Source organism: Cygnus atratus, chromosome 24 (assembly GCF_013377495.2).
Source record: "Cygnus atratus isolate AKBS03 ecotype Queensland, Australia chromosome 24, CAtr_DNAZoo_HiC_assembly, whole genome shotgun sequence".
NCBI classification, from domain to species: Eukaryota; Metazoa; Chordata; class Aves; order Anseriformes; family Anatidae; genus Cygnus; species Cygnus atratus.
In genome coordinates, this window is record NC_066385.1 from 2,705,586 (window position 1) to 2,984,358 (window position 278,773).

A 278,773-nucleotide genomic window follows, 5' to 3' on the forward strand; every position below is an offset into this window, starting at 1 on the left:
ATTTTGCAGTGTCCCACATCTCTGCTGTACTGGGTCCTTCCCAGCCACGCAGGTGATCTTGGTGATCCACCATGACCTCTGGAACACGCTCGGGCCAGACTCATTGTGCTATTTTGGGCCTTTGTCCGCAGTACAATATATCTTTTTGTCCTTCAAAAAAAAAAAAAAAAAAAAAGACTTGTCACTTCTTGATATATCACCTTGGACTTCCTCCAAAAATTGTTGATTGTAACTTTCAAATTTTGTTTTGAATCCACAAAAGATGTGGATTACCTTGTTCTCACATACATTTAATTGCATCACTCATATGATACTTAAAACGGTTCCAACTTTCGTTCTTCCAGTACAAAGATTTTCCCTTTTTCAATGAAATTTCTTTCCCAGTGACTTCACTACTGGTTGCCGTGGAAGTTCCGATGTCACAGTGATCACGTATCGCAGGGTGAGGGCTTTCAGGAAAGGGACACCCCTTAACATCTCCCCAGCTATCGGCATTCCATCTGGCCATGTGAAGAGGTAAAGCGGTTACTTCTGAAATACTGGCACGCTATTTTTTGGGTAAACATCCCCATTTGTGAATTGATGTCGGCACAGCTGAGACTGCAGTCCGTCAGAACATCGACCTTCCCCTCGCATCAGGGCAAGCTGCTGAGCACTTCAGGTGTTCTTTATAGGGAGTTACTGCAGGTGGTTCAGCCTGCTAGGGGATAAGTGTTGTGTGAAAGAATCCCACTAGTAGGACAAAATCTTTGCAGAAATCAAACTTACTGTGTTAACGTTATTTTTATTTAACCTCACCAGAGAACAAGTGAATGTGAAGCTAAGCACAGACTTTAGGCCTGCACTGACGTGTTTTAAGTGGAGGTTAAGTGGTTTCATTCATCTTGTAACGTGCAACTGTCCTGTAGTGATATGCCATGCACTATGAAAACACAAAACCAATAGAAGTAATTGTAGACAACTCAAAGGTGAGTTGCAGTTTCCTAATTAAATTAAGTAAACAGCTTTTAAAGTGGTGTGCAAGGCCTTTATTTTCCCGTAGAAGCAGTGCACTGAGAAGTGGTTGCATTTTCCAGATCGCTTGGTGTTAAGATTCATGGTGTGGTTTTAGTTAGCCTGTTGGATGGACTGCAATACAATCTGCTGGGATCTACTTGATCTGTTCCCACTGTGATCTGCTGAGGCCCATGCCCATCTTCTCTCCTCCCATATTTTGTCAACCAATAAATAGGGATCCCTGAAATGGTGCCTGGGGGTGAACAGCTTTGTCCTGTGATGGAGGCTTGCCTGGCAGCCTTTCCTGTGTTGCTCCAGAGGTTTCCTCCCGACATTTGTTAGGGGATGTTGAGAAATTAAATGGGAAAATTGCCAATATTTGGAGAGGCTCTAATGAAGAGAGTGCTGATGCTGAAATGGCTCTGTTTACATAAAAACCTCATCTTCTTAAACCACCTTTCATCCCAGTATTTGCTAGTGATGTTTGTATATGCCTGTGACTTGGATTTTGTATCCCCTGAGGTAGGTACCTGTCTGTCTCTTGCTGCCGCGCAGAAATGGAAACAAAGACTGAACGCCATTGAAGCTGTTTCATTTTATCTTGTCCCGATTGCTTCGCTAACTAGTATAGAGTGAGGAAAGAGCGTTGTTCCATAAAAGTCTGGAAAGGCATAAAGAGCAGATCTGGAGTCTTTCCTCTCATAAGGGGAAGCAAATGAGGCATGGCTTTAGGCAAGATTCTTGCTCCTTAAAATGAGCAGTGTCTGCTCTCTGGAGTTTTTTATTCCCCTCCCCAATCAGGATGGCACATTTTATAATCAAAATCGGGTCACAGGAGACCGATGCGTGAAAGAGCAGCTGTTGCATGCAATCGTGCTCAATATTTCTGTGCTAGAAGTGATTCATTTAGTCTGTAATATATATGGAAATGTGCTGCAGGAGCACTGCTGAAAATAACCTATTGTATTCATAAAGCCCCAACAAAGCTGATTTTTGATTTGTGGATTTTACATGCCTTTTCCTTTTTACGATATGTCAAATAAACATAAGCAATCTACCTTTTAGTTCTGGTAGTGTTATTTGGCTGTATTTAATCTATCTGTATTGCTCTTTTAGACTTAGCTGAATGCAATACCTTCAGCACTGAGGGCATAAACTAAATGAAGGCTGCTGCAGGGAGTCGTATGGAAAGAAAATAAAATCCTGCTGCAGAAGCACTCTGGATGAACAAATAAAGGATATAGAATGAGAATGAACAAGGGGGAACAGATCATTTCCGAGGTCTTAAAATACCCTGAAAAATCTGAGCTAGAAGGGATATTCTGTACTCCTCCATGTGTAGAGAAGTGGCTAGGTAATTTGCCACTGCTCCATTTCTGCATGATGCATTCCAGTAAAAAATGGTAGGGTAAGTGGATGTCCTCTGTTTCTGCTCTGGATAACTCTCAATAGGTGTATACAGTATTTTATTCAGTTTAAATATAATTGTTAATTACACATAGTTATCAGTTAAATGCAACTCGTTACTTATAATTTGCTGCTAACTTTATGAAAATGCTGCAGAAGGTGTTGAAATCTTTGGATGGAACTGTGAGGCAGTTAGAAACCATTTCAACAGTGGCAGGAATCCCAAAGTTTTCTTAAACACGTCTGTATTTAAGTGTATGTGATCTGTGAGGCAGAAGGATAAATGCTGACAGATGTCTTTCAAACTATGGTAAGCATCTCCGCTAAATGTTTTTTTTCTTTTTTCTTTTTTTTCCCAAAAGCTGTGCATTTGGGAGAGATGGCCCAGACTACAACTGACATGCTGATACAACAGCCGGAAGAAAGCGCAGATGAGCACAGCCCAGAGAAAGTTGACGTGCAAAGTGAGTGACAGCCAACTGGAGTCGCAACAGGACCAATGTTGTGTACGCATTAAATGAATTATGGTTCGGTTTGTAGGGAATGTGACCTAAAGCGTATGAATTTGGGGTGCCTGGGGAGGGACTGAGTGAGAAAGAGGATATTGCCTTCCTATAGGAAGACTAAAGTGACTTTCAAAATAAAATCAACTCCTGTAAAGGTAATAGTGGGGTTTTTATCTATCCCTGTAAATGAGACAGCATCCAGCAGTCAAAATTCAGCAAAAACAAGTTTACTGGCACAGTAAATGTTGTTTGTGTTCTAAATGTTGTATTTTAGCTTCCACAAGGACACTTTCAGAATAAGCTTCTGCAGTTGATAAATGGAAGTCCTCTGAACCTGCTGTGGTAAGACAGATGAAAGTAAACACTTTGATCAGAGTTCAGAAAATGTGGATCAAAAAGGATGACGTACAATACTATTACTTTTGGAAGGCAAAAATTAAAGTTATCAGAAGCTACAAGGCTTTGCAAAAGCATCTCTTCCTTACTGTTGAGTACTCTTGAGGGATGTATCTTAAAACTCTTCCAGGTCTGACTGCAAGAGGTGTTTAGGGACCTAAAGATGCAGGCTATCAACTGAAATAAATTTATTTTCCAACTTGGCAGAGGGCAACCAGTTTACTGAAAGTAAGGAGTGTGTTTCTCTGGGGGAAAAATAAAGAATACTCATATTAATATGGTTGGTTTAATACAAAGTGTTAATACTAATTTTCAAGATCTGAAGAGAACAGTGTTTTTTCACTCATATAACCAGTCCCTGCTGAAATTACGAAGCAGCTCCCTCTACAGTATTTAGTCTATACCTTTCAGAAATGCTTGAAACTGCACCTTTCATACCACTAACTCTTAGCAATCCGTGCACTGCTTTGATACTTGGGTACATGTGTCTGCTTCAGATCAAGCTACATACTAGAGATAATTACAAATAATCCTGGTAACCACTGTCTGACTAACCAGTGGAATTTGTCTTTCTGATCTGCTTGGAAACTCCTATGTGAATATCAAGATGTTTGAAGTAATCTTAGAAGACATAATTCTCTTTTTACTGAAGTAGAACATTCCACATTATAATCTCAAAAAGCCTTTTGGGGAGTTCCTTAGTACTAAAAGCTGTTTTGTCCCTACCTTTTCTTTATTGTAACGTTCTTTGAAGTTTTCTTCAAAGATGAAACCGAACTTCCCATTTATGTTACAGACTAATGAATATCCAGCTTTGTTTAAGCAATTAGCTTGGTGGGATGATTTCTGTTGCAGTTAAAAAAAAAAAAAAAAAAAAAGTTCCAAAATCCTGAGTGGTTTAGACATGTTTTGAAAAAAACACCAAGCCAACAGCTGTGCATTGGACTAATCTGACAGTATAGCAGCTGTCATAACAAAAGCAGAGCTGGTTCAAACACAGCCTCTTTGTATAGTGATTGAAAATGATTTAAAGGAAAAGATCATGTACTGGTTCTACTGTGTTGAGCTCTAGGGCTGGATAAGTGATTGTTCACTTGCTTTTGGTATGTGATCCCCAACAGATGAATGGGCTCTTAACCACTGCTTTACTCTAGTTTAGAGGCTCGATTGTTTCACTGCTCAGCTCTGCTTCTTTCTGCTGGCTCTGTTTCTGCAACCATCTTATATAGGTGCCTGCCTGAATTCTGTTTGGTTGATGGCACACCACTTTAACATGCACACAAACCACATCTGTAATCAAAGAATACTCCAGTGAATGCACAAGAGGATAATTAAGCAATGCAATTTGTAAAGATGGCCTGAACTGTGGCTTTTTAAAGTATCAAATTATGCAACCTGCTTTAGATATTTCAGGCTAATTTGCTTGCGTTTTAAGGCCCTCTTTATTTCTTTCTCCTTGTTCAGACAGAAGTACTGGAGTAACCTTTGAAACAAAGGACTTCAAAGTGACAGCAGGCTGTGTATCTGGCACTAGCGAAGTAAGTAGTCTGCTAATGCGTGAATGTTTTATGTATCCACAGCTAAATGAAGGAAATTGCAAGTTGATATAAACTGATGTTCTTTGTATTAGCTCATGACAAATGCAGCAATTACCTCCAATCAGTTAATTATAGCATCCTTCCATGGCCTGCCTTCTACTTTTTTGAGCTTTGTTTCGTGTTATCAGTTAAGTAGCTGAGGCATTTAGAAATATGCCAAGTTCTTCTGCAATACTGAAGTAACTGTAAATGGAGATTTAGCAGCGTACTCAAAATCTAAACTGGCCTCTGATGCAGTCGTTACGTTTCATATGTTAAATAATAACTTGTTTTAAGAGATTCCATAGTAATAAAGATCAGTACCAGTAAAACTGAAGATCTATAGCTGCTTCTTGCATCGTCACTTCTCACATAAAAGTGGATGCTTGGCTTTTCAGTGCATTAATCTCCAGAACCCCTCTGTGACAATGGGATGTGCGTTTCTCCCTGTTTTATGAATGGAGACCTGCTACAAGTGCCTAGGTAGCTTTTGAGCGTGGAGCTGCAAGTGGTTTGCCCAAGGTGACCTCTAGAATCTGCAGAATCTGTATGCTAGCTGCTGGCTTACCCATATGCTGTTTTCCTTCTTTTTCTAGTCCGTGAGTTAGAAGGGAAGTGATGGTGGGAATAGTTTTCTACAGGGAAACCTCTGTAAGAGGAGTGAGTACTTAGTAAACTTTCAGTTCGTCTATTGCATCTTCACTGAAGTACTACTTTCTTGTTATGCTGTTGGAAAATACATTGATTTTTAATACTATAGTGAAAGTCATTGGTGTTTCCTCAGTCCATCATGCTGCTTTCTATTTTCCTTTAAAATCTTCACACATGGAAATGTCTGGATGTCATACAGAGCTTCTGTCACTTGATGTTGATTAGTCTTGCTAAGATAATGGCAGAGGAAAGTAATTGTCTTTGCATACATCAATCCCCAAATCTTAGAAGGGAACAAAATCGGATTACCATCACTGTTTGCTGTCTCCTAATTCTGACTTTCTAGTAATGATTACTGAAGGATGCCAGGTCTGTTTCTGGCAACAGAACATTACGCTGAGCTTACTTGTACTCTATTTGGATAATCTAGTAGCTTTCAATGTAAACTAAATGTATTTACAATAACTGTAAAACTAGTAGTTAACAGTTAAATTGGTGCCACTTTGTGATGGGTCATCTCACATGCATGTGCTCTCTCATATTAAATTTTAAATACAGAACAATTGGATAAAGGATTGCTAATTAAGAAGAGAGTATATATCAGATGACCAATTAGTGATAAAGTAGAAGCTATCCTAAGGACTCCTTTACTCATGGAATGCAAATTATTTCAGGCTCTTACATATGTTTAAATCAACTTTGTGTCGTAACTGTATGTGTAGATTTGTCACAGGTGGAAAAAATGTAAGGAGTTTCATTAAATCAGTAGGAATAACACGAGCATGGTCTGTGTTGTATGGCATTCAGGACTTGGTGGTAACTCACCATGAGAGGCTATAATTACATACCCACAGCTTTCGTTAATGAGTCTGTCTTGAAATATTAACAGCTAGAACAAATATTGCCAGAGGATAAGCTTGATACGTTGGATGCAGGGACAGAATAGATCAGCTGGTAGCAGTCCCCATGGCAGTCCTACGGCTGTTTTGCAGGAAGAGGGCATTATGGCATTGTTGACTTCAATAGCTACCTTGCTGCATTTCCTCCATCACAAAACGCTTCCGAGGTGCAATCCTCAGCCTAGTGCCCTGTTCCAAATGATAGGAATCATTGAATCTCCTTTCATTTACTAGTGCAGCATTACAGAAGTGCTTCCCGTAGTCTCTTACTTCTTAGAAGTCTTACATCTTATCTGAATTCATCTACATGCACTTCACAGCGGTGTAAGGATCATGAGTCAGCTCTGAACAAGTGAACTTGCATTCCTGAGGAATGCTGGAGAGGTAACCAGATGTTCCCCTCGAGGCATCTCACTTCCTTCTCAGCACAGTGTGTAGCCCAGAAGATGGCTATCATAAAGAAGATGGCACTCCCTTGTGAAGAGAGTACTTAAAACTTTTTGATGTAGTTGTAGAATGAATTCTGCTTAGCATCTAGAATTCAGCCATGGATCATCTCGAAACAGGAGACTTGTACCAGCACCTACATGTGTGATGTTAAATGCAAGTAATTTATTGAAAAGTGTAGTATTTGTTTCGACTTCAGCCCTAGAAATGGACCCCGCTACATAATGTTAAAGAGAATGGCTGGATCTCTGCAGGACAAAGCCATCAATCTTTGTCACAAGACTTCTGTCTCTCGGTGGCACCCAGCACAATGGGGCTCCAGTCCCAAGGGAGGCCTCTGAGCATCAGCGTAGCGGGAACGTTGAGTGCAGCGCTGTTTTCCTTGCCTACAGATGAGTTTCAGCCGCTGTGATTAGATGACGTGTCTGGAGGCAAAGGACTGTTTATTGTGCATTACTCACTGACTTGTGCAATAAATCTGTTTAAAGTAGTGTTTCTTCTTGCAGCAGGATGAGAAGAAGGTGGACAACAGTACGATGACAGACTGAATGCCAATTAATATTCCAGGGGCATCCACATTAGACAGAGTAGACCGCAGGCAACCAACCTTTATTTTAACCTAATCTCCGGCTGATTTTAAGTACTTCCCAAAGGTGTGTTTTTGCTATCTGCAAAAAAGGAATCCACTTTAAATGAGATTATTTCAAGGCAGCTTCCACTGACTGAATTGCTTCTCATCAAGAAGTAACATGGTGTTTCTTATGTCTGAGCACCATCTCTGTTAGACTCCTGCGATCATTGACATGCATTTGCTTTCTCATTAGTCGTGTTCTGATAACTCCAGGACCTCAGAAGATGAAGCATCCTCCCCCTTGAAATGAAAGTGGCCCATTCCTAGCAATCTGCAGCTTGTTTGGTACCTTAGCTTGGTAGAAATAATCTTGTGTGTTAAGTCTGCTAAACCTCTAAGCATAAACTTTTTTTAATTAGACGAGTGGAACATCCAGCGATGCAGCTGATGAAGATGACCAAGATGAAACATACTTTTCTGTTTCTCTGTCTCCCAGTGGAATCAGGTGATATACGTTTAATCTCTTTTCCATCTTTATTTTGGCTTATTTTAACATTTTGGAGAAGTTTCCTTATGTTAACCTGCAGGTAAATGTCTTGGAAAGGACAGAGTTTGTGGAAATTCTTACTTAGAAAAAGCCTTGAGAAATTTTTGGAGCTAGATAAACAAGACTTCCTGAAGTTAGAGTGCCTTAAGTGCAGCATTTAAGTTTTGCTTCGGATTCCTGTAATCCCGCTGTCATGACTGCAAACAGCAAAGAGTCTGCTACACTACTGGATGTGCCAGAACACTCAGAAACTTCTGAAGCTGAGTCAAAATGATACTTGTGCAGTTGTGTTGAGTTGTAATAACTCTTCTTGATGCTCAGAAAAAATGGATTTTGCTATCATTTCTAGAGCAACAAACAGCAAGCATATTCAAGAATATCATTCTTGTCAATTACTTGTGTGCCGTATCCCAGATGCATCTCTATAGGGAAATGAGGTGTCCAGTATGAGAGTTAAGCAGCACTGCATTATCTCTCTGTGCCAGTTACAAAAAGGTGGTACTTGGATTAATTTCAAAAGGTTGTTTTATATCTAGAGGTTTTGCTTTGTCGTTTGTGTTTTTGTTTTTTTCCATTCCGCCCTAATTACAAGATTCATTTCCTCACCTAATTGTAAGTCTGTATTATAGTCTGTGATATGTCTGAAAGATAAGAGATGTTGGTTCTGTAGAGTCAGTGATGAGAGTTCAGGTTACCTGAAACAACATTTGTTTGCTTGTCTGTCTTATAGAACCAGCAGGAAAAGGCCAAAGAAGAAGAGTAGGCAGTCACCAGCTCAGAAGAAAATGAAAACAGCTGATGTGGAAGAAGTGATGTTGGTACCAGAAAAGGTGGAGGACAGAGAAGTAGCAGTACAGGAAAAGGGGAAGAACAGAGCAGAAAGAGCACAGCAAGCAACCGCTCAGTGTTCAGTATCTGAAACTGTCAAGTTTGTGGTACTTGCCCTCTCTGTGTTTCTGATCTTCGTGCATCTGACTATGATGGTAATACTAACAGTCTGCTCGTGATCTTCATTCTGGAAAGAAAGAAAGAGCACTGCGACACTAAGCAGTGCTTAGCAGTGACTACAGAACTGAAGAATGCTCTTTCCTTTCCCTGCTACGTGTGAACAAGGTCTTCAGGTAGTGAATTAAAAGGCTGGTTGGAGGGTAAAAAGTCTGTGACTTGTCTGTACGTAGTATTCACTATGCAGTGGTTCTAGCTCCTGGAATTGTGACTTGCTGTACCGTTTCTCTTCTGCTGAAGCCAAGTTGACACTTGGATGCATGTTCTGTGCCCCAGTTAAGAGATCTTCACTCAGAAGGGTTTGGAGTTCTGTACGGCTTGTTTTTTTCCTAAGCTGCCTCCAGCAGGGATTATTCTGTCTCTGAGAAAGTAAAGCTCCTCTAAGCTCTGGTTGTATTACATTTGAGAAACACCAGATATAAATTGAGGGAACAAAGTACTTCCTGTCTGGCAAGACAGGTGATGGCCCTAGCATAATACAAGCTATGAAGGCTCAAGGGAGGAGTTATTATGTCTTAACCACTTCTGGAAGAATATCCTTTCCCCTTCAAGTCTAGAGATGCTACTAAAAAGGGGGAGTGGTGGAAGTGAGGCTCTGCTGTACATAGCCTGCTACTTTCCATCTGAAGAAGATCTAACTTTGTGTGATGTTCTCATAAATCATGACACTTGGATTTAAATGACTCCTGGGTTAAGACCAAAATGAGTCCTTTCAGTATTTTTTCATTTCACAGGAGAAATGCAGGATTTTTGGTCTGGCACGTAATCTGAAGGAATACACTGAAGCATCCTAAAATTGCTGAAGGCATTTGATTCTAAAAACTGCTCATTTTCTCTTGTCTGTGTGTGCTTTGCCAAGAAATAAAACTTAATATCCTTACATCTGACACTGTTTGGTTTAAGAGGAAAATCCTTCCAGTGTAAGTTGTAACACAGTAAGTTAATGGTACAAGATACTGAATGATTTCCTCAACTTTTAAGACCTTCGTCTTTACTATGTCTGCACTTTATAATCTTTACTTCATATCTTCACAATGGCTTTAATGTGAGGTAAGAGGTTACCTCTCTTCTAAGTAGGATAAATGGTAATAAATGAGGAGTTTGACTCCTATAACAGTCAAAGTAGGATTAAGGTTGCTGGATTTCCACTAAGGTGTGGTGTTAGCTCTGTATTCTCAGAGGTTTCCTGCTTTATGAATCTCATTTTCCAGTTTAGCAAATGCGATGAAAGCTGGAATGTGTAGTATATTTGCATGATGTTGCTTTCATAGGAAAATAATTTAGCTGTTTCAAATTGCTATGTAAATGCTAGCCATCAAGTAGAATCACTTCCCTGTTAAGTAACTGATGGACCATGTCAGTTCTGCTTCATGCTTAAGGCTTTGCTCTGCGCTGCTTATATGCCCCCACTGTCTAGCCATCTCACATTTCCTCTGCAAAACCTTGTCTGGGATGATCCAACTGATGCATGGTTGCTTTGATGTGGTTATGTAGGATGGCAGAGATGTGGCCATGCCATTTCTCCTGGATTTAACAGCCCATCCTGCTATGAAGTTTAACGTGTTCCACAGCAGGTGGGACTGCTGTCTAATTCTCAAATCTGCATTGAACTGCAGAATACATTGCCACTGGAAAAAAAAATGGTCAGTGGGGGCTGCTTGTAGGTTTGGAATGCCCCAGTTCTTGCCTGCACCACCACCTTCCAGTTCCCTGTGAGTCCTGGGAAGTGTTCCTTTGCTTCTGAAAATACTTATCTTCGTGTTGGTAAAGGGTAGCTTTGCAAACGGATCTGTTTATGGCTGGCACAGCAGAAAAGTTGTTAAACTACCAGGTCATTCTCCTCATACCGAAGTAATCCTTGTAGATCACAGGTAGAACTCCACACCTTTTTATATACTAGAATTGAGGGGATTGTGAGACAGCAAGGAGAGCACACAGTAGACAATTGGTGTTGAAAAATAACTGGCATTAACTTCAGAACCTTGTTCTTTTCAGGAAACAAGTTACTGGTTGCTGTCATTTGGACATCTTACATGCTGGTATGGAAGGAGGTGGAATTCCTCCTCTCACAGTGTTAGCTGTCCTAGCTGGGGTGCCCTATGTGTATTTTCCCACTTTTTTTTCTATCCAGTATTTACTGGATTGTCTTAGTCTGTCCTTTCAATTACGGATATCAAAGTGTTGGCTTCAAGGATGAGGATTTTCTAAATCCTTCTTGGCAATGGATGACAAAAACATTACCCTCCTGCTGTTCAACATACAAGGGGTGTATCCTCATGCTGAGGAGCATGTGCTGTTCTGATCTTTATATGAAATAAACAAGTTAGTGCCCAGCACTGTTTTATTGTCTTTGCTTTGTTATACAAATATTCCTCACTTTAAAAAAAATAATAAAGTGTAGTGGGAGGGAGGATTAGAGCAAGTTCCTGGGCACATGAGGTGCTGCAGCTTAAGCTGTGCTTGGAGAAGAAACTCTCAATCTGCTTCTCTGTTGCACAGGAGGTAGGCTTGCTGGGCTTGTTGGAAATGACAGCTAGCCCTAGCTTCCTCCCAGCCTCAGGTGGTGGTATTGACCCTGTTACTGACCAACCTTCTGCAAGAAAAATCTGTACTTGGCTGCAGGTCTCATTAGTATTGGATTTGAATTAAAAATGCATTCCTTTAACTCAAAATGGGGAGACACAGACAGCTTCCTCCACCCCCAGAGAAGTTCAGTTTGTGCCAAGTCTCCTCTAGCTCAGTGGAAATTAGTGAGGCAGCGTAGCAATCTTGCCAGAACAGAGTAGGAACCAATCCTCCTTCCCTGGGGAGCAAGTTTAGCACACATTGTGCTTGTTCATTTTATTGAGCACATCACCAAAACAAACAAGCATCGTGTAGGTGTTGTCTGACCCACCGAAGGCAAGTTGTGCCCATTCCATCACACCTCCCAGTCCCTGCTCGCAGGTTGGTGTGGTCTCAGCCACTAAAATTATAGTTAAAGGGAGTATTCATTGGGAGGGGGCTATCTTTAAAACTTTCCTGTTTAACAGCAGAAGCTGAGATGCAAGGTAAGGATGCAGTGCTGCTCTACTCATGCATGCTGGGTACTAAAGGGGTTATTGAGAACTGCAGTGGAGCTGCTAATGCTAGCCCTAGGTCACTGTGTGATTTTTTTTTTCCTGTAATTTTTTTTCTGAAAGCTTTCGTTTTAAATCTGTTAGATGGGGTTGTGAATCCTTGTAATGAGTGCAAGGCGCACTAATGGGCTGCGTGGTGGTAACTTCCAGCAGTAGATCTCAAAGTGGGGCAAACGCTGTGTCCCAGGGGGACTGGGGTGGTGACTGTCTTAACTCGGTTCCAGCTGTTGGTATTTACAAGAAATCTGCTTGTGGGATAGTCTGCTGAGGAAAGAAAATGATGATCCTTGAAAGTGAGCTGGAGGATCTTGCCCTAAAGGAGGCATTTAGGCCGCACGGTATGGGCTGGCCTTCTCTCCCTACCCAGGAGGCAGAATTGAAGTGCATTCCCCTTCTTCCTCAGAAAAGGAAACTCTGTTAAGGTGTGATTTAAGGAGCACATCACCCATGGGGATTTGTGCCCTCCACACGTGGCATCCTTACATCTAAAGGAGAACGGGCCTGGCACCTCCCTCAGATGGCAGCAGAGCCAGTGTTCTCATCGCTGGTCTGTAGGTCTTTCTTTTCTTGTCTGAGCTCTCCTCTTTGCCCCCGGCCCCTTCACCCTGCTTTGCGAAGTTCCTGTGAAAGCTTGGGTGGGATCACTGATGAAGTGATGTCCCAATGCCACCCACGTCCCCCAGCCCAGCATCTGGCCCTGCATTTCGCGCACCTTCCCTGCCGCTCGAAGCCTGCCGCAGGCCGGCTGCGCTCCGGAGCCGTCTCCCCGCATCTCCAATTCCGTGTGCTGCAGCCTCCTCCGCTAGAGACCTGTCAGCAAGGATCTGTGCCTGGCAGAAATAGCTCTGGGAGAGTAATGACAGCCAAATGGTTGCTAAACGGGGAGTAGCTGGAGTGCTGCTGTAGCAGGGAGGTCAATTATAATCAAGTTTCCTGTAACGCCGTGCTGTGTTCTCAGAGACACCCCCAGGATGGGCAGCAGCTGGGGCTGGAAGATGTCTGGAGATGGAAAGCTACGAAGACAAGAACGGGTCTGATGGGCGAGAATCTTCTTCCTTTGGTGTTTGCCTTGTTGTGCCTGGGGACAGCTTTTCTCTGCTGCTGCGGGCATGTGAGCAGCTCAGAGTCCACTCACCGCTGCCCTTGGCTTTACTGGGCTTTAGCTACATGCAAATGTATCCAAGATCTTGCAGGTAGAGAACCAATTTTAAAGCCAACTTGTAAGGAGCAAGGAGCACACAAGGGAGGCGCCTGTCAGAGGTGTTTGCCAAGCAGTCGTGGTCCGGCCAAGCTGGGAACAGATTCCTGCAGATGGATGCATGCAGGGTTTTGGTGGCTTGTCACAAAAGCATCAGGTGTCGGAGCCAAGAAAAGAACTTCTAAACCTAGTGAGAATTGGGCAAAAATACATTGTTAAGGATTAATGCATTTGCCCATAAATTTAGCTTTGGGGATCAGCAAAACAGAAGGAGGAAGACAGATTCTGAGAAGTGGAAGTGTTTCATTGTAGCAACCTTTGGAACAAAGCACCTTGTCTTCTGAAAGCATTTCTTTCTGAAACTGCTCTTTTTCCTTTGAAAGCACAAATTACTTACACATTTAGACCCCACCAGAACCACCCAAATAAAAGAAAAATAGTATCTTCAATTTAAGTGAAAACGTTGAGGTCAGAGTAGGAGTCAATTCACTGAAATATATTAAAATAGTATTTCTGTTGAAACAAATCAGAATTTTACATTTTTTACCCACACACCCTTTACAAATCCTTTCTTTACACATTCTGCTCTTGTCTCTTATCGTTGCCTAGTCCATGAATGATTAACCCCTCCTTCTTTTGAAGACTAGAGAACAAAACCCTGCAGTCCAAAGTCCCTTTTCTTGCTTAGGCATACAGCTTTCTCCGAGCTAGATGTGTTTTGCAAAAGACCCAAGGCACATTTCCGTGCCATGCACTCGAATGCATTGACTCTTGCTGGGCTGCTCAGGAAGGCGGGTGTGATCTCCCACTCTAACAGACGATCCCTTAGTGAATACAGAAGAGATGCAGCTTGTGATACCAGCAAACCATTGCTTTATTTCGGTCTTCTGGTAACCATTCATGGAGATCAGCTATTCCCTGATATGTCTCGCATAAACCCTTTCACTAGGAACAAACAGTTATTTTTTTCCAGTTGTAAATAAACACAAACTTGCATTTTTTTTCATAAACCACATGCAAGCCCAGATGCACACAGCCTCACTGGTTAAACAGCTCAAAGCCCTTCCGTGCTGCTGCTGCAATCCTGCTAACTGTAGCTAATCTTGAATGTTACTGGGTGTAAGGTTTTTTTCCCAGCAACTGTCTTTTCAAAGTGCCTGTCTCTGCTGAAATGATGTCTCTCTGCGTTTGTCAAACGGGCAGACACAGCTGGTGGACTTCTCCCCGCGGGTTAAATATTCTGATTGAGAGATCCCGAAGCTCTCGGCTCCTGTCTCCGCGCATTAAGGTGACTATCTGCACTGTAACCAGCCCAGGGCCCTGCAGGAGGGAGAATTAATTAATTAACTAGTTAATTAACTGTCAGGTTGCCAAATCTCTAGAAGAAATGACAGTCCCCCTGCATTGCCCCCCACCGTTTGCTCCGGGAGCTGCAGCCACCGCTGGCACCCAGATGCGCATGGGCAAGTCCTGGCCCTGTTGCCTGTTTTTTTCCCCTTCATCTCCATAGTTCTGATCTCTTCTGAAAGAAGGCTTTTCTCATTTTGTGGGGTGTTTTTTGGCTATATTTTTCCTGTTTTTTTCGTCTCCTGGCCTGCTTGCTGCAGCTGAACACACCTTTCCCAGACCTGATGGGAAGTGGTCCTGGCAGGAGCGCTCGTTGGCCTGAGTTGGCTCAACCCAAAGCGATGCAGGTAAGAAAAAGGAAAATAAAACGTTGCAGTTTGGCTCATTTGTGCAACTTACAGGAATTCCAGCAACTCTCCTGCTGTTCCCATGGAAACAGATGTTGAATTGCAGGAAACTGCTACACGTTTCCAGGACTATTTCTCTTCCTTTACTGCTGACACCACCTTTATCATTTCCCAAGCAGCCCAGAGAAGTTACCTTTCCCTTTCTCCAGCACGAATCTGGAGTTTCCCTGGGCCGCCTCCATCCTACGGGTTCCTCGGGGTATCCCGAGGGGCACAAAGCTGTGCAATTTTCACCGTTCAGAAAGCATCTGCTGGGCAAAGCCAGTGCCTGCCTTTGTGGGGAGGCTGGGGTGGCATGGGACGGCACGCGGGCTCTGTCCTGCAGACACACACCGTTATTTTCCAGCCTGTCAGGTCTGGCTCATCCACCAGGCAAGGCAGCAGTCGGGGACTGAGCATCTGGGGCTTCGTGGCCATGCTGCTGCTCCTGCCTCAATGATTTTATCCAGTTTAAACCCACCTTCTTCCCCTGCTTTCATCTCTCATCTCCTTTCTCTTGCCTTTTGCAGGTGCTGCTGCAGTGCAGAGCGCTGGCCGTGGGGAGGTAAGCCTGCTTGGATCGATCTCAGACCCGACTGTGGCAAGTGAAAGGTCACCGAGGGGTCTGTGGGGTTTACTTTGTTTTGGTTTTAACTTGAGGAATTAGATTATTATGAAGATGAAAGGGTATTTGGATTAATAAGTTGTTAGCGTTACATATGTAGGACTGGGAGGCCGAGGAGGGTCAGGGCTGCCTGGCTGAATCCTCCCTGTCCCCCTGCAGTCGCTCACCTCGCTGCGAACACCCGAGAACCTCACCTGTGGGATGCCCTGCAAGGGGATGGCGCAGCTCCCCATGACACTGAGCAACAGGAGGAATGGGACATGGGAAGCAGTGAGGAAAATGAAAAGGAGATAAAGAGCTCGAGATCAAACAGCCATGTAAAACAGAACACCAACAAATAAAAATCCCACTTGGGACAAATCCCCGTGTCCTGAGCCAAGGCTCTCTTTGGACTCCAGCCCCAAAGCAGGAGATCCCAAATGGTTTGAGAAACAAGGCTGATGTTATGTTTCTGTGGGGTTTGTAAAGCCTGGTCTGCCCTCAGCTTGAAGAGGGCGAGTGGTGCGCGGTGTGGCTGCGAGGGGCAGCTGCAGCCCTCGCTGGGTCTCGCAGCTTGTCCCTGCTCAGCTGTGCCCTGGGACCAGCTGCCCACTGCTCCCTGAGTGGTGCTGAGCCCAGCCCCTGGGTGCTGCTCTGGGCTGGAATTACTTTCTAGTTATTTTCGTATCCTTGTGAAAATGCCTTTTCCACATGGGAAGGCTTGCTCCTGGTGGCAAGTTTGAGACTTGCACTACTTGTGACTACAGCTAAGCCTTTACAAGTTAGCATCTTGCCAGCTTGCACTGTGCATTTCAAAATAAAAACATTCGCTTTGTGGAAATGCGTGTATTAACTGAATTGTAGCTGGGGAAGGAGAAAAAAAAATAAACAAAAGCTGGCTGGTGACAGGGGGCTTGGACTGCCAGCCCTGGGTCGGGACCTCATTTGCTTAGCGCCACACAGACAAAAAGGCCCTGCTCATCTTTGCTGCTGAGAGCACGCGGGCTGGATGAGAAGGGTTTTTTTTTCCCCTAACAAAACTCTGAGTGGTTTTAACCAAAACACAGGCTTTGGTTTCCATTTGCCCTTTGCATTTACTTGGTTCAGCCAGCAACCTGGGGCCTCTCCTTTCCTTCCTTATGCCTCCTTACAACTGTGAAATGTTCTGCAGCCAGGTTTTTGGTGGCTCGAGAGGACCTTTTGTGCTGGCTCTTACCTCTGGCTGTAAGCAGGAAGCTTGGAAACTCACTGGAGACCTTCACTCAGAGCTGCCTGGCCTGATCTGTAAACAGTCTGGTAAATAATAATAACAAGTTACAAATACTAACTGTCCAATAATTTCAGACTGCTAACAGCCCCCCTGTTAAAATCCACTTCAATGAGGTCTTTTAAAATTTCTTAAGAGGTAAATGCCTTTGTAATGAACATCTTCATGTTAGATGGGCCCCGTGCTTGAGGTTTTTATTTAAATGTAAATTGAATCCTCCCACCGGAAAGCTAACGGGAGATTAAAATAGCTGGTAGGGGATGAGAATTTGCTTTTATGTAGTCGTTTGACTCAACTTCTTGTTGATTTCCTCACTTCTCTTATTTTATGGCTAGAGCTGCTTTAAAATAGTTTCTTATCTGGACCAGCACGAGCTATCAGCAAGAGCAAACCTTGGCTGGCTCGCTGCAGGCTGACCTTGGGGCAGCACCGAGGGGTTTGCAAGCCAGAGCTGAACCTGGAGCTTCTCGTGGCCACCTCCAGGGACTGTCTCCCCCCGTGGCCACACGGAGCGAGCCCCTCTGCAATGACCACCTGGGACCCTTCCAGCTCTGCAGGGTGGGCTCGGGCAGTCAGCAGCGTATGAAGGCCGTACGAGTGCAGTGCCCTGAGGATGTCGAGGTCTTTCAGAGCTGACGGAGGGTCCTGAAGGCTTGGGAGCATCTGCTGGACTGAGCTGCGAATGCCCCTCTGGGAAGGAGCTTTAAAGCTTGCTGGAAGATGCGTTGAAAGGATCTTTATCTTTTGCTCAGAAATGTTTTTTTTGGACTCGAAGTTATTCTGCATCACCTTCAGGAGAAGAACAGAAGCAGGTCAGGGAAAGAAAAGCCCTGGATGTCATCAGGCTGGGAAACTTCTGCTTTGGAGAAGGCCGAGGCCCAAAGTTCCCAACGTCCTTATTCCATCTTGGAGTGTTCTCATTTCTGGACACCTCGAGCCTTAACTTTGCAAGCAGAAGCTCTGCTGTGGCTGCTGCCTGTCCCTCCCTGCTGGGGCTGGCAGGATGGGTGCCCATGGCAGGGGCACCGCAGGGGCTCAGCTCCCCAGCCCAGAGCAGCAGCAGCACCGGGCCCCCCAGCACCATGTCCCCAGCCCAGCAGCCTGGAGCAGGGGGCTCTGGGGCTGCCCCCTGGGGCCTGGTCCAGCGTGGGACCGCTGCAGCACTTCCACTGCTCCCTTCTCCCTCATTTTTCCCCATCCCTCCAGTTTCTGGTAGTTTTGTTTCCGCAGCAGCGGAGGGCGGGCGGGGGGGAGCCGCTGTTACAGAACATCCTGTAACAAGCCTGCGAGCGTGGGGAGCCATAAAAGGCTTAAGTATGGGGCTGGTAATCCAGTGTGTACACACGCACGCACGCACACCCCCAGCTGCAGACACCGAGGAAGATCCCGGCCGCCGCACCAGATGGGGAAAACTCTGGCTCCGCTCGTCCTGCGTCTCCTGGAGGCAGGCGAGTAGGGCCGAGGGATTTCTGCTGCTTTCCTCGCTGCCCTCCCACGCAGCCTCCCCTGCTCCTGCCGGCGTCCTCCTTCCCCTGAGCAAGGGCTGCGGGGAGGAGAGGGATGGATGCATGCGGGAGGAGGCGCTGAGGATCGGGGCTTCCCTGCCTTGGAGTTGAAGAGCGTTTTTAGGAGAGCCCCGCGCTGCACCTGGGCTCAGCACCGCGGTCCCCAGCTGTAAGTAGAGCATCTTGGGGGGAGGGATTCCTGCTGGAGGGCAGCGGGGTGCTGGGGGGCTCGTGGGGCAGAGCAGATTGCACCGAGCGCTAAACCAGGCTTTTCATGTGCAACCAGAAAGGAAGCTTTGAGTTTGTGTTTTCTCCCTAAGAAGTGGTTTTAAGGAGGCTGATTTTTTCCCCCGTTTGTTTGTTTTGTTTTCCCAGTTGGCCCCCGGTGGGATATTTTCTGCCTCTTTCCCAGGCCAGGCCCTGGGAGCCGCGGCAGCTGGCAGAGCTGGGTGCGCAGAGCTGCCCCCGCCGAGGGCTGCCCCCAGCTCTTGGCATTCCCTCTGGAGGGATGCAGCCCAAATTCAGAGTAACGGGAGATGTACAAACAACCAGAGGGACTGCGGGGCTGGGGAAAGGTCTGGTATATTTGACCCATGCAAAGGAGAAGCTCTTCTTGCAGAGCAGCGACAGCGTCGGGGGGCGAGGGGAGGGGACACAGGACGCAGCGGGGAGCCGGACGCGCAGGGGCAGCTGGCAGATTTTATTTTCTCCTGGTGAAATTGTAACTCCCTCTCTCAGGACAAAATGGAGTGCAAACAAATCGTATCTTTTTTCCCACCCAGGAAAAAAGGATGCTCTGCATGCCTTCCCTTTGCTAACAAGTGACAGAAAATGAAACATCTTCTCTCCCTGTCCCATAGCGTGCTAAAGCTTCTGGCATCCCTCTGATTTACAGTCGCTGGGCTGTTAGCTGTGGAATATTTCCTTCCACAACCTCTCTACCTTCCTATTACCGACCTCAGGAAATTGCATTCGGCATGATGAGGCTGAAAATGATCCCGAGGGACTGCTGTTGGGGGAAGGGGTGAAGCTGGGGGGGGGGTCAGGTTGTTCACAGCTCCAGCGGCACGCACGTCTGTCTGCAAGGAGATGCTCAGAAACAGAGGGGATGAAATGAGCTGCTGTGAGTGCTGCTGCTTTTTCTTTGCTGGCCATAAAGGTACCGTTAATTCTCATTCATAATTGCTATGCTTTTGCTCTCTCCTTGAAACTAAGCTAAAGTCTTTTTTTTTTTTTTTTTTTTTTTTTTTTTAACCAGCTGGGTAATTTGCAAAGACAGGGACCCGATGGGTTTGGGGTTGTTACTTTTCTGGGTAGCTGTTACTATGGAAAGGAAACTTGATTCAGCGTGAGGAGAGGTCAGAAATACCAGACTGCGAATTTCATGCATGTTCTGTTTAAAACCTCAGCTGCCAGGGTCTGAGCAAGGAAGGAGTAAAGGCAGCCCCAGAGTCCTTGGCTTGCAGCGGTGTTTTTAGAAGTCTTTTTTTGCTTAAAAGTTGTAGTCATTTGAAAACCCAGACTTGGTAATGCCTGACCTCATGGGCTAGGTCTTTAATAGAACTGTCAAAGCTTATGAAAGGCTGTCTGTGTGTAGTTCTGCGTCACCAAGGAATGGCACCAGGCCGGGTCACACAGCACCTTGCTGCAGGTGACCACAGCAGAGAGCAGGTTACTTCTGTGGGACCACGCAGGAGGGTGAGCGTTTTGGTTGGGAAACTCGGGCTTCTCCCAGGCTGGAGGGACAAAGGTGCCAGAGTCTTCCAAAGGCCCTGGTCCTGCTCAGGGACACAAGTAACCAGTGAGGACTTGATGAGAGCCGTGCCCGCGTGGGTGCTGAGCTCTCTGGACAGTTGTAGGAAGGGGCTTTGGGGGTGCTGGGCCGCTGTGAACCTGATCGTGATCAGGTGGAGGGGTGAAGGAAGGGGAAGGGGGGGTTCAGGGCTCCCGTCTGGGTGCTGAGAGTGGGAAACGTGGCTCTGGAGCTTCCCGGGACATCCGACCCCATGAACGTCATGTTTCCTGTCTTTGCTGGAGCAAGGAGGCATTTTGTACAGCAAAGGCTGTACTGAGCCTGCAGGGACAGGGCCTCCTCCCGCGGTGCTGATGTTTATCTGCCAATGCAGAGGGCGATTACACCGTGACATTTATGTGCTTCTAGAGGAAAAGCAGCTCACTTCAATTACAGTGATTAACAGCTAGGATTACGTGCTGCTCCCACATCTGAAACTTTTCCATGTTGCTTTGTTCGAGTTGCACTGCGTCTTGCTGTCTTCCAGGGTGGGTGGAAACAGCATTGAGGAAATCCCCGCTGCATTTCCCTCCGTTCTCAGCATTTGCTGGTTTTCACCTCTTGACAAAATCCCTGCTCCCATCCAAATAGAAACGTTCCTGCCCTGAGCTGTGCCTTGGGTGCTGTGCCCAGAGCAGCAGCAGGGAAGCAGCTGAATATTGCCAAAGCCTGGATGTGGGGCTGGAAGAGCAGGGAGCAGGGACACGGGGGGACCAGGGCTGGCAGCTGCCCCGTCCCTGTCCCGGCAGCTGGGGAAACTCCGGGGGATCTCCCCCAGCCTCCTCTTCTGTGCCCCCCCTCCTGCCTGCTCCTGGCCTTGCACCGTAACTATTCCTTGGGTCAGGAATGGGTTCCCTGCACTGAATCATCTCCTTCTCGCTGTCTTCATCGCAGCCTGTGCTGTGTCATCTCTCCCTGCTCTTTATTTAATAGAGTGCAGGCAGCCAAGACAGCGCTGAACTGAAGCTGCTGACTCCTGCGTGGTGCTGAGGAGCAGGAGCTGTGATTCCTTCCCGGTGCTCGCGTGCTATTTCCAGCTCATTGTTGCCCCTGTTCCTGCCTCTCCTGTGACGCCAGTCCCCCTTGCATTGAGAATAATCCCCGCAGGGGCTGGGGGGCTGGCAGACAGGCTGGTTTCAGCCGAGCTTTACAGCCCCTTCCTTTTCTCACGCTGGCTGGCACGCTGCAGGACTGCCCAGGGCTTTTCTGGCATGGCAGTTGGGTGAGTACGAGAGCTTTTTCTCAGTAGGGAGCAATTTCTCTGATAGCTTTCCCTGTCTGCATCTTTGTTTTAACCTGCTCGTGGTGACAGCGAGGAGCACGTGGGTGTTTGGCAGGTGGAGGCGGTGCGGGGAGCGGAGATGCTCTGGGAGCACGGCTCCTGCGGGCTGTGGAGGGGCCCTGGATTTGACAGGTCGCCAGGTCCAGCAGCAGAAATTAGGGGTCAGTGCTGATGGCAGCGGAGCTGAGACCCGAGCGTGGCCGTAAAAGGATGCCAAGGATATTTGTGGTGTTCACCTGGATCTCTGGCATCCCCAAAAGGAGGGGAGGAGTGGTGGGGAATGGAGCAGGCACAGCAGAGGGCTGCACCTGGGGCTGTGCAGGGGCTGGAGGTTCTTCAGAGCAGGTTGGGCTGGCATCATGCTGGATCAGTAAATAGTGGGTCCTGTCTGCTTGGCGGCTGCATAAGGTCAGGGGGTCTCTGTCTGTTCCACCCTGGGTGGAGGGTATGTGCCTGCGTGGCATGGGGTGCGCACGATGATGTCTGAGGGTGCCTATCCTCAGCGTGAGCATTAAAAATAGAAGGTTTGGGAGTGGCTCTGGGGCCTTTTTGCACTTCCGTCAATTTGGAGAGCTGTAAATAGGCTGCCTTTTCACCCTGCGCTTACGCAGCGAGTTGCAGTGCAATATTCAGGGGAGCGTATCACCCTGAAGGAAAGCCTGTTGGATGCAGGGTGGGGATTTTAGCCCCAGCTGGGCCTCCCCAGCCAAGGAATTCCAAACCTGGAGCATAAAAGCTTCTGAGTCCTGGGGAGATGAGACAGGGAAGAGAGCACGAGCAGCCACAGGCAGCAGCACCGGGTTCAGCGACAAGATCTGCCCTGTTGGGGCAGCTCATCACTTCAGTGCATTCAGCACAGCCTCTCGTCTCTAAATCACAAATCGTTGGAGGTAATAAATGCCACTAAAGCAGGCCCTGGTGGGGGCTCAGCTCCGTCTGCCATCTCCGCTGATAGGAAAGCAATTACCATTCATTTTGATTCTAATGTAGCCATTTAGGAAAAACACGTTAATGCCTCTGATTTGTTTGGTATAATTAAGTGATAATTCCCTCTGCCCTGGAGGAGAACATGGCTGCAGCGCGCTGGGTGTTTGGTCAGCACATTTTGGCAAGTCCCAGCTCCCACGGCACAGCACCAGTGATGCTTTCTAGTGAAGCGCCAGGAGATGCTGGGCAGCTGGAGACAAAAGGTGCGGGTGTAGTGCTTCGGACTGACCTCAATTTTCTTTTAAGAGCATGAAAGAATAGAAATCCTTATTGCAAGGCAGCTGGATTCAGGCAGGGCTTTGCACTGATGCTGCCAAGTGCGGTGGCTCTCTGGGTACCCTGGTTCCAGCTGTCTGGGACCACAGCTGGGTTGAATTTGCAGGTCTTTGCTCTGCCTGTTCTCACAGGGAACCCAATAGAAATGCTCACCCACCTCCAAGTCTTTGAATCTAACTCCCAGTCTTTGTGTGCTAACATGCTGAAAAAGATTTTTTTAGGCAATGCCTTGCTAAAAAGGACCAGTTAGAAAATTATGCTCGAGATTTGGGTATCCTTAATGACAGCAGAGAGACTGTCTGGCAGCAGCAGTGAGGTTCTGCTTTTGTCAGGCATTTGAGTGACGTGTTTCATCCCAGGACTGCACTTTATAGTTGAAGAAATTGAGGGACAGGGCAGGAGAATGATTTATTGGAGGTCAGAATGCAAATCTGTCACGCTCCTGGAAATAGGAGCTGGCTCTGCTTTTCTAATTTGCTGGACCACGCTGAATTTGTCCACGGCAATGCATGAAAATTCACCTGGAGAGAAAAAATTAATTATTCATGAAAGCCATGGTCCAGAGCTGCTTAAACTGCCAGGGCAAAAAATCCCCGAGCTGATCCAGTTGCGGGCAGCGATGCACATCAGAGGACAAGGCACTGCAGAGATGGAGGACAACAGCTGCTGGTCTCATCTGCTGTTTGCCCCTTTCTCTTTGGCTGCTGGGAAGATGCAAAGCACGGCGTGACTCGCTGCTGCTCTTTATTGTTGCTTTGTGTTCCTTTGTACCGTGGCCCCCGCGGTGCCGGGGATGTGCGCATGTGCCTGCGCCGGGTCCTGCTGCTGGGGGCTCGCATCCCAAGAAGTGTTTGTGTGTTATGAACTGAATTCTTTATGCAACAAATAACGCTCAGCTGGCTAGTGAAATTTATTTGGGAGAATAAGTTCAAATAAACAGGAATCCTTCCATCAGCCCCGCTTAAATTGATTGGGTTTTGTGCCAGCTCAGGCTGGTAAGTGAAGTGATTTTGATGGATCTCCGTCCAGTTGTCTGAGACCTGCTTTGCTGATCCTTTTCCATCACTGTCCTCTAATTCACACTTTCAGGGGAAAATCGGGGAACTAACAAGAACCTGGAAGCTGATGTCACCGTCAGATGCTCCCTGCGGGCCGTGCCCCGAGGCAGAGCAGGCAGTGAGGAGCTTGTGGGGATGCCTGAGATAACCCGAGGGCCACATCCACCTCCCTGCTTGGCTGGTGGGCGCAGCAGGTGTGGATCTGTAGGAGGAAGACGCGGCGTCCCCAGTGTGCTGCACGCACGGGGAGGCAGGGTCCGATCCTTGCAGGGAGCTCTGCCTCGGCGCTGGGTGCTGTAGTCCCCTGAAGCACCCAGATCCCCACCCGGCTCACCCGAAATGGTGGTGAAAGGCGGCTGTAGGTGGCTGTTGCTATGCTACAGGCTCCGGCTGTCGGAGGGGAGCCGTGGCCAGGGCTGGAGGAGGAAGCTGAGCAGCAAGGCGAGGTGCGGGGCGGCCACGACATGGTCCCAAGCCGGGCAGGTTATGGGGCTGGAGGCCCGCTCGTGTCCTCTCGGGTCTAAATGAAGCTGTAGGAAATGGGTCTGGTTGTCTCTTGTGGGAGAAGGGAGTCTGCTCCTAAAAAAAAAAAAGAGGACCGTAACAATTTATTGCTTTGTTTGCGCTTAAATATCTTAGCTGGGAGAGTTCAAGTTGCTTTGCAGCCCATCCATCGTGCCGTGTCAGAATAAATAAGAAATACCCCCGCCCAGAAGATCTGCTGGCTGTCAGCCAGGAGGCAGAGAAGAGGGTCTGGGAGAAAACATCAGCTCCAGGGGCTTCCGGACCCCGGGCTGCAGAAACGGGGGCAACCAGCCCTGCTCCACCTGTCAGCAGGGTTGAGCTCTGTGGGGCCACAGCATCCTTGGGGAAAGTCTCAGGGGTCTGCAAAGGGGACCAAGAGGGAACAGCACTGTCCTAGAGCAGTGCGGGGAGGGGTCTGGGCTGTGAAGTGCTGGGGAAGGATGCTTGGAAGGGGACGGTGTCCTGCACCGCTAAATGCCCGGCCAGGAGCGTGCCTTCGGTGTCAGCAAGCTCCTACCCTGCTTTCCTGTCCCCAGATGTGTGTGCCAGGAGAGGCTGCTGCAGCCTGCGAGGGTAAACACAAACCCTCCTGTGTCTGAAGGGCAATAGCCCACACTGGTTACACAACCAAGGTGGAGATGCTTGGTGCAGGAGATGCTCGGTGCAGGATGCACCCTCTGTCACGCCACGCAAGCGAGCGAGCAGCTGCCTTTGTTCCCTCCTGTTTGTCCTCTCTCTGCCTTCCTGCACTAATTAATCTCATCTGCATCGCTTAACGGCCATTCCAAGGGAGGAGAGGGAGAAAATAAAAGGTGTGTAGCCAGAGCTGGTGCCTCTCCCCGGGGGCTGCTGGCAGGACCCCCGGAGCACAGCACAGCACAGCCTGCGGGTCGGAGCTGGGGGGCCAGCGCTGGTGGTCACCTTTTGCAGCCAGGGGGGGCAGGAGCAGGGTGTCCCAGCGTGTGTGGGCAGACGTAACCAAGGGTCAGGAGGAGAAATCAGGTCAGAGAAGGAGGACGCGAGGAAAAGTTCCTGAGCTGGCAGGAAGGCAGCCGGGGAAGTGAGCAGACGGCTTGCAGCCTCCTTGGCTTGAGCGTCGCTTGGGGGCAGGGGTGCTCAGGAAGCAGGATCACAAACTGACTCCAACCTCCCTTGCCTCCCCCCCCCCCCCCCCCCCCCTTTATTTTGTTTTATTTTTAGGATCGTTCTCTGTGTGAGCTGCTGAGGCAGATCGGGAGCTGCAGGATCAATGGAGACGCACTGAAAGGTACCGCTGGCTGCTGCGCCGTGCCGGGGGGACGGATGGGCTGGTGGCTGCTGGCGCAGATGTGGTGGTTTGCGGAGCTTTGCTCTGCTGCTGGCTGCCTGCAGCTCTGGCAGGGGAAAGACGGTGACCACACTTCATGCTTCTGCACCTCTCCGCTCTGTTTTGCAGCCTAGGCACCTCCCCACGGGCAGGGAACCGATGCTGCCGCCATGGAGGTCGCCAACAGCAGAGATTTCCAGTGGAAAACCCTCGCCCCGCTGCCCAGCCGCAGGGTCTACTCCACCCTGGTGGAGGCTGGCGGGCAGGTGTTTGCCATTGGGGGCTGCGATGACAACGGCGTCCCCATGGACTGCTTCGAGGTCTATTCCCCCGAGGCCGACCAGTGGACGGCGCTGCCCCCCATGCCCACGGCCAGGGCCGGGGTGGCGGTGGCCAACTTGGGCAAGCGGATCATGGTGATAGGGGGGGTCGGCGTGAACCAGACACCACTGAAGATAGTGGAGATGTACAATGTGGATGAGGGCAAGTGGAAGAAGAGGAACTCACTGAGGGAAGCGGCCATGGGCATCTCGGTGACAGCAAAAGGCAAGGAGGGTTTGGTTCCGACTGCGTCCTTCCAGGCTGGGGGGGTGGCTGCTGGGTGAGCGGCTGGGGAGGGTCAGCATCCCTCCTTGCACCAAGCCAAAAAGCTCTCTGGGCAATGCCACAGGGTTGTGATGTTCCCCAAAACCTTTTCTGCGCTTGTAGAGGTTGAGACCCATGTGTTCCATCCCGCCTGCTAAAGACAGCAGGCTGTTCTTGGTGCCAAAGGCAGTGCTCTGCTCTGCCCCAGAGCCACAAGTGCTGGTGTCTGGCTGTATTTCTGGCAGGTAGCTGGCCGGATTTCTGGCAGGTCCAAGCTCCAGGGTCTGGAGCTGAACTCCTCCAGGGCTTTGCAGCCAGTTCAGGTCTAGTTCCGCCCAAGTCCCAGACTGGGGGGGAGCTAAGCGGGTGCACAGAGCTGGGACAGCCCCTGGCTGAGCCATGGAGCTGGAGAGGTGCAGGTCTCTGAGCCGTAGACCAGCTTTGACCTGAGGACACATCTCTGGCCCAAGCCCAGAACCAGGCAGAGGGGTCAGCTTTGTAGCTGTGGGCTCAGATCAGTACACGAGAAAGGGAAGCACCTGGGCTCATGGGGGGCTCCTGCCCAGCTCCCCTCCATGAGCTTAAACACGGCCTTAAACACGCCCTGCTAAATGCCTGCAGGGCTCTGCCTTTATCAGCCCATCTCATTTTTTTTAATTTATAAGCAGAGATGTGGAGCATTGATTTCCTTTAGCGCCTTGTGCTGTGCTTTGAGGCCAGGCAGTTTCCCGGCGCTCCTGGGTGACCAGCCCCATCTCCGGGCAGGTTCTTTGCAAGCTGCTCCTTCTTTTTGCTTAAGCGGCTTTAAAAGCTGCCATCAAGGAATGTTTAAAAATAATATTTACCATCTTGGGGATGGTTTTCTCTCTGAGCTTGCCTATTGACCGATGTGGAGGGGCCAATTCAGTGTGTGGGGCCGGGAGCAGAAATAGCTCCCCAAATACTTCAGCCATGCAGCCGGGTCTCTGCTTTTCCAGCTGCTTTGCTGTAGGGCTGCTGTCGCTGATCTCCTGAACTTTGTCCGTGTGGTGCTGTGCTTGCTGAAGGAGATAATGTGGGTGCCGTGGCCAGTAGGGTTTTGTTTTGGGGAGCCAGCTTTGCTGCTAGCCAGAGGTGGACGTGGCCGACTCGGAGAGGGGCTGGCAGCTTCAGTGCCATGTTTGGGCTCCAGCCCTTCCAGTCTGGGTCGCATCCTGACCCAGAGCTCGTGGGGCGAAGACAGCAGCACAGAGGAGCTGGGTTTGCTGCACTGCTGTAAACACCCCCACTCTGGGTGTGTGGGGCAAAGGAAGAAAGGGAGAAATGATCTGTTACCAAAGGGAGGGAAGGGGACACAGGCTTACATCTTCCTTCTGCTCAAAGGCTCGGGAGCAAAGAGCCCTGCGGCTCCCACCCTCTCTGCACCCCTGAGCACTGGCACAGCACCCAGGGGTGCCAGCGCTGTCCTCGGCTCAGTGTCCCTGTCCCCTCCAAGGGACCATGCTGGGAGCAGGGCTCTGGGTGCTGAGGGAGGGGATGAGGAGTCCCGTGAGTAAGTCCCAGTGGGGATGGGGGCATTGCATGATGGCATGTACATTCTTGCACGGGGGTGATTCAGCCAACGTATTTTTGTGGGTTTTTTTGCTTCTTGGCCCTGTCCAGACTACAGAGTCTATGCGGCCGGAGGGATGGGGTGTGACCTGCGGCCGCACAACTACCTGCAGCACTACGACATGCTCAAGGACATCTGGGTGTCGCTGGCGGCCATGCCCACACCCAGGTACGCGGCCACCTCCTTCCTGCGAGGCACCAAGATCTACGTGCTGGGTAAGCAGCTGGCCTGCAGCCTTCTCCGGGTTTTGTGTGGGGCTGGCGTGGGCTTGGGGTTTGCGTCCACACCTCCACAGCAAGCACCAGAGAGAGCCCATGTGCCCTTGACTGCCCCAGGAGCTCAGAGATCCCGCGGCAGCTCGGTGCCAGGTCAATGCCTCCTTTGTTTCCCTGCTCGGTTTGCAGTCCCGGGACTGAGCTACTGAGTGAAACCACTTCTGTCCACGTTACATCACCCAAATACTGCTCGCCTTCCAAAGAGTCAGCCTTTGACAGGAAGGTCCCGCTGTCGCTGGGCAATGCCGGACCGAGCCCGTTACAGGGAGCAATTTTCCTTAGCCTTACAGAAAGGGGAACCAAGGCAGGGAAGTGTTGCCGTTAGCTCACAGCCAACACACAAAGCTGGGATCAACCCAGGAGCCCCGATGGCTCAAACCACCAGATAGCACCGTCTGTCTTTAGGGTGCTACCAGAAACAGGCTCTTTTGATCTATTTTGCAGTTTGTTTGCTGCTAGCAAACAGTTTGGGGACCCAGCAGCGAGCACAGGCTCTGCTTTCAGAGGCACGGGGAGCATCCGAGCGGAGAACAGCTGCTCTCCTTTGCCTCTGATTGCTGGGAGAATAAAGCAGGTCCTTGGCGGCCGCGGTAGCAGCTGCCTTGGCTCTCCTGCTCCGTCGGGAGCAGGGCCGGGGCTCGCTGGCTGGCACCGGCGCTGAACTCATCTGAATTGCAAAGGCTCCCCGAGCGCCGAGCCCTTCTCTGCTGTGCGTTTGTCTTGATTAAACGGGTGCATACTAAACACCTTCCTGCGCTCCCTACCCACGGCTGCCGGCACGGAGGGAAGCGGAGGGTGTGATGTGCGGAGAAATGAAGTGCTTTAATTTTATCAAACTGCAGCGCAAAGAGAGGGAGCGCGAGGGGGACAAGGTGCCGGACTCAGCAGCCCTCGTTCCAGGTGACTTAGGATGTGAGGATGGCATCGGCTGGCAGCTCGCTTGCTCTCAGACTGCCCCAGGAACATCCCCAGGGTCCTGCTGGTGCCGTTGGCCAAGCCAACCGTCCCTTCCTTTCTTCCCATTCCCATTCCTTTCATCCCTTTTCTTCCCATCCCCTCACGCAGGCGGGAGGCAGTCCAAGTACGCCATCAACGCCTTCGAGGTGTTCGACACCGAGACCCGATCGTGGACCAAGTTTCCCAACATCCCCAACAAAAGGGCCTTCTCCAGCTTCGTGCCCACGGAGGACAAACTCTTCAGCCTCGGGGGCCTGCGGCAGGGCCGGCTCTACCGGCAGCCCAAGTTCATGAGGACCGTGGACGTGTTTGACATCGAGCAAGGTGGGGCTGTCCCGGCTCCGTCCCGGGCGGGTGGCAGGCGGGGATGCACCCAGGGGCTCTGCAGGGGTGGGGGTTTGGGGCTGGGAGGCTCTGCCGAAACTCTCAGCTGCTGAGTTTTGAGGGCACTGAACCCGGAGCCCAGCCTGCAGCGAGGTCTGCAGTCCGGGGTAACAACAGAAGGAAAAAAGGGAAAAAACATGGGCCAGAGGGGTTCAGCAGCTGCTGGGTTCGGCAGCTCCCTCCTTGACAAGGTGGTGGGGAAGCTGACCACCGTGTCATGGGTTTTTGTTACCCTGAGGTGCAAATGCACGTCCACAGGGAGGTGTGAGGCCTGGGAGGCAGGGGGTTCCCTAGGAGGTGCGCTGCTGCCATTCCCGTCTGTCCTGTCCCTGCCAGGCGGCTGGATGAAGATGGAGCGCTCCTTCTACCTGAAGAAAAGGCGAGCAGACTTCGTGGCTGGCTACCTGAAAGGCAGAGTCGTCGTGGCTGGGGGGCTAGGTGAGGCGCTGGGGACAGCGGTGACACTTGGGGGTCGGGGGGTGTTGTTACAGAGCGGGGAGCAGGGGAAAAGGACCCCAGAAGGGGATGGGCTTCAGGGTACAGACGAGGGATGCTGGCCAGTGCTTCCCACCTCGCTTTATGTCCCCAGGGAACCAGCCGACCGTCCTGGAGTCGGCGGAGGCCTTCCACCCCGAGAAGAACAAGTGGGAGAGCCTGCCCCCGATGCCCACCCCGCGCTGCGCCTGCTCCAGCATCGTGGTCAGGAACTGCCTGCTGGCGGTCGGCGGGGTGAGCCAGGGGCTGAGCAGCGCGGTGGAAGCCCTCTGCGTCTCCGATTCCTAACAGACCCCAGCCCCGGGGGGGGGACCCCGCTCCCAGCTGGTGCTGGGCTGGCTCCTGGTGGTGCTGAGCTGTGCGAGCATTGCTCGAGCCGCCCTGGGAGCCTGGCTCTGCCTGCTGGAGGCTGACACCAGCCTTGCTCCGAAGCTGCTGCTCCCATCCCTCCTGCGTGCTGCTGTTCGGGCCCTGCAGAGGGAAGGAGATTTTGGCTGGGGTCCCCCCTGGTCATCTGCAGAGCCCTGTGGGGAAACCCCGGTGAAGGGACTGCTTGCAGCGCTGGTGTGCGCCGTGTCTCCTGCCAGCAGGAAGGGCTCTGGGCAAGCATCTCGCCACTGCCACCCTGACCCACCACAAAGGCGACGTGTTTGGGGGTTAGGAGAACCCAGCCAGGTCCGCGGCGGTTCAGGGAGAAGGGACGTGATGCCCTCGGAGCACCCTGGGGTCTACGCGTGCTTCCCTGCACAGATCCCCTTGGCTTGCAGCAAAGGAAACCTTGGACCTGCAGCCAGGCTGAGGGGATTCTTCTTTTGCCTTCGTAGCAAGGCTTTCCCCGCACACCCGTAGCATTTCACTGTCACTTTGCCAGGAGCCGGAGCACGGGGCTGCCAGTGCTCCTGGGAGGGCGAAATGCCCGAAGGACTGCTTTGGCAAGAGGCTAGCCCTTACTTTTGGCACAGGAATAGCACAAACATGCCTTCGCAGGGGTTTATGTAGAGGTGGCCCCAACCTGCTCTGTTCCAGCCTGGTTTTTAGTTCCTCCAGTGATTTGGGATCTGCTGTTCACTCCTGAGAAAAAGGAGCAGAACTGAGCCCTGCTGCTGGAGCTGGAGCTCTCTCCTGCCCCCGGGGCCGGGCAGTGGCTTTGGTGACAGCCTTGTTCCAGCAGCAAGGACAAAAGACCCCAGCCACCACGGCCAGAAGACCCCAGGCACCGCTCCCTCTTTGGGTTCGTCCTTCCCGGGCAGTTTGAGGGAGGGCTCGAACCGCCAGGTTACACTTTGAGCTTGTAGCAGCTGCCTCATTAAAAGCTGTCTCCAGAAAATCTCTTGGATGAGCCCAGGATGTGCTAAGGGCTGGGCCAGGACCATCTGCTGTGATTAGGTGACGAGGTGGGACCAGGGCTAAAAAGGGGGAGATGGGGCCAGCTGTGGCCGAGGTCAGCAACTTGTCCCTGCTTGGGCATCCCTTGATATTTCCAGGGGTGTGTCCCTGCTTGGGCATCCCTTGCCATTTTCAGCATACCCCATCCCTCTCTGGGGACAGTTCCCAACCTGAGAGCACCATGGGGGTCCTGGGGGTGACCCTGCCCAGCACAGAGCAGGCAGCGCAGAGCACGGGGGACACCGTGCGGCTGCCACCGCTGTGGCACTGGGGCTGCCTCCCAGCCCTGAGCCCTCTGGGGACAGGGGCAGGGGTCAGGGCCGTCTGTGCCCCCGGTGTCCCCCAGCTGCTGTCCCCCTGGGCCCTGCCATGGGCGCTGGGGCCTCCGGGCTCCGCTGGGAAGCAGCAAGGTGAGGGCTGTGTTTGAAGCGTGGTGCTGTCAGCTCCAAGCCCTCTCCCTCTCTGATCTCCAAGCACCGCGGCACAGAGACGAAAGGGGAACAGCACCGACTCCGGAGCGAACAACCTGCTCGCTAATTATTTACATCCCACCTGCTTGTCTCTGGCTACGTACAATCAGCATAGCGGCGTCTGCCCCCGTCCCTGTCGTGTTCCCATCCGTGGTGCTGCCACCTCGTTCCCGTCGGCACCGGGTGCTGGGAGGCTGCAAACACAAACACCAGCGAGGGAGCTGTGCCCCGACGTGCGGCTCCGTCTGGGCTGGGAAGGAGCCCAGAGCACCCCCGTGAGTGCATCCCTGGGGTGCTGCCTCCTGACCCCACGAAACATCCCTAAAACTGTGAAAATTGGAGGAGAGGGGGCTTGGAGGAAGGGAGGGAGCCTTGCACCTTTCTGGAACAACCCCCCCGTCTCCCGGCACAGCACATCTCCATTTCAGCCGCCTCTGCACGGCCGAGAGAGTCTCTAGCTGGTAACGAAGTGTTTTCCTTTGTCCTCAGGGAACCTTTTCCCACACACCGCACAGCCTGGTGCTGCCCTGCTCCGGCACCAGCCCTGGTTAGCGCGGCGAGGCCGCGCTGGCTGGGGCTCGGGTCCGGTGCCTTTGTGAGGCTGGAGCGAGGGGAGGAGGAATCCACTGCCTTTGTCTGTCTGCAGCACAGCTGGGGGCTGATCCTTCGCTTTCTCCCCCCCCCCCCCAGAAAGGCTGCGGAGCGAGGCAGACAAAGCAGCGTCGTGGGAATAAACCCGCTGCAGGACTTAATGAAGAGATGTCAGGGGCTGGGGACGAGGCGGGGGGGAGCCGGTCAGTCATCAGAGCCGGAGATGTGCCGAGCATTCAGAGCGGGAGGGAAGAAGAAGCTCTCTGAGCTGCAGCATAGCAAGGAGCTGGTGCAGGGCACCCTCCTTTGTTGTGAAGCCCAAGCTCTTGTTCCCAAACTGATCCCAAGCACATCCCCAGAGCCGGGCTGTCCCTGGCTGGCAGCAGGTCGCCCTGCAGGGCTCTGCTCCCGCGTGGGTGCGCTTTTCACCATGGGCTGTGCCCGGGCAGGGAGCTGCCGAGACTTCAGACACTTCCCACACGTCTCCGCTGTGCCAAGCTCCAGCTAACGCCCACTCGGGGACCTCTGCAGCTGGTGACTTGATTTTTTTTTCCCTTGTGATAGCACCGCTCGCTGTCTACCAGCACACCATAAACGGCTTTGAGAGCACGGAGAGGCACCAACAGCAGGAAGGTGAGACGAGAGGGATCCATAATTAGTGGCAAGAGCTAGGGTGAGAGGTTGGGGTGACCTGTCCCCGTGCTGGGCTCTGCTTGTGGGGCAGCATCACCTCGGTGCGGACCCGCTGATTCAGTTTTTGGTGCCTGAGGTCCAGCCTTGTCCCGCAGCATGGCCACAGGGTCCTCAGGCTCTGACTGTGCTTGACCCCACTGATGGAGCCACCTGGGGTGTCAAACTCATCTTTAATTATTTGAAGACAAGCTGTACAAGCCTCCACCCCAGACATTATGCATGCTGTGTGAGTGACCCCAAGCAAAAGTGACCTGATTGCACAGATGGAGATAAGTATCCTGCCCTTCCGCAGCGCTTGCATTGCACCCCAAAAGTGGCCCTGTCAACCCCAATCCTGCCCCCAGCCACTCCTGGGATCCCCTGCCGCTGCTGGCCTTCTCTGGGGCTCATCCTCAGGGCTGTGGGGACGGTGGGACCCAGCTTTGTGCAAGGCAGGCTCTGAGGCTGCTGAGCAGTCAGCAGCGAGCTGTTAGGCAGCACGGGGTTATTTAAAGCCACCGTGGGACTCCAGCAACAGCCACCTTCGTGCCAGCCTCCTCCGAGAACAAGCATCCCTTCCCTGGCTCCTCTTGGCTGTGGGAAATCCCAGGCCCCTTCCCGTGGGTTGAGATTCCCTCTGGGAGCAGGGGAAATCCTCCAAGCTTTCCTTTTTCCAGCATTAGCGCTGCAGCTCGACGGCAGCATTTGCTGCTTCCAGCCTGCTGGCAGACACGAGTGGGAGGATTACGTCTCTCCCCTGATGGTTTTCACAACGGCACCGTGAGTCCTGCAGCTCCTGCTGCTGTGGGAAAGGGGAGGCTGCAGGAGATAACCTGCTTTTGTTTGAAAGCAGAGCCGGGCCTGCCCGCCAGGTGACGGAGAGGTGACCGTGCGCCAAGGCTGGGGAGCAGGGAGGGGAATCAGCGGCACCCGACGTTTGTGGGGTTGGCTTGGCTGGGAGCCAGCATTATGCGTGTTCGGGCTGAGCACTGCTGGATGCTTTCCCTTCCTCCTCTGAGTGCTGTCTGAACGGCAGATGGCATCCATGGGCCGAGCCCCGGCGCTGCCAGCACCTTCCAGCCAGCAGCGGGGACCCTGCGCTGCTGGGGTGGCTCCCGCAGCCCCCTGGGGCTGTGCAGGGACCCCTGGTAACGGCACCCAGCAAATCTGAAGGATCTGGCAAGCGAGACGATGTGAAAAGGATGATATGTGTCTCCCGCAGTGCTTCAGCTCCCATGAACAGGCCCTGCCTCTGAGCCCAAGCACCTTGTGGTAGCTGGGACAAGGCTGAATTCTGCTCCCCGGTCCTCCAAGCAGGCAGTCTGTAATGCTGCTGCTCTGTGCCAATGGCTACGTGGCTGAATCCTGCTCTTGCTCACACTGCTGCAGCTCCCTGAGCTCTGCAGTGAACCTCTCCAGCTTGGATGGCTGCAGAGTTTCTCCCCCCAGACGCCTGTTACATCTTCTCAGCGGGTGATGCTGGCACTTCCGTCTCTGACACCAATACCCGATGGATCTCATTGTGCCTGGAGGGCCAAGGCAAAGCCTCAGCCAGGGGGTCAAGCCCAGCGATCAGAACCGGGGCCTTGAATTGCAATTACCAGCTGCCCCGGGGTCAATTTTGGTGGCTGCTGGAGGTGAGACGAGCCCCTCTGTCCTCCCAGGCAGCTCAGCAGCGGTGTCCCACGGGGCGCAGGGCACTGCGGGTTGGGTTTGTCCTGCATGACACCAGCACTGCACATACCCGCTGATCACCTCCAGCAGGTGCTGCTGCCGGGCTGCAGGTGTGACCAGCACAGATCTCGGGGAAGCAGCTGCCTGAGCTCACCCGTTGCACCCGCTTGGTGAGCAGCAGACACACAGCAGGTCAGAGCGCACCGGCCTCGGGTGCTCGTTCCTCCGTGCTTCATTCCAGGGGAGCATCCACGGCTGCTCCTGCTCGTAAAGCAGAGGGTTTGTGGCCTCAGCTGGCTGGTGCTGCCCTGGTATGTCGTGCAGGGCTTCCCAAGGCCAACTGAAAGCAAACTGCAGTTAGTGTTCGTTGTTCAGGGACAGGGAATTCAATGAAATGTCTGCCTCATCTCGTATTGTGAGGGTTGCTGATGTCTGTCTGACGCTGAGAAACAATTTAGATGCCAGTTCAGTAGCAGGCACGCTTAGACTTCAGCGCAGAAGCCCTGTTGATGACAAAACATGTTGGCTGAGATTGGCCTTTAAATTGGTGCAACTGTTGTGAATGGCAGTGCAAAAGGAATCGTTTAGAAATAGTGCAAACAAATATAAAATAACTGGGTTACGACCCAGCTTCCTTTCCAGAATTTGTAGTAAATTTGACTTGCCTTGGAGAAATGTTGTCAGCAGTCTTGAAAATGGATTGGCAATTGTCTGCAGTATCTTTTTTTAAATATCTGTGTTACCCCTAACAGTGACTTGCATTGAAATGGGCTTACGCATCCGTACGCTGAGTGCTTTTAACCACGCGTTGTAGCACCATTTATTACTGTTCAGTAGCAGGTCTGTCAAACAGCTCCTCCTGCTTCTGGGGAGCTGCAAAATGCTCCGCTTCAGCCCTCCTGACCTGCCCAGCCACCAGGCAGCACAGCACCGTGCCCACCAGGCAGCACAGCAGCATGCCCAGCAGTCGCAGTGGGCACGGTGCCGTGCGCGCCCTTATCTGCAAGCCAGCCGAGCCCTTGTAGTTTTCCAGCTCCTAACCGGGCTCAGCAAATCATGTAGCCGGCTGCTGTCGTGTCCTCGTTTGAACTCTGGATACTCGAAGTTGTGCTCGCTGGAAGCCAGGCTTTTCAGTACCGGCTCTGAGGGCTGTTCCAGCACGGCAGCAGAGCAGTCGGGTCGCTGATTGCTGCCCCGCTTTCCTGCCAACGAGCATCGAGCATCGCTGCTCATTGTCCCCAAGCAGCCTTTGTCTGTATAAACAGGAAATTTCTTTAAAGCAACCTCTAATATATCTGGTCGCAGAGCAGAAGTAGCTCCTGTACCTTGTCACAGTCCCGTAACAGACATAGCAGTGCCCCACTCTGCCCAGCTGGCTCCGGTGGTCAGCGGGAGCTGCTCCTTGGGGTGACTGCTCCCCTTGCTCCCCTTCCCGAAAGGGGACCCAGTATGAGGGTCTGTGTGAATGCTGCCATACAGCTGTGAATTTCTTTTCATTTGGAAAGGAACAGAGCTCCTCCGTGCTGCTGGAGCTGCAGCAGCACTGGGAGGCACCGGGGCCATCTGTCATTGTCACCGTGGTGCCCTGCGCTGCCCTGGCCCCGTCGCCTTCCCAGCCCTGCTGAGACGGCTGCAGGCAGACAAAGCCTCCCCGTCGGCATCCGCCCGCGCTGGAAAGGATATTGAGTCACTACCATGAAATACAAATGCTTCCTGCACTGAAAATTCAGGCTCCAGCTTTTAGGGAGAGTTTGCTTTTTTTGTTTTTGTAAATGCCCTGGGGTTTCTGCAGCTCCCCGAGCTGCCCAGGCTCAAGCGATCCCTGCCGCAGCCTTTCAGGGCTGTTTTTGGGTATGCAGCACAGCCTGGCCCTGTAAAATCTGCGCAGTATTATAGAAGAACCTGTGATAAAAATAATTATTTTGTGGATTGTATTTTCTCTCCTTGCTGTGGGTAGCTTGCACTTGCTGGTGTGTGCACCAAACTCCCAGTAACTGCGTTAGAGCGAGCTGTTCGCATATATGCAGGAGGAGAGCAAAACCTGGGGAATTGCTCCAAAGTGGCAAACACAGGAGAACATTGTGTTTGGGCTGCTGCTCAGCCCTCGTCCCTGCTTGTCTGGGGTTTCCAGAAGTGGAGGTTCAGCAGCAGGACTCAGATGTATTGCAGTGGTTGGGGTACAGGGGCTGCATTGAACAGGGCTTGCCATTTTGGCTTTTATTCACGAGCTTTTAGATTAGAGCTTAATTCAGAGCACTGTAAATATCTCATCTGTAGCAATTTCTAGGGTAAATACCACATAACAACAAAAACCATGTCACCACCTGAAAATGTGGTTAAAAAACCAAGATAAGTTCGTATTTTGAAGCGGCTGGTTCCTGGCCTCTGTAATTCCCATGATGAAACCAGCGGGTCACTGACTTTGGGCCACTCGTTCTGCAAAGGAGACCAGGCAATGAGACATTGTGGCCATCCATGGCCTGCTTTGGTGGGAGCAAGCAGGAAAACAAACCCAGGCACCTCTGCAACCCTGGCGTGACTGCACCAGCTCGCTGCCCCAAACCAGCTCACCCCTGTGCACAGCTTTGCCTTGCTCGTTGTCTCTTCTCGGCGTGCCTCACCAGGCAAACCACTACACGCAGAGCTGCCCAGTGATGCAGTTTTCTCTGCCCTGTCCAGCTGGATGAGACACTAGCTGTGCTTTCTGCAGTCATGCTCCATCTGACTGCAGCACGTGTGCTTATCTCGGTGGCTGCACGCAGCAGGGAGCTCGCGGCCGCTCGCTGCCCCCTGCCCGTGCTGGAGGTGATAAGGAGGGGTGGCAGGACCCGGCTGCCCGAGCAGCGAGAGCCTTATCGGGCTGATGGAGCTGGGCAAAGTGACCCTAAAGAGTGGCCAGCCGGAGCACAAAGCCTTCCCACCGAGGGGTTATCAAGAGGGATCACTGGGAAAAATGAGCTGAGCTTGACACCGAGTGGAGGGCTGAAGGGTGTCTGTAGGCTGCCTTAATCCCAGGCAGCTGCAGAAGATGTGGGTTGCAGAGGTGGCCTGTGCTGTAATCATTACATTTGATAGGTCATAAATTACTTTTCCAAAGGCTCCCATTGCTGTTTAATGTGTTTCCCTTCTTCTGCTGATGGATGGGGCACCCAGTGGGGAAGATCAGAGCAAAAACCGCTTCCTCTGTGTTTTCAGGGGCAGAATGGGTTTCACACCTGCCTGAGCACTACCCAGCAGAGGGTGAGGAATGCTGCCAGCCTGGAAGACCGCTAAGCAGAGGTGATCATTTGCCTCTTTGTCGTCTTTGGCATTTTAATGCCTGGCAGGACCCTTCCTTTCCCTTTTGGTGGGCTTGCTGCCATAAGCGTGTCTTCTGGGGCACGTTTATTCCCTTAGCAGCTCACAGAGGTGAGCAGAGGCTGTGCACACCAAGCCCAATGGCAGAGACACAGGTTTGGACCACGACACGGATGCTTTTAGTATAGAGGTAACACTGTCGCATTTATTTAAAATTAAAAAATAATAATAACAATACGAAAATAGGAGGCTGGAGGTGAATAAAGCTTCCGTCCTTACAAAGCATCGGGCTGATCAGACTAGCTTTGAGGAGGTTTCCCTGACACAGAGCCAAATCCCCTGTTGACTTTCACGTTGGTGTTAGCAGACACTTGGTTACAAAGGGCTGCTGCTGTAGAAACCACCTTTAGGATAGCTGCAGCTGGGGGCAGGGGGTTTTCTGTGGGTTTCCCCGCTGCTGAGGAAGCAGCACTACTGCTACCACTAACTGCTGCAATACAGGATCCTTATCAGTGGATTCCAGCAGACTTAGATCTGTGTCCCTTGACATTTCCATTAAAAAAGGCTTCCTGAGGTAGTCTGGAACAAAAGCATACCTAAGCTTATGTGTCAGTGACTGCACAGAAAATCGCAGAGAAGAATTCCTCTGGTAGAAACAGAAAGAGAAGCAAGCCCGACACTTCATTTCCTTTCATCACAGGGAAAAGCCTCTGGAAGGCATCCTTATAAATCAAGAAGAGCAATAAACATGTGCTTAAAGCTAAATGCGTGCTCGAGTGCTTCTTGGGCCGGTGGGCTCAACCCCGAGCGATCCCGCAGCCGCCGGGGGATCGCTCCGTAGGCAGAGGTGTGGGCTGGCTGTGTCCGGGAGCCACGGCAGCTTTCATCTCAGCCAAGGGACATCGCCTGCCTTGCTGCAATCAGGAGGCCTGCTCCTTCCCCTTCCACTCTTCTGCAATCTCCAGGCTGTGCCTGAACAGGATCCTATCTGTTTACTTTGACATTGAAATTACTGCAGTTTAGTTAATCTCTTCTACACCTTGTTTATCTTCCCTATGGGCCCTGCTCACTACCTTCAGATTGAAAAGCAGCTCCTGTTACCACACAGTAAATAATTCAGTAGTGCAACCCTGCTGCAGTATCTCAGGACATCCCCCCAGCCCCCGTGTCGTGCGAGATAACTGATGGTAAAGCAGGAAGCCAGGTTTGCCCACGGGTTGCTGTGTGGGGCAGGTTCGTGGTGGAGAGAATGCAGGACCAGCACGAATCTGCAAAATGTTGGTTATCCCCAAAGTCTTCTGCAGAACAGAGGTTCCACACAGCCACAAGATACAAGATACCTCCGTGTCCTAACTCTGCCTCGATGGTATCTAACCTGGAGCCCGCTGAGTGTCGAGGCTGATCCCTGGCGGGGATGAGCAGGAGCCCAGTGCACGGCTGTGTCCCACAACCTGGGCTCCAGCCGTGCCGCAGGACGGATGTGCTCAGCAGGACATTTGTAACCTCAGCCCTCTGATACCCAGACTGCGAGAGCAGCCGGGGGCACAGGACCTCTGCCTGGGTCTCATCCTGACGTAGACGTGGCACGGCCGCTAAGTCTGTGCTCGGAGGCCCACAGCCTGCAGCAGGGGGCCGGGGCTGGGTGTGCTCATCCCCTCGCTGCACGCTCGAGCCCCTGCTCTGCCTCACCCCGTCTGCCCTGAGCCGCTGGAAGCGGTGGGAAAATCCAGGTCGGAGTGCGGGGATGAGTAATGCTGCAGTTATCTGCCTCTTTGATCAATACGGTGTGTCCTCACACATGCCAGAGCTGGGCAAGAGCTTTTGTTTTGGCTGCTTTGGGAAATAATTGCATTCTTTTAATATCTCCAAACAAAGATTTACCACAGGGGCGAGAAGACCACACGGGAAGGTGCTGCGGAGTTAACCAGAAACGTCTGTGAAATGGGTTTGTGTGGGAGCACCGGGGCAGCAGGCGGCCGTGTCCCCCATTTTTTTTATTTTTATTTATTTTTATTTTTATTTTTGGAGAGAGTCCTGGGTGCACTGGGGCTCCTTGCAGCAAACCTGTGTGCATGTGTCTGTCCGTCCGTCCGTCCATCCCCGTGTCCCCACACCCCCTGGTGCAAGCCCCCCAGGCTTTGCCCCGCATCCTCCCTGCACCCCCTTGGCCCTCCTTTGTGTGCGAGCATCTCCCCGCAGCACCTTCCCCCAAACCTCCATCCCCAGCCCTCAGCACCCCCCTTTCACCCCCCCCCCGCAATGCAGGACCCCCTTCGCACCCCTCCCGCATTAACCCCCCTCTTTACTCCCTTTACAACCCTCCCGGGGGGGGGGGGGGTGCCTCTGCTCCCCCCTCCCCAAATCCCCCACTCCCCCCACCTTACAGCTGCTCCCCCCGGCTCCGGGGGCTCCCCTTATGCCCCAGCCCTACCCGGACCCCCCCCTCACATCCCCCATCCCGCCCCCTTTCTGCACCGGGGGCCGGGCGGGGCGGGCGGGAGGGCGGCCAATGGGCGCGGGGGGGGCGCGGCCGGCGGGGCGGCCCCGCATTTAGCAGCCGGGCCGGGCCGGGCTGGGCCGAGCCGTGCCGGGCTGAGCCGGGACAGGAGCTCGGCATGGAGCGGGCGGCGGGGCCGGGGGGCGCCCCGCAGCCGGGGGGGCTCAGCAGGTCGCCGCTGCCCAAGAAGCAGGCGGTGAAGCGGCACCACCACAAGCACAACCTCAAGCACCGCTACGAGTTCCTGGAGACGCTGGGGAAAGGCACCTACGGCAAGGTGAAGAAGGCTCGGGAGCGCTCCGGCAAGCTGGTAAGAGCTGCTCCTGTCCCCCCCCTCCCTTGCCAGCCCCCATCCCGAGCAGCCCCCGGGTTCCCCCCCCGAGCATCCTCCCCCCAGCCAGCCCCGGCTCTCCCCTGCTGATGACCGGGAGGCAGCGGTGGTGCAGCCCCGCCTTGGCCCGGAGAGGGGACAGGAACCCCCTAAGGGTGCTGGGGGCAGCCCCCAGGGACCTCGCTCCCCCCATTCTCTTCCTCTTCTTCCTCCTCTTCCTCCTGCAGTCCCTCGCCCACTTGACCGGGGCGCTGAGAGGGGCCACGGGCAGACGGCGGTGAAGAGCAAACACTGCTCTTGAGTCTCAAGGGCTTTTCCCTTCCTCTTGCCCAGGTTTTGGGGTGATGATGTGATGTGTTGACTCTCTGCAGTGGTGTGTGAGCAGAGCCCCAGGGTCTGTGTGGAAGCAGGGCTTGCAGAATCCCCCCTTGGGAGCCCCCCAAATCCACCCTTTGGTGTCCCAAAGCAGGGGGCTGGGGGCTGGAGCGAGCTGGGGAGCACTGCCCTGCAAAAGCAGGGTGCTGCTGGGTTTGGCAGCCCTGGCCTTGCGCAGGCTGCAGGCGTTCAAAGGGCAAACCTGGCGGTGATTTCCCTGCCCCAGCTCAGCCCTGAGCACCCTGCACTGCAGGATGAGACCTGGGAAAGGCACTCACACCCCAACCCAACTCTCGTGGCAGCAGTGAGGGCCCCCCGAGATGCTCTGAGTACAAAAGGGATGCGAGTTTGGATCACTAGCGTGCCACTGAGGCATGTCGAGGAAAACAACTGTAAATCAGAGAGGTTTTCATGTAATGCAACAGCTCTTAATTAAATCAGGCTTGCTGTTTCCATTAGCCTATCTGATTCTGAAGGCGCTGCTATTTTGCTGCATAATCAGGGCCTTGAAATGCGTCTCCCACCCACTGACCTGGGAGGATCCCTTCCTTTGGGATGGGTGAGAAGTCTTGGCTTTCCCTTTCTGTCCCTAACTAACAAAACTTGTGTGGGGAATCTTTGAACTGCCAGAGCTCACCTATCTGCGGGAAGCCCCTTAGGACAGGGACTTGTTTGTCTGGTACCATAAGTCTATTATGATGCAAATTAAATACACAGACCAATGCCTCTCCAATAAATTCCAAAGATAGTCAAGGGCTTGACTAACTAGTACTGCAGCAAGCTGGCCGTGTAGGAACAGGAGGCTTAACCACAAATCTCTCCTCTTCCCACAAATTCTTTCTTGCACCACTCAGCATTTCCGGACCTGTTTAATCTTCAAGCTTATCCCGAGCCGGGTCATTATTTGCTCCTTCTCTAAGTGGCTTTCACTTCCTAAACAGCGAGGTGCAAGAGCAGGTACTGCTGCCTCCTGCCACCCCTCGTGGGCTGCGCAGGTCCCGCGTTACCAGCTGGGGCTGTAAAGCTGGAGCTGCTCCACGCGTGGCTTTGGCCTCTGGCTGATCAGGAGCTGCCTCTGTCAGATACACTGAATATTGAACCATCTCATTATACTGCCTAGCTGTCTTTTTTTTTTTCCTCTTTCCTTCTGAATTTTAACCTACCTGGTCTTAGCTCAGAGCAAAGTACGTCTAACCAGCTGGTAGGCTGCAGAGACCAGGCTTCATCAGCCAGATCTTTTTGTGGGGTTTCTGTGAGCATTCTTTGTCTGAAAGTCTTGTTTTCTGGCTAGAAATCCTCTAGGTGAAATGGTGCTCATGCCTTTTGGTGGGTACTTCTGAGCGCCCTTCCCACTCCTCAGAAAACTTTTGTGCCCCTGAAATGTTGAGCAGGTGGGGAAAACTGCTGGCTCTTTTTTCCCTCCCCTACCTCTTGTTTTTGGTTTGAAGATTCAGTAATGCGTGGTGCAAACTGGCTCCTGCACCTGTTGGCATGGCAGCATCTGGCCCTTTTTTTTTTTCTCCCAGCCTGCCGTTCTTTCCTGAGCTGTGGACCGCAGCCAAGTCAAATAGAAATCAAATAGAAACCGGGACCTCCTGTGGGACTGGCTCGCGGTGTCAGAAATGGATCTGTGGGCTTGCGTGGTGTCAAGTGGAAGGCAGCACCTGGAATATTCCGAGGCGGCGAAGTCTCCTTTGATCTCCTGTAAGGGGCGAGCTCCAGTCCCTTCCGTAGTGGGTTGTAATCCATATTTCATGGCGCATGAAACGCTGCACTTGCAATCTGGAACAACTTCTGAAGGGCTGCCTGGGGTTGTAGCTTAATGCACCTTCCAGCAGCTGCTGAAAATACCTGTTCTGCCCCCCAAAAAACTTTTTAATTAAAAGCCTTTTTGACTTGGAAAGTACTTTTGTTCTCCAGGCTCCCGCGGTGGGAGTTCTGGGGGCTGTTTGCTGCAGGAAACTTTTATCATATAGCATTGGTGGTGGAGGGAGGGTGTAGGCTGCATTGCTGCTGGTCCTTGAAGCTGCAGGTCCTCATCTCCAGGGTGCCTTTGCCTTTCTGAGAGGGGATCCCCTGCTGCCAGCCCTGTTAGGTAGGGGACATCTTGGGACAAGGCTGCTGCTCGGTACCCCTGGGGAAGGACAAGAAAACCAAGGTATTAACCTCCCCAGCAGGGATTGACAGGTGGATAAATCATCCCACCCCAAACATGCAGTTCAGTCTCTGTAGCATGAGATGCGGACCCTAATGGTGGCTTTTCCTTGCTGTGTTGTGTCTGTTATGGCTCCAGGGCTGAGCAGCACTCATCCTGCTGGTGCTGCAGCCTCGGCGGTCACTAACTGCAGCTGACAGGTGGCTCTGAGTACAGCCAGGGGCATCTCCTCAGGCTGAGGAGCTTGCAGCCACTTTGCCTTTTTCCAGGCGGTGAGTCTTGCTCTGAGGCCAGGCTCAGTGTGAGCAGCTCAGTCAGCAACATTCTGCACACACCCCAAAATGCTCGGGCTATTTTACTGGGCTGGATGTTGTTTTTATGGGGAGATGAATCAAGAGGGCCAGCAGGGACCCGGGAGGGCAGCAGGCTGGCTTCCTGCATTCTGCAGGGGGTCAGGTAATCAGGGGCTGGAGCGAAAATTGTTAAACTTTAACCTGCTAGCATAGCACAAAGGTCATGGAGAAGAATACCTGGGTTTCAAGAAGCTATTAAGTGCCTTCGGTATTGCTTTGTGCAGGGTTATTGAACCTCCCCTGGTCAGAGTCCATTCTGCTTGGGTGCTTGCCTCTGCTGGCGCAGGGGGCAAACCTGCCCTGGCCTGAAGTGCCGGAGATGTGCTCCGGGGCCAAAGGGACTCAACCAGCCCATCTCCTGCATGCCTGTTTGAGCCCTTAAAGCTTGTGTGGGCTCCAAGACAGCGGTGTGGCAGCTGAGATCTTGCTGCTTTAGCACCTGGTGGCTTGCTGAGTGTGAGATGGGTTCTGCTCAGAGCAGCTGTGCTGGAAAACATTGCCTGGGCAGTGTCAGGTGGGCACTTCATGGTGGCAGAAGAGGTGGAAATGTAACATAGCAGCAAGTCAGGGTGGAAAAAATCTGCCAGATGCATGGAGGCCACGCAGCTCTCCCATTACTGCCACCCCCCTGCTTGCTGTGGGGCTGGGAAGGAGCAGGGCTTCCCGACCCCTGCTCCTTGGCGGGCTGGGGTCTCGCAGCAGGGTTTGGGGCTCCCCGAAAGCAAAGGGGGGTGAGGCCATGTGCATGTCTCGCAGCTGTGAGCATGGGCTGGGGCCGGTGGGTGTCTGTGGCCCCTCTGCTGGTTGCTGGGAGACCTGCGCGGGTCCCTTCACAGGATTAACGCTGTTCCGCATTCTTGTCTGGTACAAGAAAAGAGGTTCTGCTGGATTCAGTTGTAAATTCAGCCCTAGGAGCACATTGTCTCTCCCCAGCCCTTTTGAAAGAGGATTAGAAGGCATCTATTCTCCAGCACTTAGTCTTCTTTCCCCTCCCCTTTAGGCTTCCTTGTTGAGGATAACTGGGAAACCCAAGTGAAATGGGCCCTGGCTGGCTGCAGCACGGTGCTGAGCTTTCTGGGCGGGATCTGCTCCTTAACACCAAACTTTCCCTTCCCTCTATGTAATCGCCTCCTTGAAATAAACACTTGTGATAAAAACAAAACCTGTTTTTTCTATTTCCGTGACCCTAAGAAGATGTTATCTCCCCGGTCATGTGTGCTGGTCGCATTCCTCTGGCCACAGTCCAGCAGCAGCTGTAGCCTAGGACCTGGTTTCTGTAAGGTTCCCATAAGCCACACAAACAGAGGAGAAATGGGCAGTGCTGCCTGCCCCAGGGGGCTCGGAGCTGATCTTGCAGGGGGTGAGCAGCCCCTGTGTGCTCAGCATCGGGGCTTGGAAGCTGTAAAACCCTCACAGGTGAAGCTTGCTGTTAAGCTGCTCACTGTGGAGAGGTGATGCCCTTGGATAGCGCACGCCTGTGTGGGGAGCTGGGCTGCTCACCCCTTGTTAGAGAGCCCCTTCCCAAAAGAGGGGGGGCCATGCCTATGCAGGGGGCTGTGGGAAGCTGCGGTGTCCTCTCCTGGCGTCTGGGTGACTGCTGTGTGTGTGTTTGTCTGCAGGTGGCCATCAAGTCCATCCGGAAAGACAAAATCAAGGATGAGCAGGACCTTGTCCACATCCGGAGAGAGATTGAGATCATGTCGTCCCTCAACCACCCCCACATCATCGCTGTCCATGAAGGTGAGCCCCCGCCACCCCCTTTCCTTTCCAGCTGCTTCCCTGGCCTCCCCTGCAGCCCTGGCAGGGGCTGTGCCTCCCCTGGTCCTGCCCCACTGCTCTCCGGGGAATTACCAGCTCCAAAACCTGCCCCGTGCCCTCCTGCACACCCTGAAAGTTTGTGCCGTCTTTAAGAGTCTGGCACTGAAGCCGTGGCAATCCCTGTGGCGGAAATCCCCGCGGTTCTGGTCTCAGCCCGGGGCAGGAGCTAACCTCAGTGCTGGAGCCCTTCCCTTTCCTTCCCCTGGGGCCCAGGAAAACCAAACCATGGTGCCCGTATCGCTTCTGATGCTGCTCGCTGGGCTCTGCTCCCAGGCCATCAGGACAATGCCAAGAGCAGCCAAAAAGCAAGTCCTTGAGCTCTAGACACAATCAGATTTGGAGCGAGCCTCTGACTGGGTCAGACTTTGCTCAAACCCGAGCCCTTTGGCAGCAAACCCAGCGTGCGCGGGGTTTATCGTGGCGTGCCCGGTGTGTGCGTGCGGCTGGTGCTGGGCTGCTGCCACCTGGGTGGCGTACGTGAGGTATCCAGAGTCCTTTTGTCCTCCCAACAACAGCACGCTGCCTGGCAGCTCGCACGCTGTTTGTGAGGGCTGAGTCACGCTTGGCGCTGGAACTCAGAAGTAGCGAGGTAGCTGCCTGCAAACAGGAGGAAAACATGTCGCGTGGGGCTTGAGCTGGAGCCTTGTTGGGGCATGGCCCACCCGGCCATGCCTCTCACCCCTTCCCTCTAAGCAGGAAGGGAAGCTTCTGTTTAGGGAAGAATGGGGTGTCCCAGTCTCCTCCTGGAGGATCAGAGCCAAGCCTTGCATGGGCTGCAGGAGGCCCCTTGGTAGCTCCAGCCATCCCCATCTGACCCCAGAGCAGCACAAACCCCGACACCTCCTGGTCTGCAAACCAGACCAAGGGGGACAAGCAATGTGTTGGGGTCGGTCAGGGCTTCTGGTCATTAAATGGCAGGAGCTGATGAAGTCCCTCGGCTCCAAGCACCCCCCTGATGCCCTGTGGCTTCCCCTCCCCGTCTGTGCGCAGTGTTTGAGAACAGCAGCAAGATCGTCATCGTGATGGAGTACGCCAGCAAGGGGGACCTGTATGACTACATCAGCGAGCGGCAGCGGCTGACGGAGCAGGAGGCACGCCACTTCTTCCGCCAGGTCGTGTCGGCCGTCTACTACTGCCACAAGGTGCGTGGGGCTGCGTTCCTGGGGGGGTTGGGGCAGGTCAGCTCCCCTGGGCTCAGCATGGCCGGATCCAGGTGCTGCGGGCAGAGGTGCTGGAGCTGGGCATGGATGTGGCAGAGAAGCTCTGCCCGGGGCTGGGAGGTGGGAGCAGCTCGCCTGTCTTTCCTGGGAAGTGGGGGTTAATCCTGCCCCTTATCTGAAGGGCGCGGCGGCCCTTGAAGTGCTCAAGCAGCGTTTTGGAAAGGTTCAGTCTCGCTGAGCGGCTGCTGCACAGTTGGGCTGACTAACCCCGCTGGTAGGACCAAACCCCGTCCCACCCGCGGCGGGGGAGACGCCCAGGGCTGTGTGCGAGGGCTGCGGGCCCAGCCCTGGGTCACCACCTCATCCCCTGGGAGAGGGCTGTGGGGCTGCGGGTGGGCTCTGCCAGCCCTGCAAGGACCCCGGGTGTCTCCCTGGGGATACTTGGGGGTCTTGCGTGGGTCATCCTCAGCCCTGGGAACCTGCCTGCCCTCAGCAGCAATGGGAGGCTGCAGGGCACCTCCTGAGCCCGGAGCACCTCAGGGTGCTGCTTGGGCAGGTCCCAGCAAAGCCCAGAGCTGGGCTCGCCCTGGGGAGTGGGAACCGGTGGGTGCGTGGCTGGGGAGGGCACAGGAGCCCGGTGTGGAGTGCTGGCTTGTGGTGGGTAAAGCACTGCTGGTAGCACCCAGCTCAGGACGTGGCTTCCAGCTTATCCTCATCCACGCACCTGGGGTTATTTACTGCTGTCTCACTGCTGTGACTTGCGTGAACGCCCGAGCAGTCACTGCTGTGCCAGCGGGTGAATGGCAGTGACCTCCCCATGCCAACCTTCCCTTCCTCCAGCACCACAAACTGAGCCCAGCTCTGTCTTCCCTTTCAGAACGGGATCGTGCACAGAGACCTGAAGCTGGAGAACATCCTTCTGGATGCCAATGGGAACATCAAGGTGAGGGGCTGGTGGGGCCTGGCCACGCTTCGGGGTCTTGCCTAGCCGAGGGCTGGGAGGGATGCTGCCTGGTTTTGGGGGCTGATCCTGGCTGAGGAGCTTCTTGGGGTGCCTGTGCTACTGCTCCTGCCCCATCCCTTGCAGGTGTCTCTGGGGCCAGAGGGACCAGGGCAGCAGGGCTGGGGGTGGCTGTGACACCCTGTATCCCCTGGGGCACCTGGTCCCCACCTCCCTGGGGAGGCTCTGCTGGCCCAGAGGCTGCTGTGATCGCCTGTGCTGCTGTTTGCCACGGAGCGAGGCAGCCAGCCCGAGAGATGGGGACCAGGAGGGTTCCCAAATCCCCGTTTTGGCTGCCAGGGCAAAGGCTGCAGAGGCAGAGCCCGAGCTCCGGCTGTTAAAGCCACCAGTGTTTATTTGGCAGCTGATAAGAGGGCAAAGTCTGAATGCTGAGCTCAAACCCAGGCGGGCTGGGTGGGACGGCTCCCAGTGCAAGCCCTGCTTCCTGTAAGCACGGGGCTGGGCTGGCACGGGGAGGCAGGGGACAGCCGGGTCCTGCTGGCCCTGGCAGTGCTGCTCCCTTTATCCCGGAGCACTGTGGCCATGCCTGCCTCCCCAGGGTTGGTGTGGCTGGAGATGAAAGGTTTGGGCATTATCTCTAGTGGGTAACCCCGTGAGCAGAGACTGTACCTTCTGCTCGCTGAGAGGTGACATGTAATGAGCACAATGAATGCCTGTGTGCCAGGTGGGGCAGAGGAGGAGTGAAGCAGCCTCTGGTGGCTGTGAATGAGCTGGAGCAGGGCCCTGTGATGCTCCTTCTAAGCACAGCTCCGCAGCTGCCTCCACTCATGGCATGTGGGTGATGGGGCTGGAGGGGCAGAGCTGGGAGCAGGAGGCTGTGATGAGCTTTTCTTGGAGGAGGAGAAAGGCAAGGGGAAAGGTTGGGATGCTGCTGCTCCCCAGGGACATCAGGAGGGTGCCCAAAGTGAGGGCAAGACCCGGGGTGACAAGGGGGGACTGGTTTCAGCCAAGCCCAGAGCTGGAGAGTTTCATGCGGCTGTGCTGCTCCCCCTGCAATCAGGAACTTTGCTGTGTGCTAATAACGGCCGTGGACTTCCCTCTCTAGATCGCAGACTTTGGCCTGTCCAACGTTTACCAGCAGGACAAGTTTCTGCAGACGTACTGCGGCAGTCCTCTCTATGCATCTCCTGAAATCATCAATGGGCGGCCCTACAAGGGCCCGGAGGTACGTTGTGTCTCCCAGGGGATCTGGGGGGGTGGTGTGAGCCCTGTCCTGCACCCCAGCAGCTGCTTTGAGCCTCTGGCTGGGTGATGGGGGGGTGGCCTGGTCCTGCTGCCCCCCTCCAGGGTCACCTCTCCCTGTGGCAGGTGGACAGCTGGTCCCTCGGCGTTCTCCTCTACATCCTGGTCCATGGCACGATGCCGTTCGATGGCCATGACTACAAGACTCTGGTCAAGCAGATCACAAATGGAGACTACCGGGAGCCCACCAAGCTGTCAGGTAGGCAGACCCCCACTGCCCTGCGTGGTCCCCCCCTGCTCTGTGCTCTGCCGGTGCCTGACCTGCCTCTCCTGCAGATGCCTGCGGGCTGATCCGGTGGATGCTGATGGTGAACCCAGAGCGTCGAGCCACCATCGAGGACATCGCCACGCACTGGTGGGTCAACTGGGGCTACAGAGTGCCCCTTGGGGAGCAGGAGATGCTGCGGGAGAGCGAGTCCCCCCTGGCCACGGTGGCGGAGTGGCTGCGGCGCTCCTCCCGGCCCCTCTTTGAGAACAGCTCCAAGGTGCGCTGCTTCTTCAAGCAGCACATCCCCGGCGTGGCCCTGGAGCGGCAGCGCTCACTCAAGAAGTCCAAGAAGGAGAACGACGTCTCCCACGTGCTGCAGGAGGTGGCCCTGGCCCCGGAGAACCCCTCCAAGTCCATCCTCAAGCGGCCCAAGGGCATCCTGAAGAAGAGGAACTCCTGCGAACAGAAGGTGCCTGGTCCTCTACCGGCAGCTCCTCTGGGAGAGGCGAAGAGCGAGGATGGAGAAGCGGCTGCCGTGGCTCTGATCCACATCCTGTCCCCAGAGGTGCTGGCTGGCAGCGAGGGCAGCAGCGTTGTACCCGCAGTTGTGCCCAAGAAGGGAATCCTCAAAAAGCCCCCCAAGAGGGAGTCGGGCTATTACTCATCCCTGGAGTGCTGCGAGTCCGGGGACGTTCTGGACACAGGGAGCTTGGACCTTGATGGGAGCGTGTTTGCCGACAGCCCCTCTGCAGATCAGCCCCCCCCCAGCTTCCCCACCGACCGAAAAGGCATCCTCAAGCACAGCAGCAAGTACTCCCCCAGCAGCACCGAGCCAGGCAGCCCCTCGGGGCAGGGCTTTGGGTGTTTCAGCGAGGTGTCCCTGCCCAGAGCCCCCCTGGCCCCCCGCACCCGCCCGGCCAGTGCCGTGAGCGAGGACAGCATCCTCTCCACCGAGTCCTTTGACCAGCTCGACCTGCCCACCCGTGTCCCCCCCAGCAGCGTGGGCATGCGGGGCTGTGTCTCTGCTGACAGCCTCCTGCGGCTGGAGGAGGAGGAGGTGGATGAAGGGCGCCGGCTGCGCCGCTGGACCATGACGCACTGCCCCAGCGCCCTGGGGGAGAGCCGCTTCTCCCTGGAGAGCTGTGACAACGTCACCGAGGTTTACCGGCACGCCGTGGCCATCAGCATCAAGCTGAGCTGAGGACCCCCTGTGGCCACCCCACGTGTCCCCACCAGGCTCCCCCAGCCCGGGGCTGCTGCCGCTGCCCTGTGTCCCACGTATTTATTTCGCAGCCCCGGGGAGGCGCTGGGATGCGCAGGGAGGGAGCCGCGGTGGCTGTGGGACACTGGAGGGGTTGCAGCGTGGGGAGGGGGATGGCCTGGGCACATCTCCATGGGAGGGGATATAATGGGACCAAAGCCCTGAGCTGTTCCAGCAGCCCGCCCGGGGTCTGGGGGGTGCTCCCGGAGCTGGCTCAGAGGCACTTTGGGTGCTTGGACCCCTCCCTGCTGCCCAGGCAGGCTCATCTCATGGGAGGGAAGGAGCAGGGGGGTGGGATTTCTTTTTCTTTGCACTGTTTTTTTTTTTTTTGGCTGCACAAGTTAACGGATAGGGCAGGTGATATACCTCAACCAAGCTAGAGATGTAGCAGGGTGCTGGCAGGAGGCTGAGAGGTGCTGTCCTGGCTGTGGTCTGGGATTTTGGGTTTGCTGGCAATGGGGTCCAGCCCCAGCCCTTCCCTCTCCTGCCCTGAGAAACCCAACTGGAATAATGTGTGTGCTTTGATGCTGCTGTGGGCCTGGGCCTTGTCCTGCACACAGAAGGGGAAAACCCTGGCTCTGCAGGAAATCTGGGTCTGGCTGAAGCCGAAACCACAGTCTGAAAATGCGCTCTGATGCCAACGTCAATTTTTAGTGTTGAAAGGAAAAAAAAAAAGGTGCCTTTTGTAAGGCACTGCTTTATTTATTGCCTCTTGTCTGAGGTTAATGTTTAACTTCAACAGCACTGGATTTGTCTGGCTCAGTAACAGCCACCCAATATTTTTGTGGGGGGCAGAGGTGTTTGGGCTGTGCTCGTGTGCTGCGAGTCAAAGCTCTGCACCACCTGCTGTGTTTGCTGGCCGTTTCCCTTCCCCTTCCAACAAATTAGTCCCGAGAAAACCATTAAATTAAAAGCAAAAGGTGGATGCTGGTTGTTGTCTTGATTGTTCTTCCGGTGCGGTGTGTCGGGGGGATGCTCAAAGGTGACCCTCAGCGGGTGCCTCCTGCCAGCGCTGTGGGGTGCTGAGCCCCTGCCACGGGGAGAACCAAGCTCCTTCCCTGCTTTCATGCTGCTGATGCTGTGCAGATTCAGATTTGTGGAGCAGCTTTGGCAGCAGCATCTGGCCCCGGAGAGCTGCGTCTCGTCTTGCTGTGCCTGCAGGTGCTGTCTGTAACGGGGCGCAGCAGCCGGAGCTCCGCTGTGCCCCCAGCTCCCTGGGGGGGGTCTCCTCTCTGCCCCTTTCCCCCCCAGCTTCCTTTGTCCCCTTCTGCTGCGGCACTGAAAGTGCTTTCATTGCTCTACAAAGCACTGTAACAATTTCTCGTTTCCACCCGAGTAAATAGGAGGCATTTCAGGTCCCTGCCACGGGGGAGGGCTGGGGGGGGGGGGCTGTGTGCCAGGCCCCCGCTGAAGCCATGGGGGGCATGCTGTGCTCTGCCCCCCGCCGCGCATTCCCCACGTGCTTCCAGGCCCATTTAAGGGCCAGCAGAGAGCTTAAACCACCGTGGGGCCATCCAGCTCAGCCAGGGCAAAGTCCTAATGCTCCCTGCCTGCCAAGGCTCTGCCTGGGGTCCACGGCACCCATGGGTGCGAGGGCAGAGCCCCTCACAATGCCAGGAGCACCCCGAGGCAGCGCTCAGCTCGGGCTGGGGTTTTGGACAGCTGCTGAGGGACAGGGCAGGTTTTCAGCAGCCGTTTTTGGGTTTGGTTTCTGGAGCATCCCTGGGTGCTGCAGTCCCATTGCAGGGCTGCAAGGAAAGGTTCAGGTGATAATTTTAGAGCTGGGCCGAGCTGTGGCACCCCTGGGTGTGCACCACGAGGCCTGCTGTGACCGCACCACCACGCGTGTCCCAGCTGGTGGCAGAGGGGGATCCTCCCGCAGAGCCCCCTCACTGTGACCCGAGCCCCCACAAAGCCCAGGGCAGGGGCAGTGCTCCCCCAGCGCCTTCCCAGAGCTGTGGAGGGGGCAGAGCCCCAGCAGCAAACCTCAGAAGCGATGGCAGGGGACTGCAGTGACCGTCCCCATCCTGGCTGGTGTCTCCTCGCCCACAGCAGCCCCTTCCCCGTGCAGTGCCCGTGCCCCTGGGAACGGCCCTTTCAGTCCCAGCCCCGCTCCCTGCTGCCTCCGCTCCGTTATTAACGGCCCCCTTCTATTAAGGCCTTTCATCCCAAGCAGCTGCTCCCGATTTGCAGCTCCCCCCCGCCTCCCAGGCTCCTGGGAGCTGCCTGGCAAAGCCCCCTCCCCAGCCGCACGTGGGCGAGGGGCTCTGCCTCCCAGGCAGCGCTCAGCACCTTTCCCAGGCACCCGGGAGAAACACCCAAAGACGAATTTGCCGGCTGCAGCGAAGTGTTGGCAGAGCCCAAGCTGAAGGGGCGATGCTGGATCTGGTGTGCTGGGATCACAGGGCAGAAATCAATCACAATGCAAATCCCTGTGGATTTACACAATTAGTGTGAGCTTTCCCTGCCCGTACCGGGGGGGTTACGCGGGCGAAGCCGGCCCACAGCGAGCACCGTGGCTATGGGGTGCAGCCTGGACCCCTTCCTGCTGTCATCTTTAGGGGTCCTGGCTTCTTACCGGGGCAATTGGCACATCCCCTACCCAGGAATGGGCTGCGGACCTTTCTAAGATTGGGTGTGGGGATTTTCCAACGGGTGCTGGGCTTGGGGTCCCCCACACCTGGATGCGCTGCGCCCTGCCCCAGCACACGGCAGCACCCCCAGCTCGTCTGGGGCTGCTGTGGGAGCCACAAACCCGTGCAATATCTGTGAGCATCCTCAGGGCCCGTGGGGGCTAAGAGAGGGGAGAAAAGGGCGCTGGGGTGCAGGGGGGAGCAAGTGGCCCCCGCATCTCCCGGCCGTGCCGTGCCCAGGAAAGGCGCTGCCGACGTGAGTCAGCCCCGGCCCCATCCTGCCCGGGCTTGTGCTGGGAGCCCGGATGCGCTGAGCCCAAATTTGGGGCTCGGAGCAGGCCCGGGGGACGCGGCGTGGGAGGGGAGCTGCGTGCCCTGCTGGGGTGCTGGGCGCCCCCAGGACAGCCTGCAGCTGAAGCACGTCACCCCTCGGGCAGGGCTGACAGCGAGGGAACGCGTCCCTGTGGGTTTTCAGATCAGCTTCCTGCTGTCATCGCCCAAACTGTGCTGATAAAGCCTCGCCGCCGCTCTTTCTCACCAAAATCTCCTAATTTGTTGTCTGGTTCCCCCCCCCCCCCCCCCCCAAAGGTTTCCTGCTTTGGTGATCCTGTCTGTCTGACACTTCGCGGGCCTGGAGCCAGAGATATTTCTGAGACGTGGTGGAGCAGCTCTGAGTGCCAGAACAATTAACACAACAAAGTTTAGACGTTTCTTTTGCATATGATGCTTTCAAAGTGGTGCTTTTTTTTTTAAAGGTGCCTCCGATATTACCTGTTTGATTGCTGGATTTCTTTGAAGATCAGAAGAGAAGAAATCCCCACATGAAAGCCCTCCCGTTTTCAATGGCACTCGGCTGCAGCCTGGAGCGGCCAAAAAAAAAAAAAAAGGAGAAAGCAAAAAAGGGAGAAAGCAAAAAAGGGAGAAAACTTTGATCCCACTCTCCAGGAGCGCGAGGAATGGTGCAGCTCTGCGGCCTTTCTTCAATTCATCTCACCCCGAGACCTAAAAAATGTGACCCCCACACCCTGCTGGGGCCCCGGTACTGCAGGTGTGGGGGGGTTGTCCCCAAGCAGGGTGCCCCTGCCCGGCTGCCCCGTGGTCCCCAGGCACGCAGCGCTGCAGGAGGAGGGGGCGCAGGGGGTCCGGGGCAGGGTGCTTGGCTCTTCCAGCACTGCTGGAGCTCGGCGTGCAGCCGGGGGGCTGCCCGGCCATTCCCTTTCCTTTCCTGCCCACTGTTTGTGGGGTTCTCCCACTGCATTGTGCCTGCTGCTGGCTCGCCCCTCATCCCGGCCATCAGCTGGTGGGACGTGGAAACTGCTCTTGGGACCTGCAAACCAGACAACGTGCAGCCTGCCCGTCCCTTGCTGAGCTTGGGGGAGCCCGGGCACGGCTATGAGGACAGCTGCCATACGGCAACGAAACCCCAAATGCTTCTCAAACTCTTCCTGCGTGCTCAAAGCAGGCGCGGGAGGCGCAACGCTGGCGGGGCTCCTGCGTGGATGCGGCGAACGAGCTCCGCTGGCTCGGCCACCTGGCTGCTGCGGGGCGGTGAGCGCTGGGGCTCGGCGGGGCCGTGTCCCACCCCGGTGCTGTCTCGCTGCCAGGCTGCCACCCGAGCCGGCTGAGCCGCTTTTTCAGGGCGCAGCTCCGGCTCCTTGCAAAAGCGGGTGAGGTGAGGATGGAGCCCGTTTTTCCGGCGGCAGCGGCTGGGGGTTCGGGCTCAGCACCGCTCACACGCAGGGCAGTGTTCCCAGCCGGGAGGGAAACCTGCTCCGGGTAACCTCTAACGTGGCAGGGGCGTCCCAACCCATGCAAAACGGCGTTCCAGCCTATGCAAAGAGTGTGAGCAAGAATCAGGGCTCCTGGCAGCTCCGCGGTGGGTCCTGCAGGTAGATGGGTATCAGCGGCCCCGTTTCATACCCGGAGGAATCGGAGTCCCACAGTTACTTGGGTGCCTGAAGATGCAAAGCGGTGCCTAGCTGGATCCGCCGAGCTGCCTTGCTTGGCTGGGCACCAACCTCCCAGATTTGGGACCCAGAGCTCCAGCCCTTCCCCAAAAACCTGTCCGGGTGCTTCTTTGCATGGGTAGGCAACCAGACGGGCTGGGAACCCCCCTCCCCTGCAGTTCCCGCAGCCCTGCTCTCCTTCCCCTCTGAGACGAGGGCTGAGCATGGCTCGGAGCAGGGGACAGAAGAGGCCACCAGAGGCTGGTGGCAGCTGGTGGCCGATGGCCAGGATGTGCACTCCGTGGTGCTGGGGGGCAGCCTGGTCGTGATCTGCCTTCCCCCTGCACACTGGGGCCGTGCCCAGCCAGAGGGATGCTTGCCCGGGCTGCCCCAATGCTGTGGGGATGCCATCGCGGTGATGCGGCGGTGACAGAAGGTGTTGCACACCTCCGTGTCCCCAGGGCCACCTGAGTCACTGCCGTGTCACGGGTTCGCCCCAGATGTGCCCCGCGCTGTGCGAGATGCTCTGCAAGCAGCCGAGGGGCCGGAGGAGGGTGGCTGTGGTGGGGCAGGGTGCCCAGGGACATGGGGATGGGGATGGGGACAGCAGAGCTGCTGGCCACGGGGGAGCCTCCAGAAGGAAACGTGACCCTGAGCCTTCTGCTGTGCTGCAACAGCAAGGTGCAGAACCGCTCCTTGTAGTAATTGTGTCCTGTGAGAGCCACTTCTCCCACTTTTCTGTGTCCCACAGGCATCACATCGGGCAGAGCTGCGATGATGGGGGCACACCAGCTCTGCTTCCATCTGCAGAGCTCCTGCCTGGAGGATTTGCCAACCCCGAAGCCTGGGAAAGCTGTAGGTTTTGCATTGCAAACGAGAAGCGGAGCAGGCAGAGCTGGGCGCAGCGGTGCCAGTGAGGGCACGGCAGCGGTGGGACGGCACCAGCGGCCCCAGTCCTCAGCTCCTTGCCCCTGCTTCTCCCCTCACTGGGCAAGGGGCAGCACAGAGCCCCCTCTCCCACCTCCAAGGGATCAGCTCCAGCATGCCCCGGCCGACCTGTGGGTCCTGGTGGCCTCTGGGGATCTGCAGCATCAATTATTTGTCTAATCTTATCTAGCTGTCTCTCTCTTGCTTTCTCTTGTGTGCCTTTCTCTCCCTGCCTTCCCCTCCCTCCACTGTACTTTGTACCCTCCCGACAGCACTGCTTCCCCCCCCTCCAGCCCTCTCTTTGATCCTAGGAAGAAGCAATTGATCCTTCTTATCTTTATTGTGGTAGAGACATTCCCAGCACTGCCCTTAATTAAATTCCTTTTCATTTTCTTCCCTAAGCCTTGCTTTCCCCCAACCCCAGAAATGTATTTATTATTAAACGTGCAATTAAATCATCAGACTGGCCATGAGCTTAAGAGGGGCTGGATCCTGCGGGGCTCTGTTCTGTGCTGTGCCCAGCACCAAGGCGCTCGCTGGGGCGCAGTCCTGGTGCTTTCTCCGTGCTCTCCATCCTTAGACACAAGCTGCTGGGTCTACACGAGTTCCAGAGCCCAGTGTCACCAGGAGCTGCCCCACGGCGAGGCCGATGGGTGCTGATGTGCCTTTTGGGCAGCCCACAGGTGATGTGCAGCCGAGCCCCAGCCTCCAGCCGAGGGCAGCAGCTCCGGGAGGGCGAAAGTCACAGCCCGCAGGGTGACGGCAGCGCCTGGAGGGGATTTGCTCACCCCTCTGAGGAGCAGAACCGCCTGCCTTGCCCGAGAGCCCGAGGACAGATTGCAACAGCCTGGAAACCAGCCGGTTCCCGGCACCGCACCAGGGTTACGGCGTGGGCAGGCGGCACCGGAGCTCACCCGCGCCCTGCTGCCTGCCCCCGGCTCCAGCTCCCACTGGGGCCAGCGGCTGCGTGAGCTCACGGTGAGATTTGGGGCTCGCAGGTTGAGGTTTCAACTGCGGTGACTCAGAGGAAATGGGGCTTTGCTGAGTGCTTTTGGCTCCCGGCGCCAGCAGCGGCTCTCTCCCCGCCGCTGCCCCATTCCCCTCGCTCCCTGCCCCAAAGCACAGCCCCACACAGGACGGGCACCCCGATGCACTGGGGACGCTTGAAAGAGAAAGCCCCAAGTGGGCGGCAGGGGAGGAATGCGGGCTCAGCAGCGAGCCCCCCGCAGCCCCCGGCCTTTGTGGCTTTTTTGATGTTTTGTCCCCTCGCAGCCTGCGCAGGTGTGAGCGATACATCAGGGCGGCGGAGAAGAAAGAGAGAGGAAGCCCGCAAACTTCACAGGCTGGGAATTCAAAGCTTTTATGGTTCTCGTCCCGTTTCCCCGGCTGCGGGAAAGCCGAGAGGGGCTGCAGGTGGGAGAAGGCAGAAATCCCCCAGCGAGGGCAGCAGGATGGGGGCGAGGGCGGCAGGACAGAGTCACAGGCAGCTGCGATCACCCATTCCTGCAGCCCTGGTGGGTGCTGGCCATGGTGGCATTGTCACCAGCACGGTGGCATTGTCACCAGCCGTGGCTGCGCAGCCAGCGGCCACCAACGCTCGCGCCAGGGTGAGACCCAAGCGCCCCAGACTGCCGGCGGTGGCTCCCCTCCGCCCTGCTTTAAGCCTTTCCGCTCGGAAATTTTTCCTCCAGACACTTTGACCTCGGGGGGAGCGAGTATTTTTCATGTAGATCAGGCGAAATTCCCCCGGAGACAGCGCAGGAATGCAAAGCATGTTATCCTTGGTACCAGCTCTTTCTTTTTACAGCCTAAGCTTGGCCAAGCCAGCGGGCAGGGGGAGGGGACGTCTGGGGTCCCGCCGTCTTTCCCATTGCTGATTGCCAGCTGCCCCCGGCCCCCCTCCTCCTCCTCGGGAGGAAGGCTGCTGAGCCAGGCAGAGCCACCGAGTCCCCCTGTGCTGGGGCATTTGCAGCGGGGTGGCACAAGTCGGGGCGAGGCAACGCCAGCGGCATCCCGAAACACAAGGCGAGCGCCTCGGGTGCTTGGCAGGTCTCAGCACGAGGGAGCAGCCTCCGGTGCGGTTTCGGGCACTCCTTGGGCACGCAGAGAGGCACCCGGATCAATGGGGATGCTGTGGGGACATTTGGGAGCTCCACCAGCAAATACTTTATTTATTGACCAAGCTTGTGCAGCTGGAAACCTGCTGGCATAGCGAGATAAATCACCGCCTCGATCATTTCCATTAAGTGCAATTACCCCTTCGATCCCAAACAATTTATTGTTATTACTTCTCGCCAGCTCGCCGTGCTGACCAGCGATCACACACGAGGCAGAGCACGGCAGAGGAGGGCACCCTGGCTCTGGTGCGGTGCTCGCCCCATGGGGGTCCCCATTTTTGACGGCTCGGGCTCGGCTGGGCCCCCGCTGCCCCCTCACGCTGCCTTCTCCCACCCTCAGTAGCGGCCTGGGAGCCCAGCTGCAGCTATTACATAAAACGCAATTAGCAAGGCGGGCGAGGGAGGCCTGAATGGCATTAAGGAATTCTTCCCGGGCTGACGTCAAAGCTTCACCTCTCCTCCCGCCGGCACAAAGGGGGCCGTTATGAGCCCGCCCGGCCCCGCTGCGCCGGTGCCCGCTCGGAGAATGCGAGTCCTCAGGGAGCTGCGGGCTGCACACGCCATGCGGGAATTGTCCCTGTGACCGGCACCGATGTCACCGGCAGTGCCTGGCTCCCGGCGCAGCATTTCCTGGCTCCTGCCTCCCCCTTGCTGGGCAGGGGAAGGTGCCAGCAGGCCCCGGGTGCCAGCAGAGCGGGGATTTGGCCAGCGCCCAGGGCTGGAGGACGGGGAGATGCTGCAGGGGCAGTGGGGATGTCACTGCCCACGGGTCCTGCTGCTCCCCGAATGGGACGGTGTGAAAGTGGGGAGCCCAGGCAGCTGGGAATGGGATGTCTCAGAGGTCCTCAAATACCCCCTGAGACAGTGGGGGCAGAAAACAGCAGGGAGGACCCCAGGGCTGGAGTCTGGGGACTGGGAGATGGTGGCCCTGGAGGGTTTGTGGCTTTGCTCTGCGGCACTTCGGCAGGGCACGTGGCTGGTGCCAGGTGGTGAGAGGCGATGGGGATGATGCTGGCTCTGCCCCGGTTCCCTGCTGGCCCCAGCAAGTCCCTGGAGACGGTTCCTAGAAGCCTCCAGTGCACCCCAAACCACACAGCAGCTTGCCGGGGGGGCTTTTCTCCAGGCCAGCGGCTGCACCCTCGGTGGTAGCACCCAGCGAGTGGGTGCCTTGCCCTCGGAACTGTGGGCACACCCAGCTCGGACCCCGCTTCGCAGGCTGCAGAGCTCTCAGGGGCTGGCCGCGTCCAGGACACAGCACCGTGATGCCCCGAGGTGTCCCGTGCTGCGCCGGTGCCAGCCGAGGCGAGGGTGATGGGGCTCCTACCCCTAAAACCGCATCCACTTGGCCCTGCTGCGGGCAGGAAGGGGTTAACGGGCTAATTTGGGTGAGGGGCCCCCACCCTGCCCCAGCACCCTTGGGTGGGTGCCCTCCCTATGCGCCCACCTCCCCCCCCCCCCCCCACCCCAGAGCCTCCGGTCGCTCGGCGGCTGCCGGGGGCCCCCCTGTGGCCGCAGCCCCCGGAGCCTCCCCAGGGCCCTGAGCAAAGCCCCCGGGGGGAGCGGGGAGGGCAGGGGGCAGCGAGCATCCTGCACCCCCTACAGGGGGCTGCGTCCCCCCGGGGTGCTGGGGCAGAGCCACGCAGCCAAGGGAGCTGGGCTTGGAGAGCTCGGACCTGAAAAGTTCAATTATTCACTTTTTTTTGCCCCCTTTTTTTTTTTCCCAGGTAATTAGTGGTGCCCTGGTGCTGATGCAAGCCCATGCCTTGCTGGGGTGCAGCCGGGCTGGGTGCTGGGTGTCGCTGCCCGTGTATGATGGGATGTGCGGCCATGGGGCAGGAGGCAGGAAAACGCACCAGGTGAGCACGAGGCATGGGAGAAACACGGTGTGGGAATGGGGAACGGGGGGCAAAAGTCTGGGGGCTGCTAAAATACCTGGAAAGCACAAAGGGGGAGTGAATGGGGACAGCCTGAGCTGGTGGCGGATCAGAAATGTGATGCCCTTTTGCAGCGGGGTGCTTTTGGGAAGATAAATCCTTCTCCCCATCTCCACCTCTCATTCACGCTGCTCCCCCTGCCCTGGTCCCTGGTTGTATCACCAAGCCCAGGGCTGCAGGGACACAGGCACAGGTGGTGGCCTCCTGGGCTCCCTTCCAGCGTTTACCCCGAGCAGATGGCTCGGCTGGACCCGGGGTAAGGGCAGGCTGCCCAGCTGTGTACCCTGAAAGAGCTCTGGCCAAGCCCAGGCTGCTCACACGAAGCCCGTGGCGATGTGACCGCTCCCTCCAGCGAGGATGTGCCCAGGGTGTCCCCTGCGGGAGGTGCCTGTGTGCTCTCTGGGTGTCCCCTGCCCATGTGGGCTCCGTACCAAGCCCGTGTCACCCCCGGGGTGCCTTTCCAGCAGGCGCAGGGGATGCCTGGCAGCGGGGTCTATCCACCGGCCATGGGCACCGTGGGACCCCCGGAGCCCCACCGCTGCCTCCTCCCTGCTGTGTTTGCTCAGCTGCAGCTCGGCTCCATTCGCCGTCTTCCCAGGTCAACAAAAGCAGCTGAAACCCAACGCGCTGCTGGGCTCAGAAACAGAGCAGGCTTACCTCCCAGCACAGCTCTCCTCCGGCCTCGGTCCCCTCCACTTCTCTCCTTGCGGACGCACTGAGCCGGTGCCCACCTGGTGGCCCAAACGCTCCCAGGTGTGCCGGCGCGAGAGGGGATGCAGCCACCCCTGCCCCTTTTGGGGTGCCCTACCAGCCCCCCCACACAGCAGGACAGAAATGCTAAAGGCCAAATTCTCAGCTGAGGCAAACCGGTTCAGTGCCTCCGACGTCGGCGGAGTTGCACCCATTTGCACCAGAGGAGGATCTGACTGTGCATGTATCTTATATATATATATATATATATATTTATATACGTGTGTGTGTGGAGATATATTACATAAATATATATGTAGGAAATAATTTAAGAAACATCCGAGACAGCATGCTGTGCTCTTGTGTAGGGCTGGGAAGGCAGCTGCCCGCCTCCCCTGGCACTACCAGCTTTGATTCACAAATGGAAACAGAGTCTTGAATTAAATTAAAAACTGCACGCGCACGCACACGCACACACACACGACACGTTGCAGAGGCTGGAGGACTCAGAGGCGTGATGCTGGCAAGTCCAGGTGTCCCTGAAGAGATCAGATCGACTAAAGGCAAAGGGTGGGGGGGGGGGGGAAATAAATAAATGAAGGGAAACCAGCAGAGGGGGGTCTCACTCGTGCCAGTGCTGGTGCTGTCTCTGGCGCTGGGGACAGCTGGTGGCGGGGTCGGCAGGAGCTGCTCAGCCGCGCACGTCCTGCTGCGAGCTCACTGGGCTCAGCGACGCTTGCCTTGGACCCATTTTCTCCTTCACCACGTGCTTCGCTTTTGTTCCATCCTCGGACATTTTACCACCTTGGTCTTTAAGGACGAAAGGAAAAACCCAGCCCTGAGTAACTCCTGGAGCCAGGTTTGGTCCAGCTCGATCCTTCCCGACAGCCCCAAAGCGGGCTCTGCAGACCTTCCCACGGACTTTCAGAACCGAGTGACCTTAAAAAACAGCCTAAAGCCCCTCGAAAAACCCGCCGCCACGTAAACGACCAGTTTCTTCCCAAACTCCTCCTCGTTCCCCATTCCGCCCTCCCTGAGCATCCCGCGGGACCGACTCCGCCACGCTCCGAGCAACGGCAGCCAGGCGCAGCGGGGGCCGGAAAAGCGACCGAACCGTGTGCGAAGAAACGACCCGAAGGCTCCAGACTGCTGCGTCCCCCCCTCCCATCCCATCCCCTCCTCCATGGGATACGGAAAGCCCCCAGGCTGCAGCAGCGGGGCCGCGGATCAGCTGGGGAGCAGGACGTGCTCCAGAAAGTAGGTGATGGAGTCCCAGTGCTTCCAGAGGAAGAAGAGGAAGAGGACGAGCAGGGCGGTGCTGAGGATGCGCATGCGGGTCTTCATGAGCGGGGTGATGAAGTTGGCGATGGTGGAGACGAAGACGAGCAGCACGGCCATCAGGGCCAGGATGACGTTGATGAACTTGCCCAGCAGCGCCCGGGCGTTGGCGTTCTCCACCCCTTCCAGCTGCACCACCTGCTGCTGCTGCTGCTGCAGCTCCAGCTTGGTCACCCGTGTCAGGCAGGACTCCACCGCTTCCTGCGGGACGCAGCCACGTTAGACCCGACCGGTGGCGACGAGGGATTTGGGGATTTGGGGATTTACCCCCACGCTCTGAGACTGCAAAGTTTTGCTTGCGCAGCTCCGACATGTGCCCAACCTCATCGTGATGGTGGTGGTGGAAAGGGGCTTCCCTCTGCAAGTCCTCGCCCTGTCTGCGCTGGGTCGTTGTGCCACAGAGACCTGTGGTTGTGGTCTCTGCGCCACACGTACCGACTGCAGCAGGGGACGTGACCCAATCCGGGATAGCAGGGGCAATGCCTTGGCTCCCGCGTGGCTCCTAACTGCCCAGCCACCCACCCCGCGCCTCGTGCTGCTGTGAGCACCTCAGGATTTCAGCACAGCAGGGACGTGCTGGGGCACAGACAGGTGTTTTGGGGACATGGCTTAGGTAGCAGCTTCCTGCTGTGATGCTGTCACAGCAAGGACCTCATCTGGAAGGTGCTGACACAGAAAAAGGGCTGCCCCTTGCCTGTGCCCTGTCCCTCCCTGGTGCTGTGGGTGGAGAGCACAGCGTGGTGCTGAGTCCTGGCGCTCCCCTACCTGGATGTCCCGCGCCCTCTCGTAGGACTGGTAGGCCACCTTCTCCTCCATGCTCGCCAGCTCCTGCTTCAGGTTGGTCATTTCGTTCTGGTGCAGCTCGGTGAGGTCGTTCAGCTGCTCCTCCAGGCGCTCGTACCTGGGCATGGGGACAGAGGGGCACTGGGGCGGGCAAGACCCCAAAAAGCCCCCACCCTCCTTCCCCCTAATGCTGGGAAAACCGTCTGGTTTTCCAGGAAGGGGCCTCGTGGTCCCCAAAGAGCCACCCCGGGTGATGCACATCGCCAGCCCGGCCCCCCTGGTCCTACCTGTACCGCTCCTCCTGCAAGCACTGCGTCATGTAGGTGTAATCCCGCTGCAGCTGCGCCTTGAGGTCCTCCATGGAGTCCTCCAGGTGCGACTGGCTGTCCTTGATCTCCCGGAGCTCCTCCAGGATGGTGTCGAAGTTGTTGTGGTGGCTGTCCAGCGTGTTGGACTTGGGGCTCCCCAAACCCCCGGGCCCTGCCCCGGAGTTGCTGCCGCCGGCCGAGCCCGAGGTGGCGCTGGAGCACTCGTCGTCGCTGCCGTACTTGGGGCTGGACACCAGCGTGGCGCTGCCGCTCAGCGCCCGCGACGCCTCCTCAGGGTGCCCGTCGTCCAGCGTGTCCTTCAGGTGGGCGATGTTGTCGGCGCTGCCGAATTTGTTCCGGATCAGGCTGGCGAACTCCCGGGGCTTGGAGACCACGGCGGTGTGGGTGGCCTGGGACAGCCCCGAGAGGCCTCCCTTGACGCCCTCCACCACGCCGCCGCCGAAGCCGCTGATGCTGGAGCGGACGTTGGCGCCCACGTCCTTGAGGCCTTGGTGCATGTCCCGGAAAACATCCTTGGGCTGCCGGGACGGGCCGTTCTGCTCGATCTCCTTCAGCTTCTTGTGGTAGTGCTCGAGCTTCTTGTGCAGCTGCGCGATCGTCTGCGCCGACTTCTGGTTCTTCTTCTCGAAAACCTGCTTGATGCGGGAGGCCTGCTGCTTGTCCGCGTTGTTGGCCAGCTTCAGGTACTCGGCCACGTTGTCGTCCCGCGCCTCCTGCTCGATCTTGATCTGCTCGGTGATCTTGAGGATCTTCTGGTGCAGGTGCTCGATGGCAGCTTTCGTCCGGTGGGGGTCGGGGGTGCCGTCGGGGACATCCAGGCAGATGGGGCCGTCGGCATCGCCGTGGCCGGCGGCGGCGGGCAGGCTGAGCGCGGTCACGTCCCCCTTGTCCAGCTGCGAGCAGAGACACGAGGGCAGAGCTCAGCGGGGGCCAAGCCCGAGCAGCCCTGGGGAGGGGGAGCCCCCAGCGCCAGGGGGGTGCAGGGGGGAAACGGGAGCGGCGCGGTGGGGAGGAAAGAGCAGGAGAATGGTTAACAGGGAATAGGTTTGGAGAAACTGGATTTTTTTTTTTTCTGGCTGCTCAAGCATTTTCCAGCCGTGCCGCTACTGCAGGCATCCCAGGAATAAGCCAGCTGGAGGCTGCAGCACCAAATTAATTATACTTAAAGGCTGGTTTGGGCTTTCAGCAAGGAAAATGCACCGCTGGGAGCTCAGCTCTGACTTTCTGTCCTCGCTCAAAGCAGAGACACCAGCAGCTGCCTCTGGGCTGCCTGCAGCGCCGGGCACCAGCACCATGGGAGGGGCTGAAATGGAAACCCATCGTCCGATCTGCCATCAGAACGGCGGTGAGCAGGGACTGAGCAACCTGCAGGTAATTCAGTCGCGCCCTCAGTCCTTGGCTCTTTGCCTAGACACAGAGCGGAGTCTTGCAGGAAAGGAGAAGCTTTGCCCTAGCCCCGGTTTGGAAGTGACCCCGAACCCTCGGCAGCAGCAGGCGGGATGCTCAGAGCCACCGAGCTGCTTTCTTTCCCTGCGGTTTCTCACCTGGCATCGCTGGACCCCTCCGCAAGCACATGCTGCCACCTATCAGTGCATTTAGAGACGGAAAACTTTAACTGGGAGAGAAGTCCACCTGCCCGAGGCCACTCTTCAAATCCCAAATCCTCCAAGCCAACCTCCAGCCCCGCGCTCTCCAGCCCTCGCCGCCCGAAAATCGCAAATCTTCCCCGTCGCTGGGTTTTACATGCGGATTCCTATGCAAATCTCCGTGGTTGTATAAATGGCTCCTGGCTTCTAATTAAGAGCTGCTTGAAAGTTAAATACTGTTGGCAGCCCTGAATAATTTCTCATTTCCATCACACTTTCCCCGAATGACCCTTTAATAGGGATAATGCTGCGAGATCATTACTTAGGGGTGTGTTATGACCAGGAAATGCCTTGTGCAGGAGGGAGGAATGTTCTCAAGGCGCTGCGTATCAACGGTCCCATCTGTGGCGAGTCCCAGGCAGGGCTCGGAGAAGCACTAAAAATGCTTCCCTCCCGTTGCTGCTGCGTTCCCTCCTCCCTCGCTGCTCAGCGGGTCTGTGAGGCAGCTCTGCCTGCCTTCGTGGCTCTGGGGTGTTTGTAGGGTGGAAATAAGGCAGGGCTTGTGCTCACTGGGGACCGCCGGGACATTGGTGCTTCACGCAGGGGACTTCTTGTGATGGTTCGAGACTCGCAGCTGGGCAGGGAGGGAGCTCAGGCACCCCCCAGCCCCTCTGCAAGGCTCCTCTTGTCTCTCCATTACTGCCCCGTAACCTGTGGCGGGGCTGGAGGATGTGAGCAAAGGGGAAGAACAAGCAGCCCCCAGCCTGCACAGAGCAACGGGGATAGAGCTGCAAGTGGCTTCATCCCTGATGGACCAGCATTTTTCAAAAAAAAACTCAAACCACCCACCCACCAAAGCCGCAGGCTTTCCAGACTGCTCCAGGCTGTCCTCAGTCACCCTGCTCCAACCCACAGCCCACAGAAGGGTTTCGCTTTTGTTTCTTATCGAAGGGCAGAACTTGGAAGCAGCAGGAAATTGCTTTTTTCCCAGATGCACAAAGAACAAAACCACCTTCTCTGGCCCTGGAGAAGCTGAAACAGGAAACCCAAAGTGGGCCAACGAAGCGAAGAAGACTTCATCTCTACGAAACGCGGGGTTATCGCGGCGGAGCCTCCCGTTCCACTTATTCTGAAGCTGAATTTGTTACTTCCATGCATTTACGTGGCCGAGGCACGTCAGGTACAACCCCGCAGCACGAGCCGTGCTGGGGACCAGGTGCTGGAAGGAGCCGGGCGAGCAGAGCTTTCGGGAGATACCCGCGGGGATCCGAGCTGTGCATCAAAGCAGCGGTGACGGCAGGGAGGTGAAGGAGCCCTCGTTTGTGGGGAGCTCCTGGGGGATGCAAGGACCTTCAGAGCACTGCTGCCAGGCTCCCGGGGTTTCCTGCAAATCGCTTAATTAGGAAAATTGCTTAAAAGGCATGGCCAGAGAGAGGTGGGGAGACCTAGATGTTTCCCAGGGGCTTCAGAGAAACCGGGAAAGGTTTGGGAAGCACTGAGCCCCGTCTTCACAACTGCCCCAGCTGGGCCTGACCTCGTGCAGCGCTGAGCTCCTGCAAATCCAATCTTTGGGATTTATTTGTGGGAGTTTATTTGGGAGCACGGGGGGAAGGGAGGGCAGGATGGCAGCGAGCGGCACGGCCCCGATGCTGCTCATCTGTGCCGACGTGGCCGGGGTGAAATCCCTTCCCCACGCACCACAGAAAGCTCTGCCCTGTGTGAGGGCAAATCATCCGATAACCCCGGCAGGTTATTGCTTTGAAAGCAACAAAAACAACAACAAAAAAGCCAATACAGACCTCTGCAGTATTAACAGGCAGTGCCTGCTAAACCCCAGCAAGCCTAAATGACTGTGCAGCAGATTTACCAGGGGGATTAGCAAAAGCCACACTTTCCCTACATGCAGAAAACATTCTGGTAGGCACGCTGAAATGAAACCGCCATTCAGCTCCCCCCGCTTGTTCTCCAAGCACGCTCGGAGGGGAGAGCAGGGGCTGATGTGGGATGCAGGAGGAATGCAGGACGCGGGAAGAAAAATGATTCTTATCACCAGAGTTCAGCCCAGGAGAGCTGAGATATGCAAAAGGCTCAAGCTAATAAGCTGAGCAAACAGGACTTGGAGGGCCACAGGCGGGCACAATTATGCAATGCTGCTTTATTTGCTGCTGCAGGTTTGGTGGAAGAGAGCCCAGGTGGCAGGTGAGGAGCTCGGGGCCAGGAGCTGCCCCGTGGGCTGGGGGGGGCCGGGCTGCAGCCGCGTCCCCACCGCAGGGCTTTGGGTCAGCCGGCACGCCCACGGGCTGGAAGGGATCGAAACCCGTTGTGAGAAATTGCACAACTATTCCAAAGTTGAGCACAGAACTCCCGAGACGCTTACTCAAGCTCCCAGCTATTCTGCTTTCCGTACGCTGCAGCCCCGCTACGAAGCGCCGGGGATGAGCTAACGCCACGTGGACGTGGGGAGGTCAGCCTTGGGGCACTCAGCAATGTGCCTGCCCCCGCGGCCCCTCTTCCTCGGGGCGCTCGAAGCACTTTACAAGCACAATTCGGTGTCCTCCCCGGGAGCTAGGCGCTGCACTCAGCCCAGCGCTGCACAGGGATGCTCGGGACGTCCCCAGCCTGCCCCATCCCCGTGTGCATCCCCAGCCCTGTGCCTCCCGGAGCGGAGCCGCTATTCCCACCACGCTACCCACCCCAGGAGCTGAAAATAGAAGCAGGAGCCCTGACTCACACTTCCCACTCTCCTTTCAAGCCCGCAGCACAGACCGAAGCGGGCAGCCCCGTACCTCCTGCACCCTGCCCTGCCCTGCCTGGTGGCCAGCACCAACCCCGGTCGGACAAAGGGGAGGGCAGCAGCTGCCCCCGCTCATTCCCCAGCCTGAAAATATTTTTTTTCTTACGGGTAAGCAGCACGTTAAGGGTTTCGGCTGACAGCAGAGCTCCCCGCCCTGCCCTCGCTGCTCCGGCACAGATCGCGCCTTGGGCTCCAGTCACCGAGGACACGTCTCCGGGTCCTGCGGGCAGCACCAGCAAAGAGCTACCGAGAGCACCTGCATTTCTCTCTGCCCCCCTCCCCGCGATGCTATTCCAACCCCGAGGACCGCGGGACCTACCTCCATCGCGGGCAGGGTCGGGTCCCCCAGGACTACTCGGCGCGGGCTCTCCAGCCACGTCCCCGCCGTGGCGCAGCACCCGGCCGCGATGCGCGGGCTGCCATGGCAGGGAGCCTGGCCGGGAGCAGCAGCAGCCACGGGGTTTAGGGGCAGCAGCGGGGACGAGGGGGCTGCAGCCCCCGTCGGAGCCTCCAGCCCGATTTCAGGGCTGCAGCCCCCCCGGCAGAGCCGGCCCCGCGGCCCCGCGAGCTTTCCAAGCGCGCGGGCAGCGAGCGCAGCATCGGGGCTGAGCTGACTGTGTGCCGCGGGCTTGCCGACTCAGTAAATCCGCCCGAGCTGTTTACAGCTCTCGCCGACTGTAGCTCTCAGGGCTGTAACGCAAGAAACACCCCTCATCCCCCCCCCCAGCGGGAGCTTCACACCGCCTCCAGCCCCGACACGCTGCCTGTGCCCTGCCACGGGGCGCTGTGCCGCTCTGCCACGATCTGCGCCGTCACAGCCCGGGACACGAAGGCTGGGAAGAGCCCGGCTGAGGCGCACACAAAGCCAAATTCCGGGTGGGAGCCACGCGTGGAAAAAATACGGCAGCGAAGACAGGGAGCAGCCGCCGGCCGCATCCTGCAGCCCAGCACCGGCTCCGATCGAGGCCAAGCTGGTTTGATCCTCACCTCTCCGGGGTGAGCCCCGCTGCGGGGGGGTCCCCAGGGGGAACGGGGGCAGCGAAACCTCCGCGCTCTCTGCCTGCGTGTTTAACGCCCACGGCTGCCTGCGAGCGCGGAGTTTGCTCTCCGCTCCCTTCCCGCTCTCCCGGGGGGCTCCGTCCCCAGCTGAGCGTGGGCACCCACCGCGCTCGGGGCTTGCTCTGCGTGGCAATGCAGGCTCGGGGCTGGGGGCTTACGCTGGCAAATGTTTTGGAATGAAACCCACCACGTTTTGGAATCGCTGTGAACTTCCAGAGCCCCAGTTTTAGCACAGGAGGAAAAAAAAAAAAAAACAGCACTGCACATGGGGGACCTCAGCCCCGCGCAGTCACTCCGGGGTTGTGGTGCTGGGGGCCCTGCATCTGGGCCTCCCCATTCTGGAGGTTTTTGCAGGAGCGAAGCAATGTCGCTGCCTGCCCACGCCAGCACGTGCTGGGGGTGCAGTGAAACAGGCGCCGTGCAGACACGGCACAACCACAGCCCCCAGCACAACGCCACCTCGCACCGTCCTAAAAGCCAGACAGCAGCCTGAGAGGGTTCCTGTAGCCCTACCCCAAAAAACCACGGCCACCAAATGAGTTTGGGAGACAGAAGCCAGGAACCAGCTGCTTGTGGCAGCCTGCTCGGAGCGACGGGGAAGCTTGCACCGACTGTGGGAGCCGCTGCCACGGGAGGAGGCAACGCCGAGAGCAGCCATTCCGCCCACTCGCCAGCTCCAGGTACCTGATACTCGGCTTTCTCTTAGCCGTGATTCCCCCACGTGCAATTAAGGCGGTATTAAATGGCACATCTGAGAGGCAAGCAGGGCTGTGGCAGGCTCTGGTACTGCAGCAGCCGGTGGCAGCCTTCAGCCACCCGTCAGTCACCACTTTATGCCGGGGCCAGCGGAGCTTGTGATGGCCAAAGCCAAAGTCCTGGGCGAGGAAGGAGACCTGGAGCCTGTTCTCAGCTCCCAGGACCGAATACGAGCGGTTGAGCGAAGCAGAATTCGAGCCCAGAGCCTTACCCTGTGCCAGACCAAAGCCCCGAGCGCACCGCGGTGATGCTGGGGCTGTCTGAAACCTCAAACCACCTGCGAGCACAACCGGAGCATCTGCACGGCCGCAGCGCTAAGCGACAAGGATTCAGCTGCGGTTCTCTGGCCAGGCTCTTTTTCAAAAAAGGCATAAAGACAACAAGAGCTCGGGAAGTATTTTGAGCCACACATTTAATTGTACGGGCCAGAGCGATGAGCTGATCGTGACCCAGATCCATGTTTAATGGGGAAGGCCGTGCTGTTCCCGCAGCTGAGGCGAGCAGACAGCCCGCAGCACGGCTCAGCCTCGCCTCCCGTCATCTCTCGGGCTGTCCCCGCGTCTGTCCCTGCCCTGGAAGCGCACGCTGCCACCTCCGAGGTGCTCTGGGTGCAGACGTGGGCTCTGGCAGGCCTGGGACGAGGGCGGCTGCGGGCTGCCAGTGCTCCCAGGCTGCAGGACCGCGTGTGGCGGCAGATAAGGGAGCAGCACGACAGGAGGAAACGGGCACAGGGGCAGGGACACGTTTCCTGGAGCCACCCTCAGCCTCCAGCCGGCACAGCCGGACCCGGCGCATCCTCCTGCACCGGCGCCGCGCCTGTGCCCACAGCTCTCCATGCTGTGAGGCTGCCAAAGCACAGTTCGACACCCCACTAAAACCCTTGGTCCCTCCGAGCGAGGGTCCCGCTGTGACACCGACACGGTGCATGGCACCCAGGAACAGCCCCAGCAGGGCTGGCAGGCGATTTTGGGAGCCGGTGCTCGACGGTGAGGAACAGACGGGCTGAATCCAGCCCCCAGCAGCGCAGCTCGCCCGCACTGTCTGCCCAAACAGGTCGGAGCTGCTGGCCCGAGGTTGGGAAGTGGCCCTGGAGGGGACCGCTCGGTCCCCACACCCCAGCCCCGGGACACGCGGCCCCACGCCAGCCTCAGCGCCTGGGGACACGGGGACCCTGCAGGCCACAAAACCCCTACGGGTGCTTCCCACACCCCGCACCGGCAGCAGCCCCCGTATTTCTCAGGTCTGTCCCCTTGGATTTTGTAGGCAAAACCTTCCTCCCTGCGTCTTGCTGAGTCGGCACGAGCAAGCTGCGTGCCTGCCAGCGCCGTGCCCGAGGGGCAGCAGGCTCCGATGCAGCCCTACAAAGGGCACGGACCCCTCTGAGAAGCGCCGATTCCCCCCTAAATTAAACCCACCGGGAACAGAAACCAGCCGTGCCTACCATAGGGTGCTGAGCCCTTCTTCTGAGGAAGAATGTGCCCTCGCCAGGGCGCGTCCTGCAGCCCGGCCAAGCCCCGGGCAGCGGGTGCCTGCGGACGTGACACATCTCCTATTAGCGGGGGACGGTCATCTTCGGCTCTAACACCTCCTAACGCTGCTTCTCGTTTTAGCACGGCAGCCAGAGGTCACTTCCCATTACTCTCCCGCGGCCTCAGCAGGGCAGGAAAAATCCCCGGGCGCACGAGGAACTCTGGAAACCCCCTCGCTGCTCTGTGCTATTACTTTACCTTTCCCTGGGTTAAAGCGCTCGGCAGCCCCCAAGCACGGAGCAGCCGCGCTGCGGTCGGGGAGGAGGGGGCTCCTCGGGGCTGTGCCCCCCTGCTTCAGAGGAACCCACCCGTGTGCAGCTCCTCAGCGCACGGGGAAGGCCAGCAACTAATGGAAGCAGTGGCAATGCCGCCTGTTAGTGCCCCGCAAAGCGAGGGAGGGCTGCAGCGCCTCCGTCCCCAAGGCACAGCTCCCACCCGCACAGGTGAGAAGCCCACGGCACCCTCCAGCCCCGGGACGGCTCGGGCAGCCTGGCTGTCACCCACGAGGGTCTCGGCACAGCCGTGGCCCCAGCAGCCCGGCACAGCCCCGGCTCCCTCCGTGCCAGAAGGAAAAGGGGGGGGATTTGCAAGGAAATTACCCGAGACGCCGGCGGCGGACTCCCCTTCATCCTTAGCACCGGTTCTGCTTAGGAGATTTGAGTCCGCTGCTTAGAAAGTGGGAGCTATGTTTTTCAGGCCTGCCTGTAAGAGGCAAATTTAGAAATAAATCAATCCCAGCTCCCGTGCGAAGGAAATCCCTGGATCGCCACAAAATCGCAGCGCGTTCGGTGCGTGCTGGGGCTGAGCGGTGCAGGATCCAGCCCCGACTGCCTACGACACCCCTGTCCTAGCACCTAAACCCAGAGGCAGGTCACCCAGCAGTGCAGCACCAACACACGGCGAATTTGGGGCTCGGGCTCTGCCTTCGCTGGCTGTGCCGTGCCCCTGCCAGTGCCTGTAACCAGCTGGCCCAGCCGGGCTTAGCAGGAGCGCGCGGAGCCTGAGCTTAGCAGAGAAGCGTGGACAAAAGAAAAGGAGAAGGAGCAGCCAAGCTGTGCTGCCGGGTGTCCACGACGGGGCTGGGAAAGCTGCAGGCAGATTATCGGGAGCTGGGATGCTGATGGAGGCGAAGACCTGCAAACCGAACCGTTCCTAACCCTCGCTTCCCCCGATGTATTTGGAGTCCAAAGCGGGAGGGAGACCTGCTCCAAAGGAGACCTGAAACCTCGCGACCAGCGGCTGCACCGACCCCAGGAGCCAGCCAGCCCCGCGCGCATCCTGACCCAGCACCCAGGCACCACCCCGCTCCTCGCCCCGTGCCCCTGCGCACCCCGAGGTCCTCGCCTCGCCAGCGCCCGGAGGCTGGAAGGAGAGCAGGGGGGGTACTTACAAAGACACCCAGCAGGGAATTTAAGAGCAATATCCTCTTCCCAGGGCAGGAGTCGGGAGGGTGCGGTTCGGGCATGAGGGTGCCCTGGTCACTCCTGCAAAGCGCCGGGGCGGTGCCGCGCGGGGCGGCCGGCTCCTCTCCCTCTGCCATGGCTGTGGTTAAGGAGCGGAAAGGGGCAGGGGAAGGCGCACCGTGCGTTTGCAGAGGAGGCTCCGCGAGGCTGAGAAGCAGCCAAGAACAAGCAGCGCAGGCTGGCGAGCGGGGAGGGAGCCCGGGGGAGAGGCAACAGGCTGGGAGCCGCAGGGGCCGGTCCCAGCGCCGAGAACAAACGGCACCGCCGTGGTGCCACACCGGGCTGCCCTCGGCACCCAGGGGACACCAGCTGAGCACGAGGTGGGCTCGCAGGTCACCACGAGGGGCTCCTCTGCGGGGACCATCCCTCACAACTAAGGCCCTGCCTGCACTGGGAGAATCTGGGGGAAAATTCTGGCTGTTCTTTTACCGGAGGGAGGAACCCCAGGAGCTCTAGGGGTGGTGCTGCCACTTCTCCTGTTGGGTCCCGCGGTATGAGAGGTGCCAGCAGCAGCCCCAGCCCGTGCTGCAGCTGGATGTCGGTGCTCCTAACAGCTGAGCCGGTGCTGGTGCTGCTGTGGGGGATCTGCAGCTGCTTATATGGGAAGGGTTCGCGGGTGGAGGTAGGGAGAGGTGGACGCAGCAGGGCGAGGAGTCCCGAGGCAGGACCCTGCTTTGCTCATCCTGACTCAGCCTCCAGGAGCCCAATTCTGCTCCCGGCCCCACCACAGCCCCCAGCTGCCGCCTGTGTGGGGCTGGGGGATGGACACAAACCCTCGCCCACCACCCACAGCCTGCCCCATCCGCCCCATCAGGTCACCCCTCCCCACCCCAGCCCACGGCCGGACCCGCGCCTCCCGGGGCAGGCGGCAGCGTGCGTTTGGCATCCCCTGCTTGTCGGCGAGCAGGAGCTGGGGGTGGGCTGGAAACAACAGCCATATGTCAGAGAAGGCTGAGGAACACGATGTCTTTTGCTAGGGGGTGAATCAGTACGAGAGCCTGATATTCTTCTTCTCCTGAATTAATTAAGCAGCAATCCCGGGTGTCTTTGTCTTCGCAGCTATTATCTGCTCTTCCCCAACCGCTCCTCAAAGCGCCATCCCGATGGAGGGAGGCGACGAGTCCCCACCACCGCCACCACGCAGGGGCCGTCGTTCCCCTGGGACACGCGGGGACAGGGACATGGGGACCGACCTGCATGCCAGCACTTGCCCATGTCCAGCTCCGCAGTGCCCGACGGGGGCTTGGTTTGCCGAGGAGCTCAGCAGCTCCTCCCGAGACCCACGGCACTCGTGGGGCTGCACGGAGGCAGCGGGGCATCGCCGCTCCCACTTTTCCCGCTGCAGTCACCGCTGGCCTCCTTCAGCTCCTTCCTCTGGGATTTTAGCACCACCAGAACCTGCCCGGGGTCTGGGTGGGAAGGGAGGACGCGCTGTGCCTTTGTCAGCAAATCCTCCTAAAGAGATGCAAGGAACTTCACCAAGAGCACGGAAGCGTTGGCCCCGTTCCCAGCTGGGGAAACTGAGGCAGGGAACGAGGAGAAACCCTACCCAAAGCTCCCAGCACCATCCCCCTGCCTGAGCCACACCACCCGTGCCACCCCCGCGTCCTCCTCCACAGCAGGGACAAAGGATACTCCAGAAGCGCCGTGGAGCAAACCCGGCTTCCTACCAGCAAGCTCCTGGCACCACGGCATCTCCTGCCGGAGCCGGGCTCGGGCTGCTCAGCGCCCCGAGGCGCCGTGCCTGGGCTGCGCAGGGTCCCCGCCGTCCCTCCGCCCGTCCCAGTTGTCGACTGAGACAAGTTCTGGGTAACCGGAGCCGTGGGAGGCGAGCGAGCCGTCCGTCCCCTCCCCGCCCTGAAACCCAAGGCGCTGGGATGCCAGCGGAGCCGAGCCGGGGCAGCTGGACGCCAGGCAGCGAAGGGGAGCCGAACTTTGCCTGAGTGCCCCGAGCAGCGGGGCGAAGGCTGAGCCGTGCCGCAGCACCCGGCTGCTGCTCGCCTGCTGGGGCTGCCCGGAGCCCCCCCAAATCCCCCTCCGTGTCCCCAGGCCAGCGGCACCCCCCGGGGTGGGTGCTCAGGGGACGCCGGTGGCTCCCCGCTGAGCACAGCCGGCCTCACCCTGATACGGCCACGCACACGGTGGGCACCTAAATATAGCGGGGTGAATCCTGCCCTGTGACCGCAGGGCTGGTGCCTCTGAGGACACCCGGGATCGGGCTACAAGCACCGACCCCCCCACGCCAAAGCAGCCACCCCGAGCCCAGGCTGCGAGCCTATAAATTCGCGAGGCTCCATCCGCGGGCCTGAAGCTGGGACGCGCACGAGCCCCCCCGCTGCCCCCGTCCCCCCGCTGTCCCACGGGGGAAGCACCCGCGCCGGGAGGGCCACGGGAGGGGCGGCAGCGGTGGCAGCTGCTGCTGTCACTTCCCAGGGGACGGCGAGGGCAGCGGGCAGGGAGCCCGGCGGCGGGCAGGCGGCCTCGCAGCACCCTCGCAGCGCCGGCTGCGGGGTGCAGCACGGGTCCGGCCGGCGAAGGCGAGCGGTGCTGAGCACTGCCGCTCGTGACACTTGCGAGCGGATAAGTGGGAGAAGTCAGCAGGCTGTGCGAGGCACGGACGGACAGACGGACGGACGGACAGACGGACACGCGCCACCCGCAACCACGCACGCCGGTGCGGTAACGCTGCCCTCTAACGGCAGGATCCAGCCCCCGGCTCCCCCCCCCCCCCGCCCCCAGCCCCGCCGCCCCTGGGTTTTGGGGGGGCTCACCTGGCCGTGCCCCATCCCGCAGGCCCCGCAGGCTTCCGCGCAGCTCCCCGGCAGCAGCATGCCCACAGCCCCTCCGCGGGGACGGGGACGAGGGTCCCCGCGGGGTGCTCGGTCCCCGCCACCACCGGCTCTCGGCTGACCCCGCTGCCAGGGGGGCTCGGAGCCCAAGGGGGGGACCCCGCAGCCGCTGCTGCCGGCTCGGTGGCCGGCCCCGGCGGTAATCGCCTCCTGTCCGCCTGCCCCGCGCTGATGGGTCACCAGGAGGAGATTAGCGAGATCAGGGGGGAGCTCTCCAGCACGCTCCCATTGCCGTGCGTGCCCCGCTCTGCCCCGCTCCTGCCACCATCCCACGTGCCCCCAGGTCCGCAAGTCAGCAGGTCCTTGCGTGAAACACAAGCACACACGAAGCACATCCCGGCAGAGGCACAAAGGTGCGCCCCGAAAACGCCACCTGGCTTTGGGCAGCAGGCAAGCGAGCCTGGGGGAGCAGAGGAGCTGGAAACCCAGCGGTGCTCCCCGCCGCCTCTACCTGCACCCCGGGAAGGGGCTCCCCCAGGACACCCGAGGGGCTCCTTGGGGAGCAAAATCTGGTTTAGGGCAATTTTTAGAGGTCAGGCAGATGGACTAGGTGACATATGAAGGTCTCTTCTGAGTGAACTGTTCTATTTTATCCTATCCTATCCTATCCTATCCTATCCTATCCTATCCTATCCTATCCTATCCTATCCTATCCTATTGCATCCCATCCCATCCCATCCCACCCTCTCCTCTCCTCTCCTCTCCTCTCCTCTCCTCTCCTCTCCTCTCCTCTCCTCTCCTCTCCTCTCCTCTCCTCTCCTCTCCTCTCCTCTCCTCTCCTCTCCTCTCCTCTCCTCTCCTCTCCTCTCCTCTCCTCTCCTCTCCTCTCCTCTCCTCTCCTCCCCTCCCCTCCCCTCCCCTCCTCTATTCCAAATCCCTGGGCACGCAGGGCACGGCTGCAATTCTCAAAGCAGCGCCAACCCACAGAACCGCAGGTCCCACGCTGTGTGCCATTGCCCGCAGGAGGCAGGGGACAGCTCTGCCACCTCCCTCTGATCCCACCCTCACCTCTGCTGCTTTTTGTGCCCAGCGGGGGAGGCCGGGGGCAGCCACAAAGACGTGTGCTGCAGGTGGGGGCACCCCCACAAAGCAGAGCCGTGTCCCCAGCCGCGTCCCCTGCCAGGCTGCGGCGTGCGGTGACGGTGCCAGCCCTTCTCTGGGGGGCCCGAGCGCGGCCCCATGCGGCTCCGGTTACCGCTCGGGCAGCTGTGCCGGGGCACGGGACGGCTCAGGCAAGTGGCTGCGGCGTGGGGGCACACGGGACAGCTCTCCAGTTACACCGAGCCCCAGCCAGAACCAGCACCCGGTGCTGGGCGCCCAGACTGCCGCAGTCCTGTCCCCGTGCCTCCGGCCGCCCATCCCGGCCTCTCCCCGCCACGGCTTCCCCCGGGCAAAGCCTCGTCCCCCAGTGGCCGCCTCCGGTGGGGAGGACACGGGGTGGCCCAGAGCTGGTGGGGACCATGGGGTCTCAGTGAGGAACCAGCTCAAAAAGGTGGGGAGGGCAAACCGGCAGGAGCCTAGAGGAAAAAATAAAACAAAAGGGCAAGAGCCGCTCAAAAACTGAGGCTGAGCAATTCCACGAGGGATTAATCCAGCGCGCGCGCTCGGGCTGTTACGCAACGAGTGGAAAATTCAGCATGAAGTTTCTGGGGAAAATGGTTTTTCTGCAAGGGCCCTCGTTCCCCTTGGGGCTCCGGCTTCCAGTCCGAGGGTGAAATGGGGAGACTGAAGACGTGGTGCCCTTGGTGCGTCCCGCCAGGCTGCCAGTTCGCCCCTCCAGGTGTCTGTGGGCACGCAGGGGCTGGTTTGCTTGTTCAGCTCTCTGCAGGACACTGCGCGGAGCCTTGCACCCGGGGAGCGGAGCGGGCTGGGCTTTCCAGAGCCGAGGCTTCCTCCCAAGCCCCGGGAAGAAGGTTTTCCTCCCGCCCGCAGAGATTGATTTTCAATAGCGTGCAAGTGCCAAACGCTTTAATCATCCTGCGAGGCTCCTGCCTGCCCCGGGACCTCGGTGGCTGCTGGATTCGCAGCCGAAGGAAGGGGCAGCATTTTGGCCAAGGCCAGGTGAGGCCGATGGGCTCTGCAGGGTGGTGCCAAGCACCCGCCCCCCTGGCACCCTCTCTGCCCGTGGTACCCACGGAGGGATGGAGGAGGCAGACGGAGGAGGCAGCGGTGCCCAGCCCAGGCAGGCTGGTGCTGCAGCCCCGGGGCACGGCGGCACCGGCAGCCCCTGCAGAAGACGAGGCGGCTGCGGGCAGGCGGCCGGCCTTCCTTTGGGCCACGGAAAAATAATATGGCATGAGAATATCACATAGCTCTTGTTTCTCTAAATAGCTCTTTTTCCACTGCTCCACAAAGGCGCCAGTATTGCCTCTCTTCTTACTACTCTTTGTGCCATATGCAGTTAATTATTCATCCCTTTATTGCGCTCTTTGTGCTGCTCCGTGAGCAGTCCCGGACCCGCTCTGCTCCCCCCTCGCTGCGGGTGCTGGTCTCGGTGCGAGCTCCTTCGGCTCGAAATTTTGTCCGCAACCACAGGGGAACCTGCAGGGCTGGGCTCCTTGCAGGGCAGAAGCCAGGGGCCAGCTGGAAGAAATTTGGGCTTCGGATGCTGAGGTTGGGCACCTGAACCTGGCCCTGTGCGGGCGCAGCTTGGAGGAGAGGGAGCGGGGAGGAAAGGGGCTGCCGGGGCAGGGGCAGGCGGTCCCGGTCTGTAAATGAGGAGGAGGAGGACCTAAATAGCTGGTTCCTGCCAAGCTGCAGCCGCAGTGACGTGCCTCTCCTCTGGGGCCAGATTCCCACGTCCCGGAGGCGCCCCCAGTCCCCACGCAGCCATCGCAGGGACCGGCGCTGGCACCTGCCACGAGCCGCCAGCGCCGGCTGCAGCCTGAGGCGGCGGAGCAGGAAAAGCCGAGCAAAAAGAGAAAGAAAAAGTATCTCGTTAGCCTCTTTCCATTACCTCACAGGGCAACGGGAGTGTCCGGGTCAGATTTCCCTCTCGGGCACTGAGCGCCAAGGGGAGAGGAGCAGCTTCGGGGGGCGCAGGGGAAGCATCGCCCCGAGCCCTGCCCCTTGGGACCTGACACCCCCTCCGCTAGCGCACCCCAAAGCTCTGCCCAGCCGCCTTCATCCTATTACAGAGCTATTCCTGGACATGCAAAGCATCTTAGCCATGTGCTGCCGCCTCCCTCCTGCGACCTGCCGCCGCTGCCCTTCCTCTTTTGGTGCCGCTGAGCCCCCCAAAACTCAGCAGCTCGCCCAACAACGCAGGCAGGGGCTGCCTGAGCCCACCTGGCCACCTCCCTGCCCCAATCCACAGCTTTGCCAATCCGCTGCTGGGACTTAAATTATAAAAAGTGGGATGTTTCCAGCCCCCGGGGCTGCAGACGGCTGACACCCGCAAGCTCCAGACACTAAGAAAAGAAGCCGACACGGAGAATCCTTGCAATCCTTTATTTCCGAGTGCTGGGCTAAGGATTCTGTGGCCAGAGCACTGCCAAATCCAGCGCATTTCGGCAGGGCCGAGAAGCAGCAGGGGACGCCACGGGGGCAGCCCAGCCCCTGGCAGCAGCCCCCTGCCCTCCCGGCACCGCTGCGCGTGCCGTTCGCCTCCCGCCACCCGCGCCTTGTCCTCAGCGTGCCGTGCGGCCGTGCTAATCTCAGCTGTTTCATAATTAACAGGGCTAAACGCGAGATGGAAACACCAGCCTCTCCGTTAGCTATGCACAGCGCGGTTTAAAAATCACAGCGGGGGGGGGGGGAACCAATCGCAGGCTCGGCCCAGCACAGAGCAATTCTCTGCTGGGCCAGGGCTGGGCACGAGCAGCCCCACCAGGCAATTTTGTCCACAAAGATCGCTCTTCCTTTCACTCTGCCTTCACCCATCCCTGCACCTTTAAAATAACCGGCTCTGAACGCAGCCTCGCTTATCCCCATCCCTTCTCGGCGAATACCCAAGCTGGTGTCCTTGATGTCTGTCCAAACCTGGACTCGTTCTGGCTGTGGCCTGAGGCTCTCTGGGTGTCCCGCTGTAACGGTTAGCAGCAGGGACTGGGTGCTGGGACTGCTTCCCAGCATGAATTTCATTCTCAAAATCCATCTGCAGGCTGGGACACGGGGCTGAGCACCAGCGCCCCTCAGCAGTTTCTGCACAGTAACCCCTCTCTGGGTTATCAGCAGATCCAACAGCTGTTTGACAGTTAACAGGACAGCAGTTACCTCCTCAAAGAAACAGATAATCAGCTCAGATGGGAAATATTTGTCCACAGCATAGTGAAAAATCAGTGTTTTCAGTCCCTGCACCCTTCCTGCCCCAGCTCTTCCAGGAGAAAACCTGAGCCCAGCTGCGCGCACGGAGGAACGGGAGCAGTGGTGCAGGTGGCTTCAGTCCTGTGCTAAAGACCTCAGGTGGGATTCCTAACAGGATCCCTCTCTCACCAGCCCTCCTCCATCCCTCAAATCTCGCTCTGGGACTGGGCATCAGCACGGCCCTGCCTTCCCCACCCCTGGGAGAGGCACAAACCCCGGCAGCCTCCACCCCCGGCTCCTCCACCCCGGGGAGGAGAGGAGCTGTCCTCCACAAGCCCCCCGCGCCCCGAGGGAACGTCTGCCCCCCCCCCGTGGCAGCCCTACCTTATCGGCCAGGCTCTCGGTGTCCTCGGTGAGCAGGTAGACGGCGCCGCTCTCCGCCAGGAGGATGGCAGTGTCGGTGGTGGAAGAGGACCTGGGCCGGCCCTGGTGCTGATGCAGGATGGCGGTGAGGCTGCTGTCCTGGGGGGCTTTTCGGACGAGGTGGGGGCTGCCCTTTTGGGGCTCCAACGAGCCGCTTTTGGCCCGCCGGCTGCCGCTGTGCAGGCTGGTGCCGCGCTTGATGGAGGGGCGCGAGCGGATCTGCTGCAGCACCCGGTTGAAGGCGGTGGGGCGCGCCGGGAGGTCGTGCAGGGAGACGGCGTAGGAGACGCGGTGCATCTCGGGGGAGCGCTCCTTCTCGTCGGGGGAGTCGTGGTCCGACAGCCCGTAGTGCGGCGGCAGCGAGTCCTGCGAGTTCTGGTGCTCCCGCTCGCGCGACCGCCGCCGGCTGTGGAAGAGGTGCTTCAAGCCGTGGCCGAACATGGAGCCTTCGGAGAGCTGCTGGATTTTCTGCGGGGGAAGAGAGGAAACGATGCCCCGTTACTTTTCCGACAGGCTGGCATCACCTCGCTCCCAGGGCTGTTAGATGTTGCAGCAGTTGGATGTCACAGGTGCCCTGGCAAGTGACGAATGTCCCCCAGGGACGTCCCTGGCACGGCTCGCACCACAGCTGTGTGCCGCGGCCCACCGCGCAGCTCTGATGGACGGTGCCTGTGCCAGCACCGCACCGAAATGGGATGCTTAGGGGCTAAAGAGCTTCTGGAGGGTGCTGGGGACCCTCGCACCAGCCCAAAGGGACCCGCTCGGGGAGGCAGCCCTGCTGTGGCACAGCTGCTCCTACCCGTGGCTGTCAAACGTCAGCGCCCAGCTGGCGGCACGGAGGGCTGAGGACATGCGAGGTGGCTCGGGATGGCTCAGGGCTACGGCTCCAGCAGCATCACCCACACCAGGGGAAGGTCTCTGACGGGTGCTGGCAGCCCCAAGAGCTGCAGGAAGCCCCGTACAAAGCCACACGTCCCTCTGAGACACCTCAGCCCGAGGGGCAGCAGGGGCAGAGCAGCGTCTTCTTCAGCAAGAAAACCCACGGTCACCCCCTGCCTCGGAGCCTCGGCCGCCAACGCGCTGCCAAGAGCCAGCTCCTCTCCAAAATGGGATTTTCCACAGCCCCCCAGCCCAGCACGGACCAGGCTGGCCCCGTGTAACGGTGACACCGCAGCTCACGGCCAGGGCAGCCTCACCCCCCCAGGAACCAGCAGACAACGCGGCACGAGCCTGCTCCGCTGCTCTCGGCACCGTCTCTGTTTCGGAGCTACGCAAAGCACCCGAGCCTTGAGGCCGGCGATCGTGACCCTGCTGCGGTCCGGGAACATTTCACCCCTGATTCAGTGCGGCTGGGACCTCTCCCTGGGGATGCCGATTCTGGTAATCGCAGCGCCGTCATTTACTCGTGCCTGAAAACAAGCGAGCAGCAGGCTCCGAGCAGGGAGCTAATAACAGCCCCAGCAGGCACGTGGCAAAATCCTGCTCTCTCAAGGAGGGGTCAGGTCTGGGACCGGCTCCGGGAGCTGCGGGTGGCCACGGGACTTCGCGTCTGTACGGAAAGGACCCCACCTCCTAAAACCCCAGGCACGAAAACCCCAATGTCCCAGCCCATAAGGGCCTAATTCGCATCACACCCGCAATGTTCCCGAGGAATCGGGGTGTTAGGGACAGCAAGGAGATCCCGTGTCGCTAAACGCTGCAGGGAAAGCCCTTAATCCTTCCGTTATCCGCCCGTAATGAAAACCTATATCCTTGCGGTCTTTCCCCAGAAGTATAGAATAAATCCACGGTGCTGAATTGCTACTCGGGGAAATTGTGATTTAAATTTTCTTCTATTTATAGAGTCTCTATGGAAACAGAGAGAGCATTAGGCAGGTAGTAACGCCAAACGCCCAGATTCCCACCACCGAGGGTACGGCGCAGCCCCGGGCGTGCAGTTAGCCCCTGGGAGGGTGCGGGTGGGAAGCAATGGCACTGCCCTGCCTCGGGGAAAAGGGGGAGGAAACCAAAGCGAAGCCTGCCATGAAGGCACTTCTACAGCACCGGCACGGCAGGGGGAAGGCGGCTGCTCTCGGAGCCCGGCAGCTCCATCCGACAGAAATTCACCTGTTTGGAAAAACCAACACCTCTCCTTGGGCCCCCTCCAGCTTCTCCCGAAAGAACCCTTCAGGGGCTCCGCCAGGACTGGGGAGATCTGCGGGGAGGGAAGGGAAGGGAAGGGAAGGGAAGGGAAGGGAAGGGAAGGGAAGGGAAGGGAAGGGAAGGGAAGGGAAGGGAAGGGAAGGGAAGGGGCAACAAGGAGAGGCAGAATCGTGCGATGGTTGTTGCAGAAAATTTCCCGCTGTAAAAACTCCGCTTTCTGACGTTACTTCGGGGTCTGACTGCGCTCCCAAAGCAGAGGCATTTTTCTGGCACGCAGCCCCCGGTGGCTCGGAACAGAGTGTCTGCACGGGCTATTTTGGAGCAGCCGTTGCTTAATAACTGATGCAATGGACACGGAGGTTAATCTGGCTGCGTGGACAGCTGTACGGCGCTAGGGTTATTACCGAAATACATCTTTTTGGGGTCTTTTATTAACGCAGGCAGGGGCTCCTGCTGATGCCAGGGCCTGGTTTCCACGGACTTCAAGGAGCCGCTCCCGGCTGGCGTCCCTCCGTGAGCGGATCCGACCTCGGTTCGAGCTGCACAAAATCCCCCGTTCCCAGCCCACCGCTCTGCCTGGCCCCACGGGGACACTGGGGCTGGAAAGGACCCCAGAGCCCGCCTTGATCCCGAACCCCCGGATCTTGCAGGAAGGCACGGATCCCGATGACCGTCCCAGGATGCTGCTCCCCTGCACCGCGCTGGGGGACCGCTGGGTTTTGCCCTTGATGCCCCCCCCTGTGCCGAAACCTCCCGGTTCCTCACTAAATGTTTTTTTCAGCTCTCTGCTGGGCCCTGCCCCAGTACCCAAACCTCCTTTCTTGGGTTTCAGATGCGCAGGGACGGGATCTTGTTGCCATAACCTCCCAGCACAGCCCCATGCTGCGCAGTCCTGCTCAACTCTTCTTATTATTAATAATTATTTATAGCCCTTGCCCGCCCAGGGGCTCCAGCCAAGACTCGGCAGCCCGCTGGAAGCACTGCAAAGAGACTGGAAAACCACCCCAAAGCACCCCAAAGCATCCATCCCGTCCAACACCCAGCGTTTTAGGGCACGGGGGGAGCCGTTCCTACCAGCACCCCGCAGCCAGGCTGGGGACCAGGGCAGGGTCCCCCCCCGTGGGGCAGCACCGGGAGCTTTCACTCCTCCGCCGCGCCTGGAACAAGCCCTGGGAACGCGCTGGGGTCCCAGGAACATCTCCTGCCCGGGACGATGCTCTCCTCGGGGGCTGGGGGCTCAACGTGAAGCCCCCGGGTGGAACGGGGGGGACCCGCTGGGGTCCCTGCCGGCACCCCGAGGGCTTTGGGGGAGATGGTGACGGATGAAGCTGCTCCGGTGACCACGCTGCTGCTGCTGCTCGAGCTGCTTGACAGCAGCTCTGCTCCGCCAGCCCCAGGGGACCCAGCTCACCTTGGCAGTGTCCTTTTCAGACCAAAATACGCTTGGAAAATTGTTCGTGCGAGGGATTAAATATAAATGTACCTCGGCGTTCAGAATAGGGACCGGCGACCTTTATGGAGCGGCGTCGTCCTCTACATCCTGCCCCGGGAAGGGGCAAAAAAAATGAACCCAGCCCGTGGGACGGGGCTGCCACGAGGGAATGGGGGGGTTCACGTTTCCCCCCGACCCCCCAGCCACCCCCCACCCAGCCCCGCTGCTCGGGCAGGGCACCCACAGCACCGGCTGCACGCCCCACGGTGGGACCTCCCCGTGTCCTTCATGCCCCGTGCCCCAGGAGAGGCTCCAGGAAGCCCCTGGGAAGCTGATTTTCCATTTTCGTGGGTTTGGATCAGGCCCGGGGAAGGGGAAGGGCTCAGGACGGCGCCCTGGAGTCGCTGCTGCTCTTTTGGGTTCTGGGTTCGAAGGAGGGAGTGGCCAGAGCCGTGAAGATCGAGACGGTGAAACTAGAGAAAGGATGTCAGGCTTCAACTTTCAGCCCTCTGTCAGAGCAGCCCCTTTGGGAAAACAGAAGGAAACCCAGGGAAAGCACTCGGATGAGAGATGCTCAGGGGAAGTGGGAGTGGGGCCGAGCAGGGAACGGCTCCAGGGAGGCACCGCGGGACCCCGGCAGCCTCCAGCCGGAGAGGCCCGGCTGTTTCCCTCTGCAGTGTTTTGTATGGATCCAGTCACTCTGCTGCAGAGCACAGAAATCGCTGCCACCCAACATATTTTTAAGCAGAACTATGTGTCATGCATCTGCTTTTGCCAGAAGTGTTTTTTTTTTGTTGTTTTTTTTTTCCCCTAATGGAGCCTTCGCTCTCAGCAAAGGAGCTGGATGTGGGGCTGGGGAAAGCGAAGCGGCCGTGGGTTTGCTGGGGTTTGGGGACGGAGACAACACAAAGCAGCCTTCTGTTTCCAGGTCACCAGCTCAAAAGCGTCTTAAGCGTTAAAAAAAAAACACACAACAGTTGACATCTGACGCTCGCCGGCCGCCCGCTGGGAGCTGAGCTTGCGGGTCTCGGTGCGGGGCACGAGGCCAGCCCGCGGGGGCCGGGCACCCCCCGGCACGGTGGACGCGGCACGGGGAGAGCAGCTCCAGCGGGGTTTGGGGCAGGAAATCCTTCCGATTACGGTTTGCATCCTAAAGCTGCCACCGATTGCAGCGACAGGAGGCGAAGCGGCCGAATTCGTGGTGGCGGTGGCGGGGCGAGGAACGAGCAGCGGGCTCCCCCGCGGAGGCTGCGGGCAGCACCGGGCCGCAATTCATCCTGCGCTGTGCCTGGCGAAGCAACTTGGAGGATTCAGGCAATTAATTGCTGAGCTGCAGACGCGTTAAAGGCGAGCATCAAGAGGCAAACCCGCATCAGGGCACCGTCCCCGCATCAATAAAATCAATGGCACTTTGGCTGCCGGTGTCGCCGCGAGCTGGACCAGGCCGAGCTCCAGCCGGGGCTGGACGCGCCATCCGAGGGACGCGGGTGGCTTCCCGGTGACAACCCCGCTGCCACCTCCTCTTCACAGCAGGGCCACGCCGGGCAGCTTGGAGCTCCTTCGGCCCCTTGCCCCCCCCCCCCCCCCCCCCCTTTTTGGTTCAGCACAGGTGAAAACGGACGCAGGCGGTGGGACGGAGGCCGGGGACCACGCGGATGGGAGGCAGCCCTTGGCCAAGCCCAGGTGGCACCTGAGCCCCCTCGAGGTAAGGGAATCCCACCCCAAAAAGCCCCGGGTGACCCCAGGCACCCCTGGACGTGTCGTCCCCTGGCGCAGGGCTGTCCCCTCCAGCTGTTAGGGCAGCGGCTGCGCCCCACGCCAGCAAAGCCAAGGCCGCCTCGCAGGAAAGGCACCACCCGGGCGAGGAAAAGGCACGGCGCGTCGGAGCGGGAGGCAGCCCGCACCCACGGGGCTTGTCGTGCTTACAGCAGCCGGGCTGAGCACGGGGACGGGGGTTTTGTTTCAAGGCTGCCGCTCAGGAGGGGATGCAGCCCGGCAGTCCTGGCTCTGCTCCCCAGCTCCCCACGGGACCTCAACCTAACGCCTGGCCGAGGCAGGAGTGTCCCACCACCACGGTCCCCTTCCTGGGTGCCAGGCTCCCTCTGGGTGGCCAGGGCCGTTTCCCACTTTTGTCCCGGTCTTTCTGAAACCCCAGCCTGAAAGTGCCACCGAGCCACCGCCGCCCCGCGAGCACGCTCCGCTCGCAGCCGCCCCACGCTGCAGCGCCTGCAACCCGCCGAGGTCCGAGCAGGGAATTCAGCTCTGCGGGAAAACCCACCCCACGCCGCAGGGACCTTTTGCGAAGGGCCGGGGACCCGAGCTGCTCCCTTCCCAACCCCCCGAGAAATTTCTGCCCAAACTTCAGCCGGGACCGGCTGCCCGTACCCCTGCCGGCGGTGCCTCCCGCAGCGCCGTCCTTGTTTTCCTCATTAACCGGACCCAGCCCGGAGGCATGCAGGGAGCAGCCCCGGGGCCGCAGCCCTAATCCCGTGCCCTCCCGCACAGTAACCCCGGGGGTTATTTATTAGCGTCTGCTCAGCCCCCCTGCACGGGGACGGCGCTGTGACCCTCCCCTGGATCCCAGGGAAGCCCGCTGGGGTGATGCAGCCCCCCCAGGAACACCCCACAGCGCGACCCCCCTGCCCGCAGCCCCCTTGCCCAGGGCTGGTGGTGACACCGGGGTCCCCCCAGCTCCCCCACCCTGCCCTATTGTTATCGCTGCTCTTGGGGGTCGGGTGGCAGCGGGGTGATGGCCTCGGTGGTGCTGAGCCCTGTGTGCGTGCTAACGGGCCGTGAGGCATCCCCAACTTGGGGGGTGACCACTGCTGGGGGGCACCCGCGCCCTGGGGCATGTCCATCCCCGGCAGCACCCCGCTGCGGGAGCGTCCCTGTCCTGGAAGCGTCCCAACTGGGACCTGCTGGGACCGGGAGCATCCCAGAGCATCGTCACTGCAGGAACGTCCCCGCCCTGTGATCGTTGTGGGACCGTCCTCATCCCAGGAGCATCCCATCCCAGGAGCATCCCCCAACCGAAGAAATCCCCAAAGAGCATCCCAAGAGCAGCCCCAAACCAAGAGCACCCCCAAACCACGAGTGTCCCCGTCCCAAGAGCATCCCCATCACGGGACCACCCCCACCCCAGGAGCCTCCTCATCCCGGCAGCCTCCTCACCCCGACAGCACCTCCACCCCACGGGCGTCCCCCGCGCGGGATCCGCCCCCCCCCCCCGGTGGGAGCACCGCACGCCCCAAGGTGACACCAGCGGCGCCGCGGGGGTGCTGGGACCCCTCCGCCCCCCCCCCTGCCACCACAACCCCAGCGGCCGCCCGCCGCCCCGGTAACCGCGAGGGGACCCCCGGAACCACCCAGGGGCCCTCACCCCCCGGGGCCCCCCGGCCCCCCCGGGGCCCCCCCCGGCGCCTCACCTTGAGGTCGGGGGGCTTGGCTCTGGGCGCAGGCCCGCTGCCCGCCTCGGGGGCCGCCGCCTCCCCTCCCTTGGCCTCCATAGCGGCGGCACCGAGCGGCTCCCCGGCGTCTCCGGGCTCCTCCTCGGGCTCCCGCAGCTCGTCCGACCGGCACCGCTTCATGCCGCCGCTCCGCGCCCCCGACCGCCGCGACCGGCGGCGCCTACGGCCGCAGCACCGGCGGCGGCGGCGGCGGGGGGCGGCGGCAGCCGGGCGGCCGCTGCGGGGCCCGAGGGCTGCGCGCCCCCGGCCCGGCCGCTGCTGCTGCTGCTGCCGCCGCCGCCCCGCCGGGCCCGGCCCGGCCGCCGGCCCCGCGCCGCGGCGGCCCCGCGCCCCCCGGCATCGCCGCCGCCGGCCGCCGGCACCGGGCGCTGGAGTTGAGCGGCGGCCGCCGCGGCCAATGGCGAGGCGGGGAGGGCGGGGCGGGGGGAGGCGATTGGCTGAGGCGGCGCGGGGTGGAGAGGGGCGAGGGGCTGGGGGCTGGGGGGGGCCGGGGGGGGCCGGGGGGGCGCGGTCCCGTGAGCGTGCTCGGGCACCGGGGGGGGCTTGTTGGCAGCTCCGGTCGCGTACCTTGTGGCCGTTCGTTGTCTCTTAATTAATTCCTTCACATGTGAGTAATTTAATATTTTTCTTTTCTGGCGGATTTTTTTAATTTAAATTAAGTTTTGTTTTTTTTTTTTTTTTAATTTAGTATTTTGGTTTTCTGGACTTTTTTTCATTTTTAAGCCATTAATTTATTATTTTTAATTTAGCATTTTTATTTTCTGGCGAGTTTTAATTTTAAAATTATTATTTTTTAAGTTAGTTTTTTATTTTCTGGTGTTTTATATTTTAAAATTATTTAATTTCATTATTTCTTTGGCAGTTTTCTATTTTCAAATCAGTTTATTGTAATCCAGTATTCTTATTTTCTGCCTTTTTATTTTTAAATTAATTCTTTTTACAATTTAGTATTTTTATTTTCTGGTGTTTTTTATTTTTAATTATTGTTTCAATTTCATATTTTCATTTCTGGCCGGTTTTAATTTTTAAATTATTATTATTACTTTTTTAAATTTGGTAACGTAGGGGCAGTTTTTATTTTAAAACTAATTTATTTTAATTTACTATCTTTATTTTCTGGCATTTAAACATTTTTTAAATTATTGTTTAATTTATTATTTTTTATTTTCTGGCGGACTTTTATTTTAAAATTAACTGATTAATTTTATTTTCATATTTTTGTTTCTTCCCCCGTCCTTCCGCGCTGAAGCACGCTGCAGCCCCATGCGCGCAGCCCTGCAGGGAGCTGCTGGCCGGGGCTGCCCTGGCCGTGGTGCTTCTTTGTCCCCGTCCCGGTGCAGCCCCGAGGCCGGGGCCCAGCCTGCTGCTGCCACCCGCGTCCCCACCCGCGTGTGCCCCGTTCGGGGTCAGCAGCGAGCGGCCCCTGCCAGCTGCAGAGCTCTGGGACAGGCCTGGCCGGGTGGCGGCTCCCAGCTCCGCCATCCCACGGCACGACATTTTCGCCAGGCTCTCTTCGCGCCGACCAGAAATAAAGGGCCTGGGAGCAGCACGGGGGGGTTCTGCAAACAAGCGGCCGTGCCAGGATTCTGTGATTCTATAAAGCCATGGTTCTGTGGTGCTAGGAATCTGTGATTCTGGGCTTCTCCGGTTCTCTGATTCCATGGTTCTGTGCTGCTGTGATTCTGTGCTGCTATGGTTCTGTGGTTCCACGATGCTGCGGCTCTGTGGTTCTACGATTCTATGGTTCTGTGGTTCTATGGTTCTGTGATTCCATGGTTCTAAGGTTCTGTGGTTTTATGGTTCTGTGGTTGTGTTTCTGTGACGCTATGGTTCTACGCTTCTCTGGTTCTGTGATTCTGGTTCTGTGCTTCTCTGGCTCTGTGCTTCTCTGTTTCTCTGGCTCTGTGTTCCCTTCCCGTAGCACCTCTCCCCACCCCGTACCCCGATGACCCGCAGCACCCCACCTGCCCGCCCTGCGGCCGCCCAGCACCGGGAGCCACCCGTTGGGTGCTGCGGGCGCCAGCCCCGGGCCGTGCAGCCCCAGCCGCCCTCAGAGCCCCAACACCCCGACGCCGGGCCTGGAAGGAGGCCGAGGCAGCGCCCCAGGCCCCTGCAGCCCCCCGAGAGGGCCCGGGCTTCGTGGGGCGACCCAGCTCAGGCGGCGAGGCAGGAGCTGGGGACCGAGGACCTCCGCCCGGTGTCACTGCCCTTTTGGGAATAAAAATGAGGGTTTTGCTCTGGTTTAACTGGAGAGTGGCAACAGGGATGGCGTTAAGGGGAGCCCCCGCTTCACTGCGGGGGTCCGCAGCCCTCACAGCGCCTCCCCGCCGGTCCCCTCCGACGGGGTCAGCACCGTGGGGAGGCCTCAAGCAGGCCGCCATGACCACCCGGGAGGCCTCACGGAACTACACTTCCCACAACCCCCCTCAAGCCCCGCGGCGCAGCGGGCCTACAACTCCCGGCGCTCCCCGCGCGGCGCGCAGCCTCCCCGCGCGGCGTGCAGCCTCCCCGCGCCGCCGAACTACGACTCCCGGCGTGCCTTGCGCGCTCGGGGTCCGCCCGCCCTCCTCCCCCCCTTTGCCCCGCGGCGCCCCGATAAAGGTTCCGCGCCGCCCGCCGCGCGCCTCGCTCAGGCGCTGCCCCGGCAGAGGAAGGGCGGCGGCGGCGGCGGCGGCGGGGGTCGGGGAGGCGGGAGGGGTGGGGGGGGGGGCGGCGGCGGCGAGGCCGGAGGAGAGGCGGCAGCGTGGCGGGGGCCGAGCGCGGCCCGCGGTGGGGAGGGGATAGCGGGGCGGACCCGCAGGACATGGAGGGCGAAGGCGCCCCTTCATGGCGGGGGCCCGGCGGGGCGCTCCGCGAGCTGTGCCGCTCCTTCGGCCACTACAACCGGCACCTGGCGCGGCTGCAGCACAACCTGCGCGAGACCAAGAAGTTCTTCCGCGACGTCAAGTACTCCCAGGGGCACCCCTTCCCCTCCGCGACGCCCGCAGAAGGATCCCCCGCCGCCGGCTTTGGGGACGGCTCCCCCCGAGATGGCGGTGAGGGGGGGCCGGGGGCGGCGGGCGGGGCCGGGCTGGGCTGGGTCGTGGGGGGGGGGGCGCGCCCTGAGGGGCTGGGGGGGTGCAGCTGGGTCCGGGGTGTGTGGGGTGAGGGGATGGGGAGGGAGAGGGGGGCTCTGAGGGGTGCAGCTGGGGCTGGAGGTGGGGGGGGGGGGTCTGGTCTGTGGGGTAGGGGGGGGGTCTGGGTGTGTTATGGGGGTGCAGGTGGGCTTTGAGGGGTGCAGTTGGGTCTGGGGGCACGGGGACTGTGGGGTGAGGGGCATCTGGGTGTGTTGTGGGGCCTAGGTAGGCTGTGAGGGGTGCAGCTGGATGTGGGGGTTCGGGGTCTGTGGGGTTCGGGGGTTGTGAGGGGTGCAGCTGGGTCTGGGGCCTTGGGGCCTGTGGGGTGGGGAGTAAGGGGCAAGTAGGGGGTGGTTGGTTGTGCTGTGGGGGTGCAGGTGGGCTTTGAGGGGTGGAGTTGGGTCTGGGGGCACGGGGACTGTGGGTTTGTGGGTGTCTGGGTGTGTTGTGGGGGTGCAGGTAGGCTCTGAGGGGTGCAGCCCCATGACAGGGTGCTGTTGAGGGGCTGCGGGCTGTGCTCTGGGGTTCAGAGGGGCTGTGGGGTTGGCGTGCACGTAGGGAAGTGGGGTGACTTGGGGTGGAGGTGAGAGGGGCTGTGGGGGCAGGTCGGAGTGTGGGTGAGGACTGGGGGGGGGGCTGGATCCTGCACGGAGGTGTGGGGAGGAAGGTGAGGCGCCCCCGGTGCGGCGTGGGCCTCGCAGCGTGGTTGTGAAGCTTCATCGGGGGTGCTCATTCATCCGCTTGATCTTCATCTGCGGCTGTTGACAAACATTGCTGCTGGTTGGAGACCTCCTGCCGTGTGCAGGTCCTCCTAGTCTATAAGACCGTCTTGTGAGGAGAGCTTAGCGTGACATTAAATATATATATAAAGGTCTTCTTTATTTGTTTCCAAATGGTTCATGAGTCATCTCCGTTGGCTACTTGTCTGCGCTTGTTTTATGCTTATACTTCTGGTTTGAAAATTGAAGGGTTGTTGAGCTCTCCTGTCAGTCTGTGTCAAAAAGAAGTGAAGTGTTCCATGTGAACTTTCGGAACAGAAGTGGATAGCTGTCGAAAAATCTGGTCTGTTTGTTTACATCTTTCTGTGACTTCAAAGAAGCAGGAACCGGTCGGTTTCGCTTGCTTTCTATTAGTCTAAAGGCTGTTTGAGTGGCAGCACTCAGCTGGAGGTGTTCTTCTGTTTGGGTACTTCTTGTCCAGCATTGCCAGCCACGTATCAGCTGCGTCCTGAAAGTCTGCTTATGGGGCTTTGTGGGTGTGGAGGCAGCATTCGTTAAATATTCCTGACATGGGTACGTATTTCACCAAGTGTCCGGCCTGTTCTTCTTACCACAGAGTGCTCGAGACTTCCTAGCTGTCACATACTCACCTTGAGCTGGTTTGAGTTTATATTGAATGTGGTGTCAGTTGGCCCTTAAGTATCAGGACTTCGGGAAACGCAGAGCGCTTTAGATCTTGTTTGTGCGAACAGGAATAACAGTGCAGGCTCTTGGTTCGGGCTTTCAGACAGAAGTAGTTGTATAACATTCACTGTTCTTAAGAATAAAACTTAAATCAGTTGTTTTCGAGCTGTTATTAAAGTGGCAAGGTGTTCCAGGTGGGTATGGAGCAAGGTAGTAAACCTGCTCCAGGTTAGGTGAGGAGCTGAGGTGGCAGCCTTGAGGGGAGTGTGGAAGGAGGGGGAGGATGAAGAGCAGGGCTTGGTGAAGGATGGAGGCTGGCTGTCTTCAGTGAGTCACCGGCAAAATAACTGTGAACCAGTGCGGTTATATATGTGTGTGTGTGCGTGTGTGGATGTTGTAAAAGCATGAAAAGACACAAGCCTTTGAAATCCAGAGCACTGATATAGCTGATTGCCTGTGTGCCTGAATAACCACCTCTGAATGGAGCTTCTTGTTTCTCGGCAGTTTCGGTTGATTATAGATTTCCAGCGCTCTCTGAAACTTAGCGGATACTTTCTCTGTTAATAAACACTTTTTCCTCTTTCTAACATGGGGAAATTATTTGAAGTGCCGGAGTTTGAGGCACGTTTTGTACTGACTCCGGAGCCATTTTTCCTAGGCTCTGCCCTACAAGTGGTTTCCCATTAAGAGGCGTTTTGATAAATCAGTTCCAAAGACTGCTCGCAGGGCTCTGTGGAGCGTGGAGGTGTGGATGCCAATGGTTTGTGAAACGGGTAGGAAGCGGGAAGTGAAATGGACAGGACGCTTATTGCCTGCAGTTGAAGTGGAAAAATAAACTGCGAAAGTAAATCTAGATGTCTTGGAAACAAAACAAACGTGCGGATTTTGCTTTTGGGACACCCGCAAAGCTGTTGCAACAGCGTAGAAACGTAACTGCCCTTTGAATCAGCAGAGATCGAGCAACCTGAATGCAGCCTGGGCCGCTCCGTCTGAGAACAGCCCCAGGAACCCGCCAAGCTGGGCGATTAAAGGAGGAAATGTGGCCCACCTTCCTCTGCTGAGGAGGATGACGAGCAATGTTTGGCAACAGTGGAGCGTCGCTTACCAGGTGTTTCCTCTGTGGCCTTAGCACCAGGACATATTCCTTATGGTAAGAGAGGGAAAATAACGTCAGGGGAGAAAGGAGTTGCGAAAATAGAAGCACCGAACCAAATCCTGCCTGCTTTGTCGTGAATAGTTTTTTTACAGTGACTTGTTAAAGGGCTGTGCCAACCCTGCAGCTTCAGCCTGGGCAGGTCTGACAGCTGCTTGTTGAGTTTTCACTTGGTTTCCTTCTTGGTGCTGTTAGCGAACGTGCTTTTTACAGAGTCAGTATGAAACAAGCCTTAATTAGGGATTCAGTACCGTTTTTTTCTACTATATGTAAAGGTACTAAGGGAAAAACCAGCAACTGTGCTTTGTACTAGCTGTGTTTTTCTTTGCTCTGTGCTTGAAGCAGTTGAAACTCTTTGACCTAGGAACCGGAGGTGTTTTTTTTTTTTTCCCCTGTACATTTCTTGCTTTCCTTCGGGAAGTAAACTGAGCTGCACCTTTTGCCCGGGTAACCGCGGCATCTCCAGAGTGCTGGTTGGTAGCTGTGGTATTATTTTAATGAGCGTGTGCTGGGAGAGAAGCCCTGGGCCTGGTAACGTGATGGTTCCGCACGTAGGTGTGTTTTGGGGGGCGGCGGGGAAGGGGGTGGGTTAACCAACGGGCTTGGAGGAGTTCTTGTCCTGGTGCTGTACTGACCAAGGCTGTGAGTCTGGGTTAAAATGGGGCGGTTCTGCCTGTGATCGCCCAAAGGTCGGTTAGGCTTCCCGTTGTGCTGGCAGGTCCCTAGGCACGAGACGAGCTTTAGGACAAGGTACTGCACGGGGAGGTGGTGGGGAGGGTTCTCGTGAAGAAACTCCTCAAATAAAGACGGTAGAGAAATGAGGTGGGAAACGCAGTCGGCCTGCCTTAAAAAGGGGGCGAGCGAAGCGCTAAGGGCATCGGCAGGTTCGGCAGATTCAACCTAAGGTTGTTTTGCCGAGACTTGGGCTGAATTCTGGGATGAGTCTTGGTGAGAGACTCCCTTGTTCTCGCACAGGCTGCCTTTCATCCCAAGGGGTTTAATCGGATGCACGCGCTTAAGGACTCCCCTGCAGCCAGTTGTCTGAAGTGGTTATCACATGTCTCCAGCTGGTACGGTACGCGGGTGCCGTGCAGCGCCAGGGGAAGTCTTTGATAAAGTCCTGCTACGGGCAGGAGGTGCTCGCACGGATGGGAACCTCGCCGCTTCTCCTCAGCGAGCGGGTTGCGAATCTGCTCTTTGTTAGGTCAGCGCCGCGGGGGGCTGTGTTCTGCCCAGCTTGTCGTGCCTTCCTTGCTGAAACCGACTGCAGGAAACTCGTTCCGTCAATGCCGTCACAGGGAGGTCGTGTGCGAGAAAGGTGCCTGAAAGATAGGGTATTTATTTGTACATCCCTTCTGTGCTTCAGTGGCTTCAGCTGAGCTGCTGGACTTTAATCATCTTGCGTTGGCAGTAACGTGCAAATGCAGAAGGTGCCCAGAACGAGCAGAGGGTGAAATCTGCTTCTTCCTTTCTTGTTAAAAGCCCGTGTAAAGGAGACTTCGTGGCCTGTACAGCTCCTTCCAGAGCTGGTGGTTTTTGTGCTTGATATCTGAAGAGCGAGCTTGAATTCCAGCTGGAACTCAACAGATGTAACTGGATCAAAGAGATCTCGTAGACGAAGGTCTAGATGTGCCATGTCTGGGTTTTTGCTGATTTCTTCGTGCACTGCTAGGCAGATCCTGCCCTTCAGCCACTCGATGTGGCCACTGCTGTGGCTGCATGGGCTGCAAGGCTTGTCTGGAGTCAGCTCCAAGAAGCGATGTCTCCCGCAACCATTTGCAGGGGTTCCTTGGTGTGCCAGAGGGACGCGATCTCCACAGGCAGGGCTCGGGGGGTCTCCAGGCTGTTGGTTTATGGGGGTCAGGTTGTGGGGCCGAGGTGCAGGGGTTGTGCCGGTGTTGCGTGGGATGGGGCTCTTGGTGAGGGGTTCCTAGAGCAGGCCTACTTCCAGATCTCAGGCTGGGAGGAGAGGCAAAGCTTAGGTAAGACCCCAAAGAAGCGCTAAGTTGGCTGTAAGGCACAACCAGCTCCAAGCGGTGTTGCTCGTGGTTTGAATTGTTTTAGTTTAAATAGAGGAGCGCTCTCAAGAGGAGGTCTGGAATGACTGGTGCCTGCCCTGTGGTTGGCAGAGGTGCGAGTATCCTGGTGTATCGGAGAACCTTGTTTTCTTGGGCCTCGAGATGCTGAAACGATTTTGGATGCCAGAATGTGACTCATTAAAGGAATTTTAATAACCGTGGTGAAACGGGACCTTCCCCTACAAAATCCCTGCTGGTGCTGCTCAGCTGGGCTGTGTCTGAGACTAACTCGGTGCTGTTCTTGCTGCCCTGCCTGGTACCAGGCGCTCGGCCGGGTAGGCAGCGTTCAGGCTTGGCAGTCGGTTTCAGCAGCGGCGTCTCGATCTGGCGTTTCGTTCCTGGGTGCCATCTGCCTTCAGGTCTGGAAACACGGGCCAGCTCTCTGGCTGCGGTGGGACGCTGGCTGGTTTGTGCTCGGGAATCGTGCTGAAGGGCAGCAGATGGGGAATTTGTATTCTTTTTTTTTTCTTTGTACTGCCAGAATTATTCTGTTGCCATGTGTAAGGTAACGCAAAGCTCCTTAGGCTTCAGCTGAGATGACTGAGCGTGGGAAAAGCTGTATTTAGTACTTCTAAAAGAACTCAGAAGCTAAATTCAATACCGAGACTGTTTTTTCCAGCCTTACTCTAGTAAGGCAGATGCAGGGAGCTGCAGCATCGTGGACTAAATTGAAACAGCCCGGTTAGTGGGATGTTGTAGCTGATGCTTCCCATGGCAGATGGGTGAGGAGAGCGACTGCGGGGAGTTCTGGCTCCTCTGCAGGAGACAGAGATGCTCAGTAGTTTCCTGCTGCAGCCTGAATGTTTGTGAAGTTGATAATATCTGGCAAACGGTGCTGATTGCGATCAGCTCTATAGATCGCGTGCTCTGGGATGGAAAGGAGAGACGTGTTGGCGGTGCAGCCGGAGGGAGGAACCTGTCGCTTAATGCATTACGGCCCGCGCCGAGAGCCTGCTGGCTGCTGGCAGAGCATCCTCCCTGGGGCTCAGCGCTGCCCGGGCTGGGGAAGGCACGACAGCTTCTTCTGATGCCGTGGCTGTATTTCCGTCATGGGGGATTGCTGGCAGAAGCCGTTAGTTCTGCTGCCATTTGCGAGAATGCTCCTTTTTGAGGCTGGGGGGGGGGGGGTTTGCTGCTTTAATGCCGGTGTTCTTGGTCTTTGGTCCATGAGTTTGTCCAAGGATGCTCTTGGGAACCGGTAGATGTAAAGTATTTACCCCTTGTAAGTGTGCGTGGGGCTGTCCCCGATTCATAGCTGGTGCATTTATTTCTGCTGTGTGATGGGAGCCTTGTGGACCGGCGAGGCATCAAAACTTGGGGAGAGGTCGCTGTAGGGACCCGTTAGGCTTCCCTGAACTCTGGAGCAAGGTGAAACGCTGTTCCACCCCACAGGTGAAATCAGCCCTTTGGTTTCAGCCGTGACAATTGTTTCCTCTTTGCTTTTAGGGCCTACGGTTAATCTTCCACTAACCTGCTTAAGAGAGCTCTGTGTAAACACTTTCTAGTGAAATAACTGGGGAGAGCTGTAGCAAACTTGCCTGGTGACTTGGTGCGAATCAAACTGCTGTGGACGGCTGTGTCGATGCAGCGAAAGCACTTAAATGGCTGACGTGAGCTGCAGGATGCTTAAGCAAATTCTTGGTGCTGTGTGGCCTGCCGTGGGGCAGTGATGTCTGTACTGTAGCATTCAGCTGGCTTAGAGATACGAGAATTATTGTTCAGCCCGCCTGTTCTCACGCAGTCTGTCCTCAATTTCAGGGCAGAACTTCATTTCCTTCCCTCGCCACGAGGAAGAGCACCTCCAGCGGACTGTGAGCTGGCACCCTTGCCTTCTGATTCTTGGCCAGAACTGTAATGCCAAGTGCCAGTTACTCAACATACTGCTGGGGGAGAAGCTGCTCCCTACCACCAAGATCAGCAGCGAGGAGAACTGTAAGAGGCGCCGGATCCGTTTCACGCATGGGACGCAAACACGGCTCAGTCTGGCACTTCCTGAGCAGTACGAACTGGTCCATATGATGGCAGCCCACCGGGGGCAGTGGGACACGATACCAGAGGAGGACTTAGAAATTCGTGGGGACAGCGAAGATCCTGCTCACCGGATAGCAGAGCTGGAGGTCATGCTGCCGTACTCACTGCTAAAGGTAACTGGGTGTCTGTGTACCATTGCAGTAATGAATTCATTAAGGCGTAGCAAAATTGCATCCATAACAAAGCTAATGGTGTCAGCTCTCAAGCACAGGAATATTCCTAGTTAACGAAAGAGAAACTGGAAGCCTGGTGTCTTTTTAATCTCCATCCTAAAGGGCTTGTAAGAATAAAGCTTCTTAATTCCAACTTGTGATAGAATGAGCTGACTTCATGAGAGTGGTTCTTACACTTCTGTGATGTCAGTGGAGGTTGAAGGCGTTCGGAAGAAGAAGGTGGGAGTCCGTTCTCAGGGCTGTGTGTGATCTTGCTGGTACGTTGCTTTGTCAGCCACCTTTCACTTACTTGTGAACCACGTTCCTGTCCTGGAAGTGTTGTGGTTTGGTGCTTAGCAAATATCTTTAAAGATGAGTGTTGAATTTCATTGGTTTTTATAGCTTTGGTAAGCTTTCTTTGCATTTCAGATCTTACACTGAGATCTTGTTGCAGTGTAACACAGCCTAGAGCATTGTACTTTGGCAATCAAACATCCACAATAACTTATTCTTACCTGCAAGTTGCTTATGTGCAAGGAATCTGATCTGTGCTCACACAAATAAGAGTATGAACTTTATAGCTGGAGAGTGAAATGTCAAGGTAACGCTTTTCTTGGGCATCTGAATTGAGACGTGATTGTAATTAGGCACAAAGTGGAGACGCGGTCCATCTTCCTCAGGTTGAAAAGCTTTACAAACGCGGACTGCAGCTGAAGTTGGCAGCAGCCAAGTCAAGGCTACGTTGTAGGGTGTTTGTGGCTTTCCACATCCACTGAAAGAACAGAAATACCATGTTTATAGGCTGTACGCAGCGTCCACCACCTTCCTGAAGAGCACCAAATCTGCTGCTGGTGCTGCAATGTAAATGCCTGTTCTGGATCTGCGTGTAAAATCCTGCTGTGCTCTTGCGTAAGAGTATTACCTTTGCATTAATTTTACTGAGATGGTTTTGTATGGGTCAGTTTAACAACACTGCAGTTTACAGCCCTCCTTACATCTATATTTCTCATGAGCGACAAAGATCTCTCTGTCTGGCCTTGGGTATGTTTAGGACATTTAGATGAAAACATCTACTCAGATTAATTTGAAAAGGGTTGGTGAAATAAAAAGCTCTTCCACTAGAAGGAGAGGGAGGGTGAATCACAGCTAGCCTCAGATTGAGTCAAAGGATTTCTCACATAAATTTTAGGGGCTAAAAAGGAATAACAAAACTATATTTTTAATGCTGATAGGAGGGCTTAGGCATTTTAGCAGCTCATCGGGCTAGGGATAGCTTCTTGTTAAATTACTGGAGTCCGGTGTCCTGCTGAGAGCCTTGTCTCTTTCACCCTTCTGGCTAATGTGTGTTTTCTAGCTCTGCCTAGCATGCACCAAGAAAACAAAGTTAAAAATACCAGCTAGTCATGGACACAGCTTCTGTAATTAATGGAATATATATCTGGAACGGTAATGGATGAGGTTTGTTGGACATTGTCCAAAACTGTGTCTGCAGAACTACTCCGAGAGAACTTCTGCTTTTTATTAACTTGTGTAACAAAGCCGGTAGTCTAATAACAGTTGCGTGCTTGACAATGACATGATAGTCAGCGCAGATCTCAAGGATTTAGCTTTGCCCAGAAGCCAGATAGCTTGGAGGAGCTCAGCACCTTTTGGGCAGAGAGGGAGGGAAACCACTCTGAATTTTACCCCACCTGATACCTAGAATTCCTGGTTTATCTGTTTTTTTTTCTTCCCAATAGCAGAGCGCTTACAGTACAGTACTGCTTCATGATAACTTTATGTTCTAGGTGTTGGGAGGGCAAGGAGACCTAGCAGTCTTGCTGGTGTTTAAAATGTTTCCAGGCCCTTCACTGGGGACAGTTTGAGGAGATGAGGATGCTTTTTGTTTACTGCCTTTGATTTTGACATTTGAAATCGCGTTCATTCTGCATAATGGGAACACTTGTCTACCAGTGGGATACCATTAAAGGGCCCTCAGTGGCTGCAGGATCTGGGGAATGCTCCGCAGCCCTTCAGGCCTAAACATCTCTTACCAAAAGCCTTAATTGCCCAGGCCGGCTTGGCCACCTGGGTTGCACGCTGTGGTTTTGTGCAGACGCTGCGTGCTGACTCACGCTTCTTGGGGCAGGTACTCGCTTGCTAAATCTAAACTCCTTAGCCACTGCTCCAGCGAGGAAAGGTTAACAGGACTGAAATATATATGAATTCAGTCACAAAAGAAGTCTGTAATGTGATGTGAACTGCTTTTTATGTTGAACCCCAAGTGTAGCACCCTGGGTTTGGTCTGATAACCTCTCGATACCTGGGCTGGGCCCATGCTTGTTTTGTGTTACTGAGGGATGTCTTAATCACAACTTGTTTCGCCGAAAAGGGGTGAGGAGGAGGGAGCCAAAAAATTCATTTGCTTGGGTTGTCCCCTGGGAGAACACCAGCTTGTGCTATGAGGTGTGTGAACTTAGGGGTTTTTTGGTAAATGACCAGGGAAGAAAAACACTGGCAAAGCTGCTCTGTGCCTTGGGGATCGCTGTGCGCAGGAATGCATCTAGGTCATGGGGAATAATCCATCAAGCCAGACAGATTATTAGATTTGCAGTGGAAGTAAACAGTTGGTTCTTTCCCTAAATCTTATCAGTTGAGCCTAGATGCCCAAACAGACTTCTGTGAGGTAGTGCTTTCCATCTGGATGGTACAGCTCAATCAGGGGAGGGTAGCCGAGCTGAAAGCTTCCTTTCTCATGCCTTCATTTTGCTGTGTGCTTCGTTCTACTTTGAGCCTTGGACTCAAGGTTTTAGCCAGGGCTTTGAGGGAAAGAAGAAATTTCAGCTGCTCTGGCAGAGCTGGAAAATGCATGAAGAAATGCAAGATGGCTATGTGAGCTGCAACAGAAAAATTAAATTGGAGTTTATTGTTGCGTTTCTTAAGGTACTGTAGCGATGATTCAGGTCCTATTAATTAGTAGTTGTTACGAGCAGCAAGAAATGTGGCTACATACCTGTGGAGTTATTTTAAAGTACATCCTGCTTAAAATCTCCTCCTTGAGAGTATTTTTGACACGTTTGGCAGTGGCAATACAGAAACATGAAAGGTTTCTGTTCTGGCTGAGATGCTCTTCCCTCCACGCAGCACTGCTTTACTTTGGGGTATGCTGAGATGCTCCTGCCAGGTACCGGCACCCAGAACGTGCGGTTGTCCCTCCTCTGCCCATTTACACGGGAATAGCCGAGGGCAGAAGATACTGAAAACACCAGCAGCATGAAATTTCTTCCTTCTTTGTGAGACCTGTTCTCTGCTTCTGGTTTCGCTGGCTTAGCGGTGTCTTACAGGGGAAGATTTCATGGTCAGAAAAAGAACGTTGCTTCTCAGAGTGTTGGGTGAGGGTGTACGCCCTTCCAGCAGAGGTAAAACAAAATTCCCTGATCAAGTGGGGTTCAGCGTCACTGCACAAAACCAAAACAAAAGCTTTGTAGGTCTGTGAAGGACAGCAGTACCTGCTGGAGACCAGAGGTATCGCTCAGCTTACCTGCGATTCTCTAGGTTAGTTACCTGGCCTCTGACCGGAGTCCTCATGGAAACAGAATAAGCTGACAAGATCTCAATAAATAAGTAAAAAGAAATAAAATCAGCTGAGGGACGGGCTTAAAAATTTCTAAATATATACTTTTATACACCCCTGGAATCTCAGATTAAAAGGGAGGCTATGAGATCACCTCTCGATGTAACAGATGCAGAGTACCTGTCTGGCTTCAGTGATTCACAGCCTGTCCTTGGAAGGCAGGGTCTTCAAACTGGCTTGGAATAAAACTGAGCTGGGCCTTCAATCATAATCCGCTTGGTATGTGTTTGGGTAGAAATCTGACTCAGTTGGGTTAGCTTCTCAGCACCTCGGTTAACTGAACAGTGATTGAACTGCCCGAAGCTGAGCGGAGTAGGACAAGATCCTGTTGGGATGTAGCAAACAGTTCCTCATTTCCAAATGAGTTAAAAAGAACTTAGCTGCTGACTTAAGCTTAGTAAAATGGCACACCTCAGTGGTCCCGGGACGCCTTCAGTGGGACTTGGCTTGTTGTGTTGTAGCTCGAGACCTGCTTCATCCTGGATTTTATTTTTTGGTTGGGATATGGGAGGCAGCAGCCATCCTGGCCTTGCAAGTCCAAGCCCGTGGATGTATACGTGGGGTGTGTGCACGGTGTCCTTCTTAAACCCGTGTCGTTGACAGCCGCTGTACAGCTGCTGAGCAGTGCATCATGCTTTTAGTGGAAGAGCTGTGACTTTGTGTACCTGGAGCTCAGATTGCTAGGTAGAAAGCTGTGATATTTATATAAAAAATAAGGACCTTTTAGTTAAAGAAACTACGAACGAGGTTACTTCACAGTAATTTCATGCGTACAGCCATGGCAGAAGCGTTGAAGTGTGTTTATAGTGTGTGACCGTGTGAGAACCAGCTGGGGAATTTCAGGAATCCGGCGTGATCCACAGGTAGTCCCCGGACGGGAGGACTCGATCCCTGATAGCTGCATGGACAGCGCCAGAACTTCTGCAGGACATCAACTGAAAAAAAAATAAAGGCGGGGGAAGAAGTGCTGCTAACGTTCCCTGGGAAAGCCGGAGAGGCCTCTATGGCAACAGAAGGACCAGTTGCTCGCTGCACTCTGTTCCCTGCGTCGGTTTTCTCCCTGTCTCCTAGAGACAGCGCTGGCTTCCTCCTTTGTTTACAGGCGCTGGCGTGAGTCACCCGTCCCGGGGAGCCCTGCAGGCTGCGCATCCCCTGCTGCGCCGGCTCCTGCGCCTGCGGCAGGTCTGCTTCAGCGCCTGGCAGTCCCGTGGCAGTAATGACTTCCTGCTATCTCGGGGAGCAGCTCGTACGCGCGGTCAAGGCATTTAAGTAACTCTAGGGAAAAATGATTGAAGAAGGCTTAATTATAGCCCCTCGTTGGGAGCTGGGAGCTTCGGTTCGTCTTCGGTTCCAAGCCTTCAACACTTGCTTTCGTTATTTTAGTGAAGTGATGCATGAAATGCCAACGCTGTTCTCACATATCCAAGGGTGATTACCGTCTCCTTGCTTGTAAGAGAGAGGAGCGGTCTTAAAAGTGCACTTTTTTAGTAGGATCACTAAGAATTAGTGTCAGCAGGAAAGTGAAACTCTGGGTAGTAAGAGAATAAATGAATAAAATCTCCTAGGTTTGGCTGGATTTGCAGAATGTCACAGATAAGCTTCTCACAACCAGGTGTTTCTCCTCCCAGTCTTCTGGCTGGGAGCTCTTTGGAAGAGGGTGGTGGTGGCAGCGGTGGGTAGTGGAGTGCTATCTGCTACGCTGAAAACTGACAGCACGAACATCTCCTCAACAAGCTGCAGACCAGGTAAACATCAATGGGAGGTCGAGAGTATTTACTGGGAGAGGTTGTTGCAAAATGGGGCAGGCATAAACCAAAGAACAACAGCTATTCTGTGACAGCACTCCCCTGGGAAACCTTTTCTAAGTTTTGTTCTCAACGAGGCCAAACCTTAAAGGCACTTGGTGCAAAATAAGAGTTTTGGAGTCAGTGGGTACTGATTAATTCCTGGCTGCATCTCTGCCACTGGGCTGTCATCAGCCTTACAGGTAGGCTATGTACTAAGGCATGCTGCTGTGTGTGAGACTCCGTAACTGTTGTAAAGGGTGCGAACGTATTTTGCGCTTTGTGAATGCATTGCAGTGCACTCTTGCCTCTGTTAGTGTTGAGAAGGATCTGTACAAAACTATTTTTTACCTTCTTGCTTGTTAGGAAGTGGACATTGTGGTAGCACCGTGTCGTGGATTCCAGTCTGCTGAAGCCACCCTGGGAGAGTACATGAACCAGGTCTTGCTCGTTGTCATCTTTGCCATCAGTGAGGCTGAACTTTCGTCTTCAGACGAGAACGAACTGCGCGAGATCAAAGAGAAATTCTCTTTGCCCATTTTCTTCTTCAAGGTGCCAGAGTCAGGGGTGGAGCTGATCTCTCCCAGAAAAACTGATAATGAAAAGTCCTCCCTCTACTGCCAGCTGATGGACCTGGAGTACCTGAGCACCAACCACTGCAGCTGCGGGGCGCCCAGTCCTGATGCCGATGCCCAGAGCATGTTGGTGGAGCAGTTTGAGAAGCTCCGTCTCCTAAGCACTTTTTCCAGGCAGGTGCTTCAGAAGCATCTTGTGGAAGCAGCCACCAGCTTAAACGAGGTGCACTGCCGCTGCCTGAACATCTTCATCAATCAGGCTTTCGACATGCAGCGAGACCTGCAAATCACTCCCAAGAGGCTGGAGTACACCCGCAAGAAGGAGAACGAGCTCTATGAATCTCTGATGAACATTGCCAACCGCAAACAAGAGGAGATGAAGGACATGATCGTAGAGACTCTTAGTAATATGAAAGAGGAGCTCTTGGAAGATGCTGCTAATATGGAATTCAAAGGTAACTACTGGCAGGAGAGTGATTGGAACAAATTGGTTGGGGCTTTAAAGGAGAGCGATGGGTAATGGTTGTAGTCTGCTAAGGGATGGTTGAGTGGCAGTCTAGACAGGTGACTCTGCAAGCCAGCTCCGAACTGATACACGAAGGTATTAGTTCTGTGGTTCCTACTGGGTAGAAAGCACTGTCCTTAAATCTGAGATCTCAAAATATGAGGTCTTGTTTTCTTGTAAATCAGACGGTTTTCCCCCTTCTAGCTTGCTGCATGGTTTTGGGCAGGGTATTTTACTTCTCTGTTTTAATTCCCTGTTCTGCAGAAGAAGAGAATAAGTCTCAACTTTACCTCAGCCAGCGTGTTGGGACTTGGGAATAAATCCATCCTAAGGAAAAAAAGTTTAGTTTAAGCAGTGAAGACTTGATTTGTGCTTTTTGCTTGATTTCTTTGAGAGAGATTTGCATTAGACTTCTGGTTATAGAACCAGCTAAGACGAAACCCTTTTGGGTCGGTAAAAGTTTCTTTAAAAAAAAAAATCAGCATAGTGTGCTCCTGAGGCCTGTGTTTGGCATTTGGTGTGTGGTCTGGGAAATGTGGGGATTCTCACTGCATCTTACGAGTACCAGTATTCCTAGGAACACAAAAGCTGGAAGAATATGTGAGGGCGTTAGGTGTGTGAAGGGTGACGTGCCATCTAAATCCTGTCTGCAGGAATACGTGGCGTGTCATAAACATCAAAGTGACAGTTTGAAGGTTGGTACTCTACAGCTCTCCTGCTTGCGAAGCCGAGGTTTACTCTAACAATTGTTTCTCTTCAAAGGAAACTTGCTTCTCTGGGCTGGTAGGGAAAGACTTTTCTACTTAAAATCAAAAAATAACTGTAACCTATTGACTTAGAATATAAATTATTCTCTATGGTATGAGAGGCCAAAATTGTAGATATTTTTGTCTTGCCCTATTTTCCCTGAATTTCAAACTGTAATGCTATGTCCTGGGAGGGAGAGGAGAGAGAAATGGTGAATTATGATTAATCCTGCAGGTTAGCATCTGGATCTTTTTGCTTCTGCAGGTGGGAAAAGGATGAGATCTTCCCTGTTTCTTGAAATGTTTTTTTGTAGTGCCCTTGGAAAATGAATTCCTCATAAAGAGCTTGTTTCAATTCTAACACCAATTTGTGTGCTAGGAGAAACAAACCAAAAAAACCTAGCACATGTTAAGGGCGCAGTCAGTGTGTGTTAATTCTACCTGTTTAGGGCTGCTGTTACTCCATTTTCAGAGGGGTAATAATCATTCCTGATACTTTGTCTGTCTCACTAGAAGGGATACTCACCTATACAGAGCTGGGGCACTGCTGTGCCTGAGTTCAGGATCCTGTATTTGCAGGAGAGTGTTTAGGGACAGCACAGGCCAAAATACCCGCGTACATATTTGTTTATACACAAATGAAACAAGAAAAATCACTTACTGAGAGCCAACAAGATGCTACGCTCTATTTGAAGTAATATCCTAAAAGGAGGAAGGTGTTATTTTGAGGAGCTAATGCCATCTGCCGATCACTGCATTTGTTTGAAGTAGGCTAGAACTGTTGTTGGTCAAAATCCAAAGACAAGATCTGCAGCTCCTCGTAGTAATCTGGTACTGTTCAGACTGGTTGCAGGGCACGATCAGCGATTTGCTCTGTTTGTTTAAAAATACCAAGTGATAATCAACCTTCTCAAGGTTCCAGGAAAAAAGAAATCGGGTAACCAGCCTGGCTGGTATATCACTCGTCATAACATCCAGCAGCGCTTATGGATTGCGGTGCGGCTTGGAAAAGTTCCTGACCTGTAATTTTTTAGATAGAAAACCAGCATTGTGCTTCCGTAACTGCCCTCTAATTTTCAGGGCGATGGTTGCCTTGTCCTCACTGTACCACTGTAAACCTGGAGTGGCTGCAGAATGCTTGCACGGAGTCCATCGGGCCTTGCAGCATCCTGCAGATTCAAACATCAGTGAATGGAAGCAAACATCAGAATACTTTCCATCTTGGTCAGATGCGATTTTTAGCTTCCTTGAAAATGGAGTAACCGTATGTGCATTCTTGAAGTTACTCTAAGGCTTTTGTGTATTCTAGCACAGCATAGGAAACTTAATCAAGGTCTGTAGGATTGGTTTGGGGACCGCGTGTAAAACCGGCCTTGTGGCACTAGACAGGCAGACTGACAAAAACTTTAATCCTTTGTGAACAGCCACTCCGTGGGTTCTTCTGTTGCTCATAGGTTTCTTTGTATGAGTTAAATGCTGCTTGCTTCAGGTTATATCTGGGTTTAAAGCAAACAATGAGCCTCTGAAGGATCAAAACAGTGAAAAGGCCTTTGGAGCAGCTGCCTGGAGTGGTGCTGTGCTGTAGCTCTTCTGCAAAACGTTCACAGCAGCTTTCGGTAGCCGGTGTTGTAATGGCAATGTGCTGAGTACAAAAGATTTCTTTCTTTTCTTCTGTGCAGATATCATAATTCCTGAGAATGGGGAACCTGTTAGTTCCAAGGACATAAAGTGTTGTATTAAGCAAATTCAGGAACTGATTATTTCTCGATTAAACCAAGCAGTTGCCAACAAGTTAATTAGTTCAGTGGACTATCTCCGAGAGAGCTTTGTAGGGACTCTGGAGAGATGTCTGAAGAGTCTGGAGGAGTCTTGGGAGGTTTCAGTGCATCCTGCAAGGAATTTGGAGAAGTCGAAGGATGTTTCTGTACACATCACAAGCAATTATCTCAAACAGGTATGGTGGCTCAGATGGCTATCTGGAATACTAGAGTAGCCTTTTTTTTTAATCCTGATGTAGCAAGGGTGGGAGGAAATGGAGATGCTGAGTGACATTAGAGAAACACAGCTTTGTGGTGTGTGGGGGGGCTGGTGTCATTAAGGGAGGTGCTAAAACTTGGGAACAGTTTTATTCTTAAATTTTCACTTGCAGGCCTAGCACTTACCCGTCTTAAATCTGTGTAAAGTGAACAAATCACAGCCTAGAAACTCCTGTGAGCTTAATAAAAATAAATGAATTGAACTAAGTGAACTGTGGAGTGTTCCATATAGTATCTTTTTTTCATTTTTGGAGGGTGTAGCAAATATTATAGTGAGTGTAGCTTGCAAATTTCCCGTACTTTTGTCTTTCCCCTGCTTTCCAGATACTGAATGCCGCCTATCATGTTGAAGTCACATTCCACTCCGGCTCAACAGTAACCAGGATGCTGTGGGAACAGATCAAACAGGTAAGGGCGTTTTATTACTTTTAGTAGGTGTCAGTGTAGTGAATTTCTTGGTGCAAAAAATATTTGAATACTCGTGGCTCTCCTCTAAACTTAGGCTTTGGGCACATGCATTGCAAAGCTGTTGCTTTCTTGCTTTGCACTAAGGCTGTGCATATAGATTATTCCTGGGAATGCTAATATTTAATTTAAAGCAAATACCCCTTTGTTTCTTCCTTCTGTTCTGAAACAGCAAAGGAATGAAGAAGAGTGTTTTGAAACTTTTTGCTGTTTATATTTCAGATAATTGCTTGGGTTTGAGGGTTTCTCGCATTTTTCATTTGTCTTGTAATGCTTCTTGAATTTAGTTCAATTCACTGTTCTCCCTCCAGAGCAGACTTCCTCAGATCTTTGTTTTAAATTTGTCTGTTAAAACACACATCTTTCCGAAGTTCTGTTCTACGAGCTGCTGTTGATGACATACGTGGCCTTCCCCCTCCTGAGTTTTTTGTATGGATGGCTGAGAGGAATGTGGGTTTTTCCCAGATAGGTGCAGTGTGGACTGAATGGTAACAAACCTTCAGATTCCTTCATCGGCAAGGGAAGGATCCAGACTGGGTGTGAAGCAGCTGGATTTTTGTGGCTTCTAATATAGGGTGGAGAAGGGCAGCTTAATCACCCAGCAATTAAGGGAAGTGGTGCATACCAGCACCTAGGACTTCCACACCAGTGTGTCCATCCGCAAAGAGCTGTGTCACTGCAGCTTTCGCCATTTGAGGAACATCTGTCTTCCCGAGGCTCTGGCTTACTGAGTATGCTTACAAGCTGAAAGCAGTCTGTTCTGCTGTGAGCTTTGAAGCAGTTCACAACTGTCTTCCTTAAGATCCCCTTGTTCAGGGGCATTTATTCCATTATGGCTCCAGATGTTTCTGCAGCCTGATCAAGTAGCAGCCCCTTGCTGGGGACTGAGCCAGCCCTTGCCCTGTGCCACAACTGAGGTTGTCCAGGTGGTGGCTGTGTAACTACATGCCTCCTTGGTCAGATTTGAAAGGGTGATTGGCTTGTAAGAATGGGCAGAGGGGATATTCAGAAAGATCAGATCTCTTATTTATTGTGTGTATGTGCGCAACTCTGATAGTATCTCGAAATCAGTCGCTGTAGGGTAACTATTTAACCTAATTCTGTGTGCAAATGATGGTATTGTTACAGGGTGTCTAAGGAGTCTGGGTAAATTGACTGGCCTTTTGCTTTTCTGTCGTAGTGCCTTAATTCTGTTTCCTTTTTTACTAGATAATCCAGCGGATTACATGGGTCAGCCCACCTGCCATCACCAGCGACTGGAAGAGGAAAGTTGCCCAGGATGCTATCGAGAGCCTCAGCGCATCCAAGTTAGCCAAGAGCATTTGCAGCCAGTTTCGAACCAGGCTGAACAGTTCTCATGAGGCTTTTGCAGCTTCCCTGCGACAGGTGAGTAAGGGGCTGTTAAGATGGAAATCTTGTTTTGTACATTGATGCTCTTAGAGGATTTTTAATGGCTAGAAGAGCAGTTTGTGCAGTTAACAGCACGGTAGAGGTGGTAGAGTTGATGCGAGTGTCCTAATACAAGATTCCATTTTTAAACTAGGGATGCTTTAAGTAGGATCCTCTACTCAGTTGTGCAAGGACCCTCAACCCTCTTATACTAGGGTTTCGGACCAGGCAGGATGACAGCTATGTGATACCTCTTACAGCTAGAAGATGGCCATTCTGGCAGGCTGGAGAAAACAGAAGACCTGTGGCTGAAGGTGCGGAAAGATCACGCTCCTCGGCTAGCACGACTCTCGCTGGAGAGCAGGTCCCTTCAGGATGTGCTGTTACATGGTGAGCGCTGTGCTTGATGTTCTCAGTGTTCTCTTCTATACCCTCCTATTTCTGAAGCAGTCAGTGGGTGTAAACGGGTGGGAGGGATGTTTTGCTTTGCACTAAACCACTTCAGCGAGCTTCCATCTGACACATACTGAGTACCTTGAGTTGTGCAGCTGCTAGCCTGTGAAAAGCTCTAGGCTGCCAGCCTGACAGCGTACCTCTCATGTAACATGAAGGAATAAACACATTTTAATTTCTGATTACATGGATGTTGTGCCTTACAGGCAAACCAAAGCTGGGCCGTGAGCTGGGCCGAGGACAGTATGGCGTGGTCTATCTGTGTGACAGCTGGGGAGGGCATTTCCCTTGTGCACTGAAATCTGTTGTTCCTCCAGATGAGAAGCACTGGAATGACCTTGCACTTGAGTTTCACTATATGAGGTGCGTGTTGTAAGTGCTTTTCTCGTTCCGTACGGATGTCCTTAAATTCACTGCTGCAAACAAACATTATTTGCGTAGGCAGAGCCTTGCTGGCTGTATTTCTACTTTGCACTCAGTGAGTTGACCTCGTGAAATGCCAAGCTGCAGTTTCTAGCAGAGGCAAGACAGTTTGCTGGTGTCACTGCAAAATGTAACAGGCACAGAACGGTGGGCAGGGAAGCTCTTTCCTGTCCTAATCTGATTCTCTATCTATACTGTTCAAATGCTTGCTGGTTTTCAGATTAAATTAGAATTAGTGGAGTACGATAGCAAACAGTTCTTTCTCCCTATATTTCTGGAGTTCTTTTTCCAACCTTCGTCTTCTCTAAAGTCACAAAATAAAATGATGGGTCTACACTACAGAAACTGACTTGGTCTTCAGTTAAATAGCTGCAGGCAAGTGCTGCCGTAGAGGCAGCTGAAATAATAGTGTTTCTTTGGTACTGTAAGCTTTAATAGGCTTTCGTGAATCTGATTAGATCAGATGGTACTATACTGTTATGGTCATCAGAACTGTGGGTGCTGTGATTATTTACACACGTGGCACGTGGATAGCATCGCTATAGGTGGATCTTATTCTTGTTGTACTGAAGTTGCAGCTACTGGGCATTTTTCCTTTAGAAGGTGAGGCTTGCGGGGTGGAGAGAAGGAGATAAAAACGCCCACCTTTCTGTGCTGAACTTGTTATAGGTCTCTACAGTCACACGAGCGGCTCGTACATCTCCATGGTTCTGTGATAGATTATGGCTATGGAGGAGGTTCCAGCATTGCCGTCCTATTGATAATGGAACGGCTGCACAGAGACCTCTATACAGGACTGAAGGTAACAGCAGTCTGTGTGTATGTACAGTTTAATGTATGCATTTAAAAAAAGCCTAAATATCTGTTCATGTGTGAAATAGGCAGTGTTGAAGTGAGGAAGCGTGAGGTGTGGCTCTGTCTGCCACGTCCCTCTTCTGAAGGGGAAAATTCTGTATGCTAAATGCAGGGTTGTGGATTTTATTATGCAGATAATTTTTTTTCTGGGGTGTTCTGGGGCTGTACATAGCATCAGAACTAGACTTCATTGGTGCAGTGGTGCATATTCCTTGGTCTCAGTCCGTGTGCTGGAACATCTTGTATCGCTGCAATGTCAGAAGTCATGTGGCTTTGTTCTTGGCCTTCCTGTCTGCCTGTTCCTTGGGCTTTCACCAAGCTCTTATGTCTGTTTCTTTAAAGTTTGTAAACTCCTCAAGTGTGCTGAGGCTACAGCAGCGTGGTTACTGTTGTTGAAAGGTAATAAGCAAGACTACCATCTCTCAACCGGTAAAACCAGTGCATAGGGAAAATAGGAGTAGCTCCCCTCGCTTCTGTTGCCTGGTGAATTTTTTGGGAGGATGGTCTTGCAAGAGTTAAAAGGATTGGATTTTGATGTTTTCTTGGTAAATAAGAGTAAGCAAAAGTAACTTCCACTTGTAGGAATTAAGTCTGCTTGTTTATTTTTTCAGGCTGGGCTAGAATTAGAAACACGATTACAGATTGCCTTGGATGTGGTTGAAGGAATCCGTTATCTTCACAGTCAGGGACTTGTGCACCGGGATATCAAACTTAAAAATGTCTTGGTAAGGAAAACTTTTGATCTGACTAATCCTGAAGTCTTATGAGGCCCTTTAAGTGGGAGGGAGGAGCGTGCTATAAATGAAGTAATAGCATTATTCATATATCACGAATTGAAAGATTTTATCGTTAGCAACAACTGGTCTTGCAGTAGGGTTTTGTAGCTCAATTTCAGTCAGAGCCTAGGGGAAAAGGAACAGTAGAGTCTCTTCTTTTGAAGGTAGAGAGCTTGAGCCACAAGTAAGACTTCTAGTTCCTAGCCTTATTAAACCCAAACCACACCCTCTGTAGAAGACGAGTGAAGACGTGTTTTGTTGCTGAGCTTAGCTAGGTAAGTGTCAACGAGCAGCCAAGCAATCAGAGAAGCTTACCTGACAGCAAATGCTCAACCCTTCGAACAGACACAGCTTAAAACTGTAATATTAAAAAGCAGTAATACAACTGGGAAGTATGATTATCAGCTGCCTGTGTATGAATTCTTCTACAGCTTGACAAAAAGAATCGAGCCAAAATCACTGACTTGGGGTTCTGCAAACCAGAAGCTATGATGTCTGGCAGTATTGTAGGCACACCTATTCATATGGCTCCTGAACTTTTTACAGGTATGCATGTGGATTGGATCCACTACTGTCTCACTCTGGCTTGTATTTTGTAGGCCATTACTTTAAACTAATGCATCAACTTGCTTATGAAGGGAAAAATAATTAAAAAATGGGTCAGAAGACTATGCTTACAATGCATAATATGTATTGTCTTTTCATATTTTAAGTCTTAAATCTTTGCTTACTTGAAAGAGGTGAGAACTGTTGGATCCAGAAGCTTTGCTGAAGTGATCAAAACTCTTATAACTATTAGTTTTCCAATTGTTAAGTGGAAATATTTGTCTTTCACAGGTTAATACTTCAGAAAGGGTCCTCTGTTTTTTGTATAGCTGCTGAGTAAAGAATTTCTGAGCTGTTGCGAACATGCAGCCTATGTTCACATTCACTGTGCTTCTGGCAGACACTTTATCTAAAATTGAAAGTTTCCTATGCAAGCATCCTGCAGTAGCACTTAAAGGTCCACATCAGGTTCAACAGAGTCCTTCTGGCCTGAGATGGTTTCCCTGCTTTGACAAGATTGCAACCAAACTGAAGCAATCCTATTTGTGTTAATTTAGAAACTATTATTCAAGTGGTTCTCAGTACTAATAAAATACTTGTGACTAGCAGGCCAGATCTTGATCTTACAAAGACGTGAGTATTGGCTTAGCCCTTACGCACTTACTGTGCTCAATCTTTTCTTATTCAGTGGGTGAACCTGCTATAAACCAGTAGTTGCCAAACTTCTGGATTGAGAGGCTGCTGTTAGCTCTGTATACTCCTGGGCTAGCAGCAGAGCTGAACAGAACTGAGGATCTTACAAACGTTTGTGTATGATTCTCTAGAATGCACCTGACCTGCAGTGGTCTGCGAGCCTCAGTTTGGGAGCTGCTGGTACAAGTTAAGTGTACAAATTCTCTGAGAAGGGAAGGTCTTCAGCTTATCCCTCCACTTCTAGCAGTAACGCCTGTTAGGCTGCGAGGCTTCATACAAGTCCTACCTCCTGGTAATGAAGTTGTGGTTTTAATCTGAGGATGTGGAGCACTGAAATTAGTTTTGCTCGGTTTCCAGTGATGAAGATTTTTTTTTGCCCTGCTGATCAGATACATATATTTGTCACAGGAAAATACGATAACTCAGTGGATGTTTATGCATTTGGCATTCTGTTTTGGTACATTTGTTCGGGACATGTGAAGTTACCAGAAGCTTTTGAGAGATGTGCAAGCAAAGATCACCTTTGGAACAACGTTAGAAGAGGTATAAACGGCTTATGTTGAACTCTATTGGGTGACATTGTGCTTGTGTAAAACTTGAGAGGAGGTGAGGAAATAGATTTTTATCCTCTTGTAACTGAAAGGTAAAAATACAAGTTGTATTCTTTCATTGACTGTCTAAAAATTAAAATTTATTTATATCTTGGAAATGTTCTACTGAAAATCTAGCTAAAATTAGCAGGGATGAAAGGAGCAGGCTTTCCGTTAGCTACCTTCTTGCCATAGTGTCACAGGAGCTGTGCTAACACACCACCTAAGCATTGTACTGCTGCGCAGGGTTTATGATGTAAACCGGATCCCAGAATCAGCCAACTGTGGCCTGATCCCCTCAGGAACGCTTAATCCCTCGCAGCTCCTGGAGGCCGTGGTGATCTGTACATTCAAGTGCTTAATGTGTGGCATGGAGGGGAAGCTGTCAGTGGTGGGCTGCATGTTGAGTAAAAGGCTGATGGTTGTTCCCCAAAATATAAACTTACTTTCACATCAGGCTGCTGTAGGGTTAGCTTAGTATTGTATTTTGGGGTAGCTTAATCCTTCATGCTGCAAGGTGATGTCAGAATGCTTTACTGCTTTGTGTCTTTAGTTGCTGTCCATATAATCTCTCCCTTCTCATGTGAGAAAGATTAACTCAGATGAGTGAATCTTGTGTTTGGTCAGAAGGCCACGTACACTACACTCATTGCTTGTTCCCATCATGAATTTGCTCCCAAAGGTACTACTACAAGTGCTTGAGGGGGAATGCCTTTTTTTTTTTAACTGGGGAGAGTACTCATTTTGTTTCCAAATCCTCATGAAGAGGGGGTTTTCAACCTGCACCAAAGTAACGAACATCAGACAGTTTTCTATCCTGGTTGACGGTAACTGGGTTCCTCTCCCTTTTCCAGGAGTTCGCCCAGAGCGCCTTCCCGTGTTCGATGAGGAGTGCTGGCAGCTGATGGAAGCCTGTTGGGATGGAGATTCCTCCCAGCGCCCTCTCTTGGGGATTGTTCAACCTATGCTGCAGGGGATCATGGACAGGCTCTGCAAGTCAAGCTCTGAGCACCCAAATAAAGGGTTGGATGACTCTACTTGAAAAGGAAGCACAGAAGAATTCTTGATTATGGGAGAATTCTGAACCCCTAACTGCAGATGGCTTCTTCAGATGCAGCTTTTTGTGGCTAACATGAGTGGGACAGGTAATAGCAGCCAAAAGGTTGCTTGTAGAGGTGCGACTCTGGGCGTGTTTCATCTTGAACAGAGGCCAGAGAAATCTCCCTGGGACACCCTATTGATGCTAGTTACCCCGCTGCAGCTTTTGTTATGGAGTGGCACAAGTAAAATAGAAAATCCACTCCCTTGAACTGAAAGGGGTTTTTGCCAATCCCACACAAACACCAATCAAAGAAAAGCATCTTGTGTGTTTGGGTAGCATCTGTGTTGCTAGGAGCTGATCATGACAGTCTTTACTCAGTAAAGTAAAAGCTCTCTTCCCATTAACTGATGGCCCTAGGTGGCCTTCAGTCAACACGTCACTATCCCAATCACTTAGATTGGCACCAATTACAGTGCAGTCAGAGTGGAAAAAAAAGAGGCTTTAGGCTTGAAGGAGTTTAGAAGCTAAGAGTGTCTATCTGTATTAGCTTCTTGCAACACTCCAAATGTTTACATTGACAGGAGCAAAGCTTCCATGTTTTACCTAAGGGGGATTATCTACTGTTCCACTGCAGTTAAAATACCCCAAGTTATAAGCTATTTATCTCTTATGTAGCCTTCACCCCCTTACTTCCATAAACAAGCTTTTTTTCTGGTAGTTTTGCTTCATAACAGTTATTTAAATATCTGAAGAAACCTGACCTTTCTTTTTTACAGTCTTCTGGTAAAATGGAAGACTGCTCAGAGATTACATATTGTAATAGAGAAACATAAAGTCATTACATCTAATGACTGTCCATGGGGGAAATGCCAATTCATTTTAATTAAATTTGGGCTTTGAATTCGTTGTGAAGGCAGTAACAGTTTTAAATTGTGCTAACTATGACAGATGTATTTTTAAAATAAGGTTTCTTCAGCTTTTTTAAATTCACGTGCTTGGTGAGAGCATAGTTGAGGGAAAACAGGTCATTCATTCTTCAGTAGCTGTGTATTGTGGCCGTGTCCATTCATCTGATTGCTTCACTCTGGGATCTCTAATTTGGCTGTATTGAAAAGAAAAAATGGGGGGAGGGAAATCCTTGCAAGGAAGGTATGGGTTGGGGTGATCCTGGCGCCCTTATGAAGAGGGCTGCTCTTGAAAATATCCTTGCCCCTTGTCTTTTGCATTTCTAGGGCAACATACCTGTGGGGTGGAGGCTGAAATAGAAACTGCACCTTGTTTACTACGTGAGGAAATAGTGAGTTGGCAAGTTCTCCCTAAGCTTACTGTTCTTCCCAGCTGCAGGGGATGGTCACCAGTGGCTTTGTTTCCCAGGAAAGCTAACATGCTGCATCCAGAACAGTGTAGGCATGTCGAATTCCTGCACCCCGTTGCTGGAATTTATTGTCTAGTACACAGCAAAAATACAACTGATAATCTGCCTGTTAAACAGCTTGAGCAAAGGAAAGGGATACGTAACCCTGCAGTATTAGTTTAGTTTAAATCTTCCCTTCTTTGTGCAATAAACAGAATTAATGCTTTTTTTATATAAACTTTTTTTACTTACCTGCATGTGTGGGCATTTTTCTGGTCTGTGATGGCATTACCAGTGCGGTTCTGTATAGATACAGCTGCTCCAGCTGCCCCAGCCAAAGGTGCAGCGACCAAGAACCACATGCGCAGAAGAACGAATACTTTTCCGAAGTAGAATTGCTAGGCATTTCACTGCCTTGGTGCACGTCCATGCCACCAATGACACTAATAGTATTAACTCTTTTACTGTGTGCGGTGGTTAGTAACCTTACCTACAACTAGGAGAGTCGACGTCAGTCTCTTGCGGTTAATAGAGATAGCTTATGTAAATAATAAATGTATGAATAAAATTTAAACTTCTGTATATGCAATTCCAGAAATGTCTTGTATAGCTCTACCTATGTACTATCTCCAGGCACTTATCTGATGCATTTTTTTGTTGTTTGTAGCTACGTTGATGTCTTGTTTCCATTTGGTTTGTCTTCTTGCATGTACAGCATCACAGATCAGCAGGTTTTCTCAGACTTAGCACTGCTACTTCTCTGCACCTTTTTTTTTTCCAATGGGTATAAAGTTCTTCCTGGCTGAACATGTTTTGAGAGGCTTCACACATTCTGTTTATCCTTTAAATCAGTATTTTTCCCCCTGCCCTCACTTAGAACAAGGAAAAAGCTATAATGAGAACTTGAACATTCCTCATTCTCTAACCAGAGGCATGGGTCTGCAGTTATATGACAAGATGGGGAAGTGGGACCAAACCCAAGTCCTGTTAACCTTGGATGGTGAGCTGAGCAGGTACTCTTCTCTCAGACAAGGCTGCCTTTACAGCTTTGTCTGCTGAAGATGTTTATTAAAATATGTTTTAAAAGGAGGTTGTGAAAGGGTACTTGTTACTGAGGCATTGTACATCGTGCCCCTGCCTCACCAGGCTCCTGTCGTGTATGGGAACACACCAGTGGAGCTGTTCCTGTCACTTAAACAAAAGCGAACTCCCAGCACCTGGGGCTGACTGCTGGGAGCAGTAACTCCCTGCCTCTAGGCCTGCCCTGCTTAAAGGGGAGCTCAGGCCAAAGATTTTAGGGAAAATATAACAAAACCACTGTGTTTACAAAGGTCACTGTGAGGTGTACAGCTCCAGGTGGGTGAGGAGGCAGGCTCCAGGTGCGAGTACTGAGGGAAAGGTGCTGGAACTTGCTCTACATTTTGGGATTCCCCAGCCCACTTCTCAGCCTTCCCTTGCAGACACAACGTGGGGAGAGGTGAGCTGGGAGAAAACCCCCATAAATAAGAAAGGGCAGCCGAGAGGACACGGGGGGTCACTGGGGGGATTTTGGGGGGAGCTGGGGGCACTGGGTGGCCTGCGGAGGTGGCTGTGACAAGCTGTGGCAGCGTTGTACCCCCACACCTGCAGAAGAGGGCCGAATGCCCCAAACCACCTTAATTAGGAGGGTTAATTACTCCTCCTAAGGGCTCGCTGTGGGGCTGCGGAGCTCCCCCCATGTCCCAGGGCCCTGCTTGGGGCTCGCAGCTCCCCGGGGCTGCTCCAGCTGCTCCTGGCAAGGCCGTGACGGCGGCGAGCGCGGGGCCGAGCACTTATTGTGTGTTTTATTTCGCGTTTTGTGTTTGTGCGGCCCGGCCCTGACAGGGAAAGGAAAACGTGAGGAAAACCTAACGAGCCTACTGCGTGTGGAAAAAAAAAAAAAGTACAATAACCATCACGACCGACATCGAAACCGTTGTGTTTTTACTATTTTTTTATTTCCTGTCACCCTTCATTTCTCCACACCCGCGGTGAAGCCGCTCCTTTCACGCCCCCCCCGCGCCCCGAGCCGCCGGCGGCGCCCCCCCGGAACCTTCGGGCCGCGGCCGCGGCGCCCTCCCGGAACCTTCCTGCGTGCGCCCCCGTCGGGCTGCCCGCCGCGCTGCCTGAGCGCCGCCCGCGCCCCGCCGCCGCAAAACGGGGCGGAACGGAGACACCGCCACCCGGCCGCCGCCGGTCGAGGCCTTCCCGGGCCGAACGGAGCGGAAGGGAGGGGAACCGCAGGATCCGGCGGAGGAAGGGAGCTGCGACCCGTCAGGCGAACGGCGGGGCGGCGCGGCGAGGCGCGGAGGCCCCCGGAGGGGTCCTTCGGCGACGGGGACGGAGGGAGCGGGACGGCGCCGCGATGAACCTGGAGCTGCTCGGTGCGGCCGGCGGGGGCGGGGCCGGGGGCGGCCGGCGGGGGGGGGCAGGGCCGGGCCGGGCCGGGCCGGGCCGGGCGGGAGGGACCCGGGCCCAGGGGGCCGGGAAGGCCAACGGGGTCCCGGCCGGTACCGGGAGGGGGTCGGGGGGGTGGGTGATGGAGCCCCGTGCTCGGCTCTGGGCCCCTCAGCACCAGGACATGGAGGGCCTGGAGGGCGTCCCGAGAAGGGCTGCGGGGCTGGTGGAGGGCCTGGGGCGCAGGTCCTGTGAGGAGCGGCTGGGGGAGCTGGGGGGGGTTGGGCTGGGGAAGGGGAGGCTCAGGGCAGAGCTCGCTGCGCTCTGCAACTGCCTGAAAGGAAGGGGTGGGGAGCTGGGGGTCGGCCTCTTCTCGCAGGTAGCTGTGATAGGACCAGAGGGAACGGCCGCAAGCTGTGCCAGGGGAGGTTCAGGTGGGAAATGAGGAGACATTTCTGCTCAGAAAGAGCGGTCAGGCACTGGGACGGGTTGCCCAGGGAGGTGGTGCAGTCACCGTCCCCGGGGGTGTTCAAGGAGAGGTTGGACGTGGTGCTTGGGGGCATGGTTCAGTGGGTGACAGTGGTGGTAGGGGTGGTTGGACCAGGCGATCCTGGAGGGCTTTTCCAACCCTAATGATTCTCTGCCTCTGGTGCTGTCTTTGCATTTTGTTGCAGAATCCTTCGGGCAGAACTACCCCGAGGTAAGCGCCCCCTTTCCTACACCCCTTGTGCCTGTCCCCGTCCTGCTGCCAGCAGCATTCGGCCAGACCCTGACCGCTCCTTCCCCGCAGGAGGCCGATGGCACGCTGGACTGCATCAGCATGGCCCTGACCTGCACGTTCAACCGCTGGGGCACGCTGCTCGCCGTGGGCTGCAATGACGGGCGCATCGTCATCTGGGACTTCCTGACCAGGGGCATCGCCAAGATCATCAGCGCCCACATTCACCCCGTCTGCTCCTTGTGGTGAGAGAGGACTTATGGTTTTTTTTTTCCCGGGAATGCTGTAACTGCATGCTTAGTGCTCTCTGAGCTAATAACTACCACCTCAGGAGCTACCAGGTGCAAGAGGCTGCTCTCCTTTCTGTTAGAATTTGCCTGTGTCTGTGTTTGCTGGGGATCAGGTGCTGTGATAGCCTGACTGCTCTTGACACCTGTTCCTGTTAGCTTCTGAAATGCAGCACGTTGTGGGATACAGAGTTGCATTTTAGGATGATTCCCTTTTAAAATAGTTTGGAAATACAGTGTGTGTAATAAGGTTGGGGCTGTTAAGAGTTCACAACTTGTTCTCACACAAACAGTTCTATAGCTGAACCTGATAATTAGGCCTGATAATTTTACGTGACTATTGGTGGACACACTTTATGCATTTAAGGAGTAACTTCTACTTGAATTCTCTCTTGTCACTGTAGCTGGAGTCGAGATGGTCACAAATTAGTGAGTGCTTCAACCGACAACATTGTGTCACAGTGGGATGTGCTCTCTGGAGACTGCGACCAGAGATTTCGATTTCCTTCGCCTATCTTGAAAGTTCAGTACCACCCTCGAGACCAGTAAGTCCTGTGAAAAAGAGTTTGAACGCTCTCCTTTGGGTAAAATTAATGATTATCAAAATACTTTACCGTATTTTGCAAAGTAGATGCTTTCAGCATGTCTTCTTTACATGATTGGATTTGTTGTGGCTCTTTTTATTATGAAAATATCAAGAAGGGAGTAGAGTAAACGTGAGAATTATTCATAGTACTTAGAACTGTGCATAGAAATGTCTTGTTGAGTTTATAAGTTAACTTTATAGACGTAGAGAAGCTTCCAGAGAAGGAAAGGAAATGAAAGAAGGTACCAGCTAAATGTCATTTTGCAGTGTAAGACTAGAGAAAACACAGGGTTATTCTACATAGCTCAACATAGATTGAGATATTTTTTTTTATACTTCTAAATGAGAGAACTTTTTTGGAGAACAAACTATTAATTCTTCCTTTACTGCTTTGCAGAAACAGAGTTCTAGTTTGTCCCATGAAGTCTGCGCCGGTGATGCTAACCCTGTCAGACTCCAAGCACGTTGTTCTGCCCGTGGATGATGATTCTGATCTCAACGTTGTGGCCTCCTTTGACAGGCGAGGGGAATACATTTATACAGGCAATGCCAAGGGGAAGGTGAGACTGTAGTAAGAGGCACTGGGTGCAGTATCTTAGATTATTTCCTGTCTTTATTGAGATGCTTGATGTCTCTAGGTTGCGTTCTTTGCTTTAATATACAAGTAAGGCTTCCTCAGTGTCTCTTGAATAGTCGATATGATGTTGACACAATCATCTTCACCTTCGCATTTCATCTTTGAAGATCTGTAGCATATGAATCTTTGTCTGAGTTAGGCCTTTGTGTTCCTGTTGTCTTTGACTGTATTTGTTGGATCCTTTTCCAGTGTAAATAAACCAATATTAATGTCGCAGAAACTGTAGTAGAAACTACAGTTGCAGAGCCCCAACTATTCCTGGGTAGATTGCTGAGGCTTCTGTTTTCAGGGTTAGTAGCAGGTGTGAAAGGTACCGAAAGTGGAGCGAGTCGTAGTGAAGACACTGATTGCCTTCTCTTTCCTTAATCTTCAGATCTTGGTCTTAAAAACAGACACTCAGGATCTTGTTGCTTCCTTCAGAGTGACAACTGGAACCAGCAACACCACAGCTATTAAATCGATTGAATTTGCCCGGAAAGGAAGGTGAGTTATTTCGTTTAACAACTTCTGTCTTTAAAGATGAGCTGAAAGCTACTGACTATACAAGGTCTTAAGAACTGCCACAGTTATTTCACGCAACATATTCTGACTCTTTATTTTCTTTTTTTTTTTTTTAATGTAATACATGCTTTGTCCAATCTTTCCTACAGCTGCTTTTTGATAAACACAGCTGACAGGATAATCAGGGTGTATGATGGCCGTGAAATTTTAACCTGTGGACGAGATGGGGAGCCTGAGCCGATGCAGAAGCTGCAGGATTTAGTGAACAGGTAAGAGGCAGCAGAATGGGTGAAAGCCTGTCTTGAAGAGTTTGCGTTTTGTGTGTTCTGTGCTAATGGGAGCATCCGCACGAAGCGTAACTCAGTATTTTGTTTGGTGTAATGGAAGGATGTTTTTATTTGAAACTTGTGAGTCACAGTTTGACTGAAATGTAAATGTTATTTGTGGATGGAAGGATATAAGTTCTCGGTCTGGAGAACAGTCCTCCGTCCTCCATGTTGTGCTGTTGTTTAATTGCCTCTTTTGAAATTTTTGCCTTTGCGTGCAGGACCCCATGGAAGAAGTGTTGTTTCTCTGGTGATGGCGAATATATAGTAGCAGGTTCAGCACGACAGCATGCTCTGTACATCTGGGAGAAAAGCATTGGAAACCTAGTGAAAATCCTTCATGGGACCAGAGGAGAGCTGCTCCTGGATGTAGCAGTAAGAACACTGCCCACTATTGCTGAGTTTCTTGTTATTTTGCAAACTAAGCTTTCTTAGTTCTGTTTACCAATTAAGCTCCTCTTTTCTCTTTTCACATAAACCTAGTGGCATCCTGTCCGGCCGATCATAGCTTCCATTTCCAGTGGTGTTGTATCAATATGGGCTCAGAATCAAGTGGTAAGCATTTCAGATTATTTCCTTAAGAGAATTCCCTGGTGGTTTCCATCCTAGCAGACCGAATGTGTGTTGAAATCCTTTATTGAATCCCAATTCAGCAAGCTCTCTAGCTTCACCTGCCTGACTTGAAAGATGTTTGCCATCTAGTTGAATGTGAGGAGGGTGCATATACTTCAACTGCTGAACGAGTTAAGCTTTGTGTTAAGTCACAGGGACATTTTATGCAGGGATGGTGTCCTTCTGTATGTGTTAAGTATAGGAAATCTGAGTGTGTGCGTGCCAAACCTGCAGTGGATAATACTAACATACAAGTTTGGTTTTAGGGGTAATGACATACATTGCAATATCTAAGGAGTGTGGTCATATAGGAGCTGATTCATGCAGTTCCTATTTGGCATATGACTCTTGATCTGATTGAGCCATGACTTCTGTGATCTTGCACATGGCTTGGGGGACTTTAAGGCAGCATCAGATTGTAATTGCACGAGTCCTCGCTGTGGTTGCTGTTACTTTGCGTAAAGTAAAATTCATCTTGAATTTGTGGTTTAGGAAAACTGGAGTGCCTTTGCGCCTGACTTCAAAGAACTGGACGAGAACGTAGAATACGAAGAGAGAGAGTCCGAGTTTGACATTGAAGATGAGGATAAGAGTGAACCAGAACAGACAGGTAATTCCTAAACTGTTCCTGTGTAGCAAAGGTGCGGTCAGCAGTTCAGTTGTTATCAAATCATTTGTAGTCCAAATATATGATCATAATGAGAATTAGTGGTCACAGTAGTATACGTGGGTAGTAAATGGCAAAATAGCAGCGGATAAATGAAGATATGTAAATCGACAATCAGTGTGGTTCCTCCTAATTGACATGCCGTATTTGCTTAACAAAGCCTCCCCTTTCCGTTGTGTTTTCAGTCAAAGGCAGTAGCAAATTGACCCGTGGTTGTCTGGGCTTGCTCTCACCAGAAGCGATGCTGAATTTGAATCAATAGCAGCACAGCTTGGCCGCTTGGTGGTGCCAAAAAATTGTGTACTGGAAAAGGCTAACGGTACTATAGAAGGAAGTAAGGATTCTTCCCAGCACACCACAGAGCTCTCCTCATTACCAGGCTTTGCAGTACTTCACACATTTAGATTACTTCTTCTCTAGCACTTTCTAATATTAAAGTGTAACGTTGGCTTGTGGGAACAAAACATTAAAACAAATTCTAAGTAATTTGTTCTTTTCATTGTTGTCTTTAATTCTTTTTTCCCCTGATCCTTAGGTGCTGATGCTGCAGAAGATGAAGAAGTGGATGTAACTAGCGTGGATCCCATTGCTGCCTTCTGTAGCAGGTAAAAGAATAATTTTGTTTAAAGTATGAATACAAAATGTATCACTGATTCCCTGTATAGTATAACAGCCCTCCCCACATGTGTTTTTGTGTCTTTCCTGTATTGGATAGAAAGAGTCGCTTGTGTAAAGAGCCATTTGCAGAGGCTAAGGTGCATCTTTGTGTGTGGATTGCTACATTTCATGTAGTTACAGCACAAACAAGGTGTACGTTTCAGTTGTTAATTGCTCCGGGTGAGGAAGATGAAAGAAATGAGACCAAGATGAGCCATGTCCCTTTGTTTCTCATTCTTTTAATACTCAGTGCATCTCTGAGAAACAGTCAAGAGTGTCGTCTTTTTTCTTCTCTCTGTCCCAGAGTCCCCTGTTAATCACCATCAGTCTTGCATAGGAAAACAATTGGCAGTGTTTGACCGTGACGCTCATGTGGCATGCTCTCCCTCCAAGAATGACAAGCCTTGTCATCACAGCATTTCCACTTTCCTCCTTAATGTCTTTGGTTGAGGTATCAGATATTTGTAGAGAGTTCTCAAGCTGCCAAATGCCTTGATCAACTACACAGCATGGATATATGACTGCTCCTTGCAGAGCCAGGTCTTGGTTTGTGAATGTGAAGATGTTAAAGAGCACTAGTTTTAAATGAGAGCCTACTTTTTTCTTCCATAGTGATGAAGAACTGGAGGACTCCAAGGCTCTGCTTTACTTACCCATTGCTCCTGAAGTGGAAGATCCAGAAGAAAACCCCTATGGGCCTCCCCCTGATGCTGTTCAGAGTTCTTTAAGCGATGAGGGAATAGGTTCTGAGAAGAAGAGGCAGTCCTCCTCTGATGGACCTCAGGCACCAAAGAAGAAGCCCAAAACCACCAACATTGAACTACAAGGAGTACCTAATGATGGTGATTAGAAACTGTCGTTGTTTTAGTGCCTATTTTACATCTGACTTAGTTTTTAGTTTTGCCTAGTCAGAATGCTAGGTGGTCACTTGTTTTTTTTTTTTTTTTTTTTTTTTTTTTTTTTTTTTGTGAAGTTACTTCTTATAGCAATGTTTAATGGCCACCTACTCTACAAAGTTTGCTGGCGTTTTGCAAACTAGAAATGAGAACAGGCATCCCGAAACTAGTTTTTAATGTCGTTTGTATTTAACATATGATTTCAGTGTCCTAATGGTAACTCATCTTGGTAACACATTGCTTTCCACAGAAGTCCATCCGCTGCTGGGCGTGAAGGGAGATGGTAAATCCAAGAAGAAGCAAGCAGGCAGGCCTAAAGGATCAAAAGGTAAAGACAAAGATTCTCCATTTAAACCGAAACTCTACAAAGGGGACAGAGGTGCTTTACCTCTGGAAGGAGCAGCGAAGGGTAAAGTGCAGGCGGAGCTGGGACAGCCTTTGACAGGTAAGGACCCAGTGTGAGCGTCGTTGCTTGCTTGGTGGCCTTGCTTTGTACAGACCCTGACTTAATATAGTCATAGCATTTTATCTTCCCAAATGGCACCTGCTCACTGAATGTTTAGCTGCTGTCAAGGATAGGCAAAATTTTACACTTTCTTTGTGGAAGGGCTTTTGATATTTTTAGTAAAACTGATATCCATGCATGTGGTGTTGCATGTAATGAGCATGTAGGGTTTTTGATAGAGATGGAGCACTATTTCAAAAGCAAGCTATCTTGTGATGACTTTAGTCTTTTTGTTAACTTCTGTCAATTCTTACATTCACAATAACTGTGCTCAGTTTGGCTGGGTAGATTTTGACAGCAAAAATGTAAATAGTGAAGGGTTCAGAAGCTTAAACTGATATTTTGTGCCATCAATGGTGTAATGAACAAAAACATACTGTAAGCAGAACTAGGAAATGAAACAGATATCAAAAACTTTGTTTTGAGGGTTAGAAATACTGCCCGCTGACTTAGGAGAGGTGTTATTTTCCTCTTCTCTGGGACTCAGCTAAATGACCTCGTAATTGGGGTTTTCCGTTTCCGGTCTGAACAAGGTTATTGTTATAAATGGTTTCTGCCAAAATACACACCTGTGACTTTCCACTAGGCGAAGTGTTGTGTAGCTTAAAGGAGTGTAGTAAAAGATTGAGCATTGCCTGTTTGATCAGTGGACCCTAAGATAAAAATCAGGAGTCGAATTTTATATACATAGCTATGCAATAGCCTTAGTTAAATTCCAGAAAGCACAGATGCTGTAAAAGAGGACAGGTTTTGTTGGCCCTTTCTACGTTTTTTTAAATGGTGTTTTGTTGGTTGCTTACTCTAGAACAAGCCTTGCAGTCACCTTCGTTAGGGCCCAGCTGGTGACAGTGTTTCCCATCTGTCTCATTTGTTACTTGAGCATATTTGGGAGAAGTTCATTCAAGAGTAGCAAAGGAAGTACATGTTTGGATTAAATGATGTGTGCTCCACGGAGAACTCAGGGCTGATACATAAACGGATTCAAAGATACGATGTAATTGATATATCAAATTTTGCATTTCCTTGAACTCAGCAGCTGCTGCTGTGGATTTTAGACTGCACAGAGTTGATTTTTGTTTTTTAACCCCTTCCTTCCCTCACTGCTGGTCCTACGTTACCCACCTTGCTCATTGTCCTTCCTGCTCTGCTCCTGTTACGTTGCTTGTACTGGTACTGATAACTGCTATGTGCAGAAAAAGAGGATGTGATAAAAGAAACCTGTCTATAAGTGGCAAAACATGGTGAATGTTTTCTGGGCTTCTATTTATTCTTTTCACATTGCCCCTTACAAAAATCAAGAATTGAGACAGCCGAGAATATCATTAGACCTTGTTTGTAGCCTGGGCAGTACAGATTAGGTTGTAGCGTCAGGGTTACCAGGCAGGGCAGTTCTCTCTCGATTTCTCAGGTCATTAGGGGCAATCCAGTGTGCTTAGAAGTACAGTAATAAGGAATTGTCTGGGTCAATACAGATTCTCAGATGCCTGCTGGCATCTGTTAAACATCCTGACTTCTCTATTGTGCCATGCTGGGTGGACAAGTCTAGTCTGAAGACCAGATGAATATAACCCTTCATCAGCAAGCCTGTTGATTGCTTTCTTTTATCACTCTGCTAATTAACATGGCCATATGCAAAAGGACATAAAAAAGAGAGAGGATCGTGCACTGGAAACTTAACAATGTGGCTTCCCAAACAAATTTCAGTGGTTAATTGTTTCCAAAAAAAAAAAAAAAAAAAAAGCTGAATATCTTAACTTATCCATGTTTAAGGAGCTGTATAAGCACTTCAGAGAACCGTGTGTAATCACTTTCAGAGAAATGGTTTAAATAGCAGGTATGTTTTTCCTTTTTTTTTTTTCCCAAGGTGTACGTTTCTGTAACTTTTTCTTATCACTCTTTACTAATTTGCTTGGTCTATCATTCTAGACAGATCTCAGTGTCTTCTTCCTGGCAGCTTGTAATCGTTGTTGCATCAATCTGCTCTATAGAGCTGTAGGAAAACATTACTCCCATTTCCTCTAACATATTTCAAATGAAGCAAGATTCTAGACAGGCGCCTGGTTTTTTTGCACGTAATTGGAAATCATATTTGGAAGGTTTTTTGTGTGGCTTTGCTTATAGTTTTCTGTGCGATACTTACAGTCTGACTTGCATTAAGAGACAGCTGTGCATTTTTACTTGCTGCTGCTGAGCTTTGGATGCAAATAATCAATATTGCTATGGTGGACTTCTGTCTCAGTAGCATCTGTTACTGTGCTCCCTTATACAGTACCATTGACCAAACAGATCATGCAGTAGGTCCCACCAGTTAGTATTGGAAGCATCTGTATGAGTCGTGTGATGAAAGTAACAGGCCACTAAAAAAAAAACAAACATCACTTGGATCTCTCAAAGCTCACAGTCATCTTCTCATGAAGTTCATGTCTGTCTTCCTTTGTTCTCTTTATGGCTTGCGCTTATAACTTCTGTTTTGGGCAGCCAATTTTTTCTTGGGTCTGCCAATGTTCCACCACTCGCAAATGCGTGTTTTCAAACTGAAGCGGCCTTCTGCTTGCAGTGCTGGAGCCAGACTGGCTTCTCTGTGTCTCTTGCATGAAGCTGTCAGTTCTGCTAGTTCCTTGTGCTGTTGCTTTCTGATGTAAGTGATCAGTCCCTAAACCAGCCTCTCAATGAGCGTTTTTTCTCTGGCAGCAGTTGTCTGAATTGCCGTAACACAGCGTCTTCTGCAAGCTGCGTGGCTGGGACCTGGAGCCTGCTGCAGGCTGTCTCTGTGGCTGCGCTGTGCAGCCTGGCAGTAAATGTCCTAGTGTTAAAGCAGATGTGTCAAAATCAGATTTCAGTAAAGACAAACCGGGAAGCTTGATCTATTTTATGGTCTTAGAACAAAATCATGCAGCATTCTGATTTAACCCCAAATGAAGTGAAACACGTTCTTTTCAGTTGTGTTTCTGCTCTGAGATTTTGGGGTTGATGAATCCAAAAATTTTCCGCCAGGTAAGTTTGCTTGTTCCTCTGTGGAATAAAAGCTCAGAGGTTCTTAGCCACCTTGTCCATGCCTATGCACGTGATCTCAAATGCAAATGCAGAAATACTGAAGATCTCAATTTGTCATAGGTACTATCTTGTTGATTATATTTCGTTCTGGAAAGAATAGCTTTATCGAGAAAATCTTGGTCTCTTTTTTTTTTTCTGGAAATGTTTGCAACATTTGATGGTCTCTGGTTTCTGTAACATCTGTTTGAGCCTGATGATTTATTTTTCACCTTTGATCTCTTTAGCAGGTGGTGCAATCTCAGAATTGTTATGAAGACATTCTTCCTTATCTTCCCCTGTTCTTTCCTATATTGGCACCATAATATGGAAAACAGCTGAAATGCTCAGTCAGAATGGACTGACTATAATAAGCAGCCTGATTGTTCATGGATTCAGGGAGTGACTTTTATAAGAAATGAATGTTGAAGAGGAAATGGCCTTCATTCTTCCTTAATTGCCTCTTCATCGAACAGTGTAAGATGCTGACTCTCAGGTCATGCAATTTGCAAAGAGACTTAATTGGACTGCCTTTGTGTTGTCATATATCACTATTTCTCAACTGAGCTGGTACCCAACACATTGCCACTCCAGAGCTTGTCAACCTTTTTTTAAAGTAATTTTTCTTGTTCCTGGATTGAAGAATACCTAAAGTGTATGGTGTTTAATGCTGATACCATATGGCTTTGTATCCTACAGACTTCCCTTTCTTTGCTGTTCATTTTCATTTCAGCGAGTTGTAGGTCCTTCTCTGCTAGCTGCGTTACCTTCTCAGCTTTTCTGTTAGTTCAGTGCGATGTCTTCTATGCTGACATGCCTAGTGAAACGCTGCTACTGATTATGTGCCAGGTTTGATTTCATCTCAAGTGGATAGAAACGTAATGTGAAGAATCAAGACACCCTCTCAAGTCCGCAAAAAATGAATCTTCGTAGAGTGGATATTTTAGACATGAAGGATAACTCTGCTTGTGGGAAAAGGAACAAAGGAAAGTAGCAGTAGATAAAATACTCGGTTTATATGCTTTCATCTAGACTGTAATATGAAAAGCTGTGTTGGCAGTTTCTTTCCGTCCTCGCAAGTGTTTTTATTCTGTTTCTTTCCTTTAAGATGTACTACCAGAAACAATTGGTTTCCTCCTTTGCTGGTGTATGCTAGCAGTTACAGAAGAAGCAGAACCAATATTTATCCTAACTGAAACTGTATTTTTTCAGTAATCCTTCCAAGACTTAAAGATGAAATGAATAGCAATGTGATCGTGTGAAAAACAAAACATATGGAACTCGAATTTTTTTAAACGATCTTTTGTTTTATTTCTTTTCCACTTCTGGATCAAGAATAGAAGAACAATGAATGCTCGCAGCTTCTTCCCAGCTGTACTTCAACCTTTTATTTCTTAATGACATTTGTAATGTTTTCTTTGTGGGAAAGGCAAGAGACGCTTTCTCTATCCAGTACCTACAGCCTGATCCTTCTGTACTAGACCAACAGCTTGCTAAAAGAAAGCTTTCATTCCTAATGCCCCTTGTTTTGTAGTGACTTTTATGGTTCCTATGCAATTACTTCATTTTTTTCCCTAGTTGTGATTATTGAGATATCTCTATGTATTTAAATTTTCAAAGTATACTGCAGACATTAAAAGCCAAGAAGAGGAGTCATAACGAGATGTGTTAATTTACAGTCGGAAGTGTGCAGTAGTAGCATGAGATGGAAGCATGGGAAGAGAGGAGGCATTTTAAAGTGGAAGGATTTTTTAAAACTGGTATTTTCATTTCCGGCTTTGGTACAGTGGTCTGCTTAATGAAATTTGTTCCCATGTGTACAGTATTAGTTTTTTGTTCTTTCTGCTTATAGGACAATTTACATCTTTTCTAGAACGCTGTTATGTCAAATCCACCCAAATGTGGTGTGGCTGAGCTCACAAGCTTTCAAAGATGCACAGGCAATGGTTCTCTAGATTATTTTCAAGCATATTATTTGACACAGGCTCCAGCCTTCATTTCTGTTAAAACTTCTTTGTACAGTGTATATGTCCTTGGTTTATTTTCTTCCATCTTTTATTTTATTTTTTTTGGTATGTGTAGTTCTGTACAGTATTTGTCAGATACTGGCTTGCTGGTAGCACAAAGCAGTGATGTTAGTTTTTGTGTCTGTAAATAAAGATGTATGTTTTATTTCCTAAAGTCAGTGGTTAAGTCTTGGCTTTTCCATGCTTCCTGATCGTTTATATTGTGACAGTGGCTAGGAATCCCACAACACAGCTCTGGTGCAAATGTGTTGTACCTTCACCACAGCTGGTGTGTTGTGTTCCTTTTGTTTCAACTTTGGTTTTTTGTTTTTCTTTTTTCTTTAATGTGGCATTTGGTTGCAGTAGTAAATCTCTAGTGTAATAAAAAGCCCTGTATACCTGAGTGCACCTCTGGGACAGCTGTGCTGAAAGGGGAGCTGAGCACAAAGTGTACCGCGTGTAGCTGGCGTAACTGGATGTGAAACATAACTGTATTAGATCTTCCAAAGTTATCATTTTAATAAATTAAGGGGTGTTAGAAAAAGAAGCAAGGATATTTGTTAGCAAAGCTGTTTAAGAACAAGGCAATCTAACCCCTTTCTGCAATCCGTAATTCAATTGCTGGTAGAGAGACGATTGATTATTCAACTGGCTTGACCATAGTTCCATTACTGCGTCAAAAGAAACAATTTTGACTTTTTTTCATGGAGAACTTTTTTAGTAGTGCGTTATTCTTTTGGGATGCTTGAATACTTGGTGAACTATGTTGGGATGTTTCCTCTTTATGCACCCTCCAGCCATGACAGCGTACAGGAGATTTTGGTTTTACAAGTTCATAAACTGGACGTGGAGATTTTGGCTCCGAGATCGCTCTTTGGAGTCGGTGGCTGTACGTGACGCAGCGGATGGGGTTCAGGAGATGCCCTGAGGTCAGCGCTGTTGAATCCTAGGCAGAGCCCGTCTATGACATCGTCACCTGGGAACGTGAGCGCTCAGAGCAGCTTTGCTGAGCCCTGTGTAGAGATGGATGGCATCAGTGATACAACCCTGTTCACCTGACCTTTGATCCCTGGGTAGTGTGATGGCACTGAAGTCCAAATCTCTTTTCATGGTCTTGGTCACTTGGGCGTTGCCTTGGATTTTTGGGATGTGCATATGTGATAAAACCGCAGGTGCTACCTAAGTCATGATGATTTCCTCACAGTGAACAGTGCTATTTTAAAAGTTCCAATAACGGTTACTTATATTGTTTTATAGCTTCATGAGAAAATTAAACTGGAACAATACAGTGGGAATTCATTAAAAGAGCATGTAAAATCTTATGGAGAAGGAGGGAGGACTTCATCTTTTTTAACTTGTCAGATAGATCCCAGTTGCCGGATAAGGCGAATTTAAACATTCTGCTCTGAGACCCGGAACTCGGGATTCATTCTGACCGACACAGCGATGTGCTGCATCTTCTTTAGCAGTGTTACGCTTCAAGCCTGTCTCGTTAGAGGATATTCCCTAATGGAAGGGTTAGGTCTTAAAGGTGATGCTGGTGGCATTTCAGAAATACTAAGTATGAAGGCTTACAAAGAGTGATTTATTTGATTATTATTTTTTTTACTGCTGAATTTATATGGCTTTAGAGAGTAGCATATCTGATTGATAACTGACATGAAGACCTTAGGGAACGGATGCATCCTTGGGATGCTATCTTGTGCTTTCTACCTTCCACTGGCAGCCTCCTTTCAAAAAGTCACCATCCCGGCAGAGCTGAAGTCGGTGGTAGCTAAAGTCGCTGTGAACACCACGTCCTGCAGCGTCACCTGCGGGCTGGGCTTCAAGCTGGAGGAGATGTGCGAGATCACTCCGGCCGGAGGGAGGAGGAACTGCACCCTGCGCAGGTCCCCGTGCCTCACCACCTGGGGCTGTGGCTTGCTCCACTTCACCGTCCCGGTGGGCAAACCGTTCACGTTCAGCTGCCTGAGCTCGGACACGGTCGACTTCGTTAGCCGAGCCTATACCTGCACGTGGAGGCTTGCCCCAGGCCTCATCACCATGAACGATGTCCTGTTTGGACCTTTCAAAAACCCCGGTTACGTCGTCCGGTTTTCCCCCACCAGGGAGTCGGACGCGGGGACTTACCGCTGTGATGTGCGGATGCTGAAGACGTTCAGGGTCATCAAGAGAGTCTACTTCGGGGTCAGAGTGATCCGAAATGACTTAGTGGATCTGAACTTTGAGAAGTCCTTGACTCACGAGCAGAAGCTAGCAGCAAACGAGGAGGAAGGGATCAAAGGAAACAACACCCACACAGAAGTGCAGCAGCACTTCTGGCAAAGAAAATCATTTTATAAATCCCTGATAGGAATTGGAAGTGGAGTGATAGGAGTTCTCTTACTGAGAGCAGCTCTCCGCTCTTTGCAGAAGGCTTTGAGAAGAAGCGATGCAGAGACGCAACCTGAGTTTTAATGCAATTGCTGTTCTTTGTCTTGTTTGTTGTAACAAATACAGCAATATTAGTATTGATGCAGCTTTTCATGGTGAGGTTTGTTAATTTGGCAGTTTGTCTATTACCAGACTGAAGCTTAACAAAACAATTGGTAAGTTAGCACCGAAGCGTGGGTCTTAGTGGTGGAGTGCAGGCAGTGTCTCCAGGTGGGGCAAGGCTCTTGTTCACTACGTGGTGTGAAAGGCTGCCTGATGTTCTCTACCCCTGGAATGGTCCAGACAGAAGTTAAGAGGACACTGAGCCACAGAAAACTGCCCGATACTTCTCTAACTAGGCTTTATTTTACCTCTAGTTGCTTTGTTTGTTTTGTAGCTGATAACTCGGCATCCTGCTTCTGCGTTATTATTTCTTCTGCCTTGCCCAGAACTGCGGCGATGCGGGCTGACCCAGATGGCTGGCTTTGGTAGGCGGTGTTCTCCAGCAAGAGGCACAAAGAAGCGAGGATGCAGCAGCTGGGCCCAGAAACGTGGTTTCCAGACTGCCTGCTGTCCCCATCAAACCTAAGCAGTCCACCCTTGGGAGCTGGGTGTGCAGGGACGAGGTGAGCCACTGCTGCCTGCTGTCTCTACAGATGTTTGTCTCCTGCCACTGGAGCTCAGGAAACAAGTATTAAGTGATAGCTGGGAGCTTCCACTCTCCTCTGTAGTTTAGAACAGCGAGGCAGGGAGCAGTAGGTAGCACAAGCAAATCTTCAGTTTGAGCACAGCTGCTTGGGAACATAACGGGGTGTTTTTAATCACAGCTGCGAGCTGAGCTCACTCCTAAAAATCTTTAAAGGGGGAGGAGAGGGAAGAGTTCAGTGGGTTTGTGGATCTTTCATTTTTCCTGGTGACTAATAAGTATAAAACATGCAGCAACTCAGTAGGGAGTACTGTTTCCCTCTTGGTCGCAGAATCCACTGAGGGACCTATTAAGTGCCTTCTCTTTCTAGTTCCTGCCTCAATTTTAGAGTAAACAACTATATTTACCAAGTCCATTTCCTTTTTTCCATGAACTAAAAGTACAGGAATGCATAGCACATCCAATTCTGTGGAAAATAATGATACAGCTCTACTACTTAAGATCAAAGCGTATTTTTTTTTTTCTTTCTGCCAGAACAAAAAAAATGCTTTAATGTCGAAAGAGTTGGGTATACAAGGAAATACCTTGTTTGCAGAGCCTCCTGTGTAAGGACAAAAAATCAAACCGAAATGCAGTGAGCCAAATCTTCAGGTATGATTAAGTAGCTAATAAGTTTATCGAGACAATGAGCTGTAGAGCACGGGGCTGCCTGGCCGTGTCTGAGTGGAGAAGCAAGCCCACGATCGGGCTTGAGTTCTCAGTTTGTAGCTCTGCCAAGCTCCCTGCTTCTGTGGGAGGACTTCAGTGGGCACAACCGCGGCAGAAGTCTGTAAACATGAAGGGAGCCATTCAGCAGGGACAGAAGACGCCTCTCTTTTTAGTAGCTTGGCTCTGGGGGGCATGTGGGAGCCCTTGGGAAGATGCCCGGTCCCCTCCTGCTGTCTGGGGTTGACCCCTGGGGAAGGCACGGGAGGGTTGCTACACCGCTGGGACAGACAGCAAGGGGCTGTATGAAAACATACAGCAAAACATCTAGCAACCTGTTCCTAAGGCTCAGAAGCTCCTGGATGGTGATCCAGTTATCCAAGATTTTCTTGTTTCTGTTCCTCATCAGTTTCCTCCGACTCAGCCCTACAATACTGAAGTTTCTTCTGTGCTCGGCGCTGGCTTTGTCCTCGCTCCGCTGTTCCTTCTGGCTCCGCAACTCTTTCCTCTGTTTCTGTTCCCTGGCCAGAAGCACGCGCTGCTCTCTCTGAGCCTTCCTCCAGGATTTCCCAGTCTCGAGCTCACTGCGGGTGTCCTCATCTGTGGTCAGCCCGCTGCCGCCTTCTGTGCCTCTCCAGGCCCTGTCCTTTAGCAGCCATTCTTGTGTTGCTTCTGCAAGGACCGCTCGCTCCCTTCGGCAGCTTCCATCTGTTCCCGTTAGCCCTGCTTTGCCCTCGGGGCTTTCTCTGCAGCTCTCTGCGTTTGCTGATGCTCCGGCCGGGTCACCGAGGCGCTCTGCAGCAGCCGTGTCCTGCAGCAAGCTGATGGGGCTCCTGTAGCGATGCGCCTGACGAGGAGTTTCAAGCTCTTTGGGGCCGTCAGGGATGCTTGGTGGTGGGCACACATCTCTGGCTGGTTCTGCTCCTTGGTTCTCACTGGGCACGTAACTAGATTCGTTATTGCTGTTGCAGTCCTGTGGCAGCAAGTCATCAAAGCAAGCCCTGCAGGGAAACCAAACAGATACACAGGTTCCTCGCCAGCCAGTGAGAGGGGCTGGGGCTGTGTTGGGCATGCTGAGGGTTACATGTACACGTATTTTTTAATTGAATGGCCAAAGCACAGAACCAGGACCTAGGCAGCAGCTAGCTCAGGCTGCTCTAAGGTCAGTAGCTGCTGCTATTAGAAATCCAGTTTGAAGTGTGGGTTGGTGATGTGCTTTGCATGCTGTGGCGCTGCTGCTTTTTAGGGGGCGTTTCTCTATCCCCAGTAACACGTACATACCAGTCCAGGCAGAGATCTAAACATGATTTGCTGCAGTTTTGTTCCATGTGGCGTTGCTCATCCCCTGCTCCAAAGTCCGTCTGGGTTGCAGCATGAGATGTTTGGGGGAAGCTTGTGGGCAGACTTCTCTTTGTGCGTTTCCAGTGTAGCGTGGTCTCCAGTGCTCTGGACTATCTCTAGGACCTCCTGTAAGCTGGCTCTGGAGGTATCTTTCCCATTGACCTGGTTAGAAGGGCAGCAGATTGCAACGAGTCCGTTCAATACTCACTAATTTATGGTTTTCAGTGCAGAATTCCTCCTCCCTGGCAGAGCTCCTCCATCCCTGAAGCTGGTGGCTCTCCTGCTCAGCAACATCTCCCAAATTTGGGGAACAGATCGAGGTAGTTGGGCTTTTACTAGCTTCCTCATTCTGCTGCAGAGATAAGAGATGAAATCGTATCTTTGCATCTCAAGTGTGCTCATAAGATCAATGTGAAAAAATTATTACAACAAACTCCACGATTTGCACTGATCTACCGTTAAACTTCCCTGTTGATACCTGCTGTAGGTTAACCAGTTTCTTTTATCTTAAAATGTATTTCTTTTCAGCTGAAATAAAAATACGGCAAGCCGCTTCCAAGCAGGGTGAAATGTGTTGACTCAGATTTAACACCACCGCTTGAGCTGGCTCTGCGTACAAGCGAGACCTGGATTTTGGCTCTTCTCCTTGCGTCGTCTTCTCACCCCCAAGGAATTCTCTTTCCCAAATCTGTAAAAAGCAGCAGCAGCAACCTGCCCACTGTGCACTCATGCTTCAGACGCCCGCGGGAGCCTGCTGTGTGCCTGGCTGCATTCATCCAGTCCGGATCTCTCCTGTCGATGGCTTTCTTGGTGGCAGGGGCCCATGGCTCGCATCCCTAGATATGCAAAGGGACCCTTGCACCCTTTTAATAATATCTGGGCAAGAATACAAACAGTTAATAAAAACTGAAGCGGGCACCTTCTGTAAACATGATTTAGAGAGCTCTTTTTGCTTACTAAATAGGAAGAAATGGGTAACAACTTTGTAAGTTGGGGATGCTCGTGGTAGGAGAGAGGAGGCTGGGGGGTCCCCTCTGTGCAGAAGAGCCCGGTGTAGCAGGAACAGGCTTGTGCTTGGTTCGGGAGCTAATGGTTAAAACCAACAAAGAGAAGCTGACCCCTCTGGAAGGGTCTCCTTGCGCTTTGTAATGTAAATGCCGGGCTTGCGGCCTGTGGGCAGCTGTGTTTTAGAAATGCAGAGAGATTACATGAAAGGTCCAGGACAATCCATTTTCTCACTGCTTAGCTGAGGAGGTCAGAGTGGGAGCCCAAAGGGTCCTTCATCTTTTTATTGCATCCTTTTTTTTTTTTTTTCTCTTGGCCAAGGGGAGCAGGGAAGATGAATGTATTTTTTTAAGTTGATTTAAAGATGGAAGGCAGTGATGGAGAGTGCAGCTCCAGCATCAGAAAGGATGGAATGAGGCCTTTTCCTGATGTAGCTGCTGTTTGAAATTGTACTTTCCCTCTATGCTTTTGCATTTTACAACAATCTGAAGTGTTTTTCCTGATGTTTACTTTAGCAGGTCTGCTGGGGGATGGAGACGAAGGGAGGGAAAGCAGGCTGCGCTGTGGGGGTAAGAGGTTACAGAGGGGGAAAGGGGAGCTCAGATGGACAGGGAGGAAGCAGCTGAAGCAAGGACCCTTTGAAACAACACTCTCTCCTCCTCCCTACATGTCTTTCTGTCTTCTCCCATGCTCTGCACGTTTTCTGAGTCACCAAATCTGTTCTTCCCAAAGTAACTGTCTGAATTGTAGAAAAATGTCTTTCCCTGCTCTGACTTTGTAATACAGTGCCCAAACTTCTTCCTCCACCATTTCAGCAATTGCTTGTCTGCCTCACCTGGAGGAGAGGACTGCAGAGGCTGCATGCGAACCAAACCCTGCTTGCTGCCAGTTCCCAGCCAGAGATTTTTTTGTGGTACAGACTTCTGCTGCCTGCTGATGGTCCTAGGTATTAGGAAGCAATTAGTATTGTACATACTAAAGCCAGACAGATTGTGTGAGGGAGGAAGTCAATTTGCTAATGGAATTAGCACTTGGAAAGAACGAGGTAATAGCAGAATGGTGAGGCATAGGCAGCTGTTTAAATTGCTGTTAGCTACTGAAGCTTATCTAAATTGAATAACTAGATTGCCTTAACTGCTGGAATTTGAATGGCAGCAAAGAGAAAAACAACCCCCATATGCTGCTTTTACACCAAGGCAACGTCTGGGCTCCCATTCTCTGCACGCTGATCTCTGTTACTTCTCCTGTGTGGTCCTGCAGTTGCCTGCAGCAGTTCAGTGATCTGCTGGGATGCAGCTCTCAGACTTTAGGTGTCACAGAAAGGCAGCAAACTATTTCCCCTCGGTATTGCTGTCTACAAAAACCCCTCTGCTGGGCCCAGGCCTGCCCAAATCCCGCAGCAAGGGCTGTCCTCGCAGCGGCTGCAGCCTTAATGCCTGCAAGCCGTGCGGGGAGCCTTTCTGCAAATACACAGGTGCTCCTAGAAAAACCAGGGGTGGTTCTTAAATGCAGCTGGTGGTGGGGTTACAGTGTGCAGCTCGGTCTGGCTCCGTGGCAAGAGCTGGGACGGGTGCGTGTAAGTGGTGCTCACAGCACCCTTCACCCAGCATCGGTGCGGCACGGCGTGCTCGCGTTTCCGAAGGACCCTCCTGTTCAGGACCCTCCTGCTCGCCAGGGAGGACACATCTCTGCTCAGTTGTGTGACGCACGGTGGCATTTAATGATGGCTCTTGAGAAAGCAGAAGTGCCCTCGCAGAGGACGGAGCGGGGAGCGATTCATCTCCGTCCTGGTCGCTCCCTGCTGGGTGCTTTGATGACGCTTCCCTGCCCTTTACAAAGCCCCTTTGCTGCCGAACTCCCAGAGCTAATTACGGGGCTCCAGCACCGAGCGGCTCGCCCGCGGCTCCGCGCAGCACGGGGCAGAGGGGCAGGAGCCTGCGAGGGGCCAGAGCGCAGCTGAGCCCGGCCTCCTGGGGCCTCATCCTGCCCTCCCTGCGATCGGCTTGTTATATGGCACCTCCACCTGGGGCAGCTGGGGCTCCTTGGAAAAGAAGTGGCTGCTCTGCACCATCCTCCTCACCGTACTCCCTACCATCTTCCCCTTCTTCCTCCTCGCCATCCCTTGGGGCTCGCAGTGGCTCCCGGCCGCCCATCCTGCTGCAGCTGTCGTGCGCCCGGGGGTGCTGTGGGGAGAGCTGGTGCTGGAGGAGGCTCTGGGTCTGCCTGGGGCTGGGCAGTAACGATGCTCTCTCGACAGCCTCGGAAATCCTTGGAGCTGGCAGCTTACAAGCCAGCTTCGGGGGAACAGTTGGGGTTATTTACGGTGTTTTTGCTGAAAGGGGCCCTTTTGCCTTTGTTCCAAAGATGAGACTTGGATCTGCGGCGCTTTACTCTAAAGTGTATTCCTTGTCTTTTTCTGTGAGCTGTTTTATAGGGTTTTAGCCTGTAAATGGAAATGGTTAAACATGGTGATTGTTCTACAGGCTGCATAAAAGCAAATGCATCCCGGATGGGCTGAGGGAAGGGGTTTGGGTGACATCTCCTATGGCTGGTGCTGCTGAGCCCCCTTTCTCCCCTATCCACTCCTCAGCACAACTCCGGCAGGGACCGCAGGCCTGCGCCACGCACGGCTGCTCCAGTTGATCTCTTGGCACCCTTCCTGAAGGTGGAAGGGAGCTAATGGATTTTTTTAAGGCCAGAAGGGATGACTGTGATGAATTAATCTGACATAACGTAGACCAGGTGATTTCATGCAGTGCCTCCTGCAATGATGGAAATTATTTTCGGTAACGTAAGTGAACCTTTTACGAGCCTGCTAGCTCGTGGCTGATCTCGTGGATATCTTTCCTGGAAGATTTCCAGTCTTGGTGTAAAGGCTGCGATTGATGATGAAGCTTTTTTGGCAAGTTATTTTGAAAATCAATTACCCTTTTTGCTAATAAGCTGCATGAAATTTCTGACGTGAGTTTTTCAGCATTGCTTTCTAGCCGTTGGAATACCAGCCAGGTAAAGCACATTACGTTGATGTATTTAACCAGACCCTCAGTAACCTCAATTCCTTGCCCCAAGGACAGTCTCTCCTCTTTCCATTAGTTATCGTTGTCATGGGATAGAGTTAGAGCTTACTATATCTTAATTGAATTACCTTTTGCTGAGGAGTTCAGCTCCGCGTGGATGGGGTCTCTCTGGGCTCCTTGTCTGTGTGAGTTCGTGCAGTGGGCAGTCAGGAAAATACTCCAGGGCCGGGGGGACTCCTGAGCAAGCAAGGTACCCGATGCATTTACAGCTGGACAGAAGCACTCCAGACTCCAGTAGTTGTCTCTGAAGGTCTTTATTTATGAACTGCGTGCTACCGTAGCCAATAAATAACCATAATTACAGTAAATACAGTATGCTTACAGTGTTTCCCCTTTGTTTTTTCTTAAAAAAATAGTGTACAACAAAGTTACGGAGAAGAAAACTGCCCTGTCCGTGTTTAGTGGCGTTGGATTAAAATATTCCCAGCAGAGGGCTTGTGCGGATGGGGGAGAGCTTTGCACGTTCAGAGCAGGTCAGGTTGCGAACCCCCAGGCATTAACTGACGTGGGTGAAGGCATGAAAGGCGTGGAGCATCTCCCGTTCCGGGCACAACACTTAATCTATCCTGATCTACATCTGAGCTGTTCCTGATTCAAACCCGCATAGCCCAGTGCTGAATTTAGCCCAGACAACCTAAAGCCACGAATGCAACGCTCAGTCTGTGACTTCAGTAGCATCAGGTAGATTGTGTGTCAAATACAAATAAATCAGATCTGTTTAGCTCCGCTCGTTTGGGAGTCTCAGAACACTTCACCCGTGTTGCTTACTCCTCGCAGCATCCTCGTGAGGTTGGTTTCGCTGCCAAGAAGTAAGGCGGACCCTGTGAAATGAGATGACTTCCCTTAGTGAGCCATCACAGTGCTGAGAGCAGAAAGCAGGCACTTAACTCATCCCTGTAAGTTAATCCCTAAAGTAAATGCTCAGAGCAATTAACGTGTGCGGGATTCTTAATGAGACAGGAAATTGATTTGCAGCTTAATGCGATGGTGTAAACCCAATGAACTCAGTTAAGATGTTGAAATCTAAGTTTTCTCCCCTGGCTCTGAACACCTTTCCTTTCTTTTAACGCCTGTGCTGCGTTTTAGGAAGCTCTAACTGGTGTCACGGGAAGTTGTTCGCATCTTTTTCTCCTCTTTGGCTTTGGTTAGGCTTTACATTTAGGGTTTTTTTTACAGCCTGGATAAAGTTATATTCTGTAAGTTTAACTAGGTACAAACCCTGCCTTGGCTGTGCCTTGCTAAATGGCTAGGTGTGTGCGCAGGTCCTTCTCTGAATGTCGCCTAACCCCTGGTAAGTAAACCAGAAGAACGTTTTGTCAGAACGTGGTTGTGTCTATGTACAAAAACTGAGCTGTCTGGTCTGGAGGGGGCGCGGTTAGCCTGCAACTGCCCTGGCCTGAATTTGGCCTCTCCCTGCAGGTGGAAAACCTTCCCTGTCCCCTCCCGCCCCTGTCCTTCACCCAGCGTGTGCCCCCGTGCTCACCTGCGGCGCTTTGTGGCACGCTGCTGTCTTGTCTTTGGGGTATCAGCAAATCCCTCCAGCGTCCGCGGGGCAGAGACTGCCCTGTGACCATGCACATTTTTTCAGAGTTTCTTTGTGATAAGGCACGGGAAGCACTGGTGTCAGCTGGGCAGTGGCTGGCTGGGTTAGGTAGTGGCCAGCTATGGCCAGCGCAGAGACGAGGGCACGTTTGCCCCAGGGACTTGGCAGTGGCTGTCCCACCTTGCTGAAATGTTCCTGGTGCCTGAGCTGGGCAGTTTAAATCAGCTCTGACACCCTCCGTGAGCTCCGATCACACCTGTGGCAGGGGCGTGAATACGCAGAAACGTGCGAACTGCAAAGAACTTGCAAATGCACGGTGACCTGCTCGTGCCTTGCTTTTCGGGAAGGGAAACTGAGGCAGCAAGTGGTGAGATAATTGCTTGGAGCAATGGATGGAGAACAGAGCGTCAGAGCTGGTGTTAGAGCAGGTGGTTGGAATGCGCTTGTGGCTGTCTCTAGGTCATACCTTTTGCTTCTGTGTGTGATCCTTAAAACACTGCAAAAACTAATCAGCATTTTGGTTTCAAATGCATACTGAGGAAGCAGTCTGTACTTACCTTTTCAAAAAAGAGGCGTAGTTGAATCCAAATTGAGAACCTTTAACTTTGAAGGGGACCTACGTGTCACTCAAAGGCTTTAGGTAATACTGTTCCGTGAATTTACATCCTAGAATATATTCAGCCCATTTGCAACGTAGGGCAGTGCTAACTGCAACATTTGAAATCCAACTCATGAAGCTTTTCACTTATATAGTGTGCCTGTGTTCTAATTTAACAAATAAACGTATGGAAGATGTATTCACCTTCCCAGGGAAATGGTGCAGGTAGCTGCTATTTCAAACCCCGTGGCACTGCAGCATTTCGATACCGTTTTCACCATGCTATAAATCATCTTGTTTTCCAACACAGTAAAGTTAAATATAACAGACATAGTCACCAGTATTGCCAGAAACACCTGGTGAGACCAGGCCCGTGTAAGAGACATCGCACAGCCCGTGTGGTTACACCTAGGCTGATGCTGAACCTCCGTCCTTAAATACTGCCGGGACATTCAGCTTTGCTTTGCTGACTCGTGTGAGTTTGTCCGTCCCGGCACATTCGTTTGCCCTGCAGGTGCCAAGCGCGCGCCTCCTGAGGGCGCCCAGCTGTGCCCGTGGGTAAGCAGGCAGTGCTGCGGGGCATCACAGCTGCTCTCACGGAGTCTGTGCCCGAAACCGGAGTGGACCTTCTGGCTGCGGCCGTGCACCAAAGCAGCTCCTCCAGCTTGGTGATTCCTCCCGAGGAGCACAGAAGATGTCTTTGGGATGAGGGCTTTGATTCTGGTCCCAGCCGGCAGTGCTGGGCGCTCCGCAGGATCCACCCGGAGTGCCTCCAGCCTCTGCATCTCGGTGCGGTGAAGACCCTTTGGGCACATCACTTCATTTTTCTTCTTTCATTTGCTACTCTCCCAAACCGGGCCTGTCCTCTGCAGGGCTGCTGGGGGAATCATTCTGCAGTGCTTTGAAGCTCTGTAGGTCCAGTTAGATTATGCCTCCTAAATATTTTCCTCGTGGCTACCGCTAGTACTGCATATCAATCAAGTCCTAATTTGCTTTGCTTTTGAGCTAACACTGAATTCCTAATTTTCCTTTCGTCCTATCTTTTGTGGAAGAAAGGTTGAAGGCCCAGAAGGATGGACGGAGGTGGTAACACAAATGCGGAATTAACAACATAAAATACTTTGCCAACAAATAAAAGCTTCCAAATGTCAATAGAAATATTTTAAAGTCTTCAAGAACTTAGATCATACAAAAATATAATTTATATTTAGCAGTTGTCCTTAAAGAAGCGTTTGAACCTGCCAGAGGGACCGAGGGGGTTCTTGATGGAGAGCTGCAGAGCAAGGTGGAAGCTGTGGGCAGGCTCGGGGGGTGGAGGGTCCCTGCCTTCACTGCCTGCCTCAGCCCCTCACGGTTTTTGGGTTTTTGTACGTTATTCAAGGCATCGTCTATATGGGAAACTGAAGTGCCCTTTCTTTTTGCTGTAGCTGTCCTCTAAATGTTTATTCTACTTAAGCTTAGTTTTTCCTTGCTTGTTTCTTAAAACATTTCTCTCTCCCTAAGCACCTAGGGACCTACCTTCCTCCTCGCACCTTGCTGTCGGCGTTGCACACCCCGACCCTCCCGGAGCATTTACCTTCTCACTTCCAGGGTAGGCCAGACACGACAAAACTGTAATGGGATGCTGTGGGTATATGCACTAGGGCTAGCTCCTCCGGGAGGCCAGGGATTTACGCGTGTGATCTCTTAAATGCTCACTAAAGCCTAGGACACGTTAGGTTTGAAATGATCAGCTGGAGCAAGGAATTGGCAGCTAGTGTAGGAGCTGCATGTCAGGCCCTCCCCGTAGTGTGGGATTTTAACAAGCAACAACAATTTCCAGCCATTCCAGTTAGCGGGGCACCCCAACAACCCTGTATGGCTCGGGGTTGTCAGTCCCCCCACATCCATTCACTGTGCGAGCTTGGGCCTGGCAGCCAGGTGACTTATCCAGGCTGGAGCTCCAGAGTTTCTGTGTTGCCTCAGTGATGGCTTGAGTCTCCAGCTCTCGGTTACATTATGCAATATTCCTTCCTCCTCGTTCTTTAAGATCCTCTCTGTATTGAAATTAAATATGTTGAAATCTTCTGTACCAGGCAGATCTGTCTCTCCAAACTGTTGGATGCTGGAAAAGTGTGTCTTTGACTTACCCCTTCTCCTCCCCAAATAAAAAGGCAAGAAGCGAACAACAGAACAAAAACACCCCCAAAACCATGTGGGATATGGATAACATTGAGCATTGCACCTCACAGCATGGCAGTTGATACAAACAGTAAGCTGGGGCTGCAAGTTAACACCAGTGGCATAAAAAAGATTTTCACAATCTAACCTCTGTGTTCACCCATCTCCTCAGGATGGCGCAGAGTTCGATTTCTCTCGTGGCTTTATCTCCTTGGGCTGGTTGCTGCAGAATTTGGCTCCTATTACGGGGGAAATAATCCCATCCCCTAATTCATTAGAAATGGCTGTGATTGGGATTGGTGTGGAACATGCTGAAATCCTGAAATTCACTTTGAAATCCTCAGTCCCCGTCCTCCCCTTCCCCTCCCACAAATACACTGTACGTATTAAAAAAAAAAAGTCAAGTTTAGCAGTCTGACTATTTTAGTACATGGCTTCATAAGGCAAAAACCTACTCGATACAGTGTATGGGGCAGTTGGCTGTCAGAATTCATGTAGAATTCCTTGTGTTACTCAGTTCTTTAAAAAAACTTTGCTTGGTTAAAGACCCATGTCTTGTATGAAATCTTGTGTTCTTCCAAAGAAAAAAAAAGCCGTTTCTTTTCTTCCTCCCTTAAAACATCGTTGTCAAATCCTTTCTCTGTGAAGCTGCTGTGACACAGACGAAGTTGCAGCAGCCAAATATTGAGCAGTTCCCCGCTGCCTCGGGAGGAAGCGTGTCCGGGAGTCCTCGGCTGCACCGGCCACCATCAGAGCTCCAGGTAGCCGATCAGGGCCAGCATTACGAGCGAGTTGGTGACGATGACAGCGTGCGGCACCGGCCTCGTCACAGAGTCCTCCACCATCATACTCGTCCCTGAAAGGAAGGGAGCAGGGAAGGAGCAACCGTGTGGTTGCACTGCCACAAAGCTGGGGCTGGGGCTGGGCTGAGACTGGGGCCCAGAAGCGGAGTGAGGAGTTCACTCTTAGGCAGTGTGATTTGGGTGGGAGTGGGGGACCTGAGGGCTTTAGCTGCAAATAATGAACGTGGGGTCAGACCAGACTAAAAGGTTGCTCGGAGTCTGGAGGGAGGTTACTTGATGCAGTGCTGGAGAGGGGTACTTCAGAAGTTCCTTTAATCAAACAAAAGGGAACCGCAGACCAGTTCCAGAGATTTGACATAAAACACCAGGGCAAGGTGTTCCCTGGGCTCCTGGAAGGGAAAGGGGGATTTAAAAATATTATTGTGCTACTGCGCTGCGTCGGCCATGGAGGGGAGGAGCGGTGACAAAGTCATCGCTTGTCAAAGAGCCGTGGCAGGAGATCATCATCTACAGGCAGGTAGTCCTGCAGATGAACTGGGCTTGTTTTTTGGTGGTCTGTGACGCGCCCTGTAAGCAGCATTTGTGCACGGGGTACGTGTGGTCAGAGAAGTGTACGTACCACTGTTCCGGAGGATGTGAACTTCGGCGGGGACCCCATCTCCCCCAGGCCCCGTCACCCGGATCTGCACAAAGGCGTGAGTGAAGTCTTCAGGGACCGGGATGTCGATCCGGCTCTTGCTGGCCAGGTACAGTGTGGGAGCAGAGTGGGAATCCTGCCGGTAGAGCATCTGTTGGGAGAAGCAAGTCTGAGTTTATGTTCACCGCGATTCCCTCGGGGCCACGTGTAAGAGGCCAGCTGCGTGCTGCAGTACCTTGTACCCTGTAACTACAGACTCGTCTGCGTGTGCCACCACGGGGTCCCACTTGATGCTGACCGTAGACCCCGAAAAAGTCCAGGAGATGTTGCCAGGTGGCCTCCTTGGTGCTAAGAGACACAAAACGGGACAGATTTAGCAAGGCAGGGGGTGAGGAGGAGCTTGTGCTGCCCGTGTGAATCTCCTGGGACTCTAATTGATAAGGCTGGTGGCACCACCCTGGTTGGTGTAATGGGAAGTATCCTAGCAAACAGCACAATGTTCTTTCAGAAGAGAAGGAAAAACACGGTATATATATTTTTTTCCAGGTGCTATTGGTAACAAATGATGTTTTCTCCCTGTAGGGCTCAAGGTATTTCTTTATGACTGTGACTGTGAGCACGGGTCTTTTCAAATAAGCGGTGCGCAGACCACAAGGCAGATCTGAGGACATTCAGGGAGCTGTTTTATTGACTAGCTGAAATGGCTTTAGGGCACCAAGAGGTAAAAGCTAATTGATTTGTTGATCACTGGGGGTCCACTGGAGGAAACGGCTGCCCGGGGGAGTAGGATGCTCGGGCCGGAGGTGGTTAGGGCTCACTCACGTGGCTTCGTGGTCGTGACGTTGGTAGAGGGGCTGGGGGGCCCGGTCCCGGCACGGTTGTAAGCTCTGACCGAGACGTGGTATTTCGTGTTGGGGTTTAGGCCAGTTACGTGAGCTGTTGTGACCAGCCCGGCTGTTCGCACTCTGTCAGCTGCCTCCTCCTTGTCGCCATCCTTCCAGTACCGGATCTAAATAGAAAAGCGTTCAGGAAGGGAAGAGGCATCTGCAAATCTCCATCCAAGACCAGTGCTGGACACCTTTGGTATTTGTTTCTGAGCGTTTCACCTAGCGTGTGCCCAGCAATAAGGTTACAGCCTGTGAGCAAAGGCAGGTACTCTTAGGAGTACTAGCAGTGGCCCCATAAGAGCCTCATGCTGTCGTTATCCCCCATCTTTGGCAACAAAACGCTGTTTCCTTTCATCTTGCTTAGGCTGGGGGATTTTCCCTTGCTGGGCTCTCCCTGTGCATTTCAGCATCCCTCGTTCCCGCGGCAGTCTCGCACCTCGTAGCCCAAAAGCACGCCGGTCATGTCTCCCTGCTCCACGGGCTCCCAGGACACGTCCATTTCTGAGGACAGAACAGCCTTGGCCGTAACTCTGAACGGAGCCACTTTCGGTTCTGGAAAAGACACGAAAAGGGAATAAAATGCTCCTTCCACCTCAGGGCAGCGTATTCACTGTACTGAAAGGAGGGATTCGCCTGCAGCACCGATAACTCGCAGCCTGACAGCTGGCATTATGTGTGCGGAGCAAAGAACAGGGAAGGGATTTAGGGACTTAGTAGGTCAAGGAGACCCACAGCTGCAGGCTGTGAAGATCTCTGTCTGCTCTCGGTGTACAGTCAGGGGTGTGCTGAGGGAAACATCTATCTGGGTACTTCAAGTACAAGATAAAGTCTACGCTTTGCTTCCAGCTGCTCTTTGAGCAAAGGAAGCCTCTCCCACCGGTGAGCTCCGACACCGTGGCTGATCGGGCGAAGCACCGTGAGTTCAGAGCCACCGCAGCCCTCCTTACCTTCTTCTGCAGAGTACACGATGGCAGTGAGGCTCTCTGGGCCCTCTCCTTTCCTGTTGTATGCTTTGATCTTCACTTCGAAGGGGGTGTAGGGCCCGATGCTCTCGTTGCGGTACACGTAGTGCAGAGACTCTGCGTGAGGCACCCGTGCGGTGAGCCACCCCTGGGTGCCCTTCTTGCGAAATGACAAGATGTAGCCGAAGCCGTCCCCGTTCTGGTAGTCCCGTAGCGTGGGCTGCGAGGGGTCGGAAAGAGAAAGGAGCATGGAAAGGGGCTGGGCACTCGCCTACACCCACTGTGAGCAAAGCCGCTCCGGTGGCTGTGCACATCCCATTCAAGCAGGCAAGACTTTGGGACTGCCGCTACACACAGTGTTTGGCACGACCGCACGTGGCAGTTGTGTTGCAGCACTGATTTCCCCAGAGAAATGGCTCGTGCTCCTCCCCCTGGCCCTGTCCCAGCCTCCGAGGCTGGAGCGGTGCTGACTTACCGTCCAGTTGATGATAAGCTCGTTGGGAGCCCCTCCGCCGCCGCCGAGCCCAGATGGTGCCACAGTGGGTGCTGTCACGGCCCCAAACAAAAGCAGACAGCGCAGGTTGGGTAAAGAAAGGATAGTGGGGAAGAGGAGCACAAAGACAGGGAGCAGCCAGGGTTTGACAGCTCATTAGAAAAGTGCTGGTCTCCATTTTTAGCTGTAAGGATTTCAGATGTCTGTGGCAACGAGGTCTCGAACACTGGCTAGTCCCTGGCGTGCTTATTTGTAGGCAGCATTTCTAAGAGGGGATGAGAATCAAGCTCAAAGCAGGAATATGTGGGAGAGCTCAAATTAGAATGGAGCTAATATGCATTCATTATGTTGAGAGCATTTCTCCTGCTGGTCTTACATCCCTTCTGCTTATGTGTTCGAGCTACAGAAGATAGAATCAACATGCACAGCTGGGAAATTTATCTCGTGTTTGCACAGTTGTGCTCTGTGATATATATAGTAGGGCTCTTTTCCTCTTCTAAGCTTTACTGCCCAGACCGTACAGTATTTGAAGCTACAATTTATAACGGTTTAATATATTGTAACTATCGCTGGTGCGGCTGGCTGCCAGTTCTGGCACTGCTTTGTCTTTGATGTGTAAACGGGCAGAAAGGCAGAAAATTTCATGGTGGGTTCACCTCTAGGAGCACTCAAGGAGAAGACTAATTGCCGGGGCCCGAGGCTTGTTGCAAGCCAGCCTTCCCCTTCTGGCGTGTAGGGTAGGTGCCTCTGATTCCCCTTTTCTCCTCTGAGCATATCTGCACGTACCTGCTTCTTTGGTACGGATTTTACTGGAGGGTAAGCTTGGCTCCCCGACTCCAAGAATGTTGCTTGCTAAGACCCGAAACTCGTAATCCATCCAAGGGATGAGGTTCACCACCTGGGCTGTCTCAGCGTTGCCTTCAATATTTACAGGATCTATATAATCCAATAACACGAGAGGAGAGCGAATAGAGCGAGTAGGCAGCGTGCGAGCACAGAGCAAGGACTCGGCATGGAGCTGGTGTCCCTGAGCCGGGCCAGCAGGGCCACGCTGCAGCCGCTGCCCCAGGACACTTACTGGTGCGCATCTGCTTCCACTTGTTGGAGAGCAGGGTCCGGGCCTCAACCAGGTACCTGGCGATGGGGCTGTGGTTGTCAAAACCACGGCTCCAGCTCAGCTGGACGCTGGTGTCACCGATGTCTCTCACCACCACGCCCCCGGGGGGGCCTGGAGGTCCTGGGATGGTGGAGACAGATGTACGTGTTACTAAGATGTCAGAGATTTGGAGGCTTACTGCTCTTTGTATTCTGCACATCATGAATTAAAATCAAGCCCTTCTTTCCTTTTATTTTCTTTAGCCTAGGAATCGTCACCTCAAATTCTGGTTCTTTTAAAGTTGCCAAGACTCTCCCATCTAATTCAAAAGTGAGATCATGACGTGACTGCAAGGGAGGAGCAAGCCGATCCCTGCAAGCACCGTGCTGGTACTTCAGGCTTGCAAGGAGCGGGGAAATTACCTCTGACAGTCAGCGTGGCTGACTCCGAAGCGCTGTCCACAACTGTCTGGGCTGTACACGTGTACCGCCCCGAGTGCTTCAGCTGGGTGTTGAGGATGGTGAGGTCCCCGACGGCTTCCTTCTGCGGGGGGAAGAGGAGACACGGTGGGGAAAGCGTTTGAACGTGCCTCATCTCAACCCAGCATCTGGCACGCAAACGAAGATGCTGGTGTTATTTTTATGACCTTGTTGGCGGCACACAATTCCCCTTTCTACTCACCACACTGGCACGCCGGTAGTGCCCCTCCGACTTGTCAAAGTCAATGGGAAAATCATCCAGTGACCAGGTGAACGTTAGGTCCATGGTTGGATCGTGGGACGCGTGACATTGCAGGGTAAGGTTCTCACCGACGTTGATGTCGGCACTAGATGGTGCCAACGTGATTTTGGTGGCGTCTGCAGGGAAAGAGGAGGGAGGGAGGGCTCTTAGCTGCAAATGGCCTCCGTGTGCCAGAGTTACGTTACTGGGGTGGAGCATCCAAATGACCTAACACTTCCTAAATTGTCGTCGTCCCTCTCTAACGGGAGCTAGCTGTAGTTTTGTAAGAGGAAGATAAGGGATTAGAGCGGATAGAGAATAGAAATGCTTTTCCCAAGGGCCAGTTGTTGGTAGGTGTGATTTGGTGGGTTGGGCAGGTTTGCTGCTGTACAGGCTGAAATGTCTCTGATTCCCTGAGTACTGTACTGCTTTTGGGGTTGTAGAGAGGAGAATTAAGTTTCAATTCACACTGTGACATTCTTAGACGTTTCGTGCTTCATTGACCCCAAGTCAAGCCAAACATCTCTACCTCGAACGGAGAGGATTCCTGTGCTGTTGGCTTTGCCCATGAAATTCTCAGCAAAGCAGGTATATTTCCCCTCATCAGATTTGCTTATGTTCTGGAGGATCAAGGTGCCATCTGTGGTAATAGTCACCCTGGAAATGAAGAAGAACCATAACGGGAAAGAAGGTTAAAATGTCTGTTCACTCTGCACCCCTGCCAAACACTTTCCAGCTCTTGTTGGTTTTAGACAAAATGATGATAGAGACAGGACCACAAATACTATGTAAGAGGTTTTTTAAAGAAGAAACTAGAGCAATAACAAAGTGTGTGTGGTTAGGGATGTAGCAGCGCGCTTGGATCATCGAGTCCAGTCTTCTGGCAAGAAAAAAAAAAGTGATTTTAGCTATGGTTTCTGGGTACTCTGTGCTGCTACCTGCTACTGTTGATCAGAAGTTCAGTCCCTTTAGTCCAGAGCACAGTGGCTTTTGGTGCTGCTCTTGGCTGGCATGGGATGATGACCTTCCCGCTTCGGGCTGCAGGTATGAGTCGTTTCACTGGGTTTAGTCTAAAATCTGGTGCTAAGGCTATGGGGGGAAAAAAGAGGATTAAGGAACGATTAGAAAAACCCTGCTATGTAAGCATTTTAACTGCCGTGTAGCTAGGTATTGATTTGTTGTTAGATGGCCTGGTAACAAAGCATGGCAGTATCTGGAGAGCGGGATGAAGGCGCGATTCCTCTGCTGCCGGCTGCTGTCAAACGCCTGCCAAGGCAGGTGTTAGGTGGCACGCGTCGTACTGAGCGATGGCAGTATGACCCTAACAAGTGCAAGGTCTTTGAGAGGCACAAGAACAGCTGCTTTTGAAAATGTAGAGGATATTCCCTTCAGTATCCCGACCAAAATCACCTGGTGTAAGTGCAGACACCCAGCTTGTCTGAAACTCCTCCTGGAATTGGCCTTAATTTGGTGCATTGCCGTGCATTAACATTAAATAATTGCAGCTTAGGGCCTTTAGTTTGTCTCTGGCATTACTGCCCATAAGGAATCAAGCTGTTAGACTCATGTGGAGCAAGTTTGGCCTCAGCCCGGTTCCAGTCACCACCCATCTAAGCAGGCTGGGTGGATACCGAGCTCTTTTCTTTGACATCTTTCCTCCCCAAAAGCGGAAGGTTGTGTAATGGAAGGGAGCTGGTTGTGCTGCTGTCTGTCCTGTACACTTTCTGTAGCTAAACAGATGTCCTTGTGCTCTTTCAGCATTACTGAGCTTACACGAGATTCAAATTTTAAAGGGTCGTAGAGCCTCTTGCTGAGCCAGCAGCTATATTTCAATGGTGAGTGAAGCAGTATTTGTCTGCTCTCATCTTACTCTGAGATTGCCAGCAGAGTATATCAGGAAGAGATCTAAAATGCTTCAGTGTCCCATTGAAAGCCAGAGCACTGGGGAATGAGAAATTACCTTGCACTGTTAATTCAGCACTTGCATATACTGTGCCATGCTTGTTCTCAGCCACACACTGATACATGCCAGAGTCCTCCAGGACTAGCTTGGAAAATCTCAGCTCTCCACCGCTCACTTCGATGCGGTTCTGTGCAAACAAGAGGACGAACCCATTAGATGAGAAAAACAGAAATGGAACTCAAGCCTCGTGTGTTCAGGGTTGAGTTTCATTACAGACTCGTGTGGCAGTTTGGAGCCAGCCTGGTTTTCCGTGGGAGAAAACGTGGGCCGTGTTTTGTGTCCAGCCAGCACCACGCATCACTGTGCTGTCTGCTGAGACTTCTGAGTGCCTGAGCAGCAACTTGCGGGTCATACAACGGCAAGTCCAAGGTGATACTTATCCGCCCTGAGAACCGGCCACGAGCTCCTGCAGCTGCATGAAACAATGGCTGGGATGGCAGTGACGGGAGGAGGAACTTGCTGTGGGTAAGGACCATGCCACCGCTTTGCAGCCTCATGGGGGTACATGGAAGAGGGGTGATAAACCGGGGTCGAGATGGATTTGCAGCGAGGCAGAAGGGGCTCTAAGTGTGGAGCAGCAGGTTCAGTACTGCGAGGCGTGGGGCGCACAGAGCCGCTGCTGCCCGTGGTGGTACCTGGGAGGTGAGCGGCTGCCCGTCCCGCAGCCAGCGCACCGCCGGCCGGGGTTTGCCGGCTGCCGCGCAGCTCCAGCGCAGGTCGGACCCGATGTCGGCTTCCGTGTCCGTGATCACCTTCAGCCACTCCGGCTGAGCTGCAAAGGAGCAAGAGAGGGTGGCAGAGCCAAGAGGATCAGATGAGAGGCGCGCCGTGCCAGGCAGGCAGAAGGATGCTCATTGTGTCATCTCTGCTGGCAGATTTATTTATTGCGGCGCGTTTCACCGTAGGAACAGCCTTTGCCTTTTGTGCAGCGATGCAAGGCTCAGTCCTCCATGGGTCTGGCTGCGGCTGTGCATGTGGGCTGCACAAAATTATGGCAGAATCCAGATCTGAGGAAGAATAGTGTGATTCCTCTTCCTAAGAGTAAACGCAGCCATTCCTGACCTTCAGGAGAGACTGGATTCGGACTGGGAAGAACCACGTTAAGTTTGCAGCTTGTCTAGGTCTGATGAATAGCTCCAAGCACTAACCCTTGTGAAAAGAGCCCAGGCGTGGAGAAGACTTTGGGTGAGAGCCAAGTCTGCTTTTTCTAACTCTGCGCTCCCATCCCTGGTTACCTCATTTTTGCTACAGCTATTTTAGGCCAAGTTATGAGGTCTCCCTATGGTTGCAGTAGCCTTTGTCAGGGCTTTGTGATGGGTTTAGTAGGGGCTGATACGAGGCAGGGTCAAGGGTGGGTGTTTCTCTGCCAGAGGTTCACTCTGCTGCCTGGGCCATCTCGCCGTGCCCTGGAAAGGCGTGGGGTTTGACTGTGTTACCTTGAATGATGATGCGGCCCTGGTAGGTGTCCCTCCCTTTGATGTTTTCAGCCTCACACTCGTAAGTGCCTTCATCCTCAAAGCCAACGTCCTGGATCTGCAGGAGGGGCTCGCTGGAGATCCACTTGGAGGCCTGCGAACCGTCCAGCTTCCTCCACTTTATCCGAGGAACGGGGCTACGGGAAAGCAAACCCGGTGAAGCCCAGCCCTGGGGTCTGGTGCAGCAGGCTGCCCATGCTGTGCAGCGTGGTGTGACTCCATCCCCGTTCAGCCAGCTCCCAGCCCAGCTGGGCCTCAGCCAGCAGGACAGCTTGGTTTCACCCCTCCATCCCTCCTGCTATTCCCCCTCCTGGTCTACATCCCTCGGAGAGGGGCTGCGACAGTTGCGGGGTCTGTGACGCCCTCCCCTCCCCGAGCCTGAGCGACGCGGACGCTGCACTCACTTTCCAAAGGCAAAGCACTCCAAAGTCACCATCTGCCCGGCCAGAGCGTAGGTGTCTGCAGGAAACCTGGCTTTTATGCTGGGTGCATACTGCCTGGCGTCTGTTAAAAGGAAGGCACTGTTGAGGGGTTCTGGATGACTTCAAAATCACATGCGTGAGGTCTTAGAGGGCAAAGATACCTGCAAGGTTTCACTGCTTTGAAAAGCCTTCATGGGTACGGATAATTCATGGGTGGGCAGAGGCTAAGTTTCGTTTTCCTTTTAAAACAGCTTCTACTAAGGTCTCTAAAAACCTCCATTTACAGCACCTCAAGACTATTTCTCCTTGATTTCCTACCTACTTAACTCCCTTCGCTCTGACTGAGAGGTCTCTTTAGCTGCACCTCTGCAAGGTCACCGAAGGCAGAAAGTCACCTGCGGTTTCAGGGGTACACGAGCCTGCCCAGGCTGTTCCCGATGCCACTTCTACTTTACAGACAAACAGAGCAACCCCCCTGATGGCAGCACTAGCAGCAAAGCCGTAAGAGAGGGCTGCTTCCCCCAGGCTCTAGCCAATTAATGTTTTTATAAGCTCTTAAGCTCCCCTGAAAGCCTGGTGGGTGAGTGCTTAGGGCCCCGTGGAGCCCGTGTGCTTTGGGGCGGTTTGTTAATTTTGCATTTCACCCAGCCCTCTTAGGATAATCCAGGAGCACTGACCCTCTGCAGCCAGGCTGAGCCGGGAGAACTTGCTGAAAACGCTCTTGGTGATGAAGTCGATGTGGCTGGTGGCAAAGCATGAGTAGTTCCCCAGGTCGGAAGCCTCCGTCTTGGCGATGTAAAGGTTTCCTGTGGTCTGAGAGACGAAACGCCTTCCGTCGGCTGGGATGAAGTTGGGAAACTCGTTCAGAAGCCATCGGTAGGACAAGCCTGTGGGGAGCAGAGAAAGGAACAAACTGCACGCGTTGCCAGCGTCCTCTTGGATGGGATTGAGCCAAGCAGGCTGTTTTCTAGCCCAGAAATCGCTCCTTGGATGGTACTTATTTTCTCCCCATGCTTAGTCCTCTCTCTGCTTTGTTGCTTTACGGAGTCTGAATTGAAAAAAGATTGCTTCCCTAAAATTCCCACGGAAACCAAGGAGCGATTCCCATGTCTGGGAACTGCTCGCTCTGTCCCGTCTCTTCCCCTGGCCCCGGACCCGCAGCCCTTACCTGGGTAATGGGGAGGGGGGCTGCAGGCGAACATCACTCCCCAGCCTTCCGTAATCTTCACGGGGTCTCGCTCTTCGGCAGAGAATTCCTGCAAAACTAAACATGCAAAGTGAAACCGGGCCTTTATTTTATCTCCCCCTCCGCAGGCCGATCTTTTCAGTGGCCTTGCAGAGGCAGATCTGAAAATATTCCTGACTCTAGCCCATCGATTTCCTGCGGCACCTCCTCAGCAATGGGAAGCGCCTGGGGACCTCTCCAAGTGCCGATGCTGGTGCCACGTACAGGAGAGCTCCTCTCCGGCCTTTATTAACGGGGTACGTACCGGGGGCTCAGTTCACCGCCAGCGTCACCGTGGCTGCATTTCATTTACCTCGTGGGGACAAACACGGGACTTACAGCCAAAGCGGAGGGAGGCTTCCCTGCTCACCACCGTGCCCCTGGAGTTCGACGCCACGCACTGGTAGGAGCCAGCGTCCTTGGCTTTTACTGGGTTGCTTATCACCAGGTCGCCTGCAACCAGCCGGTAACGGGAATCTGGCTCCATCTTCAGCTCCGTGCCGTTCATCTTCCACCTGCCAAGAGCATGCATAGAGAGGGGAAAATAAGTATAGCAACTGCGTGCTCACGTGTGCCTCGTTAGGAGCTGTGCTCGTTTGTTCTTCCAGCTGTGGTGTTGGGATTTGAGTTAGATTTATGTCTGGGACCCGGGGGCATGGCACACCGTGTGTAGATAAGGAGATTGGTTCCTGCGTAGTGATCTTCTTTATATGAAAGTGGAGAATAGAAAGCAGAGCTCTTGATGGTTGTGTCCTCGTCCTGGTACAGAGAGGGGAGAGGCTTTGGCCTTGGCTTGGTCATTCCTCAGCAGGGAGGAGCCCCGTCTCTGCTGGGATCACTGGGCTGGAGCCCTCTGATGGGCAAAACTCTCCCAGTGCCAGTGCCTCATGTCTCAGCATTATCCGAGGAGCTCTGCTGGGATGTTGCCACCCAGGGCTGGATTCAGATGTGAGTGTTTCCAAGCTCTGCACTGTGAACCAAACCTCCAGGACTCCTCATGGGACAGTTTTTGGTTTCGACATGCCCTGCTCCCTTTCTGTTTTAGTGCCAACCTGCCAGAGCCACGGTCGTTTCTCAAGTACGTCTCCTCAGGAGCTTATAAACACCCATTCTCGCAGTGTTTAATCGCAGAGAGGTTCAGACTTGGTGTCTGAGAGCAGTTGAGCTCACCTGTAGGTTGCAGGAGGACTGGCTCTTGCTCGACAAGCCATCGTCACTTTCTCTTCCGCTGAGCCTTCAGGAAAGAGGGTGTGGGCAGGCTGCTCCTCGAACACGGGCCCGTAGGTCCTGGTGCTACTCTGGGCTTGGCACCAAACTGCAAGGGAGAGGAAACCAGCTGAGCAAAACTGAGCTTTCTCTAAAAATTCTCATGTTTGGTTCTGTAGGGTGTCCCCGGCAGCATCAGAACTAAATGTAGAATAAAAGAGGGAGCAACGTGCAAGTCGCAGCCCATCTGTCGCTGCGGCCCAGCCCCAAGCAGGGCTCGGGCAGACCGTGTGCGCTTCCCACCGAGCATCTCACACCGTCTCTGCTGTGCCACCGGGAGCAGACGTGCTGGAAGCCGAGCACACGGAGGGGCGCTGGCACACGCCTCTCGTACAGCCCTGCACAGACGGGGCTGGAGCTGGGGATGCCTGGGTGCCCTCGTTGGTCCTGGCAGCGAGGACGTGCTGCTAGCTGCTCGGCACAGACCTTGGCTGCCTGGTTCCTCCTTTGTCCTCCAGGACAAGGGAGGAGAGAGGGAAGTCCGGATCTTTGCAGTAAGCTCTCGGCTCTGCCGCTGACTCCCTGCACAGGAGTCCGACCCCCTCCATCCCTGCCTCTGCAGCATCAGCAGCTCTCGATTCAACTCCAACCTGCCGCGTTCATGTTCAGACATGGGGTTGGTTCTGATCTTGAGCCTGGCTCAGGCAGAGGCACGAGAGGAACCCAAGCACCTGCCTGCTTTCTGGGGTGCTGTGCCCAGGCCACCCTTTGGCACGATGTTTCCCTGGGAGGTGCCGGCTGTCCGCAGCGACTGCTTCTGCGTCTCAGATAAAAGGCAAACCCTAGCAGGCTCCCTTCCACGCAGGCTTCGTGGAAGTGACAATGCAGAGAGGCGAGAACAAAGCAGAAGCTGCCTGGAAATCTTTGACTGCAAAAACAGCCGGCGAGATAATCGCTGCCAGGATGTTCTGTTCCCGGCACCTGGAGAAACGCCTGTCCCCTCGCAGGGATGGAGCCACCTCAAGGCTCTGTGCTTCCCAGCGCAGTCCCCTCGGTCTGCAGCGATAAGCTAGGAGATGCTCAGCTGCCCCCAGGATCCTTCCGTGCTCTGTAATTGAATTAATAACTGCCTTCAAACCGCCATGCCAACCAGCAAGCTGTTTCCTTCCCTACCGTACGCAGCATGCTCAGCGGTTAAATTAAGCGACTCCACTAAGTGTGATGTTTTATGCAAGAGGAGCTTCCAGCAGGGAGCGGCCAGCTCAGCTCTCCCGGGCTCGGGGGAAGCAGCCCCGTACCTGTAGCTCCCGGGGTTCGCCTCGTGTTCCGGCTGCTCCTGCGTGCGGAGACGAGGGCGAGACGGGAGAGGGGCCCGGCTAATTGGCTCGGTGGGTTCAGAGCAGCTGTTTGCTGCCCGCGTCTGCTCCTCGTGTCCGAGCATCGCCCAATTACCGGGGCCCTCTGCTCCTGCCAGCGTGGATGAGCCGCTGCAAGGGAGCCCCACGCAGGCAGCAGCCTGCTGGTCCCTGCTGTCACCCAGGGAGGGGGGCTGCAGCCTGCGTCTCGTTCTTTGGTTTAAGAGAAGCGGTTCTGTGAGGGTCGTATTCCCTCCAGATCCGTGCAGGTGCCATTTTCCTTCTCAAATAGCTATATTCACAAAGGAGAAGCTTGTCTAAGCTGGAAATGGTCTCTCAGTTGGTTCGGCAGAGGCTGTGCTGAGCAGGTCTCAGCTGGAAATAGCTCTCTGCTGACCGGCACTTAAAATAATCATGAGTTAATGGAGAATTAATAAGAACGTGGTGTGTTCGTTGTGTCCTGTTGGGTGGTGGAGAACGGATTAAGGATTAACAGCTTTGCATTCTGAGATTAATTGGTAGCATATAATAAATAATTTCTACTTGTTCAACAAACACTCTGTACATTACTGACACTCCCATGCATGCCTCGTCTCGGGGGATGCTCTTTCCCAATCAGGCCACCTTAGCTAACCGTCCCTTCTGAGTCCACCCAGAGCCTGCACCCCGCTGCTGTCCTCTGCTGTCCCTCTCTGCCTGCCAAGGCTGTGGACTCCAGCAGCCGGGCATTGATTTTCTCACATGTAATCAATGGCACAGGGCCGGACGATTTTGTGTGTACGGCTCCAAGGTGCCCAGCTGGCGCTGGAGGTGAAATGCCTGGATGTCCCTCATTAAGCAGAACAACCGGCAGGCTAAAGTAGTAACTGAGCAGTTACAGGTTCAGGGTATAGTTAAGAGTTGAGAACTGATATCATCGCGGAGATCTGAGCGCCTCCGAGGCTGATCAGCTGCGGGTTTCTGGCCGTGTGGCTCTGCGTTTTTATTGTTAGCGTCTGGGATATGCTGATAGCCAGAGTTGGAAAGCCCGGGTGTCCAGGAGGCTGAACACCGTGTGCCGAGCCCCACGCTGGCTTTGGAGCCCAGGAAACAAGAAATGTCTCAGCTGAACGTTTTCCAAGATGTATTCCAGTTTATGAGCGCAGCAGCAGCAATCCTTTTAGCGAGCCCAGGCAGCACATTCTTAGCTCCGGCGCGCTGACCACAGCCTGAAGCCTGGCACGCGAGGGAGCCGGGCAATTAACTGGTTTTATAGCAAGTCTGAACACACACACACGTGCACAAAATCGAAGTGGTTATTTTTAAAGAAGCCTTCTGAGGAACAAAGGGACAGCGCTTTGGGTAGCCTTAGGCTTCAAGGTTTTTTTTGTGGCCTTTAATGAATGAAGAAAGGCCAGAGAGATATTTAGACTTTCCTAACAGCCTCATTCATTAGAGACACCTTTCTATTCACTATAAGCTTTAAACCTCTTCGTATCCTCAGGAAGTCATTGTTTTGGTGATAAGCAGAGGCACGGGTGGTGTTACCGACCCAGCCTGGAGCTTTTGGGTCCCATCTCCACCCACTCCAGAGTGTTTCCTTGAGCCTTATCTAGAGCTGCCATTATTTGGTCCCTGGTCCCTCACTCATGTTTCCAGTGGGGGTTTCTCTGTCCCAGCTGGTTCCCGAGATCCATGGCATCATCAGCCAAAGGTCAAGAGGAAACAACCCTCGCAGGGTTTTGCAGCGAGTCATTTTTTATGGGCTCAGCTTGGACGGGGAGCAAGTTGTACGAACTCAGCTGGTTAATGGGAGAGCCCAACTCCGTCTTGCGGCCTCTACCAGATTTGGGTCAGACTGATTTCCAAACAGGCTAATTGCCTCCCAATCTAGGGCAGCCACCCCTCCCTTTTCCTCCTCTGGGACCCACAGAACATTAAAAGGTAATTAGATATTTATAAGGAGAGCCAAGCAGTCTCTTCCTGGGATGATGAATTAGCTTGAAGACATTATCTAATTCTCAGCTGTCTAAACTGAAACATCTCCCTGCTGAAAAGGGACCTTCAAAATGTAGCCTGAGACTCCCTAAGATCCAGGAACAATCCCCAGCAGATGCCAAATGGGAGAATCTTTGCAGCCAGGGCACGGCAGGAGGGGCATCCCTAGAAGAACCAGGAGGGGAAGCAGCTTCACCGCGAGCGAGCCCTGCTGGCAGAAAGAATTCCACCCGGTGCAGAGGCCAGAGCGAAGCTAAGGCAACAAAGCTGGGCGAACACGGGAACATTCCCTGGCTACAAAAACCACCTGGGAGAAGCAGACAATGCCACAGCCACGAAAGTTGAGCATGGAGGGGTTTGTTCCCCGTGAGCAAAGCACCACTGCATCGTGTGCACCAGGTTGTGCCCTGCTTGGCACCTCCGACAGGGACCAAGCACCCCGCCGAGTCTCTCTCGGCCACCCCATGACAGCTCCAGCCCCGAGGGACCAGGGGGCTGCTCTTACCCACGCAGGTGACGACAGCCAGGGACGTGCAGACAAATCCCGCGGCGCCTCCCATCCTGCGCCTCTGGCCGGGTTATGGCCCCTGTGGCCTCGTCTCTACGGGCAAGCGGGGACAGCGGCCCTGCAAGAGAAACACAGCGATTGTCTGCGGGCTTCTGTGGCTCTCTGAGGACCCCGTGCCCAGCTGCACGTCCCCACGGGCCCAGCACGAGGGTGTCTTTTCCTGGTGAGGAATGCAGAGGTCTGAAGGAGCTCTTTTCCTTGGGAAATTATTCCTCCTCCTCCCCTTACCATCCGCTCTTCTTCCTCCCTCCTCCAAAAATAATGCTTTCGTAGCATATTTTTCAATTAAAAAAAGCCAGAATCATACAGGATACTGGGGGGAGAAGGGAGGAAGTTTCTTCTTGTTATTTTGTCAAAAAGTCGTCTCAAATTGACACTCTCCAGGCAGGCTGTGGCTGCCTGCGGGTGTCCTGCCTGCCCCGATCCGCTCCCCTGCTCTGGAGAGCTCGGGGGGACCCGGCTCACTGCAGGCTGCGCCCGCTGCAGCGCTGCTGCTGCTCCTGGGGGTGCTGGGGGAGCAGGGGGGTGCACAGCGAGGTCCCCGCCTGCTGGGGCATTTCCTGCCTTTCTTCAAAGTAAAAAGCATTTGAATAGCTAAGATGAGATAAAAGAGCACCGAGACATCTCTGGTGCCGCAGGGCACATCAGTAGGTGGAGGGGCGTTTTCCGGCCCCCTCCGCGGCCTCCTGATTTCCAGGATCTCTCAAAAGCAAACAAAACCAAACCAGAGCTGTTTGTGCAGCCCCTGCTCCCTGCAGCCAGCCTGGGCAGACCCAGCTGGGCTGCGTGCGCCCTCCTGGATAAAATCACCGCGGGAGCAGCTTCAGCACGCGCACCCCTTTCCTTGTAAATCTGGCAAAGATGCAGCGGTGGTTTTGCATCTTATTTCCCCCCCCGCCCTTTGTTAACAATGACATCTGAAGTAAGGCATCAAGGAGCCCCGCGTTCCCTGGTGCTCTCCCAGCGCAGCCCCGTGAGCCGGCGGCGCTGCCAGGAGCCGGGCTGCGAGCGCGCCTTCCCCCCGCTCCAGCTGGTGCCGCTTCCCCTCGCTCCCTGCCCATCTGCCTGCCCGAAGCAGGCAGGGCCGCTCCTCGCCCCCCGCGGCAAGGGCTGCCTTTCTGTCCCGTGGGACGCGGCGAGCAGCGCTGCTTGCGAAAATCCAGCGCCCCGCTCGCTACTGGCGGCCCTTGAAGTGCACCTGACACGGGGACGGTTCTGTGTTTGCTTCGTGGCTCTGGGGGCTGGGGCTGGGGAAGCCACCTGGCCTCTGAATCCTCGCCTGAATAAGATTTTGCTGCCCACACTTTAAAGGGAAGAGACAGCATCCCAGATCCTCCTCGATTTTCTCTTGCTTGGGCTGGACCTGGCCGGCACTGAGAGCAGAGCCCAGCCTGCCCCCGCTGGCTCACGCTCCGGTCAAACACCTCCTACAGCACAGACCCCTGAATAGGGCCGGTGGTTGGCACACGTCGCAGCTGGGGAAGGAAAACCCTGCCCCGAAGCAGGGGCAGTCGCAGGGTGGCAGAGGGGACGGTTTGGGGACGGAGCGTGGTCTGTGCCAGCTGCCCCGGAGTGAGTCAGCCCTATGAAATCACTCGATGTCACCGCGAATCATGCCCCAAACGGTGTCCTGAACCCGCGGCCTTTCAGCTAACACTGCCTCATTGTTTCCTTGCGTCCACCCCCCGGCTGCTTCCCTCTCGTGTGTTTGTGCGTCCATCGTAAGCGCCCTGGGACAAGGAGCAGCCTCCTGCCCGGTCTGGTTTGCAGCGCTGTAGAGCTGCGACGGGGGCTCGCAGGCAACGCCAGCGCTGTGCTCTTTGACAGGTTAACTTCCCCAGGTCTCCTCGCTTCGGTTCCTTCACCAGCACGTTGCAAAGCTTCCTGGAAGGCAGCAAGCTCCCGAGCTGCCCCCACACCCTGCAGCAGGGAATTAAAGTCAAACACCCGCGGCGTCGCTGCCGGCCCCTCTTTGGGGCCGGGCTCTGCACCGAGGCACTGCCTGGTGCTGCTCCTCCGTTCTTTTTTCCTCTCTCTTTTAAAACAAATCCGAAAGGAAGAGGGGAAGGGTGCTGTATGAATACGGGGGCTGCGTTTGAGTGGGAGCAAGTTGCACCCCAGGTGTCAGCTCCTTGAGGAGCCCCGTCCCGGGACAGGGAGAGGAGGGCGAGCTGTGATAGCCTCCCCCTGCGGCTTCCTTCCCTGCGGCTGAGCAAAGCTGTTATTTGTAAGAATTAAGCTGATTTGAATTATTTAATTAGTTCTAGATTAATTATTTATTGGGTAAACTACAGCTTTGTTCCCCACTCCTGCAGCTGGCTTTGCAGCTCGCCTCTTTCAGCCCAGACCTCCCCATCTACTCCAATTCCTGATTTGCACGTCGTTTTCTTCCCTCGCTTCCTCGTGTCCACTGCCTCTGCCTCTCCGGACTCCTGCACACACACACGTGGTTGCTGTGAGGACCTGACACACGTGGGGACCTTTCAGAAGGGGCCGGTCCGGGCAGATGTGCCGTGCTGCTGCTCTGCAGACCGGTGGGACACTGGGCAGGGCTCTGTAAGAGGTGACAAGAAGAGTTGTGGCTTTTGGGCTCTTTGAACCCGGCCACAGGATGGCTGGGGCTTTAACTCCTTTGTAAAAATGAGAAAAGTGATACCCAGGGAGAGCTCCGGGCATGGTCCACATCAAAGGAGAGTAAGAGAGAACAGAGGAACTTCCACGAGTGCTGAGGTTGTATCTGTTCGCAGTTCAGCTGGATCAAACAATCCTCCCAGGCACTGCTTTGCATGCTCCTGGTTGTCGTACCGCCTGCGTGCCGCGATCGAACGCTGCCGGGGGGCCTGGCGCTGCAGGAGCACATCTGGGGCTGCGGTGCTGAGTCGTGCTGCACGCCCTGGGGCATCCTCGGGCACTGCCCCCCAGCCTTGTTTTCTGCACCTGACTCCGAACTTCTCCCGAGCGCGGCCGTGCACTTTGCATCTGACCTTAATTAGGAGAGGGCCCACGGGGACCTGTTCTTTCCCCTCTTCGCAGGGTATTTTGACAGTCACTTGAGAGCCTGCTGTTGTACTGAAAGGGGATCTGTCAGCCCCGCTAATGGATGCTGTCATTAATACCTCCAGCAGCAAGGGAGGCATGGGCGCACTCGGAAACATGTGCACGGGCTGCATTAGCACTCTCCGCTCGAGCCCCTGGGAGCCGCGTGCGATCCATTATCACGGAGGCAGAGCTATCGGTAAAGGGCTACAGGGAGAGTTCGAATCCCCCAGAGCCTCTGGGAGAGGAGGTGCTGCCTCATCCTGGGCACACTCAGCACCACTTCTGGCTTTGGAGCGGCATCGATGGGAGGAGGTGACCCTGGGAGGCCTCAGAGGACCAGAAGGGGATGGTGAGCTCCGAGCCCTGGCGTGGGGCAGCCCTGCACAGCGCTGGCACCGCCACCTCCCCGCTCTCACTGGGAGCTGGCCTTCAGCAAGAGCTGGCGTGGCCAGCACAGCCTCAGTGCAACGTGTTACCGGGAGAAACGAGTGCAATTTAATCCCCCACGGGTATGAGATGAGCAGTTGGGTGTAAGCGGGGCTGCTCCTTCTGCTGCAACGTTTCCCGGTGAAGGAGAGCTCCGGAGGGTCAGCGATGCAGTTTGGCCTGGGCTGTGAACGTCCCTTTCACTGAGGGGCATCACTGAGGCTAGAAAAGGCACACTTCTCGTCCTGGCTGCAGTTTCAGCTGCAAAACCTGCTCAGTGTTAGGTACATTTTGTCCACCTCCAGAACAGCGTGTTTCAGCAAGCTGGAAGTGGGTTTATCGGAATGTATCTGTCCTCCTGTACAACTGTCTGTGCTCAGGAGAGGCAGATTTCGATGCCAGCTCCGGATTCAGCCTTTCCTGAGCTTCTCGGGGTGGACAATCTGCTGGCGGCCCCAGGACATGCGGCAGCAGAAATCCAGACGCCATCCCACAACAATCCTAAGCAGTGAAGTCCCCAACACCCAGCGGCCAAAGCACCCCCAGAGGGGTTTGCAGCCCCGTGGGGGATTTCAGGGGCTGTGCTGCTGGATGCGTTTGTTCTTGCCCCGTGGGCTGTGGTGTTAGCACAAAGGGTGAAGGTTTGGGGTCAGCGTGTGCTCTGCAGTGCCCAGCCTGGTCCCTTCTGCCTGGGGGCAGTGCAGGTGGCACCTGCAGACGGGGAACTCGCACGCAGGTGGGGTGAATTGTGCTTTCAGTCGAGCCTCAGCTAAGCTTTGTGCCCGTGCTGCGGGCAGGGGAAGCGAGGTGCACGGCTGAGATGTTCAACAGCACGGCCTGGGGACGAGGGAAACGGCTGGTGGCAGAGGGAGAGGGGCCCCGAGCTCAGCCCCTCTCCCTCCGGAGCTCCCCATGGAGCCGAGAGCTGCCGTGCGGGGAGCAGGGGGGTCTTGGAGGCTGATCCTGAGCCCCCAGAGCTCAGGGGGGCCTGGCCGGCCCCGTGCCCCAAGGTGTGAGCGATTGCCGTCAGCCCTCGTTAGTATAATTGCACCGAGGGCTGAGCTTTACCCTCCTGGCTCAGCACAGAGGCTGGAGAGCATGCTGGAAGGAGGCAGGGGAGAAAAGCAGGTAAAAGAAAGTCATTTTGGGGTGTTTGAGGTTCTGGAGGAGGGGAGTGGGTGCTGTAGGGTGGCAGCTCCCTGGTGGGGGGGCCATGTTATGCTTTTAGAAATGAAGGCAAGCAGCAAAAACCTAATCCAGGGTAGTGCAGCCTGCAAACAGCTTGGCTTGGGGCTGGAGGAGAAGTTAGTTGTGTTTGCTGGGCCCCAAAATTGGGCATCTCTGAGACTTGGGGATGGGGTTTGGGTTTGTTGGGGCCTTGGTTCCTGTTGCTTTTTGCTCAGTGGGCCGGGAGCTGTGGTTCCCCCCTCGTGCGGCAGTGCCGCAGGGCTCGGAGCGGCGCCCTGCGAGCCGATTTACATCTGGAGCGCTTCTGAGTCACCATATCCACGGAAACTACCGCGCGTCTCCCCCTGACGCCCGCATCCGGACAGGTGCTGCTCCTGCTCCCCTCGCAGGGCTGGGGCTCCGAGGTGTGGGGGAAAGCCCGAAGGCGATTTTTGGGGTGCTGTAGGATCTGGTCTGAGAAATGGGTGGAGGAAAGAGTCTCACGTGTGCATGGGGGTACCTAAAATAGCCCACAGCTGTGCAACCTACGCGGCTAATCAGGTGGCTGCTGTAGGTGTGTGCACCTGTGGGGGTACCTGGGTTTGTACGGATGTGTGCAGGGGGTAACGTGCCACGGGGAAGGATCAGTAACAGCACCAGTGCTCTGGTTTCATCTAATAACCTCGGTGCCTTGGCTCACAGGAGGCTGCGTGCTGTCTGCTCAGGGAGGAAAGGCTTTGGGCATCTGCTCCGCGGGGCTGTGAGATGAGCTGGGGGGGACACAGGATGGGTGCTCTCACCCTGTGCCTGCCCGCGGGCTACACTGCTCTGCTGTATTGTCATTGATTCATTTAATTATAATGAATCGATCGGGATCAATGTTTGATCAGCACCTCCTGCTCCTGAGGAGCTCGGAGCAGAAGCTCAGCTAGGCGTCAAACACCCCAAAAAAGTCGGGAGAAAAGCCTGAGAAGGGAAGGCGCCGCTGTGGGATGCGGGAGCTGCTCCGGCACGGGGCTGCCCGGTGTGCAGCAGGCACAGCCCTGAGCTGCGGGCAGGTCTGGGCACCTCCTGCCTTTGGCGTCGTTTTTTTTTTTTTTCTGTGAGATGGCCCCGTGCTGAGCAGCCCAGGGGGCTGGGAGCCCCGTGCTGGGGCCACTGCAGGCGAGTGCATGCAGGTGAGTGGATTATGCAGCGGGATGTGAAAGCGAGGCCCGGCGTGCAGCAGGCTGGGCTCTCTCGATGGCTTTGCGAAGCTCCTGCGAACATCGGGGGAAGGTTGCTTTTCACCTGGGGATGGGGTAGACTCATCTAGTTCCCTGGTGCAGGGGACAGGCAGGGCTTTCTGATGGGATCCCAGCAGGACAGCCGCATTAAGGCGCGGCGTTCGAGCACTGTTTTCTCTGTGTTTAAGTACTTTATTCCTGAATAATTGGACAGTGCGTTTGTGTGTACCACAGGTCACGGCACCCCAGTGTAAGAGGGTCTCAGTGGGAGTTTTCTTTAGTTCAGCCCCCGGCCAGCAGGCAAAGCCTGGTGCTCGTGCACAGCCCAACGTCTCTGTGTGCAGAGGACAAAGCAGGGATCCGCTTTTGGTCAGGAGGCGTTGACTGAGAGCATGTGGAGACACGGCTGCGTGCAGGCACACGGCTGAAGGGTAATGGCTTTGGGACCGGAGTCGCTGGCACGGTAAAATCGAATTGCAATAAAACAGCCAGTGCTATGAGTGGGGCCAAACAAATGCTTTTTACTGCTCTTCTGGTGTGTCAGGCAGCTGGAATTCAAAACCTGAGCTTCACAGTGAGTTGTTTGTTTTTGTTTATTTTTTAATTGGACCAGATCACGTCTCTGGCCATAATCACCTGAGAGCCTTGGGGTGCTGGAAGTCCAGCCCAAACTCAGCCTCTGGGTTTTGCAATCAGCCCTGGATAAATCCTGGGGGCTGAAGCTGCAGCGGCTCAGCCCCGAGCTGCCACAGGGGCAAGCTCAGTGCGTGGGGAAGCGAAGCAGCCCCGTGCAAGCAGCCGGCAGAGCTCCCTGCACCGGCTCCAGACACCAGCCGAGGGCAGGGAGGAGGAAATCTTGCTGGATTTCCCCTCGAGCTGGACGTGAGCATGGGGTTCGACCGAGGCCGCCAGCATGCGGCTCCTAAGCTCTCCCCGAAGACTTGTATTTCAATCGATAGCCTGAGTCGATAGCAGCTGGAAGGATGCTCAAAGTCTTTGAAAACAAGGCCACAAGTGACTCCAGTTTAGCACGTGGGTGTTGGAGAGATGATGTCTGCCTGAAATCCTTGTTAGTATGCTGATTGTGGTCACTCAAGTTCAATGTATTTGGTGCTCCTTATAGAGGATCCCCTGCAAATTCGTGGTGTGGCAAACCACGGCGTAAGCACAGCGGGGTGCAACCCTGCAGCCTCTTTGTGTAGGAAATGCAGATATTGGGCTGGGGTTACGGCGGAGGAGAAGCTGAGAGGCCTGATTGTCCTGGCAGAGGGGGTGGGAGCGGAGTCAGGATGCGGCTGTGCCCTGCACCTGCTGCCACCATCTCCCCAAACTAAAACTTCTCCAAAATAAAGCTTCAGATCTCAGGTTTTCCTTTCCTATATCAGAGCACAGCATCACCCACAGAGCACGCGCAGCCCCAGGACATCCTCAGCCCCGTCAGTCTCACAAACTCACCCGCTTCGTGCTGTCGGTGCTGCTGTGGCATCACCAGCAGCAGCTCTTTGATGTGGCACCGATATAAATAGCTCCCTACCTGCGCCTGAGCCTATCCCCTCGCTGTCCGGTAAATCATTTGGTGAGAGCTGGCCCCCAGGAGAGGCTGGAGCAAGGGAAAACAAGGTCCCTGCAAGGCACCGTGCACCCATCCCAGCCCCGTGGAGCTCCTTGGCCCCGCTGCACTGCTGAGTGTTTGTGATGGGGATGCTGGGGGACGTGGTGAAATGGTGCCAGGATCCTCTCCCTCTGAGCTCCTGGGAAATGCTTGGGATCCCCCCCTGTAATGATGGCGCATCCATCCTGCTCCTCCGAAAGCATCATCCTTATGTTCAACCTTCTCATCTGTCTCTGTTAAAGTGTTTCTTAACATTCAGCGTCTCCAGCTAGTGCCAAGCTGCTCTCCGCCTTATAAAAACAAGCAAGAACCTGCACAGAACACGTGTCCCACTTCCCGAGCAGGGGCTCCCTGCTTCACAGCTCTGCTGCAGGACTGACAGCTCTGCTGGGTGTGCAATAAATGACACGGGGTAATTTAGGGTGTAGGCTGCTGAGTAGGAATAACTCCCGTGTTCATTGAGCTCTTGGGGCATCTACATTGGGGTCGTGTTGAAGGTCCCTCTGGTAAGTTCCTGGACCCTACAGCTGTGTTGTGGCAATGGGACTAAGGATGTGTGTCAAAGGGGAAGGAGGGGGGGAAGGATGACACATTTTGGGTTCAAGGAAACAGCTTTTTATAGCTTGAGGTTTGACCTTGTTTCCTTGCCTGCCAAGACACCTGGTCTTTGTCTACAGCTCACCAGGTACCCAAAGCCATGTAGTGTCTGGAAACCCAAAAATGAGTTAGATTTGGTTCACTGATCTAGAAAGAGCCTGAGAGAGCTCGTTAGGGCAGGTTTTTGTAACACTTCTTCCCTTCCACCTGCACTGTTTTCCTCTTAGAGGACTCAAAGGAAGCCTGTTACCTCCTCCTGTGCATCTGCGCTTTAGTGCCATCTCTGGGTGCCCCGATCAACACGGGGTTCATCTTTGGTTCCTCATCCCTGGAAAGCCCGACACGGTCAGGAAGGAGAGAAGTGCCCGCAGCTGCGCGGGAGATGACAGGCAGCATCAGCTGAGCCACTTCTACACTTGGCGGGTGGCTGCGGGGGCTCGCTTTGTGCCTGGCACCTTCAAGGGAAACTCTCAGAGCACTTTTCACAAAGCTTGGGATGCCCCCTTACTGACACGGCTGGGTTCTGCTTTCCACGATTTGCCTGTGATAAGTCTGCAGAGGCAATAATAGCACAGGCTGTTAAGTTCTCTGCAGAATGATTTTCAGTGACTGAAGTCGTGGTTGCTCTGTTGGGCAGTAATGGATCAGGCGAGGGAGAGGAGCCCTACGGTTCCTTTGTCTCAGTCCGTTGGAGTCGTGCTCCGGGGAGGGCACGCGGCTGGGCTGAGCGCAACCTTGGCGTCTTCCCTCGGGCATGGACCCTCCTCACCTCTCCCTGGAAAGTGTGGTTATTTCTAGAAAGTTTGGGAGCTGTGCTAGCAAAGCAGGCAGCTTTTGGGGTTGTGGTTGTCCAGGTGCTGCTGTCAGGCGCACTCAGACCTCAAGGGCAGAGCCAGCCTCTGCCTTCCCTCGCTGCCCCAAACAGGGCACTTGGCATGGTCTGCCCCAGCTCTGGGCTGCGTGCGGTGCCCTGCTCTGATTTCCCCCTGACCCCGGGATCCTGAGCTGCCCTAGGGGGTGGCAGGCACACTTCTACCTCTGCCACGGTGCCGAGAGGTCAGGGACCTTGCATGAGAAGATGGCTTTCCACGGTTTGCTGCTGGATTCATGGCCTCGGGAGGTTCCCCTGGGGATGCAAACCTGCTCCTGAATCTTGTGCTTCGGCTTTGTGCCCTGGGAGCTCCTTGTGGACATGCCTGGAGGTGGCCTGGGAGGAGCAGGAGCCGTGGGTCTGGCCAAAGCCTGCTGCCGGGGAGGGCTCGTGTCGTTGCCAGCCCTCGGACAGAAGCTGCTGCCTCCCCCCTCAAAGCAACCAGTGTTTCTTTAGGGAGATCACAGGCTCAGGAATGCTCCCCAGCCCAGCCAGAACAACAACGCCGAGGCTGGTGGCAGTGGTGCAAGCCTTGGGGGAACGGGGGATCGGCGTGGATGGGGTGCAGAGGGAGGGGGAGCTCGGGAAGTTTAAGACAGGGACCGGGAGCCCCCCCAGCACACCGCTGCTGCCCCAGCCGTGCATCCGGCCAGCCCCGAGTGGGGAAGAGCCACGCCAAACCCTGCCGGGTGCTCCCAGCCGTGGGCGAGCTTCTGTCCGTGACTTTGCACCAAGCACCCCCCCCCCACCCCGCTCCCAGCTGCAAATCCCCAGCCAGCCTCGGTCACAGCAACATCCCCCGTGCCCAGAGCAGAGCTCCCACCCCACCCGAGATCTGCAGCCCTCGTGGGAGGCGGTGAGGGGGGGGGGGGGGGCTTGGGACACCACGCTCATCCTCATCCTCCCTGTCTGAAGAGGAAGCTCGGCTCCTCAGGCTGCGCCGCTCTCGGCTCCGCCAGCCCGTGCTGAAGGAGTTTTGTGCAGCCGGAGCTTTGCAGCCCCCCTCGGACCCCCCCCAGACGCAGCAGCCGAGCAGCCTGAGCGTGGGAGCCAGGCTCTCCGAAGTGCCACCGGCCAGAGCGCATCAGGGAAGGCGTAACTGCAATAATTAATAACTAACAGTCCCCGGCTTGCTCCAGAACAGCTATTTCTGTGCCAATCTCGCTCGGCTCAGCCCTTGCCACAAGTGACACCGCCGTAGCCCCCCCTTCCTCCCAACTCCACCCCCGGCTCCTCTCCAGCTCAAGCAGAGCCTGCGTCGCGCCTGCAGAACCGTCGCATGTCGAGAAACGCCCGAGCCCACCCCGTGCTCTCGCCTCCCCGGCCCCGCGTGGGACCCAGCAGGATGCGGCCGCTTCTCCCGACCACACACGCCGGAGGAGAGCTGGCCGTGCTGGAGATGGTGCCCAGAAATCCGCAGCCTCCTTCCTCCCGGGGCGGCTGGAGGAAAGGATGGAGACGCGCTTACCTCGTGCGGGTCCTCCGGTTGTGCATGAGCCAGGGGAGCGCGGGGCCCCGCTGCCGCCGGAGCCTGTGCTGCGAGGCAGAGCTTGGTGCTGCCTGCCCGAGCGTGGCTGTGTGCGCCCAAAGCCACTGCAGCATCTCTGCATTAGGATGTGCTCCTCCCTCTCCTCCCTCCTTGCGTGCGCGCTCCCTCGCTCGCTGCCAACCACCACGCCGGTCCCTGGAGAGGGTATTTTTTTTGTTTTTTTTTTTCTCCTCTGCCTTTACCTCACTTGCCACAGTCCAAGGACCAGTCAGAGAGGCAGAGCGACTGGCAGCATCATGCATAATTCATGCCCAGCCTCGGCAGCCGTGGCTGCTGCTGCTCCCGGCTCCGGCAGAAACCCCTCGCCTGCGCCCATCGCCTCTGGCTCGCCCCGTCCCTGGGGCCGGAGCAGGTGTGGGGCCTCGGGGCTGAGCAGCCCCATGTCTGGGGGGCGGGAGCAGAAAAAAGGGACCTTTCTCAGCTGGGGGAGTCTCAACGGGGACCCCCAGCCCTGTGCAGCGTGAGCATGTTCCTATAGATATGCGCGCCCCCGGGGCTAAATGGATGTGTGTAATTATGTATGTACACAGCCGGGCTTGTGCGTGCACACCCCCTGCTTAAATAGATGTGTGTAGCTATATGTGAATGGTACCAGGCTTATATGTGCACACCCCCATGCTGAAATAGATGTGTGTAGCTATAGATGAACATAGCCAGGTTTATGTGCATGCTGAGGAAGTTGCTTTCGAGCAAAATTTGGGGCAGCTCCGCTGAGCCATGCGCCGCTGTCAGAGGTGGGACCCGATCTGTGGGCTGGGGGCTCTGCGGAGCTCGGCTGCAAGGGGGGGGTCTGTCCAGGGGGGTGATGCTATGAGATGTAACAGGGACGCTCCAGGACCTCCTCTGTGACACCCTCTGGGCACTGAGGTCTGGCAGAAGGAGCCGGTTCCGATCGCATCGGGGCGAAGCGGGAGCAGAGCGGTGGGGAGGTGGCACGGCTGCCCCGAGCCTTCCCTCCCGCTCAGCTCCGGCACACGCCTGCTAATGACGGAAGGAGATCAATGGGCACCGGGCTGTCCACAGGTTAATGGCCTGCAATTACGGAGGAGTAATTAAGGCATTAGTATCCCTATTGATTGGCAAAGCTCCAGTGGTCCAGACTCCTCCAGCCAGACGGGCACAGGCGGGAGCGCGCCGGGGCGCACGGCGGGGAGGATGCCGCCCGGTCCTCCCTGCCCTCCCTCCTCTGCTCTCAGCTGCTGTTTTGGGGTGAGTCCAGCAGAAACGGGACACGGCCCCTCCTGCAGCCCTTGCTGGGGCGGCCGGTGCTCCGTGATGGGCACCACCGCCTCGCGGAGGTGTGCGCGTGAACGTGCCAGCGGGCTTCCACTGCTCCCTGCCATCACGCATCGCTTTTCCACTCACTTTTGGTGGACAGAAAGGAAGAACGGGGCGAGATCCTGCACCCTGCTGCCTGCCCAGCAGGACTGGTGGAGGCACCGAGCAGAGGGAACCCAAGGGCGGTGAAGTGCCCGTGGATGGAGGGCGGGGGGGGGTGGGGGGGGTCCTGCTGCTCTCCTCCCTCCCTGCTCTGGCAGCTCCCTGGGGGTTTCTCTGCTCCTTACAAGGGCATCGCTGCCCCTCGGGTGTTTGTCCTGATGCAGACATGCACTGAGACCACAGTGATGGCAGCTGGGGGGGGGGAAACAGCTCCGTAAGGGCTCCCTTGAATATTTCCAGAGCTGATGGAGGACGGCTTTTAGCTACAGTAATGGGGATGGGTGGAGCTGGAGCTGTCCCCTCCGAGGGCAATCGGGGCGGTCTGGCGGCATGGATCCAGGCCCTGCTGCCCCACCGGGCAGGCAGAGGTCAGGGGAGAAGTGGGTGTCGTTAGCATGCCATAAAAAGGGCCGAGCACTAATGCGTGCGTGTCTCTCCCTGCATCGATCGTGAGGATGAGGACGGGTCCCGTGTCGCTCGCTTCGGGGCAATAAAATTGCTTTTTGCAGCATGAGTGGTGGGAGCGGGGCAGGGTGGGGAAACGAGGGGTTTTAGGTCGTCTTTAGGGTCCTCCTGGCTGAGCCCACCTGGTTCAGAGGGGTTTTGTTGTGAGTTGATGGGGCAGCAGAGAGGGTGGCCACAAGGTCGGTGCCTCTGCTGGGACAGGAGTCACCGAGGTGTGGATGCTTCGGGATGGCTGGAGGTGAAATCAAAATCAGTTTGGTTATTTTTTGGCAGCTGCTAATCCAGGTCGCCGAGGGGGCTGCGTTGGGCTGAGTCCTGGTGTCGCTCGGGGATGCTTTTTAAAGCCCCATTTGGCTGTGTCACCACCCGACACCATCCTCTGAGGCCCCACAGCTCCTCCACCTGCACAGGACTTGGAAGCTCAGCCCTCGGTTCCTATTGCTTTGGACGCAGGACAAAGGTTTTATGGGATTTTTGGGGATCCCCAAAGGTTTTAAGGGATCCCTGGGATCCAGCTGGTGTGAACTTCTGCATCAAGGCTAAGTGCGATTCCTGCTTCGTCCTTCCACATCCCAAAGGGCTTTAGGGTGGGGACCGAGTGTGGCTGGTCCCTCCACTGCCCCAGTAAGTGCTGGGGAGCTCTCCTGGACCTGCAGAGGAGCTTTTCTTCCTCAGGGGGTGGGCAGGGGGGGATAAAGCCTGCGCCGCAGCTCTGGAGCAGGAAACATTAATACTCTCATCCTATTAGCGAGGACCGCAGCAATTACATCTTCATTAGCGAAATAGCCTTGTGTTTTCCCCCTTCCTTCAGCCCGTTCTCGGCAAGGCTTTGCACGAGGGAGCTGCTGCTAAGAGCACTCCGGAGCCTCGGGGGCAGGCGGGGAAGGCCGGGAAGTGCAGGAATGGCCCCGGGGAGGGGCAGAGCTCCTCTGCCAGGAGCTGTCGGGTCCGGGGGGGGCTTGAGTTAAACCCTGGTGCTCCCACGTATGTCTGCTGGGCCGTGGGGGCTCCCTGCTGCAGCTTCTCTGGACTGCTTGAGGGTATTTGTGCTGTGGTCAGCACTGGGAGGGAGGCAGAGCTGTGGTTTGCAGCGTGGCTGAGCCGCCCGCCAGCACCACATGCACCCAGGGCGCCAGGGACTGGATGTGGCTGCTGGGCTGGCTTGCAAGCCTTACACTTCTGTGCCTCAGTTTCCCTGCATGGAAGGGGCGCTGTTGGCTGCACCAAGGCTTCGTCGGCCTCCGAGTGGTTGGTGAGGGCTTTGTGCTCCCATGCAGGCCACCGAGAGCGGTCACTGCTGCTCTTGGGGTGGTTCCCCTAATGGGAGCAGACCCGCTTCTTGCAGCGGGCTGCAGGTGTTTGCAGCCTGCCGATGGGTCGAGCAGAAGTGAAGCTGGCCGCCTCGCACCTCGCTCACCCGGCTGCCCGCCCAGGCTGCTCGCAGGGCGCTGTGCAGCGAGATGCGGGCACAGCAGGAGCAGAGGCAGCACCTCGTCCCGGTGCCTTGGGATGCGGGAGCTGCTGCGCTGAGTTAGCACGGGCTTTGCAACCTGTCCCCTGCAGAAACACCGTGCTGGGCCGAGGAGCCACGCAGGAGCTCCAGTCCCAGCACCCTGGCTGCTGCTCTCGCCTCTCGGCACGGTCCTGAGCTGTGCTCAGCCCCTGCGCCTGGCTGGGGGCGATGCTTCCCAAAGCAAAGCACGCAGGGCGTGAGTCTTGGCGCAGGGCTTTGCCGAGGTACCGCGAGGGCTGGCTGCGCAGGGTCACAGGGGGTAAGCTGAGGTTTTTAAACTGCTCGGTCACATTTTCCCCAGCTGGGCCACCGAGCCGTGGGAAGGACGCGGGGCGCTTTGGGCTGGGGCACAGTCCCGTTGTGCCACCACCTCCCCTCTTGGACAATCATAAAAACATTTAGGTTGGAAAAGACCTTCAAGGTCATCGAGTCCAACTTTCAACCGACAGAGTCCCACCACAATTTCTGGGCTCTGGTCGGGCTTCTGGGGAAGGGCTGGGGGCGCGGATGGGGCCAAACCGGGTGGTGACACCAGGGGACGGGGCGGTGTCACCGGCTGCGTGGGGCTGGAAGCTGCTGGACACGAAGCGCAGGCTTAGCGTGAGTTTTGAACAATGTTTTATTATATGTTTAGTGTTCTCTATACAAAAAATCCAGTCTTTTCTTTTTACAGTGATTCAAAAAAAATGATATCTGAGTATTTTGGCCTTCTTTCACCTCTCATGCAGTCAGTTTATAAGTCCTTATATTAAACACTTTTTCTGGAGTCCATAAATCTTCTTGCTGTAAAGTGTTAATTTTACAGCTTCAGATACACATTTCTCATTGGGACGAGTGGGTTAACACAAAGGTGTTTGTTTTCTTTTTTGCTTAAAAAAAAAAAGGCAAATAAATACATAGAATACTTGAGACCAACCAGGAGGTTTTACAGAGAGGATGGATGGAGAGATATTTACAAACGAAAGAAAAACAAAACAGCCCAATATTTTCTTTGTGGTGTGAGCAGAAGAAACAAACGTTGAAAACTCGGAACTGCAAAGGAAGAGGTTTGTGGTGTGTGTCTGACACGGGGTTAGACTGCGTTGGACAACCAGAGCCCGATGCCCACTGGCGTAGGACACGGAGGGACGGGTGGTGCTGGGCAGGGGGAGCTACTGATGCAGCGGGTGCTCTGTTAGGACCAGAAAAGCAGTTATTTCCCTCAATAAAACAGGTCGTAGTGCAAGAAATAGAAGATGGGTGGGGGTTTTTTATTATTATTTGTGACGTTTACAATGTTGGTTTATTTTTTATTGCTTAACTGAAACCATTTGCTGCTAGTACACAACTTAGCCTGGCACGGCGACGTTACGCTGCACGGTGGACTCGCAGCGCCGCGGGGACCTGCGCCAAGGGGAGGCAGCTGCTGGAAGGGGATGGGATGGGAGGGATGGGACGGGATGGGGCAGGCGAGGGATGGTTGGGGCAGGTGAGGGATGGATGGGGCAGCTGAGTGGTGCTGCTGCCTGGCTGTCCCTTTGCCCCGGCCCCATAGCAGGGGGCTGCCTCTCACCCGGTGGCTTAAAGCAGCTCCCCGTGGCCGGATCCATCTCCAGGGGCAGAAGTGGCCGCTCTGCGTGGGCTTGGGGCTTTCCTCTGCAAGAAGGCAGTGCTGGACAGGGGGTGTGAGTGTGGGGATGCTGGGACCTGGCTTGCAGATGGGGTGGGCTGTCGGTGTTTCCGTGAGCAGGGTTTTGGGGGGCTCGTACCAAATCTTGGTGGTTCCCGCAGCTTCTGTCTCACTACAACGTCACTCCAGAGGGGAGAGGAGCAGCCTCGACCACAGCAAAGCAGCAACTGCTCTCTGCTGTCCCGTGCTCGTGCCCCTGTGGTCGGTGCCAGCTGGCCGTGCGCACGAAGGACGTCACAAAGCTACGTGCTGTGTTTCGGGGGGGCCGTGCCTGGATGCTCCCAGCAGAGCCGGTCTCCAAACCCACAGCACGGCTCAGGCTATTCTAGAAACAGGCTCAAATTTGCTAGGTTGGAGTTGGACCCAAATTACTTTTCTCCAGCTTCTAAGAGCTCTTTGATTTGGGTCTGGCTCACCTCTCTCTATTTATATTTTTAATTTTTTAAGTATTTGCTCCTAATTCAGCTCCTTGGTGAAGATGCATCTTTTGCAGAAGAGGTCAGAGTGTGTCCTGCTCTGGAGAGGCTGTGCGGGTCCTGGCGAGGGACAAGCACCCCTCGATGGACACCCTGGGGGCAACTGAGCCCTCCTGCACCTCCCCGCAGGGACCCTGCTGATCCCCGCTGAAACTTTAGGGGAAGTTGCAATGAAATATAGTTAAACAAAAATCATTATATCTTACAATTTTTGAGTAATTTTACATGCAGCCAGTACGAGCCCACAAGTAATTCACAGGCCCTCCACAGGCATCGCATTCCTTGCCTGCATGCTCACAAGCACGGCGATGCTCAGGGCCCGTCGGTGTTTCTGTAGGAGCTTTCTGGGGCTCGGCCAGGCTGAGCCCAGCTCGTTCCCTGCTCGCCGAGGCCGTGGTTTGCTGGGCACGCATGGAAAAGCCGCGTGGTGAGCGCTGCTCTGCTTCCAACAGGACCCGGAGAGGTTTGCTGAGTAAAGCTGTGGTTAACGGCAGGACACAAACAGAGGCTTTAATACAGATGGCACGTAATACAGACACACGGCACAGACCACCCTGCTTCCAGGGATGCCTGACCAGCTTCCTCGAGGGTTGGAGATGTCGTATGGTAGCCGAAAGATTCCTGGTCCCTGTGAGCAGCCGGTCTGCCAAGCAGAGAGACAAAGCAGGGAGAATTTCTGTGCCCAGAGCCTGCTGCTGGGTGGCGAAGGCTGCAGGTTGCTCTCTCCACGTTATGCAAACTCAGCGCCGCTGTAAGGACAGCCGTGGGCTGTCACGTTGGCGATTCCCGTGACCGAGAGCCGCGTTACATCGAGCTTAATGTGTCTGCTTAAAAACTGAAGGCGACTGCTGGGTGGGCTGGGGGATGCTCTCCTTCAAGCGCAGCGGTGGGAATGGGATCGCATCAACGCCTCTACACGGGGGTGACGCTGCTGCTCCGTTCCCTTCCAGCTCTCTCCCGTTCTCTCTGCGTGGTGCTGACCCGGCCCAGGCTCCCTTCCCCGAAGCGCAGGGTCGTTGTGCCGTTAGCAGCTTCAAGAAGGTGGCAAAGTACATGTGAGCAATCCATATTAGTAGAATTATTCTTGTTAGCAATATGTCTTCGTAGCAAACCAGCTTGCAAGCTAAAAGAATAATTGCTTTAATCCTATTGCATTTAATCCATTAAGCTGAACAAAACCCTCCTCCGTAGGAAAGAAACGAAAGAAAAATCCATCCTAACATCATTCGACATCCATGAAATGGTCCGAAGAAATCCGATCTCTCTCCGCGAAGGTACCTTTGGTTTCGAAAGTGCAGGAAGTGGGAGGATACACACGGCGTTGGCCACTACGTACTGTCTGTTAGAAAACTCTACCCTCTACAAGGATCCATGCGGTCTCCGCTGGGACAGCTCCCAGTGTCCTACTCCTACGGGGCCGGCGGATCGCCCGCCGCCTTAGGGGCGCGGAAGCGGTGTGGGGGTTAGGATCAGTTCGTTAAAACTTCCCGGGAAGTTCGAAGCTGTGTAAGGCATGTGAAGGAGCACTCCTACCCGAGACGCTTGGTTGCGGCGTGCTAACGGGTTTAACCTAAATTGCATTTTCTTGATATGTAAAATAACGGAGCGGAGGCGGGTTCCGCGCGCGTGGAAGTGTCTCTCAGGCTGATTGATCGAGGGGGGGAAAGGCCACTGTAAGACGGTAGGAGGAGGGGTGGACTGGGAACTCTCGGCCTGGAGCAGCCCCTGCTGCTGGGGGGGGACAAGGAGCTCAGTGCCATCCCCAGCACTGTCCCCAAGGGACGCGTGGCCGTGTCCCTGCCGGGCTCCGGAGCTGCAGCGCAGGGCGATGGCAGGGATCTGCTGCCTGGTCCCCGTGGGTGCTTCTCGGCCTGACCGAGTGGTTGGCTGTTCGTGTGTGTTTGTGGTCATTTTTTCTGTTGTTTTTTTTTTTTTTTTTTTTTTCTTAAATAAGCAATTTCTGGTCCCCTCGTCCTTTGTTAATACTGGTCCTGCTTCCACTCCCTCTTTGCTACATAAGGTTTATGGAGTTGCCTTTAAAAGAAAGCAGGCATGGTCTGGGGGCACTTTTCCCCCAGCTTCTTACAAAGCAAAGAGTAAAAGAAAATGGTTTGCCTGTGGTTCCCCAGGCAAGCGGTGCTGTTACCCTGGCGAGTGAGCCTCACCCGGGCTTGGCGGGCGAGCGGCACCCGGCCGTCCTGCAGCAAACCCCACTGGCTCATCTGCTGTTCCTCATCCTCCAGGGACTCCCCCGAGCCACCTGGAGGTGGAGGGTGGCCCCCAGGGGACACGGACATGGAGGCTCAGCACCCACACGAGGCACGGCGCGGTCCCAGCGGGTTCCCAGCTGAGGTGCTGCTTGGTCTTTCAGGAGGGAGGCTTGGGAGAGGCTATGGGCAAGGTGCTGCGTGAGGATGGACGTCACTGTAGTACTGCGCCGTGGGGGTGGTGCCCAAATATCGACCGCTCTCCTTTTCTTTCACGCGTTTCTGATGCTCTTGGTGTTCTGCTCAGCCCTCTTCCCTCCCCCGAATTCCTTTTTTCCCAGTTATTTGGAACCTTCCTATAAATATTAAACAGAATTTTCGCTCCCTCCTGAAAGAACAAAAAGGACCTGGGGGAGCTGGCTGCAGTGCTCCTGCTCCCTGCACCCCTCTCCTGCACCCCGCGCCTCCTCCAGCCCCGCGCTTCAGCTCCGATTCCAGCTCCAGCCCGACCGCGCCTCGGGAGTCCTTGCCATTTGCTTGTTTGCGAAGGATAAGATGGCGTCGGCAGCCACCTGGTCTGCCTGTTTGCTTGGATTATTTTTTTTTCTTTTTTTTTCTTATTTTTTTTCTTATTTTTTTCTTTAAATGTCCTTGGTTGTTCACACGGTTGTGTTGGAGGTAGTGGCGGCGGCGGCTGTTGGTGAACCCCCACCCACTACAAACCCCTCAGGCTGTTCGTGGTGCCAGTGTCCTGCGCTATGCCAGCGAGTAGATAGCATTGACTGGGGACGTGGCTTCCGAGCTCTCGTTGCCTTCCGTCTCCTCCTTGTCCTTCTTCACCGTGTACTGCCCGATGAAGGAGCCGTCTTCGTTGAACTGCCCCTCGCCCCCCTCGCCGTAGTCCACCAAGCTGTCGTCGCTCTCCTGCTGCTTTATCGTGCCGTCCAGGGACGTCTGGCTGTTGGGCAGGGGCTTGTTGTCTTCGTCGCTGGTGGCACAAGACAGACAGACACAGCAAGGGTTGAGAACGGGGCTCGCAAGGGAGGCGGCTACAAACCAAGGGCTGGATATTCACACCTAAACCCAGCGGGCGGCTGTGCTGAGCGGGGGCTGCCACGGCAGGAGGAAGGTGGGTGCCTCCGACCGCCCCGAGCGGTGGGGACAGGACACAGCCACCTCGGTGACCGAGCCCCACAGCTGCCTTTTGGTGCTGTGCCTGGTGCTTCTGCGAGCCCAGCCTGCACGCTTTTTCTTTCTAAAAAGCGATTTTTTATGCCCGTATGACATCGGTTGCTCAGATCAGCCCAACTGGATGTACGTTGTAAATATCCTTCCCTTGTCATCGCTGATTTTCTTTCTTTCTCCTAGCGTTTTAGCCGACCTTGGTGTAACCTTAGTTTAGTGAGCTTCGCTCCCAGCTTTCCCTGGAAAAACCCCGCTCTGTAGTTTAGGTAGCTCCATGCAACGGGGAGAACTCTCAAAGCACTGCGAGGGGCACGTACGGGATGCCAAGTTCTGTGCAGCGTCCAAAACTCGTGGGAATTTACCTTTCCAGGCTTATTTCTGAGTATCTGAGCTTGTTTGCTCAATTCTTTATCCTTTTCTCTTTTTCACTTAGAAAGATTAAGCCAGGTCACTGAAAAATAAATAGTCTGACCCACAGGAAAAAGCAACCTTTTAAAGAAACCTTTTAACAAAAAATTGGGGAAAAGCTGTTTTCTCTCCAGAGGGCAAGGACTGGTACCTCATAAATAAAGATTGTATTGCATCGAGGATGAGTGGGTTGCTTTGTATAAAAATTAATTTTCATATCAATTAGTCATTAGTTCATGTTTGAGCTTGTTCAGCATGCAAATTGTGTAATACACCTAAAGAAATCACTTAAGTATCTTAAATGTTTTTCCTCCCCACCGTTCCTGTCTCTGTGTATTTCGTTTTGTTTTAGTCCTGGCCTCGGCAGGCTCACCTCCCGGTGTGGCACTCTACCCTGCTCTTTGCTTTTCTCAAAAGTGGTCAAAAAATTGTATTTCAGTGCTGTATTTGCAGAGTCATCAATCAAAAAAGTAATTCAGCCTCCTGTTTGTTGGGCTTTTTGAAAAAAAAAAAAAAAGTCTCCTGTAGCCTCTTGAGTCTGGGGCCGTTTTTCATTAAAATAGCGTCTCAGGATTCGCCCTTTGGATCGCCAGTGCCCACACCAAGGTATGTCTGATGGAGGCACGGCTAACACGCAGCCGGGGCCAAGGAGCAAAATGCTCTTCAGCCACGGGAGCAGCCCGGGGAAGGCGTTACATCTCTCCCTTGCCATTCCCTTAATGGCAGCAGCTCTACAGTGGGAGAGGAATTTGGTGTCCCACAGCACAGCTTGCAGCTTTGTACCGCGTTTCCTTACATCAGCACTTTGTAAATTAAGCAGGAATACAAACCCAATATTGGCGACCTCGTGTTAACTTGGCATCACAATAAATAATAACTTGTTAGCTTTGTAAGCGGCTCCTTCTGGAGGGCGGGAGGGGGGAGAATTCAGTCTGCAAGCAGGACTGGTGGTTAGAAAGTCCAATTAATGTCAAGCAGAGAGTGGCAAAACCCAGACCCCTTTATTTAAAACATCCTTTCCCAAGATTTGGGGTGGGTTCAGTCGAAACTGGATCTAGAACCAGGTTTTTCCCTAATGTGGGCTCCGCAGTGCCAGACAGCCCGGCACTACATTTCCCGAACCTGCCCCTGGTTTTACCTCTCTCCAGCACCGTTCATCCTGTTAGTGCATTAGGAGGGTGAAGCAGATCCTCATCAGCACAATGATGCGACATAACCCTGTTAAAATGGATTTCTGTGGGGTTTGCTGATGGGCGCATTAGAGGACCAGAGCACCCAGCTCGTGACCATTTGGGAAACGTCGTCCTGAGTGCCGTAAATCATTGGGATGGGAGGCTGGAGCCAGGGGGAGGATTTTCAGGGCTGAGGCAGAGCGTGCTGGGCGGTTAGGATCCAGCTTTTTCGCTCGTGTCCCTTGCCACCATCCCCAGGTCCCGCTGCACGTGGAGGGACTGGCCCGAGGGGGGGCCTGGCTGGTGCTCGGGGGTGCCCTGGAGCATCTCCGAGCAAAATGCAGCTGGTGGGGCACGGGGGTACCCCCAAGCCCAGCAGGAGGTAGGGGGGGTGTCTTGTTTAATGTGTTAGGTGGAGGCGGGTATATGGGGGTAGGGAGGGGAAGGGAGAGTTTCGGCTGTGAAAGAAACAAATTGCAAAAAGGAGTAAGGAAAAACAACCAAAAAAAAAGCTAAATGTGCCGGACTTCTGGCAGCACGTGGTCCTACCTTTCAAGAGACCTTCATGGTCCATGTGGATAGACCAGGTGAAAAGGAGAAGAAAGAATGGGAATAAAACAGAGAGAAGCAGAAAGAGCCTGATCAGAGAGAGATATGATGAGGTATGCATTCACAGGGGCAGTGCTAAAAACCCAAACAAAAAGTCACTGCATTCCTCATGGAGCCGATTGCCTCGTTATACCAAATGGAGCCGGGTGATGGGTCCGAGCTGGGTGAGCCCCTCCGGCTGCACCGAGGTAGCCGATCCGGAGCAGCAGCGGATGGCAGAGGTGGCACACGAGCCCTTTGGGTCAGGCTGCGCCAAAGGGACCTCTCGGTGTCCCCTCCATCCCTCTGCTGGGTTCCCGCACCGCGGTGATGTTGGTGCCCCTCACGGAGCTGGCGACAGCGCCGTGTCCGCCGGTCCTGGTTGCTGCTGCGCCGGGTGCTGAGCTGCCTGCGGGGCATGGGACTGTGCCACAGGATCCTGTCCTGAGCCAGAGCTGAACTGGAGCCCAGAAGGTAAAAAACCCACAAAACTTTCCCTTCCCGGCAGCCCAGGTTTCCAGCCGGCTCCCCCACGTGCAGCTTTTGAGCATTTGGTATAATGAGGCACAGTCATGGGCACCGAGCATTGTCCAAGGATAATGGTCTCCTGCGTTGAAAATAAGCTTCTCAGCTTAGCCTCTGCCCAGGAAAACCATTATTCTGTTAGTGGAACAGAAAGATGTGACAGTATCTCTTAATTATAGGCTGCAGAGATTTGCAAGTCGCATGCACGGGGCATTAAGGACGTGAGATATGATGAGAGCGTCTCAGACATGCCATGTGGAGGTGGGGAGGGGAACCAAGGAAGAACTCACGTCAGCTCAGATCCTGTCCTTGCTTGAAATACTAATTGCTATCCTCCTTGAGCCTAGCGTTGCAATCATTTTGAATCTTAATCAGCCAACAGCGTTTCCTATCAATCCTTCAAGTTCACCTTCCTTTCTGCCTCCTGGGTGGGAGCCTCCCGGCGTTCTCCCAGGAAACCTGGTGGTCCTGATGGGGGGCAAAGCTCACGGACATCGTGGTGGTGGTTTACCTTTGGCTGCTTTTTTACTCCCATCTTGTCTGTGGGATGGTGATGAAAAATGCTGGAGCATCTTGGAGGGTCTGCCCCAAAAGCTGCGCACTGCACGCTGCCCCCTTCCCAGCGGGACCCCCCTCTGAAGGGGGGATCTTGCCCTGCTTTAGCAAATCCCAGCCTCCCACGGCACGTTGTTGGTGTGATATTCTGCGACTAGACAGGCCTCCTCCAAAAGTTATGTCCACTGCCAGTAACGTGGCAAAAACTCACACCTATGGGTATTGACCCCAAAAACCCGAAGCCAAACCCTTCAGCCTCCTGCACTTCGGTCATTCCTGTGGGAACTGTGCCCAAGGTCCCGGTTGGTGCCCTTCCACTGCCTGCACGCTCTTGGCAGTGGGGCTGCCAAGAAGAGGCTGAGACACAGCCCAGCAGGAGCTGCTGTGTTTTAGGATGAAGGATTTACCCCACTCCTTCCCATTGCCTGCGCTGTTGTGCTGCAGGTGTCAGCCCATCCCACAAACTGGGGAGCCAAGAGGATCGCTGTCCTGACTCAGGGAGTTAAGGGGAGCTGCTTTGGTCAAAGTATGGACAATAGCAGTGCATTTTCTGTATTAAATTATTATTTTCTGTATTAAGGAAAGCCATTGTATTCATGGCTTGAAGGTTTTGACCCCATACTGTGGAAGGCAATAAAGAAAGGTGACCCTTTCCTGCAGCGTGCTTACTTGGGTTCCCACTGAGGGTTTATATCTATTCTGCAACATATTTGTTTATTTATTTATTTATTTATATATATATAAATATATCCCATAAAACTGGGGAGCTTTGGGCTCATGACTTCCTCTGAAAAAATCAGTCCCTACTGAAATCTGGTTACCACACTGCTGCCCATATAAACGGGGTGCCATGGAAGCCTGCGGTTGTCCCATTTCCCTTTGTGCACTGTGGGCAGGCAGCTCCATTCATTTTGCTTCCCCCAAAGTCTGGTGGAACACGTGCCCCGTTACATCCCTTCCTGAATCGTAAGTAACTTCCTCCTATCCTGGCTGCATCAATTTGTAGTGCTAGGGTAACGACACGGCGCTTAATTAACCCCTGCTGGAAGTCAGGAGGGAGAACTCCCACCAGCCTAATTGGGCTTTGGATCCAGCTCACGTGGAAAGGTTCGTTTTAATTCTTGGAGGAGAAGCACGGCACGCTGGAGGTGCTCAGAGGCTGCGGAGCATCCCTGCCGTCTGTCGGGTGTGGGCAACGCTCTGAGAGCTGCCGGCGTTGCCTGCGCCTGCTCCTGCAGGCAGCCGCCCCCAGCAGCGGAGGCACGAGCGCTGCGTGACACTGAAAGGGCTGGGAGGAAGAATGCTGGTGCCCCTCTGAAACCTCCCAGGAGGTGTTTTTTTTTTTCTGGAGGAAAAGTGGCTGGTGCCCTTCAGAGGATGCCATTTGGTCTGAAAGTGGCTGGTCAGGGGAAATCAGAGCACTTTGGGCAGGAGCACGGCTAATCTCCAAGCTCTGCTTCTGAAGGGTTTCCCCAGGGACCTTACAAAAAAACCTCGCTTTGAAGTCAGGCAGACCCCAAGTAAGCGAACTCGCATGCTTTCAGAGCTGATCTGAACGTAACTTTGGGCATTTTTCCCCTGGATTCTGCCTTACGAGTAGGAAAGTGGCTGAGCTGCGGGGCGATGCCCCTGAGATATCCTCAGGCTGCTTCGGGAGCTGACTTTTGTGGTTTTTTGGTTTTGGTTTTTCCGTGTGCTGGGGGGGTGCCACGAGGGTTGATCTGCACTTGCTAAGAGCCGTGTCCCAGGTCCCAAAGTCCCAGCTCTCTGCCTGGGCCGATCCTGCCGGGCTGAGGGATGGGGCAGAAGGACACCTTGCAGCAGGCCCTCGGCTTGCTTCCTGCCCCGGGGCTTTGGGCAGGAGCCGGTCCCTTTGGCACAGGACTTGCAGAGAGAAGGAGGCAGGAGGAGGAAGGTGGGAGAAACAACCGGGGAGGCTGCGTGGCCCCGGGGGGCTGCGGAGGGGTAGCGCGGTGAGGTCTGTGATGGCTGGGGAGCGGGGCTGATGGGGGGACGTGGTGGCGGGGTCCGCATGCCGCGTGGGAGCATACCTGTAGTCGAACGAGCCGTCTTCTACGTTCTTGTCTTCGGGGTTTAGGTGCTCGTCTTTATTGTCTCGCACTGGAAGCAAGCACAGCCCCAACACGGGTGTTAAAAAGCAGCAGGGAGGGTGAAAGCTTCACAGGGGAGCAGCAGAGGCTTTGTGAAATGCCTGCAGGGCGAAGGGCGAAGGGACCCGCTAAAACCCCGCAGCTGGAGGGCTCGCGGGCTTGTCCCCAAAAACCACTGCCGCGGTGGCACCGGGGCACAGGCACTGAAGGTGGCCAGAGAGGGTGTGTAAACGGGTGGCTTTTCCTAGGCCTTGGCTGCGCTTTGCAAAAATGGAACGAGGCTTTTGTCTGAAAAGGCCTCTTTCTAGATGAGGACGAGCAAATTTGCAGAATAGAGGTCGGGTCACACAGTGCAGGGGCGTCCAGCTCCGCGACGTGCCTCCTGCACAGCCCAGAGCCCTCGCTGACCTTTAATGAACTAAAATGCTTCCCAGTAATAATAATGTTCCCACTATGGAGGGAGGAAAGTGCTCGTAATCACGGGCGTGTATTTGAGACCAGCACAATTGGATTAGCCCCCGGAAACCTGCGGATATTGAATCCACGGGCACAAAAGCTGCCGCGCGGAGCTCTTACCTGGGTACTTCCCTCCTCTGCTCCTCTTAATGAAGCAAACTATCAGCAGAATGAGGACCAGGAGAGCTATGGCACACATCAGCCCGATGAACCAGCCCTGGGTCGCGATGTCCACGTGGTTCTTGGTATAAGCTGGGAAGAAAATTGAAGGGAAAAAAAGCTATAAGGGAAGACGAGGACAATGGAGAGAAATAAATGACTAGAAGGATTCAGTCCACAGGTTTAAAAAGGACCTGGCTTTAGCACTGCGTTTGTTTGTGTGTGTGCTGACTGGGTTATCTGAGACCGTAGCACGGGGATCTGGGGCTTTTTTTAATGGTAGGTCAACTCAACGTTTTAGCAGGAGCTGCAAACAGCAAAGGGTCACGGCATAAAGTAAAACCTAGCACAGACCAGTGAGAAAAGGGCATTGAAAATAATGGCAAAAGAAGCTGGGTAACAGATTTGATCTTGCGTTCCTGTGCCTGAAAGCCGCCTCGGAGGTAGCTTCTGGAAAAAGGTCTGAAATAAAAGCGCCCGGACCGTAGCTCAGGATGTGATCCCCGGTGTGGAGTGATGCTGAGCAGCCCTGAGGAGCTCAGCAGCAGCCTGGAGCTGGAGGAGCCTGCATTGCCGCAGCAAGGAGAGCTGCAGAGGGCATGGGCACCGTGTCCTGCCGTGGGCACGGGGTCCCAGCAGCCATGGGAAGCTGGGCAAGGAGACGTGGAGGCCACCGGGATGTGGCTAGACACGAGCGGGGACATGGGGTGGGCACAGAGCCTTGGCCCCAGGTCCTCGAGGGACGTCCCAGCTTGCTGCGCTGTGGTCTGGTAGCGCGTGAAAGTCTTTACAGCACCGCTCCATCGCCCTGCGAGGCTGCCGAGCGTCCGCGGGGCTGACGCCAAGCAAGGAGAGGTGTCCTGTCCCCGAACGTGCTCTGCCTTGTTGCGTGCAGCTCCCGTGCACGGTCAGCCAGACAAATCTGTGTCCTATAAATAGCACCAAGCTGCCATTTTCTGGCTCTCATTGACATGCGCTTGGTATTCAGGAAGACAGAGCAGAGGAGAAAATAACCTTCAGCGCAGCAGGGGGCTAAATTTAACCAGACCGCGCAGCAAACGGAGCGAGGTCGTCCTGGCGCGAGCAGGGGAGGTCAGAGCTGGACGGGATCGAGCTGGGACTTAGTGGGGTTTGTCCAGAATGGGAAGGACATTGCAGCGAGCATCCTTCGTTGGCGTCCATGGGACAAAAAACAACTTGAAATGAGATCGCTGCTGCTACCTGAATTGGCTGCTTTGGCGCTGCAGAGTGCTGAGAAGGGCTGTGCTGCTGTCCTGGATGCTTTGCCTTGTTTAATTAAATAAGTCAAGTCCAGCCAACAGGACCGCCCAGGCAGAGCTGAGGCAACACAAGCAACCATCTCATGTACCTGTCTTGAAATAATCCAATTTTAAACCCACCACCTCCTATGGATAGCGGAGGCACGGCCCTGGCAGAGAAGGTTGTGCCCGTGCTTGGCTGATTAGACACAGATACAGCTTCTAAAGAGGCTGGAGAGGTAGGGCAGTGGTTAGGACAGCTACAACCAGAGGTGAGGTTTTGCAGCTGGTTCCCATCGCCAACCCCAGGACGGTGCCGAAAACCCCGGAGTCACCCCCGGAGGGTGCCCAGCACCTCCTGGGCTGGTTCAGTAACAGCCCCAGAGGACAAGGAGCTGCTCACACAGGGAGCAGGAAAGGCAGCCCTCCGGTGATGTGCTGGGAATGGAAGGCTCTTGTAACAGAGATGACGACGTTAAAAAAGGGTTGAATCGGTAAACTTCCCAAACCACAGCAGTTCAGGGCTGCAAGCCACTTAGTCCTCCAAAGTGTCCCCAGGTACCAGGGGCTTTCCTGAAGGTGAAATCTAAGGCATGCTGTCAGGAGGGAACTGCAGCCAAAACATGGCCCAGGGACATCCCCAGATAAAGGAGAAGGACAAGGAAGGGCCGTTTGCTAAAGAAATGGTGTTGGATGCAGAACGCTCTGTGCTGGTGTTGCTTTTTTGGTGGGGGTGGGCTGCCTGCAGGTACCCCGGCTCTCTTGTGCTGCTTTTCCCTTTAATGCTGCCCCGCTCAATATTTACCTTAAACCAACCTGAGCTGTGTGGTGCAGGAAGATGCACTTTATAACGGAGAGAATGAGATTAGAACAGAAAGGAGCCGGGATCTGGATTCAATTAGCTGAGTGCCCAGGGAGGAAGGGGGAATGAAGCTCTAATGGAGAGCTTGGAAACGGGAGGAGGTCGGGTAAGCAATCCTGGTGGGATGGGATTTTTGCACAAAGCAGTGCTAAGGGAGAATTAAGGGGGCCTGCAGAGTCTGAAGAGCCAAAGCATCCTGAGAGGTGCGCTTCGTGCCACCGGGTCGGGGCTGAGTTGTGCACGGGGGGGAGGCTTCTCAGTACCGAGTCCCTGGGGGCTCCTGCAGCAGGATTGGGGCACCGGTAGGGTAGAGGTGTAATTGCCATCCTTCCCAAAAAAGCAACACATGCCGACAAAATTATAGGCACAGCAATCTTGTATTTAGAGTAAACGAGTGACTGTCATTGCAGCATTCAGAAAGGGAGGATTAAGTACGTGGCTGTCAGAGAGGCCGTTTGGATTTGCTCTAACGTAAGGCCAGCGCCGAGGGTAAGCAGTGGAAAGCAGCTGTGTAATTGAACAGCTATTGATTTGAAATGCAGCTACGGTGACTTTTTTAAAAGTAATTATAATCTTGTGGCAGAAAAAAGGGTTACCTAACAGTCACAGTTTATATGCCAATTGCAAAGCTGCCTGTATAACAGCAGCAGGTCAGCGACATTTAGGCATTATTTGTACAGCAGACTGTTGGTGTGTGAAGTCTCACTAGCTGCAGTCCCACACGGATCCCCCTTCCAGTGTTTTACCTTTTACCTTTTTTTTTTAAGAAGATATCTTTACATTAAGCTCTATAAGCTATATTTGTAGTTTTGAAGTGGCATTTACTGTTGGGAAGAGCCCTGTTGGGATACGGAGCTGTCAAGTTAAGCAGAAGAGAAGTGCTGGTGCACACGGACTGCGTATTTATCTGTGTTCACGCTGAAGAAACCATTAGAAGAGCTATTTGCAAAACATTAAAAACAAAAAGCGAAATGAACAGGGCTTTTTTATCGACAGCATTCCTGACAGCATATGATTGTCAGCGGGGGCTGAGCGCTCGTGTCAGCAGAATCCAGCCAGCGAAGAAATGGATCTGCAGCGTTTGTGCATGCAAGGACGGCGAGAGCTCTGCGGCTCCCACGGTGCCGGGGCTCAGGTCACCACTCAGCCTCCATCACGGGGACAAAGGCAGCCAAGCCTCTAGTTTCAATAGTAGCGGTAGGAACCCCTAAATTACAGAAGATAGACACGCCGAGACTGCCAGCATCAATCAGCCAAGGATATTGCTTCTTTTTTTTCTTCCTAATGATTCCCTGCCCCTTGGTGCCTGTGGCGCAGGGGGCTGCCTCCTCTACCTCCGCTCCCAACGCGGGGAAAAGCAAGAAAAGAGAAGAGACGGGTCCGAACCGGGGAGCAGCAATCCCGAAAGATGCTGCACGCTGTGGGTGAGGGGGCTGGTGGTGATTTCAGAGTCAGGTGAGGGGCTGGAAGCAGACACGAAATGCAACACATCTCCCCGGAGAGGCTGCGTGCCGTGCCCATGGTCAGCGGGCGCTGGTTTTTTATCAGTGCTGGGCAGCGGGAGGCAGGGAGGAGGACTCGCAGCTGCCACCTGTCCCTGTGTCAACCCAGCGTATCAGAGAATTACTGCTGGAGTCACGGCTCGCCAGCGTTTTGGACTCCGAATGCGTGGGGTGGGGTGGGGAGAGCTTCTGCTCCCGCTGCAGCCCCCCCTTGCCCAGGACGGACACTTTGCTTCTGAGCAAAGAGCCCGGGAAGTGCTGGAGCTTTCCATCACCACGCGGCTGGGTCTTAGCAAAACAATTCCAGTTCTTTGCAAATTGCAGCCTCTACCTACTGCATTTGTCAGCGTGGGCTGCTGCGGTGCTGCTTGCTCCTTGGCGTTTCAGCGTTCAGACCCCCACTCTGACAGCATCGCGCACAGATTCCTACGGCAAAACCTGCCGGTGGCACGAAGGAAGTTTTGGTTGTTGTGATTTACTGAAACTCGAGTGTGAACGGAGAAGCTTTATAAATGCAGAAAGCCTGATTCAGCGCCTGTGCAAGGCGGTAAGGGCACTTCTGTGGCATCCAGTGGGCAGTGTAGGAAGCCCGTAATTAGGGAGCTCTAAAAATCACCGAGGTGATAAGCCTGGCAAATTGCTTGCGCAATTAAATGCAAAGTTGCCGGGGGAAGCAGACCTGCTTGTCATCTCGCTGAAAAGCCCTGTGCATGTGCCGTGCATGGCTCTAAAAGAGGCTGCCTACAAACGCAGCACCCCGGTGCTGCCCCTCACCTCTGTCTGCCACAACCCCGGGGTCCGGCCGTGCGCCGAGGCACCGAGATGCGATGCGCACATGCGGTCACAGGGCTTCGAGCGCAGCGACCTGCCGACCCCAGCGTGGTCCCTGCCCTCCTTCCAAACCCTTCCTTGCACCCTGCCGGGGCTTTTTGGCTGCTCGGGCAGCTCCTTAACAAGGGCAGGGACGGGCTGGTGGGCGAGGGCTGCGCCGTGCTCGATCCCCTCCCGCCACCACGCCGGTGCCCCCGTGGACACGCAGTGACATGCCGCGGACGCGCCCCGGGGCTGGAGCCCCTCTCACCTGAGCTGGTGGTAAAGGTTATGTACGAGTGCTCGCTGGGGCTAGACCATATGGGGAATACCCACAGCTTGTACACCATCCCCGGCGTCAGATTCGCCAGCTGCACAGAGGAGGGGGTCTGAGCTTTAACGGGGATGGATTTCTCTGTCTTGTTACCTGAGAAACAGAAACCGCACATCAAACCCAGCCGCGGGAGGCTCGGCGAGATTACCTCGTTGGCACTGCAGGTGATGCATTGTGCTAGCCCCAGGCACCGAGCAGAAATAACACGGCTCGATGGTCAAGGAGCTATTAACGGCGCCGTGATTAGTACTCACTGGGAATAGGATAAAAACAGCAGTGCAGGAAGAGAGTGGGGGCTTTGCTGCATCCCTGCTTGCCGTACTGAAACAAACACCAGGAGCTATTGAGGAGATCGCTCCCTGCTTTGAAGTCCTGACAGATCCTTTATCTGCCCAGCTTCAGGTCTGGATACTTGTTTTTTTTTAAAGCAATCAGGCTGGAATTTGCCTGGTGCCTTTCAGCTGATCAAAGGGTTTTGCCTGTGGGTTGAGGCTGGTGGGCAGCTGGACGCTGCAGCGAGCACACGAGCCCACTCACCCCAGCTGGGATGTGGCTGCTCCCGGGGGCATCGCCGGCATCCCATGGGGCTGGAAGGGGAGCCTTGGGAGCTCGGGGACTCGGCCTTCAGGCTTTGGAGCCTGAATCATGGAAAATAGTTCAGAAGGGGAAAAGGGTCTCCTTCCCCAGCACATCCTGCTCTGTCTGCAGCGCGAGACCAGGCACTGGCTGTGCCTTCAGAACTGTTTCAAGTCGTCAGCAAGGTCATCTCTTAGCGCTGTAAACGGCCAAAAGTGGTTCACTGTTGATGGCTAGGTGCAGTTGGCTTATTTTAAATGCCAATTTAAAACCAGCATACCAGACAATAAGACTGAAATGGCTGGGAAATAAAGTCAGAGATAAGCAGCATTAATCGCTGCCTATCTATTAAAAAATAAAATGAAATACAACCAATAACATGTAATTGTCTTTTCCAAACAAGTACTAAAAGCAGAGGTACTGACTTGGAGTTTCCTGACTACGTACAGCCTTACAATTGCAAGAGACAACGACATCCGATACGCCAGGAGGTTTGGGATCAGAGGTGATTCTGCCAGCTCCAGGCTCAGCAAGCCCTTCAAAGGTATATAAAGCCCCTCCAATTTATGTAGATTTGTTTTCTGTACAAGTTTTGTCCCCGTTCATATATACACATTTATATTTTCAAAGGCTCTTTACACTGAGCCCACATGGAGCCCAGCTCAATGAACTAAACACATTCATGGTTCGTGCATACAAGCATCTCGTGACCATCAGCGCAAGGAGGGGGGAATCTCCTGGGAGTCACCAGGAATACTTCTGGTGCTCTCTAAATGGCTAAAACCACATCCTGCCACCTCCTCTCCCCTCCACGTGGCCACAGAGCATCATTGAACACACAGTAATTAAGACTGCATTACGGATTGCAGCCTTGAGAGCTGGCAGGATCTCTAATGGCATCACAACCCTATAGAGTCCCCATGCGATCTGATGCTTACTGGTGATATACTTAACCACAAAGTCAGTTCCTGCAGAGTAATTGTGGCTCCAGGTGATGTTTGCCCAGTTACTATTAGCCAAAGCTCTTATGTCCCATATGGACGATCCATTGGTGTCTGGTGGACAGGTTAGAAGAGGAGTTAGTATTTCGGATTAGACAGAAATGAGAGCTCACCTAGCATCCGGTACCGGTAAAATCTTACAAAATCATTCCTAAAGTTAATGCTTCGATACCTACAAGCATGTCTGAGGCCACATTTGTTTCTTACAAGAGCCTTAAGGCCAAACCTTTTGGGGGGGGGGGGGGGAGTGTTCGCTATCAATAGCTCATTGCATGTTGGCGTTGAAGTCCAACTGCATTCAGTTTAGCTTGGAAGTCCGAAGACCTCCGTGGCGCTTCTCTGAAGACCTCAGTCTGCAGAGAAACCTGGCTAAGCCCGTGCCTAAACGAACGCAAGATGCACGCATGGGCGGGCACGGACTCACTACCACAGCTGGGAGAGAATATTTTTATGTTACTGGGTCTAGAGACAGCCAGTGGGGCAATGAAGTCACTCGTTTCTGATTTTGAAGTTGAGGATTGTCGACATTGCTTTGGAGAGCGGATGAACTTCTATTTCTGGCGAGGTGGAGCTAAGCCACTAGCTCAGTGTGCTTTAAGAGCTTTCAGAGAAATTGCACCTCAATTTTAGTATTATTATTTACTTCGGGACGTAGCTCAGGCTTTGGTTTGACAAAACACCAATGAGTAACTTCCATGCCTGGAAGGAGGGCAGCTATGTGACTTTTGGGAAAGGGCAGCGGAGCCCCTAATGCCGGGGCGGGGGGGGGAACGTGACCCAGAGCCCCCCTGCAGCCCCAACCTGCGCTGCCACGCAGGCCCCCTGTCTGCCTGCATTACGGCTCGAGCTCTGGGCTTGTGTCCCCAGGGCTGTTTGGGACCCGCGCTGTTCCTCGTGCCACTCCCCGACTGCTTTTTGTTTCTCTGCCTCTTTCCCTCCCGTTCCCCTTGGCTGCAGCGTGGGCAGATAATCGCCCGTTTGCAATTAGCAGCGCTTCCCATGTGCTCGCTGAGCTGTGACTGCATTGTGGTAACGATCTCGTGAAACTGCTTCGTTACTGAGCCCTCGTACGTAGCGCCAAGGCTGCATCTCGCTCCCTTGCACCAGTTTTTAAACTGATTTTGTTAGGGCAGCACTTGCGTTTTTGAGTGCATCCTATTACTACGTAACTGAATTCCTTTTGCTATGAGCTTGGTTCCTTTTTGAATAACCTGGCTACAACTCCATAGTTTATTAACCACAGGTCCTGTTACTGCAGTGCTTTTAAGAGCAGGGCTCCGAGGGCTGCCTCTCTCCGTAGCCATCAGTAAAACACACAGAGCAGAGACCATGCCTCCACCAGACCCGCTGGATCCCCTGCTCCAGCTGCCTGCATGCTTTCTCTGGACCTGGTACATCCCAGGAGCAGAGCTGGGGGCTGTGGCTTCCGCCACCTCCCCAGGTTCCCTGGGGCTCTGACTAGGTCGCGTTGCAGAGAGCAGCAGTACCACGACCCAAACGGCTCCTATGAGCCCTGACAGCTCTCTTAGCTAACAGACGATGGGCTAAATTTGAAGTGACATCTATAGTAGTAACAGAACCCCTTTGTAACGGCAAAAATAGTACTTTGTAGGGTCTTCTACCTCTTTCCTGACCCTCACACTAATTCAGAAGCATGACACCACAGGGAGAGCTGTGTTATCCCTTTGTTTGTTGGCCAGAGGGACTGGGACCAGGAGGGTGGCGCAGCCTCCCCGAGCCTTAATCCCCGAGTCTGTGCCACCTCCGGATTGCAAAGCCATTCCCGGAGCACGGGGTGCCTTTCACCACATGGGTGAGGCTTCGCCCGTGCCTGTTATCAATCCTGGCTCTGAGCGAGAAGGGGGCAAGGCCCCGGTAGGTTTCAAGGGGGGAAGAGGAAAAGGAAAGCGCAGTACCCAGCTCCTGCTTTGTGGTGGCTGCCGGAGCCCTCTCTGTAGTTGTTGTGGTGCTTGCGACGGTGGTGGCGGGCAGAGTGGTGGCAGCTGTAGTGGTGGTGGTGGTGTCGGTGGTGGTGGTATCGGTGGTGGTGGTGTCGGTGGTGGTGGTAGGTGTGGCAGTTGTAGTGGTTGGGGTTGCCGTAGGGCTGGTTAGATCGATTGCAGTTGGAGGCAACCAGGTTGCGGCTGGCAGAGGGAAACGCAGACACTGGCTGTGGAGAAGCGGTTACGTCTCCTCGGGCTCGCCCTCGCCATTCCCAACGCCGAGCACGGCACCATGCAGACCTGGAGGTCTTTCCCCTTCCATAACCGGGGGCGAGCAGGGAGCGGGCGAGGGGTGAGCGGCACCCAGCCCCTGCTCCTGTGCCCGCCCGGCGTGCGCCAGCCACCCAGCAGCTCCGCCGCCTGCGCTCTGCCTCCCACCCCTCTGCCAGCCCCTCCTGGGCTGCACGGTGCTGCAGGCACCGAAGGGCAACACTGAGCAGGGTTTGTTGGGGGGGATGAACAGGGTGGGCTGCTCAAACCCATCACCCCCTTCAGCTGAGAGCTCTCCAGGCTCTCCAAAATAAGGAACGGGACCGAACTCTTAAAACACCACCATCCAATTTGTCCTGGAGCAGGAAAGCCACGATTACACTAATTCAGCAGCCCCTGGACGACACCTCCAGCATTTTTGAGCTGCCAATTTGGCCTGCGGCTTAGCTGCGTCCTTCCCTGCTGGTCTCTGCGCTGGTCCTGCAGCCTGGTGATGAAGCAGCCTTAGCACTGCTGGGGCCTTAGCTCTTCGGTGAGTGCTGTCTGTTACTGTGCCATCACCGCCCCTCACCATTTACATTTAAATTAGGACAAAGGGCTTGGCATGCCCTAAGATTTCCAGGGGAAAAGTCTGCACAATTTGGTTTCTAAATAGCCCTTGTTTGCCCCCACCCACATGGGTGAGCAAAAGGGTAAAGGTGCACATTGCGCACACCTCTTGGTGTGGTTGCACAGGGTCCTGAGCGCCACCAAAGGAGGGTGCACGGGCTTGAGCCGGCTGGAGGAGGCCATAAGGTGCCTGTTCGGCTTTGTGGCTTCGGCTTGGCTCAGGGCTGCAATTCTTGCTGTGAGCAGGAACAGAGCCTGTGGCTGATGCAGGGGCTGTAGCTGGCTGTCACGAATGGGAAACAGGAGCTAGCAACAGCACTGGTCTCATGGCTGGTGGAAGGGGCATTGGAAACTATTGCTGAATGCCCTCAGGTATGAAAGGGCATCGCTCTGTAAAGACTATTTGCCCTACTGCCTGAAAAGCTGCCAGCAGAAAATGCATCTGGAGAGCTGCTTAAACTGCCTAAGGTAAATGAAATCCTGTGGTGCTTGCATTAAATTGTATTTACTTACTCTTCTGTAGATCAAGGGATTACAAATCCCCATCAGGCAAATGAAAATGGCTATTGCAAATATCACCCAAATGAGAATAGCTCTAGGAAAGTGCTTTAAAAAGTGTCCCAGAGCAAAGCCAGGGCTTGCTTTATCACCAAGCCAGTCCCAGCTCAGCTTGCATGGGAGTGAGCATCCCTTCAAGGCTACGAATACACCAGAGACCATTCAGAAAGGCCAGAGCTAAGGCCCCAGGGTGGCCCCCTCAAAATCTGAGCCCTTCCAGCAGTCCCAGGGCAGAGGAGCGCAGCAGGTGAGGCCGTCCAGCTCCCTACTGTGCGCAGCTGCAATAAAACCACAGTTACAGGCACGTCCCCAGGGCATGGCCAGCACGACCCCGCGGCGTGCACCTCGCCACCGTAGGGACCGACCGACGGCGCCTCGCAGAGCCTCATGCAGCAGCACAGCGCCCGATGGAGCAGCAGCGGGATGGAGCAGCCGCCTCCCTCCCACCCCGGCCTCGTGCGACGGAGCCGACCCACCCGCGACAGACGGCAGCGACGGTGATGGGAGCCAGGCTGGGTGGGAGAATTGCACGACTTTGTCCTCGGGGGTGCACGTGGCATCACAAAGCCGGCCCTGACCTGGCTGAGCCGTGGCAGTGGGGGGAGGGTGGGGGGGTGCTGGTCTGCATTGCTTTCGCTCACCCAGTTTTTACCAAGCCTTCGCTTTCCTGTGTCCTGAGGCTTACATTGCAAACGCCATTCTTGGGCTGGGAGGCAGGACCAGCCATCTGCTGATTCATGGCATTTTTCAGGAGGTTAAGTGATTAGTGGGGTTACTGTGAGTGCGATCGCGCTGCAAGTCCTCAACTTGGGCTTGCAATGCCCACGATAACCCTGCACAGTGGGGCTGTGGTATTATTAGCTAATAGTACCACAACCTTATTAGCTAATGCAGCTCCTCTGTGAATCCTCGATTCACAGCTAAGGAGAAGACAACCCACCAAGGCACCGAGCAACTTGCTGAAGGGCAGGAGCTGCAGGAAAAGCTGCTCCAACAGCCAGCTCCCAGCCCTGGTGCACGTCACTGCGCCACGCCGCTCCCGTGCAGCACCCCAGCAGACTGTGGGCATCGCCTGGCGCTGCTGCAGAGGCTTTAGCAGAAGGCGAGAGCCCTTGTTAACGCTCCCCTAGACGGGCAGAGATGATCTGGGGTAAGATATCCCTTGTAGAGGGGAGCATCATCCTGCCTTATGAGCAGAGCCACGCTGCCTGTGGGATGTATCCCGCTGCACGGAGCTCTCCTGGATGCCACGGTGCCAGCAGCCCTCCTGTGATTGCCTGATCCGGGCATCCCAATCCTGGCCGATGGTGGTGCCAGGAGGGATTTGCCCACGCTGCTCCAGCAGAGCACGAGCTCTCCTGGAAACACTCCCCATGAGCGGGGCTATCGCATCGCATCAGGGTAACGCGGGCTCACGCCCATCAAGTCCCCGTGAGATCGGCTGCGTGCGTCGGCACCGGGCTAGGAATGAGGCTGGCAGGACCGGGACCGGGTACAAGGTGGGAGCTTTGACTCCAGAAAGCAGGAGGTCAACGAGGGGCAGGAGGAGAGCCTGCCTGTGGACAGCACCGGGCAGGATGAGGCCAGCCTGGGCAGCGGGGCTCCCGCTGGGCTGGGGGATTTGGTCCTCATCTGCCCTAGGAACCACAGCTGCAGCCTCATTTGTGTTTGAATACAAAATGTATGCGGAAGAAAAAGCTCAGCTGGTAGATTTGGGGGAGAGAAGATAAGGGGCATTTACTGGCCTTTGAAATCCATCCCCTAATGAGAGCCGAGTTCGGTCTGGGGGAAGGCAAAGCCGGTCTCCAACAGAAGATCAGAGCTCCCCCCAGACAGCGAGGGGCAGGGGCCCCAGCGCTGCGACCAGGGCAGGGCTCATTAAGGATGCTTCTGGCTGGCAGCTCCAGACCTGCTCGAACCAAGTGCTCGGTGTTAGAAGATCATCCCCCTCCCAAAACCACGCACATCCTCCTGAAAACGCAGCTGTAACACTTCACTGGCTGCAGCAGTTCCGAGCTTTGCAGAGCAGCCAAATTTCTCTCTCTGCATTCCCCACTCGCGGGTTCACTCGGGGACTTTGGCAGCGTTTGCCTCGTGTGTAGATGCAGGACCACGCACCTGGCCTTCACCCGAGGGCTGGGGGAAGAAAATCTCCCCACTGCCCGAAAGCAGGAGGTGCTGCAGACAAGGGGCGGCCACTTTTCAAATTGCAGGGCAGAGCAGCACCCTGAAAACTGGAGCGTCTAAGGAAGGAGGCTTCAAACAGCCCCAGCATGCCCAGAAAAGCCAGAGAAAAAGCCAGCAGTAGCAACGTCCATTCTCTGGCTCCCACAACAGCTGAGCCCCTCTTCCTGGAACACACAAACCACCGCTTAGCTCATAAATCGGCCCCGGCTTTGCAAGGCGCAGATTGCTTTTTCTGTCTGCAAGATACATTAGCCTCTCTGGTGGAGGAGACCGAGGGGCACGGTGGGGAGGAGACGCTCTCGTAATGGGCAGGGGATGCAGCAGTCTGGCTGTAGCAATTAATAGGCTGAGTAATGAGGGAGATGCTTGCAGCAGGAGGGCTGCTCGAGAGGCTCCTTCTCTTTGCTGTGCCCTGGCTCCTCGGGTTGGGAACGGGCTGGTAAAAAGGAGCCCGAGCCCTGTGCAAAAACTGGGGGATGCTCAGATTGAAGAAATCTGCGAATAAGAATTGTAAAAGCGAAAATTCGAGGCATGGGAGAGGGAGGGAGCATGCTCTGAGAGGGGCTTGAGCCCTGCTCCAAGTGGTGTGGGGTATCACTGAGCAGTCGCGTGTTTTTGCAAAATACAAAAACCAACGCACAGCCATACTGCTCTTTAATTATTTAAAGATGCTTTTAATGTGTTGTTAGGCTGCAGTAACAGCTTTCCCTTGGGTGTGTCTACAAAATAATTAGGCTTGGAGAAATTTGATTAATTTTTCATGAATTTAGATGATTAGCCAAATACATTTTTGGACTTTTTTTTCCCTTCTCCCTCTCCCAGTTTCTAGCAACAGAAGGAGATTGTTAAAGTCTTTATCAAAAAGAAAAAAAACGCTCCAAATCTGACAGCTATAAGAAATTCAAGAACAGAAAGAAACGATTGAATGACATCTAAAAGAGAGGGGTCAGCAGTTCTCTGTATCGCTGCTGCTGCCCATTTCCAAAATGAACAATTGAGCCTTTCTCCTCCGCTTCCTAGCTGTGGAGCGACAAGAAGGGAACAAACAAATCAATGTTTTGAAAGTCTAAGACCAATGCTGTTTACGACCCTGACAAAAGGACACACACAAGGGTAGTTTGGGATCCAGTTTTTGTTTGTTTCATTCGTTGTGTGAATGAGAGCCCTTTGCACGTCACCTGTTCCCCAAAGCAACTTTCCCTCCATCCAGCTCTGGCTTAGGAAATGTAAAGGCTTCCTAAGGTAAAGCCTCTGCCCTTCACTTTGATTTCATCAACTTGCTCCAGTTTCTCACATGCCTACAGAACAGCTACGACCCCACGTATGTAAGGTTTCCCCTGGAAAAAAAAAAAGGCCATTTTTCAGTGCCAACAGCCGATGGCAAATAGCGCTTTACTGCAGTTTAAGACAACTTTCACTGTGAATCTGTAAAATCTACAAAATCTAGGTCACTGAGCGGAGATGAATCTTTAGAGAAAGGTCAAACGGCATTTCACTCGAACCCGTACTGGTTTGGAAGAGGAACAGCCTCCCAGGACAAACACCGCTTCAATCGCGGAAGGAGCTCCCGCAGCCCGCCTCCGCTGGCTGCCCAGGATGTGCCCTAACACGAAACGACATTCGGTTCGATATCAGGATGAGGATTTGTTCTGTGTCTTGCTACAGCTTACACTGCCCCGATTCCTCTCGAAGAAGTGTATCGCAGCCAGAAGGCTGTGAATGCTGAGAGTTAGTGCGTAAAGACCTACTGCTCCGCTTACTGCTTTTCAGCCTCCTTCCAGTGCTTGCATCTCTTTGCCATTTCTCCTAGCAGAAAGGAAAAATAGAGGAATAGCCCCTATTCTTACAGAATTTAATGAACTTATCCTTTGAATGGCAACTCGTCCATCAAGCTTAGTTTAAGAACTTATTCCTGAATCGATATGATGCTGGAAGGATAAAGAGATCACGCCGTGCTTTCAAAGTTCAGCAATATCTGCTGAAAGTAGAAAACGACTTCAGAAGCCGATCCTGATCCACAAAGAAAATCTGGATTCTTGTGGATGGGCTAAACCCTGGCTGAGGTACAGCTTGCAGCAGTAAACCAGCCCTCAGGGGTTCCCAAAGGTTTCGCTTGTTTTCGGTTTCCCGACAGCCAAAGCAGACCAATCTGTTACCCCCTAATATTTATAGTTTAAGGAAGAGAAATACAGTAAGGAAAAGATTGGCAGCTATTCAGAAAGGGAAAATAAAAAGCAAAATAATGTTGAGTAGAGATGTCACTGCAACAAAATAAAAGGAGGAGAAACGTCTAGGAGGTAGGGAAGCACAACCTAGAGGTGCACAGAGCAGGTCCTGCACTTTGGCAGTGCCTGCTCTGGGCTGGTCCTCGTGCCCTGGGGCTGCAGCCAGCAAGGGCAAAGCACGACCTCTTCTAGCACCCTTGGTGCAGGGCAGAGGGTCCAAAAAGAGAGACCAAAAGCTTTTCTGCAGCACTAGGGGTGAGCTGTGGCTGGACACATCCCCTAGCGCTGCTGCTGCCCCTCGAGCACTGGGTTACAGGGCTGTAACCCCTGTGGGAACGCCGCATCGGAGGGGGGAAAGTCGTGGCTGCAGCTCTTGGAAGAGGTGGGCGTCCTCTGGGCACCAAGTTATGCTAAGGCTTTGCACTGTTGACCTGGATAATTGGACGCTGGATTAATTGGGGATTCAGGTTTCCTTGAAGCAGGTGGATACCCTGCCCCCCCGTCACGAGAAGGTTTCTGTGTGCTTCAGTGCTGCTGGAGAAATGTGCAATATAGAGGGCAAAGCCAGCAATAGCCTCGCATGCAGACATGCACAGCTGGGGCACAAACGTTGTCCTTAACCCTTTCAATGGGCTTGGAAGCAAAAGGATTGTCCTGCGTTAGAGCCCTGGCAGCCCTAAAAGGGAGAGGTTTGGAAAGGTTTTGGGGTGTTTCACTGGGCACCGCTGGGAAAGGTTTTTGGGTGTTTCACAGGGCAGTGGTGCTGAGGCTTACAAAGGGAGAGGGCTGGTGCAGACCTGGAGCGAAAATCCTCATTAATAGTGCAACCTGACTCTCATTTCTGCTTGCACAGCCCGTGGCAGCTGCGCTGTTTGGCTGTCATTAGGCCTCTCGCAGGCTGTTAAGGCTGCTCGGAGATATTTTGATCCCTGCAGACCCAGCCCTGGAGCCTGCCGCTGGTCCCCTCTGCCTGCGGTGCTCCATTTCACCTGCCCGCATTCCACGTGCCCAGTTCAGGCCCCTGGTGCTTCACCTTCCCATTGAAAGGGTTAACGGAGTGCATGCTTAATTGCCAGCACACGCGAGCGAGCGTGGAGTGAGCCTTGCCCCATGCCTGTTACCTCCTCCGCTGGTACGGTACCTGGGGTTGGCGTGGCTTCAGGGTGCAGTGCCAAGGATAGAGAGGGGAATACGAGGACAGCATAGAAGAGAAGGGAAGAGAAAACAAAGGAATATATAAAACAACCAGCACACACCAACGGGAGACTGGGGACCACTTGCACACAGTCACCAGAGACTCGAGAGAGAGGAAATAAATGCATTAGCTCCAACCCATCGCCCTCCTGCTTGCACGGGGCAGAGAGCAGGGACGATCCCTTGGAGCTGGAGGTTAACCACACACCGGCTCAGCTGCAGAGATGCCAACGGTGTTGATTAAGCAAAGCACTTAAGCAGGTGCTTACACCTAATCCCAGCAAGGACCGGTTTTGACACCGAATTTTGCCTTCGGTTTTCTGGTGGGACTCTAACATCAGGTCTTAGCCTGCGTTGTGTGGGTGTGAGCCCTTGACACAGGGCAGCAGAGAGCTGGGTTTTATTCAGACTTCTCAGGTGAATGAGTCTGGCAAGCAGAAAATAACCCCTGAATGTTAATGGGTTTCATTTTCTTAATCTTTTTTGTTTTTTTTTCCAATTCCAGATTCCCCTTTCGTGTAGCTTTGCAGCAGGTACCTCCATATCGAACTCATTTAGAGCTGCTAATTGTGCTCGTATGCCTGTCATTAACACAATTCACCTATGCTGTGTTGTACCTCAGGGCTGCATGTTTTGAGGTCAAATGCTGTATTTCTGTAACTTTGCTTGGGGATTTGACATATCAACTTTTCTCTCTGCGTAAGCGCCAGCGCTTCATCCTTCCGCTGCGCCCCAGCGGTGCCTGGGGCCGCTGCAGAGCCCGGCGGGCAGAGCCCCTTACCTTGGTATGTGGACGTTGTCCTCACCTGCTGTTTGATGATACAAACCAGTTAAGCAATATACAATAGCTGGTGGTTATGGCTGTTTGTCAGCAGTGCCCTAACAGGCACCGTTACCAGCATGTAAAAGCAAACCCAGTAAAAACACATGTGAAATAACCAGAACCTCTGTCAGCACTGACGGCTTCAGTCCCATCCCTGTGCTCCGAGCAGTTCATTCAGCAAAGCCCCTTTTTTAAGCACTGATATTCCCCCTCTTGTGTTTGCCAAGGTGCAACCTAGCTGATGTTTTCTTTGTGCAGCCCCATCTCCGATCCCGTCACAGCAATTAGCGCTGCTGGAACCCACCTAAGACATGCCAGGAAGCATTTCATTTCCTCTGGGCCATCAGTAGGAATTACTTTTCCTACTCAGAGCCATTAGTTGGGGAGGGGGAGATGGAGGAAAGGAGACAAAACCCCCATTAAATCATTGCGCTAACTAAATCATAGGTCTTTTAGCAAATGCTAAAGAAAGGAAAGAGCCAGCTTTTGTCTCCTCGAGTTCCCTCAGGGCTCCTGAACTTTCACTTAGTTTGATGAATGCCTCACAACGGGCATTTTATCTCATTAGGGAACTGGGGCTCTGCTTTGGGTCAGGTCAGTTGCTGGCTGCGGGGTGACGGGGCAGCCCGGAAGATGCAGTTGCAGCACCTCCTGCCAGCACCAAAGAAATCATCTGCCCCATGTCCTGCTCTTACCGAGGCTGCAGAGGTGGTGCCTGGCCGTACTGCTCCTGCAGAGCTCTGAAGGGACAAACTTAGGGTGATTTAGCAAGAGTGCACAAGGCCAGTCATCTGCCCATCTCCGCAGCAGGTAGCAGATGTGCACCCATCGTTATCTCGCACTGCTCGCTCTGGGGACCTCCCAATTCCCTGACCTCCACATTTTGGCTGACATGTGCACATCACACCCCCAGCCCAGCCGCGAGGCCAGCAGCTGGGGCTCTGCACATACCTTCGTTCAGCAGGGCTGGCGACTCCTCCACGATGGTTTCTCCGTCTCCCACCTGGGTCCGAGCGCGCAGGAAGAATCGGTAGCGCGAGATGGGGTCCGTCCTCTGCAGGGTGAACCTTGTCTGATTGGGAGAGAAGTTCTCTACCAGGGTCCTGCCCGTTTTGGATCCGTTAACTGGGGAGGAAAGGCAGGTGGTGGCGGCTTCAGCTTGGGTTCGGAGGTACGCTGTGCTACGTCACCTGGCCCCCAGGGCAGGACCTGCAGGGAGCCCGGGGCCACAAGGGCTCCGAGACCTGGATCTGGTGCTGGGTACGCCTTGTCTAGGCATGGGGCTGGGGGACCTGCTGCCGCTGACACTCAGGGTGGTGTGCGTGGCCAAGGAAAGCCCTAGCACGAGTGCCAAGGTCTCAGACAGAAAGCTGTCCTCCCCCCAGCATCACACAGAACGCGCTGTGCTCCGGGCAGCATCGCTTATGGAGCCAGGAGCTTGGGTTTGAGCACAAAACACTCGGACGGTGCTTGTAGGGCTTTCTAAACCTGAGGTCAGACTGATTTCCCTCCTTCTGTGCCTAAGCCTCGAGAAGTGCTGAGTGCCCACAGCTCTTTGGGGTCAGCTGCAGATGCCCAGCACTGCTCCAGGACCCCCTCCAACAGCAGTGGTGTTGTTTGGTGATGGAAGTCTCCTTACAGAGAGCTCTCTGTGTTAGGCACGGAGGTAACTCAGCAGCAAGGAAAACACTGAATGACTTAGCTGTTATCACTAAGAAGATAAGATGTGGCACGTACAGGCTTGATATCTAAGGTTGTATCCTGTGAGGACTCCATTGGGATGCTCTGGGTGATCCCACTCCAGATTGATGCTTTCCAGATTTGGCTGTCGGATTCTTAAATACCTGGGGGAGCTGGGCACTTGGGAGGAGGATGAGACCAGGGAGGAGAGGGAAAGAAGAAAAAAACACAAGATAACATACCTTACAATACTGTACACATCGCAGGCTGACTGATAACACCCAAGACACTCAGAAACACACACACACAAAAAAGATCAGATACCCATTGAACAAGAACCTGTGCCAGGAACCATGCACCAGCCAGGGGGTTCAGCAGCCTGTGCAGGGACCCGAGCAGCTCTGCATGCACCGCGTTTACCTCCCCTCTATTTCTCTGTTGGAATGGTACAAAAACTTCTCTTACTGCAGGGCATCTTTGTGTTATTAATGTCTGGGGACCTGCAACAGGGATCTGGTGTATACAGTGGTCCTTACCCTGAGGAACGTCTGCTTTTATGGCTGCTTATTCAAAGCTAGTAAAGGCAGGAAAGCATTATACCTTCTGAAATTAAAGGATTCTCCTGGTTTACCCCTAATTGCAGCGCCTAACTGGGGAAAGAACTTGGCTTACTGATCTAAGACATCAATAATTATTTTTTAATGCAAGTTTTGCAGGATATCAATCCCCTAAGGATCAGTATAGAGCCAATAAAATAGCTTAGTGGTGTAGGAAAAAGCAAACCAATAGTTTATGACCAGAGTATAACCTGCTGTGATTGTTCAGTGCCACCCCATGGTGCCACACACCTCTAGCACGCAGGAAGGGAGCTAAACCAAGATGCACCCGATCGCCAAACTGCTGGGCTGGAACAGAGGCCTTGCTTTTTAACAAGCTGAATTGTATCTGGTCAAGGGAAATCACCCAAAAATGGTGACGGCATCCAAGAAAACATTACGGAAGAAAGAGAGAGGGCTGAGAGAGATGCTGTTCTGGTGCATCAGGAAGAGGAGGAAGAGAAAGACGACCCCGCAGTATTTGTGTTAGTTGAGACAGGATTTGCTTCCAGCCTCTCCTGTTTCCTCCTGCTGCACTTCTGTACTGTGCTGTGCCAAAAACATTTGTGCTAAAGAAAGATTCATTGGCAGTCACTGAAAGTGCAGCTCTGACAAAAAGTTACCGGCATGTCTATAAATAGCTCCTGTGACAGCAAGAAAATTAAAATCTCAAATTCATCCTTGACACAGGCTCTTCAAACAGAAGAAGGAGGTGTTCCTGCTTTAAAAGCCTGATAGGAGCACTAGGGACAGCCTTCCAGAACAAAACCACGGAGGTCTTGCAAAGATTTCTCCGCCTTTTACTGAGCAAGAGGAACTCCTCCGTTCCCATTTCACAGAGCTGCGGGGACACTTGGAGGTGACGCAGCCAGCCAAGGGCATAGTGCTGTGCCTCTGTGGGGCCTTTGCAAGCCCTTCTCTTGTTCAGCCTGGTCCCTGGTGTGCTAAAAGTACCTGAAGTGGGGGACGATCAATGGGACGGTGCCGGGAGTTGGCTCCAGGGGTAGCCGCAGAGATGTCACCTGCCCCGCAGGGACGAGGGCACGCAGCAGTGCGCTGTGACAGTGATGCTGTCCTGCTGCTACTGCCCACATTCAGCTAAAATCCATCCCTGGAGCCTCTCCACAGAAGCGTCACGGCCCCACACAGCTCCTGGCTGGCCCTGCGGAGCTGGGCTGAGCTGCCCGAAGCCGTCCCAGCCCCTGCGCGAGGTGCCGGGAGCCCTGGTGAGGACATACCTCCTTCTGGGGTGGGGAACTCCTTAACTTCGCTGCGAGGCCCATCTCCTCTGCCGTTGGTTACAACCATCTCAAGCTTGTAGTTGCTGTAAGGAAACAGCCGGGACACTATGCCCCGGTTTCGGTCTCCAGGAAAACTCACATACTGCCGTTTTTTTGGAGACCCACAGGTTCTTCAGCAAACTACTGTCTCTCCAGAAATAGGCCTTCAAGAAACATGCATGGCAAGTGAAGCTTTTCCCGTTTTAAGTTCTTTTTCATTAACAAAGCACAGCAAAACTTTGTCTTTTCAATGAGAAGCCTTTTAGAGCGATTAAAGAAGCTCCTCGCCCCCCAGGCAGGTACCCGAGGAGGAGGCTGAGGCACCAGGGGTAGGAGCTTGGTAAGGGGTGCAAGGTGAACCCAGCAAAGCTCAAACTGCCAAGAGCTGCCCCTGGCATCCAGCTCACAGTGCTGGGCACCGAGTGCTCCCCCTTCCTACCCGGATTAGTGGCTGTGGGTTAGGCGAGGTGCGACACGTCCGGCCACAATGGAAAGTCTGAACTCGGAGAGCCTCCGATGCGGAGCCCCGACTGTAAATCTTATTTCATGCAGAAATAAGATTCGTTCGGAAAATCGACCAGGATAACAGAGCAGAGGCAGAAAAAAATGAAAGCGGCACCCAGAGAGCTTCCTTTACGCTCAGTGAATGATTGGATTTGAAATGTTATAACTGCCTGCGGGACACACGCCTTTGGTGGAGTTATAAACCCTGCTAGAAGAGCTCGGTCCAGACTTTTGCTTGTTTTGAACAGGGTCTATCCTCCGTAATTTACCTTAGCAGTAAATCTCAGCATTAAAAGTAAAAAACCAGGATCAGTAAATCTCAACATTAGAAGTAAAAACCAGGATCCATGCTGCCTTTAGTTGCCAGTTAGTGCGGAGTATTGGCTTTAGACTTTGCAGGGCTTGGCACCCATTAGAAGATGATGTAGGGACTTTGGGGATGACACAAAATCCAGCCCATCTGTACCTCTCCAAGGTCATTTCCCCCCAGAGCCAGCCAGCCTGCGCTTCTGAGCAGCTGTGGGGCCAGGGGATGCCCCTCTGCACGGACAGAGCCACCGCAGAGCCGGTCCCTTGGTGCTCAAAGGCACACCAGGGTCTTGGGGAGCCAAGGAAGATGTCTCCACCCCACCTAGACCCCGCACAGAGCATCCCAAGGCTCTTCGTCTCTGCTGCTGCCCCAGAGGGGGCTCAGCGCCTTGACTGCACCCCAAAAAGGGTCAGGGTGGCCAGAGCAAAGTTTTCTGTCATCCCCACTGCAGATGGCTCCACCAACGGGGCCACCTGGGCCGGTGAGCAGGTTAGCCGTGTTAATAGTCCGCGATGGAGAGATTTGCTTTTGCTCACTCTGTACTCCTTAAGCTGTCCCTGGATGGTGTCCAGGTGCACGCGGGTCCACGTCAGGGCAACGGCAGTGCTGTTTAAAACTCTTATCCTAACATCCGTAGGCGCAGCCTTGGGATCTGGGCGGTCAGGGACAAAGCAGAGCGCGGTCAGCACACGGCGCTCCCCGCGCCCCTCTGCCAACCCGGCGAGCAGCGCCCGTGCACGCCGCCTCTGCCATCTGCTGGCACCCCTTGTCTGCTCCAGGCATTTCATCACTGGGAGAAATCGTGGCCGTTTTCTCCCTCCTTACATTCGGTTTTGGAGGATTTCCTGAAGCAGCAAAGGCAGGCCAACTCTGGGCTTCTTGGCTGCCCTCCTTTAGGCTGAGCAGCCCCATGACCGCACACATGCCCGTAGCACACCACCACTCACCTCCGGCCCCACACTTTTATCTGACATAAGCTTTTTTTTTTTTTTATTTACCTCCTTTTCAGATCACCTGCCTGCATGTAGAAATCTGCCATTATTTGTGAAGCAATTCAGACACGATAGCGCTACTTCTGCTGTTTCTTTTCTACATGTCCCACCCTTTGGGACATGGGCAGGAGCACACCTGTGCACTTCTGTGTGGGAGATGTGAGTTTGGTCTCCCTGGTTTACCTCTACATAAAGCACACGTACAGGCTCTTACAGGTCCTCCCCCAAACCTCAAGCTCATTGCCCAAGGTTTCATCTGAAACCAGAAAAAAAACACCTTGTAGTGCACAAGGAGCAATGCGGGGACAGCCGTGCAGTCAGGTCATGGTGGAGCTTCTCCAATAGCGACCTCTCAGCTGGGCACCACTAACTTTTGGTGCTCAGCCCCAGGCTCCTGCCCTGTCTCCCACCCTTTCTGCCCATCCTTCCTTCCATTTGTCCCATCTCCTCTAGGAGATGCACAGCGTGAGGTCGTGCTGGGTGTTATCTCAGCACCAAGAACACAGAGTTTCTTACAAGTGCTGCACTCTTTTTGCGTCCCCTTGACTTCAAGCCTAGAGTCACGGATGGCTTGCTGGCTTATCTACCTTACTTCTTGGTAATCCCAAAGTCACCTGGCCAGGGACCCCTGCTGATTTGTGGCACTGAGAGGAACTCATTTATATCTCTTTAAAAATAAAGTTGTTGGCAGCAAACCACATGTTCCTGGCAGGATAGGGATCATAGGTCAGAGTGCTGGATGCTACAGGCAGAAGGTGACAACAGCAGTCCAAAAAGAAAGGGAAAGAGAATTAAACAAGCTGGCCACTGTTGTGCACGACCAGGTGGAGAGTTTTAAAGGAAGACAAGCTGAGCCAGTGGTGTGCTGCAAACAGGAGCCCAAGCTGTGGCTTAGCTGTGGCTTCGTCAGAGGCACAGAAAGCCAGTCCAGGATGAACCAACACCATCTCAGCCGGTGGTAGCACCTCTCATCCAAGATGGACTTGGTGCTGTGCAGATGTTGGGGACAAGAAATTTAATGCAGTTCATTGGAAGACAGAGTTGTTCTTAAGGAAATTTTACCACCTTCTAGACTGGAGGTATTATCTGGGTCTTACAGAGGGAGAGGCTGAGTGGTTTGGGTCCTGCAGGTACCTGCAGACAGCCCAGAACAGACCCAAACCTCTTTCTCCCAATGCCTGGAGCTGGATTTTTGTGCCAAATCAAGCAGTGCTGTGAACATAGCTGGGGCGTGGGTGCCCACCCCTGCCCTTGGATGGGATCCTGCTCTTTGGAAACACTTACGGGCTGCAGCTGAGAAAATACTCACAATCTTCCCCCGAGTAGCCGATGACGGTGTCAGGCTCTGGTGCTCTGCCGAAGTCGTTCTCTGCCTGCACTTTGATCTCGTAGGGGACATAGATGGGGGTGTTCCAGACCACGTGCCTTGGGGTCTTCACTGTCTCGTTGTACCAGCTCCCGCGTGGGTCCCTGCGCCTCCATCTCACGATGTACCTGAGGTTGGGCCCGTACGCCTGGGTTGCGTTCAGGGGCTTAACGGAGCAAAACAGAAAGAGAAAGTGAGGGGGGGAAAGAGCAGCTGCATTTCTCTGCTATGGAGCTCCAAAAGGTTCTGCTCAGCAGCTGCTTCTTAGTTCATGCTCCGCCAGCAAGCCTCGAGGAGGGTCTGTATTTTGTTCCCAAAGAGAGTCGTACCTACTCCTTGCCCTGCAGACCCTAGACAGAACCCCAAACCCCATGCCTTATTTCCCAGCCCATGCTCCCACTGCAATTCGTAGCCTCCTTGCACACTTTGGCTTATTCCTGGATGACACCTGCTGGTCGATGGAGAAAAGCAGGAGCTGCTCTGTAAGCCCCATGTATATCAGGCTCCTGAGCATCCTCCCCAACTTCTATCTGTGGTCCCGCATCTTTCCTTTGTCTTCCATTGTTGCAAATTATTTTTTTATCACAACTCTTCTTGCAGGCACTAGCAATAGCCTCTCTCATAGGCGTATCTTCTGCTTTTTATTTCCTTTATGATCATTAGGGTTAGGGTATTCTGTGCAGTACATCGCACGTGCTAGAAATCCTGAGTCCCCTACATTTGAGCATCTGGATTGCAGTCAAAGAAAAACTCACCGTCCAGGTTATCTCCATGTTGTTTTTTTGGGTCCCTGCTCCTTGAACTCCTGTTGGGTTAATTTCAGGACCTGATATTCACATTAGGGAGAAAAAATATCAGTTTATAATGCTGAAAAATGACCGTTTGTGTGGTTAAAACCCAGTTACTGCGCAAGCCCAAATTACTTCTGGAACAGCAGCTAATGGCCTGCTTTTTCAAGAAGTTTTAACTTCCCATTCAGGTTAATGGAACATGAGATTCTCTGCACTGTTGAAAACCAGGCCATTTATTTAGGAACCTTTTTTTTTTCCCCAAAAAAATGTCGCCCTAAATCTTTAAAAAAGACCCATTGTGAAGCATCCCTGGGAGCCGAGCCTGACACTTTTGAAATCTGAGACAAGCAGAGCAATGTCACAGCACAACACTAGGTGCCAGTAGATGTTGCAGAAGCGTGTCTGCAATGGCCAAGAAATGCAGCAAAACTCCTGAGCTTCCCGTGAATTCCTCCCCTGAATTTTCCCAGGTTTTCTACAAAGCACAGGGCACCGGGCACACACTGCAGAGCCGAGTCTCGTCGTGGACCGGAGCACACTTTACTCCAGCATCGATCTGGGCCCCTGCCCAGCTCTAGCAGTGGACAGTGAATTAGCAGTTTTGGAATAAAATCTCTTTTGCTTGGGGCCACTTTACACTTGGGAGTCTAATTTTCCAAGAGACTTCTGAGCTTCCTGTGGCCAGAAAGGAAGAAAGATTTTCTTTAGAAAGATTTCTTTACAAATGGCCTGCCTTCAACAGCTTCTCCCGGAACAACCACTGCAGGAATCTTTCTGTTCAGGCTCTGCTGCTTTGCACAGCACCACTCCGAGGTTCAGGGATGTGGTTTAAAAAATCACAGCCCAGCACATGACTGCATGGTGCAGCTCATTCCCTGTGTGAGCCCTTCGTGTTCTAGGAGCTGGGTTCCCACCCCACAAGGGACAAGTCTGGCATTGTCCAAATCACAATAAACCTTCTCCAGCACACCCTAGGTGGGGATGCTGGTGGCCAGCTGCTGGGATGGGGTGGCTGGTACTCACGCGCCCCGTTGGTCTGGTATCGCTCAGAGGGCACGCTGGGCAGGCTGCTGCCCACGTCGTTCACGGCAATCACCCGAAACTGGTAGTTGACGTACGGGGAGAGGCTCAGGACGGCCGAGTTGACGCTGCCGGGGTACCTGGAGTGGTTGTGCCAGGTGCCGGGCTGGAAGCGGTCCTCCTCGAACTGCACGATGTAGTCTAGAGGGGAGGACGGAGGGCTCAGCCCAGCGGTGGGGTGCCCCGCGCGGCTCACAAGGACGCCTCCCTCCATCCACCCCTCTCCCAAGAGACGGGAGAGCACGGCCGCTGACCTGTGATGGGGCTGTTGTTGTCATCGCCGGGAATCCACGTCAGCCGCACGCTCCTCTCGGCCAGGTCCGTCAGCTCCAGGTCCCGCGGCCGGTCGGGACGCTCTGCGGGCCCAGCAAAGAGATGGGTGAGGCTGGGTGGTCCCAGGAGCCCCCATTCCTATTGCTCCTTTGGGGCAGGGAAGCCCTGGCCATGCCAGCCCAGACCCGCAGGAGGACATGTTTCATGTCCTTCTGCTTTTGGTGAGCTAGTGCATTTTTATTTTTATTTTTTAATACAAACGTGCTCACGTCCTAATTGTACCTCGCCTTGAAACCCGACCCGTAGGCACTGACATCGTCTGATGCTGCAAGCACGAAGGTGGCTTAGCAAGGGGATACATGATCTTACAACAAGCTACATGCCACCGTTCTGAAAATAATTGCAAACAAACAGAGTGGAAAAGACACCAAACCTAACTGAAAATACATACTTGGTTAGAAAACGCCCTGGGCACAATTCTGGTGTCTTTATCCTGTCACAAACCATGTGCTCCTACGGATCCAGCTGATGCAATAACAGCAACACCTTTTCCAGGTAAAAGTCAGGGAATTCAACATGATTTCTTTTCTCTACCCTCAGGGCTCACCATTTCCAGCTATGGGTAAGGTGATTTGTGCACTCAAGAATTGGCACTGTGGGACACGAAGGGATGTGTCCTTCCTACCCGTGCCCATCTGGATGGGATTTCAAGGACAACTTGGGCAGGACTTGGAAACAGCAGCTCACAGCTTGGTCACCTGCTACGCCTAGCTTTTCTGCTGGAGTTATTGACGAGGCAAAACAAAAATCAACTTATGAAATAAAATAAACCAAATGAATTAGTGACGATTACCTTTAGGTAAGTCTCTCAAGCGGTTAGCAGGGACTGCTGCAAGGTAAGACAATGGTTGTTAACAGGGTTAGTTTAGTCATTAAGCTTGGATGGTGAAAGGAGCACCTGATAAATATAAAGTCACACACACAGTCAGATTTCAGGAGGATCCAAACCTCCCTGGGGACCAGAGTAAGCAAATCCTGCCCCCAGAGACCCCCCAGCACTCTGCACACCCTTCTCCATATTTCTAGTACACTGCAAAGGGGAAACATCAGCCCGGTACAGAGTTAATTAGCTATTAGGGGATGAGGAAGGGAAATAAGCCCAGTCAAATTATTAGGCATATGGGATTTATGTCACACTCCTGCCTTTGTAGGGCACGGTGGGTCTATACCAGTATTGCTGGTGGGGTGGGGTGCTGAGATGAATGGAGACCCTGCACAAGAGTGGAGGTGGCCAAGAGCAGGAGCTGATAAATCTGGGTGGTTTTTGGAGAAGAATAAATGAGTATGGGAATAGGTTTCAGTTTGTTGCTCCTTATGCTGCTTCACTCACCTGCTGGGTGTCACACGGTTCTCAGCACCCTCAGACTCGGTTACGTTCGCTCCCAAATGTAGGGCTGCTCTCTCAGAGCTTCCACTACCACCTGGATATTTTTAGCTGCACATAATAGGTTTTTTTTTTTTTTCCTCTCTCAAATGCAAGTTTCCTTCTGCTCAAATCCGGTGGCATTGTTTGAGTGAGTCTGAGGTCAGGTTGCATGTCCTTGCTGAGTCCTGCAGCAACTGAACAACTGCTCTGCCAGCAGCTCCCTGAGCACCACCCCTGCGTTAGAGGACAGCTCTGTGCCCACAGATCCCCCTTTCAGCCTGACCTTGAAGTCAATCTATTGCAGGGCAAGTACAGCACCTAGCTCTGTGTCAGCACACTGCCAGAACACCTTTACCTAAGACAGTGAGGTAGGCTTTAGCTGAATCCCTGTCCAGCTCTGTGCTGGCTACGCAGGTGTAATCGCCTTGATCCTTTTCCGCCACGCCATATATCGTCAGACCGTCGTCTTCTTTCTTCATCCTTAAAGGGTTGAAAGCAATAACACAACGGTTCCTAAGAGCTTTAGGCAGCAGGATTGAAGCCTAACTGTTCTCTGATAAAACACACAAAACAGCCCAAAGAGAACAGGAGCACCTCGCTAGTCTGAAGATTTTATCAGCTAAGGATGCATTGAGTTATTCTTGGAAACCTCATTTCCTAAGGAATCAGTGAATCTGCTCTGGGTATATGTCTGGGAGAATAACACCTTTAGGAAGCCAGGCCTGTGTCCCGTGATCAGATCTCATTCCATGAGAAGCAGATCAGGCTATGGAAAGGAAATTACAACCGTACCTCTCACAGCTGATAAACATTCATTTTGAAGTAACTCGTTATTAACCCGTACGTTTTATCAAGGTGCCCTAAAATATCTGTAAATAAAACCTCAGATCAATGCCTTGATTTACTGGCAAGTCAATTTTAACTGCTAGGCAGCCTCTGTTGGAAGGAGCTAATAACGCTGAAAGCATCAAGAGCAGCAGATGTTGCCTAGGTGGAACTCAGCGTTTCTCCTTATCCCTGGTGACTCCTGAAGCAGTTTGCAGCAGGGAGTAAAAATCCCAGCGATTTTGGAGAGACAACACAGAAATGGTAAACACAAACCTGTTTCCAATGTAGAGGGGTGCATCGTCTTTCAGCCAGGTGACCGTGAGCTTCAGCGTCGGGTCATGCTTGACGCGGCAGTGGAGGCGAGGCATGGAGCCCCTCTTCACCACCTGGTCCTCGGGGCCTCGCACAATCCTGGTGGGGTCTGCAAAAAGTCACAGAGGAAACGTCAGGGGCTGAGCTGCGGGGTCTCAGCTCAGGAGCTCGATCAAAGCTTGACAGCAGTGTCTCTTGGAAAGGACAAACGTGCACGTCAGCTCGCTAAACCATCTCTGCTACAAATGCTTGCAAATAAACTCATTTAACAAACCATTCATTCATGCTGACCCTTTAACAAATACCCACTTTTCTGACTCAGCAAACAGCTTTGCTGAACAGGGAAAACCCAACAGAAACCTGATTCTGAAAATGTTTTATTGCCAGCAGTTATTCTTGATGCACTCTTTGTGTTTCTTTTTGCAATGCTCATGGCATCTCACAGCTTGATATCCACACCAAGCCCTTCTAGAGCTTCAGTGTACCCATAACTTTGTTTTCCCCATAAAGAAGGGATCTCTACCCATTTCTGTATCCCAGCTCCAAATGTCATAGTGCAGACTGTCGCAGCGCACTATCAACCTCCCTTTACATAAACGTTCATTTCTGCAGCAAGTTTCAGAGGATCCAAGAGCACATTTTGCTCCTGAGCTCCCACCTTTGACTTCCAGGCGAACCTGAGCCTCCGCTTTGCCCAGGATGTTGGTGGCGACGCAGGTGTAGATGCCCTGGTCCTCCTTCCGAGCCATGTTCATCTCCAGGCTCCCGTTCTCATGCGCTTTGTAGTTCCCTCCGTCCAGCGTGTTCCCCTGGCCATTCTTAAACCTCACAGCCGTACAAAGAACTCTTGTAAGGGAAGAAAGAGCAGGACACCGCCCCGGCCAGCCCTCCCAGCCGGCAGGGGAAGCGCTGCCGTGCTTACCAGCGTAGGGTGGGGATGGGGGAGCCGAAGAAGGGGCAGTCCAGCCGGGTCCTGTTGTACTGGATGACTTTGATCAGCTGGTTTCGAGGGGCCAGTATCCGTGGTGGCACGTCTGTAAGCACCAGAGACCCAGCTACTGAACGAGAGCACAAACCAGGCCCTGCGCTTCCCAATCCTGTCACCCATCTCCTTTTTTTTGTTCACTGCTCCTTATTGAGGCTTTCAAGACTCAACAGAACTGCTCCATTCGCTCCTATTTCTCTTTCCCTTTCCAGCTTCACCCACAGAACAGCTTACACCTCAGCTCCAGCAGCGCTTGCTCACCCTTTGCCTGGCTTTGCAGGTATATGACAATGGACTTTCAATCCCAAACCTAGCTGCAGAGGTCGTGTGTAAGTGTACATTAATCTCAGAGCAGCTAACAAGAAAGGAAAGCAAACAGGGAAAACATCCAAGGAAAACTTGAGTACGGGGTGTTATCTTCCTTACTAACAGAAGCAGGAGCCACCGTTCTGCAGGGGAGCATTTCATGCCCTGACACCCTGTGGGGTCCTGACGGCCACTTCTGGGGTTTTCATTCCCCAGCCAGGCGCGGAGCAGCTGCACGGGGCTGCCCTGTCCCCGCGGGCACCTACCCAGGACGCTGACGAAGGCGTTGGCCAGGAGGTAGCCGTGCTCGTTGGAAGCGTTGCACTGGTACACGGCGCTGCTGCCGATCTGGGTGTCTCGAAATACGATGGTGTCTCCAGCCACCTCACGGCTTGGGTTGGGCGGAGAAGCTTCAAAACGGGAGAGACGGAGAGGACACATTAAATCAAAGCTTAAATTAAAATTCACAAGACCCTGTATTTTATGATGTGTCTTTCCCTCTCAGCCCAGATAAAGGGAGATGGTGGCACATGGTGTTCCCAGCCTCCAGACGGGGTTCAGCTGGCCCTGCCCCAGCCAAGCAGGTGGTTTGTGTGCTGCAATGCCTGGACCCCGCACAGCACCCGGCGGGTGCCTGGCACCCTGACGGCAGCTCTGGCTTGTGCTCTGCTCCATTTCTGCAGAGGAGGTGCAGACCCCCCCCCCCCGGCTCACCTTCTATGGGCTCCCCGTTCACCAGCCACTGTATCGTGGGCTTGGGGTTCCCGTTGGCTCGGCAAACCAGCCTGCCGTCCTCGCCAGGGGCCAAAATGAGGTTCTGGGGCTCGTCCAGCCAGTATGGAGCAGCTTTAAAACACAAAAACATACTGGTTACACACGTAGTAAATTGGACCAGATGTCCACCAGAGGTTCCAACCCAAACCATTCCGTCTTCTGCAAACAAATGCAACTGGGGAGCGGAGCCCACAGCTCCCACTGCCCGTAGGGCGGGTTAGAGATGCTGATCGGGCTGGATGCAGCACAGCCCACATGGGAAGCCCCCAGACCACACTTTCCCCCCTCAATTTCTGGCCGTGAAAGTGAAGAAGATGGCAAGGTAAAGGCAACGTACCCTTCACTCTCACCGAGATCGTGTGGCGGATGCTGCCCATCTTGTTCGAGGCCAAGCAGAAATATTCCCCAGAGTCTTCCTCCGAGACGTTGGAGATTCGAAGAGCCTTGTTGAAGTTCTCCAGCTTGGTCTTGCCTGCGGGGAGCTCACCTCCTTTCTTGTACCACATGATGTCTGGTGCTGGTCTAAGGAGAGGGAAGGAGATAAATGCACTTGCAAGATGAGAAAAACCTTCCTAAGAAAGCAAGAGATGATCCTGCACGTGGAACCTCTCGAACCCAGGGAGGAGGACTGCTGGGCCACCCTCCTTCCTACCACAGCCCCTAAAACTGGACCTGAGCTGGTGAGGAGAGGGGTTTGTATCCCCCCTCATGCCTGGGGATGCTGGAAGGTGTGCAGCATGGTGCAGCACACCACGGGAGTGCTGCCAAAGTCCCACCCCGTGCCCAGGACACTCCTGCAGGCCCATGGACCCCCAGTGTCCTCACCTGCAGTTTATACAGCAAGGTAAGGAGCACCTAAGTGATCTGCAAATAGCTGTCTGGACAAATCGGTGGGAAACTATCCTTGCACAGCAAGTATCCAGAGGTACTTCCTTTTCCAAACAGTACTGCAAAACTCAGCTCTCTCCTTGCATGCTCTTATCCCTTCTGTAGGTTATGGGAGCGTCGCTAACAGCAGTTAACAGAAACGGACGGGAATGCTCCCTTCTCGTAGCCAAAGGTGTTTCCACCAGCGATTCAGCATTTGAGCTGTAAGAGCACTGGGGCTGCTGGCGCCCGCCCGCTCCCGTGCCCGGTACGTACACTCCTGAAGCGATGCACTCCAGCAGGAGGTCCACCCCCCTGAGCACCATCTGGCTGCTCGAGGTCCCGTACGGGTACATGAAGCTGGGCGTCGTTTCCGTAACCCCTCGGGCTGAAATCAGCAGGAAAGAAAAACAAAAAAACAAAACCACGGTGCTTTTAAATTCTCCTTCTCTGCAGCAATAAGACAGGGCCAGCGATACACGGCGCTTTTTGGGGAAGTTCGCAAGTTCCCGGCCAAGCCTGGCACACAGACCTCACCCCAAAACATACCTGGAAAACTAGAGAAGAGCTTAAAGTCATTTCTAAAGGAAAAAGACTGGGTGTAGAGAGGATGCTGAGCAGACAGAGAGGTGGAAGAGGAAAGAGAGGGTGGGCAGAGGGAGCGGGGATGGTGCACCAGGAGAGCCCGGTCCCCGCGGGGCAGCACCCATCCTGCCCGCCCCTGCCTCCAGCACAGAGACGTGGGCTGGGGTTGGATGAGAGGTGGAAATGCCAGTGGACAGAACACTCAGTGGAGGACAGCAATGAGAAATGGGCACAAGAAGGGTGTATCGGACAGCTGAGCCGCTTTACCACGGAGATGTCCCCGACACGGCGGATCCCAGCAGTGCCGGGGGCTCTGGCAGCACCCCCAGGTTCCCACTGGTACTGGGAGCTGCTGGGTGGAAGGACCGAGCCGTCTGGAAATGGAGCTGGAGGATGGCAGAAGACCAGAAGGACAAATTTGAGGACTGGACAGGAAAGTTTAACAGGAGACAACCAGGGGAAGAGACAAGACAACTCCCTACAGATACACACCGTGGGGGTCTCTTTGTGAGAGAGAGAAAAATATATTAATGGAATAAATCCCATTAATAATTGGAATTATTAAACTAGATCTTGATCAGTGAGGGCAACACAGGATGAGATGGGTTTGAAAGCAGCAGTAGCGGAGACAGAAGTTATGAGATTAGGAAATGGGGCAGGACAGGCAGGTTTGGCACGGGACCACTGCAAATAGTGAAGCAATTCAGGGGGAAAGCCCACCCTGGGGTAGGAGCAAGCTCTTGGGGCACAGACCTAGCCCTTTTCTGCTGGCCCCAAAAGCTTTGTTAGCCAAATGAGCCGGTGGCAGCCTGGCTGTTCCCTCACCCGCACCGGGAAGCCCCCAGCTATTTGGGAAGTCTGCCTGGGCTCTGGTACAGGGAAAGGGCTGGGAAGAAAAAGGAGAGAGAGGGCAGAGACGATTTATGGAGTTCAATTGGGAACAGTTTGTGGCCAGGCCCCTCAAAGGAAATGGAAGAAACAAACCAAGCAGGAATCAAACCATGCCTTTGAAATGGCTCCACACCCACCGGGGCATGGCCACACTCACGCATCACGTCGCTCCCACACACTGACAGTTAGTGGCCGGGATGGGCTCATCAGAGGGTTAATTAATTATTTGGTTACTGGATTACCAGGACAGGCACATCTCGAAGGGACAGGTCACCGGGCAGGCGTGCTGCTCTGTGCTCGCCTGCTTCTGGAGGTGTTCATTTCCCCGGCTAAGAGCCGCTCACCCCCGCCAGAGCCCTGCGGATCGGTGGCAGAGGCAGGGGCGAGATTTCTAATCAGCATTTATCAACAGCTCTGACCAGACCTGTGAACTTCTCTCTTCTATGTGATCAGGAGAGGGGATGTACCATTTTATAAGTCAATATTGGCTTTTATTCGCCAGCAATCTGCAGCCTGTTTGGACAGGCTGGGTGCCTCACTGCGATGAACCCGTTTGCTCGGGAGCCCAGGGCATAACTGGAAGAGATAAGCAGCAGTGCAAGCCAAATTTTACGAGCCATATATTAATGATGAACATTAAAAATAAGGGAGATAAATTAGTATGCTATCCACTTGTTTAATAAACCTAACAGCAACACTGCGTAGCTGAGAAGCTTTTGCCTTAGCAGAGGACTACAGATAAAGGTTTTGCTATTTCTAATAGGACATGGCCAGAAATTATCTCGGGCAGAGGTACCAGCTCTGAGCTCACGGCAGCTACAGCTGGAAGCTGTCAGACAAATAGCAACGTCTCACTCCTCTGCTTGGATGGAACAGAAGAATAAATCCCACGGCTGTTTATTTGTGCTCAAAAATAGGCTCTGCTTCCGATAGATTGCTGCTGTTGCCCCCACCTCTATGAAACTGGACCCGTTCAGCTGCAAACAAAACATCTCAAAACCAGCCACATCTCGCCCCGAGGAACCAAGTGCCCCTCCCCAAAGTCCCGACCTGACAGCACTTAAAAATTGCACATCAACTTGCAGATCGTTCCCACTTAGGCGATAACAGGAACATGCGCACCCGGACACATCCCATCTGCTCGCCTCCTGCACAGCCAGCCAGCTTGCAAACATCCCACGGGTTTGCCAAAAAGAAGAACAAAAGACTTTCACTTCCATTATTTAAAAAGGTGATGAACTCCTGCTAATAAAATTCTCAATTAATCCTTGGAGATCCTTTTTTCTTTCAGAGCTGCAGACAGTTTGCCGGGTTAATTTCTCTTTGCAGGGGGGAAACGACTGCTCCCACTCTGAGCTGTGGGGTGAGGGGGCTCAGCTACATCCCCACCATCAGCCTGGTCCCGTGGGTGCTGTCCAGGACATCACCCACCCCCTGCACTCACCCACCCATGTCCCTGAGGGGCATGACAACTCCGGGGCAGGCTCCAGGGGAGGAGACGGTGCCTCCCAGCTTGCCTGCATCCTGCTCTGCAAAGCCTTCAGCTACCCCAAAACCTCCCAGATTCCTAAATACCGGGGGGACAGAGGTTTCTGTCCCCCGCTGCCCTTCCCCCTAAGGTTCCTTGCCATGCTGCGGTGGGTTTCAGCACCCAGAGAGATTGTTGCGGGCAGAAACATGGAGATATCAACAAGAAAAAGGGCCGAGGATCACAATTTTTTCACCAGTTCATGAATTATTAAGAAGTTTCTGGTTTGCAGCTCACTTTTGCACAGGTCATTGAGAGGGCTTGGGTTGGGGATTTGAATCCACCAGACCCATAAAACATTCCAGGGGACGTTAAGTGCAAACAGCCCATCCAGCGCCAGGAGCAGGCAGTTTATTCCAGGCAGCTACAAAGAGAAATCAGTGGAAATCTATGAGCCTGTGCAGATAAGGTCTGTATTTCATACCTGGCCACCTGACTGGTACCTTCCCTTTTCCCTGAGCACACACGTGCAGCGGGAGACTGAGGGACCCCGACCAGCACAGGACTCTCCCCCGAGCCCACGAGGGCTGCGGACACGGAGTCGTGCGTTCCCTTCGAAGCACAAACACCGCCCGCGCTGCTCTCGTCGCTCGGGGAGGCGCAAGCTGTATTTACGGCTCTCGCCACCGTGCGCCTACCGGGGAGACGTCTCCTCCCACGGGCCTCTATTAAACATGATTCAATTTGTGCACTTCCCATTGAAGCTGGTTTTGCCTGCAAGCCCCTCTCACAGCCGTTTCTGCGAACTCTTTCAGCCCACGCCCAGCCCGTTCGCTGCCCCCACCTCGTCCAGGTGCTGCTGCAAGCTGCCCCTGGGTCCCCAGCACGCTCAGACCCCTCAGATAAGCCTCCCACTCAGACCCAAGCCCCATTTCCAGCCAGAAACGTTTTCCCTTTGTTGCCTCTCAGTCATCTCTGCCTCTCAGAGGAGTATTTGCGGGGGGAGAGAAATCCCCCGTGGCTGCGTCACTTGGCAACACGCGCAGGAGAACCTCGGATCTGGCTCAGGGTCAGATCCCCCTCGCCCCAACCTTTGGTAGGCAGCAAGATCCTGGCCCCTGTTCCCAAACCAAGCACATGTTTCTAGCAAAGACAAAAGCCAGGAGGCAAATCGCTGCTCAGCACCACTTGAACTCATAGTTACGCTCCCACGGCACCAAAGCCCCCCCAGCCCGGCTCTCCGGCCTGGCACAGAGCAGGAGCATGAAGAAACCTGGGGCTCCGGGGGGGAAAACAGAGAGAAGGGGACGAGACGGGGGCCTAGCGGGATCCCCAGCAGTGCCTGGTGATGGCTGCGCTCCCAGCATCGTGCTCAGCCCCATCTCCCCATTCTGCTTCCCCAGGCAGTGAAACCAGCCCGGGCTGCTTGCCCACCTCGGCTGGGTTGTCCCATCACTTCTCATCTATTTTCAGGGACAGGATCATGCCCCAGGGAGCCACACAAAAGCAGTCTCCAAAGGGAACCTCCCTGCTCAACACGTGTAACCACACCGCAAAGACACAAAGCACTGAGAAAACCAGCTACTGCTTTTTTTAACTCCCAGCCAGTGCCCGTGTTTGGCTACAAGTGCAATAGATGCTTGTTCTGAACACAGCAAAAAGAGGGATCGTGGGTCTTATCTTTAATTCAGGAGCCTTTCCTGAGGTCGAGCCGCTGGACTCGCTCACCCCCAGACATTTCCACTTGTGCCAGATCCTATTAACCCAAATACCTCCCGAGCTGAGCTCTGCGTATCCAGTTAATTAGCTTAAACCTCGATCATTTCAAGATGTCAAAACTTGGAGGGGATTTGGTCACCGTTGGGTTGTTCGGCTCGCTTCCTCGCGTTGGTTTTTGCAAAGTTTGGGTGACAGACGACAGAAGGGACCACACGCATCCAGCGGGGGCGCGCACACGGGAGGCACGGGGATGCTGCTCGCAGCCAGCCCAACGCTCGGTTAGCACGGGGTGAGTCGGGTTAGGCACAGGGGGGTTAACACGTGAGGGGCTCCAGAAGCCGGTGTAGACTCACCACTGTACATGTCAGTGTGATTTCGTAAGGACGTTTCGTTATGGGGTTTCTCTGCAATAAACAAAAGAGCGTGAGCATACCGAGTGGCACGGAGCGTGCGGCGGTGCACAGGGGCACGGGGCAAGGTGACACGGGGACCAGAGCCATGGCCCTGGGGACGGGGCAGGCAGCAGCAGAAGCAATAGAGAGGCACTCGGAGCACGGCTGCCTTAGGAGACAAACAGCAACATAACACAGTGACACGGGAGAGGAAAAGAAGATTGTTTTCCTCCTAAGAAACGGAGAGACAGTTAAATACATGAAAAATACCACCTAATCGTATCACAAACATTTCCTCAAAGTGTTTTTCTCTTGGTATAACAACATCTGTATCTTCGAAAAAAAAACAGTTCAATTTTGAGAAGAAAATGATTTTTCTCTCAGGGAGGTAAGCGTATTCCTGCTACTTTATTCCAGCATAGAGCAGACTGGACACAGCTAGGCAGCGGCGTAATGGTGCAGAAAGGCACGGAGAAGATGAACAAATAAAAAAAATAATAACAATTAGGCTTTAAAAACATAATCTACTACAAAATCCCTTTTAATTACCGGACAATTAAAGTAGATTGCGTTCCATGCGAAACCATCAGCCCTCAATAGCACGCTGCTCTCATTTACTGCCAGCCACTGCCAGCCCACCCGACCTGCAGGCTCCTGCATGGGAGAGTGAAGGAGCCCAGCAGCCACCCGAGCTCTGAGCCACCAGAAAAATGCTCCACAGGAAAATAGGCACAGACGTGCCACTCGCCCCAGTCCTTGTGTTTATCTCTCCTTGCATCAAGAAGATAGATAGCAAGCACATGCAATCGCTTTCCAGCAGCCTGTGACTTTTCTAAGACAGCTGATGCTCATGGCTTAAAGCAGAGACCACCGAACAGCTTGAGACAAACTCATTGCCTCTGAACGCTGTGCATATAAAGATTTTTTATATCATAATAGACAAAAAATAGGAGCCTCGGTTCTTTAGCTTACAAGGGTTTCTTGGGGGGGTCTGACGTAGCATCTGCATCTGATAATGCAACAGAAATTTCCAAAGGAAAGCTTACAGAGAGGGCCCAGTGCCACCCAGCCTGGGAGCAGATGCTGTGGAGGCATCAGGGTGTAGCTGCTTGTAGCTGCCTGCACAGAAATCCCCCAGCATTTCTCCCTTATATTTCTCTAGAGCTAAACCAATACGCCAGGCTAAAAGCCTTGGAGGCCCCAGTGAGCACGGATCTTTGTTTGCCAGAATTTCTGCAGCTCCTGCTAACTCAGGGCTCAGTCCTTCAGCAGGAGGTAAATGTTGGCATTATTTGGCCAGCTCTGCAAACAGACAAATAATATTCAGAGTGAATTACATGCGCACACTCCTCGCCACCAGCAAAGTGCCTGCTTACAGCGTTTATATTGCTGATTCTCCACTTGTGCTTTGCACAGAGGGCAGGGTGTTACGACAGAAGTGCCAAACGCTCCCGGCCCTGTCTGCATCTCAAGTCGCGCTTCGCTCCCTGCTCTCGGGAGGCTTTAACAGCGTTACCTCCGGCCTCAGCTGCTGTGAGATCTGGTTGAGCTCTTAGAGCTGGGGCTTAGGACCGATCCCCACACCAGAGCCAGCTCTCACACCGCTCGCAGCCGAGGTTGTGCCGGTGCCGTGCACGTGATGGAAGCACCATCGCAAGAGCTTCGTGCCCTGCAGCGCTCAGCTGGTGGCCCCCTGCCCATGTTCCCACAAGGTGGCTGGTGGAAAATGCCCTGGCATCAGGAACCGGCCTCCTCCCGAGCAGCCTCCCTGCTGGAGGGGAGGCTACCAGGGCCCCCTGCCCATGGAGGGGTCGGGGGAGCCTTGTGCCTGCTCCACCTGCCCCCCAGGGATACTCCTCACCGAGCATCGCTGGCCATCCTGAGCACATCCTGAGCGTTTCTGGCCATCCTGAGCACATCCTGTCTGTACCCACTCAGGCCCAAAGGCTCCAGCCCTCCTGTTGCCACGTCCTAGAGCTGAGCGTCAGCTCCTGGACAGCCGCTAAGTCCCGAGCCTTGTGTGAGGCTCGTTGGTCAGGCAATGGACACACACTCAGTCCCCCCGTGCAGCACCAGCACAGCTGGGGGTTCCCCATAAATCTAAACCTGGTGCAAACAAAGGCTATGGTTTGTGTTTCAAACTAGGGAAAGATCACTTGGCATTGTACTTCTCCCTAAGGATGGGGGAATGCCCCATCTGCACTGCAGTGCTTTCCAGTTCATCACAGTTGCATGGACCTGCACCGAGCATCTCCCTGGGGCACTGGGAGGAAACCAGCTCCCCCTCACCACAGGGCAGCAGCCCGGGTCCTGCCAGTCCTCATCCCAACTTCTACCATCCTGAACAAAGGGAAGGATGCCACTCTTCTGCCTGGTAGGTCTCAGGGATGTCAAGGACTGAAGCAGGGTGCCTGAAAGGAGAACCCTTCCCAGGGTAGGCTGGGGAAGACCCACCCGCAGCGATCACCGTGACACTTACTGGTTTTCACCTTGAGGGTGTAGGGGTTTTTCTGCTGGATGGTGTGGGTGAAGTGGAAGCGGGCGTTGCAGCTGTAGTCGGTCTGGGCGTCCTGCAGCATGACGTTGGAGAAGTAGAGGTCGCCGTTCTGGCCCTGGGAGACGCGCTTGTCCTGGTGGATGGGCTCCATGGCTGCACGGGGGGAGTTCGGACAAGTCAGAGCCTCCTGCAGGTGGGTGACCCCGTGAAGGCAAAAAGCAAACCCCCGACCCAAGCCACGTGTGGGTGCCACCAAGGTCTGAGCTAGCAATAATGACTCTAAATATAATTAGGGTAAATGAACCCTGCAGGTGGGTGATAGAGGGGAGCAGAGGGTCGGGCTGGGCAGGGGCTTCCCCGACTCACAGCTGCTCATCCAGAAGATGACGGGAGAGGGCAGGCCGGGCGGCGGGTTGCACTGCAGGCTCAGCGGAGCACCTTCATCGACCTCGATCACATCCACCTTCTCCTTGGGCCACAGGGGAGACTCTGCCATGAGAAGCACAGACACCACGTGAGGAGGGCAGGGCGGCTGCCTTGCAGATCCCTTCCCTCCTCCATCCCGCTGGGCCTGGCCCGGTTTCAATTGAACAGCCTCGATGCAAACTTCATTTCTGTGCCTGCAAGCTTCCCTTAAACCTATACCAAGCATTTGCTGTCGGCTACAGCCCTAATCCCTTGGGTTTTATCTCTGCCCTGTGGCTGGATGCATCCCGATGCAGGTAACGGATGCAGCAGGCTGAGATGTTTGAGCACCAGGTGTTGCCCACGTATCCCCTACAAAGCAGCCCTTGCTTTCCTCTGACCAGCCCCATGCCCCCCTACTCACTGGACACCTGGAGGTGGATTTTGCTGGAGAGCGCGGTGCCGTAGTCGTTGCGGGCGAAGCACTGGTACTCGCCCTCGTAGTCCTCCGGCCGCCCCCCGCTGTGGAAGTCGATGACCAACGTCCCCGACCGCCGCCGCATGGACACTTTGGGGTCCTTGGCCACGTTGAAGAACTTCCCATTCCGCGTCCAGGAAAAGCTGGGAGGAGAGGGGAGAGGTTGGTACATGGCTGCTGAGAGCTTTACCTGTGCCAACCGGTGCCAGTGGCACAGCTCTGCTGGCTTTGGGGATAACGTGGCCAACGTGGACCTGCCGGGAGCCTCAGCTGCTCCAGGGCCAGTGCTAACAAACTTCAGGGCCCCAGCACAGAGGCACTTACGTGGGAACGGGGTTCCCTTTGGCTTCACATTCAATGAAGATGTTGTCCCGCGGGTCCACGATGTAGTCCTTCACGGACTGCTTGGTGATCGTGGGGGGCTGAGGCACTGCAAAGCAAATGACAGCGGTGAGGAAGGTCGTGCAGAAAGGAAGAAGCCTCTTCCTGCTGTCCTGCAGCAGATCTGGGCATCGTCCCCAGGCCAGATATGAAATTTGTGGTTCAGAGCCCTCCAACACCTGAAGAAGCCACCAGGAGCATGTGTGGGGTGCGTGCTACTTGCCACCTCTGCCCTCCTCACTGTCACCAGCCCCGCACAGGAGCAGGCAATGCCCCAGGCACACCTCGCACCAAGCCACAGCCGTCACCAGCCCCGACCCCTCGTGCCATTCCAGACATGCAGAGGAGACTAAAATGCACAGACAGAAGGCAAGGGCAGCACTTACATTCACTCTGAATATTTGCTGTTATTTCCAAAGTGCAAGCGTAGTGAAAAAGAAGAAAAAAGTTTAATTGCAGAACAAACCTGTACAGATATATTATGCACACACATAAACATAATACTGTTATCAGAGGCTCTGCAAATATTATGCACAATTCACTTTACAGTTCCAGCATGTTCTTATCTACCTATTTACTATTATATAGGAGAAGCTGCTGCCGAGCATCCTGTTAGCTGCTAACTGCCTGGGTAGCCTCTGTTTTTTTCGCAGGGTTGAGCAGAGGGCACAAGGCACTGGGTGGGCTCACCTGGGGAATTGGTGTCCCCATGGTCCAGTGGATCAGCTGCAGGAGTTGGATATGTCACCCCCTACCCTATGGCCAGGCTGACCCCGATTTCCCCATTTCACCCCCCCAAATCAGAAGCTGATAAACCCTGAGCTGGCTTTTTGGGTGATGGTCGAACTTGGAGAAGGTGCCTGTAAAATCCAGCAAAATAGGCACGTATATATATCTGGGACAGCAGCAGGCAAGGTTTTATCCTAAGAATAAACCTTGTTAGGGGTGGGGCAGGGGAAAAGCACCTAAGGAAGCTTAAAAAGACAGCCATCTCCATGGAGCTCCGCAGAGTCTCTGCAGTTTTTGGGCTGTGTATTTACCAATATCTGCCATGCAAGGGATGGCAGGAGGAGGCTCATTAAGTGCTGGAGGTGAGGGTGCTGGGCAGCAGGGAGGAAGCCAGGGAAACGGTGAGCTGGAGAGCAAGGCTGCCTTGAGCAGTTCTCCACCAGCTGTCAGCATTTTTCTTACTTTTCTAAGGTCACGTTACAAGCAAATATCAAAATTACCCAATTTCTGATAGGAAGCACAAGAAACATCAGAGTAGTGCCGTTTGCAAATGCCTTCAGTTTTGGCCAATGGCACTGGCCCCTCCTTCCACGCCGGCTGCCTTCACTTCTCAAACGTTACAGATGTGAACAAAGCCAGGCCTGGAAGGAACCGCAGGGCTGTGTGCACCACATAAATTCCCATTGCTGGGAACAAGAGTGCCGTGTTTCTGTCCCAGTGACCCCAGGACCAGATTTGTTCTTCCACAACCATCTGGAACGGAGCAGAGCAGGAACTCGGACTCAAGTCGTGCACAGACAAGTGATTGCACTGCGACTCCCACCTTCCGCTTTTAAGTTCCACAGGTACCAATTCCCCTCGGCAAAGCTGAGCTTTCCTATTCCTTCTCTTCACTTATGTCCAAATTTCAGCCAAAAGCCACTGCCTCAAGATTTTCCTTCGCCTTTTGCTGCCCAGCGGAGGTACCCCGGGTACAGCCGGCACCCTCAGGGCTCTGCAAGCAGCAACCCACACGGGAGAAATTTCTGCCATCAAGAACAACCCCGGCACTTCAGCAGAAAGCTGTGCTTTTTCTACTAATGCACTGCTCGCTGGAGGATTTCTGTACATTGCGCTGTCAGAATAGATTCCCCGCAGCTACAGCCTGATTATTATTAACTGCCTCTACAGGAGGAAGCTGGGACACAAAGAAATTATGAAACTGGTTTCCAGAAGAGTAGCTGGACCGGAGCCTCTGAGCCATGACTTAGCAGCACACTCTCAGTACAAACGCTCGTCCCAGGCACATCCAAACAAGTCATCCATTTCCCATGTGCTGGCCTGAAGATGCTCATTCAGCAGAAACAGCATCCCTTGACCCCCTTCCTCCTCGCTCCATATCCCCCAACTCTCGTGCTTCTGAATAAAACATAACTCCTCTTGCATAATTAACCAGAAAGTCCCAACAGAGGAAGAGAAAAATCCTGGGATGCTCCATTTAAACCAAGGGGCTAAAGGCTTGCCAGGGCCTGGTTTGCTCCCCAGCGTGGCCCTGCTGCTCTGTCCCATTTCAGTGGGTGGCTGCGGGTCCTTTGCTCAGCTGTTGAGACAGACTGACTGCAGCTGACAGTGACCAAGGTGACTTTCTGCAGGGCACGTGGTTTGAAAGGAAAAACACCCCAAAACGAACAACAGAAAAAAAACCCTTAGGCTGGAGCAGAAAAGCTGCCTGCTCCGTGCACTTCTCGGCTCTGCCTCGTCTCCCATTCAAGCAGAAGTTATTAAAGGGGTAAAATGTAACTTACAATCCAGAGGGACTTCGATGGCGCTGACGAGGTGGTGGAGGTACAGGGCAAAGGCTATCCCTGCGCAGGTGAGGTGGGGTCTGTGCAAGACCATCTTGGACGTCGGGACAAGGCCACGACCTCAGCTGCGTCCCCCGAGGCGAGCTGGCCGCTGGCACGTGCAGCAGGGCTGCTCAGGTCCTCAGCTGCAAAACACACAGAGCAGAGGTCACCGCGCTTTTACGGCCCCATTTCCTGCCTCCCTCCCTTTGGCAGCTGCGGGGAGAGAGTGCTTGTGATCCAAACGCATTTGTGCAGAGGGATGGGGCTGCTAATGGTGCCAGAAATAGTTCCCAGGCTCTGGTGACTCAGGTACCAGCCCGCGGTCGCTGTCCTCCCAAGCCCTGCTTTGTTCCGTGGACGAAGTCAGACTTATGGGGCTCACCCTTTTTAGCCTTTTAGCTCTCCCCAGGGACTGAAGGGAAGTTACCCAGAGCAAGGGAAAAAAACACCGACCAGTTCCCACAGGAGAAAAGAAAAAGGATGATTTGCTGATTAAAAAATTAATTGTATTGTATTTTGTAACTGTATTTTATGCGCAAGAAACACCTAGCAAAGAGCAAAACCCAGCTTTTATTCTGGGTTAAAATGACGAGTTGGATGTTGCTGAAGAAAGCAATGCCACACGGACCCAGCACCAACGAGGGCCTGAAACGTGCTCCTGCACGGCTGACAGCGAACAACCACAGCCCTGCTGTTCCCCTTCCCGATACAACGCCGCGCACTGCAACACTACGGGGATATTTTTGGACCAAGGAGAGCAGAGCCCAGATGCAGCCTCTCTTTGTGAGCGAGCCTGCTGCTTTTTCTCAGTTTTCCAGCTGGGCTGGCGGCGGCACTACGGGGCAGGAGGCTGCCCGGGGTCGGGCACTGAGACGATGCCTTCACCCTCGCGTGTAGCATCCCACAGCTGGCTCAGTGCCTGCAGGTTTGGGGCACGGCAGGACCTCCCCTGACCAAAATAAACCCGTTTTGAGCCACACTCCATCCACTCCTCTCCCTGGGTTCTCATTCTAGCCCCTGTGCTCCAAGGACTCCCCGAAGCAGCCATCCCAACTCCTGGGGATGGGCAGCACATCACTTGGGGTCTTCAGGCCCATTCATTTTTATTTCGCTGTTGATAAACCCACAGAGTCACTGCAGATTAAAAGACAGCGGAAAGGAGGATAAATCACCCTATCTGTACAATAAAAATCCCCTTAGAAAGGCTACTGTAGCACAGAGGTTGCATCGCGGCTGAGTTACAGCCCTGTCCGTAATAGAGCTCTAAATGCCGGGCAGCAGACGTGCAGACAGCTCTCTCGGCTAAGGACAGAAATAGTGCCAGGGCAGCAAGCAGTGGAAAATCCCCAGCCTAGCTCCTCGCTGCTCCTCCCCGTCTCCGCGCGCAGCCTTGCGCCGTGTCACCAGGCAGGAGAGCGGCGCGCAGAGGCCATTTGGCAAGCACGAGGAGCCCGTCTTCATGAAATATAAATAATCCGACACAGCCCGGGATGCTGCTGCCCCTTCAGCTGTTCCCGAGCCCCGACCGGAGCAGGAGCAGAGGGGAGGGGGGCCCAGCACGACAGACAAAACCCGGTGAGCGCCGGGCTCTGGGTACCACGGGGAAAGCTGCCGGGGGAGCCGGCGAGGAGCAGATGTCACGGCAAATAAAGGGCCCTGACACATGGCTCTCGCAGCTCTCCTGAACCCCAGACAGCATCAAACCCAGCGTGAGACAACTTTTAAGGCCACTTTCCCTGTTACCCTTACGGGGGACCGGCAGTGCTGAGTTGTTTCTCCATTCACCCTGGGTTTCGCTCTCCCTAAGGGAGATGCTGTTCCTGCGTCGCGCCCTGTAACCGCAGCGAACGTCTGGAAGCCATCACATTTATTGGATTGGAAGGGACGGGGAAGAACCGTGAGCATCCTTCCTACCCCTCTGCAGGCCAAACACGCAGGCCAGGATTTTCAAAGCATTAAGAGAGCAAGCTGCTCAGCTTCCAGGGTTTACCGTGCGGCGTTCCTGACCCTGCAGAGACGCCTGCATTTCAAGGATGGGTCTGAGGCAGAGCCTCCTCGCTGCCCTGCTCAGATGGGCCCGGGCCATCTGTGTCCCTGCTCCTGGGCTGAAGCCCAAACGAAGTCGCCAGCCCGCTGCGTCCCAGTTACACCAGATTACAGACCACAGGTTGCGAAGGGGCTGGGAGGGGGAGTGTTGCTTTGATCTTTTTTGCTCATTCAAAGGATTTTCCAATCCAGCTGTTGCAATAAAAATAGTTGAAGGACAAAATAATTATAGGACTGGGCCAGTAATTAAAGTCATGTCCAGGACTTTCGCAGTCCTCAGGGACCAGGTCATGCTGAACAAAGCTTTTCAAATTACTTCTTTAGCTTTCTGTCTAAGGGAAGACATCATTTTGATCTGTAGTCTTCATTATTTAGAGCGGTTCATTTCTCCAGTTACAGCTTAAACTGAATAATGGATAAGCTGGGTTTATGCCTTTCCGTTACTAAGCAAAAGTTTGACTTATAAACTAAACCAGCCAATACTGCAAACAGAGCTTTAGCAAGACTGAGATTCCTCATGTCCTTACTCTGCTCGCATAGTGGTGCTTCACAAGATCACAAAAAGCTTTAAAACCTGCTTCATTCACAGATACAGCACGGGAGGGAAGGTGCAAGGCAGCAGGCATTTAAGTACCTGCTTTGACACTGTGCATTGGCCAGCATGAAGGAAATGTCTGTGATATGAAGGACGAGGGTCCTGGCACACAGGCTTAGGAGATATCTCCCTACATGTGTGTGTGGGTGATTTTGCATTAAATGGCAATGCAGAAAGGACTGAGGTCCAACACCAATCCTACAGAGGACACAAAGCAGGGATCTGTGCACCCAACTGGTACAAAACCACATATCCTACCCATCATCACTGCCCTAGGACTGGAAATACAAGCTCTGTGCGTATCAGAAGAGAAATTCGCAGTGCTGCAGTTTGAGTAGATGGGAACAGCAGGGACCCAGCTGCTCAGGACCAAAGGACGTGGGCAGGACAACGTGGGAAGGGCCCAGACACCTCCAGGGAGGACAGCCTGTACGGCACAAGCGACCGTGTGTCCACGCTGAGCAGCACCGCCGGAGTGCCGCTACCCGAAGGAACACGAACAAATAATAAAACCCACAACGAGGCACGCACAAAGCGCATCCCCGCCTTTGGAGCAGCGAGAGCTGGGCTCCCCTTTGTTCCGGGGCAGCTGTGGGTGCGACTCGCCGCGCAGCACGAAATTTGCTGCCGTGCTTGCGCGTGTAGGTGGGCTGCCGGGGCCGGGCGGTGCTGCCGAACACAGCCCCCATTGTCGGGGCTGCTCCGCAACGGGATGAGACGTGATGGGAACGCCCCAGCACAGCGGGATGGGGCATGAACCAGTGTGCGTCTGGGGGTACTGGTGGTGCTGGGAGCATCTGGTGCCGGGAGACATCAACATGGGAGCCCAGGCTGGAAGTTCGTGGAGTGTGGGGCTCTGGCTCCCGTGCAAAGGGGGAAGGAAGATGAAATCTCTTCTTCCAGACATGGTGTTCAGTACTAGCTGCTCCTGGCCCTGTTGCACAGTGTAGAAAAGAATTGATTCCTGCCACAGGAGCTCTGCAAACTCCTCAGCCTTATGCCTACTGCTGTCTCCAGGGGTGGCCGCAGCCCCAGAACTGGGTGGGTTGGGGCTGGGGCTGCTCCAAAAGGCTTTGAGCTGGCTGGACCCAAAACCCATCCGAAATCTGGACCTGTGGTGTTCAGCCTGAAATCTCACACAGATCATTGCAAGATCGTCATTCCATCAGACAGGAATTTAGCTTCTTAAAAACAGCTCTCATCCAGCACTGAGGCTGTAGCCGAGCACCAACAAAAGCCAGGTCCCTGCTCCACTTTCCTCTAGGGCCAGGCAACAGCGAGACAAACTTGGATGCCTTTTCCCCCAAATATTCCACCAGAGTTCAGAAGCATTCTGGCCTGGTGCTTTCCATTTCCCTGATGACCTGCTGCAACGCCGATTCTCACAAGCTGTTAGACTGGGTTGAGAAATACACCCCCAGTATTGCTCCAGACCTCTTCCCAGACAAAGCAGACGCCTGTGTAAATACATCAGCTTTCACTGCACAAAAGCGTAACTGACCCCAGGACAGGACCTTTAAACTGGAGACTGCTCCTCTTGGCAAAACCCAACCCAACGTCCCCACCAGCAGGGACAAGCCCCTGGGACACCTTGAGCAGAGAGGTGCTGATGGCCACAGCACCCCCAGGAGGACGCGCCGTGCTCATCCCAGTGGCCGTGCTGGTGAATTGGATGGTCCTGAAACACTGCCTGGCCCACGTTACGTGTCATTGCCCTGATGTGTTCGGCTGCAGGTTTCACACTCTCGAGTTTCTCCTGATGCAAAGACAATGCTCACATATCCATAATTAAAATACAAAACATATCCAAGCACATCATTGCCCTGCGCGTGTTCGGCTGTGAGCTTCATGCTCTCAAGTGTCTCCTGATGTAAAGACAATGCTCACATACCCCTAATTAAAATACAAAACATATCCAAGCACTTTGTTTGTAAGCCACTCAAAATCTGCAGTGAAAGGGGGAAAAAATCAGCTGTTAAAACACCTTTAGGTCCTTCTCCGTCTTTTAAGAGCTCTGCTCCAGCAGCAGAACTATGGATGATCCCCCAGGGAACAACTTCCCTCTGGACACCAGCACATGCTGCCTCTCCCTTTCACTTGAGGGCTCCAATCCCACTCTGGCTAAAACCTGGCTCTTCGAAGAATTCCCAGGACCACGTCCCTGCTGGCTGCAGTGCACCCGATGCCCAGCACCACTCGGGGAGCCCCAGCTCTGCTTCAGCGCTGTCCTTTGCCCTCGTCTGGAGGGCAGAGCTCATGGACTTCCCCTGGGTACAAATAACCCTGGGAAAGGGCTGGAGTAATGAAATGAGGCCTCTCGGAGTGGCCATTGAAACAAATTCCTCCTCCTTGGCCCCAATCCTGCAACTCGACCCCAAACCTGGCCTCTCACAGGCAGACAGAGCAGACACGGGCATGGCTGGCGGTGGCAGGGGGAGTCTCTGGCTGGAGTCAGATACAATTAAATAATTCCTCAATGAAGGATTGTTTGTAATCAGCTCATTAGGTCCAGCAGGACACTCTCAGTAGCAATTAGGCATTTATCCTTATTTACGATTGTAAGAGGAGCAGTAAAACTCGAGCAGCTAGCGTTCCCAAGAAGATTCCTACAGCACCATTTAATGCATTGCAGTCGCTTAATTAAAACTGATTGAATAGCGCAGAGCAATGTTTCCACAACGAGAAAACCCTTTTAGTTTCAGATAATGAAAAACATTGATTTAGAGGGAATACACGCATGTGATTCCCTAACTGTGAATCGTCTTCTCCCTGTCCAAAAATCCCTGTAACCACCTGCCACCATGCTTCAGACCCGTGTGCCCTCTGCTCACAGGCAAGGTGGGAAGTCAGGTTTGTCATGGGAGAGGGCTTCTGGTCTAAGATTATTGACACTCTGTGCCCACTGCAGCCCCAAAGGAGTCCCCATGCAGATCTTTGCTCCCATTCCCTGAAAAAAAAAAAAAAGGAAATTTTTCATCACAAGACCTGGGGCTACAGGGTTTTGGTGCACGAGGCAGGCGCCTGCTGCAGCATCGCCGCCAACCCTCCCTGAATGCTCCAGCCCGAGTGGTTTGGGATAACTGTCCGCATCCTTCTCCTATGACTTTCCTGCCACATCTTTAAGGAACATGTCCACAGGCCATTTCTTTCAACTACTGGCTTCTTGTCTCACTGCTCCGTGGGATTTTTGGCACGTGCTGCATTTTCCTTCCACTCCCTGTAACTCTCCTGCACCACACATGGGTGACTTCTCCATCTCGTGCCCCGCAGGCAGTATGCATTTTCAAAGAATCGAGCAAACAAACAGGCATTGACAGAAAGCGTAGTGATAGCACCAGAAACGACGACGGCTTCCGAAAGTCACCCACCAGCAAATGCCAGCAGGAGACGCGGCAGCATCCCTCCGGCTCCGCATAGGGCAGGACGTGGGAAGTGGGAACAAATCCGTCAATCCCCTGAACTTTAAAGTCGATGCTGGCGGTAAGGAGATTTGTACTCGGCTCGGCTCAGTACCTACCAGGCAGCCAGCGCTCACCCCACCTTCCTCCTGCAGCCCTCCGGAGTCAGGACCAGCCGCACCCAGGCTCCCATTTCAGAAATACTTAGAAATATTTTAAAATCACAGGAGAAAAGGAATAATTGCACTTGCTGCTATTCAGATCTGGGGCTGTGGCTTGCAGCTTTTGGGTGAGGACCACGGTTACGCTTTCAGGAGGTAATTCACTCCCTGGTAGAGCTGTGTAATGCTGCTGAAAGCACAGATAACACCGGGGAGAGGATCTATCACAGTTGTATCTCAGCACTACATAATGTGAATTAATTTATCATCCTGTCCTGGTACCGTAAGGAAATATTGCAGTCCTATTACACAGAGGCACTCTCGTCCAGAGAGGTTAAGTGTTACCCCAAGGTCACACAAGAGCTATGGCATGAGTGGGAAATGAGCCAAGATCACCAGAGTACTAAGTTTAATCAGAAAATAGTGTTCTACCTTTGCAGAACGGTCACTGAGAGTTTGGAAAAAGAAAAGTGGAAGCCTGAAACTCTCTGTGGAGGACAACGCGGCCTTCAGCAGCCTGCCCAGCACTCACAAGCACCGTGCAGGGCAGCAGCTGATCCTTTCGCTAGCAAAAGGAGAAAACCAAGTCCTAGAAGTTATCCTGGGCAGGAAGCAAAGGGGCTCCAGAGCTCATTTCTGCATGGGCTGCATCTTGGGCTGCCAGCCTGTGGGGTGGGTGCAAAGTGACACTTCAGGCAGGTGGGGCAGGGCACAGCTAAGATGAAATAGCAATTTATTTTATTTTATTTTTTTTTACTTCAGGGTGGGGTGTATTCATAAGCCCTCCTATTACAATTTACTAGGAAAAATGCATGGTTTGCTTAACTTTGATATTGCTTTGTTTAAGGAGAGGGACAAGGAAGTGAGTTAGCATGAAAAATGCGAAAGGAAAAGGAAAAAATATTCAGGCAGGCAAGTTTCACCAGGAGCAGCTTTAGGGCACGTGACACCAATGACACTCACGCAGGCAGCCCACTTCCATGCTGCACAGAGCCTGCTGTCCCTGCTGTCCAGAGGCTGGTCCAGGAGCTCCTCGGTCACTGCTGCTGACCCAAAGCAGGACCCACGGCCACCAAGCCCCAGCCTGGCTGTGGGGTGGTGCCTGGGGGAGTGAACCTGGGGCACCTTGTCCAAACGGAGCAGCACCCTGTGCAAACCCAGCCCCAGCGATGGCCCTGCCAAATCCCCCAGCAGCCCAAGGAGAGGCCTGAGAGCAGCAGGCACCAATCCCCCCGCACAGCAAAGCTCCTTTCCACGGCCGTCCATCCCACGCTGCTCGGTGTGGCGGAGCATCGGGGGGCACGCGGTTAATGCTTGCCCTGCTGTGTCCCTTGGCCACCCATCCGAGGGACTGCAACACGTGTCCCCTAGTGATTAGCCGACTGCTAATCACACAGAGCAAGAGCTATAAATAGCAAGTGCTTGGGAAAAGCTGCCTTTCCCCTGCTGGCTCTCCCATGATGCTGCCTGGCTTCCCTCTGCAGGGTTTGGCCCCAAGGAGGAGCACAGGGACCTGGGGCTTTGCACCAGACACCCAAAGGTGCATTTAGTCACATCGAGATCCTGGGTGGAGAAGGGTCCTGCAGGCTCCCACGAGCTCGGAGAGCTGCCCTACCCATGTCAAAGGGTATCCCAGAGCCCACAGCATCCCCCAAGGCATAAATAAATGATGACTTGTGTCCCCAAAGCCATGTCAGGATGTGCCACAGGAGCTGCCCGCGTGCCCCAGCACATGGTGTAAGAGACGTGATGCATCTTGTCACAAACACGCACGCCCCGACACCCCAAGAAGGGTTTTCTCTTTACACAGAGGAAAAAGGTTAATGAAGCAAAATGGCCTGATTGGCATCATGTGGATGCCTTAGGGGTTAAAAGGCTCCTACACCAGGAAACCACTTTGGTAGCTAAATGAATTGGAGAATTGGTGTTTACATCTCACCTTACCGAAACCCTGGCCACTTGTGATCGCTGAAGAGCCTGGGAAGAAGCCATCAGCCCTTCCACCATCCTCCAGTCCCAACCCAGGGACCCCAGTGCCTGGCTGAGTCCCGAGTAGCACAAGCAGAAGGAAAGCAAATCTGGATTTCGGAGGTGAAAGGCAGACGTACCCACCCTAGGGGTCTCTAAGCTTTCCGGCCCTACCCCACAGCAGAATTCGCATTCAGCCCCGACGCCCTGCAAGCAGTGGGGCCAGGCTGGGAATGGGGCTTTTGGACCCGTTCACGATGGTGGCTGCAGGATGCGCTCCGAGGGGGCGTTTGTCAAGCGCTGCATGTTTCCTGCTGGAAATTACAGTACTCAAGGGTGAGGAAGGACTTGAGTACCAAGGCTTTAATTTTAGTCAAGGCATTTCTTGAGTAAGCACTTTATTTATCTCTGTCCTTAAAAAAGCTTGTGAGTCTATGACTTATTATTAAATTTTCTTAGTGGCTGTTCTTCTGCTACTAAAGATCTGAATTTCCTGGGCAACTCCAGCATTATTCCTCCGTTAGAGACTTTCCCACCCTTCTGGCTTGTCCTATTCCAAACAGAAAATTCCTGTGCTCTCCTTTCCCTGCTTTCTGATCCCAAGACGATCCCTTTTGCTGTCCCCAGAGCATCACCAGGGCAGTCGCTTGGGCATGATTCAGGAACCAGGGCAGTCACAGTTCAGGAAACATGGGATGATTTTGTTCCAAGCCTGCAGGACACAGAGCCCACGCTTCTCTGGGTTCGGGAGGGTCAGCCTGGAAATCACCAGACCCGCAAGCAGACCTCCCACCCACCCCGACCCACCTCCACGCCATCCCCTGCCTCCATCTCCGAGCCCCGTAACCGGATCGCACGCAGGTGTCACCGACAAGACAGGAACACACCTGCCGGTGATTGATCCTGTAAGTGAGCTGTATTTACAGACACCGGCTCTTTCCCCAAGCCCGGCTGAGGGCCCTCGAGCCGTGGTATCTCCTTACAGCCAGCTGTGGTGTGCAGGCACCGCGTCCCCCATCCATCCCCCAGGAGGGCTGGAGACTTGGCTGTGGCCACGAGCCATCCGTGCTGGGTCTCAGCCCAGATCCCACCACCCATCTCCCCAAAAGAGCCCGTGTAGGTAACGGAGCTGCTCTGCCCTTCCCAGACACAGCCGTGGAGCACGTCTGGTTTCCGTGTTGTGCAAAATGCCTTTGACATTTCATTTCAAACCCCAGGCATTTAAACGGCGGTGACGGAGCAAAACAGCAGCAAATCTGACATTTCATCCCTGGGCTCTGACACACAGACTTCAGACAGCACTACGACACGGAACAGTTCAGGGAAATGGGAGGGGACCCAGAAAGATACAGCAATTCTTCAAAACCTTACATAAAAATGTAAATACAGTTATCTGGAAGCTTGCTTGAAGGACCGAGCCTGCCTCTCTCGGTGGCACTGGGATTTCCTTTCGAAATGCTGGGTAACCAGTTTTCCTTGCCCTGTGCACACCGAGATCCTAATTACAGGTGGGGAGTCAGAGGAAGGGAGTCATCAGCTCTCATCTGCACTCCCTTCACCACTCACTCTGCATTGTAATCGAGCTCACAGTTGTGAAATCCAACAAAAAAATACCTTTTATTGGACTATTCTCTTGGCATAAAGTGCGTCTTGTAGAGATTTTCCAAGAATGGCAAGCCAAATATCACAAGCCCCCGGTGTCAGCCAACTATCCTGGGGAAAACCACCTCACCACCCCATCTGGGCACTTCTGATAAACCCTTTTGGCCCACTTCAAATCCCACATGGGACACCTTTGCCAGAGATGCTCATTTCTTACAAGTTCCTTGACTCCTCTTCCCTCCCGCTCCCCCACGACAATATTTTTAACCATTTTTTCCCCGGCCGCAGCAGCTGGCGGTGCAAAGCCGGTGGTCGACGTGTCTCCCACCCTCCCGTACCATTGCCTTGGCCTCATCCCCACCGCCTGCCCGCACACCTGCAACCCCGACAGCCCTGAGTGACAGACAGCATGGTGCAGCACCGATGCTGTGAAATCAGGCTTTATTTATTACCCCGAGCAGCAGCCTGTGCTCAGGGCTAGCAGGGAAACACCATCCCCTGGTATTCCGCAGCAGCGCCGCGGGGAACTTGCCTTTGCACGTTCCCTAGCACATTTTTACATTACTCCGTCTGAAATTCTCACCCTTCGCAAGGCGGTCATTAATATTGCCAGCACAGCCGCTCCATCTGCCTTTGGAGCCCCCTCCAACATGGCAATAAGTTAATTGGTAGAAGCATTTGGCTTCCACTTAATGAAGTTGGCACAAAAACAGCTTTTAACCTTCAGGACTGAGTACAGGATGCAGATTATTTGTTCCCAGTGCTGGAAAAAAAAATAAAAGGGTTGGTTATGCACACTGAGGGACAGGGCTGGCGCTTGCTGGTTATTTTAAGAGGCCAAATGAGTGCAGAGGCAGCGGGGCACAGCCAGCACCGTGCTCAGCACCCTTCCTGGGAGCCTCTGCCCAGGCTGTGCAGGGAGCGCTGCCCTCCCACGCCACCCTGCTGTCACCAGTGGCCGGGTGACGCCCGCACCCAGACAGTGCCATTGCTGGCACCTGGGAACGAGAAGCAAAAGCAACTGGTTTGTGCCCTGGCAAGGTGTGGACGGGCACCCAGACAGTGCAGGTGCCAGCAACAAGTGATGGATAAGTAACAGAAGAAAAAAAAAACATCAACACAGCTGCAAGGCTGACCATTGCTTTGCGATCTGTGCAAGCTCACTCCCGAGACTGCAAGCAGCATTTAGCCAGGAGGTCGGCTGGTTGACCAGGGGACGCACGAGCCAAGGAGCCTTATCTTCCTTCTCTGGGCTGCAAAACATTTCCGACATCCCACAGGCTGGAAGATAGGAAACACATGTCCTACAGACCCTGGCAAATGCGAACCTCTCCCTGACAAAAAGCGTAAGCGGGGGGAAATGTTCGCTGGAGAAACAGTGGAATTTAAAGACAAACGGAAAACAAAGGAACGGACGACTTGAATATTCAATTCTTCCACTCTCTCATCTCAAATTCATCCTGCCAAGCTCTGCACCGTGGAGATGAACTGCTGCAAGTGTTAAGTGTGAAATATCACCCTAAAAGCCACTAAAACACCGCAGCTGACAAGAAACAAGGACTAATTAGGAGGGATTGGGAACCAAGGGCTAAATCAGCAGTTTTCTTGAGTTCTGCAAGCCAAAGCATGAGCTGAAGTGTGGCTCTGGTTTTCTAGTAACTCCCCATTCCTCTTTCCCCCCTGGCAGCACCCAGGGATGGAGAAGCCATCGGGGAGCACCCGAGACCACCAGCACGGGGCAGCTCGGGGCAGCCTGGAGCCGCGGCTGCGTCCCAGCGCCGCCGTCCCCGTGCATGGCCCTGGTCGGGCTCCAGCTGGCGGCTGCTGCACGCCCTGGCCCCGACACGGCTCGGGGGGAGCCCGCGCTCGGCCAGGGCTTTTCTAAAGCCATTCCCAGGCTCCTTCCTTGACTCCTCTCGGACAGAAGTTCATCTAGAAATGCAGAGCATGTCCTGTGCTGGCTGAAGCAATACGGAAAATAGTAGACGTTTTTCACGTGGCTTTGGAAGGAGTCATGCTCTTTTCTTCCAGCACAAACCCTGCTGAAGTTTTCCAGGTGAGGTTATCCTCACGCTGAAGGAGCCACGAATCCAAAGGAAAGCTGCACACTAAACTTTTGATTTTAAAAGTAGAAAAAAAAAAATGAGCTTCTTGAGCAAAAATGCGCACAGAGAACCACGTGGACCTGGATCACCACAAAAGAGAGAAAACCACAAATCACTGATTCCAAGTTTCCCATTTTTCTGTCTCGCGCAGCCCACAGCTTTCCCTGGTCTGCAGCTCCTGCTTGCCCTGCCAAGCCAGCAGCAGAGTGTGTGCACCCATCCAGCCGCCCGTGGGACCCCAAGGCTGAAACTGGCTTCTCTGTGCCGCTGCGCTCAGCTCCCCTGGGAATTAAGGGCACTGAAGAGCCCAGCCCGTTCAGGCATTTCCCCGCTCTAAGACTTTGTTACAGACCTTGATAAGGCAAGCATACGCTTAAAAGATAGCCACATTAAAAAATCATCTCTCCCCAGAGATATTTTCACAGCTCATTTATTAAACCCCCTCAAAGAACGGAGGGGGAAAGCCAGCTTCGATTGTTTTCAAGCTGTAACAAGGGATATGAGAGTTCATTTTTGCCTTCTGGTCTTGCTGCTAGTTTCACTCCTAACAAGCCGAACTTCAAGGCAACGCAGTTATCGCATGAGCAGCTTGATTTTAAAACCAGCACGAACAAAGGGAGAGCTAGCCACAAGTCGGATCACTTCTGGGCTGGTCCTGTATTCCCTGGCTGCATCTTCATATCCAATTCAACCAGACTGCTGGCTCCAGAGCTACGCTTTAATTTAAGGATGGGATTTTCACGGTCATTTGCAGACAAGCCCGTGCTTGGTACTACAAAGTGGTGAAGCAACACCATCCCCACCAGAAAGCGCCAAGGGGTTTCTGTTAATGAGCTTCAGCTCGGTCCCATGCAGGACCAGATGGGATTTTTGCCTGGATCCATGAGGGCAGCAATGGGGTTTTTTTCCAGGTGCTCTCGTCCCACTTGGAGCATTGCTCTCCTGGCTGCAGGAGGAGGTGGCCGATCCCAATCCTTGCTCACTTGGCCAGCACTTCCCAAAGAAGCTCCGTAAATCACCCAAATCTGCCAGAACCGAGCCCACTGAGGCAGCTCAGAGCCAGAATATTTTTTCCACTGCTCATAAAACACTCCTTTTTATGATCTTACGATTACAAACAGCTGTTTATTTTGCCAGTGAGCTTTTTTAAAAGCATTCTTTCCAGCGCATAATGAAAAGTGTCAGGCATTTTCCAGGAATTTTCAGAGCAGAGAAAGTTCGGCACTCGGTTCTTTGAGAATCGCTGAAAGGGGGCAATTAGCTTAAGAACAAGCATCTATTCTGGGTAGCGAGCTCAGGATCCGTCATCTGGCATCCAAACAGGCACCATGTGACAAGTGGATGCCGAGCAGTCAGAGCCTCCCTCCCGCTCAGGCATGCATACAATTCCCATAATGTCTGCCTCCCAGCCTGCGCTCAGAGCTGGGCAAACCTGCAGGCAGCTGTAACCCTTGGTTTTCTTCGCATCTTTTTGTTGAGAAAGCTGCGAACGAGCCGGCTGAACGCCACAGCCTGCTGCGAGGTGTAGCCGGGTCCCCCTGCCTGGGCAGGAATTGGGGGCTCCAAGGGGCAGTGGGGGGCTCTCACCCCTCCTGCCCGCAGCGTTTTCTGCAAGATTAGCACACGCTTTGTCCCCTCCACCACGCAGCAGGTGGGACCAAACGCAAAGACTGCCACCACGGTCAGTTCAAGCAGAAAAACGAAGCCAGGGTGGAGGAACCAGGGGCACAAAGACACCACGGCGTTGGCACCAGGGCTGCGCTGCGAGCATCTCCGTGAGCATACAGGCAGCAGCACGTCTCCGCGGCATTAAATCAAGGCAGCCACCCCAACTAACACATTTCCACCATCGGAAGCTTCACGCCTTGAGAAACACGAGAGAGGTGTGAGCTCTGATTCTTTAACAAACGAGGATTTCCGTGCAGGAGGAACAAACCCTGCCCAAACGTGCCCAGGCAGCCCTAAACACACTCGGGCTCCGCACTCCATCGTGCAGCGGGATCGGAGCGGGACGGTTCGGGGCAGGGGGCCGGGGTCACCACCAGCCCCCCCAGCAGCACTCTGAGCCCCCAGCCGCTCACCAGCACCCTGCGGGAGCGCAGCACTTGTGCGTGCCCATGGCAACCCGCGCTCATGCGCACAGCCGCCTGCGGGAGCAAAAAAGGGGGGGAATTTGGTCCCCACCTCAAAAATTATTCATGAGAAATTAGTGAGAGCTACAGCAGCCCCCCCCCAGGGTCCTTCCCCCCAGCCCTGCTGGGGAGCAGCCGGGCAGAGGACCTTCCTCTCTGCTCCCCTTGGCAAAAAGCTGTTAATTTCGAATTAAAGAAGGAAAGGAGCCTTTTCTTGGGATGTCGGTTCTCAGGTGCAAGTTTGCACCTCTTCCCCCCTTCCCTCTGGATCAGGCAGAGGGTTTGCTTCGAGCCAGCCCCCCCACAGGTCCCACTGCACCTCCTGGGAACCCAGCACACACCCCACAGCCACATTTCAGCCATTTTACGCTACTTATCTTCTACGCACTTTCGGGACGGACCTGACTGCACTAAGCTTACACCTGGGCTGCTGCAGCTCCACCACCTCCTTCTGCAAAAAAAGGCTTATTAATGACCCAAGCAGCCAGGGTAATACTTTTATATCTTGCTCTGTAGCTCTCAGGATTAAAAGAGAAGCATCCTAATAAAATCCAACGCGTATTTCCAATGAGAGCTGGTCTCTGCACAGCCTCCCCCCGCAGAGGATCGGGCTGTCTCCATCCAGGCCCAGCGTCAGCGCCCCGGTGCCGAGCAGTGCCGAGAGCAGGAATTAAGGTGTTCGATGCACACGTCAGCCCCGCGTGACTTGGAAAGGAAGGGAAAGCAGGAAGGTCAGAAGACACACTGTGATGACAGGTGAAAACCCAGTTAGCTCACCCCTGCAGCATCCCAACAGGGCGAAAGGCAGTCGGAGGAGCAGGGGCTGCACGGGGGAGTCGGGTGCTGCAGCAGGACGGGCGCAGCACGGAGCTGCAGACGCCCAGCCCTGGTGACTCGCCTCGTGCCCCGGGGAGGCCCTCAAGCAGGAGGCACGAGCAGACTTTCCTGCCCGTCCTACTGCAAACGCCTTTTGTCTCGCTGCCTGAGGATTTGCCAGGGTGCCATCTCCACCCCACCTCCTTACGCGCTGCTCCGAGGGCAGAGAGGGAGCTGCCTACCTGTGCCTCTCCCATTTAAGACCTGGTTTTGCCCTCCAGAGCTCAGGTGAGGGTGCTCAGGCTCCTCCAGCCCTCACAGCCATGTGCCAGGGTGCCAGCACCTCCCGCACTGCTGCAGAGCATCCTCCCCTTGTCCCCCCCGTGCCCCTGCCTGACACAGGGCTGTGTTATCCCCAGCCCCGCCGGCTGGTGAGCAGCAGAAGGCACAATAGCAGTTATTAATAACCCCGACTCTCTCCTCCCTGCTCTTGCTGGATTTCCCTCATGAATAACGCAGGAGCTGCGGCGCAGGACACTGCCCACTCTGTCCCCTGCCACCCCCACGCCAGCAGGGAGGGGGGCTCGAGTGCCAGCCAGGGCCTGTCCCCGTGTCCTGGGCGCCAGCACCGCCGGGACGGGGGGGATTTGTTCCCAGATGCAGCTTCCTTTTGTTCCAGCCCCGCCGGGAGCGATGTGACAGCCTCACGCATTGCACGGCCGGCAAGGCAGAGAGCAGAGCTCCCGCGGGTGCTGGAGAGCCCACGGATGGAGACTTCCAAGCCAGAGATTTTAAAGCATTTCACCAACATTTCGGCCTTATTGCCCCCCTTTTACCAGCGGCAGCTTCTCATTTCACAGGCGTGCAAATGGCACCAGTAAAGGTACGGAAGGGCGAGGAGAGTCGCAGGCAGCCTCAGCATCCAACGCGCTCATTTGGGCAGCTCCCGGGTTGCTCAGCCCCAACTCTGCTGCTACGCACCTTGAAGTGCCAGAGAGCGATTTCGGTGAAGCCCCCCCTGCCCTGCAGCCACAGTGCTGACATCCCCGAAACGCAGACCTCACAGGTGCTGCCAAGAACGTTCTTCGCTGCAAAGCACAAGATGAAGGCTCAAAAGCTCAAACTGGTCCAGGTCAAACGAGGAGCCGAGGAGGAGCTGGCCCACATTCGGAGCACACACTCCATCCCAACCCATGGACAGCACCGGCTTTTCTGGGCTTGTCCCAGCTGTGGCTACAAACAACAAAAACTCACTTGGAGCTCTGAAACCCTTGCAGTGCAGAAAGCGCAAGGCGCGCCTCAGAGTCAGGCTCCAAACAGCTCTTGCGAATCCTTCCTGCCCTCAAACACGAAGCATCCTTGAGTCTGCGTGCCCGGTGCAAGGTGTCCCACCTCGGTGCCCGATTACACCCACCCCAGTGGCCAAGCCAGACCCGTTCTGCACACCACAAGACCACGGCACAACGCCCCGCGAACATAAGCAAACGGAGCAGACCCGCTTCGCTCCCTGCTGAATCACTTACTGCGCCGCTGGCACTGCTGGCGAGGAATTTCCCTGATCCTTGCGAGGCTCAAGCCCGAGACCCGGTGTGCAGCCGCAGCAGCTGCGTGCTTAACTCGTGAAGCATCGCGCACCAAAGGCATTCGGAGCCCGGGAGCTGATAATTACCTCCCAGCAGGATTCGGCGCAGCCCGCACCAGCCTTGCCCTGCATATAATTAATGGCACCTCTCGCAGTTAAATGCTTTGCTGCCAGCCAGACTCTAGCTGCCAAGGGAGAAGCTTTTTCCCCCAGGATGGGGTCAGCTGGGGCGCAGCGGTACCCGGGCTGCGAGGGGGGCGACTCGGGGAAGGGGCCAAGCTCAGCTCCGTGCAGCACCCAGACATGAAAGGTTCTTCCTCAGCATTCCCCCCACGGCACAAAGGGATTCAGGACATGGTGGGGGGCAAGCCAGGGTAAAACAGAGGGCAAGCAAAAAGGCATGGGGTAGGCAGGCAGGGAGGAGGGCAGGGAGCAAGACCCTGCACCAGGGGGGCATCAAGCCCCATGAGACCCCCACTGCAGCACCGTTGTGCTCCCCCCAGTAACACCAGTGCGGATGCACCGTCACCGAGAGGGGCCTTTGACTCCGCAGGACAGCCTGTACCAGGACACGGGGACACGTGGGATTTTCCTTTCTGAATGGAGAGCTGGCAGATCGCTCCCCCCCCCCGAAACGCTTCCCTGGCCCACGCTTCCACCAGCTGTGGGTGGAAAACACTGAAAACTCGCTTTGAGCCGTCAGGTCAAAATTCCCATCCATTTCTCCGGTCCGAGACAAGAGAAGGGCTGAAGTTCTTCTTCAATCCAGCCCTGACATGAAAAAATCCCCCAAATCTGCACCTCGGATCCTTTTCAGGCTCCTTCGCCCTCGCGGTGCATCCTGTGTTTCGCTATTTTCCCAGTAGCAAGTCACAGCTTTTAAAGAGCCGGCCACAAAACGTCGAAGAGAGGTGATTTAATTAAAAAACGAGCACAGCCCGCATACGCATCCCAGTTCCTCTGGTAATTAGGAAACAGATGGGGGAAGGAGAGTGGGGGGAGAGGAATCTTTGTTAGGTTAATTGTTTGAAGTCACTAAATGAAATATAGGTGGCCTGATTTCCCTGGGGGACTGCACACAAACTTAAGTATAGACTTTTGCAGGGAATAAAAAAAGGGGGTTTCCCCGTGAAGGGCAGCAGCAGATTATGACTAATCAGGCAAGAACAGAAGCGATAAACCCCAGGAAGAAAAACAACAACAACAAAGCTCCCCTTTGTAGCTTCAGATGAGGAATTGACCAATCTGATCCACAACTTCATTACCATCTTATTAAAACGCTATTTCCATTTTCCTGATTAAACGGGTGCGAGCAGAAAAATCTTTGCGGTGCTGGCCGTCCTCCAGAGGCGGCGCTGCTAAGGGGTCAAAGCCCCAGGGGAGCTCGGGTGACATTTTTTAAGAAAACGCTTTGCTTTTGCTTCCCGGAGCCCGAAGGTGCCCTCCAAGGGCGCATCTTCCTCCCAGCTCGGATGTACCAAGAACCTGATATTTTGGAGCAAACACAGCAATATCCCCACGGCTTTCCGGCTCCCCTCTCCCAGCACTTGTTATTACTGCTCGCTGGATGCCAGATGCCAAGGGGTGCGTTCTTATCTCCGCAAACAAAAGGGCACAATCCTCCCCCCCAAAAAACCACAGTGCTCTAAAACTTACCCTTTAGAGACAGTTACAGCTCCAATAACTGTAAGCCTCAGCCAGCTGGTCAGTGTTACTTGTGACAGCTAATTTAATCACAAACCCAATGAAGTTCAGTCCAAATAAACCCCCAAATCCTTCCTCCCCCATCAAAGGGCATCGTAGGCACCACGAACCGATCTCGGTCTGACTCCGCTGCCTGCAGTTCTCATTAAGCCAGAGTCGCTGCCGGGTTAATTACGCGGCCAGCCCTGCTGATCCGGATTATTCAGATCGGGCAATGCCCAAGGGGAAGCCGGCAATCCCAAACAGCTTTCAAACCACGAGAAAATTAGAGGGGGGCTGGAAACGAGAAGGATAAGGGGTAAGTGCAATGGGACAATGAGAGCAGGACGGGGCCTCTGGATTTGAAACCCTAAACTCCATTCCTGCCATCCGATTAGTACTTCTGTCTCTGCTATCACGATACCAAAGAAAATGAACACGGCGTGGGGCTACGCTGCAGAAACAGTGACCAGAGCAGCCTGCTGAGGACATCAGCAACATTTCCATGGCTGCTGCGGTCGTTCAGGCACACTCAGTCCCTGTGCCCGCCCAGCACCGAGAATTATGAGGACTGGCCTTGCCATTGTGCCCGCCTCGTTTGGGAGCAGGGTTGGCTCCGTCTGCTCCTCCTGATGGGGCTGCGGCTGCCGGAGGCTGCAGTGTCCGTGTGGCATCGCCTAGCGATGCTCCCAGGACACTTCCCTGACCCCAAATCTTGGCTGATAATCCCTGATCCTGACCTTTACAGCAGCACACTCACATGAGACAAATTGCTGAAGGTTTCCCATCACAGCAGAGGCTGTTACTGGCGATGGGCACGCAAGAAGCACGTCAGGAGGCGCCCTGGAAGGGACGCCGAGCCTGGCAGGAGGCGATGGCCTCAGCATATAGTGGTGGGTGGTCAGAAGCAGGGCTTGTTGCCAGCAAAAATTCATCCCTGCTTGATGACTGAAGCCACTGGGGATTAGCTCGGCCCAATATCTCTATTGCTTTAAGTTGCGGACAGCGCTAGCTGCAGGCCTGGGAGATAGGGAATAATGAGGACAAACAGAGGCTCCCCAGGGAAGACGAACCATGCTCTCTTTTCAGGATCCATGAAATCCCATTGATTGCTTACAGGCTTGTTCTGAGCAAGGAGAGTCCACTGTAGCTGTTTCCTCCTTCCCCCCAGAGGAGCCCAAAGAGGCTTTTAGAAGCCGTCACCTTTCAGGGATAATTAGCTGCTGGAGAGGGGCTGGCGGTTTGCATTCATGGGGTGAATGCCCACAAGTCAGCAGCGAGGGCAGGGAAAATCCTCAACTCCTTGCACAGACCTCCCTTGGTGCTTTATCAGGCACTAAACATGCCCAGGATGGCAGCTGGGAAACGATTCTAGCTTAGCATAAAGCTGTTTATCAAACAAGATGCGTTTCTTGTTCCCTGAAATGGCAGCACACAGGAGCTAACAGAGCACTGCCTTCTGCTTGCTTAGCCCTGCAAACCTCCCGCAGTCACACAGGTCAAGTTTGGGGATCCTGCAAAGTTTCTGACCAGAATAAATTAATCAGATATCTCTCCTGTCTTTGTTGTGAAGGAAACTGCAAAGACAAAGCGGTTGCTATTTTCTAGTACTTGTACTTGGTGCAGTTTCTCGGTAATGCTTTCCTGCCTGCTGTCCCTCCTTATGGGGCTCCTTACAGAGTGCCATGATACAGAGAGCGCAGGAGGCACGAGGAAGGGGTGGGAGCACAGAAGGAAACCCAGGAATCTCATCTTACCCATAACCGAAGGCAAATCATCCCCTCTCCTGCCCCAGCTCCTCTCCAGGAAGAAAACGCCTTTCATCTGCCTCATTAATACTTCAGGCTATATTCTAAAAACCCTCCAAAAGTCCCAATTAACAGTTTAACACATCTTCAGCCTGCTTGTGAGCCATGGCTACTCAGCTCCTGGGATGCCGGAGGCAGCTATGTTCTCATTTCAGTGATCTTTTCTAGCTTAGAAACTCCTCACATGCCAGCTCTGGCCGCATCCTGCCTGCACCCCTGGCTCCGTGCAGCACTCCCAGCTACAAGGCAGGACCAGCGGGTGCTTTGCACCCAAAAGGCACCTGAGAATGGGGCTTTGGCCACAGCCCAGATCTGCATTGGGGTGCTGAGGACGTGGGCTGAGCAGAGGGACAGGGCCCGTGCTCTCGTACCGGGTGGACTCAGGGCTGCGCTGCTGCAGCCAGCAGTGGTGCGACGGAGCCACAGCTGCCAGCGCCAGGCTATAATTAGGCACGAGCACATGCTGATGGCAGCCAAACTCCAAAAGCCTTTCTTTTGCCCTCTAGAGCCCGATGTTGAAGATGACTATGGATTTGTCACAGATTGCAATTCAGAAATAGAAAGACGACGGCACACATTGCTCCGAGCTGCGCTGGGTCCCTCGGCACCGGGACAATTAGGATTTTACTCAGGTGTCAGATTCAGTTTGCCTGAGACCTGAACTGTGTTTATTCTAAAGACAAATCCCCCTCTGCAGCAAGCTCGCGAGCAAAGACTCACAGCATCCCGTGGCAGAGCCAGCCCGGCCAGCCCCAAACCGCCAGCCCGTCCCCGTATGACATCTGGCCAACGCTGCCCACCCCATTGTGGGAGGTAATTGCGCCGTGGGGCTCCATCTGCCTTCCCACATCTCAACATCTGCTCGGAATCAATAGCAGGGAGCATCGCCAGTGCAGCTCTGCGGACCCCGCTCGGTGGGACAATAGGCATCGTCAGGCTGTGCTCTCACTGCACTTCTCTGCTCCCTGGCACGCAGCTCCCGTGGCTGTGCACGCACCACATCCCTGCTGCTTCCCCGTGCTGCCTCATTTTGCAAGAGCTTCTGATTGAGAACCAGGATTTGCTGTAAATCAGTTGACATACGTTGGCTTGAGCCGGGCAAGGGCAGTATTTTAATGTACTCAGCAGCCACAAACTAAATGTTTTGTGCTAATCCAGTACTTTTAGAGAGCCTCCAGGTTTCTTGACATGAGGAGAAACATAGGCCAGTCTCTGCAACATGGATAGTGGCTGGGAATTGGCACCAGCTCATCCCCACCGTGCCAGGAGGGAAAAGATGGCCTTAGCCTGCCAGGGCTGGGGAATGGGGCAATTTGGGACCTCACGTCCCCAGATGGCTACAAGTGCACTGCCCTGGGCTGCTCACCCAGATACCCCATTGCTCCAGCAACAGGCAGCATGAAAGCAAAGCCTCCCCCTGCACCGAGCGTGGGGCATCACTGCTGGGGATGGCCAGGAGGTTGCAAAGGGGCACAACCAACCAGTGACGCTGTGCCCTGGTTTTGGGGACTGGCAGCTCTGAGGGTTTCCAGCACACCAGAGACCGGCTTGATTTTCTCCTGGGAATTCCCTCTGTCAAGCACCTCAGCCTGTTGCAGCAGAGGGAGTGCAGCGCATACCCCCGACGTGACTGCACACAGCTACGCCAAGCACTTCTCAGCCTCCAAGCCTCCGCTAGGTTGCATTAGCTCCACTGATGCTCTCTGCCACCACGAGCAGTCCAAAGCCTCCCTTAAGTCAAGTCACGCCACCCCTGCCTAAGCATGTCAGGGATTAGACACTGAAAAGTTCATTAGTGCCATTTCCCTGCTTATCACAGGCTGAGCCCAGCACACGGAGGGGGGGCGGCGTGGGCACGAAGGGCTGGTCAGCTGTGAGGACGCTGTCCCAGGCTGCGCTAAGTGGAAGTGACACGCTGCTGCTCGCCCTGTGTGGCGGCCGCAGGTGGCTGGAGCTGACACTGTGTATGTGCTGTCTGTCTCAAACACGGGGATGATGCTAATCTCTGCCCATGATACGCGCCCGCTGGTCAGCGCGGGTTAAACACCCTCCTGCGACAGCAACCTGCTGCGTGGCTGCCTGGAGCGCTTCCCCTGTGGGATGCAGCAAAGCTCCCAACGGCACAGGGTGGCTGCTGAGGGAGTGGGAGCCAGCTCCTCGCCCTCCCTGGGGGCAGCATGGAGCTTGGACACCCCCCTGCTCCTTGCCCACAGGCACACTTCAGACTTCTCCACGTTTGCTGGGTCTGGCTGCCCGCAAACCCTCACACCCACAATAGACCCTGCAACCACAGGATAAAGTCGTATGGGGAAAACTGGGAGTTTCTCTTTTCCTCCTCATTAACTCCTCTTGTTTGAGGACATTTTCTCCATAGGGCTCCTGCCTGGCTGCTTCAACCCCAGTACACAGCAATGCTTCGGCAAAGTGGCTCAAAATACGTCTCCATTAAAAGGCAGCGACCTCTGCACAGCCAAGGGGCACCATGCAGTGGGAAGGCCCTAGAAACCCACCCCGTGTACCCCCTGGTCTGCCCTGTCCCACACGAGAACACCAGCACGCAGACGTGGCCCACTTCTGGCACGGCACCTCCCAGCCCACAGGGACCTGCGGCAGGGAGCAGCTGACTGCAGCAGAGCACGCCGCGTGTCAGTCGCCCCGAGATTTGTCCTCGGGACTGCACCAAGCAGCTGGTGACAGGCCATTCTCTGCACCACGGCCGCTAGGCCACAGTAACTACAAAAATATCTTCAGTTCCTTTCCCACCAGCCCAGAGCGGATCCAGCACAAAGCCCGTGCTGTGAAAGCTGCACCGAGGCCTGTAAGGTGCCAGCACAGGGGCTGGAATCCCACCTCACCTCCTCAGCTCACAGCACATCACTTAAGGGGCAGTTTCAGGAAAACAAAAGGGCTGAGAAGAGAGAGGGCTGTCACCCCTTCTTTGTCGTTCTGTGGAACATCCCCTTTCTGCAGGGTCACACGTCCTTACCCTCCTTTTACCTTAACCAGATGTATTTTTAAGAGGCCACGCTGTCACTCGGAGGACTGGCCAGAGGACTGGCGGGGGAACACAGCCACACATCAGCACTGCTTTCAGCAAGCTGAGGAAGCCCCATGAATTTCTTCCCCCCCAAAGCATTCCTGGCACCCACCTTGACATCAGCAGACAGAAGCCGACCTCACAAAGCGCAGGCCTCACTGGCTCCCTCGGTGCCTTCCTGGGCCCAGCGAGCCCCAGCACAGCGCTGAGAAGGGGCCGTAAGTGGCGCTCGGAGCTCAGCACCACCCCGCTCCCCAGGCTGGAGCTCGCTCCATTCGCTCCCCCCCAGGCTAGCAATTCTGCTCGGTGGTGGCTCCTTCCTCCTGCTGCAGGACAGCCTCGCGGTGGCAGCATGTCACCTGCAGCAGGAGGAAGGCCACCAGCCCCCTGCTCCATCCTGGGGACAACAGCAGTGCATTTACAACAGACAACCACATATTCCCAAGAGCCCAGATATCATGCAGGACTCTCCTGTTGTTTGCAGTGGTGTTTTTTCCTACCCCACAAAGATATTTTTGTAACATAACTCAACACGTTAATATTAAATTCTAGCAAAAAAAAATCACGTCTAAGGTATAGCAAAGCAGGAGCTGGGCTACCAGAGGCTCCTGTGAACGAGGAAGAAGATCCTTCAGCAGCGCGAGGAGAGGGAAATGCCATTTAAAACCAGACACCGCTCTGGCAAAGGCCAGATTGAATGAAGACTAAATAAGAGCTGACAAGCTGACATTTGAAAATGCAATTAGCTGCCTTGTAGAACCACCCTGTTATCTTATTGTTAATTATATGTTTGCTCAGTCTAAGAGGCAATACATTTATTTAAAATTCACTCTCAGGCTCTCCTGCTTTGACTGGTCCCTTCAGCCAAGGACTCCCGTCCTCCCCCCTCCCCACCCAAACCCTACCTCATGGGTTACAGCAAGCTCGATTCCCACAAAAGGACCGTGCTATCGTGTGTTATGTAACTGCCATTACAAACATGATTTTGGGGAAGCATCTATGGCAGCAAGTTAATTCCCAAGGTAGGAGGTGCTTGGGAACAACTGGATGCCAAGGAGAGAGCTGAGACTACATTAATTCCCCACTTACACATTCCCAGACAGGTGCCAGCCCTCCCCAGAAGCGATGAGCCCAGTCCCTGTGCTGAATTCAAATAAACTCTTCCTGCAGCCACTTGATCTAAGTTCTGCAATCAGAGAATTGTTATTACACAGGTCCCTAACTCCTCTCCTAATTGTGATAAAGATGTCTTTTAAACATATTAGTGCGATCATGGGCCATTTTATGGACATAAATGTAATTCACATTTGTTTGTCTTGCAAGCCAAGCTAGGAGGAAGAAAAAAAGCATGCCAGCTGAGCAAACATAGAGATCTCCTGAGTAAAAATCTGCCAGAAAGAAAGCAAAGGCTCCCCAGCTCCTCTAGCACTCACGGGAACCAGTCCCACCTCTGTTCAAAAACCAAGGCTCTGTAGGAAGGATGGTCTTGGAGAGAAAGTTTAGAGTGGTGAGGCAGATGAGGAAACAGTGGTACACGAAATGTGACATTAGAGAGAAGCCTGCTGTACTGAGCTCCTGCCAGATTAGCCTCACAGCTGCCACCATGGTCAGAATTCAGAAGAGGTCAACCAAAACACATAGCCGTGGACGCAGCTGCTGATATAGCTGGGGAACAAAACTCTGTGGGCCTTGGCATCTGGACACCAGACCTGCCAATGGGAGATGTCAGACTGTGACGTGCAACAGGACTTTGAAGGGCTCTTTAACTGCACAGATGTTGTCTCATAATAAGAGCAGCCCCTGTATTTTTATATCAGTTCATGAGTGAATTAACTAAGTTTAGCTTTCCTGGGCATATGGAAGGAACCACTTAGTTTTGACAGAAAGTTCAGCCTTAGATATTTTATATTAAAATCCATATTCACTAGATGCAGCAGAAGGAGAAAATAAGATTATCAGTTTATTAAGTAGGCTGATTTGACACACATTTCCGGATGCTGTTCTCAGTGCATGTTCATCTGAATAGCTTCACTGCAGAGGGCATCAAATCCTACCTGGCCACACCGTTGTGAATTTGCAGCGGGAGAAGTGAGAACAAGCCACGACTTCAGTCCCCAGACATGCTGCAGGACTTGCAATTCAACTACAGGAGACTGCTCCAAAGGACAGTGCCCAAACACGGTCTGGGGCATGCCAGAAGCATCATGAAGGCAGGGCTGGCCTGAGAGAAGCCTCAGGGGTCCCGTGCATGCTGCCACACGTGCATGGCTACAAAGCCTCGGTTCTCTCATCCCTCTCCCTCCCACTGGCTTGCACACATCTGTGAGCACGTCACAGGGACTCGCACAGAAGCCAATGAGCTTGCAACAAGCAGGCTTTGTTGCTGGGTCTGTTGGGAATCTGAAAGCAAGATTTCACGAATCCTGACACCATTTAAGTGACAGCAAGAAAGAGAGCTTTTTCTGTGCCCTTAACTCAATAAGGGCACAGCTCAGCATACAGATGTGTCTTTATCAACTGCAGAGCCATGCTGTGCTGTTCGGCATGTTAGTAACTCTCCCAGCTGTCACAAACAGGGCTGTGTAATTAAATGCAAGGCGGCTCGTGGTACCATACCCTACTGAGGAACTGTTAAGAGCCTGTGGAACAAGATGCAGGCTGTCTCCAAGTAGTAATCAGCCAAATTTCTTTATGAAGAATGGCATTTTTCACCACTCACATACCAGAGCATGGGCAGCTCCTCATTCATCGAACAGACTACACAAAGCTTCCAGGGGCAAGTCAAGAGTCAGGGCTGGTCTTCACTTTTTCAGCTTGTTGGATGAGAAGGGAGCAACGTAATTTCTTTCCCACCCTTCACCCATCCCACCCCCAGGCTGTATGAATATCCAGTAAAAGCTACTTGACTGCCATGCTCATAACTGTACATCTATGTACATGAGAAAAGGTGCTCAAAGTGACTCAGAGAGGGAGGGCTTTGGTTTGGTCCCTGCTGGTGGAAACCCTTAAGGCAGCAGGATCACAAAACAATTCTGTTTGGAAGGGACCACAGCAGGTCATCTAGCCCAACCATCTGCTGAGAGCAGGACCAGCTATAAGGTCAGGCCAGGCTGCTCAGCTCTTTGCCCATACTAGTGATAGGACTAAAGGGAACGGCCTTGAGTTGTACCAGGGGAGGTTCAGGTTGGAAATGAGGAGACATTTCTTCTCAGAAAGAGCGGTCAGGCACTGGAAGGGGTTGCCCAGGGAGGTGGTGGAGTCACCGTCCCTGGGGGTGTTCAAGGAAAGGTTGGACGTGGTGCTTGGGGACATGGGTTAGTGGGTGACATTGGTGGTAGGGGATGGTTGGACCAGATGATCTTGGAGGGCTTTTCCAACCTTAACAATTCTATACAGATCTTGAAAATACTCATCCAACAAGAGTGGAGGCACCCAACCTCTCCAGCTAACCTCTTCTGCTTCTCAACAGCATGCTTGAGAGGGAGGGGGCATTCCCCCCACCCCTACATCCATTTACCAGCACTTGTTTCAACCCATGCCTGTTATCCCCTCTCCCTTCCTCTCACAGAGGGTGCAGACGGAGCAGCAGCGAGCTCCCAGCACAGAGCTCAGCACCCTGGAGAGCGGCGGCCCCGCACCGCTGCGGCCGGGAAGGCTCTGAGCCCCCGGACCCCCAGAGCTCAAAGGGGTCCGAAACCACCCCAAGCCCCCTGCCTGCAATCCCAGCAACCTACCTCCAGGTGGGGTTGAGTTCCGGGCACTAAGGGCTCTTTGGGACCTTGAACTAAATGCTCGGCCGGGTGACGCCGTGAAATCAAACCCCCATGGTTCAGCTGGGAAAGTTGTCTTGTAGCCACATTCATGGGATTCTTGTCCAGAAGTTGCTTTGCTGACTTAACGTGAATTTCTTATAACAGAACATTTATTCACTTATCATCAAATGATTTGTTGTCTTGAATTGTTTCCTCTAGGAAAAGCTCCAATCAGGTCTTTTGCATTCACTTCTCACTAATTCCCTGAGTAAATCATTCTTTAAGCATTGTTCCTTGTTGAAATGAGGGGCTGGGATACTCTCTCAGGCTCACACCATCATGTGTGGGTTTGTGCATGTCCAACAAATATTTACATGGGAAGTGGAAATACTTACATCTTAAGATCTTTTCTTAAAAATCTTTAAGAGCAGGGAGTGTGCATCCTACTTGTGCACCTAGTGAACACAGACAGCATCAGGACACCAAGCAAATTAAAAGGAGGGCTTGGATGCTTGGTCAAGAGCACTGCTCTTAGTAACGCCCACAATGCCAAGGCTGCTTTTCCTCCATAAGGACAAACTATATAATATGGAGGAAAAACATTAAGGCACTAACCCTTTGTTTGGTAGTTTCCCCATTTTTTGAGGCCCTGCATTCTGTTTTTAACTTAGAGATACTCAAGGTCATTGGAATAATTAGGAAAAGTAAATTTTTCACAGCAGGAATGGGACTTTGCTGCATTTTATGTCAGATTCAAGGACAATCCTATCCACCTCACAGCTCACACTGCAACTGCCAGCCCTGCCCATCCATGCCAGGGCATTTCAGGAGGAACAGAATATGCAGGCTGACAGGGAGACAGTATCACGCTTGCTGTGACTTAGAAAGTCTGTAGGAGCCCATCACTCCCCATGCTGGAAGCCTGCAAAATCTCCTGTCAAGGAGGCATGAAGCGGGAGAAAACCTGCCAGGAATTCAGATGAACCTCCAGGATGGAGCAGCTTGCATCGAGGCTCTGGGTTATGTTCTCTGTAAGGATTAATGCTGCTTCCAAAGGTGGCAGAGCAGCATCTAGGACAGCTGATGCTAGGTAAATATCAACTATACCTACGTCAGGCTTTGAACATGAGGTTATTTGTTGCCTGTGACAAAGAAGAGCAGTGCTGCAGGGGGCGAGTCCATCCCAGCCTGCATGGGCCTTCATGTATGAACCTGCCAAAGCCGCCCAGGTTCTGCTGGAGTCACCGAGACTTAAGGTGCTTGGTGCCACACTAGATTGAACGTCGACTTTACAAAGCAACCTCTTTACATCATGGATACTTCTCTGGCAGCCCTAGAAGTAAGCAGCCCTCAGATTAGACTTAACTGAGTAGCAGAGGCAGAGCAATGCTATCAAAGGTCCTCCAGGTGCTGCTTTTTGAAGCAAAGCCTCCGATCCCTCCCTGAGGCCTATGTCCTGCTACTTGTCCTGCTTTGCCTGCAGTCAGGGCACGATGCTTTGCTCTCCTGTGCCCTTGGGCTGGGCTCTGTAAACTGCATTTCTAGGGAGCAGTGAGGACAAAGGGACCCCCTTAGCAGCTGCTGCAAGAGGATGGGACGAGGTCCCCAGGACTGCAAACTGAGGAGAGCAAAAGAGGCAAGGCAAAGACTTGTCCCTGCATTTCATCCTTGGGAACTTCTACCTGGTTTAGCCATGCAAAACCATCTCTATTTGTTCGGTTGTTAATCCTTCGTCTCCTATCTCATTGACTAGGAATTGTGATCCCCATAAGCAGGGCTGAGGTCTAAATCCTCCTCTGTTTTAATCCATAACAACACAGCAAGGTTTCTTTCAGTTCTGGGTTTAAAAAAAAAGGGGGAGGGGGGGATTATTTAGCATAACAACAACTTCAAGCATGTTCATTCTGAGCTGGGTCTTTAGAATTATGTAACAACTATCCTGGATAGCAAAGGTGAAATAAATAAATAAATAGAAGTTATGACCTGCTTCAGCAGAGGGAAAAAAAAAAAGAGCAGAAGTCATCCAACAACATTTAAAATAAAGAAAATGGGTTTTGAAAGGAGCTACCCACAGGGCAGGGAGACAAGCTAGACCTCTCTGACAAGCTTTGCTAAAGGCTTTCAGAAACTGTACCTGGATACAGTGCTGGGTTGGGGCTGCCTGTTCAGTTTTAAGATACAAGGGAATATTTTGATAAGAGCAAACTAAACCCAAGGAAGTACAAAGATTCTAAGGGGAAGCACCAGAGTTAAAGTTTCCCTCTTGAATTTTTAGAAGCCGCCTTCCAGGTTCTGCTTCTATTCAAATGAAAACCGATGTTCTATACATGACTCAGATAAATTAATTGTAAACAACTGTAATGGATTTAAATCCTCGTGATGTAGCCGCATTCTTATTTCACTTGCACAAGCCGCCCTCTGCATCCACACAGAAACCAGGCAATTTCCCATCTCTCTGAAGCCCCATAACAGTACAGCTGGAGGAGCTCTGCCTCGCCGTTCAGGTTTATCTACGTACGAGGTTAAGTGCTGATGAGATTTGATAGCCTGACGCTGCAGAGACAACTACATTAAAACCCCATAAAAGTCAACACACACACACTAACTCTGTGCAGAGAGGGAAGCTTCAGCAGCTCCTGCTGGAGTCTCACAGCTTCACATCAGAACCGCAGAAGTGTCCTGGGGATCCGGCTGCTTAATTTCCCCAGGCACCTCTAACAACCCGAAGTGCGAACCCTGCACTTGTGGGCTCCTGCTTGCCAGAGCACACCAAAAGGAGATGGAGCCACAGCCCTCTGCAGCTCTGCAGAACCCGTGCAAGCCTTCACTCTGCCTACAAGTCTCAATCTCTTGTTAGGGACACCCCATAATCACCACATTTCTGCTAAGTGGGGTTAAAGAAATGGCAGGAAAGGGTTCAAGGTACTTGGCGGACATGAATAATTCACACAGCAAGCCTTGTCCCAAGGACACAAGGTCACCTGGCCAGGCCAAAACCAGAGCACTGGAAGCAAGGATTGCTTCAGTGGAAATTTCAGCTCCTTTTTATCATCTCTTTACCATTCCCCATCAGCATACGAGCTCTGCAACAGCAAAGGCCTTTTTGCTTCTTGTCTACGTGCGTTCTTCCTTCTCTCCCAATCCCCTCCACGTGCAGCTCTTGGTGTACAGTCAGGCTCAGTCCCCAGCACGTTACTGCTCACACCTGGGCTCAGCACCTTCCCCAGCCATCCTGCACGGGCTGCACCTGGAGGCTTACCCACAGGATTCCAAGCCCTCCTTCATTTAGGGGGTACGACCACACCAGGACCTGCACACAGGGGCTCCATGTAGTAGTATCCCCACAGACGGCTGTCAGGAGCAGAGATACGAAGGATTAGGCCTCATTTCTTGCTATTCTAGTTAAAGCTACCCGACCACTCCTGATGCCTGTGCACTGCAGAAAGCCTCAGCAGTGGCACTTTGCCAGCAGGAGCATCGATTATACACAAGACCCACAAACACGAAGACAATTAGATCACAGCTAGGCAAATAATTCATTATGAATTAATACCGTTTGAGAGCTTGGGATATTTTCCATTTAATCATTAGCTGTGAGACGAAATGATTGGATTGACTGACTTGGTTTAAATCAGATCCCTAGCCACAGCCAGGGCAACAAAACCAAGGGAACATCGCAGCCTCCGGTAATCTCCGATGGGACTCGAGGGGTGATTTTGGAGCTCTGTTGTCCCAATAACCAGCACTATCACACGGCCTGAGCTCAAGTGAGACAAAGCCAGTCCCTAGACCTCAACCCCTGCAAACAAAGTCCATTTTTAAATTTCACAACTTGAGCCCATCCTCGTCAGCTGACGAGACCTCCATGCATTATTTATGTTGCACTCATATTACAGCTACACACAAAAAAAGAAAAATCAGCAAGGGCCTGGCCTGAAGCTGTTAAATAGAAAGAATGTGATGCTGAATTTGGGCAGCTATCTTTCAGGGTAGGCCACGCAAAGAACTTTTCTGGAAACAAAGCAGTCACGCTGACAATCAGTGTAGCTGCCTGCCGAAGGGTGGACATTTTACAGAAACATGGTCAACAATAAAGGAGTCCGCATCTCAATAAAAGTCACTGGATTCTTGCTTTTGTCCTGAGCATCTGATAGGGGCACCCCAGAAACACTGAAATTGCCACAGCATCCATCTTAAGACAGTCAGGCATCTGGGCTGGGTTTCAATATTCCAGGTTTTCTGCAATATGTGCATCCCTCTGGCCTTTTATATGGCCTCCCAAAAAGCAGCCAGAAACATCTCCGGCTGAATTTCAGAAATGCCCGATAACCCACATGCGATTCCAGAGCTCCGACCTTGAAAACAATCTCAAAGACAGCATTCGAAAGGAAAAAGAAAAACCGACCCAAGCAGCGAGCCCCACGTGGCCTTGCCCAGCTTTAGGAGGAAGGGGATTTTCTGGAGAAACCCTCCCTCGATCTCCCATAACCCACGTAGCGCACACCCCGACCAAAAGCAGAGGCCTCAGCAAGGTGCAGGCGTGCATCCTCCCCGTGCCCCATCGTCCGAGGAGCAGCCGAGGCCACCTTAGGAGATGTCACCCCACCGGCCGGTGCCTCCTTTGGGCCCAGGGTGCTCCCACCTCAACCACACGCCCCCGGCAGACTTTTCTTCGGCCTCTGCAGGTCGTCTCTGAGCATTTCCCAAGGACTGGGAGCAGCCGAACCGCCAGCACAGCCAGAGTACAAATGATTCAGCACTTTCCCCACCTCCAGGAGCCTGATCGATAGCAGCGAGCCCTTCTGCAGGCGCAGCCCGAGCATGCGGCCCCGGAGCATCCCCAGCGCTGCGCCCCGCGGGGCCGGCTCCATCTCACGCAGCATCAGCAGCGCAGCCCAGGTGCTGCCACGGAGGCCTCACGGTGAGGCCAGGGATGCATTTTACCAGCACAGGGGGTTTCAGAAGAACACGAATGTGGCCCCAAACACAGCGGGAAGGAGCAGGGCACAGCATCCCCCAGGAGATTTTGGGGCTGAAACTTGCCCTGTCACACCAAGGTCCATACCCCAGCTGCATTCCCCTGCCTGCATCCTGTCCCCCCCGGGCTGACCCATCAGGGTTTTATCACACACATACACCATATCATGACCCAAAAGCAAAAATCGCATCACACACCCGAGCCCAGCACCCAGCTCCCCCCGCATGCGGCTCTGGCCCATTTCTGGGAAACGGAAAAAAAAATGGGGGGACCCAGACAGTGGGGTCCCAAACCTGCGATGTAGGTGTGGGGCCGAGGACCCTCCCCAGCCCTGGCTGTGCCCTGGGGGTGCCCGTGCCCAGCACCCCCCCGGGGCCCCCCTTACCTGCTCCGGGAGCGCCGGGGCTCGCCGCAGCCGGGGCTCGCCGCGCCGCACTGCGCGCTCCCGGGCGCGGCCGCGCCGCACTGCGCGCTCCCGGGCGGCCGAGCGCGCCCCCGAGGAGGAGGAGGAGGAGGAGGCAGGGAGAGAGGGAGGAGAAGGGGAGGGATTTCTTAGCGGCGCCGTTAATTAGCACCTGCACCTCCCCAGCTCCGGCTCTGCCCTCCCGGGCACCCCAAGCGCATGAGGGGACTGGAAAGGGGGGTGCCGGGCTCCGGAGCCTTTTCGGGAGAAAAATCGAGTCCTTCCGAGAGCGAGGGGTTACCCAGGTGCGCGGCTCCCTCCCTGCCCCATGCCGGGTGCAGAAGTCCCGCAGCTTGGCTTGGGGGCACGGCTGCAGCTGGGGGCTGCCTGCAAGCCGGCGTGCCCCCGCCGGGTGCCAGGCTGCTGTCAGCATCACAGCCCTGCCATCTCTTCGGTGAGTTGCTCATCAGAAACGTCAGCTTAATTAAAACCTCCCCCGTCTAGGAAAGGCTCACAGTGGGACCTGCCGCTTCCCTCGCCATCCCCATTACGGGATTTCATTACAAATGTTCTGCTGAGGTTGGGGAGCTTCAGTCCGGAGCACCACGCTCCTCCTCACTGATTTATCTTGTCTTCTAGACAACATGCATTGAACATGCTGCTGTGCATCATGTATTTGAGTCCTTTATGGGGTTTGTCACGAAAAGCTTAGCCCAAAAGACATACTTGCGTTTACACACGTTGCTATCCCGTGACCATCAGTGAAGAAATCACCTGCTAAGTTGTGTGTGTGTCCTACAGGACCTCCAGAGGAAAGGACCTTCCTCGGGGGGCTGGGCAATGAGCTGCAGGCTGCAGTTTTACTATCGGGTAGTAGACACAGTCATACAAAACCAGACCCAGAGAGCAGGTGCTGCAGGAGAGCAGCGGCCCAGCTGATATAAATTAAGGAAGATAAATTAATTAAAAATAACTAAGCCAGAGCAGAGCTCCAAGCACCCAGCCCCAGCTGCCAGGAAACAGAGGCAAAGCCAGACCACACGGCAAAGGAAAGAGGGATCAGCAGCAAAGTGCAACACAAGTGGGCTTTTAAGGCCCTTTCACTATTAAGGTCACTTAGATGCAAGCTTACCTCCCTTAGGAGCTGCTGAGCACCGTTGGAAACATTAGATATCACCACACTGCCATTTCTGCCAGGATCCCATTGTACAGCTATATTTAGGGCAGGAATTTGTAAAGTCATTCTTCAGGAGTTGCCTTTTAAGCTGTGTTGAGTGCTTCTCCAAGACGCTGATTGCTGCTAGCTCCAGAGGGGTTCGAGGGCACGCTGGGCTTCATAGGAGCTGCTCCGTGCCATCCAAAATTTACCTCTCTGCCTTGTTCCTACAAGTGTCCCATCCCGTTAGTGGTGTTGGTTGCAAAGCAGCCTGCTGTGAAGGGACTGAGGTATTCCTCCTTGGTTTTGGAAGTCTCTTTGCAGAGAATTTGTGAAGAATCCTAGCAGGAGGAAAGCACTGCCTGCCCCCATCATGCAAATAATTCTTTGGGGTACGAACCAAAGTTTGTTCACTCTTTGTAGCTACCTCAGGGAGCTGCACTGGAAGAAATGGTGAGCTGAGCTCTGATGAAAAGCTTTTTTTTCCTGATGTAAACAGATTGCATCCTGCACACACAAGACATTTGTGACAGCTAACAATTAAAATTAGCACGACCCTGGGCCCAGGTTCTTGGTGTTTCCCAGCAAGCATTTGGTTGAACTAGGAGGACATCCCTTACCAGCAGAGAGAGACATATGTACAACAGTTATTGAGCCAGATCTTCCTGCAGGGCAGATCCCAGCCATGGCAGGCTCTGACGCAGCAGTGGTGTGCTCCCTCCTTGGCTCTGATCCTTGCCAGATCCACTCTGGGTATTTGCCTTCGCTCTGGAGCTCCTGGTGGGTTCCTCTCTTTGCCTTCTCCCTGGAGATCCACTGCAATCAAATTAACGGGGTTAACCAGGGAAAGGGGAATGTGGAGAAATTAGATGAGTTCCTCTCCTCCAACCAATCTCTCTGAAGAGAATATTGATTAGCCTTAAAGCATTTACTCTTGGAAAGATGGATTCGCGTGTGCCCTACTGTGACACCCAAGCCCTTCAGGAAAGGCTGGTGATGGATACATGTCCCAGGCACTTTGTTTTAATGGAACAGCAGCCCTTCTTGCCCCTAGGACATAACTCATGGTTGCAGCCAGCCTGTGCTTCCCCAGTTGCAAGCACAGGACACAAAGCCCTTCCTGTCAGTAGCTACACCAGCACTGGCAGCGGTGCCTTGTCTCGTTAATGCACCTGCAATTTTTTTCCAGCATTGGTGCAGAGGATTTAAAATCTAGGCTACAATTTAAATACTCCCATCCTTTTATTTGCTAAGCCAGAGCAAACATGCGGGCCCTTTAGATGCAGCACAGACTTTGGACTCGACAGTCTACGAGGGGAAGGGATCCTTCTGCTCCGAGCATCCAGTTTCAGAGACCTCAGCCCTCACCTTCCAGCAACACCAAACCTCTGCAACTGCAGGAGGATGCAACCCCCCACCTGTTGCTTCCAACCCCCCTGGTGCTGGTGGGTGATGCTCAGCGCCTGCCCCCGGGCGGTGCTGAGCCCAGCCCGGCTCTGCGGTTCGCTGTGCGCTGCTGCCATCTGCTGCTGCCGGCAGAACGGCGTTTTCTTTCCTCTCCAGGACGGTTGCATTCAGCACACACAAAGCCCCACAGCAGAACACAGCGGTGTAGTGCAGCTGTAAGTCCTGCCCAAGAGCCTCTTGCAGATCCCCTGTTGTGGGCGCACTGGGAAGGGTCCGCAGCAAACTGGGAGAGCGGCTCCCCCGTTCCCTGCAGAATTCCCTACTCATCGGAAAAGATGAGTTTCCTGGTGCTGGATTGAAGCTTTCTGTGTGCACATTGCAGGCACGGAAGAGATGGAAGAGAAAGCAGAGCAAGTTTTATGGAAAAGAAAGCAGGGCAAGTTCTATGGCCCCAGTAAAGGAGAGAACCAGCAAACCCGAGCTAGGCTGGTTGCTGCAGGGAGCTGTGGCCAAGAAATCCTCCACCTTTGCTAGGCCCCTGTGTCACCCCAATCCCCTGTAGCATTTCAGCCAATTGCCCTCCTTGGAGGGTTTGGTTTCTGCTGTTTTCTGGGCTCTGCAGAAGCAGCCTCCGTCTGTGCCTGTCCTCCTCACTCAGGCAGCCTCCAGCACCTCGCTGGTGCTCTCCAACACCTCATGCACTGAGCAGGAGGAGATGTATTTCTGTGGTCAATCTTTAATTCTCTCCTGTATGGCCTCCAGTACTCAAACTGATAGCAAAGAGCCACAGCTGCCTGTTGGGAAGGATGATTTAATTTCCAAGAAGTTACATGCAAGCAAGCATACATGCTTACATACATGCAAGCAGCCCTGGAGCAGGGAAAGGAGGCTTCTGGGCTAAACTGGGTGCCAACTGGGAAAGTGCTCTGCACCCCATGGAGGGATTTACGTGGTGTCAGCCAGGCGTGCTCTAGCCTTATTTCCAGGAAAAGATTTCCTTCTACCTTTAGTTCCACAACGGAAGATCCTTATGGCTGTGCACATAAGGATCTGCAGAGTTTGCAGCCCCAGGCTCACAGCTCCTGACCTGACGGGGAGCCACTCGGTGGGACGCTGGCTGCAGGGAGCCTGCTGGGGCACCCAGGGGTGCTCACAGCCTGGCGAGGATCACACTACTGCTGGCACTGCTGAGAGCAAAGCCTGCTGCAGACAGGCAGGTAGGCAGCCACCAGGCCACTGAGTTGTCTTTGTTGCACAGCTCCAGGCGTTCCCAGGGACTTCTGTGTCTAACACCAGCTCACTATGAAATATTAAGCAGCTCAATGTGAACAAAGCTTTGCTCTGATACTGCTCTTTCCAGACAGATTTCAAGATCACAGACACAAGAGCCCAGCATCCTTCCCTCCCTTGCCCTTGGAACTTGACCTTCTGGGGCCAGACAGGGTGGCATTGCCCCCAGCTCAATAGCATCACACCCCATAAGCACTTTACAGACTTGAGGATCACTGAAAGTTTTCCCTTTACTCATTTATTGCCACCAGTTAGGAGTCTGCTCAGCTGGAAAAGCCTAGGCCTGCTTACCTGAGCTTACATGGTCTCGATTTCTAATATGAGCCAGCTGCTCGTTAGGCAAGAGGTCAGTCACGTTGCTCTGCCATAAAACCTAAGATGATTTCCAGCACTCTCCAGATGACAAATTTAAAAGGTCATACTTCCTGAATCACCTTTCTACAACTATTTCATGCTGTATCCATGTTCTCCATTGCTTAACATGAAGAATAATGTAATTGCTTTTGTTTTCTCTCATCTGATGTAGGAATTGTTGGCCCAGAGCACACGTACAAAAATATCTCTTTACTCCTGCAGAAGTCAGGCTGTACCTGTCAGAACCTGGGAAAACCTGCGTAGGAACCTCTCCTCAGCCAGAACCGAATCCCATGAATGTGTTCAATGCACTACGCCACTAGATTGCAGCAAAACACCAATTTCTGCTGCCAGCACGCCTGCTGGATGGGAGCAAGGAGCAAACAGAGCAGCTGAAACATCGTGCAGTCACTCAAACAAAAACGTAGGTGAGAAATCCTGCAGAAAGCGAGCCACAGGGAAGGAAATCACTGCCTTTAGGATGCCCATAACCCCCAACAATCTCTCCCTCACCCACTCTTGGGCTGGAAGCACATCCCATCGCTGCAGCAGGCAGCACCGTGCCCCGTCTCAGCCAGTTTGTCCCAGGCACTGCGGTGACACAGAGGTAAAAGTCCCGAGCCAGTCCTAGTGAAACCAGGCCACAGTTTTATACTGGGCTTGCACAAACATTTGGCAAAGTTGAAACTTGGCTGTGAATCCTTCAAGGAAGAGGTGACCTAGGAGGAACTGATGAGCTGACAAAGACAGCGTGGTCCTAGAGCCAGAGGGACCGTCAGGCAGCAGTGCCTGTCCCCAGACCACTCTTCTGCAGCTTCCTTTGCATAACCCAGCACATTCAAAGAGCAAACCCACAAAAAAAAAAAAAAAAAAAAAAAACACTGCTCTAAGGAACCTGCTTTGGCAGGGGGGTTGGATCCGATAATCTCTCGAGGTCCCTTCCAACCCCTACAATTCTGTGATTCTGTAACCAAAGGAACACTTCCTAGTGGCAAGTTTGGCTATATATTAGTCAAAATCTCCTGCATTTCCACCGCAGCCCCAGAAGGCCCAGAACTTTTACTGCTATCACCAGCCCAGCAGATTTCTTGTGATTACAAGAAACTATTTTACAGTGTTGTCTGGAAGGAAGACATTTAGATGTGCAAAACATTCATTAATCATGAATAATTAATAATTAACAATTATTATTTAAAATACCAGGGCAGGAAAAATCCCGGTGTGGATATTTTTGATTTATAAATGCCATGCTTTTAATTAAAAGAGAGGCAGCATAATCATCAGTCAACTGTTTTTTAGCAACGAGCAGTCTGGGCTTTGGCTGCTAGATGCCCTAGATAGAAAAGGGCAGCAGTTCTGCTGGAGCAGTGAGAAGTTTCAAGCCTGAAGGATGTGCCCTGGTGGAAACATCAAGTCCTGGGGGGGAGCCTTAAAGAATTTCTCATCATTTAGGCCATCACTCAGATAACCACTGCCTTGTCCCTAGCGCCTTCCAGTAGATGTGCCTTTAGAGGAGAAGTGTCCAGTTGGATATACTGTTTGGCACACGGCAGTCCTAAAGCAACCTTGTTCTGGGATTAGTGAGAAACTCTGCATAAACCACAGATGGATTAAAAGGTACAGAGAAGACAGCAGAAGCAACGGACAATAGGGTAAGGCCCACATTAAAGTTGCTCAGGGACCTAATGCCAGGAAAAACAAGGAAGGGAAGAGTGAGGGAGGCATGGTAATTATTCAGGCTCACACAAAGTGTTTGGCTTCCTTCTTTATATGGCCATATCTAAACAAAACTATTGCTCATGGGACTCGATCAACACTCAGCAGTGTTTCTGCTTGACTTGAAAACACCCCTCCTGCTGAATATCCTTTTTATATGAAAACAAACAACCAAAAACCCACAAACTTTCCCCAGCCCTCCCTAACCAGGCAGTGAGCTGAAACAGATTCCGCTGCAGAAGGGCTTTGCTGCCAAAAGCACGAATGCCCTTTCAGGGTCACCCTCTTTAAAAATTGAAGTCCTCACTGAAGAGCAGCAGAGCACGTGAAACCGCAGCCGTACCCCATGCCTCAGGGTCAGCTCGGGGGGTGGAGAGAAGAGCCCGGGATGTATATAGGGTCTCTCCACGTGTACTTACACCCTTGCGATCCAGTTCATCCCTCCACATCAGTGTGTCCTGCACCCCACGCTTGAGAACTGCTCTCACCAAGCATAGGTGACACCACTCTCCTCCTGGGTGCTTCATGGGCTATTCACAGTGTTTGAGAGCCTGGTGAATTTGTTAACACCTTCCAGTCATCAGCCCTATAACATTTGCCCTACTCAATAGCTGAAGAACAGACTTTTATCCACAACATCAGTCCCTCTCCTTCCCTACTGGTCTACCTCTGAGCTCCTTGCCATGCCCTGTTACATGCGCATCACTCTCTTTCAAGCAGCATCTTCAGCCCTCCAGGCAAGAGGCTCACAAACCAACGGAGCACTCAACCTGCTCACCATTTTGTGTGGCTGGAGGCAGCAGAGCGACACGAGCACACAGCTGCAGAGCTTGCACCAAAGGCCATATACAGGTTATTGGTTAATCAATAGGCTTGATCCTTTTCAGACACTTACAGAAACTAGCCTAAGCAGAGCAATTAGTGTTAGGTGGGTTCCTTGTACCTATATTCCCAATTAGATTATCAGTGATGGAGAAACAGCTGCAGGCTAGGTCTCTTTAGCATGGAATAGCTTGTAAAAGGAAGGTCACAGATCCATAATGCTTGTTTTGCAGGAGAACAGCAGCATCCTATACTGAGAGGTAACAGAGGTCTTTTGTACAAAGAATTCCCACCTGAAATCCTAGAAATCATATAAGTAGACTGCATTAGCTACACATCATAAATATTGATGCTGTTGCTAAGGGGAAGGAGGCTTGGGTTCAATGTTAATGGACTGATGTTGGTATGCTGAGAACACTCTAGGGAGCAAAAGGGACAAAATACCTCTGTCAAAGAGAGCTGAGTGCGTCGCGTGTGGCTTTCAGGCAGGACTCACAGGGCTGGCCCTGGGAACGTGTGTGTTTTGATAAGTGCACAAGTCCTTCCTTGTACCCCTTCTCTGAGTTTGGGGTTAATCGTGGGATCTTGCGGTGACAGTGATTGGTTTTGCATCTGATCAGCTCCCCCAGGCATGAGCCGTGTGTCTTCTTCATGCCTAGGTGTGGGTGCACCAGTGCCTTCTGCGTGCCTTGCTGCTGAAGCTCTTGCATTTTCGTCACTGGGCTCACCAGCATGAGCTGTGCTAGTGGGTCCAGCAGGACGATGGTAGGTCCGGAGGGGAATAACACACTTCTCAGCAGCCAGGAGGCAGGTTGTGCATGGAGAGAAAGCGTGGGGAGATGGCCAGGGCTAAGCACCATGCTGCCACAGACGGGATGGAGCACGATGGTTATGGAAGGGGCCCCAAAAGACCTGTCCTGCTGCCTCAGGGCAGGATCCATCTGGCGCAAGCCATGCTGGGGGAGTTACTCCTTGTCCCACAGAGCTATGGGGAGGGAGAAGTCCTTCCCCGTGTGGCCCAGCTACTCAGCACCCCCTGCGCTGTGAGGCTGCATGTACGCTGACTGCAGCTCTGTGCCACTGCACGTCACTCCTCAAAGCTCAGAAAATATCAGCCTGTTTGTCCTGAGGGGCAACAGGAGGACAAATTAAAATAGGAAGCCTCAAGGGAGAGAGGCTCCACATATCCCAAGGGGATGAATGAACACTGGAGCAGCCCAAACCTCCTCACTGCCCCGGCGGGGCACAGCCAGCGCTGCCCTCTTTCTCCTCCTAAGAGGCACTTTCACACCTCTGTCTGCAGCACTTGAGAACCTGAAGAGCCCTTAAAGGATTAGGCATGAGAAGACAATGCTGACGATCAGTGGCTGAAATTCCCCTCCCTCTCTTCCCCCTCTGTGTTTTTCCGCTCCCTGCCTTTAATGACTTATGCAGTCCCTGATGGTTTCCAAATTTCAAGCGCACAAGGTGTTACACAGGCCAGGCTTCTATGTCTGCTTATTATTCACAACAGAACAAGACCGAGACAGCAAATTGCTTTGTTGATCCTATGAAGGGAATCGATCCTTGCAGGCTTAGTGCATCTGACATGTTCATTGTGGCCGCGCACGGGAAAGGATGCTCGCACAGGGAAGGATGCTCGTGCTAGCCCAGAGGGTCCAGGAGGGGTGGTCCAACCTGGGGGCTTCTGCAGCCCTGCTGCTCCTGGTCTCCCTCATCTGAGGTGCAGAGCAACCCAAGGTTGGGATTAACTGCTGGGTTTGCAAGGCCCGGAGGCAAGGGTCTGGCTGCCTGACCACCTGGGCGGGTATTAACTGGTACCCAGTCTGTGGATATCGAGCATTGTGGTCATGAATGGGAATGAAAAGGTAAAACCCCACCAAAGCCAGGCTCTGCAGCCCGTGGCACCTCTGTGGGGCAGGGATGCTGCACAAACCAGGGGTCCTGCAGGTCTGGGCTGTCCCAGCACGGTGACAGCGGTGCCCACGTGTGACCGCATCCTGCACCAGCCCAGCCTGAGCGCTTCAGGCCAAGGGCTGCTTTTCCAAACCAGCACCTCGTCTGGAGGGCTTTGGGTTGTTTTTTTTCCCTTTCTTCATGATTTCTGGCACTGCACGGCACAGTGCAAAGCTCACTCTGAGCTGAAGAAAACAAGATGTGAAGCAAAGGCAACCTGAAACTGGGCTGGAGAGAAAGTGATTACTTGTTAATGGAGCAGAGAGTGCAGCGAGATGAGGCTGTCCCAACACGGCGATTCAGGCAGTAAAACCCCCCCACTGGGAGCCTCTGCCACACGCTTTCAAGAAAACTGAGTTTCTCAGAGACAATAACAGATCGTAAAGCTTCAGGACACACACAGGTCATTACCGAGGTGGCACGCAGGCACCTCAGGTGGCCGAGCCACACAGACAGCAGGCACCAAACCAAGGCAGGTCAAGGCTGCCCCAGCACGAGGGTCCCGAGGGGAGCTGCTACCCAGCCCCGGAGGTGGAGAACGCCTGTGTTAAACAACACCAGTAGCTGGCAAAAGATGCAACGTGTAAGCAAGTATCACAGCAAAATAGCTGCTCGTAGATTCCAGCATCCACTTCCCATTATGAGCATAAATCTCACTGATTTTGGATAGGAGTGAACGTGCAAATCATGCCACTCTTTAGCCAGCTTCAGGTGATGGCAGTAAACTAAATGATTTTCCAGCTTGGGGCTGCAACTTAATGCCCTGTGTGCACCTCGGGGTGTCAACCCTGAGACCACGTTGGGTATTTCTGATGGGAGATCATCTGCGTGGCTCCAACCCAGCTCTGAGCCGACCCAGCTCTCAGAGCCTTGCTAAGGAGCATGTCGGTGCTGGATTAGCTCTGAAGATTTCAGCCCTGGGGCTCGGATGACAATACAGTCCCAGCGCTTTGCTACTCCAGCATCTTTCATGCGACAGTTCATTGATTATCAAGCTACAAGGGACAACAGTCATAAATTCATTTGATCTTGTTTATAGTATTCGTCTGTCAGACTTCCCTGAATCGATTCCCATTTAAACCAGAATATTTCTCTTCGGGAAAAAAAAAAGAAAGGACACAAAGCCAACTATGTGTCACAGGAAACTTTCCTAATGCCGCCTCTCCTCGCGCTCCAGATGCCTTGGCTGCAGCAGGGGCTGCCTGGGGCTGGGTGACCCGCCGGGCAGTGGGAGCCCCAAATAACCTGGTGGGTGGGGAACAAGGGTCCTGAGGTCACACCGACAGGGATGGGGGGTTTGGGATCCACCAGGGGCATGAATTGGTGCTTGTCCTCACACCCACAATCCCCACTTGTGATATAGCAGAAATAACCTGTGCTTTTGGATGATTTTGGTATTTATAGCATGAGCTCATGGGGCAGAGACTTTCCCCTAATTTGTGGCCACTGCAACCACCAAGCTCGGCTCTCCTGTGTCCCTGCTGCCCCCATAGGAAGCCCGGGAGCATCAGATGGGACCCTGCCCCATCACCCAGCGATGTCCTGGGGTGCTCCCCACGCCTGGCGGCGATGCCTTCCCTCCCCCGGTGAGTGCAGCCAATTAACGGCGCACCCATTGTGCTTCTGTAATTGCACACTGTATTGCTCTAAACAGGAGCGGGGGGGGGGGCCGGGAATGGTTGCTGGGACTAGAGACTTGAAAACCCATTAAAGGATTTATTTTTTATTTTTTATTTTACCCAATACCTTGGGGGTTTGAAAGCTCATCTGTGTGTTACTGCTCCAAATGGAAAACCAGAATAAATGCATATTTGAAGTAATAAAAGCCCTTTCGTACTAAATCCGAGTACAAATTAACAATTACTAGTGCTGTCTAATGCCTTTCTGCCTCAACATTTTCATTTAACAGCCGTTCTTTTATCTTCAATGCTCCAGTTATTTTTTTTCCTCCAAGATATTTATTGTTAAGTTGGGGGTGTGCGTTTTGTTGTGTTTTTTCCCCCCTCCTCTCTTTCTTTCCAATTTAGCAGCAGGAAGAAAGGATTTTATTTGCTGTTCCAGCAGAAAAGAGCAGGGGAGGGAGGGCGGGAGTGCTAGGGCTCCTGGCACAGAGCCCTGCTTCGAGCTGCCCCCTGCATGGCTGCTCTGCCACCAGGACCGGGGGGCTCAGCACCCTTTCCCTCCCCAGGCTCCTTGGGAGGGGAGCAGGGTGCTGGGCACCACATCCCTCTCACTTGGAGGATGCGTTATAGGGTCCCTGCCCACCCCAAGCACCAGGCTGGCTGCTCGGGGGAGATGTGTGAGCAGGCAAGGTGCAGTGTGGGTGTCACCGGTTGTCACCTGGATAGATGCAAGCATTGCACAGCAGTTGCCAGCAGCCTCCTGCTGGCAGGTAGCAACAAAGGGAACCTGGGAACAACCCAGCTGGAGGTATGGGGTGGTTTTCGCTCCCGAAGTCTGGGAGCAGAAGGCACGTCCTGATGCTGCTCATCCAGCCAACGGCAGCACAGAGCAAATACACCAGGGGAAAAGGTGCTCGGGCAAAGCTTCCTGTGCTGCTCGAGGGCTGAGGGGCCCAAAGCACGGATGGAAAGCAAGCAAAGGAAGCAGCAGCGGAGTGAACCGAGGGCATGGGAACAGAAGGTTACCCCCAAGCCCTGCTCGCGCCGTGCATGCTTCCTCTTCACGCGCCGTTAGGTTTATGGGGAAAGCACAGAGCACAGCTGGGCTCCGAGCAGCGCCACCTGATTAGTGCTCTGCAAACAGGCAGGGCTGCTGGATCTGAGCACGCACCTTCGGTGACTTGGGCAGAGAAGGGATAGCCCAGGGGAAGTCCATCGGGCACTGCAAGGGGTGCTCTCCCACTTCCAGACTCCTCCAGCTTCCCCGTTTGGGCCACACACCTCTGCAGGTTGCAGGAGGGTTTGTGTGATGCTGAGAGCACAACACGTAACTTCTCTCAGACTTTTGGAGAAGGGCATAATGAAACCTATCTTTGAAAAAAGAAACCAAATTGCACATTTTGCATAACCTAGAAGGAGACACCCTGTGGTCTTCCTCTCCCATAAGACCTGCATTTACCTTCTCTTCGGTCCAGTTCCTCACATTGCTGACACAGCACCAGGAAAGCACCACTGAGGGATGGAGCTGGGACCGCCACAGGCTCTCACCTTCCCCTGAGACCACCCTGGGCTCACTCATGCTCCTACCACACCAGCTGGAGTCAGAGAGAAGTCCAGCTCAGATCAGACAAGGAAGTTCTGGGGCATTTCCTTGGCTCCAGACAACTGCCCTGGTGGTAGAAATAAAAAACAAGCCCCCTGGGGACTCCTGAGAAGCGATGGGCCTGGCCCCTACCTCAGGAGGCCCAAGGAGCACTCCAAGTTCTGCTGCTGGTGCACCAAGGGCCCTCCCAAATTGCCCTTTTCAGCCTCCCATCACCCTCTGTGAGACATGCGCGATGCTCACCCTGCTGAGAAGCACCTTGAGATCCCAGATGGAAGCAAAATGCCTCCACCAGGCCCTTGCCCCGGGTTTTGCCGTTTGGTTGTGCGGCGTTTTGAAATGCAGTTCCTAGTCCTTGCCTCCCCGCCTCGCCAGGGAACACCGCGTGCTCTCAGCCAGGCCGGGACACGCTTTGATATTCAATTCATCCCAATCAGCAGCGGCAGCTCTGAGGGCAAATAGAGAAAGCCGAGAATGTTGTCTCAGTTAATAAGATAACAATTTAGCATGTGGCGGGGCTTCTTTCCCTCTTCCTCTGTCTCCGTTCAAAGCAGACGTTTGGAGTTGCCTCTTAAGTAATTTAGTAGAAAGGCTGCTATGATTTCAGTCCCCCATCCACCCTGTTACCATCCAGCAATGCTTCTTGTCACCAGCTAACGGCATTTAAAATATTTACAGCCCTGTCCTTTCCCTGGGGAAGGATCAGAATAAATCATTGTAGCCAACAATAAATCAAAAATTAATCTCCCGAAAGTGCGAGGCCTGTCCGATCCCTCAAATAACAAGCAGCAGAATTTATCAAGTAAATTGGTGCTGGTGCCTGCACAGCATCGCCATGGGGGCGTAATGGATGGGGTGGGAGGGCAGACGGCTCAGCCAGCCCAGGGACTCACACCCCAGGGAGAAAGGTTTGGGCACAGTACTGGGGTCACCAAGTGCCACCTTCCCCTGCCACCCCTGCTGCTGTCTGTGGGGAGAGCTCATTCTGCTCCCTGCCCACCTTCTCTGACCCGCAGCAGGAGGTGTTGGTGCTCAGGTGGAGCCACAGGGAAGGAATTTGTGCCGTCTCCATTTTTGCCCCATTCCCGTGCCCAGGCTTCACCTCCCACAGGGGTCACACTCCCAGGGATGCACCGTGGTGACCTGGGCTGAGCACAGAAAGGGCTGGGTGGGAGGGAAGCCACGAGGTCCTTCACAAGGTAGCATACAATTTTTTTTTTTTCCTCTTCCAACATAACATATATATACATGCTCATCCTTAATAGCAACTAATATATATTCTGTGTTTTGGAGGCTATTATTCATTTAAATCTCAATCACATTACATGTGCCCACGTACATACGTTTACTGAAACTTTTACATTGAGGCTGCCCTGGGAAGGGCTCGGCCCACAGCTCAGGTACAAGAACAGCACCAGGACTGCAGGGTTCAGGGCCAGCAGTGGAGCTGCTGGGGATGGCGAGGAGCTTTCTGCTCCTGGACATGCCCCCTGTCCCCTGGAGGGGCATGGGGACTGACCTGGGACCTGCAGGGGCGACCCCTTGGTGTCCAGCAGGGGCACCCCAGTCTCTGCTCACAAGGGGCCTTCCCCACGCTGGCATCAGAGGCGGATTTCTCTGGCTTTCAGGAAGGAGCAGCAGGTCTCTGGAGATCCCTGCTTGGGCTGGGAACAGTTCTTAGGTCAGTGGAGCTCCAAATAGTTCTGGGAGGCTCTGATGTAGATCGCATGTGAAAGCAGCGTGAAGTAGGGAGCAAAGAGTTTTGCTGAAGTTCTCTTACAACTCTCCAGAGATTTCTTTTTTGATAGCAAGATGCACACACAGAAGTAAGATTTTTCTCCCTGCAGAAATGATGGTGGGGCCATATAGCCACTGGACCAGTTGCAAAACTCTGCTACAGGCAACGTGCAAACCCAGGCAGCACTCGGCTCCTGCACGGCCACACCAGCCCCCTGCTCTGCCAGCCCACGGCTCCATCAATTACAGCTCCATAAAAAGCTGAGTTATCTGAATACCAAAATAACTCTTCCTCCCCAGTTTACAGACATATCTGCTTTTTCTGCAGCAGAGGAAAAATTTCCTTTTGATCTTTTTTTGTTGTTGTTGTTCTGCCAAAAATTGAGACTAAACTCATCTGTCCTAATTGCTCCCAACAGACATTCTGTGGGCACCTCCTGTGTCTGCTATAGCTCAGGGTCTAGATGTTTAGACAACCTTATAAGAGGCAGATGAAGGAATAAGAGAATTTATCAAGAGGACCCTAAAGGTGCACAGGGAGTGTAAACGTTTACCTGGAAAGTGATGCAGAGGGGGGCAGATCTGATACGGGATTCCTAAACCTGCTTTTTGCTGAGCTTCTCATCACATTTGGGATCTCTGGACTGAAAAGAGCATGCAGGTATTTTGTGGTGTTACTAATACATGTTCCTTATAAACCAGTGTTTGCATACATGATTTATACGGTGTCAGAGCTGTAGGGCTGGCTAACCTAAGCAGCAAATTAACTTGGGAAGTGCCAGGGTGCATTAGTTTGACTGACAGGAAAACAGCCTGAGCCAGGTCAGCAAATCTGTTAGGAACCTTAGTGTTTCCCTTAATGGAACCAGAGACCTCTTTAACAACAAATTAATCTCTGTCGATAGCGCACGTAATAGGGCTTCCCTGACAGACAGGTCCCCAGGATGAGCCCCCTGCTCTCCCAGACAGTTCCTCTAGCAGAATGTGTGCCAAGATGGGGCTGGTGCTCACAGGAGGATCCAGGGCTTTTCCCTGTATGAACCTCAGTAAGAACAACAAATATCCAACCCCCAAACCATGCTGCTTTAAGCCAAAGCCTCGGGCTTGGCCCCATTGCCTTGTGAACTGCTGCACAAGGAGGCAGGCTTCACAGTTCCTGTTTTCTTCCTCAGTGCTAAACACCAAGGCAGACAACAAAGTCATTACTTGTAAAGTTATTCAGGTGCTTTTGCAGGCTTTTACAAAATTTGCCAACTACGTACACATGTGGGTGTGTGTTGACTTCAGTGTTTTTCTTGTTGTGAGTTACAGAGATGAGAGTGCTCTGTTCAAAGGAAGTCTCCTTCTGTCTCCTCATACCCATTTCTCCATTTCCTCATCTCTCTAGCCAGCTATCAATCACACTTCTCTGGCACATCTATCTACCGTGTAATTATCTACCTATGGTACTGGATGGCTTGGCTCCCCATCCATCTTCCCGCTCACCAACACAAATACCCATCAGCTCAGGATAATTGCTCTTTCAAGTCTTCCCTGCTCCCATTCCCCTGCAGGCATGGGGCAGAGGGCACCCCCCCGAGCTGCGATTCCTCCCAGGCTGGTCACAAGAGCCCACCCAAAATCATTTGGATCCACACCCCAAAGTCCATGCAAAGAGCCCACGCTGCACCCAAATAGCCACAGGCATTCATAGGGCCATCTGTGAGGCTAGGCATGAGAACGTGCCCAAACTGGAGATCTTCATGTGTACTCACAGAAGGATTTATGGACATGAACACCAGGACCGTGCACACAAGCATGCCAGTATTTGTGGTGGCTCAAGAATAAAAGCTCACACCTACCCCACACCTGGCTGCACAGCAAAGCAGATCCCAGCAGCGACACAGGCACCTGCACCACTCAGTGACAAATCTAACTGGGCTTCTCCCATTCTTCATCAGAAATTGGTCCAGGTCCTCACCCAGCAGTGTGCGGAGCCTGCCAGTGACACTCTATTTATGGTTTTGCTTTTGATTTACACTTGGTGGTGTTTATTCTCACCCCATTCTCATTTTATGTGGCATTTCCTCCAGTCCTATTTGTTTCTTCTTTACAGATGGCACTGTCAGATGGGGAGGATAGGATGTTAGAGCTGTCCTGGTTGCACGAGGAACATCTCAATACATTGAGCCATGGTCTACAGCAGCCCAGTCCAGCGCCTTAGCCAGATTTTTCCTCAAAGCAGCAGCAAGTTGTTTACAATCGTATAAATAGGCTCTTTATTTATCACAATTACCACCAATAACATAGAAATGAAAGTGAAAATTATGAAAACATGGCTGGATTTCATTTTCCTGCCAAAGCCAAGGCAGCTCTGGCTCAGACTCCAGGCTTCTTGTCCCGTGCAGAGCAATGTGCTCTTTTCCTGCAGGAAAAGGAAAGCTCGTCTCCCTTCAGGATGTTCATGCTGCCTGGGATGGTGCCTTATGGTCACCCAGGGGGAGGATGAGCCAGAAGGAAGCACTCGCTTGCTGTCACAGGAGACGAGGCAGAGATGGCAGGGCAGAACGTGCTCGCTCAGCTTGTCAAGGCGTGAGGAGCTAAAATTGGTGCCTACCTGACATGCCGAAAGGAACCCGAGGCTGCCGCACAATTACTCTTCCAAACACAGTGATGTTTATCCTGCAGCCATTTTCCATAATTACACTGACAGCACCTGACAGCCCCATGTCAGTGCCGCAGGAGCCGTCCCTGGCAGCTGATGTGATGCTCTGGGGTCGTTCTGTTGGCTCGCTCCTCTTCCCCCTCCGTGCTAATCTCCAGCTTCCTGATTATTTTTGATGGCTTTTGACCAGAGATTGCAGCTCAGAAAAGCGGGATCTGGATAAATCCTGGTCTAACCAGAGATGAGGCATTCAGCTGCAGGGACCAAGGACCCCCCCAGCCATGTTGAGATGGCTGCAAGAGCCAAACAGCATTTGCAGTTAAACAGCCCTGTTTGTTTTCCAGTAGCCATCAAAGCTGGGAAGTGATGAACTTGGGCACATCCTGGCTTGGGTAAATCACAGCCAGCCCACCAACTTCAGGGGAAAGAGATTAACCCACCTGGGGCCAAGGATGCTCTTCGCCACCAGGCACATTTCACCCCACTCTCACAAATGTCTCCAAAAGCTTTCACATTTCGCATGTCAGGTGGCACAAGTGTTTTTCCTAGAGGGAAGCTTGCAGCCTGAGCTGGAGGGGGAAGGTAACAGGACCTGGATGTGACACAGCTCCTCTCAGCCAGCTGCACCGAGAGGATGGAGAGCTGAGAAAGCAGCACCCTGCATGCAGCCTCCCCTTCCCTCATGTCCCCGTGCAGATACAAGAAACTGGGCACATCACTCACACTTAGTTCTCTCTGCTGTCTCAGTTTGGATTTAATTTTAAATTGCCTTGCTTCCCTTGAAACCTCACTGGAGACTCCCCCACAAGGCTTGTCTAAAACCTTCCATCTCTGCTTTAAACTCAGGGAATTTTCCCTCCTTGGGAAAAAAATAATCTGTTCTTAATCACAACAACAAACAAAATAATAAAGTTTGAATTTCCAGATAAAACATTTCATTTTTCAGGTGTCAATCAGTTCTGGCTTTTCATTTTTCAGGCTGTTGATGAAAGCAGTGTAGGAGGTGAAAAAAAACAAGCCCCAAACCTTGCAGTCACCCCAGGGATTTTATGCATTCAGCCTGCCCCAGGTCTTCCTCTGCGCTCTGCTTTACCCTGCTCTTCACCTGGTGGTGCAGAAATCCTCTCCTGCACCCCTAACCTCTCCAAATCTCTGCTGAAAACATCACACCATCTCTCCCTTCTCCCTGCATCCATTACCGGTGAGCACGGCCATACAAGACCCCTGCAAAACACCCAGGGTTCAGGGCAGACTCCGCGTCTGCAGGACAGCTTTCAGGGCTCACTTCTCAGAGGCAAGGAAGCCCCAGCAATTTCCAGCAGTGCTGCAAAGTCATCTGGTCCTTAATTGGAAAGATGGGCTCCCCCTCCCGCCGGGGAAGCCATCTGGAGAAAGTCTGGCAAGAGACCGGGAAGAAATGTAGGGGACAGATGTGATCTTGTCTTGAACACGCTCCCCAAGAGGCCGCTCCATGCTTAGTTTTGATCAGGACAGTGGGTAGCAGACAGCAGGCTGGTGAATGTAAATAACCTCCCTCAGCTAAGCTTAAATTAATTCTCTTTGCTGAATTTCACTGTTTGCTCTCTACGCATAAGGCAGGGACGAGGTGGGACTGATTCTCCCCACCCCTGCTTTGCCTTCATCTCACTGGTGCCACTTTGCACCAGCCAGAAGTGAGGCCCCTGAGGGATCCAGTGCCACGGATGACATAGGGCTGCTCAGATGATTTGTGCAGGAAGGTGATTTAGGGGGACATTTCCAGGCATTTATCCAGTGTATAAACCACAGATCAGCAAGAATTTCAGCGCACAGCTCCCCACTGCCCCAGCCACGCGTGCTGCAGCATCCCTGAGCAGCAGCTGGCAAAAGGGTTTGCCTAGGCTGCTCCCCAAAAGCCTGCTCCTTGCCCTTGCCATCAGCAGGGAAAGCTGTGCTGGTTCCCCCTCCCCTGGGTACCACAGCCCTAGGAGGGATGCTCTCAGGTGGATGGCCCCACTGAGGAACTTATCCCAAGCACACTCTACCCTTGCCCTCCGGTTCACCAAGTGTTAATCGGCCCCAATCCTGCGGGGATCATATGGGACGATCAGGCCACATGCTTACCCAGGCAATGGATTCTGACAGTGTGACATAATGGGGGAAAATAATACAGCTCAGCCTGGGGGACGTGGTAATGGAAGTTTCATCGCCCTAACTGCCTCTTCTCCTGACCCCAGCAGCCAGGCAGATAATTGGGTTTCCACAGTTAGAGAAATAATTGGGTTTAGGACCAACGAGGATGCTGAGGACAGCTTGCCCTGGGTGCAGAGAAATGCCCCCATGGACACCTGCATGCAGTGACAGCCCTCAGTGAACACATTACAGGTAAAGGAATCGGCCCCGTGGCTGGGACGCTGCTACGAGATTTACACAGTGGTAGCTTCTCCCTTTGCTTAAGGGGCACGGGGCCTGTTTGCACAGGTTTCTTTACCGAAAGGAAGAAAAATGTTACACAGAGCAAACAGCAGAAGGAAATATCAAAGCAGTTCATGCTCCTGCAGCATGAAGAAGGTGCTGAGCATGGAGCAAACACTGCAGGCATTGCACAGGTCAGGGGAGCACCCGTGGGCACATCCCAGGCTGGGGACAACCAGGACCAGATCCGTGCCAGACTGCAGCTGATGGGGGATGCTGATTTGCACCAGCTCCTGCCTGCTGATAAATTTTTCAGCCCTCACAACCAGTGGTCCTGCACAGGGTGCTCATTTCTGCCCCAGCAGCTGGTGCAGGAGCTGCATGGATACATGGGGCTGGGGGACACAGACCTGGTGAGCAGGCATCACTATTCATGCAGGAGCGCAGACTTTATTCCCGTGTCAACGGCAAAGATGCTGAGCAAGTTGTACAGAACACACATACATAACTAGCTGCTTCATTATTTATAATAGTGCAGTTAGTTTATGCTCAATCCCATATATAAAATTATTTGAGGCAGTTTTTAATGAGAATTAAGGCTGAATTCTTGCACTGAATCAGGAAACAAACCCTGGGGTTTAAAGGACCTTTTGCTCCTAAGTACATGCATCCAACCTAGGTATTTTGACCAAATTGTAGAGATGCCCACACTGACTTTTGCCATGTTTCTGGTTTTTAGATGTAGCAACCACCCATACACCCTTCACATCCCTCAGGACCTTTGGTGACCACACGTACACAGCCAAGCCCACGAACAGGTAACTCGCACAAGCCTTAGGCACGTACCCAGTGGTATTTATAAAACACACGCACTTTATGGGCTCCCACGTGTGCTGAGCTCACTTGTACTGCCCAGAGGGCACCCACAACACGCTGCCAACCCTGACACAGATCACACCATCAATGCAGGTCCTGCAATGCCACTGAAAGTGTTTTCTTGCACAGCTGCACACCCAGCACTGACACACACCTTTGCTTATTTTGCACGCACACACACACCTATCGACATTAGCAACTTCTGGTGTCTTTGAGATTTAAATGACAGCAGTGTCTAATATTTAACACTCCTAGCGTTGCATATTCATCTGCTGTTAGAGCAAACACAAACTAATTAGTAGAATTAATTAGTGTGATGCAGCAAAGTGAAGAAAAGAGAAGGAGAGACACAGAAAAGAGAAAAGAGACCAAAGGGGGAGGGATAGGGAAAAACAAGAATACAGAAGACCAAGGCAGTTGAGAACGACAGGCAGACAAAAGCCCTATAGAAAATTAGGAGCCGACTTGTTCTCCCTTGTTTGTGCACAGCATGGCTCTGAATATCAACAGCTAAGGACAGGAATCCCACCAAGGGCTGAGGCAGCCTCCAGGGGAATATCCATTGCCCCCCTCCTTCCCCAGAAGAGCAGTGCATCCCCTGGATGGTCCCTCCGAGCACTGATCCTGCCAGCTGGGGGCTTTTTTTGGCCCCATATTTTTGGCCAAGCACCAGTTTGGCTGAATGCAGGCTGGAGAGCAGACCTGCTCATGGGGAGGCTGGAGGGAGGAGATTCTGAAAGCAAACAAGGACTAAAAATACTGTAAGGAAGACTGATGTGCTAGACAGAGCACAGCATCCCATCAGCTCTTGAGTATTTGGGTTTGAGGCAGTGCTCCATACATCAAGTCCCAGCCACTCAGCAGGAATGTGCACCCACAAACATCAAGCACACATTAAATCTCACGATACACAAGCATGCAGCATGGAGGTGCTGACCCGCAGGGCTGCCCTTCACCCTGAAACACCTCCTTTCCATCCTAACTTCAGCCACAAAGCTCCTCACTATCACCAATCCACTTCTCACCCGGAGAGCAGAGCACGTTGCGGAGAATGGCAGCCCTCAGAACTGTGCTGCTCTCCCCCAGGGAGAAGTCACTTCTCCACCCAGCAGCACAGCTTGGGGTTTTCATCCTCCCCACTGCTCATCCAGAAGATGAAAGAGTTTGAGGATTTCTCTGCCTCCTGGTCCGCGTTGGCCTGTGCCACACACTGTGGATGATAAGGCATTAAGGCTCTCAACTAGCGAATTTCTCAAGGCAATATTGACTAAAAGGTTTCCTTAAGTGTCCCCTGATAGGCAGCATTTGATGGGGCTTAAAGGCAGCAGGGAACTGAGGCTGGATTTAGGAGATCTGCTCTCAGTGCCCCTCAGGCAGCCAGTTAGCAGGCCGCACTTTAATTACAAGTGACCCTAATGACCTGCAGCGTCGACATTTTGAAACAAGGTGCTCGTCCCCGTGAGCCTCGACAAGGCAGGAGCCAGGGAGCTGCCACAGGCTGGGACTGGGGCAGGATGATCCTGTTGGCACCCCTTAGCCTTGGCCAGAGCTAACCAATCGCCAGCATCTCAAGGTTTTAGGCTAAGCTGAAATTAATCTTGCACCTAAATCTGTTGGGAAGAGCCAACAGCCCCCAGCAGCCTGGGGCAGAGGCAGAGCTGAAGCCCCCAGCCCCTTCCCAGGGCTGGCTGTGGAGCCACGCAGGAGGGCAGGGGGTTTGCAACCAACTCCCTGCAGGGTCAGCCAGCCCCAGGGCTGTGACAGCAGCACAGCCAGGCTCCGGCTGCACACAGGGGGCTCTGCCCTCTCTCCCTAGCCTGTTGATGAAAGCTGTCCCCCGGCTATTTCACCATTAGCACACGCAGAAAGGGCTCAGAGCTGCCTATTGCCAGTGCCACCCCGCTGAACCTGGTGCTGATGTTTTAAATGTTATCTATCCTATGCAGGAAAAGAGGCCCCTCGTGTAACAAACAGCTTCCACACATCCCTCCTGGCCCCTCTTTTCAGTAAATCCGTTCTTTAATTAAAA

General features: G+C 53.5%; 8 protein-coding genes across 16 annotated transcripts; 5 read left to right on the forward strand and 3 right to left on the reverse strand.

Annotated features, from left to right (window-relative positions):
• The first annotated feature begins 18,406 nt into the window (after positions 1-18,406).
• Positions 18,407-31,153, forward strand: KLHDC8A (kelch domain containing 8A). The gene is made up of 7 exons (XM_035561465.2): positions 18,407-18,597; positions 25,549-25,615; positions 25,784-26,200; positions 27,881-28,045; positions 29,171-29,386; positions 29,783-29,884; positions 30,036-31,153. Exons 3-7 carry the CDS (start codon positions 25,825-25,827, stop codon positions 30,227-30,229), a joined length of 1,053 nt encoding a protein of 350 aa, XP_035417358.1. The 5' UTR covers positions 18,407-18,597; positions 25,549-25,615; positions 25,784-25,824; the 3' UTR covers positions 30,230-31,153.
• A 9,460-nt stretch (positions 31,154-40,613) lies between these two features.
• On the forward strand, positions 40,614-51,382 carry NUAK2 (NUAK family kinase 2). The gene is made up of 7 exons (XM_035561453.1): positions 40,614-40,838; positions 45,362-45,482; positions 46,551-46,702; positions 47,598-47,663; positions 48,787-48,906; positions 49,050-49,182; positions 49,260-51,382. Exons 1-7 carry the CDS (start codon positions 40,647-40,649, stop codon positions 50,390-50,392), a joined length of 1,917 nt encoding a protein of 638 aa, XP_035417346.1. The 5' UTR covers positions 40,614-40,646; the 3' UTR covers positions 50,393-51,382.
• Positions 51,383-60,974: 9,592 nt separating this feature from the next.
• TMCC2 (transmembrane and coiled-coil domain family 2) lies at positions 60,975-87,027 on the reverse strand. 5 transcript variants are annotated; one of them, XM_035561451.2, is made up of 5 exons: positions 86,853-87,027; positions 79,815-80,321; positions 63,108-64,042; positions 62,803-62,938; positions 61,051-62,238 (listed from the first exon to the last, which is right to left on the reverse strand). In XM_035561451.2, exons 1-5 carry the CDS (start codon positions 87,012-87,014, stop codon positions 61,927-61,929), a joined length of 2,052 nt encoding a protein of 683 aa, XP_035417344.1. In that variant the 5' UTR covers positions 87,015-87,027; the 3' UTR covers positions 61,051-61,926. The 5 variants fall into 5 exon arrangements, with proteins under 5 accessions (XP_050571261.1, XP_035417344.1, XP_050571262.1 ...); XM_050715305.1 differs by lacking the exons at positions 79,815-80,321; positions 86,853-87,027 and adding exons at positions 64,694-64,732; positions 72,264-72,363; XM_050715304.1 differs by lacking the exons at positions 79,815-80,321; positions 86,853-87,027 and adding an exon at positions 72,264-72,722 and having other exon boundaries at positions 60,975-62,238.
• Positions 87,028-89,640: 2,613 nt separating this feature from the next.
• On the forward strand, positions 89,641-115,878 carry DSTYK (dual serine/threonine and tyrosine protein kinase). Its single transcript, XM_035561449.2, has 13 exons — positions 89,641-89,929; positions 96,403-96,788; positions 102,591-103,254; positions 105,730-106,004; positions 106,411-106,494; positions 107,761-107,937; positions 108,201-108,330; positions 108,600-108,756; positions 109,486-109,618; positions 110,283-110,396; positions 110,879-110,993; positions 112,095-112,229; positions 113,131-115,878. Exons 1-13 carry the CDS (start codon positions 89,698-89,700, stop codon positions 113,316-113,318), a joined length of 2,790 nt encoding a protein of 929 aa, XP_035417342.1. The 5' UTR covers positions 89,641-89,697; the 3' UTR covers positions 113,319-115,878.
• Positions 115,879-116,848: 970 nt separating this feature from the next.
• On the forward strand, positions 116,849-129,252 carry RBBP5 (RB binding protein 5, histone lysine methyltransferase complex subunit). 5 transcript variants are annotated; one of them, XM_035561455.2, is made up of 14 exons: positions 116,849-117,074; positions 117,762-117,787; positions 117,878-118,050; positions 118,497-118,637; positions 119,076-119,238; positions 119,689-119,798; positions 119,966-120,085; positions 120,364-120,517; positions 120,626-120,697; positions 121,247-121,364; positions 121,957-122,026; positions 122,691-122,920; positions 123,225-123,419; positions 126,758-129,250. In XM_035561455.2, exons 1-14 carry the CDS (start codon positions 117,056-117,058, stop codon positions 126,784-126,786), a joined length of 1,620 nt encoding a protein of 539 aa, XP_035417348.1. In that variant the 5' UTR covers positions 116,849-117,055; the 3' UTR covers positions 126,787-129,250. The 5 variants fall into 5 exon arrangements, with proteins under 5 accessions (XP_035417348.1, XP_035417349.1, XP_035417350.1 ...); XM_035561456.2 differs by having other exon boundaries at positions 116,906-117,074; positions 126,761-129,252; XM_035561457.2 differs by having other exon boundaries at positions 116,937-117,074; positions 123,225-123,302; positions 126,758-128,911.
• Positions 129,253-130,174: 922 nt separating this feature from the next.
• TMEM81 (transmembrane protein 81) lies at positions 130,175-130,972 on the forward strand. The gene has a single exon (XM_035561346.1). The coding sequence runs from the start codon at positions 130,175-130,177 to the stop codon at positions 130,970-130,972; it is 798 nt and encodes a 265-aa protein (XP_035417239.1).
• An 11,739-nt stretch (positions 130,973-142,711) lies between these two features.
• On the reverse strand, positions 142,712-157,794 carry CNTN2 (contactin 2). The gene is made up of 22 exons (XM_035561448.2): positions 157,729-157,794; positions 153,856-154,000; positions 153,025-153,200; positions 152,629-152,724; positions 152,138-152,347; positions 151,443-151,542; positions 151,000-151,175; positions 150,199-150,335; positions 149,561-149,690; positions 148,539-148,689; positions 148,130-148,257; positions 147,562-147,737; positions 147,303-147,423; positions 146,863-147,021; positions 146,571-146,720; positions 145,767-145,837; positions 145,277-145,511; positions 144,766-144,881; positions 144,265-144,451; positions 143,678-143,790; positions 143,425-143,593; positions 142,712-142,858 (listed from the first exon to the last, which is right to left on the reverse strand). Exons 1-22 carry the CDS (start codon positions 157,781-157,783, stop codon positions 142,752-142,754), a joined length of 3,108 nt encoding a protein of 1,035 aa, XP_035417341.1. The 5' UTR covers positions 157,784-157,794; the 3' UTR covers positions 142,712-142,751.
• Positions 157,795-176,804: 19,010 nt separating this feature from the next.
• NFASC (neurofascin) lies at positions 176,805-225,153 on the reverse strand. Its single transcript, XM_035561446.1, is given in 31 exon segments — positions 176,805-177,036; positions 179,363-179,374; positions 182,533-182,602; positions 183,169-183,300; positions 191,468-191,695; positions 198,485-198,499; positions 200,312-200,485; positions 201,098-201,220; positions 202,875-203,031; positions 203,033-203,080; positions 204,267-204,382; positions 206,032-206,254; positions 206,844-206,914; positions 207,903-208,100; positions 208,214-208,315; positions 209,086-209,121; positions 210,014-210,138; positions 210,760-210,907; positions 211,457-211,623; positions 211,721-211,832; positions 212,356-212,499; positions 212,804-212,935; positions 213,201-213,385; positions 214,007-214,118; positions 218,747-218,797; positions 221,265-221,435; positions 221,649-221,771; positions 222,112-222,308; positions 222,490-222,595; positions 222,933-222,950; positions 225,060-225,153. Coding segments are annotated over 31 exon segments (3,822 nt in total).
• Positions 225,154-278,773: the final 53,620 nt, after the last annotated feature.

Coding starts and splice junctions, on each gene's coding strand:
- KLHDC8A (XM_035561465.2), top strand. CDS start 25,825: ATGGAGGTCGCCAACAGCAGAGATTTCCAGTGGAAAACCCTCGCCCCG. Junction 26,201..27,880: donor CATCTCGGTGACAGCAAAAG/GCAAGGAGGGTT, acceptor GGCCCTGTCCAG/ACTACAGAGTCTATGCGGCC. Junction 29,885..30,035: donor CGTCGTGGCTGGGGGGCTAG/GTGAGGCGCTGG, acceptor TTATGTCCCCAG/GGAACCAGCCGACCGTCCTG.
- RBBP5 (XM_035561454.2), top strand. Junction 118,638..119,075: donor CAGTACCACCCTCGAGACCA/GTAAGTCCTGTG, acceptor ACTGCTTTGCAG/AAACAGAGTTCTAGTTTGTC. Junction 120,518..120,625: donor AGCTGCTCCTGGATGTAGCA/GTAAGAACACTG, acceptor ACATAAACCTAG/TGGCATCCTGTCCGGCCGAT.
- TMCC2 (XM_035561451.2), bottom strand. CDS start 87,014: ATGAAGCGGTGCCGGTCGGACGAGCTGCGGGAGCCCGAGGAGGAGCCC. Junction 80,322..86,852: donor CCAAGCCCCCCGACCTCAAG/GTGAGGCGCCGG, acceptor CTTCCCCCGCAG/AAAATCCAGCAGCTCTCCGA. Junction 62,239..62,802: donor AGAGGGCGCGGGACATCCAG/GTAGGGGAGCGC, acceptor TGCGTCCCGCAG/GAAGCGGTGGAGTCCTGCCT.
- DSTYK (XM_035561449.2), top strand. CDS start 89,698: ATGGAGGGCGAAGGCGCCCCTTCATGGCGGGGGCCCGGCGGGGCGCTC. Junction 106,495..107,760: donor TGTGGGAACAGATCAAACAG/GTAAGGGCGTTT, acceptor CTTTTTTACTAG/ATAATCCAGCGGATTACATG. Junction 112,230..113,130: donor TTGGAACAACGTTAGAAGAG/GTATAAACGGCT, acceptor TCCCTTTTCCAG/GAGTTCGCCCAGAGCGCCTT.
- CNTN2 (XM_035561448.2), bottom strand. CDS start 157,783: ATGGGAGGCGCCGCGGGATTTGTCTGCACGTCCCTGGCTGTCGTCACC. Junction 153,201..153,855: donor AGTCCTCCTGCAACCTACAG/GTGAGCTCAACT, acceptor TGCTCTTGGCAG/GTGGAAGATGAACGGCACGG. Junction 147,424..147,561: donor ACTACCGGCGTGCCAGTGTG/GTGAGTAGAAAG, acceptor TTCCCCCCGCAG/AAGGAAGCCGTCGGGGACCT.
- NUAK2 (XM_035561453.1), top strand. CDS start 40,647: ATGGAGCGGGCGGCGGGGCCGGGGGGCGCCCCGCAGCCGGGGGGGCTC. Junction 40,839..45,361: donor GGGAGCGCTCCGGCAAGCTG/GTAAGAGCTGCT, acceptor GTTTGTCTGCAG/GTGGCCATCAAGTCCATCCG. Junction 45,483..46,550: donor CATCATCGCTGTCCATGAAG/GTGAGCCCCCGC, acceptor GTCTGTGCGCAG/TGTTTGAGAACAGCAGCAAG.
- TMEM81 (XM_035561346.1), top strand. CDS start 130,175: ATGAAGACCTTAGGGAACGGATGCATCCTTGGGATGCTATCTTGTGCT.